Source organism: Spinacia oleracea, chromosome 1, assembly GCF_020520425.1.
Source record: "Spinacia oleracea cultivar Varoflay chromosome 1, BTI_SOV_V1, whole genome shotgun sequence".
NCBI lineage: Eukaryota > Viridiplantae > Streptophyta > Magnoliopsida > Caryophyllales > Amaranthaceae > Spinacia > Spinacia oleracea.
This window is the reverse complement of record NC_079487.1, coordinates 126257494-126533265: the sequence shown is the minus strand read 5'-3', so window position 1 is coordinate 126533265 and position 275772 is coordinate 126257494. Positions and strand designations below refer to the sequence as shown.

General features: G+C 35.4%; 19 protein-coding genes, 1 long non-coding RNA gene, 21 other non-coding genes and 7 pseudogenes across 49 annotated transcripts; 27 read left to right on the top strand and 21 right to left on the bottom strand.

The window, feature by feature from the left end:
- Positions 1–16712: 16712 nt before the first annotated feature.
- LOC110782912 (protein RICE SALT SENSITIVE 3) lies at positions 16713–19276 on the bottom strand. 2 transcript variants are annotated; one of them, XM_021987172.2, is made up of 6 exons: positions 19016–19276; positions 18844–18897; positions 18511–18714; positions 18301–18409; positions 18077–18115; positions 16713–17576 (listed from the first exon to the last, which is right to left on the bottom strand). In XM_021987172.2, the coding sequence occupies exons 1-6, from the start codon at positions 19150–19152 to the stop codon at positions 16953–16955; spliced, it is 1167 nt and encodes a 388-aa protein (XP_021842864.1). In that variant the 5' UTR covers positions 19153–19276; the 3' UTR covers positions 16713–16952. The 2 variants fall into 2 exon arrangements, with proteins under 2 accessions (XP_021842864.1, XP_021842863.1); XM_021987171.2 differs by having other exon boundaries at positions 18077–18118; positions 19016–19274.
- A 25453-nt stretch (positions 19277–44729) lies between these two features.
- On the top strand, positions 44730–46702 carry LOC110782851 (WAT1-related protein At3g28050-like). The gene is made up of 4 exons (XM_056834518.1): positions 44730–44969; positions 45443–45601; positions 45712–45860; positions 46522–46702. The coding sequence occupies exons 1-4, from the start codon at positions 44730–44732 to the stop codon at positions 46700–46702; spliced, it is 729 nt and encodes a 242-aa protein (XP_056690496.1).
- Positions 46703–48257: 1555 nt separating this feature from the next.
- On the top strand, positions 48258–51907 carry LOC130466203 (WAT1-related protein At5g40230-like). Its single transcript, XM_056834898.1, has 7 exons — positions 48258–48537; positions 48643–48708; positions 49907–50020; positions 50319–50553; positions 50729–50887; positions 50985–51133; positions 51498–51907. Exons 1-7 carry the CDS (start codon positions 48365–48367, stop codon positions 51721–51723), a joined length of 1122 nt encoding a protein of 373 aa, XP_056690876.1. The 5' UTR covers positions 48258–48364; the 3' UTR covers positions 51724–51907.
- Positions 51908–53374: 1467 nt separating this feature from the next.
- On the top strand, positions 53375–69426 carry LOC110782850 (WAT1-related protein At3g28050). The gene is made up of 7 exons (XM_021987096.2): positions 53375–53650; positions 53815–53880; positions 67640–67753; positions 67835–68081; positions 68184–68342; positions 68438–68586; positions 68932–69426. Exons 1-7 carry the CDS (start codon positions 53478–53480, stop codon positions 69098–69100), a joined length of 1077 nt encoding a protein of 358 aa, XP_021842788.2. The 5' UTR covers positions 53375–53477; the 3' UTR covers positions 69101–69426.
- LOC130459438 (uncharacterized) lies at positions 57510–58586 on the top strand. Its single transcript, XM_056826811.1, has 2 exons — positions 57510–57586; positions 57664–58586. Exon 2 carries the CDS (start codon positions 57682–57684, stop codon positions 58504–58506), a length of 825 nt encoding a protein of 274 aa, XP_056682789.1. The 5' UTR covers positions 57510–57586; positions 57664–57681; the 3' UTR covers positions 58507–58586.
- A 491-nt stretch (positions 69427–69917) lies between the features above and the next one.
- Positions 69918–74176, top strand: LOC110782911 (WAT1-related protein At3g28050). Its single transcript, XM_021987170.2, has 7 exons — positions 69918–70423; positions 70577–70642; positions 71587–71700; positions 72263–72497; positions 73055–73216; positions 73335–73483; positions 73760–74176. Exons 1-7 carry the CDS (start codon positions 70251–70253, stop codon positions 73926–73928), a joined length of 1068 nt encoding a protein of 355 aa, XP_021842862.1. The 5' UTR covers positions 69918–70250; the 3' UTR covers positions 73929–74176.
- Positions 74177–75159: 983 nt separating this feature from the next.
- Positions 75160–83123, top strand: LOC110782909 (WAT1-related protein At3g28050). Of its 3 annotated transcripts, XM_021987167.2 has the most exons (8): positions 75160–75588; positions 75678–75740; positions 75950–76063; positions 77703–77937; positions 78015–78173; positions 78470–78621; positions 79444–79617; positions 82732–83123. In XM_021987167.2, exons 1-7 carry the CDS (start codon positions 75413–75415, stop codon positions 79610–79612), a joined length of 1068 nt encoding a protein of 355 aa, XP_021842859.1. In that variant the 5' UTR covers positions 75160–75412; the 3' UTR covers positions 79613–79617; positions 82732–83123. The 3 variants fall into 3 exon arrangements, with proteins under 3 accessions (XP_021842859.1, XP_021842860.1, XP_021842861.1); XM_021987168.2 differs by lacking the exon at positions 82732–83123 and having other exon boundaries at positions 75224–75588; positions 79433–79607; XM_021987169.2 differs by lacking the exons at positions 79444–79617; positions 82732–83123 and adding an exon at positions 79287–79420 and having other exon boundaries at positions 75224–75588.
- Positions 83124–94011: 10888 nt separating this feature from the next.
- LOC110782908 (WAT1-related protein At1g70260) lies at positions 94012–98743 on the top strand. The gene is made up of 8 exons (XM_021987166.2): positions 94012–94390; positions 94496–94555; positions 95275–95391; positions 96318–96570; positions 96696–96854; positions 97054–97202; positions 97948–98160; positions 98310–98743. The coding sequence occupies exons 1-7, from the start codon at positions 94185–94187 to the stop codon at positions 98108–98110; spliced, it is 1107 nt and encodes a 368-aa protein (XP_021842858.2). The 5' UTR covers positions 94012–94184; the 3' UTR covers positions 98111–98160; positions 98310–98743.
- A 7531-nt stretch (positions 98744–106274) lies between these two features.
- On the bottom strand, positions 106275–107075 carry LOC110782811 (MLP-like protein 423). Its single transcript, XM_021987058.2, has 2 exons — positions 106842–107075; positions 106275–106731 (listed from the first exon to the last, which is right to left on the bottom strand). The coding sequence occupies exons 1-2, from the start codon at positions 107026–107028 to the stop codon at positions 106454–106456; spliced, it is 465 nt and encodes a 154-aa protein (XP_021842750.1). The 5' UTR covers positions 107029–107075; the 3' UTR covers positions 106275–106453.
- Positions 107076–111433: 4358 nt separating this feature from the next.
- On the bottom strand, positions 111434–123436 carry LOC110798467 (uncharacterized). The gene is made up of 6 exons (XM_056834517.1): positions 123346–123436; positions 116938–117852; positions 114671–116714; positions 114306–114560; positions 113838–114001; positions 111434–111926 (listed from the first exon to the last, which is right to left on the bottom strand). The coding sequence occupies exons 3-6, from the start codon at positions 116711–116713 to the stop codon at positions 111434–111436; spliced, it is 2955 nt and encodes a 984-aa protein (XP_056690495.1). The 5' UTR covers position 116714; positions 116938–117852; positions 123346–123436.
- LOC110782905 (L-type lectin-domain containing receptor kinase IX.1-like) lies at positions 119755–122001 on the top strand. Its single transcript, XM_021987160.2, is given in 2 exon segments — positions 119755–121060; positions 121063–122001. Coding segments are annotated over 2 exon segments (2016 nt in total). The 3' UTR covers positions 121773–122001.
- On the top strand, positions 122599–125829 carry LOC110782906 (probable serine/threonine-protein kinase PBL28). 2 transcript variants are annotated; one of them, XM_021987162.2, is made up of 7 exons: positions 122599–123202; positions 123334–123518; positions 123718–123916; positions 124017–124174; positions 124268–124372; positions 125118–125240; positions 125316–125829. In XM_021987162.2, exons 1-7 carry the CDS (start codon positions 123004–123006, stop codon positions 125550–125552), a joined length of 1206 nt encoding a protein of 401 aa, XP_021842854.2. In that variant the 5' UTR covers positions 122599–123003; the 3' UTR covers positions 125553–125829. The 2 variants fall into 2 exon arrangements, with proteins under 2 accessions (XP_021842854.2, XP_021842855.2); XM_021987163.2 differs by having other exon boundaries at positions 122599–123262.
- Positions 123759–130601, bottom strand: LOC110782907 (GCN5-related N-acetyltransferase 5, chloroplastic). The gene is made up of 4 exons (XM_021987164.2): positions 129849–130601; positions 126760–127069; positions 126020–126065; positions 123759–123897 (listed from the first exon to the last, which is right to left on the bottom strand). The coding sequence occupies exons 1-3, from the start codon at positions 130508–130510 to the stop codon at positions 126033–126035; spliced, it is 1005 nt and encodes a 334-aa protein (XP_021842856.2). The 5' UTR covers positions 130511–130601; the 3' UTR covers positions 123759–123897; positions 126020–126032.
- Positions 130602–133672: 3071 nt separating this feature from the next.
- On the top strand, positions 133673–134831 carry LOC130466202 (blue copper protein-like). Its single transcript, XM_056834897.1, has 2 exons — positions 133673–133910; positions 134437–134831. Exons 1-2 carry the CDS (start codon positions 133739–133741, stop codon positions 134637–134639), a joined length of 375 nt encoding a protein of 124 aa, XP_056690875.1. The 5' UTR covers positions 133673–133738; the 3' UTR covers positions 134640–134831.
- A 1446-nt stretch (positions 134832–136277) lies between these two features.
- TRNAS-AGA (transfer RNA serine (anticodon AGA)) lies at positions 136278–136359 on the top strand. Its single transcript has one exon. It is a non-coding gene; the product is annotated as a tRNA-Ser (tRNA).
- A 1003-nt stretch (positions 136360–137362) lies between these two features.
- On the top strand, positions 137363–137478 carry LOC130466383 (U5 spliceosomal RNA). The gene has a single exon (XR_008926616.1). It is a non-coding gene; the product is annotated as a U5 spliceosomal RNA (small nuclear RNA).
- A 1165-nt stretch (positions 137479–138643) lies between these two features.
- Positions 138644–138805, top strand: LOC130466497 (U1 spliceosomal RNA). The gene has a single exon (XR_008926721.1). It is a non-coding gene; the product is annotated as a U1 spliceosomal RNA (small nuclear RNA).
- A 2359-nt stretch (positions 138806–141164) lies between these two features.
- LOC130466400 (U5 spliceosomal RNA) lies at positions 141165–141280 on the top strand. Its single transcript, XR_008926634.1, has one exon. It is a non-coding gene; the product is annotated as a U5 spliceosomal RNA (small nuclear RNA).
- A 430-nt stretch (positions 141281–141710) lies between these two features.
- LOC110782904 (uncharacterized) lies at positions 141711–171060 on the bottom strand. The gene is made up of 18 exons (XR_008918796.1): positions 170809–171060; positions 167252–167369; positions 167126–167177; positions 166904–166990; positions 164932–165075; positions 163495–163689; positions 160559–160663; positions 153846–155245; positions 152951–153033; positions 152281–152423; positions 151148–151416; positions 149801–149876; positions 149663–149721; positions 148807–148858; positions 145935–145969; positions 145302–145387; positions 143843–143911; positions 141711–142550 (listed from the first exon to the last, which is right to left on the bottom strand). It is a non-coding gene; the product is annotated as an uncharacterized lncRNA (long non-coding RNA).
- On the bottom strand, positions 142433–142535 carry LOC130466420 (U6 spliceosomal RNA). The gene has a single exon (XR_008926652.1). It is a non-coding gene; the product is annotated as a U6 spliceosomal RNA (small nuclear RNA).
- On the top strand, positions 145294–145455 carry LOC130466354 (U1 spliceosomal RNA). Its single transcript, XR_008926592.1, has one exon. It is a non-coding gene; the product is annotated as a U1 spliceosomal RNA (small nuclear RNA).
- Positions 146599–146715, top strand: LOC130466384 (U5 spliceosomal RNA). Its single transcript, XR_008926617.1, has one exon. It is a non-coding gene; the product is annotated as a U5 spliceosomal RNA (small nuclear RNA).
- On the bottom strand, positions 148319–148418 carry LOC130466434 (U6 spliceosomal RNA). Its single transcript, XR_008926665.1, has one exon. It is a non-coding gene; the product is annotated as a U6 spliceosomal RNA (small nuclear RNA).
- Positions 149164–149360, bottom strand: LOC130466701 (U2 spliceosomal RNA). Its single transcript, XR_008926869.1, has one exon. It is a non-coding gene; the product is annotated as a U2 spliceosomal RNA (small nuclear RNA).
- On the bottom strand, positions 150761–150936 carry LOC130466367 (uncharacterized; annotated as a pseudogene).
- Positions 151805–151915, bottom strand: LOC130466432 (uncharacterized; annotated as a pseudogene).
- LOC130466697 (U2 spliceosomal RNA) lies at positions 152733–152929 on the bottom strand. Its single transcript, XR_008926865.1, has one exon. It is a non-coding gene; the product is annotated as a U2 spliceosomal RNA (small nuclear RNA).
- On the bottom strand, positions 153834–153934 carry LOC130466440 (U6 spliceosomal RNA). Its single transcript, XR_008926669.1, has one exon. It is a non-coding gene; the product is annotated as a U6 spliceosomal RNA (small nuclear RNA).
- On the bottom strand, positions 154720–154916 carry LOC130466586 (U2 spliceosomal RNA). The gene has a single exon (XR_008926776.1). It is a non-coding gene; the product is annotated as a U2 spliceosomal RNA (small nuclear RNA).
- Positions 161165–161389, top strand: LOC130466688 (small nucleolar RNA U3). The gene has a single exon (XR_008926857.1). It is a non-coding gene; the product is annotated as a small nucleolar RNA U3 (small nucleolar RNA).
- Positions 163487–163646, top strand: LOC130466407 (U1 spliceosomal RNA). Its single transcript, XR_008926641.1, has one exon. It is a non-coding gene; the product is annotated as a U1 spliceosomal RNA (small nuclear RNA).
- On the top strand, positions 164288–164407 carry LOC130466410 (U5 spliceosomal RNA). The gene has a single exon (XR_008926643.1). It is a non-coding gene; the product is annotated as a U5 spliceosomal RNA (small nuclear RNA).
- Positions 165270–165374, bottom strand: LOC130466425 (U6 spliceosomal RNA). Its single transcript, XR_008926657.1, has one exon. It is a non-coding gene; the product is annotated as a U6 spliceosomal RNA (small nuclear RNA).
- Positions 167717–167819, bottom strand: LOC130466418 (U6 spliceosomal RNA). The gene has a single exon (XR_008926650.1). It is a non-coding gene; the product is annotated as a U6 spliceosomal RNA (small nuclear RNA).
- Positions 171061–172182: 1122 nt separating the features above from the next.
- Positions 172183–175261, top strand: LOC130465665 (tetraspanin-9-like; annotated as a pseudogene).
- On the bottom strand, positions 174258–174369 carry LOC130466443 (uncharacterized; annotated as a pseudogene).
- Positions 175262–175427: 166 nt separating the features above from the next.
- Positions 175428–175623, bottom strand: LOC130466700 (U2 spliceosomal RNA). The gene has a single exon (XR_008926868.1). It is a non-coding gene; the product is annotated as a U2 spliceosomal RNA (small nuclear RNA).
- A 5911-nt stretch (positions 175624–181534) lies between these two features.
- LOC130466530 (U1 spliceosomal RNA) lies at positions 181535–181694 on the top strand. The gene has a single exon (XR_008926748.1). It is a non-coding gene; the product is annotated as a U1 spliceosomal RNA (small nuclear RNA).
- A 497-nt stretch (positions 181695–182191) lies between these two features.
- Positions 182192–182317, top strand: LOC130466409 (uncharacterized; annotated as a pseudogene).
- A 5486-nt stretch (positions 182318–187803) lies between these two features.
- Positions 187804–187920, top strand: LOC130466395 (U5 spliceosomal RNA). Its single transcript, XR_008926629.1, has one exon. It is a non-coding gene; the product is annotated as a U5 spliceosomal RNA (small nuclear RNA).
- A 72-nt stretch (positions 187921–187992) lies between these two features.
- On the bottom strand, positions 187993–188186 carry LOC130466369 (U2 spliceosomal RNA). The gene has a single exon (XR_008926602.1). It is a non-coding gene; the product is annotated as a U2 spliceosomal RNA (small nuclear RNA).
- A 1252-nt stretch (positions 188187–189438) lies between these two features.
- LOC110782899 (xyloglucan O-acetyltransferase 1) lies at positions 189439–192151 on the bottom strand. 2 transcript variants are annotated; one of them, XM_021987151.2, is made up of 4 exons: positions 191638–192151; positions 191444–191494; positions 191173–191217; positions 189439–191071 (listed from the first exon to the last, which is right to left on the bottom strand). In XM_021987151.2, the coding sequence occupies exons 1-4, from the start codon at positions 191822–191824 to the stop codon at positions 189951–189953; spliced, it is 1404 nt and encodes a 467-aa protein (XP_021842843.1). In that variant the 5' UTR covers positions 191825–192151; the 3' UTR covers positions 189439–189950. The 2 variants fall into 2 exon arrangements, with proteins under 2 accessions (XP_021842843.1, XP_021842844.1); XM_021987152.2 differs by having other exon boundaries at positions 189439–191068; positions 191638–192112.
- A 5521-nt stretch (positions 192152–197672) lies between these two features.
- LOC110782902 (uncharacterized) lies at positions 197673–204530 on the top strand. Its single transcript, XM_056826778.1, has 6 exons — positions 197673–197810; positions 197923–198102; positions 198252–198410; positions 198509–198589; positions 203764–203887; positions 203997–204530. Exons 2-6 carry the CDS (start codon positions 197969–197971, stop codon positions 204042–204044), a joined length of 546 nt encoding a protein of 181 aa, XP_056682756.1. The 5' UTR covers positions 197673–197810; positions 197923–197968; the 3' UTR covers positions 204045–204530.
- Positions 204531–208663: 4133 nt separating this feature from the next.
- LOC110782897 (nucleobase-ascorbate transporter 7) lies at positions 208664–213313 on the top strand. 4 transcript variants are annotated; one of them, XM_021987150.2, is made up of 15 exons: positions 208664–208906; positions 209072–209207; positions 209759–209856; positions 209947–210123; positions 210243–210343; positions 210563–210638; positions 210741–210800; positions 210946–211130; positions 211433–211529; positions 211687–211773; positions 211960–212018; positions 212158–212249; positions 212327–212404; positions 212485–212645; positions 212738–213313. In XM_021987150.2, the coding sequence occupies exons 1-15, from the start codon at positions 208868–208870 to the stop codon at positions 212954–212956; spliced, it is 1665 nt and encodes a 554-aa protein (XP_021842842.2). In that variant the 5' UTR covers positions 208664–208867; the 3' UTR covers positions 212957–213313. The 4 variants fall into 4 exon arrangements, with proteins under 4 accessions (XP_021842842.2, XP_021842840.1, XP_021842841.1 ...); XM_021987148.2 differs by having other exon boundaries at positions 209060–209207; XM_021987149.2 differs by having other exon boundaries at positions 209056–209207.
- Positions 213314–224586: 11273 nt separating this feature from the next.
- LOC110782903 (uncharacterized) lies at positions 224587–225852 on the top strand. The gene is made up of 3 exons (XM_021987159.2): positions 224587–225025; positions 225121–225257; positions 225409–225852. The coding sequence occupies exons 1-3, from the start codon at positions 224755–224757 to the stop codon at positions 225508–225510; spliced, it is 510 nt and encodes a 169-aa protein (XP_021842851.1). The 5' UTR covers positions 224587–224754; the 3' UTR covers positions 225511–225852.
- Positions 225853–236312: 10460 nt separating this feature from the next.
- Positions 236313–245429, bottom strand: LOC110782849 (uncharacterized; annotated as a pseudogene).
- Positions 245430–250850: 5421 nt separating this feature from the next.
- On the top strand, positions 250851–253216 carry LOC110782900 (tetraspanin-8). The gene is made up of 2 exons (XM_021987154.2): positions 250851–251722; positions 252638–253216. The coding sequence occupies exons 1-2, from the start codon at positions 251210–251212 to the stop codon at positions 252920–252922; spliced, it is 798 nt and encodes a 265-aa protein (XP_021842846.1). The 5' UTR covers positions 250851–251209; the 3' UTR covers positions 252923–253216.
- Positions 253217–254688: 1472 nt separating this feature from the next.
- On the bottom strand, positions 254689–255806 carry LOC130465664 (tetraspanin-7-like; annotated as a pseudogene).
- Between the last annotated feature and the right edge of the window lie 19966 nt (positions 255807–275772).

Sequence of the window (275772 nt, the reverse complement as noted above, 5' to 3'; positions counted from 1 at the left end):
ATCCTAATATATCTAAACCACGGTGAGAGAAAAAATATATTAATTAAGATGATTAAAATTATTAACGTATTAGCTACATTTTATTTGATCATAATTATTTCTAAATTAAATACTTTAAAATTAATATCAATTAAAAAATACATATGAAGTAAAATACCCTCTCCGTTTAGAAATGGTTATGCACCATTTTGAATTTGTGCACTATTCATGTAGTTCGTATTAACTTCATTTTGACTATATTTTTTCAAATATATGAAAATGTTGTTGGATTAGTCCAATACTTACATTTTAAAAACAAGTATTGAAAAAAGTTACTAATAAATAATTAAAAATGATTAAATGTCAAAATTATACATTGGCAATTTGACTTACATAAAAATCAAAATCATGCAACAACTTATAAAGAGAGTAAAATAATACACCCCTTGTCCCCTTAGCATATCCATAGTAGCCAAATACGGAATACTCTTTTTTTTTTTTTTTTACATCGGCCGAAATATTGTTGTTGAAAAGAAAATCTGTGCACGTGTCTGACAGCTCTGGCACACTTGTGACAGCTGTTAGTTATTCTGTTGCTCAGTATCACAAGATCCGACCCGACAGCTTGGTTTCTCATACGTGATGCCCATGTCACTTCTTTTGCTAAACTTTCGTATTGGATGATAAGTTAAATAGATTAGTCTCGATATGTAACTTCAAATAGTAGAGACTTTTCCTATACAATTTAAATGAGATTACATTACAGGTTATGGATATTAAGGATTATTAAGTATGATATGACTTTATTTGTCAAATTGGACAATTATATTCTTAATGTTGTTACCACAATACCATATATGTGTGGAATAGATCAAATATATACCTACAGATCTCCGCCACATTCCTAACTGACGGTGGTTAGGCAGCTAGTGGTCCTAACAGTCAACCAATAACTAGATAGGACTAGATCGATGTGGTATATAATAATAAGTGCATGACACTAGTGAATTCAAGTACGTACGTATTTGAACATGCATCACGGTTCACGCGGTATACCTTGTGAATTTATTTACCATCTCTATATGGAATAAATGGATTAAATTCTAGCATATATGAAAATATTTTAGATAATTCATGTAAAGAGGATTATAGTTCAACTCATTTATAAACTGAACAGAGTTTTCACACTAAAATCCTCAAGTCTTATATGTGACCAGCCACACCAAATAAGCTCAACACATTGGTTAACGGAATATAAAAGTAAAAACATAGAAAATAAAGTGTCACCAATATAGAAAATAAAGTAACATAAGTAACATCGAATACAATATTTAAGTAACATCAATCATTCAGTCGGTCACACGGAAGATGTGTTACACTAAAATTAATTAGCATTCTCTAATTTATAAGTTAATTAATACTCTTTATTTTCTCTTCTCTTTCTCCAATGTGGGACAATAACTGATCACACGTGAATAATTTGATATCGCTAACGAGATTGAATGGGTGTCCCCTAATTAAGTTAAAATAATAATTAATAATATCATCACATGGATTCAAATGGTTGAATTGATTAATTTGGATAGAAGTCAATAAATTCCCTCGTGATTGAGTCCCTGGAAATGTCTTTTGCAACCAACGTAGCTAGGGGACCATGTAACATAAACGGTATATCTTAACCTAATTAGGGGTTGTTGTAAATATGTGAAAATAATGATTCCACTTTTTGGCATGCAATTTCATAAATATCACCGGCCTTTACGATCGATCTCCATACCTGTTTTTATGATTCATTATAATTAAACTTGAAGCATGTGCAATCTTTGCTTTCCACCCTAGCTGGGATTTATGTTCATTCTCTTCTATATATGTGTCTTGGGCTATGTTTGGCAACACAAGCTGAAATAAAGCTGAAACTGATAAGTTACCTGAAATTGATAAGATGATGTCTGAAACTGATAAGTTACCTGAACTGATAACCTACCTGGTTACGACAACTGTTTGGCAAAAGTAAATGTTTAGCTAACTTAAATTATACGATGATTATACAATTTATTTGCATTGTATTGAAATTTTATTATTATAATATATTTTACACTTTACCTATTTTCGTAACTCTTCATTATAATTTAGTAGACCATTACTTTTAACATGTTTTTATTTAAGTTTCTAGTTGTTCCTTATATACTTGCTCATACGAAGTATTAATTATATAATTATTGATCATTCATATTAAATAATTACATTTCCTAACAAATATATTTTCCCACTATGATACAGTGATACAAGAAATTTTGCTCCCATTTACTACCTACATCATAGTCAAATATACACAGGTGTCATATATTAGCGCTTTAATACCAACAAAATGTCAGATTAATGGCCTTGAGAAGCGAAGTAAAATACCGATGAAACTAATGTTGCGATAGGATTTCAGCACCTGATTTGCAGACGTTACTTTTAGTAGCGTCTGTATTTCAGTCATTTTCTCAGCATTTCAGCTCCTGAAATATGATTTCAAATGGATACCAAACACATATATTCATTTAAGCTACCTTAAATTTCAACTAGCTGATCATTTAAGCTAACTGAAATAAGTTACCAAACAGAGCCTTGGCTTTTGCATATCCACACATTTTGGAACTTTACCTTATTTTATTTATGTATGATCATATATCATACACCTTAATAAATAAATATATAGGACCAATATTCATTTTTTTTAGTAGATAAGAAGAATGTGCGCTCCTACTGAATCGACATCTATCATTACCTTAAAATAAAGAATCGGCATTTATCACATCCAAGTTAGCAAGCCCAATTACAAAGTGTTACGCTTAAACCACTCCCAAACGTAACGTTGCCGATGTGGCTAAACCTTATGGTAATCTGGTTAGTTTCCCGCCAACTTGTGTGGCTAGTTAGTTACTACTACTTTGTTCAAAATGATTTTTACATTTTCCATTTTAGTCTGTGTCATAATATTTATTATATTTTTGGACATGAAAATTTATTATCTTACCCCCCTTACCCCACAACATTTACGACTTTCCACTAATTTTCTCTTACTTTTTTTTTTTTCCTTACATCCACCCATCTTTTACCATATTCATCTTACTATATCCATATTTGATTATATTCACCCACTTTTTTACACACATTTCTTGTCTTGTCTTAGTATTTGTGCACATAATAACTGTAAAGACCATTTTGAAACGGAAGTAGTACTCCGTACTTCCGTAGTAGATGTAAGAATATATGTCCGTTAATCAACAAAGTAGATCAAGTTTAAGCTAATTAGAATGCCTGAATAGAGGTATCATCACCCTTAAATTTGATCAAGTTCTTTATTGTAGTCTGTACTTAAGAGTTTTGCATGTGTGAGTTCAAAGTTAAATGTCCCATATTAAAAACAAACGAGGGGGGTGAGTGGGTGACTAATTTATAACGTTTTGGGTCATGTAACTGATAACTCCATTTACGATCATGTGGTTTAGAATGGAACTGCATCACAACTCACAAGCATTGTAAATGGGTCACCTCTGCTGAAACCTTTTTCAACAATAAGTGCGGAAGTTGGAGTTAGTTTGAGGTTGAATGATTGATGCATTCGTGGGGGAAAATGAATGAATGAATGAAGAAGGTAGGGGACTGGGGGACTTGATGAACAGGCCGGTCACACGTGCCTTTGTGTTGGATGTTTTCATGCTACTGATTGCTGACTTATGATCGACTTCATGATATTGCACAGTAGCGGATTCAAAAATCCGAGATAACGGGGTCACTATTTAAAATTTGATAAAACTTTCACTAAAACTATGTATTTAAAAGTAACATCAGCTTACATAGAAAATAAAGTAACAGCAGTCTATATATACAAGGAACCTCCAACATGAAAGTGCAATTAAACAAGAGAAATATCAAGAATACAATGTATAAGTAACACCAGTATAAAAAGTCAAGTAACATCAGTTTATACAATTAGGAACCTATAACATGAAATTGATGAAAATTACAATAATTAAAAGTAACACCAGCTTCGAAAATCAAGTAACACTATATGCCAGGAACTTCTAACATGAAATTGAAGAAATGGCAATAAAACAAGAAAAGTAACAACGAATACAATGTATAACTAACACCAATATAAATTGTCAAGTAACATCAGTCTATACAAGGAACATTAAACATGAGATTGGAGAAACTACAGTAAAACAAGAAAAGTAACCGCGAATACAATGTATAAGTAACACCAGCATGAAAAACAAGTAACACCTATCAATAAACTTCTCCATAATAGTTGCGCAGGAGAGAGTGTTGCGAACGCGTATCACACCATTAAGTTGATGGTATGGCTGGTCACACAAGAGATAATTTAGGAATTTCTCTTTGGACGAGCAAACAACTACGGAGTAGTTAATTTAATCTTCTTGGGAAAATTTAGGATTCTTTAACAGTTAAAACTTAGAACTTAGAAGTGCATCGATCTGTATCTAATAAGGTTCATTGTATTGATGATCGATTGCTCCTATAAGGCGGCCACGCCAGTGAATGGTCATATTCATGGATTTGATAACTCATGCAATATTAATCAGGTCAAAATATACATATACTTCGTATGTAGCAAAAGAAAATTGAAATGGTACTAGCTACTTAGCTAGTGAGTCCATAATAGTACGTCTAGGTTCCTAAACTAGCATACATAACTAAATAATTTGCACAAGATCGAGATGGAATAATGGAGTTATAGAGGTAGAATTGAACCCAATGGCCAACGAAACTGATGATCAATTGTTCAATCACTATTCACTTGTATTGCTTCTTATCCGACAAACTTAATTCCACTGGATGCAGACTTGCATACTTCAACAAAGTACTTGTGTCTACAACTCTAAATAAATGTCCCATCGATCTTACTATCTTAGTTCTTATCTTTACATTGTTACATACACCCAATTAGCCAGCTACGTTACATACCTAGAATTATGTATTCGTTAAAATTATTGTCCTCTGTTTTGGAAAATTGAGCAAATACAATAGTGTTTTACCGTAGCTAGGATAGCCTAGGTCTCATGCATTAAACTAGCTAGGATAACCTCTACGTCATCAATATTATTGTCCAAGATCCATACAAGCTAGTTTGCCTCCTTTGAAAATTCAATATGTGTACATAGAATTAAATACTCCCCCGGTCTCCTAATACTCGTCCATTTTCTATAAATGATATATTTTACTAATATTATATTGTTCCGATCTCTCATTTACCATGGACCTACATATATATGTTCTTACTTCCTTAAAAACACATTAAAAATCCACCTAATATCAACTACCCCTACCCCTTTATCTGACACCACTACAAGAAATTGTGACATTAACAACGAAAAATCCTCCGTCGTTAATGGTCAAAAATCGTTGATTAATGACGGGACTTCCTGTCGCAAACCCGTCATAAAAAGGGGTCGCCATTAATGAAAAATTTCGTCGTTAAGCTGCCGTAGAAGACATTTGCGATGGTTGTTCTCGTCTTTGTTTGGTTATTAGCCCCGTTGCAAAAAGCTTTTACGACGCAATTTTTGACCCGTCGTTATTAGTTTGTCATTAAAGATACAAATTCTTGCACTGCACATTCACTAACTACTCCCTCCGTCCCTTAATACTTGCACCGCTTTCCTTTTCGGGCCGTCCCTTAATACTTGCACCGCTTCTATCACTACAAGAAATTGTACTATTAACGACGGGAAATCCCGTCGCGAAAGGCCAATAATCGTTAATTAACGACGGGAAATCCCGTCGCGAAAGGCCAATAATCGTTAATTAACGACGGGATTTCCTATCGCGAACCCGTCATAAAAGGGGGTCATCGTTAATAGAAATCCCGTCGTAAATCCATCGTAAACCCGTCGTAAAAGACATTTGCGACGGTTATTCCCGTCATTGTTTGGTTGTTAGCCCCGTCGCAAAAGGCTTTTGCGCCGGGATTTTTGACCCGTCGTAATTAGGTTGTCGTTAAAGATACAAATTCTTGTAGTGTATAAATGGAATTTACACCAATATTATATTATTTCTCACACTTACTTACTAACCCCACCTACACCCCTATTCCCTACAAAAAATCATTTAAAAATTCACACCCCCACTCACCACAACCCACCTCTTACACATTTCCCACTAACTATATTAAAAAAATACTTCACTATCAACTAATACCATTAAATTAATAAGTCAATTAAAATGTCTTAAACTCCGCACCGGTCAAACCGGTGCGAGTATTAAGGGACGGAGGGAGTATAATATAAAAATACCCTATTATAAACTACCATCTAATAACTTAATAAGTCAATTAATTAAATTGCTTAAACTCTGTACCGATATAATCGAGACGAGTATTACAGGACGGAGGGAGTATGAGTTGAATTAATTAAGAATAAATTCATACGTAATATGTTACTATATACATATGTATATACTCCGTAATGATTCTCGATAACTCGATTTGGAATAGCCAAAGCCATTTACATACTTAAATAGCTAAATACGATGTTGTACACTTGTAGTGAAAATTTTACCTTTCAATAATAGATCGATTTGATGGCAAATAATTATTTTATGTTTTTGTTTGTTTGGGTGTTTGAAGAGAAAGTGGGTAGTGTTAAGATTGGTAGGGGCCTTAACAGCCAAGATGATTAAACTGGACGAAATTAAAGGCGTTACCGTATAGTGAAATGGCTCGAATAGTCTACGCAACTCTCTGTTTCCTCCCATGCTACACCATGTGATTTTATCAATTATTTGATCACGACTCTTCATATTTCTATTCCTAAGTTCGCAACCTCTTTGTTCTTATTTTTTATCTTGTAAATTTAATTTTTGTGTAAAAATGTCTTTTATTTATAAGACCCTATCTAATGTCAGTATTACTATTAACAAGAATGAATAATGTGATAACAATGAAATATTGGTCTAATGATTTAAACTAAAGTCATACAAATTGATAGGTCTTTGGTCCTCCTTTTTGCATTTGCAATTTATATTTATTAAGTGTCTTTGTGGCTCATTTGCTAAAATAAAAATAAAAAAGCTATTTAACCAAAAATCATAAATGTTACACAAAACCTATAACTACATATTAACTGTCAGAAAAAAAATAAAATAACGCTAATTACAACTATAAAAACGTTAATCTCATAACATGACAAGGCGTCACATCAACAATGACATGGAGTATGTGCGCTTTTGATCTATTGATATCACAAAATGTTTTTGTTAGGGTTCGAACATGGAACCAACAAGAAAAATAGTAGAAAGCTTACCATCTTAGCTATACTATAACTTATGTCTTTTAACTCTATTTAAATATATTTAAGTGGGATAGGATTAATGTACATGTATTTATACTATTTTCACATGATTAATGTTATTAATGTTCACCACATAGTAATTGCAAGAAAATTTAATTTTGTTATCATTATTAAAAATCGGTTTGAATAATTGTTGCATTTTTAATTTGTCTATTTTACACATATAATAGAACATGTATTTTCATTAATTAGTTAACAATTGTTAGCATATATGGATCATAGAATATATACAAAACATTTATTAGATATTAGACATGATTTACGAATACTAACAACCCAAAAAGGTGGAACGTTATTACTAAAAAATGATACGTACTCATATATACATTACATTCACATCCAAATAAAATAAACGATTTAATTAACCAATTGTCTGTTGGTTCAGTAGTGATTGAGGCCAAACTTGGTAGGGAGGACCCCGTGTTCGATTCCCCCCAACAACAACTACGAGGGGACTGAAACCTATCCACTCAGAACTCGCCCTGAATACGGAGTAGCCCTAAGGGTGAACTGGGTGGTACACCAAAACAAAAAAAACGATATCCGGATAGTTATTAAAAAGGTCAAACTCACATACACAACACATGTAAAAAACGTAAATAAAACATTTCATGTATTATTTATTACTTAACATTGTAAGTTTCTAACCGGGTATCGCCCGAGACATACACTAATTTGTTTATTAGAAACATGCAATAGCTTTTTTTTGACAAGGAAAAGATAATTAACTAAGCATAATTTCACGTGTAACTTTGAACTTCACCACATTTCTATTTTTGTAATTCTAATACTTCAAGTAAAGACCCGTTCCCCCATCAAAAGAAAAAAAGACCCCGTTCCAATAATTCCATTGAAGTACAAGACTAATGAGATTCTATTCTTAAATTAATACTTTGTGGATACATTGGTCGAAGTTATCCACCATCTTTATATATTAGTCGTTGTTTCTCTTTTCTCCAATATGGACCAAAAACCCCCATAGTTACATAGGGGATCTTTCTCTAAATATTGTAAACAAAAGTGCAGATAATTAATGAGATCTTGACGTAGCAGTGAATACCGAGGTTCTGTGGATTATAGATGGCATGTTCAAGTCCTTCTATTATAATTTGTAACGCGTTTATGACTTAATCCCACTAAACAGAATCTAAGTAATTGATGTGATATTTAAATGTAGTAATTAAGGGGAATGATGAAAGATGTAGCATTTGACTCATTGGTCATTCTCAAGGGGATTAATGGTTGGGAAGGAGGAGTTAAGTGCCAAATTGCCAACAAGCAAGGGCAACAACAATACCCTGTGGGAACGGAACGCACATGCTGTGTACTGTTTCACATGTCCTATTTTGCATAAGTTCAAATAACCCCCTTTTTCTGCCATTGGCTTTATAGAGGTGACAAAAGGGAACATCTTCAAAGGAAAGGAGGAAGACGACAAATAAGCGTAGCTATTTTTTGTCTTGAGGCATTATTTGAAACTGAACTCATTTAAATCCTTAAGAATGAAATTAGAAGTGTTGTATCTAAAAAAATTGAAGAAATATTTCGTATTGCGCTTATACTTTTTTCGAAAAATTTGACAAATACAACTTAATAAAGTTCTCTATTAGTTAATTATAACCTCAAATATACAACTTTCTCAATTGATAGAGTATAAAACTAATATTGGGGCTTTAACCATCAGCTTAAGCTTTTGGTTGAGTTGGTCCCTTGACATAGTATCAAAGCCAACGTGACGCAAAGGTCACGGGTTCGAATCTCAAATCTCATCCACCCCTCCTTTCAAAGTGGAATATTTCACGCTAGGTATGAGAAGGCCTATGCTGCATCCACACTTCAAACCCAAAGGGCTTTCATGTGAGGAGGCGTGATAGAGTATAAAACTAATATTGGGGCTTCAACCATCAGCTTATACGCTATCATCAATTACAACCTTAAACTTATACAACTATTCTGAATTACAACCTGGAATTATTTTCCGGCAAAAATAATCAAAAGATGATGACATAATGTTATTAAAAGAAATTAATCGAAAAATAAGATTTAAAAAACAAGGGAGTATTATATTTGTGTTTGCTTGGGATTGCTTGTTGCATCAACTGTTTAAGGAGTTTGCTGGGAACTAAGTTATCTTATTTTTCGATTTAATATCTTTTTTTTTTTTTTTATATAGAAATTAGGTATTTTTTCTTTTAATAAAATTATTACATCATCTTTACGTGATTTTTGCCGGAAAATGAATATGGATTGTAATTTAAAATGAAAGTATAAGTATAAGGTTGTAACAGATAAAATTAGAAATTAGAGGTTGTAATTGGCAGATAATATAATCTGTGCATCGCGCGAGCTAAAATCGAGTACTTAAATAGTTTAATTAAATGGCTTAGAAATAGATAAACTTATTTGCTATAAATATTTAACATATACTCCCTCCGTTTCTTTTTGTTGTATCCGTTTCCATTTTAAGCATTTCATATTGTTGTATCCATTTAGAATCTATTCTATTTTTGGACATACATTTTATCCTAAAATACCCTTACATTTCTATCTAATTACCAAAATACCTAAAGATTCTACCCATATTCCCACCTAATTTTCCCCACCCATAATATTTAATTCTTTTCCCTTCCCCATATACCCACTCTCTCACCTCCTTTATCACCCATCATTATCACTCCCCTCTCTTACCTTATTTTTTTTATTATTTTCTCACTTCTTTATTTATTATAATCTCTTACACCCAATCATTTCTTTTACACCCAATCATTACACTTATACCCATACAAACCAATATTCCAATTTTCTTAAAAACCACACCAGATTCCAAATGGATACATCAAAAAGAAATGGAGGGAGTATAATGGTACAAAATACTAAATTCAAATCCGTGCATCGAATAAAACTAGTATGTATAACGTGAAGCATCCTAATGTATATTTTACTAAAATTTTAAATAATACACAGACTGCACACTATAATATACAAAGTAATGTTGAAAGTAGTAACCCGAACATTTTCGAGCCAAACACTAGTTTTCCCATTAAATTGATTATCAAACAGAATGTTTGTTAAGTAGTGTTGGATTCGAGCCTCTAGAGTTTGATTATTTCCTCATGGGCCTAGAAATATCATGGGCTGCTCCAGGAAAGTTTGCTTGCTGTAATGGGCTCTTTTTTTTCCAGTCTTCCATGTATACATCAGCAGTGGGCTTTAGAAATTATTATGGTGTTGTGGGCTCGGCACTTTTCCTTAAGTTGGCAACGCCAAGAGGTTCTATGCACTTGGGCTTTTATGTGATGTGTACCGCCAGTCCGCAAGTTGAGCTGTCGAGGAAGCAAATACTTAATCTTTTTTCTTTCTAAAGTTGCAATTTTTTTTTCCACGCTTGCCGAAGCACGATTTCAATCATCGCGATATCTATTTATCAATAAGTATTAGTTATGTTGTCGATACTTCGAAAATTCATATGGAGAAAATTCTAACAACAAATCTACATTAGACATGATCAAAGGCAGGTCGGGGCGCGGCCAAAAATCATCCCATTCTTCATAACAATTTTGTTTTCCCAAAATTCGACATTTTGGAGTAAAAATAGCGGACTTTTTGGGCCTCCCTGAATTATAACTAAAAGTGAAGTTTAAGTTTCCCAAAAATTTGTCGATTTTTTTATTCAGGCCTAAAATTCTTCACAAACCCGATAATTTTTGGGTCGAGTACTACAGCTCGACTGGCGCTTGGACATACATGCCAAGCTTACGTCTCGAGCTACTTGCTTTAACTTCCTAGGCAAACAAAAAACTACTTCTGTCAGTTAGTAAGAAGGATCAGTTAGTCTGTAAGTCAGTTAGAAAGTATGACTTAAGACTCAAGAAGTTATGAATCAATAGGTGTCGGAACCGCTACAATTGCTTCAACGGGAGCTGCACAGTTAAACGAGGAGCCCGAGACGTAAGCTTGGCACTTCATCAGATTCCTGACCTGCATTGGGGTGAGGAGTATGGAGAATGCTAATAGATTAGCTGTTATATCGGCTGATTCAGTCATTCAACCAGGAACGCTGTTGCGACGAGGTTAAGCTTTCCGCTAGTCTTGCTAGCTCCACTGTTTCGCCATGCACAAGTTGACCAAGTATAATCCACATGATTATATTTTCATAAAGGCTCTGTTATATTTGGTTTATTTTGCCTAAATTTATATTATCTGAATTTATCTAGACTTCACTTATCTGAGCTTATTTTATCTGGAAACAAAAACATTTTGTCTGAAATAAATTTAGTTGTGTGTGAAAAAACTTATTTATCTGAACATAATTTATCTGAACTTAATTGAACTTATCTGAATTTATTTTGTCTGAAATAACTCAAAATAAGTCGAACAAATAAAGTCTAACTGGACTTATCTAAACTTATTTTTGTTCGACTTATATATTTTGAGTTATTTTAGATAAAATAAGTTCAAATAAATAATAAAAAATATATGATAAAAAATAGATAAAAAATAAAAATTTAAAATAAATTCAAAAATAATAATTAATAAGACTAATAATAATAATAATAATAATAATAATAATAAATACATAAAGATGACCATTGCAATATAATAATACTCCTTCAGTTCTTCAATATTAGTTCTATTTTTACTTTTCAATTCGTTTCAACTCAATATTTAAACGTAAATATCTCCAAAAATAAATGTTAAAAAAATATAAAAAATTTAATATTGTTAAGCTAAATATTAAGACGAACAAAATAAGATCTCAAATGAATATGTTTGAAGTACATATTGGAAAGAAATTAGAAGATTTTCTTCAATTGTGAATAATGACAAGATTCCAAATGATACTAATATTCGAGAATAGGAAGAGTAGTAATCTTTAACAATAATCAAAATAATAAAATAAGATTATTAAAGATGAAGATGATCAAAACCCCGTTCTTTTGAACTGAACTGAAGAAAACTGAATGGAGCTAGCTGAACTAAACTGAACTAAACGAATTGAATGAAGCTGGAATTAACTCCAAAAGAACAGGGCCTTAATTAGTATATTTTCTTTCAACTCTTCATATCATTAAGTGCAATCGTAAAGATTATAGTACATATATCATTTTCGAAAGACCAATCAAAGGACTAATGTGGTTGGTGTTGGTGACAAACAATAATCTTATGTTCCCTCTCTTTAACAACTTTATGTAGTACGGATCACACTATTGTAACAAATATAAACTGATCCGAAGGTAGCTGAAAAATTAGAGATTTCGATGGGTGACCTAATTAAAACGACCATGTATAATGGATCAAATGGGCAAAAATCACACTTTATTGTGCACCTAATTAACTTTAAAAATTAACCCCCGGGTGTAAGATGAAGGTGCTCGTTTTTGTCACTGTCTCATCGTTACTCTGTTACATACATAGTCGTACATACTAAAGTCTTCTTAAACATTAAATTTTATACCATAACACATTCATTTTTCGCTTAATGTTCAAGTTATTATGTATAGGTTATTATTGTTAGTTGTTACCACTTACCAGAGTACCTAAGTAATATCTATAACATGTAGGTGGAATGTGGATTTTTTAAATGGGTTTTAACTAAAATATTTTGTTTGAAGGTTCATCGTCCTTGTATGAGTTGTATCTGAACCGAAATATGAAAAGTACGTTGTGAAATTGACGGTTAACTAGGTCATCGATTAGATAGACAAGAAAGGTCTATATGAAGCTTCGGAACAACATGCTAGCTTATGTACCGACGGCAAGAAATTGAAGTTGTGGTCTAAAATTTAGAGACCAAACCAAATAGTATGACATTGAAGTAACATATACTTCGTAATAAATAAATAATTAATTGTAGCTATATAGTAGTATTATTATAGCGTGGTCCATTTTGGTTTTAAAAAGTTGTAAAGTGAAGTTTATGAAGTATCATTTTCTTTGGTGTTTGTATATCGTTGAACAACTGCGCGCATAAATGAAACGGCTGATCAAGAGGGTGCAAGAAGCTAGCTAAGTGCAACTTTCTTAATTAGCTTTTCTTTAAAGTCTTGAAAGTGAAAAGCTAAAAGTCAATTATTGTTAAGTAGCCATAAATATAGTTAGTATAATTAGGCTTGTTCGTACCATAAAATAAAGGTCATTCTCGTAAGGCTCGCGTATATTTAGTGTGGGTATGGGGAAGATCCAAATGCATGCATCTTTGTCCTTATTTTCATAAAGAGGTTGTTTCCAGGGATCGAATTCCTGACCTAGCGTAAAGTAAGTAGACACATGACTATCGCGTAAAGACACGATCTTCTAGACTTGTTCCTACAATATTTATAAATATAAAATATATATAGTTTCGATCTCTAGTTCATTAATGTACTACTCTAGTTCAGTTATGGTTTCTATTGAATTATATGATAATTCAGACTTTATGCAATTTAATTTGGTTCAAGGTATTTGGTTATGTTTTTGGTTTAGTTGGTTTTCTATGCTAGAGTGACCCACAAATGGTCCCAAATTTGAATAATTGGGAGTAAAAAACCGAGAATTATTTTTCTCTTCTTCAAAAACTTTTTTTTTTTTAAATTTATTTCTGCGTATTTGAGTTACAATTTGGAAAGTGGAGATCCGTACATGTGACGTATATAAACCCTCGATTTTAATCACTACACCAAAATCTCATTGATAGAAATAATGTGATCCAAGTTCATTGACACTCTTTACGATATGGGCATTTGAGTTAGAGCTGGTAATCCCTGACCCGGCCTGATAAACCGACTCGCACCCGACCTGAAATTATTGAGAGAAACCCGAACCCGATCTGAAGTGAACCCGGATGACCTGAATCGACCCGATTTGACCAATTTGTCATATTTTGTAGTAATATTAAGTTTTACAATGTTTCTGATATTATTTACGCAACCCGAAATCGATCCGAAACCAAACCCGGACCTGACCTATTGACCCGAATTGCCACCCCTAATTTGAGGTAGTACACATGTTTTAATAGTTCTATACTATTAGGGAGCGGACTAATAGGTCTTATCCACTATGAACTTCTGGTAACTATGACATTACTTTGTCTTTATAATCAATGAGAGGAAATTTACTAGTGATTCGTTATGTCATTTTCATGAAATTTCAAGTTACACAGTGGATAAAAGAGAGCTAACATTAGTCCAAAATTGTGTTTCTGCTTTGTTGCAATGCGTGTACACACTTTAGTATCGTATCTCATGATTTACTATAATAATTTTGATATCAGATTGTTGTGAATTTGTGATTAGGGCCGCGAGGAAATGTGTAGGAGATGAACAACAATATTGTGGTTAAAACTTAAGTATAAGGGTGGATATGACTATAAGAACATAATTTCTCAATTTGAGGGTGATTCTTTACAATTAAATTGTCAAGGGACCAACTCAACCAAAAGCTTAAGCTGATGGTTGAAGCCCCAATATTAGTTTTATACTCTATCACGCCCCCTCACATGAAAGCCCTTTGAGCTTGAAGTGTGGATGCAGCATAGGCCTTCTCATACCTAGCGCGAAATATTCCACTTAGCTTGAATTGTGGATGTAGCATAGGCCTTCTCATACCTAACGCGAAATATTCCACTTTGAAAGGAGGGGTGGATGAGATCCGAACCCGTGACCTTTGCGTCACGTTGGCTCTGATACCATGTCAAGGGACCAACTCAACCAAAAGGTTAAGCTGATGGTTGAAGCCCCAATATTAGTTTTATACTCTATCATAAATAAATAAATAATACGATAACTAAGTACCATAAGTTTTCTAATAGGAAAACAACTATTTGTGGGTACAAAATGGTCATGGTCCAATAATATTACTGTTGATCCTTTCTTAGAGAGTTAGAGTCATGTATATTTGCAGGGAACAGCATTATTAGAGTATAAAATGCCCATTGAACTTTCACCATCAACTTAAATTTTTGATAAGCTAGTTTTATTGTGATAGAATGTGTCAAATTAAGCTAATCATCCTACAAAACGGCATAACTCATAATCATTTTTTTCTTTTTAAGGAAAGTGTTACAACATCAATATATGGTATGGAGTTATTTTATGGACAATGGAGAAGTCTTGTGTCACTTCACCCAAGGGAAAGCAACATGAGGTGAATAGGAGGTAAATATCTTACACTTATCAGAAATTGATCCGACTCAAAACCTAATAAAAATGTAATGAAGAATACTTTTTATAATTTTTTGCCATACGGAATTGAATAATGGTTAAATATTATACCGGATTCCGTACAAATAGTAAGTGTAAAGATTTTTTTGAAAAGGATATACGGAGTAGCATAATACAATTCCAGATGATCGTTGTTGATGGGATATGAATATATGATACCTCAAGTTCATTTTTATTGCAGTTTGAAATATAGTTTATAGTTTTAATAATATTAATTATAATTAACACTTTGAAATGTAGTATTACTTTGTAGGCATGTTCCTAAAACTGCATGGTTAGGAAACAGCACCGGCAGGGTAAAATTAATTTTAGGACAGCGGGCAAAACGTGTTGCTAATGCAATATGCATGCATTTATCGATCAATTTTAGTCTTCACCTGTTAACCCCTTCTCATATTAATCATAAATAACTAAAGAGAATTTGTCGGACGGTGACCACATTTCCCTCTCTAATTAATAACTACTGTGAAAGTCGTGAAATCCAATGTTATCCGTATATAAGGTGTTCCACATTGGAAAAAAAATAGAGAGAAAATACGGAGTATTAATTTATAAACTTGAGAAGTTACTCCACTATTGCCAATTAGTTTTGATGTTGAATCTCTGTTTGGGAGATATATACTACATAAAGTTAAAATTTTAAGACACTGGTATGGAGAAATGGACAAAAGTGACTTTTATTCCTAAATAACAGATCTAGGGTTAATTAAACTAGATCGGAAATTTTCTTCAAGCAAGGATCCGGTATAGATTCTATACCCGGATTAGTGTCTTGTACCCTCGTTAGGTCGATACGAGTATGAGCCCAAAAGAATTAGGAAAAAAAGAATTGATAAAGTTTTTTTAAAGCAGCCCAATGCTTTAAACAAAAAAACAAAGTGACTTTTATTCCTAATGAACAGATCTAGGGTTAATTATACTAGATCGGAAATTTTCTTAAAACAGGGCTGACCAGCCATATCTGACTGCCCGGCCAAGGATCCGGTACGAATTCTATATCCGAATCAGTGTCTTGTTAGGACGACACGAGTATGAGCCCAAACGAGAATTGTCGAAGTAACAATACGTAGCTAACATATACGGAGTATTAGCGAACCACGGGATACAAAGACGAGGCCATTCAAAATCAGATGTAACATCAAAATTAAAGACAAATCACTAATTTTTTGCAAGGTGACAAATCACTAATTAATCTATACTATTAGACTATTAGAGGTTGCTTTATTATATAAACTTACAAATATATAGCAACAAAATATACAATAGTAGAGCAAAATCGATCTTGAACCCTAGCTAGCTACAATACATACCATCACTACATACAGTTTAAATCTAATTAAATAATTTTGTGGCAATCTTACAAATGATTAATCAATATTTCAAACAATAATTTAAAAATAAACTTTAATTTGAACTAGAATCCAGTACTAGGCCGACTAGCAGCTAGATTAAGATCATGTTGATGATACGAATAATGCTGCTGATATGATGAAGATGACTCCCTTTCATGATTATTATCATTAACTCCATTTTGTTGATGCTCCTCCTCATCCATCTCTTCCTTTGCCAACTTTTGGGCCGACGGCGATCCCAAGAACTGATGGGCCTCAGGCCCACAATGTCCGGTTGGTCCTTGGTGGGACGGGATGGGCCCCACTGAGGGAAGCTTTGAGAGTAGGGCCTCAAGGCTGCTCATTGAAGGGGTGATCATCCTTGCTGCCATGGGCGAGTGTTGTTGGGCTTGGGCTTGGTTGTAGTACTCATATTGGTCCATGAGTTGTGCAGTGGGCCCCATTCCCATGGGGCCTCCTCCTCCAACTTGGTAAGCCCACATTTCGGGTGGGATACCGTACCCGTCTACAGGCCTTGAGGACGGTGGGAAGGCGGCGGAGGAAGGGTGGGGTAAGAGCACCCCAGGGATGCTCTCAATGTAGGCGAATTTCTTACGGAGCAAAACAACATAGCTTAGGTCTTCCACAACCTTGTTCACTGATCCTAATTGTACCACGCCTTCTCGTACTGCTATCAATGCTATTGTCTACATGAATTTCACATTTACCATTAATGTTTATACTCAACCAACCCCATTCACTAAAGGAAACAAACAAAAAACAAACCTATATACTATAAAGGCGACAAATGATGTAGACATGATTCAATCGTAGATCTTGGTTCGAGACTTTACCAACTAAACTAGTTGACATTCACACGTACGTTACTAATAATGAGACTGTAGTCTACAATGATACTAAAAAAAAGTCGGTGTACCCGTGTAACTTGAACGAAAGATCATTTTATTCAATTACTGCATTTGAACAAAAATTATAATTATACAAAATAATATCCGAAGAACATGTTCATCTATTTTAATACATGCTTTAGGACTAACATTCCAATTATACTACGGAGTATAACTTTATTGGTTAACTATAACGTTAATTCCATATCAAAAGGAGCATGGTTTTGATTTTTGAAGTAAGCTAATACCTTCTCGTAGGAAAAAAAAAAAAAAAAAAAAAGACAAGACGATGAAGATACCTTAATACCCGACTGGAATTGTGCTTCCCAAGTCCTTGGCTGCTGCAAAAATGAGATATGTATGAACAATTAATCTTAAATTCTTAAAATTAATTAATTGTATACTATGGTGGTTTAAAGTAAGTCTTTTTTTTATGCTAGCCATAAGGTAATACAAATTAAGTTATAATTAATAATTAAGGCAATAATTAAATAAGTAAGCTTAATTGAAAATTTAAAATTACCGCATCAGCCGAATTATGCCATGCAGATAAGAAGTTGATTTCTTGATTCTCATTCGGTTCTTTGTATATCCATTTGTGACTATGATCTGCTGCTACTTTCCCGATCAAACTGTCACCCCCAAAAATAAAAATAAAAATTAGGGTTACTTATTACGGAGTATAAGAAAATTGATTAAGTATTACAGGATTAGTTTAGTATAATAATAATACCCTTCACCATAATTGTAGATTTCATGGGACATTTTGAAGAAAAGCTCAGGTTGAAGACTAGCTTGAAAAGGCTGAAATTGTTGATCACCATAATTAGCTGTTGATGATGCTGACGAGGTCGGATGATACTCGCCGTTACCGGAGTTCATCTCAGCCGTGGCTGACGCCGAGAAATTGCAGAATCCATCTTCCCATACTAATATCCTGATCATATTATATAATATATCTTCATCATATATTACATGGACCGATCGACTAATAATAATATGAGAAATAGTGCAAATAAAAATAAAGTTTTTTTTAAAAAACAAAAATGATGTTGTGTGTATTTACCAGTTTCTTCTGTTACCTCTAGACCTATCATAAACTCCTCCATGGGTATCCCATCTGAAAAAAAGGAACATGAATCGGGTTAGTTCGTTGTATGAAGGGTATTTAAGGGATAATCTTATTCATGGGATGGTCTGGTCGTCGACTAATGAAGACTAATTGAAAGACGACTTACTTAGGAGGAGGATAGTTTCGAGGAAGGATCCTCCAAAAGACAGCATAAACCCATTGAGAATTGTCTTGGCAACATAAGCTTCTTAAAGTGTATTGTAGAAGATGAGTTATTGCTAATGGATTTAGGTGTTCTTCCATTTTTTTTTTAATTTCTTTAATTTTCTCTCTCTAAATCTATCTTTTTCTCTCTCTCTTGATTGATTTTTGGTGTTGAGAGAGGGGAATAAGTAATTGGATCTCTATATCATATCCCCCCTTTATATAAGGCTACCCCAACTAGAAAATCTCACATTTATACTTGCTGTATCTCACTCCCATCATTTTACTTTTTTACATATAAAAATAAAAATAAAATAAAAAATTTCTCTTTGCAAAAAGGGAATTTTTTTTAAAATAAAAGTTAATGTTATAATTCCCAAACATGTAATAGTAGTGTAGTACCATCCATAAGCATCCTACCAATTATGAATTACACTTTGTTAAGAAAATAACTCACCAATTGGATATCCCACATTGACCGGAAAAGAAAAAATCGTTAAATTAATAAAATTAAGTGGGCTACTCTTCTTATTATTACTAGCTAATTTATACATGATATATTGACATAAGCTTGTACAATATGTTATCGCTCATTCGCACCACTAAAAAGAACTTCAATGTTGAAACAATATTGTTAACGGAGCAAATAAGATAGGGGTGGAGCCTGGAGGGGAGTAATAAGAGATGTCGAGGTCTAATTGGAAATATAACTTGGAAAATTTTATTCAATGTATAAATGTTTTATAAAAGTTAGTATTCCGTATCTAACAAGATTGTCTAACACTTATTTAATACGTTTGTTACACCATGCTCAGTACTCCGTAGTATACTCGATGTGAGCCTATGACATAAAAGTACATGGACGTTATTGAAAAGATGATATATTTTATGGCAATGAATCAATGATAAGTCCCTCTCTCATGTTCGCGGTTTCCAACGGTCTATGTGATTGCTTTAAACGTTCAAAGATTTAGTGATGAATGAATATTCATTGAGTAGCTTCTGACTTGGTTTATTTAAATTTCGTTATCCCAATCATGAACTATCATCATTTTTCATCAGTCTTATTGAAAGACCAAACCTCAATTTTCCACACAACATCATCATCATATTTATTTATCCATCTTCCTCGAACGTACAACAACAACAACAACAACATCTTCATCTTCCTTCCCTTTCTCTCTCCTCGCTTATTGTCGTTGCTCTCTCCGATCCTCGCTCTCTGTCGGGCCGGAGAAGAGAGGTTGATCACTGGATATTTAGGCCCTGTTCTGTTCACCTTATTTTCACTTATTTCAGGAAAAATAAGTTCAGATAAGTTCAGTTAAGTTCAGATAAGTTCAGATAAGTTCAGTTCAGGAAAAATAAGGGTTGACCAAGTACAATTTATAACTAAAATAAGTTCAGATAAGTTCAGATAAGTTCAGTTAAGTTCAGATAAGTTCAGATAAGATAAGTTCAGGAAAATTAAGTGAAAATCAGGTGAAAAGAACGCAGCCTTAATAGTGAATTTTTTTAGTAAAGCCTCATCCGCAAAGAACCCTTAGTGGGTTTGATCCCAAAAACCTTAATTATATTTGTAAAACCTAAACATTTTTTTATGACGTCAAAATATACTTGGTACGTTAATGGGGTATATGGTACGTACATGCATTTAAGGTGATAAAAAATTGATCACGCGTTGTCCTTGAAAAAGTTCATGTATACGGAGTAACACACTAACACGTACGGAGTACATATTAGGTGCATGACTCGTAGGACATTGTTGGTTGGCACTTTGAGGTAATCAACTTTTGTAATTCTTTAAAGTGATTTTTAAAAGAACTATTAACAACCAATAGGATCGATGGTCAAAGAATTATATGGAGTAGTTGTTACGTAGTTACATGTGCCATATTAAAGTAATTTTCTTTGAATGGTTTTTATAAGTTACATGTGCTATTGAAATAGAAGTACCAATGAGGTCTTGCCGTGGTGGTTAATTTAAGATAAAAAAAGCAAGAGCATGTATATGATAAATCACATATTTAAATCTCCAAACCCATTTTATAATTTGTATTTTCTTATGGCTCATTCGCACATGCAAAAGTGTACATGTTAAAGTGTGCTATCGGAGTAAATACTGAAGTTCGAAATCGCTTCATTTATGTATATTTTTGGAATTGGTTAGATTTTTGTACGGAGTAATTGATAGAGTGCGTATTTGTTTTAGCCCTTTCTTAACAGGGTGCACTACCGTTCGAGTTCCTAACTTGAATTGTCGAATCATTAAAATAGCATGTTATAAACTTGTGGAGTTACTCTCAGTCACTCACTATTACCAATTGGTTTTAATGTGAAATTTCCATTGAATTTAAGTGAAACGAAGTCTCCTGATAAAACATACTAGATCATGTATCCAACATATTCATAGTACGTATGTACAAGTGTACAACACAGTCGATCAGTCCCTAAAAAAAAAAATTGTACAACAAAGTCGGTCACCTTAATTCAATCGTATACCGATAAATAAGCTATCGGCTATTTGTAATACGGAGTAGTAATACTTTTAGTTATATATGTGAATCGAGGTGACAAATATGTTGTATATGATTGATACTATAATACACTTGTTGTCAAAGATCAAATTATTCTTCCTCCCTCTCAACGTAACTAACAAAGGATGGATTAATTGATAAAAAGGTTTAGCATGTCCAATCCCTATATAATTAAGTTTAGTGGGAAAGGGTAAAAGAAGGCAATATATAATAATTTGAAAATTTGGTATAAAGCAAGCATTTAGTTTGAGTATAGCAAATTACACTTTATTTCCTCTGTTAAACATTACTCCCTCCGTCCCGGAATACTCGACCCGGTTTGACCGGCACAGAGTTTAAGGGACTTGAATTGACTTATTTAGTTTAATAGGTAGTAGTTGATAGTGGGGTATTATTTTAATGTAGTTAGTGGAAATGTGTAAAGAGGTGGGGTTGGGGGAGAGTAGAGGGTTGAATTTTTAATTATTTTTGTATGGAGTAGGGGGTAAGTGGGTTAATAGGGGTGGAGTGAGAAATAATATAATATTGTTAGAATATTTCCATTTTTAGAAACAAGTCAAGTATTAAAAGACGGCCCGATAAGGAAAACAGGTCAAGTATTCCGGGACGGAGGAAATAGCTTGAGAAGGAAGATTATATCACCGTCAACAAAACTGTTGAGACACCAACATATGCTGTAGAAATTAAGGCTTTCCTAATACTATTTTACAAAAATAATTGTTCCTATTTTTGTGTGGCTCTTTCTTTACCATATATGCCCTCGGAATCCGTTTCTATAACATTGTCCAATTTTGTTTTCCGATTCGTTTCCTAAAACACTTATCGATTTTCTCTTTTGTTAATATAGTCCCAATTATTACGCTCTACTTTATTTACTATCCCACATGCTACTAAAATACTAGGACATGATCTTTAACTAAGGGAATTAAGAAAAGCGTATACACTTATTATTACTCCGTATTATTTATTATTTATTATTTATTATTATTATTATTATTATTATTATTATTATTATTATTATTTTATACTCCGTACAAGTGAAGCATGAGCTAGGTAGGATCCGAAATTCCCAATAGTTGTAGGACGACAAGTGCTCCTTTAAATTCCTTTATCACACAAGTACCTCCTGACAAAAATGGGCCATTTGGTTTGGGAATACCATACATACATCTTAAGGGTCCATACCCTCCCCTCCCCACCTTTCTTTGCCCTCCAAAGAAAAGTATGTGCATTGATTATGATTAATATTATCAATCCTAACAGTAATACAAATGTATCATTAATTGATAATAATCTTCCAATTGTCGTCCAACGTTGATGAAGAGAACAAGGTCTAATCATGCACTATCAGGTTGCGCAGTACACATTCCATTCACTAGCTACACTACAAAAATTTGTATCTTTAACGACAACCTAATTACGACGGGTCAAACATCCCGTCGCAAACTTTTGAGACAAGCTAACAACCAAAAAATGAAGGGAATAATCGTCGCAAATGTCTTTTACGACGAGTTCACGACGGGATTTTTTATTAACGACGGCCCCCTTTTATGACGGGTTCGCGACAGAAAATCCCGTCATTAATCAACGATTAATGGCCTGATTAATGATACAAAATAATGGCCTGATTAATGATACAAAATAATAGTACAATTTCTTGTAGTGCTAACTCCACTGATTAATGATGTAGCTAGGACAATTATTTTGAACATTTGGAATGATTATATATACATACTCGTACATTGTTTGTGTTATTTTGTAATTGTTTTTTTTTAAATGGTATATTTTGTTACAATAGCTTTTTGTTCATGAGATCGATCAAAATTTGATGTCGTCCGTGCACAACAGTGAGGGTGTTACGAGGAGTAGCAGGCTAGCTAGATTCCATTATACTCCGTAATTATAAGTGGTACTCTTCGTGTATACATCAGTTGGTAGAAGGAATACTTTCGAAGTGACAACTTTTTGTTTGTTTGTTTTCAGTATATATCATTATTATGTAAGAAGAAAATTGCAAAATTTTGGAGATCGATCGTGTGGCTCAAATGAACAAGATAACACCAAGCACATATACATATATAAAATATAATTTGCATCTAGCTACGGAGTACTTCGTAAGAATGTGCGGAAATAATAGTCTCACATACTACGAGGTCACTTTCCTGAAGTAGAAGTTTACTATGGTTATTGTTAGGGAAATAAGTCACACCCAACCTAGTGAAGATTGTTTATAAAATCACCGTTAGTTAAATGGACCTAGTGCCTAGCTAGTGGCCGAGATCGAGAACCCAGTTATTTGATTTTGGTTTTGATTTTGATAGAGTATAAAACTAATCTTAGGGCTTCAACTAGCTTAAGCTTTTGGTTGAGTTTGTCTTTTAACATGGTATCAGAGCTAACGTGACGCAAAGGTCACGGGATCAAATCTCATCCACCCCTCCTTTCAAAGTGGAATATTTCGCGCTGGGTACGAGGATGCCTATTCTGCATCTACACTTCAACCCATTTGGGCTTTCATGTGAGAGGGTGAGATAGAGTATAAAACTAATCATGAGGCTTCAACCATCAGCTTAAACTTTTGGTTGAGTTGGTTCATGGACAGATTTCGAGTAACCATTTCAAGCAGGCAAGCATGCTAACTAGTGGTCTTTATGAATCCCTATAATAAGTAACTTACCCTATCTAGCATGTTCGATTTAGAGAGTCTCTGGCGGAACTAGTAAGTGTCCCGGCCCGTTGTGTTATGTCAAGCATGCTAACTAGTGTTCTTTATGAATCCCTATAATTAGTAAAAAAAAATATATAGACTGTGTATTGTGGACGATGGTTACACAACACCGGGAAAATCTTGGATACTTCACAAAGCGAAGTTACATTAAATGGAAGAACTTTATGAAACTAATATACTTGTTAGCTTAATATGGATTACATTTCGTCATCGGGACAAAGTTAATAATCTCACAAACAATGATATTAGATTATTAGGAGTCTCTATCTATCTGTACATGCAATGTGGGTAGCATGATGAGTAAAAGAAGAAGAAGAAGAGGCTTTCATTGCATTGAATTTTTCTTCCTGTTACAATTGGCAGCAAACGCAGCAGCTGAGCCTGAGAAGACCAACATATTCACACCATCCATGCTATTCATTTTTTACTCATTTAACTCACACTTTGACCAACAAATATACACACTCTTTCTATACAATTTTTTTAATTTTTTTTTTTTAATTTATTGCCATGAAAGTGACAGACATTGCTTTCGTCATAATTTCTTCCTTTGGCTTCTTCTCTTAGATAGCAACCTTTTAGTCTCGTAGTCAAAATACAACTCTATATACTAGTGAGAAATTTTGAGAAACTGGGAAAGTAAATAGGTGAAATCTTATTATATATACGGATCGACTTGTTTGTGTTTTATTATTTCTGTGTATGGTCCCCTTTGAGGCAGAGGACTATATTATAATAGTATTTAAGTAGGTCTATTACGTATACTGAGTAAGCTTGATGGGTATGGTGGAGAACCCACCCTATGACTTTAAGGCCACAAAATTTAGGTTTACCATCTGCTTGTGTTTGGAAGTGAGGGTTCTCTTACCTTTCATGTCTACGTACTCTCAAGTGTTAACCTAGCTAGTTGGATTGGCTTACCCGTGAGAGGTGCAAAAAGTATATATGTAACATGTATGATGTAGCTTCATGTCATGGGAATATACATACAAGTTAGAACCCCAATATTACATAATAGATATTACGGAGTATATTTTTGTCTATGTAGAAAAACACCAAAAGCACGTATTGATGTAGAAGGAATTTGATCTTAAATTTTAGGATTTCACTTTTTTTATTTAGACTTTTATTGCTGGCTAAAATAATTGACATCACACTACAAAAAAATCATTTTATAGAGACGAGGGATTTCGTCTCTAAATAGTCCAAATCCGTCTCAAAATGATGATTGGAGACGGATTTGAGACCGAAATGGGGCGTCTCTATAGAGGGCGTCTCAAAATTAGGAATTTTGGCAAGTCCATTACAAATTTGAGACGAAATTTTTGAAACTCTTTATACAATCCCATCTCAATTTTAATTTAGAGACGGAATTTTAGTAATCCGTCTCAAGTTTGAGATGCTTATAGTTTACGTCCCAAATTCCGTCTCTAATAATCCATAATTTTGTAGTGTCAACTTATTTCTAGGAATTAGTCAAAAGGATTTAATTGAATTATCACAAGTCCGTTTAATGTGTGTAAAATACTAAAATGGCATAACACATGGTGGAATAGCGTACTACTACGTAGTAACTATATGTTGAATAATTTAGTTGATAATTAGTTACTTGAGATGATATCCCGTCACATCGCTAGTATTTTTGTTTTACATAATTAGGAAGCAATTGTTACATTATCAAGTACTCCGTAAACACAAAATGGACAAAATTCTAACTAAGATCAAAATTAACAATCTAGACTCTTTATAATTCTGTCTAACAACATATACTCCATAGTAAAAATCATTTAACAAAAAGCGGAATTGCTAAAAGTAAACAAATAATTGAAGAAGTTCTTAATCAGAACTTCGAATTTAGAAAGGGAGAGAGAGAGTTTTATTGAGAGAATTAACTCTTATTACAAGCTACAAAAGCTATCAATCAGCTTTGCTTTTATACTAGATGTATAGCATACATGAGGCTTTGATCAGAATGATCAAAGTTAGTTATAACTAACTACTTCTTGTAACAAACTACTTAGTACATGTCAGCAATCCATGTACAATGATTACATGTCAGCAATCTGTGTGCTTCGATCTTCAAGATAGAGCAGTTGAGTCACCAAAGCGGCAAGCAATGCACTGCTGTGTTTGTTGCTGTGTTTGTTGCTGTGTTTGTGGTGTTTGTTGATGCTCGATGCAGCTGCATCATGTGTTAGAGTATCCATGCTTGCATCTGCATCATGTTCTCCAATAGCCCCCCTCAAGCTAGGGAGTGGTTCAATAGGAAGCATTCCTAGCTTGGACAGTAGTTCAGAATGTTGAGGAGAGGATAGAACTTTGGTTAGAACATCAGCAAGTTGAGCACTAGTAGGAACATAAGTTAGTTCAATAAGGCCTTCAAGAACCTTATCTCTTGTGAAATGACAGTCCAACTCTATGTGTTTTGTTCTCTCATGGTGAACAGGATTCTTAGCAATGTGTATGGCAGACTGATTGTCACACTTAAGTTGTATAGGAGCAAGGTTAGATAACCCCATTTCTTGTAACAACCTGACCAGCCATGTAATTTCTGAAGCTGCTGCAGCCATGGCTCTGTATTCAGCTTCAGAAGATGATCTTGATATGGTGCTTTGCTTCTTTGACTTCCATGATATTGGACTATTTCCTAGAAGCATGATATATCATGTGACTGATCTTCTGGTGTTAGGGCAAGCAGCCCAGTCAGAGTCACAATAACCCTGCAGAGTAACTGTGAAGAAGAAGTAATAGTGATGCCTTGTCCCACTGTATGTGCAACATACCTAAGCAGATGATGTAGTGCTTGCTGATGAGACATCTTAGGAGACTGCATAAATTGACTTAGTGTTTGTACTGCAAAAGATAAATCAGGTCTGGTGTGTGTTAAGAAGTTGAGCTTACCAACCAAACATTTGTACTGAGTAGGATCTGTATAAGGTTCATCCTCTAATGCAGTCAACTTTAGCTTAACTGGAAGTGGTGTTTTGGCTATTTTTGAGACATCCAAGCCACATCTGAGAGAAGTTCTCTTGTAAATTTTGACTGAGTGAGAATAACACCATTCTAAACCCTTGAAATTTCAATGCCTAGAAAATAGTTCAGTTCTCCCAAATCCTTGATACTGAATTTCTGGTGTAAGTGAGTTTTCAAAGCTGTAATCTCTGCATCATTTGGACCAGTGATTAAAATGTCATCAACATATACAACCACCAAGGTCTGAGTGTTATGTGTTCTTTTGATAAACAACGAATAGTCATTCTTTGATTGAAGAAAACCAAGAGTGAGCAGTTCAGAAGTGAGTTTGGCAAACCATTGCCTGTTGGCTTGTTTTAACCCATACAGTGACTTCTTAAGTCTACACACTTTGTTATCTGGGTTAGGAATACCTTCTGGAACCTTCATATACACTTCTTCAGTTAAATTACCATGTAGAAAAGCATTGTTGATGTCAAGTTGATGTACTGTCCAGGCATTAGTTACAGCTAAAGCAATGAGACACCTTACTGTAGCCATCTTAACCACAGGAGAAAAAATCTCCTCATACTCCACTCCATACTTTTGTGTAAAACCCTTAGCCACAAGTCGAGCTTTGTACCTTTCAACAGACCCATCTTTCTTCATTTTTACTCTGTAGACCCATTTGCAACCAATTGGTTTCTTGCCTTTGGGAAGAACACAGATCTCCCAGGTATGATTAGAAGTAAGAGCTTCAAGCTCTTTATCCATGGCTAACATCCAATCATCAGATTGAGAAGCTTCAAAATAGCTAACTGGTTCAATTTCTTTAACAATCTGATTTACTAAAGCTTTGTGCAAAGCTGGTAAATCATTGTAAGCCACAACATTGCACCAACTGTTGTGTGAAGCTACACAGATATAGTCATTTAGCCAAGCTGGAGATTTGTGATTTCTAGTGGATTGTCTTGTTGGTATGGGATTTGTAACAGTTTGAGGTATAGAAGAATGAGAAGCAGATTGATAAGGAGTGTTTGTTTCTGTTGTTTGGTTGGATAAAGTGTCAGAAGTATGAGAGATAGGAGAAGAAGGTTCAGATGTAGGAGGTTTTGTTGTGTCAGATTTTGTGATGTGAAAAATATCAGGAATATCAAAATTGGTGTCAAGATCAAAAGGTGTGTTGATTGGAAGAAAAATAGGACTGTGATTTGTGTTTTGAGTAGCAGAAGCATGAAATGGAAGATGTTTTTCATGAAAAACAACATCTCTGGAAATAGTAATCTGTTTTGTTTCTAAGTTTAGCATTTTGTATCCCTTTTGATCTGGTGGATAACCAATCAGAACACAAGGTGTTGATCTAGGGTCAAACTTTGATCTATGTGCTTTAATTGTAGACACATAACCAAGACAGCCATAAACTCTCAAATGATCTAGACTAACTGATGTATTGTTTAATCTTTCAAAAGGACTCTCAAACTGAATACTACTCAGAGGCATCCTATTAATAAGATGTGTTGCTGTAAGCAAACACTCCCCCCAAAACCTCACTGGTAGCCTAGATTGAAAGTAAAGAGCTCTGGCAGTCTCTAAAAGATGTTTGTGTTTCCTTTCAACCACTCCATTCTGTTGTGGAGTGTCTGTGCAACTTTTCTGGTGTTTAATGCCTTGACTGTGATATAAAGAAAGAATTCTTCCTTCACATAATTCTTTGGCATTATCGGTCCTAAAACACTTAACCTTGGTACCATATTGGGTATGAATATAGTTCAAGAAATTGCTCAAAATATCAACAGAATCTAACTTGTGTTTCATAAGAAAATTCCATATATTTCTTGAGAAATCATCTACAATTGTAAGAAAGAAAGTACAATTGTCATGTGTTTGTGCCTTGTAAGGTCCCCAAACATCTATGTGAAGCATATCAAAACACTTGACTGACTTAGTTTGGCTAATTGTAAAAGATTGTCTACACTGTTTTGCCTTGGGACAGATCTGACAAAGAGTGTCACAATGTCTGCTAACAGATGGCAAATTCTTATTAACTAGGTGCAATTTGTCAAAAGGTAACTGACCCATTCTTAGATGCCACAGCTTAGCATCTTCATTAACTGCTGCTAGAACTTCAGAGGTGGCTTTATTCTGTATTTTTCCATGTTCCAAGCCTTCTTCAACAACTGCATACAACCCTGATTCAATCTCACCAAGAACCATTGTACTGTTCTGAGAAGGACCCTGGATTAAACACTTGTCATGAGTGAAAACAATATCACAGGATAAGTCTTTGCATAGCTTATGGGTTGATATCAGATTGAACTGACAACTAGGAACATGAAGAACATTTTGAAGGATGATACCACTACCAATTTTAACATCTCCAATGTGTGTGACACAAACTTTCTTACCATCAGCTACTGTAATGGTTTTTGTGCCTTTGCTAACAGCAGTGTGAGAAAGAAATAAATCTAGGTTTGAACATATGTGGTCAGTAGCTCCACTATCAATAATCCACTTTGAATTAAAAGAAGTAATCAAACAAGTACTTGCTGCCATGTTTACTCTGGAATCAGATGGCTTGTCTGGATTATTAATCAAACTCAAAAATTGCTGGTATTGTTCTTCTGAAATGTGAGTGACATTTTCATCTTGTTCCATCTCATCACTACTCTGCATTACTCCAGCAAACTTTTTGTTCTTGATATGAGGTGGATAGCCATGAAGCTTCCAGCACTTATCAACTGTGTGTCCAGTCATGTTGCAATGACTACAGCTGTAAGAGTTTCTCTTGTTTGACACTGCAAATTTGTGATTACCAGGACCTTGCAGGACTCTTGGTTGAAAACCCTTGTAACTACCTTGAGGATTCCTTCTGTCATCATTGTTCATAGCAGAAAAGACCATAGGCTTAGTTTCTTGATCTTCTGACATTTTCTGTTGCCTTTCATCTTGCACAAGTAGCCTATATGCTGTTGTAATGTTTGGTAGAGGATTCATCATTAGAATATTGGTTCTCACTTGTGAGTGCTTCTTATGCAGTTTCATCAGAAGCTGAACTACTCTCTCTTCTTCTTTATCTTGCAAGAACTTCTGACTGACATTGCATGAACAACCAGAACAAGTACATGCCGGAATTGCCTTTGCACTGCTCAATTCATCCCAAATCATCTTAATCTTGGTAAAAAAATTCAGTAATACTGCTATCACCTTGGGAAACTTCACTCAAGTTTTGCTGTAACCCATAGAATTGTGGCCCTGAAGTTATTGAAAATCGTTCCTCCAGATCCTTCCAAATTTCATTTGCAGTAGACAAAAACACTACACTCTTAGCTAGTGTTGGGCTTAAAGACCTTAACAGATATGATACAACCATGCTATTGCATCTTTCCCAGGCTTGGTAATCAGCATGACCAACTGAAGGCCTAGGCAAGCTACCATCAATGAAACCAACCTTATTCTTGATTGCAAATGCCAACAGAATACCTCTTTTCCATTCTGCATACCCTTCTCCATCAAATTTGTCTGAAACAATGGCTGCATATGGATTCTCAGAAGAATGTATATAGTAAATACTATTAGGATCTTGTACTGCTGTCATCTTTGATCAGCAATTCAAAAAAAAAACAAGAACTAATCACAAAAAAATCTCAAGTTCACTTGAACTTGGTTAACAATCTACTGATTTCAGTAGTTTTAAGAATTTGTGGATTTTAAAGAAAAATGGCAGAATCAATGGCCTGCTCTGATACCATGAAGAAGTTCTTAATCAGAACTTCGAATTTAGAAAGGGAGAGAGAGAATTTTATTGAGAGAATTAACTCTTATTACAAGCTACAAAAGCTATCAATCAGCTTTGCTTTTATACTAGATGTATAGCATACATGAGGCTTTGATCAGAATGATCAAAGTTAGTTATAACTAACTACTGCTTGTAACAAACTACTTAGTACATGTCAGCAATCCATGTACAATGATTACATGTCAGCAATCTGTGTGCTTCGATCTTCAAGATAGAGCAGTTGAGTCACCAAAGCAGCAAGCAATGCACTGCTGTGTTTGTTGCTGTGTTTGTTGTGTTTGTTGATGCTCGATGCAGCTGCATCATGTGTTAGAGTATCCATGCTTGCATCTGCATCATGTTCTCCAATAATAATAGGTCTCATCAAAACATTTGATCACCAAATTAAGTAGGGTGATGATAAAGATCGTAAGTTGCGACAACATTTAGTTGTCGCAATCTTACGTGTCGGAGTTTAATTGGTACATATAGGCGTCACGTAGGCCATGCTTCGTAACAATATTTTTACTATCAATGCGATATTTTTACTATGAAAAATTGTAAATAAGGTAGTTGATATAAAAAAAGAAACAAAATAGAATATTAAGATTTTCCTACCTTTTTTCTTAACATGTATAATAGATTATATAAGTTAAATATTTTAGTTTTCAATTTAAATTATGACACATAAGCATGCCATGTCATCATTGTGACATGGCTTAAAGATTGACCTTTATCATTTTCGAATTAAGTAACTAACCAGTAACCATCTGACACGCAATATTATGGAGTACTCGTATAACTAATATATACCACATGATCTCACGCTTTATAAATACCACATATGGAACATTGTACAATTTTTTAAAAGAAATAATCTCACTCTCTAGTATTTATTTAGTTTCCACCTTGAAATATGATTCCAAATGTTTGAAAGGGTAGTAATATGATGGATATTGGGAGATGGTTTTATATTGGTGTGCCCTATTGTTTGGTCTGTGGACTGTAGATATGTTTTATTATGGGCATTTTCTGATATAATTCTTCAAGATATAATAATAACAACATGCCATGTGCCATGAAATTTTGTTGGGATTGCAGAAGTTTGGTAAATACATTTTGTAAATACTCAAAAAAAAAAAAAAAAAAAAAACAATAAATAGGAAACAAAGAATGGCAGAAGAGTCTTGGTCAAGATCACAGGAGTGGGAGAAAAAAATACTTCTCCATTATCCCCTTTATTCCCATTTCAAGATCAATGTTCGAATCTTGCCACTTTTCCATCATTACTCATTTTGTTAGTAACCTCTATAACCGATATGATCTGCGCGGTTTTAAATGAACGGATTTACAATAACTTATTGTGATCGAGATTGATTGAATTGTCGACTTTTCTATTTCAAAGGTATACTCTATAGTCCATATTACCATATATACGGAGTAGTTCGAAACACTAGCAACTTATCCTTTGGAGCAACATAAATTAGTTAGCAAACATGCTTCTCCTAGTCTTGCGAAAACCTCGAAAGGGAAAATAAAAGAAAAAATATATGTAAACATTATTATAACAAATCTTTGTATGTAGGCCGAAAGACAACAATACAATTAATTAATATGCCAAAGCAGGAAAATCTACCTTTATACTCTTAGATGCCAACAATTATATTATAACATTTTATTAAGAAACTTTTAAAAAGAATCTAATAATTAAGAATGATTCAAAAGAATGTTTAACTTGTTTAATGTAGTGTGGAATGTCCGGGATTATAATATAAAGCTTCTCATTATATTAAGATAAGTTTGTGATAATATAAAATTATCACTACAAGAAATGGTACTATTAATGACGGGAAATCCCGTCGTGAAAGGCCAATAATCGTTGATTAACGACGGGATTTCCTGTCGCGAACCCGTCATAAAAGGGGGCCGTCGTTAATAGAAATCCCGTCGTAAATTTGTCGTAAATCCGTTGTAAAAGACATTTGCGACGGTTATTCCCGTCATTGTTTGGTTGTTAGCCCCGTCGCAAAAGGCGACGGGATTTTTGACCCGTCGTAATTAGGTTGTCGTTAAAGATACAAATTCTTGTAGTGTATGTGACCAATTTATTATTTATAGGTGGCTAAATGTGATATTAAATTAGTAGCTAGCCTTTATTATATGATTTCGTATTATACTATTGCATGAGATTTTGTTTTTAATTACACTCCTACTAAACCAGCACCTATCTTACATTACATCCCAACTACGTATATCTACTTAGGATCTTGTCGATCACTTCTAGGTAATAAGGTTTTCCCGCCAACTTGTATTGGTTATTACATGAAAATAATGTTGATAAAATTGTTGAAGGAGAATTAGATAACGTTATATTTAATGTAATATATGTATGTAGCTTTTAGTTGAAAATGAGCGACTACAGAAATACAAATTTTAAACAGAATAAAAAATTCGAACTTAAGACATGTTATACGCACTCCATCAGACATCAGTATTGACCATTAATTCATATTGTTAAACATATTATTAGTTTGTTGGTTCAGAAGAAACACACATATTTTACTCATAACACGGTATTGTATTTATTTATACTTAAATAAAAAAGTGAAAAAATGTGGGTGATTAAGTAATTAAAGGTGCAGACAAAGTTCTGGATATACAATGTCGAAAATATATAAATTTCAGTGTATTTTTCTTGGAGTAATAAAACTGTCTTATCTCCTAAACCTTAAATGATTTATTCATCAATTATTTTTATTTTTTAAAGGTTTAACTAGAATTGAAAAACACATTGGATTTCAGAGTGTATGTACGTTTACCGACATGGGTACTTGTGAATTGTTACTCTGAATTTGGACCTCAGAGGTTTTTGCTATGGATCATGCAAGTGGCTAGTGATCGATCGATGATGCATTGCATGCATGCACTTCCTCTCCTTTTTACTTGTCCTACCTTGGCTTGGTACACTACTACGTTTAAATTTTTAATCAAGATTGTCCGTGCTGCTACCATCTTATGAGTTCAATCACTAATCTATGCATAAAGAAGAGCTTGACCACATAAAAATTTGGTATATATAGCACAATCATTTGATGTACAATTAATATCAATTGAACTTTGAGAATACATTATACTCCATACGCTGAAAGTTGAATAACAATTAGGGCTTCGTTTGATAGGGCGTAAAATGTTTTCCTGGAAAATTATTTTTCCCCTTTCAATCATTTTACGTTGTTTGGTTGGGTAAGAGATGGAAAACAATTTTCCATGACTCCCTCAAAGGTGGAAAATCCTTTTCCATTTGAAAGGAAGGGAAACCACTTTTCCTTCTTTCCTCTTTACCTACCTCTCCTTTCTTCCCCTCAATCTTCATCATCTTCTCCCATTTTCCTTTAAGGTAGCAAATAAAAGAAAACTATTTTGTGTTTTCCTTGAAAAATATTTTCCATAAAAAATCATTTTACAATAAAAACGTTTTACGCCCTATCAAACGGAGCCTAGACGGCAATCGTTTTCCCAATAATAAAACCATCCTGCATGCATGTATTTAGTGAGACAAAGAAATATCCTCTTATGAGATTGGGTACATTGACGGATGATAATTTGATTAGACTAATCATGGGAAAGTAATTAATGAATTAATTAATGAGTTCCCAAATTTGGGATGAATGTGTGAAATAATTGTAGGAGTTGGTGGGGGAACGTAGTTGATGATGTTAGGTTGTTTAGCAAACAGAAGACTTGAAAGGGACTTGCAATCATGGAGAGATGGAAATGGCATCTATATATAATCATATCGTATCATGCATCAACCTAAGCTAGCTATGTGGCTGGCTAGCTCCATTTGTGAGAACAACTTGGACTCAATTTATATGTGGGGTTTTTAGAGGGAGACTTTTGACCAATTGCACTTCACTAGTGACCCTTAGCCTCAAATTTTAAGTTTCTAGGTGGTGAAAACACGTAAACTATGTTATTTTCATCTTATTTCCACCTATTTTAGCAAAAATAAGTTTAGATAAATTCAGTAAAATAAAGGTTACCCAAAAACAAATTATAACTAAAATAAATTTGATAAGTTCTAAGTTCATATAAGTTCAGAAAAATAAGTTCAAATCAGGTGAATAGAACATATCTTAAGTACGCGATATGACCATATGTTGGATTTGTATGTGGTCAAACACTATCTCAACGGGGCTTATATTCTACTACGTTAAAATAAGCCCCATTGAGATAGTGCTTGACCACATACAAATCCAACAAAATTCCATCAAAAAACTAATTAACTTCATTCATGTAAAATATCCATTATATAAAAATACATTTTTTATTTGGGTACCATATCATCAAGCAAGGAATGAATAATCAAAATGCTTCATTCACCAAAAAGTTCCCCAACTGATTAAGGATTGGAAGACCTCATATATAGTGTGGGGGGTATAATCAATAAATCATATTTCCCTCCCTAAACTACCAACCAAACCATATCATAATGGCCACCCCAAATTGTCCCAAACAATGTCATTTCATGCCTTAATAATGTCAATATATTCTTACTTCGAGTTTATCTTACTCTCTTTACAGAATTAAAGGTGTATCACATGGGTCATGGGAGGCATGGTCATTTTGCAACCTTGTTACTCCTTGCTCCCTCCATCTACTCCCTTTAGTATCACAATCAAACTTTCAATTAGTCAAAAAAATCAAATAAAACCTACTACATAGACTAGGGAACACGGAGTAAGATGATATACTTTCTGTTATCTTTTAATGGACATAAACCATACGTAATTTAATATATATATATATATATATATATATATAGTGGTGATAAACTGATAACGATACCCCACTACATATAAATAGTGGCCATAGAAACTAATTAATATGTTTATATTGTGTGTAGAATTTATAGAAGATTTAAACGTAAGCATTAGAATTTTATGTCTACTGTAGATTATAGGCCGAATTGCTCCAGACGCCTATACAAAGATGACTTTGGGTCGGATCTATCTTAACACTATTTGTGACATTTACACACAATCTCTAGTCACACGCGCGCGCGCACACACAAAAGTAGAATAATATCTTTTTCCTTTTTTTTAACACAAAGAAAGCTAAATTATATTACAAGTCAGAATACCTCAAAATCAAGTTTGGTGGATGAGTAATTTTTCTAATGTTCACACTGTATATCCCTTATTTTTTGTATTGATAACTATAGGCCATAATTTATTAAATTTTTAGCATAGGGTCCCACAAGTGTGGAAAAATAAAAGGAACTTAGGGTTGATGGGTTGACAGATATTATGTAAAAACATGTTATATTTGGACTTGAAATCATCTAAACTGAAAGTGCTTATCCAGTTAGGCCGCTTTGTCAGTAGGGCCCAATCATCTATCCAAGAAAAACAGTTTCTGCTCTATCTAAATATCAAATTATGGCCCCATTTAATGGGCCTCTTTTGCTGGGCTCACATTATTGCATATGGGTTAGGTAACTGTCATGTTTAAGTGTTTAACCCAAATTAAGCAAAGTATATTAATCTTTTTAATTATTGTATTGGCTTCTTCGATCGCAGTTCTCTGGACATCAGGAGACTCACTCACAGCCATAAACGGATGATTCGGATCGGTTACAGGATCAGGTCTATTTAGGTTAGGTCAGGTCAGGTCAGGTCAGAATCGGATTATAGAACCTTCGGATGGGTAGGTCAACTTCCGATCAATTGAAAAAAACTGATTATGAAAACTAAGCAATTCCAAGTTTTAAACTACAATATGGTGTAGGCCAGGTCTATTTGGGTCGGTTCAATTTTGAAACTATTGGAAATAATTAATTTTGGTTACTAAATTATTTCAAGTTCTTAAACTACATGGCTTTCCCATCTGGTCCACTCGGTTAGAACAATTCGGGTTGAGCCAATTTCACCTACGATTTCAGTCCAGATCTTCCTCTAGGTTTTGCATTTGATATTGTTGAACAATGTAAATCTTGCATCCATCACCAAATGTATAAATAAATAAATAGTTTGAATAGCAACATTTAACTAAAATCCCATATTTCTTAATCAAGTTGATATTTGTTCTATAATATTCACATTCTAGGTTTTACTAGACTAGCTTTATAATTTTATTAAAAACAAAAAATTACACCTTGACGACTCGAAAACTCAACTTGTACAAATCAATCAGATTCGGATTAGCGGGCGAGATTCCTTCCTTATTCCTAAAATCCCCCAATGAAAATTGATCGCACAAACTATTTGTTAGAAGATACAATTCAATTTTCACTAGACCAAGTACTACGTAGTACTTAATCGATCGACGAACTTTATAATTGACTCATTAGTCATTACATGTGACCTTGTACTTGAATAAGAATGATTTAGTCCATTATATGATTTATATAATACATTTATGCATAGCTTATCTGGCTATTCATATAGTCAACTAAGAAAATCATTTTCATCCTTTTTGTATAAATAATTTGTTAGAAAATAAGTGAATTGTACTTGAGATGGCCGACCAATTTAACGTGAGGAAAAGGGACCCTTTACTATAAGGACCCCAAAAAACCAATGGTGTGGTATTGTATTTGTGGTTGTGGACTTGTTTTTCCTCCCACAAACGCTCCGTACCTTTACTACTATTGCCTATTGGACTATTGGTGTACAGAAAACAGAACTATCGATTTCATCTTAACTTGTATAGTGAATTTCGGTGTACAAGCAAATTTTGTTGTACAATCGGTTGAATTTGAGCTAATCTGTAGTTAGTAAGGTACAAGCCGAACCTGCTGGAAGTTCGATCGAACTCTGCGGGTGAACTATTTTCTTCTCCGTAAGTTTTAATCGACGTGGCCTTTTCTTGTCCCTTAGATTGTTTTGATGTCTAACACTATAAATACCAAATGTAATGAGATTCAATATTAACAAGTGAGGTTAAAAGTTAAAACCCTAGATCTAAACATATATAGAATTCTCTATTCTTTACCTTTGAGAATTCCTCTTTGTAATTCTTTCTCTATTGAAGAATAGTATAAGCTCCAAACCTTTCCTCGTGGTGGATGTAGCTCATTGAAAAGTGAACCACCTTAAATCTTTGTGTGTGTTTTAATTTTTTTTTTTTTTTCACTAAACATCAATTTGTCATAAAAATCAACATTCAAGCCTAGAAGGGTCTTTCATTCATGACAAGGAATGAGGGTACAACTTCATTTCATGACTTTCTACGAAGCTTCTATTTTCGTTTCCAATAAAATGACTCCTATTACGAATTGGCAACCAACGACTACTAAATTAAATTCAACGACTGCTAATTTTCGATGGGCAGTATAGCCAACACATTTAAGATGTACCGGGGTACACGGTTCACCCTCTCTTTACATGAGTACATCATGTGAGGAGAAAAATGAGAAGACCATTAATTGACATAAAATACCCATGAATATACAGTGAATCCGGATACACCTAATAATTTTTAAGTAACAACGCACAAAGGTGGTACGAAGTACACAAAAGCTAGTGTTTATTAAGATGTTGCAAATTCACTATCTAATTGGGATGAATCTTGCAGTGTCTCATGGCTAATTGGTGTCTCTCTATAGAATAGTGTAAAACGCCCCTATTACTTACAAATTATAGGGATATTAATTGTAAAATAAAATAAAAAGACAAGGGAAATAAGTAAATCAAATTTAATCACAACCGGAAAAAAGACAAAAATAAATAAGGAAAGTCACAATCAAATACGGAGTACTTAATTACAATATTTACTTTCTTATATATCTTGGCGCACATCACGTGCATATAAATTTGGTCTTAACTAGCTTAATGTCGGTGCAATGGATTGTTTATCGTGTTGAATTGGTACAAACTTTTATAAAAAATAGCCTTGCACAAAAGACCGCCTTGGTGTCATGTCATATAAGTTAAGCAATGAATAGTTAAGCAATATAACCAATTAGTTAAGTGATGGAACCAATTAGTTAAGCACTGAAACTAATTAGTTAAGTACTAGAACCAATTAGTTGAAAAATGAACTAATTAATTAAATAATTAAACCAATTAGTTAACCACTAGACTAATTAGTTAAACAATTAAAACGGTATTTTCGATATGACAGTCTTACACAAAAGTTACCGTTGAATCAATGTTACTAATTTAAAGATGGTAAATGGGCTGTTGAAAAACAACCCGTGAGGTCCAATGCCACTAGGACAGTGGGGTCATGTCCACCAAGCTTGAGGGTTGCGGGAGCAATCTTAAAACGGTAGTCTACTTTAAATTTATCCGGCCCACTTTCTCTTCTAGCCCAAATAATATAAAGCCAATATCTTGGCGGTAAAAATAAAAGAAATCTGGCCCGCCTAAAGCTTAGGAGTTAGGACCGGCTCTATGAGATTTGTGTAGAATTCTGTTGATGGTAGCGTGGTAGGGATGTAAGTGAGTTGGTATGTTTGTGAATTACGCCTGTTAATATTAAATTCAATATGGTAACGAGTTTCAGTTATGATATATTACTAGATATTTATTTAGGAGATATATTATGTTATTGTATTCCTATTTTACGAGTTGTATTTTAGGGATAGATTTGTTAGTATATTTGTTTCTCCTAAATTGTAATATTCTAGTAATATTGTGTTTCCTAATACTAGGGCTAGGGTTAGGAAGTTGGGGTATATAAATTGGGATTTATATACCATTATGATTGATATGCTTGAGATCCTGAGTTTGAGCATAGTTTGAGAGAAACACCTGTGAGGTTGATTGATTGTATTATTAATAACGGTTTTGATTAATAATACAAGTTTGGACGTGGGTATACCACATTATTAATATTGTGTGTGCTTTGTCTAGATTTTTATCTCATACTATTCCTAACAAGTGGTATCAGAGCTAAGGTTCGTGATGGAGACATTTGGTGGAAGGTTCGAGATTCAATTGTTCAATGGAAGGAACAATTTTGCCTTATGGCAGAGCACGGTGAAAGATCTCCTAATCCAACAAGGGTTGTATGGAACCCTTGAAGATAAGAAGCCTACCGAAATAGAAAAGGCAAAGTGGGAAGACATGAAGTTACGTGCGGCATCGACAATCCGGTTGGCCCTTGCACCGGAAATTAAGTATGATGTTCTTGAGGAAGATAACCCTAAAAGTTTGTGGGAAAAGTTTACAAAGACATATCAGTCCAAGTCTTTGGCCAACAAGTTATTTCTCAAGAAAGATTTGTTCGGACTCGAGATGGAAGAAGATGGAGATTTGAGAGATCATCTGAATCGTTTCAATGGCTTGATAAACCAACTTAATAATTTGGATGAAAAATTAAAGGCTGAGGACAAAGCTATTCTTCTACTTGTGTCTCTACCAAAGAAGTATAATACTGTGATTACTTCTTTGTTGGTGGGGAAAACGAAGTTGGCTTTGGAAGAGACTATTGTTGTTCTTCTAGAGAACGAAAAATTTATGAAGCAAGGATCGGATGACTCATCGGATAGAGGAGCATTCGTGGTAGATGCACGTGACAAGAGAAAGAAATTTGGTAAGAAACATAACCCTAATATTAAGTGTTTCTATTGTGGAGAGTTGGGTCATATACAAACTATGTGTCCTAAAGCAAAAGAAGACTTGAAGGAGTTGAAGAAAACTCGCGAGAAGGGACGTGTTTCGTATGCGGAAGGAGATGATGATGATGTTGGTGATGCTCTTTTGGTTCAAGAAGATAAGGGGCCAAAAGACGGTTGGGTGCTTGACTCGGGAAGTTCTCATCACATATGTGCTAGGAGGGAATGGTTCTCATCCTATGAAGAGTGTGAAGGGAAGATGGTTACATTGCCGGATGGTAAGAAGGTAAAAGTTGACGGCATTGGTGAGGTTGTGGTAAAACTTTGCAATGGTCGTGTTCGAAAGTTAGCGGAAGTGAGGTACGTACCAAAGTTAGAACGGAATCTAATTTCATTGGGTAGATTAGATGGTTTGGGTTATACTGTTATGATGAAAAACAGTAGTTTGGAGGTCACTAAAAGGGGTTGGTGATACTCAAAGGTTGGAAGAATAAAAGAAATCTATTTGTGTTAGATGGAGATGTTCTTGTTCGAGGGGAGGCATTGTCGGATGGACGACGGTGTTTCAATAGTGACCGTTAAATCGGTTGTGGCCATATTGGGTTGAAGGGGAGGAATTGTTAATATTAAACCCAATATGGCAACGAGTTTCAGTTATGGTATATTAATAGATATTTATTTAGGAGATATATTATGTTATTGTATTCCTATTTTACGAGTTGTATTTTAGGGATAGATTTGTTAGTATATTGGTTTCTCCTAAATTGTAATATTCTAGTAATATTGTGTTTCCTAATACTAGGGCTAGGGTTAGGAAGTTGGGGTATATAAATAGGGATTTATATACCATTATGATTGATATGCTTGAGATCCTGAGTTTGAGCATAGTTTGAGAGAAACACCTGTGAGGTTGATTGATTGTATTATTAATAACGGTTTTGATTAATAATACAAGTTGGGACGTGATTGTGTGTGCTTTGTCTAGATTGTTATCTCGTACTATTCCTAACAACGCCCGAACAATCTCAGTTAAGATTCGGTAAAAAATTCATTAGGTGAATCAATAAACAAGCTTGAATAAAAGATTTAAGACTAAAACTCGAATGCATTCATGCTCGACTCGTTCTTGTTCATGATCAATTCGTTTAAGTTTGTTTGTAAGCGTGATTTTAAGTTTACCACTAAGACATGACATGTTTCATGTTATCATTGCGAAAATAAAAATAAAGAAATGCAAATGTTATTAATTTAGTAACCCGGAGCATTGCCCGTGCCCGAAAACTAGTTTGGATCTAAATAGAGCTCAAAATCGAAATACAAACGAGCATGTTCGTAAATAAAACTTAAACAAATTTAGGTTGAACTCAAACTCTTAACGAGCCAAACTCAAACAAGAATTTCCAAAGCTCGTACTAGCTCAAAACTTAATAATATATCTTCAACAAGTTTAGCTCGAACATACCAAAAGTTGGTTCAGCTCGTCTTGTTTGCATCCTAGTTGATGTCATATTAATCTTTGAATTATTCAAAAATAAAGTTATATAACTCAAAAGATCCGATATCTTATTTGAAAGGGGTTTGTTAGCAAATAGCAAAGTTACACGTACATGTGCAAGTAAATATTAGATTATTGCACGTCTTATATAATGAATTTTATAGTTTGTAATAATGTATCTTTCAAATGCAAAAGGCAAAGTGATGAGAGAAGAAACATAAATTAAGGTAAAAAAAAGAGAGAAAGAAAGATCGGAAAGAATTGAGAGGAAGAGAAAGAAAGAAAAAAAAAAGATGTGGGAAATAAAGAAAATAGGAATAATATTGGGAATGGAAGTGATGTATGTGGGTTCAAATACATTGACAAAAGCAGCTATGGCTCAAGGAATGACCAACAATATTTACATAACTTACACTCATGCCATTTCTCTACTCCTTCTATTCCCTGCTGCTTTCCTCTACCACAGGTACGTCATCGAATTAATTTAGTTGTCACGTACGTTAGTTTTGAAGTTATAGGTTAGTTGAATAGTTTTGCATGTACAACCGTACCAAATACCAATACATATGGTCATTCTTGCTCCATTTTTATATACCGTACTTCTAAGGCGCGCTCAAATCCATCCGAAATTAGTTGTCACATTATTGATAGGTTAATGAATGGTTTTGAACAGGAAAACACCAGCTCCTCCTATTCGACGTTCTACAATTTTGCGGATCTTCTTTCTTGCAATCATCAGGTATGATTATTCGAAAATGATAAAGGTCGCAACATGCGACCTATAAGCCGTGTCACAATGATGACATGGCATGCTTATGTGTTATGATTTAAATCGGAAACTAAAATATTTAACTTATATAATCTATTTTACATGTTTTTAAAAAGGTAGGAAAATCTTAATATTCTAATTTGTTTCCTCATTTATATCGATTATATTATCGACATATTTTTACAGTAAAAATATTGCATTGACAGTAAAAATATTATGATGACTCATAACCTACGTGACGCTTATATGTACCAATTATACTGTGACACGTAAGATTGCGACAACTAAATATTGTCGCAACTTGCGACCTTTATCATCACCCATGAATCCATGATTATTTATCTTAATTTCCTGTCCGAGATGGCAAGATATACATGGGCATGGCTTCTCATACCATACTCCTCGTTGTTTTTTTCTAAAAACAATTCAATACACGAGAAAATTGCTTTTAATAATTCTAATACGGCAGTACGTAAAATATTTAGACATGGACTAGACCTGGTTATTGAACAGTTCGGGTCAGGGTCAGTGAGGGTCAAACGGGTCGGGCAATGGAAGAGTCATTTTTAGTGAGTTGATAATGGACGGGTTAAAACGGTTTGCGGGTTAATAGTGGATTGTTCAATAAATGACTAAATGAACAAGGAAAAATGAAAAAAAAAAGAGTTGAATAATGCATGTACAAGTGAATACGAAGCTATACATATACTTTTTAGTGCATCATAACTATTTTAGTTTTCAAAATATTGTGCTATAAATTTGACTCTTTATTGATCTTGTTCAATAATTAAGAACACTGTCCAATACAAACCCTAAGCTTGACCCTAACCTTATGCCCATTGGACTACCTTTTCCAATAAGCAGGTCTAACATAAACCTTGCCTTATGTTTTTAATCGCGAATTCACGATTGTTACTTATTTATTTTTATTGAAAACATGTATGCGACATGTCACAAAATCGAATCCCCCTAAGTCCAACCCCTACCATTAGTAGTTGTACGGCTAACCCGCCCACTATTAACCCGTAACCCGCTAATTCCGCCACTGTCTGCGGCTGTACATGATTAATTGGTTATAATGGTCGTCGACTGCATCATTAATTTGCACAACCGTACATGACGAATCATGGGCATGATTCACGATCACTAATTGGTCTCCTTGTAGGATGAAGAACAACATTAATTTTTAATTTGTAGATACGATCTGATTGCACTGGTTGATCGTAAATTTTTTTGTTTGTATTTTAAGTGCAACTATGGTTGTTCTCTATGATAGATATAGCTAAACTGTCAAGATTGTTTAATGATTAATTATAGTTTTCTCATTTTAAGAGGGCCGGCAATATAGTAACTCAGGTGGTTGTGAATTTGTTTGTATGGATGATTTCACTAAAACGTTTTAACTTTGCGGAACTTAATTTGCAATTAATTCTCGGCCTAACCACCCCTTTTAAAATGCAGTTATGGTTGTTCCATGTTTTTCTATGCTGGAATTCGTAATAGCTCACCAACACTTGCATCAGCAACAAGTAATCTTTCTCTTGCTTTCACTTTCATCATAGCCATCATTTTCAGGTTAGTTTTTACTCCATTCTTTCTTAAATAAATGTCGTTTTAACTGACTTTCACTGTTCCTAAATAAGTGTCTATTTTAAGTTATCAATATAACTTCCACTTTATAACTTATGTATTGCAATTAGTATAAATCATTATGATGAAATTGATTGGATTTTGCTATAAATTAAAGGAGTTATATAGCAACATTGTAGAGATTGTTTGATTTTTTTTGTCATAATTAATGTACATTACTATTTTCAGCCATTGACATGCATTGAAATGAATTGTGAAATGTAGGATGGAGATATTGAACTTAAGAGCACAAAGTAGCATACTTAAGTTAATAGGAACCGTAATCTCTATTAGTGGAGCATTTGTTATAATCTTTTACCAAGGTCTCCCAATCATTGTATTCCATTCACCAACCAACCCATCTCTCAATTCTCATGTTCAACATCAAACTCAACCAAATTGGATGGTTGGAGGGATGTTTCTTTCTATAAGTTGCATACTTGTTTCGTTCGTGTATGTTACAAAGGTAATCATAAGCCCTTTTTTTAATTTAATATAATGGATCTTTGTTTTTAGATTCATGATAAAATCCTGAATCGCTCAATTTATTTTATTTTTAATTTCACTACAAGAATTTGTATCTTTAATGACAACCTAATTATGACGGGTTAAAAATCACGTCGCAAAGTCTTTTTCGACGGGGCTAATAACCAAACAAAGATGGGAACAATCGTCGCAAATGTTTTTTACGATGGGTTAACAACGGGATTTTACATTAATGACGGCCCCCTTTATGGCGGGTTCACGACAGAAAATCCCGTCATTAATCAATGATTATTGGCCTTTAGCGACGGGATTTCCAGTCATTAATGGTACAATTTCTTGTAGTGTTTGTACCATCTTATGAGACACAAGCCCCGGGGGATCGACTTGGGGACTTAATTAGGGCTACATTTAAAAATTTCCTAATATAATAATAATTGATTTCTTTCTCCTCAGACTTGGATTGTGAGGGACTTCCCTTCGGAGGTGCTAATCACACTAATTACTTTCTTCTTTAAGACTATAGTGGCAGCAACCGTTACTTTTATTGCAGAAAGTGATCCAAGTGTTTGGACACCAAGAATTGGTGTCGAATTGATAGCTATTCTCTTTGGGGTACATATTTCTTCATATTTAAAGATCAATAATTGAATATAAATTTATTATGGTTGAGCTTTATTTGCTAAAAAACTAATATGTTTGTGTCATGTCTTAATTTTGATCAGGCTGTAACAGCTAGTATATTGTATATGGTTAGTGTATGGTTGTGTAGAGTGAAGGGACCAGTATTTGTAGCAATGTTTATACCACTTCAAATGATAATCGCTGTCATTATGGGAGTTTCTTTCTTAGGAGATGTTCTACATCTTGGGAGGTACGTCTACGTACCATTATTTGTAACTTGGTCAACTTGTTTTATCTAGCGTTTTACTCTTTTCCCTCACAAAAAAAAATAGCGAATTACTCTGTTCGAGACTTTGTTCTATCCATTTTTTATTTAGGAAATTTCAGACTAATCAAGTTTCCATGGCCCATGTGTAGGCCAAAAATATTGGCATGAAACTTTTCTGAGATTCAGCCAGTTGACCCATTAACTATATATGGTTAATTACTTGATTTTGATTGACTCCGAGATCTATGATTTTGTTACATTAGGATAAACAATTAAAGAGTAAGTTTTTTTTCCTTTCGAAAAAATCCACTGACAATATAAGAAATTGTACCATTAATGACGGTAAGTCTCGTCGCTAAAGACCAAAATCCTTGATTAATGATCGGGGTTTCTGTCGCGAATTCGTCATGAAAGGGGGTCGTCATTAATGAAAAATCTCGTTGTTTACCCGTCGTAAAAGACATTTGCGACGGTTGTTCCCGTATTTGTTTGGTTGTTAGCCCCGTCGCAAAAGACTTTTGCGGCGGAATTTTTGACCCTTCGTAATTAGGTTGTCGTTAAAGATACAAATTCTGGTAGTGCCATGATCAATATACTTTTAGAAAATATTCAGAAACATAAATAAAAGAATTATGTTTTGCAGTGTGATCGGAGGATCGATAATAGCAGTTGGATTCTACACGGTGATGAAGGGGAAAGCTGAAGAAGAGATGCGTAAAAAAGATGATGAAAATAGATTGACATATATCATAGAAGAAGAGTCACATTCTCTAAAAATCCCTATGTTACATGCCAAGAGTATGGATGTCATAGTCGACCCTTAGCAGATGCATGCATAATTAACATTCGTACATGACTCGTATGTGCGTTTATGCTACATGCCTACATGGGCCTCAAAAATTTCCGAGTCATGTACAAATGTTAATTATGCATGTTTACATTGTTTTTATTTTTTATCTTGACACCATTTTTAACTTGAGATTACCAGAGGTAATACATCTCTATTATCGAAAAATAACTTCAAATTTAAAGTACAATTTTGAAGAAGAGGCTCCTTGGCTCCAAAAATATCAGGTTCGGGTCTGATGGATGTATAAATGTTTTCGCTATTAACATAACTAGAATTCCTCATTAACCACTCTAGCATCTTGTCTTCATGTTTCATTGTTGCAGATTAAATATATAAACCTTATTTTAAGTTTGCCAAGTATTTAAAATTCAAGTTTTTTTTTCGGGATGGCACGTCATATTTGATTTTTAATTTCTACTTTATATATTTTTAAAGTTTTGTTGTTATTTGCCCTATAACACGTAGTACTCCGTATACATTTATATTGTATAATCTTTAAAATCTTAGAATTTATAAAATAACGGTGAACAATGAAATTGGTAAATTTTATGGAAACATATAACTCCGCAAATTGTCATTTTCATTGTATCTTTTTTTTAAAAAAAAATTGTACCTTTTGTGTCTACCCTGTTTCAATATCCTGGATACGCCACTGCATTCCGTATAACTTTTCTTGTAACTCAACAAACAATGGAAAACTAACTTAGAATTGAGTTTCTTTTCATTGGTAATGTTTTTCATCAAACCAAAATATGGATTTATGTTGTATGCTTTGTTTATTGGGTTTTCCTTGAAAAATCATTTTTCGTTGAAAATGTTTTTGGTCAAACCAAAGTAGACTTGAGTTTTATGCTTTGTTATGGACTTCGACATAAAAATTCCTAGAAAAATAATTCACAAGGCCAAAAGCTCATTAGCATCACCACCTTTTTTACTGTCTACTACGTAATAAATAATGGGTGAGGTAGCAACATATATAAGCCGATAAGAGTAGATATTATGAAATATGTCCGGACTGACCAAAAGCTTTTATCAAAGCAATTAGCTTTCTAGTTTCACCAATTAATTAGCCCATACCTGATATGACGAATAAAAATCTATCAGATCGCCTTTTACATGAATTTATTATTTCGCATTATTTTTTACAAACCCGTAAAAAACAAAAATGATCAGAAAAGTATCATTGAATTAGATCAAACCCAAAAAATAATGTAAATTCACCTAATCTTAGAATCTTAGACGAATAACCTTACAAATTTAACAACATTTATTCTGTTTTTATTTTAAGAATATGAAATCGTGCATGATGAAAGAAAAAAACAAATCCACTACGAAGTATATAATTTTCTTTCATAGACTCATAGTGGCATGGTCTTTTTTAATTCCTATTAGTGGCATCTCTAACTTGGTCCGATCTATTTAAAGGTTAATTATATTATTAAAATATAGTTTGTTTGAAGGGGAGTTGTTATTAGTAAATTTGCACTTATATGTATAAATTACTACTAATTTACACCTTTATTAAAAAGAAATAATTGTTTTTAGTTTGTAATAATGAATCTTTCGAATACAAAAGACCAAAAAATCCTAGAAAAGAGAGAAAGAGAGAAAGAAGAAGGAGAAGAACAGAAAAAAGATGTGGGAAATAAAGATATTTGGAATAATAGTGGCAATGGAAGTGGTGTTTGTGGGTTCAAATACAATTACAAAAGCAGCTATGGCTCAAGGAATGAGCAACAATGTTTACATTACTTACACTCATGCCATCTCTCTATTCATTCTTGCTCCCACCACTTTCCTCTACCACAGGTATGTCATCGTTATGTATAACAATACCTCAAAGGTTACTTTCAATCCATCAGAATTTAAGTAATTGTCACATTAGTTTTGAAGATGTTGAATGGTTTTGAACAGGAAAACACCGCCTCCTCCTATTAGATGTTCTACAATTTTGCGGATATTCTTGCTTGCAATTATCAGGTAATATTCATTTGAGTCCGGATCCTCTAGAGTTTTAATAAAACTCTACAAGGTAGAGTTGTATCTAAACCATACATTTTAAAATCAAGGGCTCATATTGATGAGAAAAAATAGGGGGAATTTTGAAAAGATAATATATGAACCATTGATTTTTCAATCAATGGTTGATATGCTCAAACTCTACCTTGTAGAGTTATTTTAGAACTCTAAAGGATCCAAAACCGATTCATTTTTATCAATTGATTCTCATGTTACGGAGTATCTTGATTTTTTCTAAAATCAATTCAAGATACGTACAAATTAATCACTACTCAGTACTGTGTACTACAATATGTTAGATATCAATATATCATTATAGATATGGGTTGGGCCTTATGTTTTTCAATCACGGTTGTAAATTAGTACTCCCTCTGTTCTCGAATATTAGTCCCATTTGGAATCTTAATATTATTCATAAATTAAGATAATCTTCTAATTTCTTTCTAATACGTACTTCAAAACATTTCACGTGCGGTCTTATTTTGTTCGTCTTAATATGTAGTTTAACAATATCAAATTTTTATATTTTTTTAACATACATATTTGGAGATATTTACATGCAAATATTGAGTTGAAACGAGTTGAAAAGTCAAAACAAGACTACTAATATTTAAGGACGGAGGGAGTAATCATTTTATAGGAAATGATTCTAGGATATCCATTATAAACACACAATTTTATACTACGTATGCTCTATTCACGTGAATGTGTGTTAAGATGACATAGTCAATAAATAATGTGCTGAAATCAGTTTTCTCTTTTGGTTGATCAAAAGAAGTAAATTTTTGCAGAGAGAAACCCATGTATAAATATTTCCATGTAATTGAAGTAGGAATGTCCTTTGGTTAAATATAGGAAAGTTCTATATACTGCACCTGAGAGGATTTAGGTAAACAATATTCTTTAATTTTTTAAGAAACAAGACTTTATAAAAAGTGTAACTTATGATGTTTCTGCAAACCAAACAACACCGATTCTTTCATTTTCAAGAAGTTACACTTACTTTTCATGATTTTTCCTACAAACCTCAAGTTACTAAAAGCTAGGAGGGAGAGATATGACTTAAAATTATTATATCATTTGAACAACAAACTAATTGTACACTTTGGTTTCATTTATCGTAAAATTAAGATTTTGAATTGTATTTGAATGTATGCAGCTATGGTTGTTCTATGTTCTTCTATGCTGGAATTCGTAATAGCTCACCGACACTTGCATCAGCAACAAGTAATCTCTCCCTTGCTTTCACTTTCATTATAGCCATAATATTCAGGTAAATTTCTAGATCAGTACATATATATACATAAAGTTGTGACTGAACGTTTGATATCCGGTAATAAATGGCAATAATGATAATAATTTAAGTATAATTTGACAACAAAGTGAAATTCCTTACTCCAAGTGGTAATGAATGGTAATGAAAATTTATGAAGAGAAAGAGACAATTTGATGAGATTAATTTACCATTACTATTATTTTTCTTATAAAGTTACATACAGATTCATTCTCATTAACGTGTTGTGATTGCTACAAATCCACTCCCATTGACCTAATTGAATTGTGAAATGTAGGATGGAGATATTGAACCTAAGTTCAAAAAGTAGCATAGTTAAGTTAATAGGAACAATAGTATCAATTAGTGGAGCATTCGTTGTGATCTTCTACAAAGGACTCCCAATTATTGCATTCCCTTCACCAAACACGCCATCTCTTGATGTTCAACTTCAAACTCAACCAAATTGGATTGTTGGAGGGATGTTTCTCTCTATAAGTTGCATACTTGTCTCGTTTATATATGTTACAAAGGTAATGATCGAACTTTTTCAATTCAATCGGATTATTCTTTCTTTGAATTTATAACAAAATCACGTGTCATTCAATGTTACAATTGTTACCTTCTTCAAAGACACGCCCTAATTAAGGGAGTACGTGATATTACTAGCTAGCTAGGGCTAATAATATTTGCTTTCTTGATTCTCAGACTTGGATTGCGAGGGACTTCCCTTCAGAGGTGCTAATAACACTAATTACTTTCTTCTTTGAGACTATATTGGCAGCCATTGTTACTGTTATTGCAGAAAAGGATTCAAGTGTTTGGACACCAAACTATGGTATCGAATTGACAGCTATTCTGTTTGGGGTAATTCTTTGTATATAAAGTTCATATTATGAATTTATTATTGTTGATTTTGCTCGCAAAACTAATATATTTGATGTAACATCTGAATTTTGAGCAGGCTGTAACAGTTAGTATGTTATATATTGTTGATATATGGTTATGTAGAGTGAAAGGTCCGGTATTTGTAGCAATGTTTAAGCCACTTCAAATGATTATAGCAGTTATCATGGGAGTTTGTTTCCTCGGAGATGTTCTGCATCTTGGGAGGTACCTTTATTTTCATTTGGTCAACTTTTTAAATCTTGTTTGCATCACTACTCCGTTCTTGTAGTTCTACTCACATGTGTTGCGCGTTCTCCGGCCAAAACATAAGTGAATACTCCGTATGACAAGTGTCTAAAGAATACTTTTAGATGTCTAATTAATTCTCAAATCGGCAGTTGATAATGCATGAAATTAAGATGAAAATATTGTGGTTTTAACTGAATCGAGTTTATGGTTGATTACTTGATTTTGATTGACTTTGTTTTGTTACGTTATGATAAATAGTTAATATAATACTAAAAAATCGACCTAGTTTATTTGACGAAAAATCTACTTACTTTGAAATAAAATGATTCTTGTTGTGCAGTGTGATCGGAGGAATGATCATAGCGCTTGGATTCTATACGTTGATGAAGGGAAAAGCTGAGGAAGAGATACTTAAAAATGATATCATCGACAATGCAAATAGATTGACATACAATAGCATAGAAGAGTCGTCACATCCTCTAAAAATCCCTATGTTACATGACCAAAAGCATGGATGCATAATTGTTTTCTCTTCAAATTCACCCAATTACTTATCTTTTCGATAATTTAAAGACACGCTGATTTGTTTGCATTGATGATTGATGGAGTGGGAATGTGGGATTTTTCGCCCTACATATTGTTGAGACACTATATGAAAATAATACACATGTTTAAGTGTCCCATAACGGAGAAGAAAGGACGTAATAACAAAAATATAAACTTGGAGAACTATTCCTTCCATTGTCAAAAATTCTAAACTTTTCTATTTTTGGAAGATTATAACAATCTGACCTTTGGACGGTGAAGGCGGAATTTAATTGAATTGACATGTATGTAGTAGTATTATACGAAGTAGGGGATTAGGAGGTGTATCTATAGCGATTGCTTGAAAACCCATGAATCAGTAGTATTCCGTACTACATATGAGCAATTAGCCAAGTTAAGCAAATTAGCTTGGAAAATAAAAGAACGTAAAACAATTGTTTTATTTGAAAACTTGTGAATTGAATCATAAAATAAATTAAAAAAACGGTTTAAAAAAATTCAAGCATCTTGCTAACCATTGGAGCAAAATACACATAAAAAAATAATAGCTTGAAAATCTGACATGGCAAATGAAAACAACTTACCAATTTGCTTACCTTTAATGATGCTCTAAGTTCTTTTTCCTTACCTTTATAAAAAAAATATACATGTGGTTAATAGTATAATTTAAAGTACGGTTTTCTAAATGAAATATCTCTAATGAAATGTCTCTGAGGTTTAAAGAAATGCACCATATACGCTTAACTTTCCAGAAATGCACCAAATACCCCTAAAATTTTATAAAAATACACAAAATATCCTTAATAGCTCTTTTCCGCCAGCGCCGTTACATTAAATTTAATTACAGTTAAAGTTAATGGAAAAGTTAACGAAACTGGAGGAAGATGGTACGCATTTGGTGTATTTATGAAAAGTTAAGGGTATTTCGTGCATTTCGTTAAATCTTAAGAGCATCTCATGAAAAAAAACGTTTTAAATTGTTAATGTGACAACTAAATCCGCAAGGTTGAAGTATCTTAATTTGTTCTACAGGATTTTCCTCAGATTAGTGCAAGTGCAATTTGTAATTAAATCCCACCAATTTTATCATGTATATAAACTCATTTAGGAGACTTTTGATTAATTGAATGCCTTTATGCTAGCTAACTAATATCCATGATGTTGAAACCAACTAAATAGGACTATAGGAGTGTGGACTGTGGAGTCTCTGGCCCAATGAAAGTTCTCAATTTCTTGTTAACTATTTTTTCAGATAAGGTTGTAACTTGCAAGGATTACTAGTTTTTTTTTTTTTTTTTTCCAAATGAGCAACAAAGGCTTTACAAATTATAAATGTGATGGGGATCTCATGTGAATAACGAAACACACATAGACGAATCAAAATATAATTGTCTCGTAGTGAGATTTAATTTACTCCAAGTTGGATATGAATATTATGCATGTATCGATCTTAATCAAATTTAATTTTTAATTTACTACGTTAGCTACTCCTTTTATTATTAATTGGTTTCAGAATAATAAAAGGAGTATGTATATTTTAATTAAGGGTAATGATGTATGCATTTGGTTGTATATATCTACTTTAGTCCTTTAATTAATTATTGAGGAATAGGGATTAAAAAAGACTTATTCCAAAGCCCAACACAAAAAAATGGACTAATTCGAAAGGACTTTGTAGCACGTCATCCAAATATAAAGTCTCTAAACCCAAAAATCCAAAATAAAAACAAAACAAAAACAATTTCAGAAAAAGAAAAGAAAAGAAAGGAGGAAAATGTGGGAAGCAAATATGGTAATAATTCTGTTAACAATGGAATTAATGGATGTGGGTTGCAATACACTGAGTAAAGCAGCCATGGCTAAAGGTATGAGCAACTATATCTTCACAACTTATGCTCATGCCATAGCTTTCGTCTTCCTTATTCCCCTTGCGTTCCTTTTTCACAGGTAATCGATTCTAGCTTGTTCTTATAATAATTCTTCTTTTAGTTGCTGCCTCTGACATTCGGATTTAGTTGTCACACTACTAGTTCGGCAAAACATATATGGAAGTATTTATGAATATTTGATCGATCAAATCATGTTAATTGGATGGGATTAATTTTGGACAGGAAAACTCCATCTCCACCTATTGGTGTTGCTATCATTTTGCGGCTCTTTCTACTTGGAGTCCTTTGGTATCGATCTCTCTCCCTCTCAATATTTTTAGTTATGTATTAAAATCTCAAGTTGTACTCGGAGTTGATCGAGCCCCATCATTTGCGTAATGTTTGAAGGTTGCTCAAGATAGACATGCATAGTTGGACTGCGTAACATGTGATAAAGTGTTGGTTGATTAGTCTTTTTTCTTACTTAATTAAAAGAAAAAGTTGTGCTCATATGAGTCATACTTCCTCCATTCTTATTTACATGACACAATGGGGTTTTTGACACTATTCACATAAGCTCATTTGACTTACTTTTGTGATTTATACATAAGAGCATCTCCAATGGTTGTAGCTAGGGACTAGCTTGAAATTTATAAAAGTTCCAAGCTAATAGCTAGACCATTGGAGTGAAACTAATAAATTAGCTTGGCCAAGCAAATTAGCTTAAACAAGCTAATTTGCTTGACAACTAGCTCTCAAAATTGCCAAATAATTAATTGACAAGTGGACAAGTGGGACAAATTTAAATAATAAGCTAGTTGCTAGCCATTGGAGCACAAATTAGCTAAACAATAAAATAGCTTGAAATCTTATGTGGCATAACAAGCTAATTATCAAATTAGCTTACTATTAAAGATGCTCTAAGAAAAATCATAGTCGTGTGGGGTCTTGTTAGATTCGTCTCAATAAATAGTTTTTAAATATCAACTTTTTATAATTTTTTCTTATCCATGATGAAAGATATTAATGTTTGAAATCGTGCATTGGCAAACGTGCCTAAATAATTATGTCATTTAAAAAAGAACAGAGGAATAACTTCATTAGAGAAGAAAAATACTCCGTAGTTGTCGTGTTAACCCCCTTGTATAAACTTGATAAATTACTCCTTTTATTATCAATTGATTTCAGAATTTTTATAGGGCTTTTAAGATAATCGTAGTCCAAATTTCTTTGACTTTCATATAATATAAGTTCATATTGGCTTGATTTGTTGTTTAATCCAATTTTTAACCACAAACTTAGCTATCATCAATGTCTATTTAAAAATACAGATCTATGATAATTTCAAGTCAATCCAATTTATGTTGATCAATATTGAATCAATCAATTGGCAATGTTCCGGTGTTGTAAAGATGGAAACAATGGGCTTCGAATGAAGGCCCTTTGGTATGTGTTGAAGATCTTGCTTGTTTGAATGAGTGGAGTCCGAATTCACCTGCACAAGAGCAAAGTCACTAGCCTCGGGGGTGTTTCCGAGGAAAGCCCCTCCGATGCCTAAGTAAGAATGATGCTCGGATTCTAGAGAGAAGTTCTCTAGAAGAGTAGTCTTAAGGCGGTAAATTGGACGTACCTTGAGGTGTGAGCCTTGGCGGCCTATTTATAGTGTTTGCATAATAAATGCCCATAGGTCATTTATTGCTTTTGGGCCTTGGGCCTTGATGGATGGCTGACTAGCCATTGGTGGGTTTGATGCTGTTTGTTTAGAGCCATTGGGCTTTGGACTTAGTGGCCCAATTGAGAATCAATTGGGAGCCCAAACAACATGCCCCCCAGACCCGGTCCATTTAGAATTAAATGGGTGGGTTTCCAGCTGTCAGAAGTCCGAAAGTTCCCTCTCTTTTTTGAAAAGAGATGATTTGCATTGATGACAAGTGTTGGGAGTTGTATCGTGTCGTGGAGATCGTGGGTTGAGGAAGTTGATGCGCCCTTTTCTTTTCTATAAATACTGGGTGCTTTGCTCTCTTTGAACTTTTTATTCCTTCTTTCAAACCCATTCTCTCTCTAAATTCCGGCGATCGCAGTGCAATTTGCTTCTTCAGATCTACGAAATTCGGCCAACTTTAGACTTCGGGAACTTGTGTTGTTCGTTTTATCGGCGAATTCCGCTTCGGAAAAAGGTAATTTGTTTCTGAATTCTCCTTTTTTTCTTCGTTTTTCCTTCTACCCCTCAATCTCAACCCTAGACCGAGAATTCGCGGCCATGGCAAAGAATAGGGGCAAGAGCAAGTTCGTCGTTGATTCCTCTAGTGAGAGGGAGAACGTGCCTTCGGGAAGGTTACCGAAAACTTCGAGGGGTCGGCCTTCGGAGAGGCCGGTGGAGAGGCGCTCGACTGGTTGGGATGCTTCAAAAGATGATGTTGTTGGCGGGTCTAGCGTGTCTGAACGCGCAACTTCTGGTAAGAAAGCTGGCTCTTCGGGTGTGCGCCGCTCTTACCCTGAGTTTCCAGTTCATTGGACTGAAGCTGATCCGCAGGGCAAGTATGCCCCGATTCTGCATGAGACCACTAAGATCGATGGTCCCTTGGAAAAATCGGTCAGTGGTGACTGGTTGGTGGAGGCGAAGCTGGGGAACTACCATCGGAGAGCCGAAGAGTTATACGGAATCCAGCACGCCTTGGGGTACTGGTGCGAGCTTCCCGACCAGGAGCGTCCTCGGGTGACTCATCCGCCGAGGGGGTTCATCTCTGTGTATACTCATCATTTGGAGAACGGTCTCCGCTTTCCTTTGGATCCCTTCGTTTCCGAGCTCCTGGTGTCGTACAACATCAGTTTGGCCCAGCTTACCCCCAAATCTATGAGGCACATCATCGGATTTAGATGGGTGTGCGATTTTATTAACTTTCCATGCTCTGTTGCCGTGTTTCGGGATCTGCACGATCTGTCTTTCAACCATGCCTCCAAGGGAGATGGGTATGGTTGGTGGACCATCATCAACAAAAGATCCCGAAGGAAGGGGGAGCCGAACTACATTACGGCCTACCCTTACCTCAGCTCTGATCATAATTGGAAGACGGAGTGGTTGTTTGTTCGTGTGCCGACAGATCCGAAGCATCCACATTTTTACCGCCCTCCGAAGTGGTTTGTGACTCCTGATCCTGATATGCGAAGCGTGGCTGCTCCGGATCGGAACCATCACCACTACGTGGATCTCCTCCAGTGGTTTTTGGCTCGGGAGGACAACTACAAACTGCCGTCCAACTGGCTCCCGAACCTCAACTATATCTTGCGGGAGGACATTCTTGCTGTTGCCGGTCTCAGTAGGATTTTTGACAGGGGTAGGTGTCTTTCGGCTGGGACCGTGCTTTAGTAAGTTTGTCCTCCTCCTTTTTGTCTCGTTTTATTGACTTTGCTTTGTGCTTTGTTTCTGCAGAGTACGGCTTTAGCTGCGTTGATCCTGTGGTCTTGGGCATTTCTTTGGATCTGAAGACCATTCACGACTCGACCCCTGATTACAAGTTCGGGAAGGAAAATCCTCGTAATCCTCGTTTGAAGGATTACGTGCTGTCTCCGTCGGGTGTCGCTCGGATATCTGAAGTTCGAGCTGATCCGTGGGATTCTGCCTCTTCTCCCGAAGCTGTTCCGGTGAAAGTCGTGCTCCCTGATTTGAGGACAACCTCGGATCCGGTGAGTGTTTCTATATCTCGAAATCTTTTGTTTGTCTTTCTTTCTGGTTGGCCGTCGGCTAACGTCTTGGTCCTGGACCATCTTTTTAGGGTCCTGGGACTGACGCTGTGCCGCGTGCCGTTCCTTCGGTTTCATCTCCGGCTCGGATAGATATCTCTTTATCTAGGAACCGGGTACTTCGTGTTTTTTCTTTATTCCTTCCTTTGTCTTCTTTTACATTTATTGACCCTTGGTCTCCTCTGTTTAGGATCAGCGCAAAAGGAAGGGCAGCACTCTTTTGAGGCCTTCTGCGCATCCGAAGAAAGCGAAAGCTTCTCAGTCTTCGGAGAAGGTATTTGTTCTGACTTGGAGCCTTTGTGATCCGCTCTCTCTTTTTCTGAAACTGACCTTTGAGCGTTTGCCCTGTAGGAAGAAGTTTCGGAAGTCATGCCTCCTCCCAAAAATCTCCTTCACTTCATGCCCTTGCCAGGGCAGAAGTTGAAGAGTGTGGTGTTTGCGGAACCGCCGCCCGTGGACCAACCGTTGGCCGAGGAAGATACCATCCCCTCTCCGCTGAAGCCGTCTGCTGCTTTGGGGATCGAGATCCAGGATATAACCAAGGTGATGGAGGCAATTGAAGCCGACCTTGTTCCTGGCTCGGATGTCCCTACTGTGGCCGAGCGGAGGGAAGAATCTGCTGACGTTTCTCTCGCAAGGGAGAGAAGTCCAGATAAGGAGATGGTGGATCTCACCGAGGCTCACATGGAGGTTCCCGAAGCTGAGAAGGAGGTCCCTTCTGCTGAGGAGGAGCGACCCGAGCAGGGTCTGACGAGGAAGAGGCGCCACTCGACCTTGGGCTCTACTTCGACCTCGGCCCTGGATAGACTGATCCACGCTGACCCTTGCTCGGATGTTCCGCTGAAACGGATCCCCGAGGAGGTAAGGGAGGCGATGGCTCGCTATGCTAGGGCTCCGGTTTTGGGGGAGAACCCCATGGCTCACGTGGGATCTTTGGTGGGTCCCGAAGCTGCACGGGAGAATCTTCTTCGGGCCAACCCGCAGTGGAGGGTTCCTGGAGCTGAGGAGAGGAACCCAGTTATGATGGCTCAGTATTATCTGAATGAGGTAAGTGTTGGAAATTTTGTTTTGAGTTCCGTTTTTGGCTTGTTGTTTTCTTCTTTCCTCATCTTTTCTTGTCTTTTCTTCTTTCCCAGGCTGTTTTCTGGTCCTCGTTCGCTTCCGAGTGTAGCTCGGTTGAGGAGAGGCAGTTGAGGAGGTATCAAGAGGCTTATGCTCGTGATATCCCTGTCTTGGACCAGAAGGCTGGACAGCTCATGGCCGAGATGGTGGACCTCAAGCTACTGTACCTTCAGTACAGTCGTGAGGCTAGGGAATCGGCTGAGCAGATCGGGGCCGAAGTTGGGAAGCTTACTTTCCGAGTCGAGGAGGATGCTGAAAAGATAGCTTCCTTCGACAAGGAGAGGAAAGAAATGGCTGCCAAGTTTGCGAGCGAACTTGAAGAAAAAGACAGTCTTCTCAAGGAGATGACGTCTAAATTTGAGGCGGCCATTAAGCAGAGCCAGGAAGCGGAGGCGAGGCTTCAGCAGTTTGTCAAGAATCGGGAGATTGTTCAGAACCAAGCTGATAAGGTGCCCGTTCTCCAGCTGAAGATCCGAGAGAAGGATGCTGCCATTCGGAAACTGGAGCAAGAGAGAGTTGACCTCTACACTGCTGATCAGTGTAGGGAGCAATACTGGAATGGCATCCTGGGCGCTCGGCGGATGTTCGCGAAGCATATGCCCCATTTCCCTTGGAATGAGAAGGTTCCGCTCTGGATGAGGGCCCAGGATCACTTGGTGGAGTGCCAGGCCGATCGGGACGAAGCTGAAGCTGAACGCCAAGCTGCTCTTGCAGAGGCTCGGGCCCAGAAGGCGACTTCCGAAGGTGATACTACTGTTGGGGGTTCTTCGAAGGATGCTCCCCTGGGGGATGCTCCTGAGACTCCCAAGAGTTAGGGATTCGGGCAGTCGTCTTCTTCAGAGTCGGTCGGTTCCAGTTGAGGACTTCCGAACATGTGCTTGCCTTTCCCCCTTTTGCCTCGGCGCTGCGTTGTACTCGTTTCTTTTTGCTTTCTTAGTACTTCGGTAGGCCGGTATTGTCTGTTGATGGCTGCCGATTTTAACTGTTTCATTTTGTTTTCAATTTTTGAGGTTTTCAATGTATTTGTACTTCCCCCAAATATTGAATAAAAAATGAATGTTTGTTACTTGGCTGCTTCTTTTCAACTTGTTCTTTCGCAATTTTAGGTCTTTAAATCCGTAGATTTCTCGAGCTCCTCTTTCTGTAGACTTGCTAAAAACCTTTTGATCTTGCGAGCTCTTTAAATCCGTAGATCGGTTAAGAGACTTTTTAACTTTTGCGAGTTCTTCAAATCCGTAGATCTGCTAAGAGACTCTTTGACTTTGTGAGTTCTTCAAATCCGTAGATCTGCTAAGAGACTCTTTAGTTTTGCGAGTTCTTCAAATCCGTAGATCTGCTAAGAGACTCTTTAGTTTTGCGAGTTCTTCAAATCCGTAGATCTGCTAAGAGACTCTTTAGTTTTGCGAGTTCTTCAAATCCGTAGATCTGCTAAGGGACTCTTTAGTTTTGCGAGTTCTTGAAATCCGTAGATCTGCTAAGAGACTCTTTAGTTTCCAGACTCTTCAAATCCGTCGATCTGCTCAGAGGTTTGGATTGTTCTTCCGATCTCTTGTGGTTCGGAAACCTGGGCAAGAGATCGCTAGTCTGCCTCTTTAGTTATGCCTTCGGCGATCCGTGGATCTGAGCCGGAGTTTTATAACTTGATTCGAGCGACTGTTTGTTGCGAACAAATTTTATTAGGGTACCGCGAATCCGAGGATTCTGGACGATTCCCTGAAGTGTATGATTTGGTCATTTCTTGCATTTTATCAAGGAATGGGCAAAGTCAACCTGTTTTTAGTCTCGGATTGATCAGATCCGAGGCTGCATATATATATAAAGGGACAATAATTATAGAGATAAGTTTAATGAAACACATGGTGCCAATGGCTTTCCTCTTCTCATTAAACAACTTACTTGGTTTACAGACAGAGATCATACAAAATATTTCTTGAGAACATCGGTATTCCAATGGTTCTTCAGAATTGTTCCATCTAACTGTTTCAGCATATACGTGCCTGGCCTTTTTTCGGAATGGATGATGTATGGTCCTTCCCAAGTGGCTGAGAGTTTGCCATGGATCCGTCCTTTCTGAACCGAGGCGGCGTTTCTGAGTACTAGATCACCGACTTTTAGGGGTCTGGCGTTGACTCTTCGGTTGTAATGCTTGTTGACCCTCTGCAAATAGGCTGCGTTGAGTGTCCTTGCATCGTTCCGAGCTTCGTCCAGTAGATCGAGAGCTTCGGATAGAAGTTGATTGTTGCTTTCTCCTTGGAGCCCATCATACCTGTTGTATGCCTGGATCCTCAGGCTTTCTGTTCCGATTTCCACAGGAATTACAGCTTCGGATCCGTATACAAGGTGGAACGGTGTCTGTCCGGTAGCTTCTTTTTCAGTGGTTCGAAGGGACCATAGCGTTCCGGGTAGCTCTTCTAACCATTTGTTTTTGTCATCCTCGACTCTTTTCTTGAGTGCGTTGAGGATGAGTTTGTTAGCAGCTTCGGCTTGCCCGTTGCTTTGTGGGTGACAGACTGCCGAGTACGCTAGGTGTATGCCGAACTGTTTGCACCACTTTTGCAACGGGGTGTTATCGAACTGTTTCCCGTGGTCGAAGACCATCAGTCTTGGTATGCCGAACCTTGTGATGATGTTCTGCCATATGAACTTGCGGACCTGAGGTTCGGTGATGGAGGAGACAGCTTCGGCTTCGATCCATTTGCTAAAATAGTCGACTCCTACAATCAACCACTTTTTCTGGTTCGTCGCTGAGGGGAAGGGACCAATGATGTCTAACCCCCACTGTGCGAATGGTAAGGGATACAGTGTTGATTGTAGGGTTTGAGCTGGTTGATGGATGGCTGGTGCGAACTTTTGGCATTTCTCGCATTTCCTTGCCATCTGCTTTGCCTCGGAAACCATAGTGGGCCACCAGTACCCAGCCCGAAGGGCTTTATGTGCTAATGTCCTACCTCCAATGTGGTTTCCGCATATCCCGAGGTGGATTTCCCTTAGGATGTAGTCAGCGTCTGTTGGACCCACACATTTTAGCAGCGGAGCAGAGAATGATTTCCTCATGAGCTCTCCTTCAGCGCTGATGATGAACCATCTGTTGAATCTTTTCAGTTTTCTCGCTTGCAGCTTATCTTCGGGAAGTTCTCCCCTTTCTTTGTATGCAACTACTGCGTCCATCCAGCTAGGTTCGGTACGTAAGCTGCATACTGTGGTGGGTAGCAAGTCGATGCTTCTCTCTTGGTGAACTTCCACGTGGACCGACCTGTTTAGGTCGATGAGTGTTGAGCTTGCGAGTTTTGACAGTGCGTCTGCTTGCGTGTTCTGTCCTCGGGGAATGAGGATGACTTCAAAGGATCTTAACTTTGACGTTAAGGATTTAATTTTTGCTAAATAGGCTGTCATGCTGGGCCATTTGGCCTCATATTCCCCTCGGATCTGGTTGGCTACAAGCTGGGAATCAGTTTTGAGGCGAACATGTTCGGCCTCCAGGGATAAACAAAGCTCTATCCCTGCGATTGCGGCCTCGTATTCAGCCTCGTTGTTGGTTGCTTTGAAGCCGAACTTCAATGCATACTCTATGCTTTTCCCCGTCGGGGGGATTAGTACAACTCCTGCCCCCGAGCCGTTTATTGTGGAAGATCCGTCAGTGAAGACCTCCCAAGTGCTTTTCGTATCATCCAACATTTCCTGGTATGAGCATTCGGCCAAGAAGTCTGCCAATGCTTGTGCTTTGATTGCTGTCCTCGGCTGATATTTGATGCCGAACTCTGATAGTTCGAAGGCCCAGGCAGCCAATCTTCCTGACCTCTCTATTTTGTCGAGTACTTTTTCGAGCGGTTGGTCAGTTAGCACTGTGATCTGGTGGGAGTCGAAGTATGGCCTCAGTTTTCGTGCAGCTACCACTACTGCATATGCGACTTTCTCGATGAGTGGGTACCGGGTTTCGGCCCCTGTGAGTGTTCGGCTGGTGAAGTAGATTGGCTGTTGCTTCTTTTCTTCTTCCCGAAGAAGCACTGCGCTGACGGTTCCAGGGCTAACTGCGACATATAGGTACAGGGTTTCCCCCTCCTTTGGTCTGGCCAGTGTCGGCAGTTGAGCTAGGTGGGCTCTGAGTTGCTGAAAAGCTTCTTTTTGCTCTTGTTCCCATATCAGTTCGGGATCCACTTTCCTCGGGACCCCCTTTTTCTTGACTGGTTCTGCTTCTCCTCCGGGGAGGTTCTTTGGTTTCAGTGCCTTGAAGAAGGGGGCTCCCTTGTCCAAGGCTTTTGATATGAACCTTGTTAGTGCGGCTAACCTGCCGGTTAGCCTCTGCACATCTCTCTTGGTCTTCGGCTCGGGTAAATCCAATGCCGCTTGGACTTTGTCTGGGTTCGCATCAATTCCTCTTTCGCTCACCATGAATCCGAGGAACTTCCCTGACTTCACCCCGAAGACGCATTTTTTTGGGTTCAGCTTCATGCTGTATTTCCTCAGATTTCCGAAGGTCTCTGCCAAGTCTTTGACATGGTCTTCCTCCTTGATGCTTTTTACGATGGAGTCATCCACGTAGACCTCCACATTCCTCCCTTTCTGGTCGGCGAAGACGTGGTCAACTAACCTCTGATAGGTGGCTCCGGCATTTTTCAAGCCGAAAGGCATCATTTTGTAGTTGAACACTCCTGCGCTTGTGATGAACGCTGTCTTTGCCCTGTCATCGGGGTGCATGAATACTTGGTGGTAGCCTGAAAAGGCATCCATGAAGCTGAGCAGTGCATGGCCGCTGGTGGAGTCAACCAGTTGATCTATCCTTGGCAGGGGATAGCAGTCTTTGGGGCAGGCTCGGTTCAGATCTGTGAAATCCACGCACATTCGCCATGAGCCGTTCGCTTTCTTGACCATCACCACGTTGGCCAGCCACTTCGGATACATGCATGGTTCGATGAATCCGGCCTCTTGCAACTTTTTAACCTCCTCGGCGATGGCTTTGTTTTTCTCCGAGGAGTAATTTCTCTTTTTTTGCTTGATTGGCCGAGCTTCAGCGTTGACGTCCAACTTGTGACAAATCAGCTTCGGATTTATCCCTGGCATATCTGCTGCTGACCATGCAAAGATGTCTTTGTGATCCCTGAGTAGTCGGATCAAATCGATTCGGAGCCCCGAGCTTAGGCCCTTGCCTATTCGGACGCTCCTGTCTGAATTATCTTCGAGGAAGATATCCTCCATTTCTTGATCTGGTTCGGGAGATAGGGTTTCGGGGCGGGCATCAACTTCTGCGGGAGACAAGCTGCTCGTGCTTGCTCTTCTCCTTTTTGCCTCGCTTTCCTCTCCCTTAGCTCCTTTTCCTTCCTCGGGGCCGTCCTCTAGTTTGGGTTTTCGGACAGCAGTGTGGCAGGTTCTTCTCGCCACTTCTTGATCACCTCTGATTCGTTCGGCGAATCCTGCATCCGAGACGTATATCATCAGCTGGTGGTATGTGGAGGGGACTGCTTGCATCTTGTGAATCATGGTTCTCCCCATGATTACGTTGTATACGGAGTCGCAGTCCATCACCAAAAATTCGTCCCGAAGGGTTTTTGCTGCCTGGCCTTCGCCCACTGTGACTGGCAGGGTGATCTTTCCTCGAGGGATAGCTGCGGATCCGTTGAATCCGATCAGAGGATAACTGACTTTCGTCAGTGCTTCCTCTGGTTCTTCGAGGATCAGCTGCTCGAAGCAGTTTCTGAAGATGATGTTGACGGCACTTCCTCCGTCGACTAACACTCGATGTACGTTGTGGTTGTTGAGGTCCATGGAAATGACCAGAGGATCGTCATGTTTGTACTGGACTCCGAAGCAATCATCAGCAGTGAAGGTCATGTTCGGGGGGTGTGGTTGGTTGTCTCCAACCGCGCTGAAGTTGACCCGATGGGAGAGGGCTCTTAGGTGTTTCTTGCTGGCCTGGCCAGACTTCTGCCCCCCGAACACCACCAGGATGTCGTTTTTCTTATGTCCTGTTGCTTCGTAGACCCTCTTCTGGGGTTGCTCATGCTGTTTGCCACTGGCGGCCTTTTCTTTCTCCTCCCTTCGGTCTAACAAGTACTGTTTCAGGTAGCCTCGGCGAACGAGGTCCTCAATGTTGTCTTTCAGCGAGTTGCACTCTTCGGTGTGGTGACCGAAGTCATCATGGAACTCGCACCACTTGTTCTTGTTTCTCCGAGCTGGGTTGGACTTGAGCTTCCCCGGTAGTTTCCACTTCTCATCATTTCTGTTGAGGCTAAATATCTCTTTTCGGGGCAGAGCTAGTGGAGTGTAGTTGGTGTATTTGGGTTGAAGTTCACCCCTTCTCCCGTCTTTCTTCGGGCTCATCTCTCTAGCTCCTACTTTCTCTTTCCCCTTCCTTGAGCCGCCCTCGGGCTTGCTCTGGGTATTCTTTGTGTCTCTCGGATCCGACGATCCTTTCAATCTTGCAGCGGCCTTGTTGAACTCTTCGGTTCTGATGAACGCATCAGCCATTTGGAGCACGTCGGCTATTCTGGAGGGGTTCTTCATTGAGAGTTCGTCACGGAACTTCCCTTCCTGGAGCGCGTGCTTCAAGGCGAAGATGGCCACGTCTGGCTGCAAGTTTGGTATGTTTGTTGATTCCTTCATGAATCTGGCCATGAATTCTCTCAGACTTTCGTCTCTTTCTTGTTGGATTGAGGTCAGTTCTGCTGTGGTTCGCTCGGGGCGATTGTTGCTCACGAACTGTGTGCAGAATCTCTTTTTCAGCTTTTTCCAGCTCTTGATCGATCCCTTCGGCAGCGATCTAAACCACTCTCCCGCCACTCCGGTTAGCGTGGTTGGGAAGTATTTACACCAGCATGCTTCGGAGTAAGGACTCAAGAACATTTGCTGCTCGTAGGAGATGACATGATCCCTCGGATCTGTGATTCCGCTGTAGGTTAGGTGAGCTGGCAGTCTTACCTTCGGTATTTCTTCCATGATCAGCTCGTCCGAGAAAGGGGATGACGTAGGAGTCATGATTCTTTTCCCGAGTCTAGCCCTGATGCCTTCGTTTGCCGAGGTTCTGTGATTAGAACGTTCGGGCGTACGATGGGGGCTAGGGGTTCGATCATGCCTCCCGTCTCTTCTTCTTTCTCGGCTACTGACCTCGGGTCGCTCGCCAGATCTGCTCGACTCACCTACCCCGAGTCTCGTATGGATCGAAGGTCTTAACCTTGAGTGGACCGAGGGCCTCAACCTGCTGAGTACCGAACTTCGGATCCGAGGGTTACGAGTAGTTGATTCGCTTTGGAGAGCTGTTGGAGTAGGCGATGGTCTCGCAAACCAATCTGGTTGCTGTTGTGCCCTTTTTTGGGTGTCCCACGTGCTTTCCATCCACCTCGACGTCAAGTGTGTACCTGTCAAGGGAAGGAGTTCTCGTTCGGGTCTGGACACTTCCGCACTGGGTGGCTCGTTCAGCCTTCGCCTGGTCCTCCTCTCTTCTCTGCGGTCATTTGCCAGTCCTTGCTGCTTCTCATTGAAGAGGAAGTTTTGCATGATGGTCATGGCCGCAGTGAGCTCTTCCCTAGTTGGAATCGGAGGTCCTGCATTTGTGGCGGTCGTAGCTCTGCTTGGCTGTGACCTCGCCATCGATTGAGGGTGCCCCTCTTGGTCAGATTCTGAATCTGACCGCACCATCATATCGTCGTCATTGTTGTTAACAACATCATTCACCATTTTCGCGGAAAGAGGTGATTGATGTCTTTCAAAGGCTTTGAAGTGTTCTTCCCCACAGACGGCGCCAAATTGTTCCGGTGTTGTAAAGATGGAAACAATGGGCTTCGAATGAAGGCCCTTTGGTATGTGTTGAAGATCTTGCTTGTTTGAATGAGTGGAGTCCGAATTCACCTGCACAAGAGCAAAGTCACTAGCCTCGGGGGTGTTTCCGAGGAAAGCCCCTCCGATGCCTAAGTAAGAATGATGCTCGGATTCTAGAGAGAAGTTCTCTAGAAGAGTAGTCTTAAGGCGGTAAATTGGACGTACCTTGAGGTGTGAGCCTTGGCGGCCTATTTATAGTGTTTGCATAATAAATGCCCATAGGTCATTTATTGCTTTTGGGCCTTGGGCCTTGATGGATGGCTGACTAGCCATTGGTGGGTTTGATGCTGTTTGTTTAGAGCCATTGGGCTTTGGACTTAGTGGCCCAATTGAGAATCAATTGGAAGCCCAAACAGGCAATATTCAAATTAGTTTGCTTTTGTGATGTGCACAAGTGTAACACTCCTTAGTTCTTACTACGTACTGTAGTTTCTTACTAAAGAAAGGCAAAAGTAGAAAATTTGATGAACCTTCTTTAAGGCCAAATACGAGCCAACAAAGGATAACAGAAGTATGTGCCAACTGCCAACCTCACAGGCGGCCCACATCTTTCTGTTACCTAACAATAAAAGGTTTGTCCTTTGTTGGGCTGTTGGCTCATGCTTGGCTTTAACGTTTATCAAAATTTTCATGGATCATTAAAGGTTCAGCTTCTGCCAAATTAATACTTGGAGAACCTTTTTTTTTTTTTTTTTTTTTTATGTGTGTGTTAAAGTGGAGTAAATAAAATGAAAGCGGAGTCTGCGGAGATAATAACTTTTACTATCTCCGTTCCGCAATAGATGCATCGTTTCTCATTTGGACACTATTTATCAACCAACTTTGACAATATTTTTTCACATTATGTAAAATTAAACATAGTCAAGTGAGATTTTGTTGAACTCGTATCACTGCGAGGATTCTGAATATTAAGTTTTTATAATTTTTACTTACACGCAATTAGAGACCTAAAGGGTTCCATTTTGTCAAACCTATATACGTAATACTTCGCACAATTTAGGTTTGACAAAATGGAACCCTTTAGGTATGTTGTTCGGATAAATATATCAAAAAAGAAACAATAGTATATGAATTTCGTAGGAGAGAGTGTAACCCTAAAAATAAACTAAAAAGAAAGGATATGGTATAACCGTATAAGGATTCAAACCCTAGTTCAAGGAGTATAAATGAGTTATTAAACTCAAAATAACCATTGAGACATGTAGCATTTAGTGATATATTTTAGTATTTATTACTATATATTAGCGTTTTTTAAAATTGTTGCCCCCACCCGCCCCCTATCTCCGCCTCTGATCCGTGTTTTATAATCCTCCTCTCTTTGCTTTTATTAACGTGGAACGCTCGCATATGATGTTTCATGGGATTAGATCTTACTCCGTAACAATTTGGTATGCAGTTGTGGTTGCTCCATCTTTTTGTTTATTGGAATACGTTACAGCTCACCGACTCTTGCATCAGCAATGAATAATCTTTCTCCTGCTTTCACCTTCATTATGGGCATCATTTTCAGGTAATTTAAAACCTATTTAAACTAATTAATTGATTTTTAGTAAGTTAAATAATTAGATTATGAAATAACCCATATATGTAGGATGGAAGTATTGAACTTGAGAGCACGAAGTAGCATACTCAAATCAGTCGGAACATTAGTGTCAATTGGAGGTGCATTCATAGTCACTTTGTACCAAGGAATGCCCATTACTATTTTTCCCCCTTCACCAACCCAATTTTCTCTTCATTTTCCTCTTGTTGCCAATGAAACTCAACCCAATTGGGCCCTTGGTGGACTATTCCTTTTTGCTAGTAGCATATTTTTGTCCCTCTCTTTTGTAGCCAAGGTAACTATTCCATTCTATTGCGTCCGTACGTAAGCTATTTTTTTTATTTAGTTGAGACGGATTTATAATAATTTATCGCAAGATATTATTTTTATTTACCAGACTTGGATTGCGAGGGACTTCAACTCAGAGATACTTATAACATTGATTAGCTTCTTCTTTGAAACAATCGTGGCGGCCGTTGTTACCTTTCTAGCTGAAAATGATACTAGTGTTTGGACTCCAAGTATTCACATTGTTTGGATTGCTATTCTATTTGGGGTAACTAATCTTAACTAACAAAATCGCACTTTGTTCTCTTTTATAACGCTTATATTTGACTTTTTATGGTCGAAGGTTAACTTTTATTTTACCAGGCTTTGGAAGTCGGTGTGGTAAATATTGTCCAGACTTGGGCTTGTGGAAAGAAGGGACCCTTATTCGTGGCAATGTTTAAGCCACTCCAAATGATAATCGCAGTGATTATGGGAGTGTCTTTCCTTGGAGATGTTCTCCATCTTGGAAGGTACGTACACAATGACTTGTACGCTTATACTACCTCCGTTTTTAAAATTCTACTCATTTGCGTTTTACGTAGTATGCAACACGAGTATAGATCCTCTAAAGTTTTAATAAAACTCTACAAGGTAGAGTTTTATCTAAACCATACATTTTAAAATCAATGGCTCATATTGATCAGGAAAAAATAGGAGAACTTTGGAAAGATAATTTATGAACCATTGATTTTTCATTCAATGATTGATATGCTCAAACTCTACCTTGTAGAGTTATTTTAGAACTCTAGAGGATCCAAAACCCTGCGACACATATACTGATACCTTTGAATTTTTTTAACTCTTATGTACTATAGTTTGATTGGAGGCACGATTATAGCACTTGGATTTTACACGGTGATGAGGGGGAAAGCGGAAGAGGAGTCGCCGAAAGAAGTCAATGAAAGTAGGTTGATGTATAGCTCTGAAGAAGATTCATATTCTCATAAAGCCCCTCTTTTGCAAAACCAAAATATGGATGTATAAAATTTTCTCCAGGGTTTTATTACAGATTTACGAAATTCAATTTTTGTGCAATTGTACGTGCGACTGGTCCAATTCCGATCGCTTTATCCGAGGAAAAACCGAATCACTCAACTTAGATTCCTGCATCGTTTGCATACATCCCCTGTACAAATTATGTGCATATCAGATTTACACCGTGTTAGCTTAGAGTTTCTTAATCTGTAAATTATTCATTATTTTGTAAAATGTACAGAATTTGTACATATCAGATTGTATACTCACCTACGAAATATTATTTGTTGTAATTGTACATGAACTAAGTATTGTTGAGCGAGTACTAGGTCAAATTCAAGTTAGCTTGACTTGTTGTCACCTCCATTCAAAATATTGATCCGGTTCCCGGATCATGCATGAATCGCATAAGTTGTATAGAGTATCCATTTCATTCTAGAAAGGCCTCTGTGTACTAGATTAGGATCATAATTTGCTAATTATTATGCTTCAAATAATTGAAAGATTTTTCCAAACAAAGTCTTACATTAGTGGATGAAAGTATGAAACTCTACAAACAGTCTTTCCAAATTTTGATTTTTTAACTTTTTTTTGGATCAATCAACAAAGTAGATACTCAATCATGGTGGACCAATTTCTTTTTTCTTTATTTCTTACTCCGTAAAGTGGTTGATGTTGGTCTTAATTGGTGGACCAATTTTTTCAACAAAAATAAAATAAAAATTGGTGGACCAATTTATAATAACGGGATATCAGGAATTTAGGATTATTGTTATTTAAGGACCAAAAGAATCAATTCATAATAAATATCACGTGATGAGAAAGAGAAATATAGGTCACGTTTGGATGATTATAGAAAGAAGATTTTCAGGGTGTAGTAAATATGAAAAAATCCTTAAAATAATTTAACAACAGTAGTTATTGGGAGGTAATTTTATAATTAATTTGTTCGTTTACCTTGTCTAATACCTCTTACTAAATTAAGTAATGTGTGACTGAGGTAGATCTTGCCATTATAGAAACCGGGGTAAGTATAAGAATATTGCAATATGTATTTTTGTACTACTAGTTTTAGTTTGTTTTGGTGAAACAAAGAAAAATAAAAGCAAGGTGAGAAAAAAAAAAAAAAAAAAAAAAAAAAAAAAAGAGAAAGAGAAAGATGTGGGAAATGAAGTTGGGAATAATATTGTTAGGAATGGAAGGAATAAGTGTGGGTACAAATACATTAAGCAAAGCAGCCATGGCTAAAGGAATGAGCAACTATATCTTCACCACTTACACTCATGCCCTTGCTCTCTTCTTTCTTCTTCCTTTGGCTTTCTTTTTACACAGGTATGCTTCGCCCGTGTTCAATCTTGTTAATTCGGATTTAGTCGTCGCATTACTCGTTTCTTTACATTACCATTCATTTTATTATTATTATTATTATTATTATTATTATTATTATTATTATTATTATTATTATTGATGTTGGATTTTGAATAGAAAAACTCGACCTCCGGTCATTGGATGGTCTATAATTTTGCGGCTCTTTCTGCTTGGAATCCTCAGGTGTGTGTATTAATCTTTCTCTCTCAGTTTCTCCCTTATGGTTGATCAGATTATCATAACTCATAAGGCTTGGTACGTATTTAGGAAAGGAAATGGAATTGAAGTACATGGAACAAATAACAAAGAGAAATAGTAATCTTCATTGTTTCAATTATTAGTTGTTTGGTACGAGGAAGTCTTGGCCTCAAGTGACTTGTGTCCATATGGACACAAGTGGCTTGTAATTGGTATCCGCTAATTTGGTATTGGTACTAAGACTAGTATAGTATTGGTACGTAATACATTGCTAAGAAGTACCAATACAAATTATTTGTGTTATTGGTACTGATATATGTTGTGTTGGTACTAAAAATAGTTATCTTTGGGTCACTTGCCACTTGAGGTTTAGCAATCCTCGTTTGGTACTCCGTATAACTTATTAAATGAATCGATCACTTGGAGTATCAAATTGGGAATTAAGAAGGGTGAATTTTTTTCTACCATAATGTTACTTCATATGAATATAGTAATGGATTGAGTGATTGTGTCACTTTTTTTCACTTACCAAACATTAGATATTGAAAATATTTAAGTGGTTCTAATCTTCTATTACCATCACTTAAAAGCACTATAACATGCTTTGATCATCTTGAATAACAAGAAATGTTTGACAAAATTAAAAGTTATTGTAAGAAGTTTAGAGTTAATATGAGATCGGTCACTGTGCAATATGCATAAAGCGTACATTTTTTTATGCAACCACTAGTCTTAAGAATGACTCGCCTATGTCAAGTGGTGATTATCGATGAGTATAATCTATACTATTTCTAAAATCCAAGACAAACATATGTTTTCTGGTCATATAGACTTACATGTAATCTGGTCCTTCTTATTAGATGACATAGTGTCACATGTTTGAATGATTGTATAAATATTTGGGTGTTTTGGTTTTATGATGTGCGCAGTTGTGGATGCTCCATCTTCCTGTTTGTTGGAATACGTTATAGCTCACCAACTCTTGCTTCAGCAATGAATAATCTTTCTCCTGCTTTTACTTTCATCATAGCCATCATTTTCAGGTAACTACGAATTATTGACACTGTTTTAACAGTTTTGAAACCTATTTTAGATTTTGGAAGAAAACTTCTTTATTACTCTTTACAAGAGAAAATTATTTGTCCAAGTATTCTGGGATGTACTGGTATGTTCTTTCGCGGAAACTCACCACCTAACTAATTTTCGGTAGGGCTAGGCAAAACTATCCAAATCAAAAACCCAAAACCCGATCTGTAAAAGTGGGTACCTGGATTGATATGGCTATCGGTTTGGGTACCCGATCCAAAATTCGGGTATCGAGTATGGTTACAGATATCATTTTACAAAAAATGGGTACGTCACGTACGTGATGAAGTAGAGCATTTCCAAACAACACATATGAATGTCCCACATTGATAAACGATAAGAAAAGTTAATCACTTTATAAAGTTAAGGAGCTACTCCCCTTAAAGTGTTATGCTTCTAAGGTGGAATCTCCTATGTTCTTATTGATTGGACTTATATCTCGATTCATAGATGTTGATTTTTTTTATGAATTAAGGTTATTAATTTAATCGAAACGATGCTTTTTCAAATGTACTACAGAATGGAGATGGTAAATCTAAGTGCACAGAGTAACATATTTAAGTTGATAGGAACCATTGTCTCAATCAGTGGAGCATTCATAGTGACCTTCTACCAAGGACTACCAATCATACTATTCCCTTCACCAAACAAGACATATCTTCATTCTTTGTTGGATATTCAACCAAATTGGACCGTTGGAGGGCTCTTGCTTGCTACTAGCAGCATTTTTTTCTCACTCACTTATATTGCAAAGGTAACCTATTCAAATTTTCAAAACATTTAGATCATTATTCTTCTCACATTCTCCTCCCATATATGTATGCTCTGCACATGAACGAGGGTTTGTGGCCGATGTGGGGCATAGAACATGAGTATGTGCCGTATGGGATAGACATCGTGAAAGTATAAAAATGATCGTTGTCAAATTTAGTAGGTAATTCAAACTATTTTCCTTCCTAGGGTATATCTCTTCGACAGATGAAATTTAAACTTATCTGAAACTATTAGACCTAATTTTTTTTCCTAAGGTGAAGATAATACATCTTTTTTTTCAACTACTATTTAGGTCAACTAACACAAAGAAGATATTCAATTCAGTCGTAGTTTTCTTATATTCCGACTACACTGTACCGACTACTTTAAGTCAGAAAAAAATTTACTGACCAATTTGACCATTTTTCCGACTATTTTTGGTTGTCGGGAAATTGATGTTTTCTTGTAGTATCAGTCGCCCTTGTTTTCTCAATCTGAAATTGTAACAACAATGACGACAATATTTATCTCTTTTTTCATTTTCATCATTTTGTTCAGACTTGGATTGCAAGGGACTTCAATTCAGAGGTGCTGATAACACTAATAAGTTGCTGCATCTTTGAGACTATAGTGGCAGCAATGGTAACTTTAATTGCAGAAAATGATGCTAGTGTTTGGACACCAACCCTTGACATCGAACTAATTTCTATTCTATTTGGGGTAATTATTCAAACTTAATTAAAGATCGTCACTCCTAATCTCCTATGTTATTTTCTTAAACCTCGAATTATATACTTCCTCCATTTCACTAAAATCGTAACGTTTTAGTTTTGGCCAGGCTATAGATGTTGCTATAGTAAATACCGTGAATACTTGGGCATGCAGAGTGAAGGGTCCAGTATTTGTCGCAATGTTTAAGCCACTTCAAATGATTATTGCAGTTATCATGGGAGTTTCTTTTCTAGGAGATGTTCTTCATGTTGGGAGGTATCACATATCATTTTTATTTGTTACTATGCATTTCTTTACTCGAGTCATTTACTTTTATCTTACCATCATTCAACGTATACGGAGTAGTCAAAGCGTTGCAACTATTAGAGAACAGGGGAATAACAGGGAGTACTAATTCGTAGTATAAATTAACAGGGAATACTAATCCGTATAGACTAAATTTAATTATTAGTCTCTTATTGAGATTATTATCTTGTGATAAGTTTCATAATGTGATACTAATAAACTTGGAAAATAATGCTTCTTATGCAGTGTTATTGGAGGACTAATCATAGCGTTAGGATTCTACACCGTGATGAAGGGGAAAGCCGAGGAAGAGATACATAAGGGAATCGATGAAAATAGATTGATAAATAGTGCTGAAGAGGAGACAGGTTCTCATAAAGTTCCTATGTTGCAGAATAGAGACATAGATGCATAAAATTTCTTCGCATATAGCATATATTATCAAGGCTGAGAGTGATGGATAACTCAGTTGGTTAGTGCTTTCATCCACAGGTGATCCTGGGATCGATTCTCATCCCCGCCCTTGTGGCTTATTTGCACCAAAAAATATATATTATCAAGGATAACGTAGTTATCCTGTAACTATAAATGTCATCGCCAGAATAGGATTTAAACACTTAGTTTTGGAATAGGATTATTGATTATTCTAGTTAATTCACATTATGAGGTGGAATGAGTGGTGATGTGGTGGTGGAAGAGGACTTGCACAAACCACCTTCTTTGCATTGAATCCTTTCGCAAGGGTAGCAAATTAGCAATCACCAAAGCAATCCAATTCGGTTTTGCAATATATTTGAGTCTTGTGCTTACTATCAATGCTTGAGTTCCTTCATTATACGAATGTGGTTGGAAATAATAGACTTAGATTCTGCTCATAAGGATATCCCTAGAACTGGAAATGATAAACCTACGCTTCCAAAAAATAATACAGAGTAAATTAGACACCCAAATATATTGAAAGTCCGTCCGTAACTTCATATCATCTAAACAATTTAATATGGCAAATAATTTTTCAAAAAAAACAAAAAAGCGCGAACAATAAAAAATACACGTATAGATAAGAGATATAAATATACAAAAGGTCTTGTGCGCACAAGTACACCAAGATCACTTTTACACATTTTTTTTGTAACTTTAACCTAGTTTTGATTGACTTTTATATTAGTAAAAAAAAAAGTCGATAGATAAACATTTTAAAGGGTTAAATGATTAATTTTATATATTATTAGTGATTTTGAAGAAATAAGTTTTATTAAAATGAAAAAATTTATCATTAAAAAATAGATAACTTTTACATATATAAGCTTAACTTTTAAGCATTTTGAGTTAACTTTTACTCCGGTGTACAATATTTATTGTACAACCCTTGTAAATAAGAATTTGTGATAAATATATCAATAGCACAACCAATTGTTTGTTGATTCAGTGGTGATTGAGGCTGAACTTGATAAAGATGACCCGTATTCGATCCTCCCAACAACAATTGGGAGGGGATTGAAACTTATATACCCAAAACTCGCCCTAATTCAGATTAACCCTAAGGGTGAACCAGGGCAAATCCGGGTGCTAACATCCAAAAAAAAAAAAAAAACCAATCCATAGCACGGCAGTAGAATATATAAAACACCCCCAAAAAAAAGGACAGTGAAAAGAGAGCGGGCCCATATGGCCACATATCATGCCCAAACTCTGAAAAATTGGCCAAAATCCAATTCAAGTCGAAAATTCTGCACAAACGGCAAACCCGCCCCAAAATTGCCCCGGTCCAATATTGCATCTCCGACGACTTTCGAAGCCTTTCCACTTCTGTAATCTACTCCACTAATCTCTTCATCTCTTGCTCTTGAGCTCTTCCTCAGAAATCAGAAGTGCAAGTAGTTGAGAGAGAGAGAGATAAAAATGGAGAGTGAGGCAGCTCCATACATAGCAATGTTAATGGCGGAATGTTGCCAAGTAGGACTCATGATTATCAGCAAACAAGCTATGAACACTGGTATGACCACTTTTGTCTTCGTCTCCTACTCCAATGCTCTTGCGTCCCTTATCCTCCTCCCATTCTCCCTCTTCTTCCACAGGTCTCCCCCCTTTTCTCACTTCCCTTCAATTTCATCAATTTCCCTCAAACTTAAGCTGAAATTGACTCTTCTGTTGGGTTTGATTGCAGATCACATCTTCCCCCAATCAATTTCTCTCTCTTTGGATGGTTTTTCCTGCTTGCTCTCTTTGGGTGAGTGAATAATAATTATAATACTCTATACAATTTTGTGTATTGAGTTGTGTTCTAATTTGTTATTGATTTGGGGGTTTCTGGTACCCTTTTGGATTTTGTGTAATGGGTTTGTGCTCAAACTCTTGAATTATGGGTTACTGATTTGGGTTTTATGGTACCCTTTCGGATTTTTTGTAATGAGTTGGTTGTTTTTGTTTGTGATTTAGGTATTTGGCTCAGTTATTTGGGTATACTGGTATCAATTATAGCTCTCCTACTCTTGGGGCGGCTATGCTGAATCTTATTCCTGGACTTACTTTTTTGCTTGCAATCATCTTTGGGTATGGATTTTTTGCCTTCTTGTTTATTTATTGTCCTTATTGTTGGTTGGACATTGTTACGCTATTGTTTAGCTAATATTAGGCTGAGTTTGTCCTTTTGATTATGAAGATGTTTGTTAGTGAACATTAGACCTCTGGTGGTAAGCACCTTAGACTCGAAATCAGTCCTGTGTAACCATGTTGCAATGGCTTTTAATTTTGTGGAAGCTGAATTTTAGATTAGGATGGAGACTAGTGATAGTTGTGTGTAATAAGGAAAAGAGGAAATTTTGTTATCTTCATTGTTTATGATGTATTGTGGCTTACATTGGAACTACATTCACTACTTGCAAATGAGATTTTCTTCCTACTAGCATACAAAATAGTCTGTGGATTTTTCATTTTGTAGCGGCGTAGACATGTACCCCTTTGATCCAAGAATGAATGGTGATCCAAAGTTGACCATGAACTACAAACTTAGGCCATTTACATTGTTGTACTTGTGTTATCTCTCGTGCATATGATTTTCTGTTACAGGTTTTAGTGTAGTGGACTAGTGCTATTCAGAGACTAGGTAAGGTAGGGCATGTATAAGAGCAACTCGGTTGATTTATTGCTTGAAGCCTTTGAAAAGTCAAATTACTTTTTGAGCCGCGGCAATCTGATGTTAGCTTTATAAGCTTAATATTTTCTTTCGGAGTAGTTACTTTTTTATTGGATGAAATGTAGATTACTTGTTTTTCTAATCAGGGTCCCAAACAACACAAGCAATGCAGGGGTAACGCCGTAAGGCTGTATTCAATCTCCCTTGCCAGACCCTTTCTAGAGCGCACTAGGATAAACCCGTAAGGCTGTAAGACTGTATCCCAGGCCTCCCGTATTCCGCAACATTATCTATAATTCCCATTTTTCCAAACATGAGCACGGTTTTCCCTTAGGGGTAGCTTCATAATGTAATATACCAATTAGGACCATCAACTGATAATGCTCATATTGCAGAGTGCATCACTGTATGTCATCTGCTATTAGTAAATAGATGACCACCTATTCATGAGCTGGTGCTTCCCAAATTCAATGGCTTTATGTCAATTATAAATCTCTATATCTTCCCCTTTTGAAAGTTCGTTTTGAAAATACATGTATACAGTAGATTTTTGTATCTACATGTTAGTCAATCAACCTTTTGTTTTCTAAGAAGTAGAACATAAAATTATAAAAACCAATGCTCCTTTCTTTTCTTTTCCCCTTGTCTCATTCTATTTCTAGTTGTCTTTTTTCTCATTATTTATCACCCTAGAGGCTCAGAGGGCCCCAGACCTTCCAAGTGTTCCAAAGTATACTGGATTTTGTAATCATTTAATTTTCATTCTTTCTTACCAACATAGACTTGGATCACACCTTAGCTCAGGCATATAGACCGTAAAATGTTGCATGATTCATGAGTACTGACAATGTTTTATTTATGTCACTGCCTATATTTAAATATCTCTCTCTTCAATGGAAAAGTTGTCTCCATTATTGTGTTTACATATTAAAGGGTTTCAAATGAAATGTTGTATAAATATTATAATACACTGTTTACTTGTAATTCAGGATGGAAATGGTGCAATGGTGCAGAAATGATATAATACAATGTTTATTTGTAAATTTGTAATTTCAGGATGGAAATAGTAAATACAAGAAATATGACTTGTCTGGCAAAATTGCTGGGAACCATAGTGTCGATTGCTGGAGCATTCATTGCGACTCTTTATGAAGGTCCACCACTTCTAAATAGGTCTGTGCCTTTGCACTCTCATCAACTTAGTTTTCTTGGAGAACAGAAGGAATGGATTCTTGGTGGTTTCTTTCTTGCTGTTGATTGTGTTATGGCATCTAGCTGGGTCATCATACAAGTATGTTCAAGAAATCCTTCTTAATGCCAACAATCAATAGGATGAGCTGAAATCTTACTGTTAATGTTTACTTTCAGGCAATAATTCTCAAGAAGTATCCAGCTGAGCTCATTGTTGTGTTCTTTTACTGCTTCTTTGTTGCTATACAATCTGGAATTGTGACATTTATTGTGGAAAGGGATCTAAGTGCTTGGAGTCTGAAGCCCACATTGAGGCTGCTTGCAGTTGTTTACTCGGTAAATTCATGCTTTGTATTCACTAATCAGATTGCTCATTTTATTAGGGTATGAGATTTGTATTTAATACGAGTTTTACTTTCACAGAGCTGATTTATACCTCTTGTAATCATTTGAGTCCCACAGATTGATTAGACAATGCATAATATACAAAACAAAGCGTTTTTTTGCTTAGAATAATGAACCTCAAGGTCACAAGAAGTTTTAATCTTGAAAAAAATAAATTTAAATCAGTATCTTTGAACTTCTGCTGTAATCCTTGACAAGTTGCCTTGCTGGAATATTCAATTGTACAGGCAGTTTTTGGTTCGGCCCTCCAAGTTGGCCTTTCCGCATGGTGCTTGCGCAGGAAGGGACCTGTTTTTGTTTGCATGTTTAAGCCTCTGGGGATTGCCATAGCTGCAGTTGCAGGTGTTGTTTTCTTTGGGGATACATTTTATCTTGGAAGGTATTCTTCCTTCTTACGTAAGACTTAAGAGTCGTCGTTATCTATTCATACATATAGTCATTGCTATTGATGTTATGTTTTGTCAGTTTTCTCTTGTGATTTTGACAATTTTTGTGGTCATTATGCTCGAGAAAATGATTTGGTTGGATTGGTGCTCCGTCCTATTTGGTTGTGTTCCTTGTTTGATTAGACATAAAGACAATAAATATCGCGTTGCAAAAGTTAATCAGACAAAAATTGCATTGCATAGTTTTTTTTTTCTTCTTTTTCCCCCGATAAACAAAATTGCATTTTATAGTTGAACAAAATATATGAACGTATTATGCTAAATTGAAACTTAATAATGAGCACAGTGGGAAAATGATAGATTTCAGAGCAGTTAATGTTTAGGAAATTTTGGTCAGACATCTAGTGGGAACATTTATGTGTGACAGAGGTTGTAAATCTTGTAGTACTAATTATCCTTATGTAGCTTTCTTGCGGAATCATGAAACCGCTAGGATTCTCATCCCTTGTAACCTTGTATCATTACCATGGCTATATACTTGAATGATTCTTCAAATGGATCAAAAGAGTTTACCAATTAAAAGAAAAATATGCTATACTTAGATGGTTTTATTTATTTATTTTTGTAACTCAAAATGTACTTGTATTCTTTACGCCAGACGTTGTTAGAAGGTTGCATGTTCCATTTCCAGTAATTTGTTATCTCAAACAAAGAAGCACTGGGCCCTTGCCACACTCTTGAAAGAGTATCGCCATGACCTTTCTTTTTCCCTTGGAAGTGTTGTTTTTGACGCCTGATTTATAGTGCTGCTGCAGTTTGCTTGGGGTGATTATAATAGTTCTTGGGTTCTACTCTGTTATGTGGGGGAAGGCTAAAGAAGAGAAGAAAATCCATGCCGATCAATTAGGCAGCGTGCATTCTCCGACCGAAAAGATGCCTTTGCTGGGAAATCAAGCTGAAGACATGGATAATTATGTTGCTTAAGAAAGGTAAATTTCCTCTTCATCGAGTTTCTTATTGTTGTTGGGGCTATGGTAGTTGATTTTTATTTACTTTTTCTTTTTATGTTGGAAATAAAATCAATGATATAGGTTGTTTTGTTTATTCAAAAGGCCTATAACCTATAAGTCCAAAGTCCATTACAATGATATAGGTTACAGGCTAAATCTAATGTATAATGTCAACGTATTTTTTGGATTTCGTTGAAGGTATGCTAGTGTATAAATAATTACCTAACCTATGTCATAGCCTCATAGCTAACCTGTGAAATTAGGTTAAGATGGGTTTTAACTAAATATGTTTTGGATTGAGGTGAAAGTTAATTTTGGTTTAAGGATAGTGTTGGAGGTTCTTTTTTTCCCTTGGTTTTTCTGTGTATCAAAAAAATGTGGTGAAACGTTTAAGATAAGCTACCTTAATCTTGTTGCTCCTCTGTGAAAAAGAACATTAGGTAAACAATTTTTTTTTACACTTCATGGCTTTTATGCCTACCTATCAACTGAATCCAACATAAAGACATTGTTGATGGGCTGATGGTAGACCTGTCATTGTAATAAATACTTTCGGGTTCATTTGGGCCTGGTTCGAATTTTGGGTTGGGGTTGACCCAACGGGTTGAGAGATTTTAATACGCCTATTATAATTTCACCAAGTAGTATGATAAATATAATCACATCTCATTAAAATTTACAAAAGAAATGTATAAAATACTATATTATTATACACAAGCTAGTCAAATTCAACCATTAAATGATAAGTCAAACCAAAATCATATTACACCCAACAATAGTAACAATAAAATGTTTATTGTGCTAAACTCCTCATAATTTCATTTATTACTATGAGTTAATGATTTTCGATTGGTCGGGTGGAAACAGGTTTGGTCGGGTTTTGACCCATTATGTTTCGGGTTGTTTGGGTTCGGATAAAATCGGGTTTCGGGTCATAAAATTTTGTTGAAGATCCCGTATTTCCGGGTCGGTTTTGTAACGCGTTTTGGGTCGATTCGATTTTTTACAAGTCTAGCTGATGGCAAAAAGATACTTTTGGATGTATAGTCTATGACTGAGATTATTTCAGGATGATTATTACATTACTACGGAGTAGTTTTTTAGGTTCATTTTGGAGTTTAGACTCTTGCTGCTTAATAATCCGCATTATAACTTTGGTGGACTAGCTGTTGGATTCCTCTTGTTCAATCTCATATTGAACCTTCATAGCCTCTCAAAAATAGTCTTGAGAGCTACGATTTGGCAGAAACGAACTGGTGAAGGAAAAATTCTCACATAGACTCGTTTTTGGACTGTACATATTTCTCACTTAGAAGTAGAAGCTTTTACTAAGGAGAGAGGTCCTTGTTGAGTAAGGCTTCGGCAGAACAAAAGTATGGTCTTAAAACGTTGAATTTCTTGCCTCAATTAAGAGGCTAAAAGAAAAAAGCCTCGAGTCGAATCCAAATGCTAGGGTGTAAAGCATTTAAATCTCTGGGAAACATGAGGCAGATTTTGGAAGAGCACATGACAATTATTTTGCAAGGGCTGCTTACCCAATTTTTATACCTGACCTTATCATACAAGACCTTTTGCTGATGATCTAAGCTGACTGTGAATGGAAGAGTCCTAATGTCTGGTTTCTGACAAGAACATGCTGACTATAGATGCCCAATAGATGGAAATTCACAAATATATGGAATTAGAGTGGTCTACTGTCAGGCTGGTCTTAACAAGTCATATGATGCCCAATGTGGGAAGAAGCCTCAAATTTAATTACCCTTTTTCTTAGTTTGTATATCGTGTGATATCCTTCATGGAATAGAGTTAGGAAAGTAAGAACAATTGAAAAATTTGACATTGTTGATGTTTCCTGATCATTAAATTATTGGGTTGGCTTTCTATTTAAGCTTTTTTTAAAGATATCCGTTGCTGACCTCCAAAGTGATTCCAGATCACCGAAAATCCGAAATAATCAATTGGATTGTTTGAAAAATGTTATAAAAATACAAAAAGGGTAATTGGCCTTGTTGCGCAGTCATTTTCATCAAGTGAAAATGAAATGTATTTGAAAAATTTGTTTAGAGTTATCCAATGAAGCTTGATACTGCTCTTAGTGTACTATTCTCCTTTTGTAGTAGAGGTTATCCTAAATTTTTGGAGAATGTAATATGATATGAGTGTATTAAGGTAAATGGATACATGGAAAACATACGAAACTCTGTGGAAAATATTGATGTTTTTTCCTTCTTGTTGCTAGATATCTCGTTATACTTGGTATGTCAATTGTGTTCAATGCCTTTTAGTCTTTCACTTTTAATTCTGAATTTCTTTTACTAGAATCAAACAAGAACTTCTTTAACTCTTGAATGGATACTGGTGAAGGCATTTTCATCTGGTATTTGTATCGTTTTCATCTGTCAGTTTGTCAGATGTCAACTTATGCAAATGGCTTTCACAGGATAAGGACAGAATAAATAATTATAAAAGCAAAAAAGTAAGAAGAAATGCCTGCATTCAAGTGGAAATTTCTACTTGAATAAGTCCAAGATGATAGTGCATTATTCTTCATTTGCCAGATGAGATGAGACATTTGAATCAAAGTACCTGTTCCTATGCTTGCCGCCTCTATGCTAGAGAAGTCACCCCTTGGACAGTGTCTATCCTTTTGAGATTCCAAAGTATATAACATATCACTTGTTTATTCCTTTGTCTGTACAATATTATTTATTGCTTCCATAATGTTTGTGTAATTGTCAAAGAAAACCATTCTCTGTTCAGAAATAAAAGTCATGTATACTATGTGTGGAATTACGGATGAACTTGTCACATTTCTTAAAGTAGAAATACATGAAGTATTTGAGATTAGAATTCCAAACATGCACAAATTGTTCCCACTTATTTGGATTGGGGAGATTGGAAGAAGATGGTTATTATGAATGGGTGTTTAAGTGAATTTTGTTGAAACCTTGATTGCAAGACAGCAAGAGGTTTCGACAACGTGTCAATTAAATTTGGATGGTGGAATTAAACATATTTATGGTTTATTTTGTGGTTTTGAATCTTTACAGAAAATGAAATAAAACTGTTCTGTGTTTTTGTTTGTGTGATTAGGCTGTCAAAAGTTGGAAGGAGTCCAAATGTATATATTGGGCATGAAGGTTTCAAATGATGGTGCTGTATTATAATGCATGGAAGGCACGATAGTTCTCTATGCATTTAGCTTTAAAGAAATCTATCAACCGGAAGAATGGCGATCTGCTGCCTGCATGCAGAGTTGGGAATCACAGCATCTTTCTGTGATCAGTGTCCATAATTTTATGTAATTAGTTATCATTTTATGTATATGTAATTACTTATCATTTTTCTCATTATCGTGTCTGATAATGCGAGATTATGATGTAAATATTATTTATTTCCATTATTGGCCATGAAGAAGTCTTGTATAAACATTATGTATATACTTGTATTTGTCAATACAGGGAATCAAATCAATGTTCCGAAAACTGCTGGTGTGCTGCAGCCTGCATGACATTTCACTAGCAAATATTGCTAGTCAGACATGGCATCCTTAACTTTTTTGGTGTTTTAATATGAGATTTGTATATAATATATGTTTATCATAAACTTTGACTAGAAAAGATAATAACTTGTTTATCTTAAGCACACTCTGTTAAATAAATTTTGACTTGGATTACCTTGAAGACCTCTTTGTCACAACTCACAGCCGTCACGGCCAGGGGTGTAAGTCTTACTATTTCATTAGCAATCTGGCTTAATTTGAAACTGAATAACTGGTCTTTTCTGATCAGAATGGAACAGCACGCCTCTTGTGTGCTGTGCACACAGATTAGAAGACAAGATCATAAGAGGGTAAAGAAAAGGTGAGAATGGAAAAAATCTCAACTGGGAGGGATGTTGCCCATCGAGATACCTATGTAAACTCCTGTTGGAGATTAATCCACTCGTCAAAAGCGGTGGGAACTCCTTGTAGTAGAACCAAAAAAAAAGTGTGAGAAATTGAAATGACATTTCTGTTTTATGGTTACGACTTAATTGGTTAGTGTGTCACTTTGTAAAATGGTGGTAGGACTTTCCTCACAATATTTTGTAATAATAATTAATTAGCATTTTTTTTATATATATATATACGGAGTGATATTACATGGAAATTGGAATTGAGCTCTTGGATCCTTTTATTTGTCAATCTTATTATTCCCTATCATTATAATTATTACGATTATTACCTACCATGATTTTTGCCTTTGTTGTTTCTTAACTTATTTGAAATTTGTGACTACCTAAAATAGAGATAACTATTTATTTGAAACACAAAATTACCTTATTACTTCAAACACAAAATTTGAAACTTAGACTTTTCTTTTCAGTTATCTGAATGTAAAAATGATAGAAATTGAAATTTAAAAGTATATATTTAGATGAATCTAATGAAATCTCACATGAACATGACTATATTATTCCTTACGTGTAAATCATGCTCTTTCAGCCTCAATTTAATTGTTTGCAACACTTTTCTTATAAAACTAGGCCCGTGCGTTTTCCCAGATTTTGACTTTTATTCGGATTTATATATTATTTGTAAACATGTTCCCTTATTGATGGTGTCGTTATCGAATTACGGTGGTGACACAAGATTAGCGGTCGATCAACAACGTATTTTCCCAATCTGGAACCCCAAATTTGAAAATCAAAACAAAGTTTCTACGGATATTTCATGAAATACCCCCGAGTTTTACCATAATTCACCAAACGCCCATCAAGTTTCAACAATTCATAAAATACCCCTCACAAATGACTTAATACCCCAAGTACCCCTTTATGACGTCATCATCTTCATAATCAACCAAATACGATCTAATTATCCACCTAATCCTTAATTAACCCCCCTAATCCCCCATTAACTCACCCGTTAACCCACCCATTTCTTATTTTCTCTCTCTCCCCTTCCTTTTTCCATTAACCCACCCCCCTCAAGGATTCCGGCGAGGGAGAGCTTTTTCCATGGCTACCCCCCTTGCTCACAGCCATTTTTGTCTCCTTCTCACCTCCCCTACAACCCATCACCTCTTTCTCAACTCACCATCACCGACTCTCCAAATCTCCTCCATTATCTTCCCAATCGACGTCGTTGTGCCTCCTTCCTTCAGATCTTGCAGTGCCTCCTCCGCCGCGCCTCATCCGTCAGATCCCGCTCCTCATGCTGCACCTCCGCTCTTTGTATTCTTCTCAAATGCCGCGCCTCCTCCTGTCAGATCTCGCTCCCCATGGTTCACCTTCGCTCGCCTTACTTTGCTCAAACGCCGCCGCCACACTCGTCGTCGTTCTATGGTAACAGAAATTTCTGGCGAAGAAGGCGAGGGGGTTGCAGTTCAAATCTGGGCGAAGAGAAGGCGAGTTTCAACGACTTTAGGAGGTGGTGGTGGTGGCTTCAATGGCAGAAAGGGAAGAAGGAAGGGGAGAGGAAGGGTCGGGGAAGAAGCAAAAAAGTAAAAGGAAAAGGAAAAAAAATGGGTCAATTATGAAAAATGGGTAAATGGGTGGGTTAATTAGATGTTAATTGAGTTAATTAGGGATGATGACGTCATAAAGGGGTACTTGGGGTATTAAGTCATTTGTGAGGGGTATTTTATGAATTGTTGAAACTTGATGGGCGTTTGGTGAATTATGGTAAAGCTCGGGGGTATTTCATGAAATATCCGAAGTTTCTATTTATATGGAAAGCTATAACATATGTTGTAGTTGGTTAAGATGGTAGGAAGTGTAACTTTTAACAAAGAGGTATAGTATTCGATTCTTACTATATTGTTATTTGGTTGTCAATGACATGTCATGATGTTGATTACTGGTGATGTGGGGTAATTTGTATTTTTATTTTAAGGTCAGATGAAGTGCCCACTAGGTCAGATCCCCACATGGGTCAACTCGCCCTGGTTATCAGGCTAGACATTTTGAGAGTGAGTGGGGATGGTAAGGGGAACTCTCCCTCAAAGTGCCCCTAGTGGGGATTGAACCCCCAACCTTTTGGTTGGAATGTGGAATCTTTTCCACTAGGCCAAGGCATTGCTTGGTGATGTGGGGTAATAAGAAGGGGTATATGTGACACGTATACGTTCTTTTTTTTCTTTTTTTTTTAAAGGTAAGAAGAAGGGACCCTAACTGAACCAGCACCTAGCACAGGTTAACCAGCCTAGCTCCGTAGGTCATCGCTTGAGCCACTCCCAATCATTTCGCAGTTGATGGGGCTCGAAATTGTGACCTCCAAGTCACAAGGTGAGTTCCCCACCAACTCCACCAACTTATGTTGGTTCACACGTATACGTTCTTAAGAACGCCTTTTAACATATTATTATAGATTGTTCTTGTATGTATATAGGGTTTAGGGTATATACAGAGTAATAGATTGCGAAAAAGAAATATGTGAATATAGTAAAAGTACAAATATGGCGGATAGAGCAACTCCAATGCTGGGCTACAATGTGTTATGGCTAAGTTTGCTACATCAAGAGCTATAATTAATTTGAGCTACAAGCCTACAAACATTCACATTGGTGGGATACAATACCTTTAGCTTGTAGCTACCAATAATATTTAATTTAAACAATTTATTTATTTGAGCTACGTACCTGCCCAAAATAGCTACAAAATTTTAACAGTTGTTTATGTCATTGTTGTACCAATAATGGGCTACATACTTACATGTTTCTTTTTTATTCTATGTCCATTTTTTAACCATTGAAGTTGCTTTAATAGAGTATGTTTCAATCTATATGCAGAAAGTGAATACGAAAGATTTTAGAGTTATGGTTAATACCGGTGGATTAGTTAATACCTGTGTTTGTGTTGGTGCTCAACGCGTCCTAGCATCACCAAACTCTTCACCAACTATTACGGAGTGTTCCGCAACAAAGGAACAGGAGTGTACATGTTTGTCTCGACATCAGATTGATGGTTTCGGTCGTCATGATTTTACACTTCAATCGTACTGTTCATGTTACTGCCGTTACGATTGCGGGGGAGTGTTAGAGTTATGGTATATCTAGGGTTCTAGTTATTTAGGAAACTAGAGTTGTGTTAGTTTAGGAATCTAATAGAGTCCTAAATCTAATAGAGTTATGTTATATTTCCCATATAAACCAATGATGTAACCAAGTTATGATGAAGCCATTAAACTATACTAGTTTTTGGGCCCGTTCGACGAACGGGCTGGTTATATGTTGGTCGGGTAATGGAATTTAGAAGTTATTTTGTTCTTAAATAGGTGTTGGAAGGTGTTTAAACCAAATGATAATCAAGTTGAGTATCGATCCTAATTTTTGGTAATCCCTCCGTCCCGTTTTTGTAGTCCTGATTCTATTTTAAGCGTCCCAAATTATAATCATGTTTCTATTTCTGGCCATTAAGTTTTCCACTTTCTCATGTACTATATTAATTAAAAATGCACTGAAAAACCACCACAACTTCTCCATGTACTATATTCCTTTATCCATGTATTATATTTTACTTTCTCATACAAATCAATTATCAATGTACTATTATATTCTAAATTTTCGTGTACTATATTACACTTTTCTTAAAACCTGTGTTTTTAGTCAAATAATACCATAAATATGAGATGGATGTAGTACAATTCTAGTAAATTAAAGAGACGAAGATTAGTAGTATACTACGTAATAACTAATGACAATAAAGTAGAATAATGAATGACCATTATTTTTTTATAACAAAAAAGTAAATAGAAATATTAATAAAATTGAGACACGTGTCATCAAAATAGTATTGGTTATGTGTAATTGAAATGGTGATGGTTATTCTTTTTAAATACTAGGTATTGATTACCATCCATTAATATTCCCTTTAGTTTAACAAAAGAGTCTAGTAGTTTACTTGAGAAGTTTGAGATTAGTGAAAGATAATTTAAATATATATATATATAACGTGAAACAATATTTTGTAGTGAAACTTAATTAGTCTGATTTAACCATAATTTTTTAGCTTAATACTCTGCACTACTATGTAGTATTACCTCTGTTTCATCAAAATGATCTTTTCATTTTAGTCCGGTATATAATGCTCTTTACATTATTTTTTATACTTCGTATAATTTTTGGACATGAAAATTGTTAAAATATATTATTGATAGGGAAAATATAATATTGTGTTTTGTATTGTGTTCTGTTATACGTGGGTATACGCCTCTATTTATAATACAAACTAGATCTCCTACTCTTCATAGGTTTCCTAATTCATATAGACTTCTATCTTATATCATATAGCCTAGTTATAACATAACTCTACTATATTCGATATTCTATCATATAGGATAACTGCCTTATCCTCAATACCCTCCCGCAATCGGAACGGCAGTTTCACGAACGTTGCGATTGGAGAAATAAAAAAAATATGCCATATGCTTGTCCTGTCGTGTCAAGGAGTCCTGTCGTTACTGTCGTTTCAAGGAGTCATGTCGTTTCGTACAAGGAAAAAAATGTCATATGGTTGTCTTGTCGTATCAAGGAGTCCTGTCGTTACTGTCGTTTCAAGGAGTCCGGTCGTTTCGTACAAGAGAAAAATTGTTATAACTTAACATAACTCTTCATAGGTTTCCTAATTCATATAGACTTCTATCTTATATCATATAGCCTAGTTATAACATAACTCTACTATATTCGATATTCTATCATATAGGATAACTGCCTTATCCTCAATAAAAATTATTATCCTGTCCTTCTTATCCCACAACATTTACAATTTTTCATTCAATTTTCTTACTTTATTCATTTTTTTCCCCACATTTTTGTTTAATGTATCCATATTTAATTTTATTATATTTATCCACCTTTTATACATTATCTCTCCTTTATCTTAATATTTGTGGCAAAAAATAACGGTAAAAGTCATTTTAAAACGGAGATACTATATTTGCATATCGCAACAAAAACGTGAAATAATCCTAAACATATTCAACCCATCTTAAGAATTACTGTATTAATTACAGGCCAGATAATTTTCCATTAAAATGGATAAAAGTTTCACAAATAATAATGCAGACAAAGTTTGACTAAAGAATCTCAAGTGCATTATATAACTTGATTGATTTTCACTTATTTTACCTTTGACCACTTATCTAAACATATATTTGGTTGTAAATTGAAATTCAGTATTCCTTATTTTTCATGAATTGAACTTAAATAATAGACTTATTTCTTTTCAAATAAGTGAAAATAAAGTGAACGAAACATACAGTTTTATTTTATTTTAATTAATTCGCGACAAGTATATATATATATTAGAAGAATAATTCCTACTGATCCACCCAGAATTTGCCCCGAATCTGGATTAGCCCTAAGGACGAACCGATTGCTAACAACAAAAAAAAAAAAAAAAAAGAATAATTTCCTATTGAAATGGTACAAGGAATAGAATCCAAAACTTGATTTGTAGGATTGCTTAAATTCAAACAAACTTTCCAATTAAAAGTTGAATCACACAATCCTCGCTCTCCACTTGAATATCAATGGAAATAAAATCCAACAATACAAATCCTTCTTTTTAGCATGAATGAATGAATGAATGATATAGGCCGGTTTGGTTCTATTTGTGACTAATCTTCCATAATACTCCACCTCGATCATTTGTGCGGTTTACACTTGTTCCATATTCTCCTCCTCATGATAATCTTCACGTACTAGTGTACTACCATCAATGTCATATCCATCCTACTATCGAAACTCGAAAACAAGAGCTCTTACTTCCTAGCTATAGCTAGACCTTACATGTTCGTGCTCGAATCATTTCATGTTTTGAACCACAAACCTAATATAGTAATATGACACCCTTTTTCCATACATTTCATGGTTAAGCTAGCTAGCTTGGCCAGGTTGGAATTCCAATAGGATAGATGGATCCAATTCTCTTCATTCCACTTTTAATTTCCATCACTAATACTAATTCGTGGCATCCACATCACTAAATTCGCGATAATAATCCTCTATGAACTATCGTAATTCTTTGTTGGTAGGGTTTTGAATTGATGTTGAGGTTTTTTCCAGACAATTAGACATCTACAATCTTATCTTTACCGACCTAAATCTTCATATATACATCGAAATTTTTCTCATAAACATAGGATATGATACATGCCCCGTATATATTCATTGGATCGTAATGATGTATGTATATATATATGTACTTACATGCCCCGTATATATATAGCAGATTAGAAGATGCAATGCGTAAAACCAAGCAGAATACAAACCTTTGTTAATGGTGATCGAATATAATTATAATTATTTTCATAAACAATAATACAATATAATATTTCGCGGAGAACTAATAGGTCATGACATTTTAAACGCCCCCAAGAGCTGAAGATATATAGTTAAGAGTCATATTAACAAAACAAAAAAAAAAAATATAGACAAAGAGGCAAGCTTAATTAAGTTAATAGATGGGCGGTTGTTCAATTGTGTCCAAATAATTATTAATTAAGCTTTCCTCATCCTTAAATATGAAATTGCTGACATTGTCTATAGTTCGATCAACTTTATGAAATTTAAATGAAGACGAGCGTACTATTTCAAACCTTTGAAATTTGAATCATTTTAGTTTTATGAACCATATATATCCATTACGACCTAATGTTTGACGTACTTCTCTCTATAATTACGTTAGATACGTGTCATGTACATCTAAATGACATAGAAAGTATTCATTACGACCACAAAATGGTTGTAGCGAGTCTCACCATCTGCTTGTGTTTGGGAGTGCTGGAGTGACATGGGTATTCCCTTACCATCCCGCTCTCAATAAGCGTTGACCTATGTTATAGGTGTTGGTTCAATAGGGTCATTCTTCTTACAAATAAAAGAAAACTTATTGTTAAGTCTTGGAGGTGGTAAATGTCATGTAAGATTGAATTTCATCTAACTATAACATGATCCTATACTTTGTACCTAAGTAGTTAACCATATATAAAATGTACATGGTTGGATGTTTGCAACCCAATTTTATCTGGGATCACTTTGAATCTCTAGAGAGACTCTTCTTCACAAGTTAACAAATATGATATTGATCACAAATTAATTAAATTTATTATATAATGAAAATGACATGCATATATCCCGTATTAACTTTAGGTAAGGACGTACATTTTTTAAGTAAAACATTAGGGTATGTCAATATTTTTGAACTATATTTCTATGTATATTTGCCCGAATCTCCCTAATTAATTAGCGCAGAATTATAGTCGCAAATACTCCATACTCGTATTGTTGTCATACTCACAAATACTCCATACTCGTAATTAATCAGGGCAGAGTTATACTCGCAAATACTTCATACTCCCTAAAAGCCCTAGGGTTCTTTTTCTTTTCAAAAACTAAAATTTTCAGATAGTTAACCAATGTTCTCCATACCCTTTATATTTGAATCGTAGTGATGGTATGCAAATGACTATACTAGTATATACTATATAGTGATCTCGGGGCTGGGTAACGAGTACAAGTATTGATTTACTACGTACTCCCTCCGTCCCGGAATACTTGACCTGTTTTCCTTATCGGGCCGTCCCTTAATACTTGACCTGTTTCTAAAAATGGAAATATTCTAACATTATTATATTATTTCTCACTCCACCCCTAATAACCCACCTACCCCCTACTCCATACAAAAAATAATTAAAAATTCAACCCCTACTCTCCCCCAACCCCGCCACCTCTTAACTCAACTCCCACTAAGTACATTAAAATAATACCCCACTATCAACTACTACCTATTAAATTAAATAAGTCAATTCAAGTCCCTTAAACTCTGTGCCAGTCAAACCGGGTCGAGTATTTCGGGACGGAGGGAGTACTACGTTAATCTGTGTACTAGCCTACTAGGATGCATGGTACATAGGCCCTGTACTATTCACATTATTTTCACTTATTTCAGGAAAAATAAGTTCAAATAAGTTCAGTTAAGTTAAGATAAGATAAGTTCAAAAAAAATAAGGGTTGACCAAGTACAATTTATAATTAAAATAAGTTTTAATAAGTTCAGTTAAGTTCAGTTAAGTTCAGATAAGATAAGTTCAGGAAAAATAAGTGAAATCAGGTGAATAGAACGCAACCATACAAGATATATATCAATGGATTTAATTTGTAGGGTTAAAGCCATATTAATTAAAAGAATAATAGATTAATTAATACTATGCACTTATATAATTGATTTGTGGAATTGGATTAATGAGGTATAACATGAAAATGATTTATTAACCACTAGGGTGGCAAGTGGCAGCCCTTGCGAGAGAGATATGGATAAAAGTGTTATACTTCGTATAAACAATTGTTTTTTATGACATTTTCTCACCATATATATTCAATTCATTATTCAACCCTAAAGTCTCTAAAGGGTCAACAAAATATTTTTCATGTATGTGTATTTCATATGTAGTGCAGATCAAATATAGATAATGCCCTTAAAATTTTTTTTAAAAAAGAACTGATACCAATAATTAATATAAAGGGGCATTCGTTAGCAATAATATAAATCAAGATGAGTTTGTTAGTTGTGAATTTTATACGTATAATGTGATGTCGATCATTTTAAATTTAAAAAACATGTACGTACTCGGCTACTATAATAAGAAATCGTCAGCACGAACCCTAAGCTAAGTCATGTAGGCCGCCATTGCAATTTGCAAACACCCCTAAAGAGATCATGAAGACAGTTAAGAGTCACATACTATCAATCAAATATTGATAAACAGCCAAACTTTGCTTACTAATTAGATGGGCGGTTTATCTTTAATATTAATACGGATTACTAGCTACATTTTTCAAATATATATATATGCTTCCCTCATTCACAAAATCTGAAAGAGCTGACATATGTTACCTATAGTCCGACTTCATAAATTTAAAAACGTGAATTAACATTTTAAACTTAATTATGACGTTCTAAATACATTCCTTAATTTTTACTACCTCCGTTTCAGAAAGTTCTTTACAGTTACTATTTGCACGAACTCCAATGCAGTATTTAACTACTAATATATCCAATTTCGTACGTGGAAAAATTATAAAAAGTTGATATTCTGAAAGTACATACCGAGACCAATCTAACAAGATCTTACATGTAACGTTTTGATGTATACAATAGTGGAAATTTACGGTCAAAGTTTTCATACTTTGGACACATTTTCCAAAGCGTAAAGAACTTTTTGAAACGGAGGTAGTAGCTTGTTACTCCCTCCGTCCCGGAATACTTGACCCGGTTTGACCGGCACAGAGTTTAAGGGACTTGAATTGACTTATTTAATTTAATAGGTAGTAGTTAATAGTGGGGTATTATTTTAATGTAGTTAGTGGGAGTTGGGTTAAGAGGTGGGGTTGGGGGAGAGTAGGGGTTGAATTTTTAATTATTTTTTGTATGGAGTAGGGGGTAGGTGGGGTTAATAGGGGTGGAGTGAGAAATAATATAATATTGTTAGAATATTTCCTTTTTTAGAAACAGGTCAAGTATTAAGGGACGGCCCAATAAGGAAAACAGGTCAAGTATTCCGGGACGGAGGGAGTAACATTCAAAAATTTGGTCAATATGTAAGAGTTAGGTAGGGTGCATTCGATCTATTCATGTGATATCCACTTGCTGAACTTATTTGCATTCTAATTAACTTAGATATATATACTTCGTAAATGAACTTAGATATATATACTCCGTGTATCCTTATTATTTCTGAATTTATCTAATCTGAATTATTATTTTTTCCGAACTGTAGAAGTGGGAATAACGTGACCTGGATATAGTGCCTTAATAACCCACGTTTAAGGACATAAGAACTATTCATTTAAGTTTAATTAGATGACATAATCATACTCCGTACTAGATTAGTAGCTAAACACTCCCATACTTTAAGTGTACCTCTAAGAGTTGCCCAAAAGATCTCTTTATACTATAAAAAAAACTTCCAAATTGGTAGGGTGCAACAATAAGCTAATTCCAGCCACAAACCCAAATTAGTTGGGACCCCTCCTTAATAATTTACTAATATAACCTCCCAAAATACAATTTCCCTTTTTTCTAAACAAAATTAAAAAGACCAAAAATTATTTAATCATAAAAGGACAAATAAAAGCATGACATGTAACATTTAAAAAAACGTATTAGAAGGGAACATACCTCAGCAAAGGTCAAAGTATTAAGAAACATAATAGGCTGAGTCAGCTCACTGTTTTTGACGACTTGTGTCTCCGAGTTGCCACTTCTCGACTCATGGCTACATGAAAGGGTAACTAAATCCATTTCTTCTCATTTAATCATAAAAATTAAACAAAAGTAACCATTTCTTCTATTTTAATTACTTTTAATTTTCTATCTTCAATTTTTCGTGGTATAAAATAGACACAAAGAAACGTTCTTCTTCCACCAAGGAAATAGCTTAGCAACAATAATAATAAGCTTGATTATCAAGGAAGAATATTCCGTACTAGCTAAGCTAAGGATCATATTGTCTTATCATCATCATCGTCGAAGAAGAAGAGTGAGAGTTAGTTTGAACAAAAATGGAGTTGTCGAGAGGAAGTAATAAGATATGGGAAGTGGTACCATTTTTATCTATGTTTTTGATAGAAGGTTGTACCATTGCCTTAACCATAACCGCGAAATCGGCTATGGCGGTTGGAATGAGCCAATTTGTGTTTGTGGCTTACTCTAATGCCCTTTCTTCTGTTCTCCTCGTTGCATATTGTCTCATCTATCATAGAGATAGGTAAGTGTGGCTTAATTAGGTCCATTAATATCTAATCATCTTAACAATTTCAAGATAATACAATAATAAAATAATAATCTAACATCTTCCCTTCTTTTTTAGCAGTATGAAAATGGTTTTCAATGTCAAGCTTCTCTCTCGATTCTTCCTCCTTGGTCTTACCGGGTTCGTCTTCTCCATCTATCGTACTGGATAATTATTCTTACTTGCTTGCATGTTGGAAGTTGAATCTTGTAGCTAGGGCAATAATGTCATTTAAGCTAGCTTAGCCAAGTCTATATTGGATCCTTCATACTACTATAAACGATTGAAAGTCCTTGTTGGCGCTTCATCTCCACAATTGAAAAAAAAATCTATGGTGCCTTGACTTCAAGGACAAGCCCTAAGGGACCTACATAACTTGGGGGACCCTATATGCATTTCTTTTCATTTTGTTAAGTTAGTGCATACACCACATAACTTCACTATTAACAATAAAAAAAAATTACTGATCAGAGTGATGGATAGCTCAGTTGGTTAGAGCTTCCATCTCGGTACCAGGTGATCCTGGGATTGATTCTCATCCCCACCCTTCTGGCTCGTTCGCACCAAAGTGGGGAAAAAAAAAAAACAACATAAATTTTACTTCACTTCGTATGTGGTACATGTTAAACAGCTGGCCGATCTCTAGTATTGTGTTTTAGGAGATCAAAAGTTGCATTTTGTGAGACATTGTGATCGTTATCGTTGTTATCACATATACTAAGTAATATTTTTGTTATAACATACGGAGTACATAATACACGTGGTAAAATTGTTGTTATCGCGTGCTTTTACGATAGCTAGTTGTGGAAAATACGTATACGTACTAACCCTACATATGTATTGTTTGTGTATGACCGCAGGATAACAATTGCACAGAACCTTGCATTTACAGGACTACGTGACAGCTCACCAATAGTTGTTTGTGCAATGGGACTTTTACTACCATCCTTCCAATTTTTCCTCAATCTTATTCTAAGGTACGTATACCCTTCAATTCTTTGTCCCACAATTGTAATTGCATGGAATATGTCAATTTTGTGAGACCCTCCTTTATAATGCCTCCCACTTTTCCTCTACTTCTATTTCCTTACGTTAGCTATTTTAATTTGCATATGAATATATGATTATAACATATTATTATATTCATATAAACTTTTAAGTATATTCATTACTGTATGAGAGTTTAAATTCTCTGTTCCATAACCGTGTCTCATTTTTTATCACACTTCATCCTTGAATTTATCTATTTTCTTTCTTTATTTTTTTGCGAGCATAATTAGCTATGTTAGATGGATCGAATACAAAATGAGATATAATTATGGGACAGAAAAGTTGAACCAACTGTATATATGATGGGTCCTATGAAATCTAATTAATGGTGCCTAAGAAACATTTGAAAGAGGACCACCTTAAAGGTGGGAATGGTGGAATTTGATATTTTTGTCACACTTTCTCTAGATTAATTGGTTGATTTTATTTTTACTTTTTGGAGATTAATCATTCTAAACCTTGCAATAGGCTAGAATATCAATAGAATATACTGTTTTTCTAGTTTTGAATGTAATCAAATTTGGCCAAGTATGTCATGAACGTCACTCTAATGGCTCCAACTTGTGTCCTTTATTCTTGTGACAACGACTTTTGTAGAACGATTCAATAATTTATTGTTTATGACGTAATAATTAATTAATTAATTAATTAATTAATAGTGGACCTCATCTTGTTTAATTTGTACCAACTCCACTTAAAATATCATTTTTTTTTTACCAGCCTTCATATAATTACCTCGTATCTAATTAAATATTGATTTTTCATAAAAGATAATTACGGAGTAACATGTAGTTATTGTAGTAACAAATGTGAATATAAAACTAACATATATTTTTGATTTATACAAAAACAGGAAGGCTAAGTTGAACATAACGAGCAAAAGCACTCGCATCAAGCTAACGGGAGTCATAGTGTCAATCATTGGAGCAATCACGGTCGCCGTCTACCTTGGCCCTTCCATGCTTCCCGGACCGATAATTGGTCCGATCATGCTCCGTGGCACTAACTTTCGGTTCGTGTTTGTCACCGCCACAGAAGAATGGATGTTTGGTACCTCTTTGCTAGCTCTTGCTACTTTCTTCATAGCAATATGGAGTATGATACAGGTACATTATTCAATTCTTAGTAAATCTTATTAGTATAGTAATTCACTATAACCCTAATAATTTAACACTATTTCATCTTATTTCCACTTATTTGTTGATATTTTGTATTAATAATTTGATATCAGGTATCAACATTCACAAGATTTCCGGATATGATGGTGATTGTAGCTTGTTACACTGTATTTGGGACTATCCAAACATTTTTTGTGGACATCATTGCAAATGGGGATTTAAGTGCTTGGAAACTAAAGTGGGACTTGGAGCTCCTTATAATCGTCTTATCGGTAAGCACTTGCTTTTCTTTCTCCTTTTTTACTGAAAACATTTTCAAAACCCTCTTTTTTACAAATTTATTTTGTAGGTCTTCTAAGAAAATAGAAGGGCTTTTTAGATTTATGAAAGGGCGACTTTGAAATTAATTGTACGTAGACGTATCACCTAGAGATTCCGGAAAATAATAATATATGTGGTCAAAAATTGCAGGCCTTATTTGGGACACTAGTACGGAGCAGAATCCAGGCATGGTGCATGAGTGTGAAGGGCCCAATGTATGTGGCCATGTTCAAGCCTGCTGGGATATTTTGGGCTAACTTTTTTGGCGAAAGCTTTTTTGGTACTCTTTGTTATGGAAGGTAAATATACCTCTACTTTTCTCATGCAAATTCATTCAAAAGTATTAGATTTATGATATCATATCCAGAGATCAGACTCATCAAAATATTAACCCGTATATTGATAATAAATAAATAAATATTTTATTTCGTTAGATAAGATAGAGTATGTCCTTCTGATACATTTATAGATTTTATTAAAATAATGCAAATTAATTCAATGAAATGATCCTTAATTGGAGTATTTCGAGGTATACACGCAATCAAAGATTCCATTTTTCATAAGTCATGCATTTTAACATTTTGTGAATATAAGAAAGAATCTCCCAATTAGGTCTTTTTCTTCCTCCTTAATTGTTCTTAATTCAGAGTCAAAGTCATTAGAAAGGAAAAATAAACCTCAAAAATAATCTTAAATTTGATGGGTTTTCCTGCTTGCATAAGCACTAATTTGAAACAAATTGTGAGATTAATAACTAATTAATTATAATAGACCAATGGCCTTACGATGATTGGTTGAGCCATGCATGCATGACCCTAAGACGCGGGAATGGGAAGTTAAATTAGTACTGTGTAATACTTCATATGACATAACATGACGTTATAAAAGCGTATTTGTACTGACAAAATTTAGTTGTCACTTCGCTAATTATATTATGATGACCAACTTCTTTATCAAAAGAACTCCCGTATGTATATATTTTATTGGTTTTTCGTATTTTATTCTTCGACATATTTTTAATTAAATTCTCGTATATTTATGCAGTGTGATCGGCACGATTATAGTAGGTGTGGGTTACTATACAGTACTATCAGGGGTCAAGGAAGAAGCTAAAAAACAACAAAATGACGAAACTAACAAACCTGCTCCATCTGATGACATCAAGACTCCTCTTTTGCTAAATCAAGATGCCGACGAACAAGTCTGAAATATAATTCCTGCATTTTCTACAAATAAACTAGAAATTTTCATTAGCAGGTAATTTTTCGTCCTTTTATACGAGTAATCCGTAGTTTTTCCATGAAATTTTAACTTTATATTACGTAGTATAATTGAATTTACTATGCACATATAATTAATAGATGAAAATATTAATTAAAAAGTTTTCTCCTTTCTTTAAATTGCAGGATTATGGATCAATTATTAAAGCTTGGAGGGAGAAATTTTCTTCCATTTTCTGAATTATTGAGCTTGGAGGAAGATGAGATGAACTTCAGGCTTTCGCGAAAATCTGTGAATTTTAATAATAAATGCATGGGTGAAATATGTGAATTATTATTTTCTCTAAAGTATGAAGCCATAATGTAAATATATTATTGAAAAAAAATGTATTGCTCGGTTTTTTGTGGAAGCTAGTATTGAGGTTTATTTATCCCATTGTACGTACGTAAATCGGAAGCATGCAAATTAAGCTAAGTATTCCGTACGTGTTCTTAAGTTGAGGGCTTGCTTCTCTCTTCTTTAGAACTCCAAGTTGTAATTTTGTTTCTTAAGTAAGTACTACGTACTACGTAATTATTAAGATGAGGAAATAAAAATCTAAGTTTCTATTTTCCTGCAATTAATAAAATATGTAATTTGTGTTTACACATATACTGATAGAATGCAGAATTTAGGAAAGAGATTATTGTATTATTGAAATAAAATCAGCAGATTACAGAATATATAGAAGCTGTTAATCTAGAATCTTCCTAAGTTTGTTAGTACAAGCTCCTTGTATTAAGGGAGTTAGTTGTAACTGCTGCCACATCAGCATGCTTAGTCAGCAGTAGTTGTTACATTGATTCAGCTAGTATATGAAACTAATCGTGCAAATACATAAGCTTAAGCAAGTAATCTAACAGCCCCCCTCAAGATGGGGGGGGGAGGTGGATCATTCACACCCATCTTGGACAACAGATGCTGAAACTGATTAGAAGGTAGAGGTTTAGTGAACACATCAGCCAGCTGTTCTTGAGTAGGCAAATAGGATAAGTGCAGCAATCCTTTTTTGTCCCTAGTAAAATGACAACCGATCTCTATGTGTTTCGTTCTCTCATGGAACACAGGATTTTTGGCAATGTGCAAGGCTGATTGGTTATCACAATGCAAAGTGATAGGCTTGAGATTATTGATGCCCATATCAGCAAGGAGATTAACCATCCAAGTAACTTCTGAAGCTGCTGCTGCCATAGCTCTATACTCAGCTTGTGCAGAAGACTTGGAAACTGTACTTTGCTTCTTTGACTTCCAAGAAATAGGTGAACCACCCAACAGTAGTATATACCCTGTGATTGATCTCCTAGAATCAGTACAAGATGCCCAATCTGAGTCTGAGAAAGCTTGTAGTAAAATAATATCTGAAGCCTTTAATAGAATGCCTTGACCTTCTGTATGAGCCAAGTATCTCAAAGTGTGATGCAAAGTTGTAATGTGTGGTTGTCTTGGAGCTTGTAAAAATTGACTTAATGATTGAACTGCATAGGATAAGTCAGGTCTGGTATGGGTTAAGAAATTCAGCTTGCCCACCATAGATCTGTACTTTTCTGTATCAGCATAGAGTTCACCATCATCTTTAGTTAACTTAATGTTGAGAGGGAGAGGAGTTACAGCCTTCTTTGAAAGATCAAACTCACAGTCATGTAGCAATTCTCTAGTAAACTTCTTCTGACTGAGGATGATGCCATCTGCAGTGTACCCAACCTCAATGCCAAGAAAGTAATGTAGCTGACCCAAATCCTTGATGCTGAACTCTTTGTGTAAGTAAGCTTTCAAAGCATCAAGTGTGTGAACATTTGTACCAGTTAAGATCACATCATCAACATACACAGCTGCTATGTTAATATCATCATCCTGTTTGTGAATAAAAAGACTGTAATCATGTTTGGACTGAATGAAACCTTGGTGTTCCAGTGCAGACCTAAGTTTCTCATGCCATTGCCTAGATGCTTGTTTCAACCCATAGATAGACTTGAGCAGTCTGCAAACTTTGTTATTGGGATTAGGAACACCTTCAGGAACAACCATGTAAACTTCTTCTTTGAGATCCCCATGTAAGAAGGCATTATTCACATCAAGCTGAAACAAAGGCCATTGTTTACTGGCTGCTATGGCAATCAAACACCTAATGGTACTCATTTTGACTACAAGACTAAATGTCTCCTCATAGTCAATGCCATATTTTTGATTGAAACCCTTAGCAACTAATCTAGCCTTACACCTTTCCAGAGCACCACTGGACTTAAGTTTTACTTTGAAAACCCACTTGCAGCCAATGGCTTTCTTCCCTTTAGGAAGTTCTACAAGTTCCCAAGTGAGGTTTTCGTCTAGGGCTTGTAATTCCTTCTGCATTGCTTCTAACCATAACTTATGTTTGGAAGCTTGAGTATAATTTAAAGGTTCTGTAATGTCACAGGAATGTGACAGAAAAGCTTGGAATTCTTCTGGAAAAGCAGTGTAGGAAACCAAATTGCACCAATGAGTGGTGGCAGTGTGAGAGACATAATCTGAAAGATATGATGGTGTTTTATGCATTCTAGAGGACTGTCTAGGTACAACTGGCTCTTGTGTATCTATGGGATTGGTTTGTGGAGATATGGAAGTGGGTGAGACAGTAGGCATAGAAGGAGAGGAAGGAGATGAGGATGAAGAAGATGAAGAAAGTGGAGATGTAGGTTCAGAAGATAAAGATAGAGTAGATTGAGAAGATAAAGATTGTGGTGTATGAGGTGAAAAGATAGTTTCTGGAGAGGAAAAATCAGGTGTATCAAAAGTTTGAGGGGAAGCAAAAGCTGGCAGAAAAATAGCATTTGTGTAGTTGGAAATGGAAGTCTATTTTTTCTGATATAGGTGAAATGGAAAATGGTGTTCATGAAATTGCACATCTCTTGAGACAAAGAACCTGTTGGTATCAAGTTCTAAAACTTTGTATCCCTTCTGTGAAGTGGAATAACCCATGAACACACAAGTGGATGCCCTGTTATCCATCTTTGTTCTTCCCACTTTTGTTGTAGATACATAGCACAGACAGCCAAAGCTTCTAAGATGGGTTAGATTAGGTGTTTTTCCATAGAGTCTAAGATAGGGTGACTGTAATTCAATAGACTTGAGGGGCATTCTGTTGATTAGGTAAGCTGCACACATCACACACTCACCCCAAAACCTGCCAGGAACCCTAGATTGGATGTATAAGGCTCTTGCAGTTTCTAGCCAATGTTTGTGCTTCCTCTCAACAACCCCATTTTGTTGAGGTGTATGGCTGCAGCTGGTTTGGCTCAATATTCCAAGTGTTAAACATAATCTCCTGAAATCACCTTCACACAACTCCTTTGCATTATCAGATCTAATGCATTTGACAGTGACACCAAACTGTGTTTTGACCATATTCAAAAAATCAGCTAACACAGAAATAGAATCCCTTTTATTCCTCAACAAATGAATCCAAGTAAATCTGCTGTAATCATCTACAATAGTTAGAAACTGATTACAGCCAGTAGTAGTTTTCACAGAATGAGGACCCCAAACATCTATATGTATCAAATCAAATGGTGCTAAACTCTTAATACTGCTATGAGGAAAGCTTAATCTAGTCTGTTTAGCTGCAGGACAGACTTGACATATAGTATCCTGAATACAAGAGTTGACTTTACCATCAGGATTTATTAAATTTGAGTTGGCTAAAAGGTAAGTGACCTAATCTTAAGTGCCACAGTTTAGCATCATTTATGGTTGTGTGACAAGTTGTGTTGCAAGTATGATACTCCACAGTAGTTGAGGTTGCTGATAACTTTGGTTCTCCAACATTGTATAGGCCAGAACTGACTTCACCAAGAGGAATCAACCTCCCTTTCTGACAGCAAATAAAACACTTGTTGTGAGTAAAATATAATTCACAGTTCAAGTCCTTGCACAGTTTGTGGACAGAAATCAAGTTGTACTTGAAATCAGGGACATGTAACACATTGTGCAGTGTGATGTTTTCATTCAGAATCACAGAACCAATGTGTTTGACAAGAATCTTACTCTCATCTAGTATAGTGATATAAGTGGCTTGATTTTCAATCAATTTATACTCAGCAAATTGTGTTAAGTCATGACAGAAGTGATCAGAAGCTCCACTATCTAAAAGCCATTTAGAATTTGTAGATGACAATAAACAAATGTTACCTGCCATCATAGAAAGATTTGATTGATTAGGTTCAGAATTCTTCTGTTGCTTGGTCAACATGTTCATCAGCTGATTGTATTGTTCCACTGAAATTGTAGGTTGATCAGCTTTGGTTTCTGCTTCAGTATCAACACCAGAAGACATTGCTGTTGTCTTATTGAAATTGTTGGCTTTAAAATGCTTAAAACCAGGTGGATAACCATGAACTTTGAAACATCTCTCAATACTGTGACCTAGAATCTGGCAATGAGTGCAAAAATATGGAGAACCAGACTTGTTGTTTCCATATTTTTGATAAGCAGAACCAGTGTCTTGTGCTTTGTGATTTCTGTTATTCCAATGATCTCCACCAAACCTCCTCTTCTCAGCCACAAAAGCAATTGGTTCAGTAGAATAAGTAGCTTTAGAAACTTCTTGATGCCTTTCTTCTTGGGCAAACAGTCTGTAAGCTTCGGAAACTTTAGGTAAACTTGGCACCATTAGAACATTTCCTCGAATTGTGGCAAATTGATCAGTTAGCTTCATCATAAATTGCATCACCATCTTCTCCTGATGTCTCTGAAAGAACTTCTTGGTCACATTGCAAGTACAATTGTTGCAAGTACAATAAGGCATAGGATGTGCTTCCTCAATTGCATCCCAAATTGTTTTGATTTCAGTGAAAAATTCAGACACACTCTTCTCTCCTTGAGTCAATTCTGCTAGCTTCTGTTCTAGAGAATAAACCTGAGCCATGGATGCAAATCCAAACCTCTCTTCAAGATCTAGCCACACATCTCTGGCTGATTTCAAGAACATAACACTCTTGGCAATTACTTCACTCAGATTTCCTAAAATCAAAGAGCAAACCAAATCATTGCACCTTTCCCAAGCTCTACACTCAACAGCACCAATATCTGGCTTGTTGATGCTGCCATCAACAAAACCTATCTTATTCTTAGCAGATAATGCAAGCAACATAGATCTTTTCCAGCCAGTGAAGCCTTCACCATCAAACTTGAAAGAAACAAGTTGAACAGAATTAGCATCAGATGGATGGATATAGTAAATGCTGGTAGGATCTTGATTTGGAGGTAACACCACACTTCTCCTCGAATCATCTTCATTTTCACCATTAATCGCCATTATACAGATTAGAAAGCTTAGTAGAACGCAACTACGAAGAAGAACTTTTAGTTTTAACCAGATTTCCAGATCAAAATATCAACTGACAGTCAAATTCAATGAAGAACACACTTGTTTAGCTGATTTTAGGGATGATTTTGTGTAAGAAATTTGCGGAATTTTCAGAAAAGGAGCAAAGCCTGCTCTGATACCATGATAGAATGCAGAATTTAGGAAAGAGATTATTGTATTATTGAAATAAAATCAGCAGATTACAGAATATATAGAAGCTGTTAATCTAGAATGTTCCTAAGTTTGTTAGTACTAGCTCCTTGTATTAAGGGAGTTAGTTGTAACTGCTGCCACATCAGCATGCTTAGTCAGCAGTAGTTGTTACATTGATTCAGCTAGTATATGAAACTAATCGTGCAAATACATAAGCTTAAGCAAGTAATCTAACATATACTAAATCTCTCTACAAATCTCTTTAATACGGTCATATATAGTCCAAATCCGTCTCAAAATGATGTTTAGAGACGGATTTGAGACGAAAGTAGGGCGTCTTTATAGAGGGCGTCTCAAAAAAATTCGAGACGGAATTCTTGCAAATCCATTACAAATTTGAGACGGAATTTTTGAAACTCCATATACAATTCCATCTCAATTTTAATTTAGAGATGAAATTTTAGTAATCCGTCTCAATTTTGAGACGTTTATTGTATCCGTCTCAAAATCCATCTCTAATTGATGCATAATTTTGTAGTGTATTCAAGTCAAATTTAGCTAGTGTCAAAGTCAATGTGATGCAAGTTAAAAAAAAAACGGAAGAAGTATGCCGTAAGCCGATTGCGTAGGAGGTGAGTGACATGGGTGTAGTAACTACTTTTGAAACTAAGAATTTGTAGTAACTTATTTTTCCGTTGCTCATAAAATAAAAGAACCATCAAAACCAAAAAGGAATAAATCCGTCCATAAACCCAAGATCGAGTATTAATTAAGTCACAGAAATTTCACGTCCATAAAGAAATTCCCTCAAAAAAATATTCATAAAGAAATTACCAATATATACTTAGAAATATTGAACAAATAAAGGCTAAAGAATAAATTATAATTAGAAGGGGGAAAAAATAAACCTAGAAAATCAACAGAAATTCTAATGTGAACACATATTTTAATTTTAATTGTATTTGGAAAATATTCTACCGGAATAATTGTATTTCAAGCTGTATTTTTCTTACATATTTCGTATAATATTATTACTTTCCTAATTATGCAATCACACTTGCCTTAAAAATTGATACTCGTATTTGTGTAAGATCTCAATTACCTTGTTAAACAAGGTTCCCAACGGCTAGTTTTTTTTTTCCCCTAGTAACCCTAAATTCAATCACTTACTTATAAGAGGAAGTATTCGGACATGTCTCATTACTACTTCCATTACATTATCTTTCCTGTCTTCCAATTTCCAAACCTAATTTTCTTCCTAAAACAAAATACTGTCTGAATAATAATAATAATGGGCAGGGCGAAAACAACAACAAACTTCATAGAGAATCGAAGGAAGAGAAATTTGTGTTATCATCAGAAGAAAGGAACTGTGATTAAGAAAGCTCGCGAGTTATCAATTCTATGTGATATCCCAGTTTGTGTAGTCATCTTTCCGTACGACAAAGATAACACGGAATCAGTGCAACCCGAAGTGTTTTCCTACAAGCCTGATTGCATTAAGTTGGAGGATTCATCAACAAACCCGGAGTTGGCCCGTGAAATAATTAATCGTTACTTGGCCTGCCCTAAAAAAGATGCGGCTAAGAACAATAAGAAGAGGTCATGTAACTTAATTGACGTGTTAGAAGAAGATGTTAAGGGAAAGGGGTTAATTAGGTCGGGCCAGGATTTGTATAATATAAGGTGCAAAAATACAAATCTTTCTGAATTCAATTATGATCAACTTATTGAATTGCTTGGTAAATTGGATCATAAGATTGATTCTGTGAATCACAAAATTGCTGCAATCAAGGGTGTTAGCAATAATAATCATGAATTTCAGCCGTCTGATTTTGATTTTGATGGGGTTTTGAGTGATCAAGTGGCGCCAATTGAAGCTGATTATGGCGGGGTCTATGATCTAGTAGATCTGATGGATCCTACTCCTAGCTACTATGATGATCAAGGGTCAGGATTTTCTGACAATTATCCTCTGCAACGCCTTCCTGTGATGGATGAATCTATTAACTGTGGTGATCAAGGGCCAGGATTTTCTGATATTAATCCTCCGGAATGCCTTCCTGTGATGGATCGTTCTATCGACTGTGGTGATCAAGGGCCAGGATTTGCTGATAATAATCCTCTGCAATGTCTTCCTGTGATGGATAGTTCTATCTACTGTGGTGATCAAGGGTCGGGATTTGGTAATAATTATCATGTACAATCATCTCCAATGACGGGTCATAGCTACTTTAATCAAGGGTCGGGATTGGCTAGTTTCGGCTACTGTAATCAAGGGTCAGGATTTGCTGATAATTTCCCTCCACAATGTTATTATCCAGTATCCTATGATTGGTCGTCCTGTACTCCTATGTACTGTGATCAAGTCTCTTAATGATTTTTCGCTTCTTGATTATGTTTTGTTATTAACATTTAACAGATCATACTACTGGTGTGATTACAATTTTTTACTGGGGTAATGAACTACTGATTACTGAATATTGTTGCATTATATCAGATTATTTTATTCTTGTAGTTAATTCAATGCTTGGGTTGTTGGTTCATTTCTTGTTTGTTTTTCCTAATTAGCGCATAGAATATCATGTACCGCTATATACCACTAATACAAAAACAGTTGCACAACTTTAAAATCTCGTTAATTAATCAGATCAATTAACATAATCAACTCGAAATTAACTTACGTGTAGCGTGGCACAATTCTAGATTTTTATTCAGCAATACCATACTGTATGTAATACGGAGTATATGCTGTCATATGCATGCATATAGTAACTGAGAGATCGAATTAGTTAATTAATTAGCCTTAATGAGATAAGCATCAAGGTCTTGGAAAGTTTTGACAGCAAAAGCCTTGAAAATGATTTCAGGATCAGGAGCATCATCTTTGGACTTCTCAAACTCACATGTCCATTTCACCAAACTTCCTTCCTCCTTTGGTTCAACCACTAGTTGTGCCTTGAAACTCTTGTAGAAACTAAGCACATCACCTTCAACAATCGAGTATCCTACTGTCTTTTTCTCCTCATCAACCACTTCCACCTTCTCCTTGCACATGCTAACCATGGGGAGTCCTGTAAATTTAAAAATGACGGATGTCAACTAGTTTAGTTGCGAATAATGTTCTGAGTAGAAAATAAACAACTACATTGTACGTACGTGTAATAAGATAAGTTTAGAGTACCTTCAGCAAATTTAACGAGGCGAACCGATCCGACAGCTTTACCATCACCTTCAAGGATCTCAATGCTCTTGTAAAGCTCAGGGAAAGCCGTCGGAAATATCTTGTCGGAATCCCTAATACCGTTCCAGAACTTCTCTGGGTTGCTCTTCACTTCCACATCTACCTCAAGGTTTCCAATAGAAGCCATTATTATATACTCTCTAAAGATATGCTATGAAATGATATAATGCTAATATCATATAATGTGAGTTTATATAGGCAAGATTTTTGTCAGTGGCTTTAAATTTAGAGGCTAGATATTAGCTCAACTGTCTTATAACATTCAAATTTACTAATAAATATTGGCCCTCCTTTATGATTTTGGTTATTTAATTTGGTGTTGGCCCAAGATTAAGGGTGTACTATGAAGATGTTAAGAATTGGGTGGTGAAATTAATGAAATTGTGCTTCATTTAGCTAAGTACCTACCAAAGTACACCAATACTTATTAGCCTTCACATGTGATGGTGCCGGTGGTACTCAAACACTAAGATCATTACGCCTTTATTTGTTTTTCTGTCGTCAATTAATTTTTTTACTAGAGGTGGTAATTAACCGAGTCATGTCGAGTTGATTTATATTGAAACAGGTCATATTCTTGTATAATATAGTCTTTACATAATAATTACCGAGTGTAAATAATCCACCAATGTTAAACACATACTTTCTCATTCGGTTAAAGTTCGGATCAAATCGGGTATGTGGTTCCATGCAATCGGGTACTCCACTTGAAGGAAGTGGGAGATGGGCAATGAACAATAATTAAAAGTATAAAACAACCCATTTAAACAGATGGGTTAAAGTAAATATGGGCTAGATTGTAGGACCCATTTAGAACCTGAATTTCTTGGTGCGGTAGTAAATGACTAAATGGTTAGCTGGTGTACAAAACCATAATGGTGGGCGGCAAAAGGCGCTAGCCGCTAGATGAAGGCTTCTCATTTATGACTACACCTACAAAATTTGGGAAAGCCCATAGTGTTTGCTATATGACCGACCCAACGTTATGGGCTATGGTTTTCTATTCATATTTGTGATGCGGAAGTCCAATTCACCTGTCTATCTAATATTCTAATTTATATTTTACCCTTCCCAAAAAAAACAAAACAAAATACTTCCTCCGTTCCTAAATAAGTGTCATATTTGGGATCGGACACGGTAATTAATAAAATTGTAAAGTGGGTAAGAGTTAATAATTGGGAATGCTTTTTTTTGGGAAAAGGATAAAGTAGATAATTGTTTAATTGAATAAAGTACAAATAAAAGTGTATGTGAGGATTGAAAAGTGGAAAAGTGCAGAGTGTGTAAGTAAAAATAATTATGATTTACAGAAAAGTGGGAAAAGTGTATGAAAAAAATGTGAAAAGTGTATGGAAAAGTGGGAAAAGCACTTGTTCAAAAATAGAAATGTGACACTTATAAGGGAACGCCAAAAGTGGAAATGTGACACTTATTTAGGAACGGAGGGAGTACTTCGTAGTACTTGTTTGATTGATAGGAAAAGAAATATCCAAATTTTTAGGAAAGACGGTCTAATGGCTAGACCACTTTTATGCACTTTAACTAATTAGTTAATCACTGAAACCAATTAGTTAAGCAACGAAACCAATTAGTTAAGCATTGAACCAATTAGTTAAACAATGAAACTCATTAGTTAAGAAATGAGATCAAGTAGTTAAAATTTTATGAGTTTTAGTTAATAATGAGTTTGTCCAAAAATAATAACTATTCAACTCATAAATTTAACTATTTTTCTTTATACCTTAACTATTTTGTTATTCAATTAGTTATGATTTTATTACTTTTAGTTATGTTTTACACTAGTTTAGTTAGTACCAAAAAAGTGGCCTAACCGTTAGACGGTCTTACACAAAAGCTTTTGAAATAAATATACTCATACAAGAAGTTAACGAAATTAATGATGCATAAAAAAGAAATTTGGCAAAATATAATCCTTGATTACTAATGTGTAACTCGTAATTTTAACGATTGGGAAATGTCTGTCTCAAGAGTTATATTTTGCCAACATCAACAATTGGTAACTTCATCTCAAACGTTTACAACAAACTTATTCTAACATCAACAATTGGTAAATTTCATATCAACAATTTACAACAAACTTTTATTATGTTATCATCTACCAGTACGCTTACCTAACGACCCCTCAAAATATAAATCTACACCTACCTAACAAAATAACTAGAGTTCATACTTGTGTAACGATTTGAGTTAACTCATGCAATTGGCCAAATCTGATTGTTAGTGTTGCCTCCTTCCAAATAATTTTATACTTTTCCTCCAAAGAATATTACAAGATATTAAAGTTATGTGTACAAATTTGAATTGTTAGTCGAAAATTAGTTATATTCATACATTCACAATCCCTCATACTAAGGCCCTGTTCGGCAAAAGTAACGGTAGCGGGTAGCGGGTAGCGGTTCAGTAGCGGGTAACGGTTGGAGTAGCGGGTAGCGGTCAATAGTAGCGGGTAACGGTTAGTTGTCAAAGGTAGCGGGTAACGGTTAGCTGTCAAAGGTAGCGGGTAACGGTTAGCTGTCAAAGGTAGCGGGTAACTGATATGAGTGTTCGGTAAAAGTAGCGGTTGATATTATAAAATAAAATAAAAGGTGAAATATTATTTAAAACTTTATTATAAATTTGTCAAACGCTACCCGCTACCTTAAACGCTACTAATTTTAACGTTTGATAAAAGCTACTCAACCGCTACCTCTACCGCTAACCGCTACCTCTACCGCTAACCGCTACCTAAATCGCTACCTCGCCAAACACTTACAAATTTTACAAGTAGCGTCTTGACTCGGTCAAAACCCTACCCGCTACCTCAAAAGCTACCGCCGAACACGCCCTCACATGATTTACGCTATTACATTTTCATAACTCTATTATTAATATATAGGTAGCTGTTCACAAAATATCATTTTCCCGATATAATTATCCCAATTGCTTAAAAAATATTACGTATTCAATACTAATGCATATATGGTGACATTGAAAAGGATGGTATGTATTTGCTCCAACTACGATAAGGATATCTAACCAAATTTTAAACAAGGCTTTTCATCTACTCTAGTACAGTAGTACTACGACTACTCTACTAGAATACTAGTGCCTCATCAATAACATTGTTGGTGGTCTTGTGGCCTTCATCCTATTTGTTTCGACTTTCTTATGAACAATTTTTTTTCGGATTTTTCACCAAATGCCCCTGAGGTTTACTTTAATGCACCAAATACCCCTAAACTTTCCAAAATGCACCAAACACCCCTGACGTATGCAATAATATCATTAAATGCCCTTTTGTCTGACGGACGTTAACCCTCCGTTAGGCAGTTAGTTCGTTAAAACATAATGCACCGAATACCCCTGAGTTTGGTAAAAAGCACCAAATACCCCTGAGGTTTGGTAATTTTTTTTCCAAAAACTAGCCGTTGAATTTGAATAATATAGCCGTTGCAGTCACCCATACACTAATTTCCCTTATATATACCATACCCAACAACAACACCACACTGCCCTAAACCCCAATCCCCCCCAACTGAACAAACAGTCCACCCCAAACCCCCACCTGCACAACCAGAACACTGCAACAGGAGCACCAACAACAAGCAGAACCCTGCAACACCAGCAGCAGCAACAGCAAGAACAAACAACAACAGCAGCAGCAGCAACAACAAGAATAACAAGACAGCAGAGCAACAAGAACAAACACCAATAGCAGCAGCAGCAAGGACTTCAACACAGCACAACACCAGCAGCAAGAACAACACAGCAACAACAAGAATAGACAACACCAGCAGCAAGAACAACACAACACAACAACAACAATAACAAACAACAGAAGCAGCAACAACAGAAGCATCAACAACAGAAGCATCAACAACAGAAGCAGCAACAACAGAGCAGCAAGAACAACAACACAGCATGAGTTCTTGTTCCAATACATCATCATCCAATCTGTTTTCATACATACTTGTTCCAAACAAATGTTGTCCTATTTGTTCCAAAAAATGTGCAATAAAAAGCTCCGAGACATCCAAAAATCCACAGAGGCTATATTACAAGTGTGATCCTTGTAACCATTTTATGTGGTGCAAAGGAAGTGTTCTACACCAAAATCAACAACACCAACAGCAACAGAGCAATATAGAGTATGAGGGAACATCGGAAGACAACGACAATATAAGTGACGAACTGAAGAAACTGAAGAAAAGAGTGAAAGAGCTCAAAAAATTCCAAGCTGCAGCAATTAAAATAGGAATTGTAATGTTTTTGTGTCTAATGTTTGTAGTAAAGAAGTAATCAAGACAAACAATGATGGTTGTAATGACACGAGCACATGAATTTCATTTATCAATAATATGCAAGTCTTTGAACTCGTAACTGAAATAGTTTGTTTCCAAAATAAACCGAACATCAAGTTGTGGGTAGCTTTACAAAAAAATGCCAAAATGTGCCACAACCTAAGTTGTTTTTCAAAATAAACCTAAGCTTTAAAACAGAAATACTAAACTGAATCCTAAGCTTACTTCTAGTTATGCAGCTTTGGACTTCTTGCTGCTCGATGCATTAGATGTTGGAGCCTTCCTCTTCCTAGCACCAGATGTTGATGCACCAGCAGAACCAGCAGCAGCTGCAGCAGATTCTTTCCTCTGTTTTGCAGTGGAACCTCCTTTACAGGTTCTTGAGTTATGCCCAATTTGCTTGCATTTCCCACACTTGACAGTGGTGTTTCTTTTCCCCCTCTTCTTCTCATGAGCACCTCTTCTTCTCTGCTTGGCTGGTCTGCCAGCTGCCCTTCTCATTAGTGGGGGAAGAATCCTAGGTAGCTCAAATGTAGGCCACTGTGTTGAGTCAGGCATGGGGTGAATATGCTCTGAGTATGTGAGCTTATAGGCTGCCCCTTTGAAGTAAGGAGAAACAAAATCTGTAGGATTGAGTCTTTGATGGTATATTACCCTAATAGCATGCTTGCAAGGTATACCACACCCTTGCCATTTCCCACAACCACAAACTCTAGCAGCAAGCCTAATAGGGTGTAATACCCCAATATTTTATAATTTTGTAAAATATATTTTATAGTCAAACTATAATTATATCCGTTTTTAGTTAGTCTCTTTTAATATTTTCAGAAAATTCAAAACGCTATTTTAAATTTAGTAGGACTCTTATTATGAGTACTATATATTTGTACTTCCGTTAAACCTAATATTAGTTTCTATAAAAACTCTCATCGTTCTGCCGTTTGCAATATCCCTTACCCTAATTATATTAGACCCGTGCCCTCTCGTGATTTTGAATGCAGCAAAGTGATCTTTAAAAAGAAATATGCTAGTTCCATCTTTTTCCTGCGTCGCCGTCATCAAATTCAATCTCATGCGTGAGATTACAATCACCCAAAAGTCTACCACTTATTTCCACCACACCTTGTTCTATTTTGATATCAAGTAATTTATGTTCAGACTCATTCATAGGACAATTCTTTCGGTTCGACGCAGATCCGTTTTTGTGATGGATATTTTGTTCTCGAAAGGTAATCACGCTTAGTCCCTTCTAATAGTTCGTGTATATTATTAGTTGTAATCACACACACTAAGTCTCTTAGAGTTGTATGTTATTGTTAATTATATGTATTTCTATTATAAGATACCGTTAGATTTATAATCTCTTAACTGGCGTTTGTGTACTTGATTCTTATGATAATACTAGTACTTTATATAAATCAGTATGCTTTATATTTTTAATGTATCGTATAGTTTAAGTGTTTCTTATTGTGCTAGTTATTGGTAATTATAGAATTAGCCTTGAGCATAGGAGTTACGAGTAGAATGTATTTATTAATGATATTGTTTCAGAGATTATCATGTAAAGGATATAGGTTTAATTGTGAGATTGATCGAGAATTAGTTTATATTCGAGAATTAGTTTTATTGTCCTCAAAGAGCTAAAGTATATTATGGAACAAATTATGTCATAATATTATCTTGTGATATTGTGCCAAAATCGAGATGCATAGCTTATTAATCCATAATGGATATCGGTGATATTGATCAGGTTATGAGAAAGGTTGAGAATATAATTGTTGTATTATTGGTTTGAGGCTCAATGTGATAGACCTTAGTTCTTGGCATGTTGGTAAGGAGATGATAACCATTAGTAGAGGAGCAAGATACAATCTTTATTATTTTCTTATTATCCCCAAAGTGGGATTTGGTCCAAAAGTGGCCTTGACTCAGAGAGTCTTTCTAGTAGCTATTGAGAGTTTCAAGTTTTTATACTTGTTGGTTTATTATTCAAATTACCCATGTCCAAGGCTAGGTATAGAACAAAGAGCAAATATGGCACCTATTGGTTTGAGTACGTTTAGTAGAGGAAAAGATCATATTGACATATTTGAGGTTCATAGGAGAATATTTATAGTTTCCATAGAGTATGGAGTTAGTTTTATCTTTGGGATCGTATTTGAATGTAATTTCATACTACATTATTTATATGAGCTTTATTATATATTCTACATTAGTATGTTTTTGTATATTACAGGTGATTACTCAGCTTTTTGCTGACGTGTGTGCTTATTTGTTATGTGTGTTTGTGGCCATGTCTTTTTCTTATGGTGGCCCTGCGACGATCCTTTTGGAATTTGTCCTCTATGGTGAGCAGTCAGGATTAATTGGAGCAGACTGATCGTGAAAGATCGCAGTTCAAGATGAAGGAGCTCAAGTGTTATTGTTTAGTCTTTTATGACAGTTTTACACTTTTAGTTTAAATAGACCACCTAGTAATCGAGTTGTAATAGTTTGAGTATTGTCAGCCTTAGCACTTGACAATGTGAACAAGTGTGGCGGTGATACCTCCGATCTAGTTATAAGCTTCCGCAATATTTTTATAAAGTCTATATTATTTCTTATTTATTTCTAGTTAGTAAATCGGGGGTGTTACATAGGGAACTTCACATGACCATCTAAAACCTCAAATTCACCCCCCCCAGCATTAGTTGCATAACAGAACCTCGAGTCAGCACTCCTCTCTTCAAGCTCCTTAGTAGCATATGGCGTCAATTGATCGGGTCCAATGTCAACAGCTTTATCAAATCTGGCCCCGATCTTCGTCATGCACCAAGACCTTATTTCTAACATAACAGAATACAATAATTGGCATCACACATTTTAATGCAAAATAAATACCCGACTCGGAAACTTGAACACATACCCGACTCGGACACTTGAACACAAACCCGACTCGGACACTTGAATACAAACCTAAATAAATAAGTTCCAATGACACAAAAATAGGATAAAATGTAAAGGATTACCTTCAAGAAGTGACAAAACAGGAAGATCCCTAAAGGGTTTGGTACACGCGTTGAAGGATTCCACAAAGTTTGGTGGTGTTGTGATCACAAGTGACCCCAACATCAAACTTGTGTCTGGACCACTGTTCAGGCACTTTGTCAAGATATCCCACTGCTTCTGGGATGAGTTTGCCAATCTTTTCCATGGCTTTGTTGAAGACATATGGATTGTATGCATCAGCAGCAACCCAGAACAAGTCATGGAAGGTTGTGCCACTGTATCCAGCTTGTCTGCAGTTGGTATACAGATGCTGAGCACAGACCCTCCTGACTGCTTTGGGGAAAACATCATACAAAGCAGATTCTACTCCCTGCATAACACAATTCCAAGTTTCAATAACTAGGGAAGTGAACCAGAAAACTGAAAAAAATATAAACAATACTACAAATAATAAAAACCAAGAAAGGGAGGAGTAATTACCCTCATTTTGTCACTAATAAAAGTCCAGTCATCCCTCTGGCACCCATGTTGAACAAACAAAGCCTTCAAACTTCTGAAAAAATAGGACCATGTGTCCATACTCTCCGTACTCACAATGCTATAGGCTAATGGAAAAATCTCATTATTCCCATCGATAGCAACTGCAGTGAGGAGAATTCCCTTATAGTATCCACTCAAATGTGCACCATCAATGCCTATGATAGGCCTACAACCTCTTAAGAAACCCCTAACTTGTGCAGCAAAGGAGAAAAAGCAAGCCTTGAAACGGGGTGTCACGTTACCAGAATCTGCAGTCCAAGTGACCAAGGCATAACTCCCAGGATTGGTAGATTTGATCATTTCAGCATAGGATGGTAAAAGGGCATATGACTCATCAAAACCTCCATAAATTTGCTGCCTCCCGAGGCTTCTCACCTTGTACATCAACCTCTGTTTCACTTGTACCCTATAAATCCCCAATGCCTTTCTTTGAAGTGTCTTAATTGGGATTTCTGGATTTGCTTCAATGTCAGGAAGTAGTTTGGTACATAGCCACTGAGATGTCACCATGGGATTCTCCTCAAGTCTCCCACAAGACTTGTGCTCACTGACAAGAGTTTTAATGGCCCAACTGACCCCATCCAACAACACACAGGCATGGATCCTCCAATTGCATGACTCAACCAGACACATTGCAGTGAATCTGGTTGTATCAGCCTTTTCAACACTCACAGCAAATCCCTCTTGAATACAGAAGTCTCTGAAGACATCCATGAAGTGTGTCTTGCTTTGGAATATCATCCATGGTTGCAACTTGATAGTCCCCCATGGCATGCTTCCCACAACTTTCCCATTTGCATACAAATTATCCAGCTTATTACTCCCATCTAAATGATCCTCAAAACTTCTCTCAGAAATTACCTCCTTAAGAACATCTTGTTCTTCATCTTCTTCAATTTCTTCGTCAATGAAATCGTCGGAGTTGAAACCAGGTTCACTATCACTCTCACTCTCCTCAAAATTTTCATCATCACTCTCATCATCCCATTGCTCCTCTTCCTCCACATTGTATGCAGTGGGTTTCCTCACCCTTGAACCAGCAGGCCTTCCCCCCCTCTTCTTAGGAACAAACTCACCCGTCTTCTTAGCATGACTTCTGGAAATTCTGAAACCCCTCCCTTTGTTTAACTCAGCCCTGTTAGGAGGGGGTGTCTGATCTGGCTGGTGTTCTGTTTGATGTTGTTGCTGCTTTTCTGTGGGTTGGTGTTGCTGTTGTTCTGTTTGTTGTTGTTGTTGATGTTCTGTTTGTTGTTGTTGCTGATGTTCTGTCTGTTGTTGTTGTTGCTGTGGTTGTGTCTGTGGTGAGGTTGGTGGTGATGGAACATTTGGTGGTGGTGAGGGCTCTCTTGGTGGTGATGGAACATTTGGTGGTGGTGAGGGCTCTCTTGGTGGTGGTGAAGGCTCTTTTTGTGTATTTGGTGGTTGGGAACCTCCCGGGGAAAGGCAGTCAGCATGTTGTGAGCTGTAAACACGTACGTACTCTACGCTTAAATCCTCAACATCATACACAGGCACCTCAATTGCCACTGTGTTTGCCAATTGCTCCTCCAAATCCCTTTGAATCTCAGCCTCCCTTTCTAACCTTCTCCTTTCCTCTTCCCTCTCCCTCTCAAACTCCTCAGCTTTCCTTCTAAGTTCTGCAGCCTTCCTTTCCTTCCTATCCTTCCTTTTCTTAACTGCAGTCCTAAATTGGATTGAAGTTTCCTTCTCATTTGCCTTCTCTATCCATATTTCCACAGTATCTGTGCGCTTAAATAAACCCCACATGCCCATCAAACCAACATCATTCAACAATTCTACTCTTTTATTCGTACTAGGATTAACATAAAACAATCTAAATAAATCGGGAATCAGAACATCTTGCTTAATAGAATCATCAAACAAGTCATCAACCAAATCCATGTAGTTCGTTTCATCAGTATCTTGTACCCTCACATCAAAATTCCGATCATTATAATGACATAACAACCAAATTGCGACCATCCTATACAAACAATAAACACAACACAAAAATTCAAATTAATGAACTAAATCATTAGGCAAAACAACAAAGCACAACCAGACACTATGTTTTACCATTAACACCCCAAAATTCAAGTTAACCCATCTCATGGAAAAATCACGATTTTAGCAAAACCCTAACCCTAATCAAAGCAAAATTCGCAAAAAATAGCACCAAGAACAAGAAACGAATTGAGTGAACTAACCTTGACACAATTTTGATGAAGTTGAAGCCACAAATTCCAGTCCTTTGCTCTCCTTGCACCCACTTTTGTAGGACTCGCGAAAACTGCAGATTTTTGGACCAAATTGTCGATCTTTTCGTGGGGATTTACTTCGACTAACTATTGCGAGTTGTTTTACACAAATCCCAGCGAATTTCGATCTTTCTCTCTCTTTGGTTTGGTACTCAAGTGCTCTCTAATGGTGTAAGAGAACAGAGAGAAATGTCGAGGAAGAAGTTGGGAAGTTAGGTTTTGAATTTTTTTTTATTTTTTTTTTTTTTTCTTTTTTGATATGGCGCCAGAAAGGACAAGTAAGGGCAACAAGGTAAAAACATGGTAACGGAGGATTAACGTCCGTCAGACAAAAGGGCATTTAATGATATTATTGCATACGTCAGGGGTGTTTGGTGCATTTTGGAAAGTTTAGGGGTATTTGGTGCATTAAAGTAAACCTCAGGGGCATTTGGTGAAAAATTCGATTTTTTTTTTATGGTGCAAATAAACCACAATGATGAAAATACAAATTATAAATGAGGAGGGAAAGTCTAATCTATGAACTGATAGACCTTTAAAATTAATCAATAAGCCAAGACAGCATTGGTATTTTGTATGAACAATTAGTTAACATGATTTACAAAAGAATGAAAGAAACAAAACTACATATTTGCTCATCTTAAATTATTATTGTAACCAAAAAAAATAACTCAAAGTCTAATTTTAAATAACGGTCGGCCTGATAGTGTGTCCCTTGTTACACCCTTGTCGGGGTCATCACCCCACAACATGTAATATATTACGGGGTTACAATACTACTTACAATTTTATAAGGGTCTGATCAGGGACCTTCACGTATCGGTGAGTCGGTGTCTATATAGAGGGCTATAACAGCCGTTAACCCTGCAAATAACCATCATTGCATCACTTTCGAAAGTAAGTCAATTGATTAACTCTAAAGTAAGTTAATTAAATAACTCTAAAGATACTCATTACTCAACTCTCTAATCGCCCATCACACTCAACCGCACACTCAAATCAATCTCTCAATTGAGACCGAGCTTGCTTATCTTTTCTTGCGCAATGTGTGAACAATGATAGGGTACGATTGTATATACCAACATAACCCATTCCAAATTTCCAATAGCTACAATTACACCAAGTCCAATAATTGATCAAAACAACTAACGTTTAAGGGTTGGGATTCTGGGGAAACCTCCCTCTAACTTATGCAGCCGTCATACTTAAAGCCTCGATAATAATAATGTACCAAACACAAAATATTTTGGGTGTGAATGAGCCACAAAGGCAATACAATTATAAATGGAAAAGAGAATATTTGATCATATGATCTATCGAACACAGACCTTTAGTCATACCGAGTCGTTGTTAGACCAAGACCTCTTTGATAATGAACGCCAAATATGTGGGTTTGAATCAGTCTAAATCTTGCTAGTTGACTTTAAGGAGACAACAAGAATACAAGACCCATGTTGACTTAATCAAGAGGATAATGTAGTTTTACCTGATCACTTGCCTTTGTTGTCAAACGACCTAGCTTAGTGCAACCAACAAATTAAATAAACGGTAGTATAAAATATCTAAAACCAAGGTTAGCTGTTCATCACGTTATACATTGTTGAAGGCATACATGAATCGAAAGGCAATATATTTTATTTTATTTTGTTACATTGACATTATCATATACTCCCTCCGTCCCGGAATATTTGAATCGATTTGACCGACACAGAGTATAACACAAAATAATTGACTTATTATTCAATTAGATGGTACTCCCTCCATTTCTTTTTGATGTATCCATTTCAGAAAGTGGGGAGTTTTTAAAAAAATTGGAATCTTGGTTTGTATTGGTATAAGTGTAATGATTGAGTGTAAGAAAAATGATTGTATGTAATAGATTATAATAAAAAAAAATAAAAAAAATAATAAAGAAATAAGGTAAGAGAGAGGAGTGATAATGATGGGTGATAAAGGAGGTGAGAGAGTGAGTATATGGGGAAGGGAAAAGAATTAAATAATAGGGGTGGGAAAATTTAGGTAGGAATATGGGTAGAATCTTTAGGTATTTTGGTAATTAGATAGAAATATAAGGGTATTTTAGGATAAAATGTATGTTCAAAAATAGAAACGGATACAACAAAAAGAAACGCTTAAAATGGAAACGGATACAGCAAAAAGAAATAGAGGGAGTAGTTGATAGTGGGGTATTTTGTGTCAACTTTTTAAAGGTGATAAGGGGGTAGGGGGAGGGTGCATGGAACCGCAAAATGACATGCGAAAGGGTAGTTGATATAATATTAATAAAAGTTTACTATTTATAGAAACGGTGCAAGTAATTCGGAACGGCTTTATAAGGAAAGTGATGCAAGTATTCCGGGACGGAGGGAATACTACGTATTGATTATATTCACTTCAAAAAACAAATACTCCCTTTAATATAACAAACTATAATACGGGTGCGTTCTCTTCCGCTTAACATTGACACGAGTATGAATTTATCTTAACTTAATTTAACCTATTGGACTTGATCAATCTAATAAGACCTGATTGGAACCTATAAACCTGATAAAACCTAATTGCAATTTAATTTTTTAATTTTTTAATTTTTTCTTTAAGGTGAAAAGAAAGCACCTAGCTACGTGATTACAGTTTCTTAGAACTATTTAAATATACTTCGTATTAGTTCAAACGTTTGTAGGGAGCATTATCCTAGAATTATTCGTACGTTAGTTTCCTCTTCAATTCTTAGTATCCAACTCTTGGCTTGTTCATTACAGAACAAAAATGGGTGCATTTTCAGTTATCTCTAAATACTTCTCTTTACTTATCTTTGCCCTGATCATTTCCCTTTCTCTTTCTCTTCTTCCTACCACTAACTCGATTTCCTTCAAAATACCTCGGTTCGAGCCGAATGCATCAGACATACATTACCAGGGAGATGCAGTATACTCCGTAGGGAAAGTGGAGTTTAACAAAGTTAACTACATAACCCGGGTTGGGCTAATTACGTATCATGAAAAAGTGCGTCTTTGGGGGAAAAAATCTGGAAATGTTTCAGACTTTTCTACCAATTTCACCTTTGTGATTGACACTTTAGAGCAGCCGTTGGGTAATTATGGCCATGGGTTCACATTTTTCATTGCTCCTGCTGGTTTTGAAATCCCGCCGAATTCAGCAGGCGGCTTTCTTGGGTTGTTTAACACTACGACATCCCACTCTTCAAGTAACAAAATGATCGTAGTCGAGTTCGACTCGTTTGCAAATCCTGAATGGGATCCAGATTATGAGCATGTTGGTATCAACATAAACTCGGTTGAATCAGCTGTGAGTGCGCGTTGGAATACTAGTTTACATAGTGGACATCCTGCTCATGTTTGGATCAATTATAACGCGACTACAAAGAATTTGACCGTGTTACTGTCGTACACAAACGACAGTAACAACAATGTAAGGCTCTCTTACCCCATTGATCTAAAGGAAGTCATTCCTGAACGGGTTAACATTGGTTTTTCAGCTGCAACGGGGCAGTTTGCAGAGCGACACATTCTCGAGTCATGGGAGTTTTATTCTAGCATGAACTTAACTGAGGAGGACAAGGCCTTGGGGAAAGATGGTAGTGATAATGATTTACAAATAAAACTCAAACTGAATAAGTTGGGTTTGATTCTTGTATCTTTGGGTGTTTTTGTATTTATTTTGGGAGGGATAATATTAGTGTTATACTTTCTATGTGTAAAAAGGAAGAAGCCTGAATTGGAAAACGTAGAGGATACCTCATTCAACGAGGAACTTGAGAGAGGAGCTGGTCCGAAAAGGTTTTCGTATTCTGAGCTCGAGTCAGCCACACACAGTTTCTCAAGTGAACGCAAGTTGGGCGAAGGAGGATTTGGGGGAGTTTACAAGGGCTATCTGGTGGACTTGGACATGCCAATCGCGGTGAAGAAGTTCTCAAGGGGAGGTACACAAGGGAAAAAAGAGTATAGTACAGAAGTTAAGGTTATTAGTAGGCTAAGGCATAGGAACCTAGTGCAGCTTATAGGTTGGTGCCATGATAAAGGTGAATTTCTTCTTGTGTATGAGTATATGCCAAATGTAGCTTAGATGGTCACCTGTTTGGCAACAAGACTCCTCTATCTTGGCCTGCACGGTACAATATAGCGCTTGGGTTAGCATCCGGCTTGTTTTACCTGCACGAGGAATGGGAGCAATGTGTGGTGCATCGCGACATAAAGTCTAGCAATATAATGCTGGATTCTAATTTCAATGTCAAACTAGGGGACTTTGGTTTAGCTAGGCTTATGCAGCATGGACTTAGTGCCCAGACGATAACTTTAGCTGGAACATTTGGGTACATGGCCCCCGAGTATTTAAGTACAGGAAAGGCGAGCAAAGAATCAGATGTATACAGTTTCGGTGTGGTTGCATTGGAGATTGCTACGGGAAGGAGGTCAACTGATCTGGTGGAGGCAGGAAGTCATAAAGGAAAGGGATTAATACAATGGGTGTGGGATCTTTATGGCAATGCTGAACTGCATTTAGCTACTGACCCAAAGCTTCATGAAATGGAATTCGATGTTAAACAGGTTGAGTGTTTGATGATCCTTGGTTTGTGGTGTGCTTATCCTGATTACAGTCATAGGCCGTCTATAAAGCAAGCAATTCAACTACTCAACTTTGAGACTACTATGCCTAGTCTTCCACCTCAGATGCCTGTTCCGATCTATCAGGTGCCCGTGATGATGCCGTCAGATAGCTCTAGTGGCCCTTCTTTGCTTACGAACAGCATTGAAATTGGTCGCTAGATCTCATTACAGATATTCTATCCCGTTTTACGTCTCGTTGCCTATAACACCTGATAACTAAATTTAAGAAGGTCATGTTTCATTGATGATCTACCCGCTGGATCAATATACTACATTCATGCCTATGAATTCGCATTTTGTGTGAGAATTGCCTGAGTTGTATACTATTTTGTGTTTGATCTAATCATTGGAATGTGATTTACTTGTACTGTCAATCTCTCGCTCTTTCTCCCCTTACTTCCCTACCCCATCTAAACACACGGAAGATAACTTACGCTTCTTCTAAATGAGCTTCTACGGGGATCGGGATTGAGGGGACTGGGGAGGGAGGAAAAATAAGAAAAGCAGCTTATGTATAGTTATTATGTGAGATTGTGAGTCATCGTTCCAAAACATCCCAGTTCTTGAAACTGCGTTTTAATGATTTTATGAACTGTTTGTCTTTCCATAGCAAAGACATAACCAAATGTCTATTATACGACTCATTTTCCCCTACATTACACTTCCAGTTCAATGTCAATAACTTTGAGGCCGATTGATTCTAAGGCTCTATTCATTTTACCTTAATTTCCCTGAACTGAAATTACTTTACCTAACTAAAACTGAAATGTACTGATTGAAACTGGACAACTTTACTGATTGGAACTTATTTTTACTGATTTCCTTTTTTTTCTCCTTTGGGGTTGTTTTTTAACAGAGTATTACTCTGTTTTGTTCCAAGGCGAACAAAATAGGGCCTAAGAGCAGATATTTATAGACTTATAGTTCTTTTCCAACAGTCAGGAAAGCACTAAAACAAACGTGGGCTCAATAATTTACTTAAAGTTGATGATTGCAACCAAAAGGAATAGTTAAAAAGGCACAAAATCTATACAAATTATGAAGGGGAGAAATAATGTTTAGACAAATTAATTTTAATTTGTGCATGAAAAGGCCATCTCAACAGCCATGGCCATCTTTTCACTCTTTCAAGAAAATCTATTGAAGGAAAAGAAATGAAAAATAATAATAAACAAAAAAGGAAATAGAGACTACTCGTATTTCCTTATCAAACCAACCCTACTCTCCTCCCAAAAGCAAGCAAGCAAAAAACAGGACCCTGAGTCTCACACCCTTGCTTTTTCTTTTCCTTAAAGTACTATCTATCTCATTTTCTCTCTCTTAAATCTTCAGGTAGTTAGAAGGTTAGTGTAATGGAGTATTCTTCAAATCAAGTTTTCGCTTCCTCTCTATGTACTCCTCTTTAAGGATTCCTCAACTCATACAGTACTTGTGTAAGTTTAGTTTGTCTCCCTACAGTGCTTCGATCCCTCTAGTACGGTGTATCAACGTTATTATCCAGCACGTGATTAACTTCATAATGCCCTTTGGGTTGGTTTCGGCATGGAACAAACGGAGGAGGAGCAAATCTCAGGACCAGGGTGAATCCTGTAAGGCTGAAGATTTCGATTGTGTCTTTTTTAAGGTTTCGATGAAACTGGCAAAAGGAGGTTTTCTAATCATTGTAATGATAAATGTCAATCATGAAATTTACTTATGATGATATGTAAAACTTTTTCAGGGATTTACAAACCTGTAGAATATTGGCAACTTCAGGAACAGAACCCACCTGCAAAAAGACACCAAGGATCATCTGTTTTCACCCTCAAGGAGATGGAAGCAGCCACAAAATCATTCAGTAACGAGAATTTTGTAGGAAAGGGAGGTTTCGGATGGGTATACAAGGGCACCCTTCGATCAGGAGAGGTATGGTTTAGAGTTTGGACTTTGGATAGTAGGACTCTTGTCTTTACAAAGACTGATTCAATCTGAATTTCATCTTTTACCCTTTCATATGGTTCATTCATTGAACAGAAACTTGACTACTTGAGTGAAAGAAACGGCTTACCTGTATTACCAGTTTAAATTAATCTGATAGAAGACACTTGCTCTGTGGATTCCTCAGGTTGTAGCAATCAAGAAAATGCAGTTGCCACCTGTTAAAGCAGCAGAAGGTGAGCGTGAATTTCGAGTGGAAGTTGACATCTTGAGCAGGCTGGACCATCCGAATCTCGTTTCGTTAATCGGTTATTGTGCCGACGGAAAGCACCGGTTCCTTGTGTATGAATACATGCAGAATGGCAACCTACAAGATCACTTGAACAGTAAGCTCACTTCGCTCGGAAGGGGCATATTTTAAAAAATAAATAAAAAATCTCTAAATCACTTGAAATTAATCAATAAATAACATTTTGTTAACAATAGGTGAAAGAAAGATGGATTGGTCAACAAGGCTCAAAGTGGCACTAGGGGCAGCAAGGGGGCTTGCCTATCTCCATTCAAGTTCAGCAGTAGGGATTCCAATCATCCATAGAGATCTCAAATCAACCAACATTCTTTTAAGCACCAACTTTGATGCCAAGGTAAGAAATCTAACTCACATATATAGCTATGTTTTATTCTCGTATGCTGACTTGTTGAGCAAGTAACTGACGAAGCCAGTGGCTGTTACACAGATATCAGATTTTGGACTTGCAAAGTTGATGCCAGAAGGACAGGAGACCTATGCAACTGCCAATGTATTAGGCACTTTTGGCTACTTCGATCCAGAGTATACATCGGTATGCTTAATTTTTCCAATAAAAGTTTTATCTGATTTATTCCTGCTTCATACATATAAGACTAAAACTGAACTTTCCGGTCTTCTTTTCTACATTCAGTTTTCCTCTCTCAATCTCTCCTTTCTTACTTTTTTCTCCGTTTACTATTGGGGAGGGGTCGAGGGGATGATTTCATAGAAGGTAAAGAAACATATCTATCATTCAGATCAATCCAGCTGCATTGACCTTGGATAATCCTAAAAGAAATAGCATCCTCATGTTATAAACACAGAGACAGAGCCCACTTTAAGTCTCTTAACAGCAGAATGTCTTCAACAGAACTAGGAGTGATAATTACTACTTATAACCTCAAGCAAACTGAACAATCTCAAACAAAACAAAGGGGTTGTGGATGGAAACTTGACAGTCATAAATCATTCCCTCGCCATTTATATATTGGGTTCACAAGAAGGTATAATGAGTTGAAAGACATGTGGAACTTGTTTTGAACTTAGGTCTCAGATACCAAGACACAAACCCCTGAAGATTTTTCCAGCTGATATCCAAAAAAAAAAAAAACATATGAATTACCATATTCTAGTCTAAACAAAATTATATGTTTTAGGTATGGTCTGTCCATGAAAGAGTTCTACTTGCTCAATATTGGAATGATGGATCCACTCTTTCATATGCTTCATTGTCTATCAACAAACTTGTTGCATCAGGTAATAAGAAAGATCCTAATGTGATGGTATACTGGTTACAGACAGGAAGACTGACCCTACAAAGTGATGTTTATGCATTTGGAGTAGTGCTGCTTGAGCTTTTGACAGGACGCAAAGCGGTCAACCTAAACCAGGGGCCAACAGATCAAAACCTCGTGTTACAGGTATATTACAGTGGAAAACACAATACGAAAGCCAATGGATATGTATAACTGAATAATTATCTGAAAATCTTTCAGGCTAGAAACATGTTGAATGACCGAAAGAAGCTGCGAAAAATTATAGATCCTGAGCTACCACGGAACTCGTACACGATGGAATCTACAGCTATGTTTGCAAATTTAGCATCACGCTGTGTACTGATTGATAGTACTGAGAGACCAACCATGTCAGAGTGTGTTAAGGAGCTCCAACTGATTTTTCATACGAATTCCAAAGGCTTGGGTATGGCTCTACATACATTTCGAATGATCTGAACCAACAAGCTTCCATCATCTTCCATCATAGGAATGGTCCAACATTCATTCAACCAATTCATTTCATGGCAAAGCTTCTAAGATTTAACTTGCCTTGGTCAGTAGTTCCTTAAAGGAGAGAAATTGTAGGTTTTATTTCATTTTGTATCCCTCACAAAGAGGAGGGGGGTCACTTTTCGTGTTTGTTGGTGTGGGTATGGTACATGTTATCTTTTAGTATTTATAGAACATGTATGTACGAGTTTATTAGTGAAACGGAATGATTTGCACAGCTCCAGCATCATTTCTCAAATAAACCCAATTAAGAAATAACCCCAGCTCATATCAGAGCACTTTTGTCTGAGGAAAGTAGGAAGGGAACATACTGTAATATCGATATACTCATACATACATATACAAGGTATACAACTATGCAAGGATGTAAACAATTTGCACATACTGTAACTGAATTTAACATTCTGACTCACCTAAAGCTGGATATCATGCATCCATATCAAGAGAGCTCTTCAAAACCTGAAGTGCAATAGGAGTTAGTTTAATAAAGTAGGGCACGTTTTTTGAAAATCATAACAAATATTTGTGGGGGATGATGCAGAACGACAAGATTTTATAACCAGTATGACAGATCTACATGACCACAAGGAAAAATCCAAATCGGTTACACAGCAACCTAACAAAAAAATGCCCTGTTTGCAAACGACCATAAATAATGTTTCAAGAGCACCAACCTACCATGGTGCCAAAGAAGACATGTATCCTTGACCTAAGGATTAAAAATAAGTGATCAATCCTTCTTAGCCTTCTTAGGGGGGGGAGGGGGGGAAGCATGGGAATAAGAATAAACCCGATCCTATCTACATGCTATCCAATTTATGACAATGAAAAATAGAGAGGCAACTTCCATAAGACCGAATCATATTGTATTTCTCTTGTCATTCACGTGTGTTAAGAGTGCGGGTGAAGTTTCATCAGAAAGTTCAGCATACGAAGAATAATTTAGAGCTGAAATTGACTATAAGGTTACCAGGCTCAGTTGCGAGTCATAATTCAAAACATGTTAGTTGCACAGACTTCAGTAAATGCACACGCACAAATAAGTCCCGATGTGGTGGTGTATTTGAGAGAGAAAAGATAGAACAATAGGATAATTGGGTTCGTTACTGAGAGTCCCATTCCCAAGTGCAAAAGAGTATGATACTATGATTACCTCATCAACTAACAGAGGTTCTGATTCTCTCCCATCCATTAAAGACGGGGCCACTTCTTCATCCCTAGCAATGACCGTTTCCAAGGGCTTGCTCAAAGTAGGAAGTTCTTTACACATCAAATGTTTCCGTCTCTGCAGCTTGAGTAGGACTAAAAAGTTGTCTGTCGTAACAACAGCATATCCGGCCTTCTTATACATGCTAAATGGTGCTGAGTCAATCATTCTACAATGCAAGTATACATTTTTTGTCGAACTCATGTTTGATATCAGTTCCTCGCTTGCCTTCAGAAGATGCCAACCTATGCCCCTCCTGAAATATATAACAGTATACTTTATGCCTAACTCAAGCAATCATAAATGACAAGCATCAATCTGCATTACCAACATAGACATAAAGTTGCAACTTCTTCTTTCAATAATACTTCAGACACCAGATGATAGTTTCGCAAACATCAAAGATTTCAGCATCCAACAAAATGATGGTCAATTTCCATTTTGAATTCTCAGGTTAAGATAAAGATCCGAGAAATTTACTTGCATATAAGTAAATATATAAGCAAATATTTAAAATAAACATTCAGCTGGGTTTTTCGCACATGTTTGCTATCTTCTACCAGAGAAGAGATGAAGCAAGTGAAACACCTGCATATGCTTGAGAATTATAAGTCTATAAAATGAAAGCTTATGTACAAGGATTTGCGAGCTTTGACATCTAAGGCTCTAAGCTTGCATCGGTTCTAAGTATTTGGTCCCCTGTTGCCACACTAACAAAAGGTATGCGTTTTTGGTATGCAGTCAAGGCTCTCCAGGGAAAATAGATTGCACACGATATGTCAGCAAGCTTATGAAAATCATTAACATTATTTACTGTACTTTTCATGAGGAATTTGATCAGAGCTATGTCATTATCCGGAACTACCAAGGCCCCAGTCATGTTTCAGATTAGCTAGAAAATAGTTTCAGAGGATAGTCACCGGCCAAAGCCCAAAATCTCAGATAGACAGGGATGCTCTTGTTGGTTATACTCTAAGTCTCTAACTCTATGAGATACCAAGAATGCAATAAAAAGTTAACAAGGAAGAAAAGGTCATTATCAAACTGCAAAGGAGATAATTTCAAAATATTTATTTGCAGAGAAGTGTACATTGTACTAAAGATGAGAAACGTACTCTATCCTCTACTCTTACTTTGGACCTTTGGTTCTCTGCTGTAGTAACTAGAAAGTGTCACTGTGTCAGATGTCGATTGGAGTTCACATTGCTTTGTACCAATTGTAGCTCTGCTAAGCTTAACAATCATTTTGTGTTTTATAATCCATACCATTTTGATAACTTAGAATTTAGGATATCTTAGAATTCTCGTTGCTTCTCCTCGGCTCCCCCTCCTCACTAGCTCGTTGCTCCGTTTAAGCTCGAGGTAATTTTCATTTTGTTAATTTAATTTTTCGTCTTTCGATTTAATTTCTGCTCAATTACATGATTATATGTAGATTTTATAGTGATTTTGTAGATTATAGGTTGACTTTAAAGTAATTTCGTTTTTGGTTTGTGATAGTTTGATGTGGTATGCAACTATGCATGTCTTGCACTCTTACTGATTTTTCCTCTAAATGCTTTTTGCTGATGTCCGATCACTATATATTTAAAGGACTATGGTTTTGGGGAATTGGGTGTTGACTTAGCTATTTAGGGGCAATGATTTTCTAATTGTAAGGAATGGGGGTAGGGGTTGTGCGATTGTTGTTGTGTTTGTGTGTGAAAATGTTTCTATGGGCTATCAGTAGCAAGGAACCGTTGCCTCATTATCACCGGAGATTTGTGAAATACAATTAACTATTACTCTGTATGTCCACTCTTACCCAACATTATATTGGGGTTGCCTTTAATTTATTTTTATTTTTTATCTTTGTTGTAGTTTTTCAATGGAAATGGGTCGTAGAAAAACAAGAGCTAACAAAAACTAATGTCCACCGAACTGAACAAATAATAATCAATACCAACAATAAACACAAAAGTCCTCTTAAGAATTCAAAGTCTGTTTCTAAATTCAAATACCCTCCCTGTGAAGAGATTTATAAGTCGAAGTTTGCACATAGAGAAGTTTCTTATGGCCAATCTATTGATTTTGATTCCTTCACGGATGGTGGAAGCCCTTTTGTATATGATTGGTTTAACGCTCAAAGTTGGGTCCGGTTATTATCCGGTGGTGCTAAAGTATACCCTAACTTAGTAAGAGAATTTTATGCCCACACAAACTTTAGTGCATTGTCAAAAGGGGTTGTAACTAGTTGGGTTAGGGGTAAAGAAATTGTAACTAATGAGCAGAATTTGTCTGAGGTTTTACATTTCTTCTAGGATGTTTGATTTCACACAAAAGTACAACGATCATAAAGATTTTGATCTTGGAGAATGCATACAATTGTTGTTGGGTTAATAACAATGTTATTGGTCGCCATAAGAAGCCAACGTCGAAAGAGTTAGAAGCTAATGTTAGGTTGCTTCATCTGATTTTGGCAAAAACATTTATTCCTCGTCCTGGAAACAAGTCCTCAGGTACCTGTCTTGACGTATTTGCTATGTACTGTATTCTAAGCAAAAAGAAAATGAACATGGCCATGGCCATGGCCATGGGAAGGTGAGGTATCTCACTGAGAAACACCTGATTCTCGATTTAGCCATTTACCAAAGGTAATAGTTTCATATCCAATCATCTAAAATGACAGATAAAGAGAGCTCATATATCTTTAAGCACATCAGTGACCAAAAGCATGTAAATGCAATTTGCACAATACAGAAAATCATTCAGTTGCAATCACAATTCGAATTACTCGATCATATATATCTCATAGATTAGACAGCACCTTAGAAACGTAATGTCCCCAAATCCAAGCAACAAAATCCACATATTATTCACACACACATACAATTCCACAGCATCATAAACAGTAATCTTCTCCCAATTTCCTCACTAAAACTCCTCCACACCCAAATTCCGACACATCAAAAGCATCAATAGTACCAACATTACTATAAAATGTAAACTACATATACAAAAACCAACTATTTATAACAAAGAAAAAAGAATGTCACCTTCGAAGACGGTCTTTTACGGTCATGTTACAAATGTAAGGGCTGTTCTTAGGTGGGGTTGGGGTAGGAGGTGAAGAATTAGCACCCCTTCTATCAAAGGATACCTCCACTGTCCCAGCCAACTCTTCATCTCCACTTCCTTCTTCGCCCCGAAAAAACCCAATCAGGGTAACACAATGAGGCAACAAACCCCTCCTTTCAATCATATACTGCTTAATCAAAAACCCTAACACAGTCATATACATATTAGGCAAAAGCATGGACTCAGCAAATGATTCTGCAAGCAAATCAACAGTCATATCAAGCTCCGTATCCTGCATTGCCCTAATATACAAATACCCAGATGGCAATTTGCAAAAATAAGTGAAATTTTCGAGAAATTGAAGCTTTTGAAGCTCTTCCTGTAGCTCTTCATTGGTCAAAAAACGCCGGAAATTTTGTGGGGTTTGGGTCTTATAATCAATGGAAGAAGATGGAGTCGGAGGTGAAGGATGATCAGGTGAGGAAGAAGAGGTGGAGAAGCGAATAAATGGGGATTGATTTGATTTTTTTGGAGGGGAGAGAACGAACGATTGAAGCTTTGATTTGGAAGACAATTTGGAGTGGAAAGTGTTATGGTGGTGAAAAACGATTGAAGGGAGGAGAAAGAGTGTGGCAGCCATTGATGGGAAGAGGAGCTCTGCGTTCTACACTTGTGCAAGAATTGGAGGATTTGCAAATGATAAGATCGGTACTTGTGAAGTTGTGAACTAAATTTGTGATGAATGGATGATAGATTGATAGGGGTAGGGATGGCAGCGGGTCTAGGACCCTATCCGGACCCTATCGGACCCTACCCTAAAATTAAGATATGGATCTTTATTTTCTAGACCCTATAGGGTAAGGTAGGGTATGGGCATATGCTGTTTTTTTTAGGGTAGGGTAAGGGTCTTATTTTTTCAGACCCGTACCCTACCCATACCCTACCTACGGACCCTTAAGACTCATACCCTACCCATACCCTATATTTAGACCCGCTTAAATTTTGTTATTTTTATGTACTTCACTTTTTTTGTAGGATGTTGATGATGAAGTAGATGATGATATGGACGATAACTACTCTAAAGTACTGAATGGATGTCTATTTATGTTGTGTAGTTAAGAATGTGGGATTTTGTAAATTATGAGCTTCGTACTTTAAAATGTATTGCATGTGTTTAAGGAAAGACAAGGGTAATTTTTGAATACTAGCTATTTATTTGTTTTCAATGCCTTATTAATCGTTGTTCTTGTATTATTTTTGCATATTAAATATAATTGCATACAAAAAAGAAAATAAAAGTTATAGTTTAACGCGGACCCGCATAAGACCCTAGACCCTACCCATACCCTGTCGGACCCAAGGGTCCGGGTAAGGGTCTTATAATTTTAGACCCTATAGAGTAAGGGTAGGGTATGGGTATATGTCAAAAAGTTAGGGTCCGGGTCCGGGTATTACTAGACCCTATCCAGACCCTACCCATTGCCATCCCTAGATAGGGGGATTTCTGGGAGGAGTTCCCAAAGCCTTCGGGCACTGGGCTAACTTTGATGGACATCGTTCCTCCACATTAAGATTTTTTTTCATACTCAATGCTCGAATCCTAGAATTTGGTTAAAGAGCGGTAGATCTTTAATCACTTATGTCAAACTCAATTATTAAAGGAAATTTTTAACATCTCTTACCAACCAAGGGAAACGTATATCTGTGAATAGTGCAAATTACATGACACTTTCGTAATTAAATTGGTAGGAGATCTAAAAAAAGGTAAATAGTGAAGTAAATGAATAGAATATTAGGTTAAATGAATACAAAATTAAACTTGGTATTACTCTTAATCACATCCTAAATTTATATGGTTATACAAGCACCTTGCGGCAAAAAACGCAAAAAGACATAAACAAGTAAAAAAAAACACAACTTTTACATCCATTTTAATTAATTTATTATTACATTAGTGTTTTTTTTTTTTTTGACGGGTATTATTACATTAGTTCCTAAATATATTTTGTTACATATAAATATGTTAATTTTTTTCTTTAGTTTTAAATAAATTTTCTTTACTTGTTTTAGCAAATGTACGTACATACTTTTAAGCACATGTAACGTGTATATAGGACTATGTTTATATTAAGGGCGTATTCGGCGGTAGCGCTTGAGGTAGCATGTAGCGTTTTGAACGAGTCAAGACGCTACTTGTAAAATTTGTAAGTGTTTGGTGAGGTATCGAAAGAGTTAAACGTTAAAATTACCAGCGTTTAAGTTAGCAGGTATCGTTTGACAAATTTATATTAAAGTTTTAAATAATATTCCAGCTTTTATTTTATTTTATAATATCAACCGCTACTTTTACCGAACACTCATGTTAGGTAGCCGCTACTTTCACAGCTAACCGTTACCCGCTACTATTGACCGCTACCCGCTACTCCAACCGTTACCCGCTGCTCAACCGCTACCCGCTACCGCTACTTTTGCCGAACATGGCCTAACAAATTAGAGAAAAAGGTTATTGAAATATTATTTTTTTTAGTTCATTCTGACCAAACTTTAATTTAGTAACTTAGCACCTACGTGTTCACGTAAGATACCAATAATACCCTTACAAAACTTGTTTAAATAATGTATAAAATGTTGGAACATTACTTGCATATCTATCAAATAAGATTTCTGAAAATATTAGCACGCATCGCGTGCATAGAATACTAGTGATGAAAATAAGTCAACATATTATTGTTTGTTACCGTATTTACACATTTGCGTGTTATATATTTTTTTTATTTTTTTTTGCAAGGTAAGAAGAAGAGTCTTACCGGGTCGGAACCCCGCACGGGTCAACCCGTCCGGGTTAGCAGGTTAGACACTTTGAGAGTGGGGGGAATAATAAGGGGAAACCCTCCCTCAAAGTGCCCCTAGTAGGGATTGATCCCCCAACCTTTTGGTTGGAAGGTGGAATCCTTTACACTAGGCCAAGACACACTTAGTTAATTTGCGTGTTATATGGTAAACACACAAATAAGTGAGAATATTTTTCAACATGTACAACACACTTTCGAGTATAATACTATAATGCAAATGCGTCATATCATACACATATGTAAGGTGTGATATCAATTGTTGATCTTTGTATGTATGTCGTGGGATGGTGTCGTGGTAGGCATTAATATAATATTACTTAACTACGATTTTTCAAAGCATTTGCACTAATTTTACAAATTTCCTATATCAAGACTATCTAGAGTTGGAAATCGAGCCATTCGAATTAAGATCGTTCATCAAGTTTATTGGTAATCAAGTTGTTAAGAAAAAAATATGTAAACTCAACCATGTTTATTTTCTAATTTGATCAAATCAATTATTTCAAATTCAAATATAATTGGTTGTGCTTCAATCATTTGAGTCAGGCCAACTTTGTCACTAGTAGCAATGTATGACATGATAGACACTTTAGCCGGTATTGTAAATGCAACTTGTGATTTTATTTCACATTCAAATTCCCTCTCAACAACGTATAAAACGACGATAGTTTACTATATCAACTAGATAGCAGGGCTAAAGGATTTATATATCATTAATCCTATTTATATATAGATTCCACATACAACGTACATATTTAGATTATATTCACTGATTACCAACAAAGTCAATGATGTTGAACGAACAACACCCAAAATGATTAATGTGATACATGTTATATATAGCCACATAATTAAACTTAGCAAAGAACAACTGGATTTAGGACAAAGTTGAACACCTCTATTTATATAAAATGTATACATAAAGTTAATTCAAAATATTCATTTTAAGAGTCACATACTCACATAACAAAACAAAACAAAAAAACCTTTTCCCTTCGCCTGTGAAAAACACCAAAATGAGCAAGGTAAATGTGCAAATAGTGTGTGGAATCTTGCTCATTTTGGTATTGATTCAATCAATTTCCGGGCATAAGGTTTACAGGGTAGGTGATAATCAAGGTTGGAATCCGAACGTTGACTTTAAGGCCTGGTCTGCTAGAAAGACGTTCCATCTGGGTGACGTTCTTGGTAATACACTTTCTTTATTTCCTTTTTCTAAAATTTTAACATAGCCAACAATCATATATATTCAAAAGATGGGAGAATAGTTCTATCAAACCAAAAGAAAACCAACAACATAATTCTAAAATCTAAATATTGTAGATTGAATAATAAACTTAACTTTTTATAAATAACAATAAACTAAGAGTTAATCGTACCTACTAAGAGTTATTTAAAAATTTCAAAAAATTATTGTATCAACTAAGAGTTAATCGTAACTAGTTGATAGGACCCTAGTAGTATATCAACTACCCACAAATATTACCCTAGTAGTATAAAAAAATATTTGATATTATTGTACGGAGTAATAAATCTATAACGAATATGGCGATTTCATCTTTCAAATGAAATTTCAAATTTCAACTATGACTTTCTTCATCCTCCAACCAACGGTCTCATAAAATATATAAGTATTTAAATTTTGTATTTATAAAGGAAGCAAAACTAATATAATGGTTGTTTATTGGATGTTGGGGGGATTTTCATGGTGCAGAATTCAATTATGGAGAAGGTTTAGAAGTGCAGGAGGTGTCAGCCAAGGTTTTCCAATCTTGTAACCACAATGGCGCCGTCATATTCGAAGATCATTCGGGGAAAACTGCCATCCCCCTTCGACGTAACGGATCTCATTACTTCATTTGTGGTGTGTTTGATTATTGTAACCATGGCATGAAACTGAACATTACAGTAAATTGATACAAATGTAACTGTGGTTCTTGTTATCACAATTTACATGTCGTTCCATCATTGTATGTTGTTACAAGTTGATCTTTAGCTTATTTCTCTTACAAAATTTTGAGATTATTGTTAGAGAAGTGGATAGTTAAACAATTGAACTCACACGATGAATGTAATATACTCCATATTAATAATTATTGTTTGGTGACATATTTTTTTTTTCTAATTTCACATGCTCTTTTACAATGGAAAACAACGAAAATCTTGTACTTTTACCTACAATGTTACAAACCTTAGCAAGAAGAAATTTGAGGAGGCCCAGTTACGGTACCCTCAAAAACTTTTGATGTGTGATAACCTAGTCTCGGAAAATTCACATGTACCTTACCTATATAAAGTATTTGTGATAAACTTTTCTCCATTTATGGTTCTAAGATTACATGACCTCTGTAATAATTATCCAAATTTTGTAAAATTCAAGTACGAATTTGACCAATTTGTAAAACTATATTTGTAACTAACTCTTTAATAAACATATTTATGCTCCATGGTGAAACTCTATCACGGATGAAAAACAACTTTTTGATAGTCCATACGATGATTTCACTTGATGTATTGATGTATAGAAATAATATTATGATTATTTGCGTCTCACCAAAAACATCGTCAATTTATTTGTGATGTACACGTAATTTTAAAAGTGTTTATTAAGTTTTTCCCTTATAATTAAATTGATAGTAATTAATAATAACATATTAATTCATATTTACGTATCATTGATAATTACTATCATCAATTAGTAACCATAAATTATTTGAATATAATAATATAATAATGATTTATTTAATATAATAATATAATCATGATTTATTTAATATAACACCAACGCAAATAATCATAATAGTACACATTTTATTTAAGGTCTTATTGGAACTTATAGGACCTTATTCAACTTATGTGAACTTATTTGGACTTATAGGAGCTGGAAAAAAAAGTCCTACAAGTTGAAGAGAACAATGCCTTACTCGAATAAGCGCAACCCTTCCTCAAAGAGAAACCTCAATTCCTAATCAATGATTATACGCTCAATTTTCTATAAGAGGTACAAATTATATGAAATTCGATTTAGAGAAGCTATATGTGCTTAAGAGGCACTCGATGTGTATAATTTATAAGGAGTTATTGCGGTCAATGTCATAGTGAAAATGTTGGCCATACATATATAGTTTAGCTTGTGACGTCCTCACTCACATGCTTTAAAATAAAAAAATCTGTACACAAACGACATTGAAAAATAGTAAGCATGGACAGTGAACGACCCTCGTGAAAATTTCTAGTATTCTCATTATTAGTTTATGCTATAGTTGTATGGTTGACAAATATTTCAAAGCAAAGAATAAAAAAAGATGGGAATAAAGGGTACGAATTACTTATTCCTCTAATGAATTTAAAATTTTAAAAACCTTTAAAGTCACTGATCGATTTTTGTTTTAAGAGTAAGACTAGCATGTCATTAAATTAATTTTCAAACAATGCACTTCGAGGCTATTGAGTAATGATGGATTGTTTACCTAAAAAAAAAGGCCTTATGATGGATTGGTATAGCGTCTTATTTATTCGTATATTTACTATAGTTTCCAACAAAGAAGCATCAAAGTGGACGTGCCGGAGTGGTTATCGGGCATGACTAGAAATCATGTGGGCTCTGCCCGCGCAGGTTCGAATCCTGCCGTCCACGCCTTTTTTGCAACCAAATTTTGGTTTGTTCTTTGTCTTAAAAGGGTATGAGCAACCCATTTACAGGAAGCAAGTGTGATCAAATTTTAAAGACCAAGAATACACAGGAGCTTGAACGCTTCAATTACAGCCCAAGACCAAGTTAGTCAATTGCACCAGACCTTCCCAATTGCCCACCTAACTTCTGGGAAAGGTTTCTAATGGGAGAGGAACATCATATGCATAACTATGAAAACACTATCTAACCTGCCATATTGTGCACAACTTTTTACACCTTCAAAATTGCAGCTGTGAATCTGTGATACACTTCCTTCTACATATTTTCCTTGAAACTCAAAGTTCCAAGACATCCCGGAATAATGAGTTTCTCACCTTGAACACGAAAAGGGTGACATTGTACCCTTAGTATCTAATCTTCTCAATAAGCAAATCCCAAAAATAACTGCTATTGGACTATCTGTAATGGAGCATACGCATACCCGGGCCACCCCCCTTAAAAGTATATAGAAGTATGCCTTTTAATAGAGAGTTTTCGGTTATCACTACGCGTTGCCAACTCATTGTCGACATCTGATGCTCTCGAATCTCCATAATATTCATTCAATCCAGAACATACTAGGTGAAGTCTTCATCTCCCACACACTTTGCTGCGTAGTATAGTAGATCCACTTTATCCAAAGTTTATGTTTCTTTTTCACTCAACATTCAGAAAAGCTTCAAAATTGCAGCTTATCCCACAATCTCAAGCGCGTCAGATATGTAAAAGAACCTTTCACTTGAAGGTCTACGATTCTAGAAACAAATTCCAAAGAAATGGGAGGCTTTCTTTTTACTCAACATCCTTTAGTTTGTGAGGAATTGTATTGTTTTGGTTTGTTGCTGAAATGGGCACTTTTGAAAGTCTTAACTATACAAGGTAGAATAGTCCCACATTGGAATAGAACCAATATCCATACTACCACTGTAATATAAATAATTAAAGCCATTTCTTGTCAAACTCACGCAGCCACGCAGTGAGCACAAAGCGAACTATTCTTTCGCCTTTTACTAAAGAATACCGTGTGCTCGCTGCATTTAGTGGCATACGTTTATTTTTGGAGGGAGTTCCTTTATAGGAGCTTCCATTAAGCTAAGTTGAACTTTTTACTTATCACTGTGATTAATATGCGTTTGTTACTACTAATTCTTTGCCAAATCCGTAGAAATTAAACAGCTTTATACTCTGTGGATGGAAAGGAACTGGGGACTCATTTATTGGTATATATTTGTGGAGTAACTCCACAAGAGTGCATTCTTCAGGTTACTCTAACGAAATGGGTGCTCATAGAGTCATAGTGCTCAACATTTTTCCTGTCCTCTCTGAGTCCTGATTGTTCACCATAAAAGTAACATAACAAACAAGATTGCCAACTTATATTCCATGATAGGATAAATTGACCTTGGTTGGCAAACAGCTCCTATACCTTCTTCACCTTGTGCTTAACCTCTGTAGCGCTTCCCTTCCATGCCAACTGCAAAGGCATTGCTGGTAGTTGTAGAATAACTTCGAACCTTGTTGTGGATTGAGTCTTAGTTTGGGTTACACATACTACCAACTTCAAGCACGTTCATGTTCAAGAAGCAAAACCCAGCTAGTTGACGGGCTTCCTACTGTCGTCCATTAACTTCTTGTGTGCCAGTATAAGATATACAAGAATATAGATGAGTCGATGCATTACAACACTAGAATTGCAACACTATCAGTGAGTATAATCAGTAGTTATCAAGAAAGTCATTCAGTTATGGACAAATGCAGTACTGAACCTACTTGGTAGAACATTAATAAGGTCAGACTCAGGCTTGCTTATTAAAAATCCCCATCAACAAGCCAGGATTACACAGGAATCATATGTCTGCAGTCTAACCCCATTCATCATCTGGACACATACTAGAGTACTTCACTAACTCCGCATATCAGTTGAAGTTTAGATACAAGCTGATGCGTCTCAGTGATGTAAACCTAATCTTCCCTAGTTTCAGAAGGCATAGAATTTCTAAACTCAAAAGTAGTGCTTTTTATACAGAATATGTTCTGTACACACCTCTTTTTATTTTTTTGTAGCTTGACCAATTATGTCTCTCTTGTCCAGTTACTCCATCTGTAGTACCAAGTTCAAAGAGTAAATACATACAAAAATTTACAGCAGTCATGTACCTGGAGGTTGACCCGTGTCCCACATCAACTAAACAAAATGAGACGTCTAAGAAAGATGGGTATAAAGTGGATATGTGTATGACTAAGCAAATTACTTACCTGGACGGGGTCAATGGGTGATCAAGAAGACTCATGGCCTAGATAGGTGACCTCCATTGCACATTAGGAGGGGTGCCTGTCTAACATCTTCCCAAGAGGAAGAGTGTACGTCATAATTTGTGATAGTGGGGGCCTGCGTTCGCGCGGCCTCTGTCCAATTTCAGTTCAATTTTAACTTTGTGAATATGCCATTTGCACAAAACTGTTAAATCCGTCCGCGTATCACCTGTACCACTTGGCTGAAGTGGCAAGGCAGGAAAATCCCTTTTATACCCGGTCTTCCTCTTTGTATGGGAACTCTACGGGGTGATTGATTGTCCCTAAAAGAGAACCAATTGTGCTCAAGTAGGACTAGGTTCACATAGTAGTCAAGCACACGATGGGCAATCGAATACTAAGGCGCAATCTTGAATATCAATATACAGAAAATCTGGGTTGTTAAAACTACCAATAAAAACATTGTAAAACTTTCTTTAGCGAAGATGGCTAATAGCAAATTTTCGACCATTTCTCCCTTTGTGCATGTCATCCTTGTGCAGGTGTTATACTAATATTTTCTTCTGTATCGTGAATGAGGAAAAATAATATAGCAAATTATACTAATATAGCAAATAAAACGTTTTCTCATACTCAGCGGAAAAATAACAAACAAAGAATCTCTTTCATTTAACTTCTCTAGGATTCCAAGTCTAACACCTATATCAGCCTCCAATGTCCATGATGGCAATTTTCTCAGGCTCTATATTCTATAAACTGAGTATACTAGTGTTAAGTTATTACGCTCCAAATGCTTAAAATAACAACGAAACCCAAATAACAAGTGTGGATATATCTTCCACAAGAAAATACTCAAAGAAACCAACATTTTCTTTGATACTCGTAACTGCTACAAAAAATAATTTGCTGTGACGATATTATTAGTATAGTTCTTTATTAAAATTAGACGTCAGCAAAGGACTTACCAGGCCAATTACACCCTGGCGCACCTAAGTATGGTGCACACATGGGAGATTTTCCCTTCATCTTCCCTCATAAGATCAAATGAGAGGAAAAACACCTTTCAATGCACCATACTTTAGGTACAACCAAACATAAGATAGGCCGTATGGTAGATATTGATTGTTGTTAGCATTAGATGTGAATTACGCACGTGACATATTACAAAAATTTCCTTCATTAATTGCTGGTCTGAGACGTCATATTCAAACCCCGTAGCTCCATGCTCCACCATCCGTTTATCCTTCTGTAAGAAAAATGAAACTTATCTTCTGTACAAAAACCAAAGAAGCTTATCCTATATTCCTATCCTTGCTATTATGTGGTTGATTTTGCTTCTATTCTGATTTTATATTACCTGGTCTTATTATTAGCTGTAGGTAATTGTAGTAGGGGTTTATAAAAGGCTAGGAAACGGCACTAACATAGTTCATCTAGCTACAACTTAATTCCCAAACATAAAGACTATTGTTATTATATATGGCTTGTGAAATGAAGGCTATTAAGTTTTATGGTGAGCTTCTTCTGTTCACTATTGCCATCAATGCGACCATAAGCAATGGTGCAGACGCCCACATTGATGAATTTCCCGCGCAACAGCAGCACCAGATACTTCCTATTTCAAATATTTTGTTTGAAGCATTCATCCCAAATGCAGCCCGGGCTGGGGGTAGTCTGACTTGCCTGGGAGAAGGCGAGCATTGCTGGACAGAATGTTGCCCGGGGTTAACTTGCAAATTTTTGGGTACAAACTCTTTTTGCGGATGGTGCCCCTCAGCTGGGGATCCATGCGGTGCACTCGATCATTGTTGTGATGGTTACTCCTGCGATGGTTTCTTCAGTGGTACTTGTCATTAAGGTAATAGTACGTACGTTAACTTGGTAAGTAATCCTATGTACGTCATTACCGGTCATAACGGACAATGATTATGCTGTTGGCTAGTTAGCTTGGTAGTCTAATATGTACTGTGATGTTGCTATAGGCAATTAGGCATCAACCATCATAATATGCACTTGTATTTCCTGTTGGCTATTCTCCTCTACTACTGTATGGAGTGAGTAATATGTTGTGTTGTATTCAAGTGTTTTTTCTGATGAATAAATAAATGTTTTGTGTTGTGATTTATTTAAATGTAATCAGTTGAATGAGTTTAAGTACTTCGTACTCTCTTTTGGGAGGAAAGGTACACCAATCGTATAGATCACTTTTTTATTTTGTGTGTTGTGAGTTTCGTGTATCATTTCAAGTGAATTTATGTTTTAAAAAGCTACAGCTTCTGGGTTCAGTTATTTCAACACAAAGATTGGACAAACTCTGGCATTAAAAGTGGAATGGTTTTACTCTTCTTATCCAAAGGGCCAAATTTAATCCACCATTAAAGTTCTTATTCAGCTAAAAACTCAAATGTACAAATAAAAAGTTCAGATACAACAACAGTCCCATATTCAACACGAAAGAATATCCAATCTAGGAATGCAATATAAATTTCTTAAGCCATTTCCAGTGTTACTCACGCAGCCATGCAGTGAACACAAAGCGAACTATTCTTTCGCCTTTTACTAAAGAATACCGTGTGTTCGCTGAATTCAGTGGCATACGTTTATTTTTGGAGGGAGTTCCTGTACAGGATCTTCCATTAATCATTGAGAGCAAAACTATAGAACTTAAAATTTAATGTGGATTGCTCGTTTACAAAGCTAGGTAATGATGCTAGCATTGCCGGAGTTTTTTTGGCTATGATTTTACGGGGGATGACGAGCAATCTGCACGGAAAGTTAAGGGGGGTCAAAAGTGGTGGTGAATTCAGATTGCAAACAAGCCATTGATAGAATAAAGGATGTTGACCTATGCAGGGACATTATGATGCGGATTACTGACTCCTCGTTGGAGTATGCTCCAAGAATTACCAACAAAGTGGCGGATAGAATGGCTAGAGTTTGTAGAACGGAGCTAATAGCTAGTTATAATCTTATTTCTTATGAACTACCCCCAGGTTTTGTTTCGGATGTCCTTTTAGAGGATAGACCTCCTTAAACTCAAGATTGTCCCCCTTTAAACTCTTTATTTATCGAAGTTCCTTGCTTGCATCTAAAAAAAACCCCATACAATATTACAATCACGAACCAAACATCCTCTGAAACTGTCCCCAGCCCTTAAATTAATTACCACGGAGTAATTAATAATTTAGCCCTTAAATTAGCATGGAGTAATTAATAATTATCACAAAACAAACTAGTTGTATCAACCGTCCTTAATTTAATTTAACACGGCCATGATCCTCATCCCTCGTGTCACAATCTGAATGTTTTAGGACCAAATTGTGCAAAGGCTGCACGTTAAGCATAACATGCACAAGTAGGGCTGGCCTGACGAAATAAGAATGGCAGGTTCAGCGACATAATACCTATAGAGGTCTACGACAAAACACAATCTTGCACTACTGGATACATTGGAGGCTTAGATTTCATTCATCATACTGATGATGAATAACTCCCCAAAAAATCAAATACGAGTATTAAACTGATGAGAAATATTTAGTTTCATACGAAAAAAATGTAACATGTATGTTTTTTCTTATGCCATGTCCTCTCATATTGGCCTTTCGTTTAGGGTATGTAAAGAAGCAGATTTCAGTTGTCTTCCAGCAAATCTTGCTACAAGTTTGAGAGAAATCACCTTCTAGCTTTCTCATATACCATGGCACATAGGACATAAGGTACCTTAATCAAGAACTGCAACAAGAACAAAAACAGTTCGGAAGAGAGAACAAGTTTTGCTGACCAAAAAAATTTGGACCATTTCTCGATTTGTGCGTGTCATCCTTGCGCAGGGGCCATGCTAATCTTCTCTGTATCGTTCCAATTTTATCAGATGTCTCCGAAGAGACAATCACCTACTGCATCTAGTTAGATATAGACAAAGAAGAAAAGTCATATTTTATACATGTGGGATAATTAGCTATATATCCATATTTTTCCTTGAGCACCATATATTCAGTGATCTTCACAGCCCAAAAGATTTCAGGTTACCATACCCAATATTTCAAGTAAATTAATCACTCATAAAAAAAACATCTAGATGCACAAGTCCACAACACATTCTGAGATTTATAGACATTAACATGAAGCTAGGAGTTTCCAACATAAAAGGGAGATCAGCAAACAACTCCTGCCATTCTAAATAGCCTGTGATGAATGACTCGGTATTTGATCTGGTTTGACCTATTTAAAGCAAAGGTGAACCAAAATTTCGAGCCAGCTCAAATACAGTACAATTTTATACGAACTAAAAGCTACAGAGAAGTTGCGTGGAGGCCTTTTCAGAAAACTAACAAGCTAATTCAGAAAGACCACATCTAAATTCAATTGGAAACTAGAAGCAAGGGTTGAATGGCTTCTTTAAACATACAGAGAAACAGGAGTTTAAAAGGAGCCTTGAAGTTTCAAAAGAAATTATTTATCACTATCTCTTTGTGCATCACTGCATCTCATGCTCGCATAAGGGGAATCAATCATTAATTGTAAAGGACTCAAACTTATTATGAAAATAAGCCCCTCGGCATTAACTGACATTGTTGTATATGACACAACACTGTGAACAAACACAGGCGAATTGAAGACAATCAAGAAATTCACTCGTGACAGGATAAGTTTCAACTGTCAACTGTTTAGTATTACAAGCCCCAAGTTTAGACTTAGTGGGATATGCCAAGTCCAGCAGTATGACAATACATGGGCGATGCTGAAATGGTGGACTTTTCTCATAAAAATAATGAAGTATTAACTTTAACATCAAGTGGCCTTGTTAGTAAAATTGATATGGAAAGAAGACAAGTACTACACTTAATCTTATAGCCAAAACAACGAGAAAGCCAAAAGGTATGGTTCGTTAATTAACAAAGAGTTGGCTACATCCATGGTTAGAGGGGGGGAATGGACTTATCCCCTAAATACACCTAGCTTATTGTAACTATGGCTACTTAAGCCTATGGCTTCTCAAGCATAAGGCTACAACCGACAAGGCATAGATCATGTGTCTTCAAAACCAAATATCTTAATTTCGTCAAATTGTAAACAAAAGGCAAATAATGCCTGCAAGCCTAGAGAAAATTACACTGAAAGATAAGAAAGAAAGGCATCATCAAACAAGCTAGGATATTATACATTAGCCCTAACCACTGCTAAGGAACCATACCTGATCTTCAGCAAAAGACTTAGCGTATCAGTTACAAGTACTACATGTATCAGTCACAGAAGCCAAAACCTACAGAAGTTCAGAGTATCCAAGTGTCAAATAATTGAAGAATTAAACTACACCAGTCCTAAGATATGTCAGTCTGCAACTAAGATTGTACAATCACAACCTTTTCTTCTCTTTTCTTTACAAACACAAATCCTAAGTACTTCTACTCAACTACTCTCAGAAAGGCCACCAAAATCAGAAGGCAAGAGCTGACCTCAGTGAATAAAATTAAGGTGATACCAAGTCTCTTCAAAAACAAAGCATAACATCTACAACCTAGAGAATTTACTGTCAGCTCAAATGTGCTAACTCTGTACAAATGAACAAACTCAACAATTCCATAAAAAATAACCACAATGACTTTATTTTCAGTAGCAAACTAAAGCATGTTCTTGATAGGTTAACAAATCAGATAATCTTACACCCCATCGAAGCGAGGAAGTTACTTTGTGACGTTTCATGATTTTGCAGTTCCATGTACTATGATCCTAACCAAGTGTGATGTACGCTAGGAGTCAAAATATGAAATTAAAGGAAGCAAAGGAAACAATACTGGGAAGCACACACAAATTCCAACGTGAAGGTCTAAATCCCTCACCAGAACCATGCACAGAATATTACTCAGGTTGGACACTCCCACAATTGGGTTTCTTGCACACCCCTTACAATGAGCTTCTAAGTTCTAAACTCCTATTTATAAAACTCCAATTCTTCCTAAGCCCTTAACTTATTACGGAGTAGGATGATAAAACTAAACAACTAACCTTCCGAGAACCAACCACTGACCCACAAGACTTCCTATTACATACAAGTAAATAGTTCTTCTAACTTTTATTTTTTAATACAAACTTAACTACTTTAGTATCTATCATCCACAAAATTAGAAAAAAACCTCGTGTATCTTCAGATTAGCACATTTGACAGAGAGACCAGCCGACCGCACAATGAACCAGCGCAAGGGTCAAATATTTACGTTGCAAAAACTGTTTGAACCTCAGTGAATCTATTTTGTACTTGTTAGAACCATAATGGACCACTATAGTAGCCTTGTAATCCTAACACCACGTTTTATGCCATTGGCTCACTACCATTAATCACGAAAGACTGGTAAATTTCTGACAATCATATTTAAAATTCACCCAGATGGAAGAAAGCAAGACAACATGATATGCCAGTTCGAGTATCAACCAATATCAGGTGAATTATGACACGATACACGACTCTATAGTCACTATATTGGGAACTTCCTATTTATTTGTCACATTCAACTGCTTAGAACTTTAGATACTTGATGATATAATACCAACATGTCTTATGATATTAGTTATTGTCCCACATAAACAAGATTATAAAAATGAGAGGAAAAAAAATATATAAAATAAAAGTGTACATCAATGGCAAACATACTTACCTGGACGGGGTCAATGGGCGATCATGAAGGTCCATGGCCTAGGTAGGTGGCCTCCATTGCATTTTGGAGGGGTGCCTGCTTAACATCTTCCCAAAGAGGAAGAGTGTACGTCATAATTTGTGACAGTGGGGGTCTGCGTTCGCGCAACCCCCATTAATTCTACTTTCTAAACTTTAACAGTGTTTCAGTAATGGGGATACGGATAAGCTTCATAAGAGGTTGGGATGGGGATAGAGAATTAATTAGTAGAGTATGGAGAAAATAATGATTATTCTAAGAAGTGAAGATACCATCATGTAGCTTTCTATACCGTAAACAAACATATATTTCCCTTATACCTGCCCCTTTATTCCAGTTATCAAACATGAAACACCCAACAAGAACGTACTTCCTCCAATTCTTTATTGTTGCAACATAGCCCTCTACACGGTATTTAAGAAAGTGGTACTTGAGTGGTGCCACAACCACTTTAGTCACATTACTTAATTCATCTTATGTGTAAAATTGTAACTTTGGGTAAAAAATGTTTTTATTTTAGGTGGTGTTGCAACTATTGTGACATTTCTATTTTAGGAAAGTGTTGCAATTATATAGAAATGGAGGAAATACATCATAGTATTGCAAGATACTTACTGTTAGATCTCTTGAGTTCCATACTTTCTCCCATCCTGATATTCCAAAGTAGTAAATCAGTCAATCAAAAATAAAAATTGTAACATTTATCAGACCGTATTTAAAAAGAAGGTGCCGAGTTCATCTATTCTTACTTCATTTGAGTACATTAAGATGTTCTTGCACTAGTCTGATGTCTTTAACATGAATCAGTAGTTGACTTTATATTTCTAATGTTCTTACTTCATTTGGGTCCATTAATAAGTGACACTGTAAATAGTGACAACACATCCACTTTATTTAGGTCTAATTTTAAGCAATATTGTAAATTATTCACGAAGGTCGTGAAATGCTGCGATGGTCAAATGTCTACAGTCTACTTGCTATCCGTTAGGTCACGGGTTAAACAACCTCTTCACGAAAAAAAAAGAGGGTAAGGCTGCGTACTGAGAGCCTTTAAAGATTGGAAAAACTGTCATTCAAGTAGAATGAATTTACTCTTGCAGCCTTGCTGTCCAGAGGGCCAAAGTAATCTCCTTGTCTACAATTAAAGTTTTTATTCTGCTGAAAAACTCAAATGTACAACCAAAAAGTTCAGATTCAACAGTCCCACATCAATAAGAAAGAAGGTCCAATCTTGGACTGCAATATAAATACCTTCAGCCATTTCTTACATAACTCACGCAGCCACGCAGTGAGCACAAAGCGAACTATTCTTTCGCCTTTTACTAAAGAATACCGTGTGCTCGCTGCATTTAGTGGCATACGTTTATTTTTGGAGGGAGTTCCTTTAGAGGAGCTTCCAGCAAGTCTAATGCAAATTTCTCTTATTATCAACTAAGCTATTGAAAATACCAAATTGTCTGGTGGGACTGTTCAGGAGGTCAAAACTCAATATCAAAACTCCCGTATTTATTAAAGAGATACACTTGGCCGGGCACAGGTATTAAGAAAAAGAATTGAATGAAATAAAGTAATAAAACAAGTGGGGTTGGGTTGATATTTAAATAGGTAAAACAAGTGGGGACCATGACATTTTAGGGGGTGGGGGTGGGATGTAGTTCTAAAATTAGTTGTTTAATAAGGTGGTGGGACATAAGATATACTTCCTCCATTTTTTTATTATTGCACCATCTACATTGGGCACAAGAATTAAGAAATGAGGTAAAAGGTGAGAGATTGACAAAAATACCCATGTGACTTAGTACAAGTTTTGATGTAAAGAACAAGTGGGGTTTGGTCCCCACCACACATATAAGGATAGAAATGTCATTTCATGGGATAAACTTACTAAAAAAGGAAATGGTGCAATTAATATGCAACTTCCGAATAAGGAAAATGGTGCAATAATAAAAAAATGGAGGAAGTATTAGATAGATTATTTAATTAGATGGTGGGGTTGACAAATTACTAAAAATGGCAAGTGTATCTCTTAAATAAATACGGTCGGAAAAGGCAAGTGTATCCCTTAAATAAATACGGAGGGAGTAGCATAGAAAAAGGTTTTCTGTAGAAAATAGTATAGAAAAAGTTACTTTTCTTTAAACCCATTTTCCTTTTTTGGTTTACTTCCATTTGAACACACTTCATATTTCCATTTGTGCCAAATATGTTTTTTAAACATTTCCATAGGTTCATAAAAGAAAACTAACTAGAATCAATTTTTTCAAAGAGTACATCACATTACCACAATTTAACTTATTATTCACAATAACACTCTTTACATCATTATGCACATGACATGGTTTTACTCAAAAAATATTGATACAAAACTGGTCACTTTCATACTTCCCCATCATTCCATTTTAAATCAATTGCAAACATAATCTATTTTTAAACATGGGACAACTTTTTCCAGACGACCTAAATTATACATGTGAGTCGATCTGACTACTGTTTGTGAACAAACGAAGTATATATTGAAGTTAACAACGGAGTAAATGTCTTTCTACATCAATCCAAATGTAAATAATGACTACCGGCTACTGTGTGCTACTACTACTACTATTGGGAGTGAAACATTGTTTTGGGAGAAGGAACAGAAGGCTCTTGTTAAAAGTGGGAAAAGTAAACAATTACCCCCAAACTAAGCAGAGTTTTGATACATCAGATATTTATTATGACTTCCATTGACTCAATTGCTTATCAGGGTAATAAGCAGTTTGCAGTACAAGTGTAGAAGGAAATCACCTTGCAGCAGTCTATAATGTTTTAGCAGAACAAAAGAAGTCAAGAGACTAAAATCACCAAAGTCCTTTTTTATGTCTAGAATAGTAACAGAACTGTTCATGTCTATTAAGAATGAATAAATGAAGAACTCAGATTAGAGAAAGAAAAACAAATAACCAGCCAGGAAACCAAATAAACTAAACACCAGCAAAGAGTTGGAAAATTCATTTTTAGGCAAGGGTTTGGACTATTTCTCGATTTGTGTGTGTCATCGCGTAAGAGCCATGCTAATCTTCTCTATATCATTCAAATTTTATCAGATGTCTCCGAAGAGACAATACTATGGTGAGTGCATAACAATATAAAGAATATCATTTTATACTTGTATGTAAGATATACTGATAATGTACTCAATTGTGCAAGCACATAAGACCTACAAGGCTACAACCTACCAATCATAAAACCGAAAGGTATTAAAGATTTACAATATGTATACTAACAAGATCGTGATGGATCATCAACTGAAAAATTCAACTTCCGGCATTCCGGATTTGTTTTTTGCAGATTGTAAATGAATGTCATAAGCATAACAGATATATCAATTGAACTCGTCGAAAAATCACTATAAAATGTAAATGAGTTTATCATCATTAATAATAGATATAGCAACATAAGCATCTTGAATCTTCATTTAACCATCAAATTTTGAAAAAAAAAAGGTCACCTCTCTATAAACGACTTGGTAATTTCAAGCACTGGAGGTCTTCACCTTTGACCTGTTTAGGCAAAGGGGAAAAAAGTTAAAATGATGAATCAAAATCACAATTGTTCTCAAAACATGAAACAAGAACCAACTCAAACATGTACAAAAAGGAACTTCTGAAATAGGGCCATTTTCTAAACATATTTAAGATACAAAGTACAGCTCTACTCTTGGGATCTAAACATTGCACTGGCATAAAGGTCCTTGAAGTTTGAGAGTGACTTGTACGGTACATAACACTTATTAAACCTTAAACAGAAATACCCTTAATTCAAAAAAACCACAATGTTTTATCAAGTGAATCTTGACATTGGATTAGTGGGGTGCGCCAGGCCCGTGCAGTAGTGCAACGCATGGGCGACGCATGAAGACCCCAATAGCAAGCTACTGTGATGGGACTTTCCCCTTAAGAAATAAATTTAATATCGTTGTGGACCATTGGTCCACGTATCAGATATTAAACTGATAAGAACAGATACTACACTTGATCTTAGCCAAAAGGCCGAGAAAGGTATGATTTGTTTAGTGTCAATTCTCTCTTTTTATTTCCTGTAGTTACAGCATTCTCCTCGTAAAGTTCAATGTGGTACTCCACAAAACTTGAGGAACTCATTATCATTATTATTCTTAGGTCTGCAGTATATGGATAAAATATTGTATTAACAACAGAGCCAGAGGTCATGGAATCTTGTGGATTTGGAGAAAAAATGGAGCAAGGCTTATCGCACATACATAGTTTTTAAGGGTAAGGCTACACAGTCACAAATGGAGAAAGGTATATCACACATAAATCACACTTAAAAGTAAGGGTGCTTACATTGGAACCTCCACATATTGCCTTGATAAGGGTTGTAGTTGGACAGTTGTTGCTTGGCCCTGTAAAAGAGCAAGCGAAAGTAAAAGAATGAACAACGAGCCCGAAATGTTGATATAACATTTTCAGTGTTTCAAATACCATGTGAATTCTCCTAACATTTCAGACAATGATCTCACGAAATATGTAAGAGACAACAAGCTAGAGGCTTTGAAATCTGAAACCAATTCAATAAACAACATAGATTGAGTTAGTGGTTTAAAAAATCAGTAATTCATTACATAGAACAAGTAGGCATTAAACTGGAGAATTCTATTCTATTCTCAATAAATCAATGCAAAGGTACTTTAATAATATACTTGAGAATAAATTTCTAAAAATAAAACGAAGAATATAAAACAACAGCACCAATACCATAATGGATTCTTCAGCTTAGATATACCATTATCCTATAGTTAACAAGATTAGCTGTATAAATAGTTATAACGATGGCAATGGCCCACAATATTAGAAGGAAAAACTAGTTTTATCCATCCAAAGAGGAAGTTTGCAGTCAATCAAATCTGGGCGAACTCAGCTTCTGCCTTTACCAGGGTTTCAAGACTTACTACACTTTATGCCTAAAACATTGGAGTAATTTGCTTTCAAGTTGCTAAGCTTTTCAGTCGTAACACAACAATTCAAATTTTAACTGATAGACATGTCAGATGGCCCAAAAGAGAAAAACAGAGGCTGATAGTAGATTAAAGATGTTTCCATTACTAAATTAAAGCTCAAGATTAAGAATCCAATGACTTCACCCTGTTAATAAGATAGTAGACTTGGGACACCCTCCTAATCCTGACTTTTGACCTTCATATATGTTGCCACTAGTAGCACTCAGGGTGAAATCATTAGCCTCTCTATGTTTTTGTGGAATCAATATTATCTTATACTTGATGTAGTTGAAATTTAAGTCAAGGAAACTGTAACGGAAACCTTTTCTCATCAAGCATCCTGTCATCCCATTCTATTACAGGAATAGATAAACACAATAGTCATACTCATATACTCATTAGGCATCATATTATCCTAATCAAATATGTTTTGAATAATGATTTGGTGGGGCCTGCCAGGCCTGTAAAGTAGTACAAAGCATGGCGACACTTGAGGATTTGTGGTGGAAATCCTTTCCTAAGAAATGAATTATCATTCTGAGTCAGTGACCCACGATCGGATATTAAACTGATAGAAAGAGTTACTACCCTTGATCTTAGCCAAAAGGCCGAGCAAGGTATGAGTTCCCTAAGTTACAAACCATCATTCCCTGTCTGGGCCTCTTGGGTGGGACAACATAAGTTCGAACTTTCAACAGAAAAACTATAATGACGCAGGAACTCGAATCCAACCAAACTCTTAACGTCATAGGAAATCAGACTACAGCAAAACTCAAATGTAATAGGAATTCTGAATAATTCAGCAAATGACCTTGTACTTCAGGAGACTCACCTGTCTAACCGAACGTCTCCCATAACCACGAGAGTGTATGTCATAATTTGTTACTGTGGGGACCTGTGTTCGTGAGGCCCCACTCCATTTCCTAATTAAATGGTTAGAGCCTTTAGATATTAAGTAATTGAGGTGCACAGTGGCAGTATTTCTCAACTTCAAATACTGGACCAAACAATCATTGGCACTTAAAAAGCTCCGAGGCACTTTTTATCATCCATTTCTTTCTTGCTCCTAGCTTCATTCTCTTCAATAAATCTTCAGTACAACTGCAGTCAATAGAAGTTAAGAGGTTTAAGCAGAAAATGCACATGAAACAAATTTACATGGAAAACAGTTTTCTCATGATTGCTGATAAACCGAATAACAAGAACAAAATAGGGTTTACATGTCCGTCCTTGGAAAATCATTGGATAGATATGAAGATAGGCCTATAGGAGTATAGGAGTATAGGGGACACACCATCGATAAAAAGGCATCATTACGAGCATAGAGAAAAGTCATAGCTAATAAAATAAACCATTCATCTTCTATCATTACAGCGGTCAGCGGCCATAAAACCAATGTCAGTTACTTGTATATCACATGGAACCAATAAAAGCATCCATATGCTAGAGAGGGCACAAAGGTGAAAAACAAGTTTTAAAAAAAAGGACAAAAAAATTGGACTACATTTCGATTTGTGCGTGTCAATGTGTCACCCTTGCTCAGTGGCCATGCTAATCTCCTCTATATCGTTCCAATTTTATCAGATGTCTCCGAAGAGACAAACTTATAAGGAAGCTAGAAACAATCTTCAAGCATTCACATTAGACCTCCAACAAGCCACATTCAGTCAAACAAAAAAATAAGAAAATCCGTCATACAATACTCGGGTTTACGGTCTAATAATAACAAGCAAGAGTTAACTTTCTCTAGCTCGCATGGTAACATACTTGAAAATATTACAGTATGTATAATGCAAAAGGATTTACAACTCTGTATAACCACCTTCATTTTCTCTAAAAGATAATCACCAGAATAAAATAAAATACTCCGAATCATTCATTCATTTATTATAATTACAGCTTTAAATGCAATCAATCTTATAAGTAAACCATCAGAGTAAAAGAAAATTTAGTAAAAGACTTCACCCCTATTAGCAATCGCTATAATTTGCGGGAAGAAAGACCCAACGTTTTCCGTATTAGATGCCAGACCAGATTCAACAACATATTGCTTGAAATCCTTCAGATCATGTCATCCTTGCAATTAGACAATATGATAGTCTCCGCATCTACAATAGATGTCATTCTGATTACACAAATTCCATGTCATGTAAATAATAACGGACTCGGCTTAGGCATCACATTGTCCTATATTCAGCATCAAAATTAGCCTAATACAGCATTTTGAGGAGCCAAAGTGAGGAATTTTAAAGTTTTACCTTTTGAGGTGAATTACTCATTAAGTCTTTTAAAATTCAAACATTAAACAAGGGCATAAAAATTAAAACTACAATTCATCTGTGACCAATTCATAGTTTTATCTGTACAAGAGGATTAGAATGAACAAAACCATAATCCTTAATTTTGAACTACGATTAGTGGGGTGCGCCAGGCCCGTGCAATAGTGCAACGCATAGGCGACGCTTGAAGACCCCAGTAGCAAGCTATTGTGGTGGGACTTCCCCCTTAAAAAATAAATTTAATATCGTTGTGGACCATTGGCCCACGTATCAGATATTAAACTGATAAGAACAGATACTACACTTGATCTTAGCCAAAAGGCCGAGAAAGGTATGATTTGTATAGTTTCACATACCTCTATTTATTTTCTGGTCATTTCAACCCTTTATTTGACCTGCAAATGTGGGTAACTAACTGTAGAGGATTTCCCATGATGTACTGATGCAAGGCAGAAGCAACAAGTATTATCTTCTTGGCATCATGTTCTGAAAATGGCAATCAACAACACTACAATGACAGATGAAGATATGAAGTGGATTTTGGATGAAGAATTTAGGGAAGGAAAGGAGAAATCAGGATCTATTCTACCTTGTTATAAATTGGGGGAATGGAATTGAACTGGAAAGAATTAGCAAGCCAACTCCTTCCTGCTTCCTCCCCTCCCTCTCCCTTTAAAATTAAAACCAAACATATTTACTAGGGTATCCTCTTAGAGTCTTAGTCCTTGGTTTATACTCAACAAAGGTTCTGAAAGTTTCATTATGAACCCATTACCCACATGCGAACTTAAATGAATGAATTGGTCTTCCTATGCTACGTGGAGTCGTCTGATTATTCACAGAGGTAAGAGTAACGTAGAAGCTAGGAAATCAATTTATCAACAGAGTTCTTCGAAATCCCTCAGCAGAGCATGCACAGAATATTACTCTAATCAAAATGATACATTACACAAGTTGGACGCTCTCACGTACAATTGAGTACAATTGGTTGCGCGCACACACACCTAACAATGAGCTTCAAAACTGTTTATAAAACTCCATACTGCCTAAGAGAATATTTATCAAACACCAGTTTTTGGTGTTTAAGAGAGAATTGAATAAAAAACAATAAATCAACCACTTAACCACTTACTACTCGTGAGTTCATTCTCTCAATAGATGTCTTTGCATAATTAGCAGCACAGTTAGAAAAGTGATATAACTTTTGTATTATTGGCGAATTAAAACGTTTGCATACAGGAATAAACGGACCATTTCTCGCGAGCGTGTCATTCTTGCTTGGGGGCCATGCTACCTTCTCCGTACTGTTCCAAATTTATCAGATGTCTCCAAAGAGAGAATACTTTGATGAGTGTGACAATATAAATAAAACTAACCAATATGGGGCTGAAATATTAAGATATATTGATGCAAATGTACTCAATTCTGCAAGCACACAAGATCTACAACCTAACAATAATAAAAATCGAACAGGTATTATTCACAGTAAGAACACCAACAGCATCGTGTTGGATTTATCCACTGAAATTTTTATACAACTGTAATACCGGTTTTGTTCTTTTTTGCTGATTTGTAAATGTATGTAATAACCAGAAATAGATATAACAAAAGATGCAATTGAACGCTTTGAAAAAATCATAAAATTACAAATTGCTAAGTTTAAATAGAATTTTGTGATGGGAGTAGAAATGTGGAACTGAACCTTCTAAAGGGGCCTAAAATTTCCTCAACAACGTAATTACGAGTATAAGATAAAGAGTTAGATAAAGAGTTCTTTAGAATTATGTCATCAAAATGTTTACTTCTAGTTAACTTACTTGATTCCAAATATTGACTTGGTTATGATATGTTTACTAAACGAAAACCATCTTAAACATAAAACTTCCCATAATTAATAAGACATCTAGTTTTTTCATTTGGAGCCATAAAACATTGCAAATACAATCTATAAAAGTATACTCTTGTAAATAATCAAACATGGGAAAGAACAGAAGCTTCTGAAAACAGTCCCTTGAACTTAACAAATTTAAGATGAAGTACTATTCTGTAAAAATTAAGATATATCAGTAGAAATTTCATGTCCTGTAAAATACAACTATTTTATAAGAATATTGATATAGAATTAGTGGGGTGCGCCAGGCCCATGCAATAGTGCAACGCATGGGCGACGCTTGAAGACCCCAGCAGCAAGCTACTGTGATGGGACTTCTCCCTTAAAAAATAAATTTAATATCGTTGTGGACCATTGGTCCACGTATCAGATATTAAACTGATAAGAACAAATACTACACTTGATCTTAGCCAAAAGGCCGAGAAAGGTATGATTTGTTCAAACTCAATTCTTGGCTTTTATTTCCTGTAGTTACTGTAATCTCCTATTATATTTTCAATGTGGTACAACTCCTTATTTTCAGATTTTGTCCACATCGCACTTCAGGAACTCAGTATTATTATTCTGATGTTTGGATTCTGGAGTACATGGATGAAATAATGTATTAACAACAGATCCAGAAGTCATGGAATCTTGTGTATTTGGTGAACAAATGGAGAAAGGTTTATCAGAATTATCACTTAAGAGTAAGGGTGCTTACATTAGAACCTCCTCAGATTGGTCTTGATAAGGGTTGTACTTGAACAGTTGTTGTTTGGCGCTGTAAAAAAGTAAACGAATGAATCACGAGCCTGAAATTTTAATACAACATCTTTCAGTCTCAAATACCATGTGAATTCAGTTGCTTAACACCCCACATTTCGAACAATGATCTCACAAATATGTAAGAGACAACGAGCTAAAGGCTTTGAAATTTGAAACCAAGTATATGAACAACATAGATTGAGTTAGTGATTTCAAACCATTACATAGAACAACAAGTCTTGCTTTGGATCTTATACTCAAATCTAGAATCAGCGATTCAGTGAAGGTGCTTTTTGTAAAACAAGGAAAACCTAAAAGCATGAAAATTCTATGATCTGACATTGCCCAACAGGAAATATATTGATGCAACTCTCCTAGTTACACACTTGTAAGTCACGCTTCTATCCTATGCTCAACTGCTCAAGAATCACAAGACACGCCACAATCGAGCAAATACACAGCAAAGGTACATGAAATGATCAAACACTAACGTGATGTGGACCCCTAATTAGCATATCACAAGGGTCAATTACTGAATTTATTAAAGACCAAATATTTGAACAACGAGATTTCCAAGGATGAAGGTTTGAAGAAAGTAAATCAAGGATATCCTTTTAGTCCCTGGTTCCCTGCACTCACCAAGATGCTAACAGTATGTGGAGTCGATTTGAATTTGTAGAGAGGTAGGGAGTAATGTATAACTAGAACATAGCAATTTCCTAACTGGTACAAAACAATTACTCTCCTTTATCAAATAGCAATGCCTCAGCAGTGATCATACACACTCCGCTCTATGACCCAGTAACCCGTATCAGATATCACACGAGTACGTATGATAAGTGTCAGACCAGCTAAATAATTAAAATATATAGTGTTTTTACCCAAAAGAGAAGTGGCAAGTGCCCAACTGTCCATAACTCCGCATCCATGTCGGAGTGCCCAGGTTCCAACTAGGAAATTTGAGCTAAATGAAAAGTTTGAATAACCCAGAAGGTCAGAAATCATAGTGACGTACGAGTAGTAAGTTCCAATATTAGTAAGGTCAAACTATCAAGACTAAAACGTCAAATCTTTCCTCCGTTCTTATTTAGTTGACACAGTTTGACTTTAGAACTATTCATACACCATCTTTTGAATGGATTTTGTTATTTATGCGTAGGGTAAAATATAGTCATGTGCGATCTTGTTAAACTTGTTTTGATAAATATTTTCATATCAACTTTTTATAATTTTATCTTTTACATAATGATAGATATTAGTGATAAAAAATGTGCATTGGGAAACGTGACTAAAGAAATGTGTCAACTAAATAAGAACGGAAGAAGTATATGACTTATGAATCCAAATTCTGAAAATACAGTCGCAACTCTTGCTTTGCTTAACATACACACCAATGCTCACAAGTCACAATGAGTCCTCCTGGAATAAATACAACTTAAAAAGAAAGGACTAAACATATGTTATTAAGTAATTGGATTAGTTAACGATAGATTTGGGATCAAGGACTACATGCTCCATTCAAATATCGAAGGATTAGTGGATTACATCAGAATTCTCGTTTTAGATTGAAGTACATCTAGCTTAAGTCCATTAACTATTCACCGGCAAACAAACTCAACAAAGCGCCATTTTTTATATATTTTTTTTGATGGAATATTAGGAATTATACTGTAAATATAATTCCAGAGTTTTGTTTTATGTATAGTTTCTTAATGTTATTAGGTTTAGGAGTAAACGGCTTAGCCTTTTCCTATATTGATATAACATATATATAATACAATGTACACAATCCTAAACGATTTAGCCTTGTCGTGTATTGGCGTCTTTAAGATTTGGAAACAAATGAGTTCTTCGTAAGTCGTGATGTGCAGTTTGTTGAAGATAATTTTCCGTGGATTGAGTCACTTCCAGATGATACGAGAGATTTTTGGGAACAATTTTTTAGTCAACCAATATTGCGGGAAGACGACGACGTAAGTAATGTGGGGCAGGATATATTGGGCGACAATCTGGTCCGTACAGGTACTGCATCCCCAGTTGAAGGCACGTGCCTGCTGGGCATATGGAGACTGCAGCTTTGAGTGCTGTAACGAGGCAGCAGGGTGCTCTGCAAGTTTACACACGCAAGAAGGCCGTGCAACATTCTGCACACAGTCTGGCAGACGCTCGGGCTGCTGACGCGAGTGCATGATACAGCTGCTGCAGGCAGTATATACCTACTGTTGCAGCGAGTGATGTAGCTGCTGCACCTGCTGCAGGCAGCGTGCCTATGGGCATTGATCAGCATAATTCAGAGAAGCCCACTTCCCCATCATCGTTGTCGGTTCGTATTGGTGCATACGATTGTGATGCGTCTACTCCTCTAGCGTCAAGGGGGAGCACGGATAATGTTGAGTATAATATGGAAGCGTCGTCAGGTCGTGGTCATCGTAAGAAAACTCCATCAACAAAACTTCGAGGTTATGTAACTAATACTGCTATTGTCGAAAATATAGACCCTTCTCCATCAATTGTTCCTCCTCCATCACATTCCTCGGGTACACCTTTTCCTAGCTTGTTAGGTTGATTTTGATAAATTTTCTGAAAAGCATAAATGTTTTCTAACAACTATTACATATGGGAAGGAACCACCTTCTTTTAAGGGGGCAATGAAACATCCAAGTTGGCGTAAGGCATGCAAGAGGAGATTTACGCTCTTGAGCGCAGTGGTACATGGCCAGTAGAGGACCTTCCTCCCAGTAAGAAAGTAAGAAAGCTATTGGTAATGGTTAGGTGTATAAAATAAAATACACGGACAAGTCAATAGTGGAACGTCTTAAAGGACGCTGGTGGTGTTTGGCAACGGCCAAGTTGAGGTTATTGATTATAATGAAACTTTTGTTCCTGTAGCAAAAATAGGTACAATTTACATCAGATGGATGTTCATAATGTCTTCCTACATGGTGATCAGGAGGAAGAAGTTTATATGCAATTTCCACCGGGATACAGTCATCCAATTCCTGGGAAGGTCTAAAGGTTGCGTAAGTCTTTATATCGCTTAAGACACGCTCCTAGATAGAGGTTTGCGAAGTTTTCTAGTGCCTTACGGGCTTTTGGTTTCAAATCTTCATAGGCAGATTATATGTTATTTAGTTATATTCAAGGCATTCATGTTTACATGCTCCATCTTGAGGGGGAGTATTAAGAATTATACTATAAATATAATTCCAGAGTTTTGTATTATGTAAAGTTTCTTAATGTTATTAGGTTTAGGAGCTTATGTGGTGTTAGGATTGTGTACATTGTATTATATATATGTTATATCAATATTCGAAAAGGCTAAGACGTTTACTGCTAATCTCGTGTCTCTTAACAACTATCAGAAGAACTAATCAGCTACATAATGAATACCTTTATGATATTTAACAAAATCTACCCTAAGTACTAAGGGGATGTTAGGTATAGAGGGATTCAAGAAATAACTAGTTAGTGGCGCAGATGCCCCGGAGTGTTGCATATAGTTTGATTTTTTATTCATTTCAAATTTCTTATAAATTACTTTATATACGCAGTTTGAGAATAATATGAATTTCATTATATATGTAGTTTAAGAATAAAATTGGTTAAACAACAATCAGTGAATAAAATTGGGAGTAATTTTCTTAATTTGTGCAAAACTTTATTTATTTTTTACTACTTTACTTGGAACTTATAAGAAATTTGTTAATTACAATTATATATTAAGTTACGAATTATATTTTTAGAGGAAAAAACACATATTTGATTAGCTAAAAGAAAAGGCAACATTTTTTTTCCTTTTCTTTTCTTTGTTAATTTCATGATTGTATGGTTAATCTAAATAAATTTCTAGAAAAGATATATTAAATGAATAAATAAAGAAAAAAAATTATTATCATAAGTTGTTACTCAAATACGGAGTACATAAATTTGGGGCATTAAATTTTTATACATTCAAAGAACGACTTCTCTCTTTTTCCATTGTTTTAGAGTCATAAGTTGTATCTTTGGAGTGATGGATAAACTTAGCATTAACAAATGAGAGGTCATGGGTTCAATGATAGGTAGCAACTTTTTTTTTTGGGTGCGGACATAGTTATAAATGAGGCGAACAACTCGCGAACAAGCTCGGTCAAAGCTCGGACATTAAGCAATTGAACGAGCTCGAGCAAATATTTAAGGCTCGTTTATTACACGAGCTTTAGTGGAACAATATCCCATTCGACTCATTTGTGTTCACGAACAACTTTTTTAATGCTCGTTTATAACTCGTTAGTAGCTCGTTTATAGCTCGTTAGTAGCTCATTTATAACTCGTTAATAGCTCGTAAGATATTTTAATAAAATAATATAAATTTAATTGTAAAATGTATATTATTAGTATAATAGCAAAGTCCATGTTTAATATGGTAAAAAAAAAACAAATTTTAGGAATTATACATCTAGAACACATCTAGAATCTCAATAGTCTATAAAAAGTTTGAGTTGCAAAGCTCGTTTGATTTGAGCTCGAGCTCGAAATACAAACGAGCAAGCTCAAGCTGAGCCCAAGCAAGTATTTTATTAAACGAGCTTGGCACGAACAAAAAAAATAAAAGCTCATTCAAGCTCGAGCCGGCTCGATCACAAATATTTCTTAACAAGCTTAGCTCGATAAAGTTATTACTCGGCTCGACTCATTATGCGGACACAATAAACAAATCAAGTGCGTATGACATGGCGCCACGACGTCATGTATATTTAAAAATATATATAGATATTTCCCTATATACGTAAAACAGTACTCCGTATTCCCTTTCCCCCCGTTTGCCTTAATAGATTTATTTGAGCTGCCTTAATTTAATTATTTTTGAGGGAGCCTTAATGGAACTTTAGAGGGAGAGAATCAACTAATCAAGACTCTCAATAGATTGAACATCATTTACATTTTCTATATCAATTAAATTCAACTTTTTCTTCCTTTATTTTCTGCCGTATAAAGCCTATCAAGGAAGTTAATTACAACAATGTCTAGATGGTCATGTCAGAAAAATTCAACACTAACAGCACCTTCTTGACTTCTTACATATAACTTTGATTTTACAGATAACTTTGATTTGAGCACCAACTCAATCACAGAAAATTAGATTAATAAGCTTTTGGAAACAAACATGTAGTAACCTTGCAGCAGCCTATAAAGCATCATACTACTCAACAAGAGTATAATCCTTGGTGAAACCATGTCATAAGTAGTGACAACTTTAAGCACCCGATGAGTTTAAAGAACAGAAAAATGTAAATGGCAGAGTTATTAGAAAACAAACTTCAAGTGTAGTAAAGGAACAGAAACTCACAAAAAGAGGAGAGACAAGGAGGACTAAAATCTGATATTCTCCCATATCCCAGCCTCATTATCTTCAATATTCATCACTGATAGGACAATTGCAGTACTGCACTCACTGGAAATTAAAATAAAAGGGTTAGATGTCTGTCCCCACCAGGAAACCGTTGGATACATATCAGATTATCAGTATACTAGAAACAAATATATATATATATATATATATATATATATATATATATATATATATATATATATATATATATATATATATATATATATATATATATATATATATATATATATATATATATATATATATATATATATATATATATATATATATATACAAGAAAGTACCATTACGAGCATTGAGTGTAAAGCCACTTCTCAAATAACCTGGAACCAAAAGCTATGTACATGGAAAAGCATCAAAAAAATTGGACCGTTTCTCGATTTGTGCAAGGGCCATCCTAATGAAGAAGAGACAAGGGGAACTCTATAGCTCAATTTGATAATCTTGATATTTCCTTTTAAAAAAACTGGTGGAAGAAGTCCCACAATGACTCAAGATGCTAATATATGTTCTTTATAAGCTGAAGTAAATAGATAACATAGCACGTCCTTACTTGAACAGGATCTGTTCTATAGTAATCGTACCTCTGTATCCTTGAGTTCTAAGGAGACAGAAAACCAAGTCTGGTGGATGACTTATGACCATGTGTGATTTGAGCGTGATTAACGGCTACCATTAATCTTTGGGGATCACTGTATTCTGTAGATGATCGTTCCCCAGCTCCTCTTTGTGTGAGCTTGGGATGCTCACATGGTTGTCTGACAGACTTCTTCTCCAATCCTATACCCCTCGAGGAAGAGGAGAGAGATTAAGAGACATTATTTACGCATGTTCATCTTTGAACTACGGTCATTCTTGCACAACAATAATGCTTATTTTCCAAAATTATACCAAGTTTATCAGATATACAATATAGCTCCAACAGATAGGCATAGGCTGTTAATAGATTAAGGATCCTCTTTATTTTATTTTTCCTTAAGTAAGACAATGAGATGAAAGATACAAAATGGAAGTGGAAGTGGAAGAGAGGCATTGGCCTAAGGGTTCAAGTGGACACCCCAAGAAAGGAGATGTCTTGCATAGGTTTCAAGTTTTCAACAAGTAATAAATAAACCTTAAGAAAGCCTCTCAAACAATTTGAAACTGATCTTTAGGTCGGTTAAGTCCGATGGCTTCTAAAGCACAGAGAGGAACGGCTCCATAGAGGACAAATAAGATCTCTACAATCACACTTTTTCCCCCTATAATGCATTGATGTCAGGTTCTTATGAGAGAATCAGTTAGTAAGGCTTCAAACAAAACACTTGACATTGATTCAACAATATGGCTAAAGGCCATTACAGCATTACCCCATTAGTAAATTAGTGATGACAACTAAGAATCCAGTAACCTCAGATCACAGTATTATTCATGCCGTCACTAGCTCACATTAAGGTTTTCCACTTATCCTCCCAGTCCTTGGTTCACACTTGACAAAGATATGCCGATAGCTTGACATCTGATTTTTCAGAGAGGTGGGAAAGAATGCAGATTGCAGAAGCCAGAGCAGCTACAAACAGTGTTTTCTGGAAAAATGAATTGCCACCAACTTGGCAACTTGTATGATCAGCAATTAAAATGATTCACTAAACCAGCTACAATTTTTTGGTTTCATATCCAAGTTTGTGTTAAACCTTTGATTTATACCATGAGGCAACGCATAAACAAAACTATTTACAATCTCAGAAAAATTTAAAGGAAATATTCCAGAACACAAACAAAGTAATAAAACAGAGAACAACATCATGTAACCAACTCCAACTTAAAGAAACATCGTACAGCATATGCGAGACTCGTAAAACACCAAGTGCTACACAATCAATCCAAAGTGAAATGCAAAAAGTATGTTAAGTGAGAAGGAACATGGTACCGACCCCCGTTCTGAGAACAGAATTCGTGTGTTCCAAAACACGATCCCCAATTTGGTGAACCCTGCAATCCAGTTCAACAAGCCTAGGCTATAACCCACATCATTGAAGGGTTTTTTCTTTATTATACTTATTCATTTCTTTCTTGTAGCCTAGGCTTGTTGTTACAACACCGTAATGGACCACTATAACGGGATTGTAATCCTAACGACAAATTTTATGCCATTGGCTCGTTGCCATTAATCAGGAACACTGTTAAATAAAATCTGTGAATCATATGGTAATGTCTACTAGGAAGTTCATTACAATAATGTCTAGAATTCAAGATGGTCGTGTCACCTAAATTCAACACCAAAAGCACCTTCTTGACTTTATAACATTTTATCAAAATTGTTCCCAAATGCATGATTAAAATCCATTCATACCAACCTGATAAAGTTTCTTTCTGGAAAGAAAGGAACACTAAAGGATTCGATAACTTGAGAATTAGGAGATGATTCTGCTTAAAGTATGAGAATCGGTGACCATATATCACATAAAGTGCATTTGAAACTACAACCTACTTCCTCCGTTCTTTTTTAGTTGACACATTTTGACTTTTGACACTATTCATATAATCTACTTTGACTACCAATTGTGATTAATGTAGTATTGTGAAAAAATGTAGTATTGTGAGTCTTGTTATAATTGTTTCACTGTATAGGTTTATAATATCACGTTTTCATAATTTTTACCATTGATATTTGAAGATATTAATCATTGAAATATTGCATTGTCAAACGTAATAAAACAAATGTGCTAACTAAAAAAGAACAGAGGAAGTATTAGATTGCTACATTCAGATGTGTGTCTTAGGGTTTACACCAAATGATATTTGGTTTTTGCCCCACAACAACAAAATAAAAGAAATGAGAAGAGCAACATAGATATAAATTGAAAGCATGGAATTTGTTGAAAGATACTTACCTGGACGAGGTCAATGTGCGATCAACAAGGCTCATGGCCTAGGTAGGTGGCCTCCATTGCACTTTGGAGGGGTGCCTGCCTAACATCTTCCCAAGAGGAAGAGTGTACGTCATAATTTGTGATAGTGGGGGCCTGCGTTCGCGCGGCCCCTGTCCAATTCAGTTAATATTTGTCACAAGTATTCTACATTTCTACCTGCAAAATTATTGATTAAAGTTACCAAGTTGCTCCTGCATGTGCCTAATTTTATAGGGTCCACTAGGTTTTGTAATTCTGTAAACAGTGACTGTTGTCCATTACATTTTTAGCAATACATGTTCTGACATATCAAGTTGGGAGACCAGAGGACCAGAGGAATCTCCAGATACATGTGCTATTTTAAAGCTCCAGATTCTGGTGTCATTTTCTCAACACAATGATTGCACAAACTCTTTCTATTTAGAGGACCAGAGGAATCTCTTTATCCGCCACTTTCGGCCAAATATATTTCATGTTCCTATTAAGCAGAAACTCAAGTGTACAAGCAAGAAGTTCATAAACAAATCTCCTATCTAAAAAACTATGTTCAGAACTTCAGACACATTTCTAAGAAGCAACATCAAACAAATGACATTATCACCCTGTACAATCATTCCCCCTTCAGACAGCGAGTGAAGAAATCTCTTAGTTTTAAGGGAATACGGAGTATTACACAAAAAATATGATCTGTAGCTAAAATTTCACAATAAAATATAAGGGGAAGGCATAAAACTCCCACATCAGTCAAAAAAGTCTGTTATTATCCTCATCACGCAGCCATGCAGTGAGCACAACAGAGCGAACTATTATTTCGCCTTTTACTAAAAAGTATAAGTGTGCTCGCTGCATTAAGTGGCACACGTTTATTTTTTGAGGGAGTTCCTTAAAGGAGCTTCCCATAAGCCAAGAGCAAGATTCTTATAAACAACTATCAACTCTACATCTTTTTGTTTATCAAAGATCAATTTCAAGAACTGTTATCTGATAAGAATAAGTATAGGTTACTTTTTTTTGAAGGAAAATAAGTATAGGTTACTGGGTCTTAGCAAAACGACAGAAAGGCATGCTTCTTTTCATTATTTCGATTTATTTTGTCCCCTCACCTAAAGCTTGTTTTTCGTTTTGCAGCAAAAGAGCAAAATTTATTTTACAGGTAAACTTTGATTTGAGCGCCAACTCAATCACAGAAAATCAGACTAATAAGCTTTTGTAAGTAAACATGTAGTAACTAATACGTAGCAACCTTGCAGCAGCCTCTAAGGCATCATACTACTCAACAAGAGTATAGTCCCTGGTGAAACCATGTCATAAGTAGTGACAATTTTAAGCACTTGATACGAGTTTAAAGAGCAGAAAAATGTAAGTGACGAGTTATTTAGAAAATAAACTTCAAGCATAGTAAAGGGAAAAGAAACTCACAAAAAGAGGAGAGACAAGGAGGGACCAAAATCTGATATTCTAAACTATTTCTCAAGTTTTTTGCATCATCTCTGTCCAAAGCGCCTCATTCTCTTCAATATTCATCACTGATAGTACAACTGGCCAACTGCAGTACTGCCCTCACTGGTAATTAGAAGAAAAGGGTTAGATTGTCTGTTCCCACCAAGAAACCGTTGGATAGACCGATAGATACGAGTATACTGGAAACAAATATATACAAAAAAGTATCATTTAAAGTATTGAGAGTAAGCCACTGCTCCAATAACCTGGAACCAAAAGCTTTGCACATGGGAAAACATCAAGCTCAAAAGCTCAAAAAAAAATTGGACCATTTCTCGATTTGTGCGCGTGTCATCCTTGCGCAGGGGCCATGCTAATCTTCTCTGTATTGTTCCAATTTTATCAGATGTCTCCGAAGAGACAATGCTTATGTGATGCAAGAACATTATAAACAAAAAGGTAGTTTTATGTACTTTGAATGTGGGATTTAAGTTGAACATGTTACTCCCCCAAAAACCCAACTCTCCAATAACCTAACACTAAGTAGTTTATCCTCTGAAAAAAGGAACTTCAGGTTACCAAGGCCAACTACATCTCATCTTATCCTCCTCCCTTTCATTTAGTTTTTTTTAATTCAATCTTCCAAGTACACCCCACCAACCGAGCAAATTTAATGGTGCACCAATTCTAATCGTGAAGGAAATATTGAATGATTCACCATTTAAAGTGATGGACTAGTTCTATCAAATATGACCATTTGTTAGAATCGTCTGTAGAGGATGCCACAGCAAATCAAGTTTCAAGAAAAAGCATAAATAACAAAGCAACAGCAATAAATTATGGGATACAACGACTATAACTGATCCTTAAGACAGATATGTGGTTCTTCTCATAACTCTTCGGCATGACGGGAAAAGGCTCTGTGAGAACAGACAAAGTCTCTATAAACACACTTCTCCACCCTATGTTACATTGAAGTCATGCTTTTACAATAAACTTTGTCCAATAATGGTTAGATCAATGTACTACTTAGGCAGACCAAACACTTATATGGCACAACCACAGACCAGGTTACGTAATTCTGTTACTAAGATAATAACTAACGAAAACATGAAGAGTATATTTATCGTGTGTTTGGATGAGAAATTCTGAGAGTGAGAGAAAGGGAGGGATAGTAAGAGATATTATCTGAGGGGTCCAAGAAGCATGTAAATTATGAAGAAACAGAGTTAAACGGAGTTTTCATTTCCATACCCTATCTCTAGTAGCCTCAAACACATAGCACAAAAGAGAAAAAGTCAAGCCTAACTTCTCTGCAATCATCTTGAATTTTCGTACTCAGGCCAGAAGAAATTTGAAGGGACAATAATCCAATAATTTGTCATTAGAAAACCTAATATCCTGCTCTTGCTGTTTTCAAGATAAATCAGCAAAAAGACACCCCCTCCCAAACCAAATATCAAGGGGATAAAATGTTCAAACAAATAAGCACTTTTCACGACTTCAACACATTATCAGATTCCACCCATTACTAGCAAAGAACAGTCGCTTCAGAATCAGAAGGAACTGTACTCCACAAGAGATCTAAGTTCAAATAGTATAATTAAGTAATTAATCCAAGTTCAACTAGTACTCCAATAATTAAGCCAAAAAGATATGCAACTTCATAACTCGGCATTCAAATTCAACTCAAAATATAATTCAGCAGAAAGAGAATACTGTCCCACTTCCGACTTCAAATTCAACTAAAAAAGTAATCCATGTCATTAGTTATCAAAAGCTTTGCCCACATAATTATAGGAGATAAAATAGTCGTTTTTTTTTTTTTTCTTTTCACCATTGAGAGGCAAAGTTCATAGAATGGACAATAATAAATAAAGTGCAACATGATTTCTTTCGGAAATATATACCTCAGATGCTTGAAAGGTATTCTACATTTAATCTCACATACCTCTAGCTTTTCTTTCATTTCAGATTCGGTTGTCACTTCTCTATGCGAGACAACCAATATTTTACATGTGGCATTACCAATAGACCACTACAAAACAGGAAAATTTACAATTATAAGCATTACTATTGAAAAATCAGTTTTTGACGCGCTATTGTAGTGATCAATGTCATTAACAAATTTACTACTCCAGATACAAAAAAAATGGTTAGTTACTAAACATACCATGAGAGTATTGAAACCTTGTAGGCTGTGATGGATACCTCCCTGGCTCCCTCTAAAACAGTCCCCCATAAATTAATATTACATTTATGAGAAATATAAACTTTATCCGAAAGGCTGTATACATACCCTTCATATTCTCGTGTTGGGCTTTTGTTTAGAGTGCGGGAAGAGGCAGATTCCATTGCAGCAAAACTTTCTTCAAATATAAGAGAAATCACCATATCATAGCAAAAAAATAAGGTACCTGAATCAAGGTTTGCAACAAGAATGAAGACATTGCAGATGAGAGAATAAGTTTTTCTGTAAACAGCATAAACATTTGAAATTCAGATTCCAGGAGAAGAAAGCCGGCAAGGAAATAATTTGGAGCATTTATCGACTTCAGTTATTTGCCGCAGCACTTTCTACAAATACAAGAGAAATCAGGTGCCAACAGTCTTGTATATCATGGCACAGGATATACGGTTCCAGTTAAGAATTGCAACAATACTGAATACACTTCAGAGGATTGAACAAGGTTTGCTGTAAACAGAAAATATTTGAGATTCCAGGCAAAAGAAAGTAACCAGGGAATAGGCAGAAAAGACCCAAAAAAATTTGGACCATTTCTCGATTTGTGCGTGTCATCCTTGCGCAGGGGCCATGCTAATCTTCTCTGTATCGTTCCAATTTTATCAGATGTCTCCGAAGAGACAATGCTTATTTGATGCAAGAATACTATAAACAAAAAGGAACCTTTGTACACTTTCAATGTGGGATAATAGAACATGTTACTTTCCAAAAGCTCAACTCTCCAGTAACCTAACACAAAGTAGTTTGTTCCCTGAAAAAAAAAACTTCAGGTTACCAAGGCCAACTACATCTCATCTTAACCTCCTCCCTTATCATTTAATTTTTTTTTTTAATCCAATCTTCCAAGTACACCACCAACCGAATAAATTCAATGGTGTGCCAATTCTTAAACAAAGCCCACAAAATACTCTGCCATAACAGCTGAAGGGAAGTATTGAATGGTTCACCATTTGAGGTGATGGACTAATTCTATCGAATATGACCATTTGTTAGAATTGTCTGTAGAGGATGCCACAGAAAATCAGGTTCAAGAAGATGCATAAATAACAAAACAACAGCAATAAATTGCTTGGGAGTGCTTGGGTTATACAGTAAGCCAGTAATACAATGCATGGCTTCATTTTCATCTGGTCATTCTTGCACATTAATCATGCTTACTTTCCAAGTTTATCAGATGTATATATTATATAGCTCTAGAGGAGAAGGCATAGGTTGATAATAGATTAATCCTCTGTTCTTTTTTCCCCCTAGAGTAAGCCAATTAGACAACTGCATCAGAGAAACATATAAAAAAAAAGTGGAAGTATATATAATGCCACAAGTCACTGGCCTAAACAACAGATCAGTTACCAATTGAGGAAATATCTTGCATAGAATTCAATAAGAAATAACTCTTAAGAAAGCTTGTCCAAGTGTCCAACAACGGAAACTGATCTTAGGGTGGTTAAATCTGATGGCTTCTGAAGCACAGCAAGGAAAGACTCCATATGGAACAAGCAAAAGCACACTTTTCTACCTAACAATGCATTTATGTCATTTTCTTATGAGAAAATCAGTTTGTAAGGCTACAAAACGAACACTTAATTTTGATTCAACAATATGACATATGGCCATCACCCCGTTAGCAATTAGCGATGAGCCGATGACAATTAAAGATCCAGTAGCTCACCTTATCATTCATGCAGTCATTACTGAAGTTGTGGAGAAAGTAAATTAAGGTCCCCCTCCAAAAAAACAAAAGTAAATTAAGGTCCTTGGTTCCCACTTAACAAAGATGCTGGTAGCTTGATATATGTACTCATCTAGTTTTTCAGAAAGGTGGTAGTTATGCAAATTGCAGAAGCTAGAGCATCTATCAACAATGTTGTCTGGAAAAATGAATTTGCCACCGACTTGGCAGCGTCTGTGATTAGCAATTGAAAATCATAAACCTGCTACAACCTTTCTGGTTTCTCATCGAAGTTTGTGTTAAAACCTATGATTTACAGTATGAGACTATGAGGCGATGCATGAACACAAACTAATTTTTAATCTTAGAAGAAAAAAAAAAAGAAAAAAAAAAAGCAGTCTTAAAGGAGCTCCCCATAAGCTAAGTGCAGGATACTCAAAGATCAATTTCCTAAACTTTAACATCATGCAGCATATCTACATATGTGACACTCATAAAAAAACCAACATGGAAACATATCCGTTCCCTTTAAACCAGCCTTAAACATATATAAGTACACAACATAGAAGAACAGTCAAATTCTAGCCTAGGTTCTATGCTACAATTTTAAATTCTTAAATTCAGGCAGATATCCTATGAAGGTGTAGACAGTTTTCTGATAAAATGTCCGTAGAAATTCCAATCTCTTGGCCCTTCCACTTGTTAGGAAAACTCAAATGACCAAGAGACATCCTCCGAACCTTAAGGAAATGGGATTTAGGAGCTTTAAATCGTAAGGATTGTATAAAAAACTACAAAATCAAATACCACCAGTTACTGATGTAAGGTAGTGGTAATTGGCTAATTGGAAGTAATGGATGAAGACCAACTATATTCTTTTCCCATTAGCTTCAGGACCAATCATAAGCAGTTCATTAGAGTAGCAAGTTTCAAGATTATTACACCATAGCTGGAGATTACCAAACCCCAAACCTCGAGACAGGAAGGTGAACACTTGATATTCAACTATGAGAAGTCATTTAGTTAGATGAATACTCAGGAACATGTCTAGTGATTAATCTGCATAAATACTAAAATAAGGGAAGCTAAGTTTATAAATGCTCCGGAGCGAAGGTGTGCTACGATATTCTTATCCTTGGGAGCTTATCTACTAGCCCCTTGGCTAAATGAACAAAAAATATATGAACTCCTAGAGTGTAAAACAGTAGATGATGTAAAGGCGGAGAGGAAAACAAAGACAACTTCCACTTTGATGTCATGAGGTTCGGCATCCTCTATCTCAATGATTCCATTTTGGAGCCATTGCATTAAAAAATACTCAGTATTTCACATAAGTGCCTTGCCATCAAACATTCGACTTAAGCAACCGTGTTTTGTTGTTCTTGTTTCTTATGTTGGTTTCGCTCCAAATCCAAAAATATAAGTCTTCCTATCGATTTTAATGCATTCAATAAATTTATTGACATTCCCCCCTTCCTTCCAGGGTTTTAAGACAACAACAGGAATAAAATAAAGGTGGGATTGAATCAAGTTTCGTGGTTTTGGTAGTTTTTTTCTTTTGGGACTTTGTCAAATTGGGAAAACAAACGGGCATCAAAGTGGGATTATGCCTAAGATCAAAGCACCAAAATGGAAATTTTAAGGCGCTTTCATTTGAAAATTGGAATATGTATTTTTCACATCTTCACTAAATCTTGACACACAGAAACTACTTACTCCGTTTTAAGTAACAATCTCAAATTAAAAAATGTAAACCCCACAGAAAAATTCATGTACAATGTGGAAAAAAATAACGCATCATAATTTATAAACATTTTATAATCTTTTTCTCAGAAATAATTATATTTTACAAAAATTGCAACCCTAATTTCACATACTGGCAATTAAAAGTACATAAATCGACAAATAAATTAAAAACAGGAGAGAGAAAGCGGTGGATTACCTAAGTCCTCAAGAACAATTGATGCATGATAGATAGTTGGAAAATGAGCAAAAGTTAACTCCAAATTTTTATTCGACGAACAAGATTAGCAAATTTGGGATAATATTTCTCACTTTCCTCTTGAAAACTGAAGTAAACTGAAAGAAATTTGTGCAAGAATTTGATTACGGGGTTAACACTTTTAAGGATGAACATTAGAGCATGCAGGGAGACTATTGTGAGTCTTGTCAGAAGGCGGGAGGCCGGGGGTTTTTGGAATACAAGTCCTCCGATTTTTTAGTCGAAAAATTGTTTTTTACCCCCTAAAAACTAAAATTTGTATTTTACTATCTAAAAATAATTAAAACTTAATTTTTACCCCTTGAAAATGAAAATATAGATGAAATATTTATGAGTGTCTATCTAATTCAATTTCCCTCCAATATTTTACACTCCCATTGTGATTTTTTTAACTCTTTCACCCTTCTCTCTTTATTTCCATTAAATTTTGTTACTTTTATGAATTAATGGCGGTGAAAAGTTGTGTGAATTCATAGAAGATAAGAAAGTGGGGGAAAAGAAGAGAGTTATACATAAAATCGTGGAAGAAGATAACATATTAAAAATATTACCGTTATTGTAGCCCCATATATAGCATTTTGATCTATTTTTTCATTTTTCATTTGGTAAAAAACAAGTTCTGTGATTTTTTATGATTGTAAAATACAAGTTTTAGTCTTTTAGGTGGTAAAGAACAAATTTTTTATTTTTTTAGATGGTAAAAAATAATTTATCCAAAAGTTAGATGACAAAGGTAGATGTGAAATGCGAGTAAGAGTAAAGTGGGTACTTACTGTGTGAATACACCAAAATTATGTGAAAATATACCATAAAAGAAAATGGTGCAACTAATATCAATTTCCATAAAAGGAAAATGGTGCAAGTAAAAACCGAAAGTATAAATTATAAATAGTTATGATTTGAACCAGTTGTTTTCTTAATAAGAGTTACACTTATTGTAATCGGAAGTTTTTATTTCTCTGATGATCTCAACACTTACTCAAATTGTCTTTTTGTCACAATAATTAATCATCCAAGCACTATAACACGCCACGTCATCTGATTAGCAAGGAATATAACATATATCATAAACTTACCGCAATAAGATTCGAACATGAGATCTATCAAATGAAAAGTTGATTTCTTACCATCTTAGTCAACCATTAGATATGAGCTTTATTGCACATAAATATATATAACTTGAAACATCAAAGTGTATAATATACACCAATTTTTTTACATAATACATAGAACACACTACATATATGATACGGAGTATTCAAATTAGTAACCCGTGACATCGCCTGGACACCAAACACTAGTAAGTACTTAAAAATGGATGAAGTCCTGTACCAAAAATAACCAGTCTCAGGTCCTAACCCCTAAACCACAACCTCATTGGTAAGACTTTTGGTATTTTTGAGACTAAAGATATTTTTTTATTTTCTTTTTTTAAAAGGAAATTATTGTGCATATGATACAAGGTTGCCACATTAAACTTAAAAGAAAATTAACTCTTTGATTACATCAGTATGAAAACTACTTCTCTTCCCTTTAAAAAAAAAGTGTATTTAAGTACGTTCACATGTGATTGCTTAAAAAGTTCGTATTATCTTAAAATTTTGGTACAGTGGAGAACCATTAACGATTTTGCAGCGTCAATTATTTTATAGAAGATAGACCCACTAATGATGTTAGCAGTCATTTGCTTAAAAACACTAATGGTGTTAGTGATTCTACATTTTAAACGCTAACATTGTAGCAGTTTTGAATAGTTTACGAAATGTTTCTTGAAAAATTTAATATAATGTCATTGACATAGCGGTTATAACTTGGATAATAAAGCTAAGAATGTTAGAGGTTTTAAGCCTAGAACCGGTGTTATATAGGTAAAACAATTAACGATGTTTGATGTGCTTGTTATTTGCACATGTTTAATGCCAACTAGACATTTATGTGTGGACTATATAGTAGTTTAGTTACATTTAGGTAGCATTTTGAGCATATCCTACTTCTTTGTCTTATTTCCTTGTTGTCTATGGATCCTTATTTTCCAGGCCAAACAAAACAACATAACAAAAATATGATCCATTAAAAAAAGAAAGAAACCCCTTAGTCACTGTTCATGAGCATCGTGCTTTACTTGACGGTTGCCCCCTTTTCTTGTGCATGTTTCCTTTTTTATATTTGTTACCCTAAAGCCAACATTTGAAGTGGTATTGGAGAGTAGTATTGTTTTTCTTAGTTTTAACACTCTTTATTGTCTTTCTTTATCTATGTTTGAAGATCATTTCTCAAAGTAATATGTTCTTAATTGGTATCCATCGATCTTAATATTCATAAAGTAATTTGAGTTTCTTTAACCAAAATAGCAAGTTTCTAAGCCAAAGGGGAGGAAGGTCTATACCGGGGAGATCATACGAGTACGGCGTAGAGTCATACTCCAAGTGGATGCAGAACAGGGACAATGATGCTCATAAACTGGGATAATATGACTACCAACTTGGCAACTTGCTGTTGTTTCCGGGTATGAGTGCTACAATTTGATTCATACGTACTACTTATATATCAACGGGATACCCTTGACGAGTTTCACAAAAGATCCTTGGATGCTTACGAGGTATAGAGTAAAAAAAAAAACGATCATAATTGCAATTACTACGTAACATGTATGATATTACACTTACTGAGTACTGTGAATACACTACTCCGTAGTAAAATTGGAGGAATAAGACAGGCTAGAATCCTGGAATTATGCTTTCCCAAATTAGGCTTACTATATAATCATTTAGCTATCATACATTCATACTGCAATTTAACTAGATTCAAGTGTTGTTGACAGTCGGGTTGCTGCAAGCCCCCGCAAGATTGTAACTTTGAGTACACAAGTCCAACAGTTTGGGTGAAGCCGATGAATACTCCAATTACAATGTCGACTGCAATAGACGGGGAAACGATCCAAACACACTATGCTACAACTGCCAATCATGCACTGATGCAAGGCTGCTTTTCTCCATGACGTAACAAGTCATTGATTTACAATTGGTATTGCGTTGGTTTTGATAACCGGCATACTATTGTTCGTGGGCAGTATTATTTGTTTCCAGACTAGTAAGGTTGAAATATCATCTGAGGGTTATAGTATTTTACCTTCCGCTTAGCTTTCCTTGGTAGGCGGCTAGCTATTAGAGCTGCACTTGTGCGGGTTGCCGGGTCAGTCATTGGTAGGCAGCTAGCTATTAAGGCTGCACATGTGTGTGTTCTGTGTCACCCGGTTCAATTCCTTCAATCTGTAAAAAAAAATAAAAAAAACATCCAGCAAATTCAGACTGTTGGAACTACATCCAGAGAAAATTCAAAACATCCAGCAAATTCAGACTGTTAGAACTAAATCCAGCAAACTTTGCCAAAACAATTTAGATCATTTCTCAGTTTGTGCTTGTCAGTTGTCATCCTTGAGAGGGAGCCATGTTAATCTTCCTTGTATTGTTCCAATTTTATCATACTCCCTCCGTCCCTTAATACTCGCACCGCTTTCTTTTTCGGGTCATCCCTTAATACTTACACCGTTTCTATAAATGGAAATCTTTACAAATATTATATTATTTCTTACATTTACCTACTACCCTACCTACACCCCTATTCCCTAAAAAAAATCATTTAAAATTCACACCCTCCACTCACCACTCCTTACACATTTCCCACTAACTATATTAAAAAAAATAACTCACTATTACCTAACACCCATTAAATTAATAAGTCAATTCAAGTATCTTAAACTCCGCACCGGTTTGAGCGAGTATCTCAGAAAAGACAAGCCTTAGTAATTTGCAAAACATCACCCTCAATTGTTCTCAATGTGGGATAGACAGTTCTACACTTATATGCCTATTTTTAATCCTCAACAACTTGATAAGAATAATTTGAAACCCCAGAAGATCCCAGACTACCATTTATCAGACCAAACTTTCAATTAAACTACTCACTAAAAGATTTAAAAATATTCTATGCCTATTCCTATTCCCTTACGCATTATGAAAATTATCTAATTTGTCACTAACCAAGAATAGACAACTGCCAATGAGGTCTTAGCCTAATGGTTGAGACATAGGGCCAAGTCAATGGTTCAAACCCCACAATTTTTAATTTGTATTGTCCTTATGACTCATTTGCGCGCACACACACACAAAAAAAACCATGCAACTTTAAGGCTGTGCAATGCCAATTATAAACATGAAGCTAGGAGTTTTAAATTTCCCTTTTGCAGATGCCTGAACCATTCACACAAGATACAAGAAAAGTTGGATCACCACAGAGGGGAAGTTCAGCACGAAAGATTCAAATACTGAAACAAACAACACCTGTCATTCTAAGCAGCTTGCGATCACTACTTGGCCACACTACTTTGTGGTGAATACAACTAAAATCCAGTTTAACATGAACGAAAGTTACAGCCATGTTGCTTGAAATCCTTTTCAAAGCACCACCAATCTAGTCAACGAAAGATACATCGAAATACAGCTGGAGAATGGAAGCAAGGATTGACTGGCTTCTTCAGCCTAGAAATATTTGATGAATTAGTGGGGTGCGCCAGGCCCGTGCAATAGTGCAACGCATGGGCAACGCTTGAAGACCCCAGCAGCAAGCTACTGTGGTGGGACTTCCCCTTAAAAAATAAATTTAATATCATTGTGGACCATTGGTCCACGTATCAGATATTAAACTGATAAGAACAGATACTACACTTGATCTTAGCCAAAAGGCCGAGAAAGGTATGATTTGTTCATTTTCAAAAACCTGTATTTATCTTCTGGTTACTCCAGCCCTCTATTTCTGCTCTCAGTGTGGGATAATTAAAACACAGAACATTTCCCATATTCCTATATGCAAGGCAGAAGTTGTAAGAGAGTAAAAATCTGCATGGCATCATGAGTTATTGCACAACAATCATGTTTCGTTTATGTTTTAGGGTGCAACAATCATGTTTCATTGATTAGGAGTATTCAAAATATAAAAGAAAAGATTCATAGCCCTCATATAGCTCAAAAACTAAAGACACATGCTAATACTTCCTCCATCTCAATTTATTTGCTCCATGAGACCAAGAGTAAATGACACAATTTTAAACAAAGGTGAAAAGGTAGAGAGCAAAAAGTAAATGAGTAAGCGTGGCTATGAATGGGGTAAAGTATTTGACTCAACTAATTATGATAAGAAGTTAATTACTACTAGGAATTATCTTCGACGGGTAAACGTCTTGAACAGATTTTTTTTTTTTTTGGTCGTTCGAAAACTGATCTTAAATGTTACTCCTCATGGCTTCTTAAGAATAATGGGAGAATAGAGGTGTGAGCAACACAAATCTCTAAAAAAACACCTCTGCACCATACATTCCTATGTTGATCTTAAATGTTACTCCAAAGCATTAAGCATACGGAGTATGTCTTCTAGCCAAGCTAACACAATTGTATATTTACACATCCAATGGTATGCGCATAAAGAAGACAAGCAAGCCTACTTGGGATGTCAAAAGAGCTAGGGTATTTTTTAACAGCATAACACCTTTAAACTGTTTTACAAGCCCCGAGTTTAGACTTATTTGGGTACGACCGTACGACAAGCAACCCAATACCATGTAGTAATGCAATACATTGGTGATGCTCCCTACACCTAAAAATCCACTGGTATTTTTTTAACATCATTGTGTGTCAATGACTCATGTATCACAATATCAGCTATTCAACTGATAAAGAGCGGAATAACTGATACTACCACTGATCTTACAGCAAAAAGGCAGAAAGCCAGATACCTCTATAAATAATTCTGGCATTCCAGCCTCAAACTTCGCTTGCATATGTGAGACAGAGTCAACGTTTGACACGTGGGACGATCCCTTAAGGCAGAATGTTCCCAAATGAATTTTAAGCCTGTAATTCAACCTAAACAATTTTAGAGACATTTCAAACAACAACAATTAGTGCTTTTCAACACATACAGCTTCATTAAACTAGTAAGTAAGGATCCTAGCTTTACTTTGTTGAAGTAAGATATTAAAAACAGATGGATGGAACAAAAATCTAGTGACAGAAAACATACTGCGACTAAGCAACAGCCAAAATAAAAGAGGACCCATCCTGCAGTCAATGAAATACTAACTCAACAAACATGCTTTATCTTCAACAAAATACCCAATTAAAAGCTTTATCTTCTTTTAACTAGAAGAGTAACTAACTAACTAAGATAATGGACTCAGTGACATAATGGACCATTGTGTTCTGTAGATGATCGTTCCCTAGCTCCCCTTTGTGAGCTTGGGATGCTCACATGGTTGTCTGACAGACTTCCTTCACAACCCCCCTTTTTCTACTTCAAGGATCCTCTTTATTTTATTTTTCCCCAAGTAAGACAATGCCCGATGAAAAATTACTAAATGGAAGTGGAAGAGGCACTACAAGAAAAACGTGATTTTGCGACTGAAAAAGTAGTCACAAAATCAAGATTTTCCGTCGCAAAAATGGAATTGCGACTGAGGCGACGTTTTTTTGGATCGTCGCAGAAAGCCTCGTCGCTATTTCATTTTTGCGACTATTTTTTGTGTTGTCGCAATATTGCGACGGATTAGCGACGGCGTTGCGACTACTTTTTGCGACTGAATTTCAATTTTTCGCGACTATTAGATTTCCCGTCGCAAATTTTTGCGACTAATTTCTGTAATTTAGCGATGGCCTGGTAGTCGCAAATTTGATTTAAAAAAATTTTAAAAAAAAACAAAAATCAGCAACTAATGAAGTTGCTAATTTCCTTTTTAGGAGCGAATTAAGTTGAAATAAGTTTCCCAGTCAAAGAAATAGTGAAACACGGAGAACATATTTTCAATCTAAATTAACTTGCAAAGAAAAATTAAGAATTTCAAACATAACTCTTTATAGATCTTCTAAATTATTACAACACATCAAACAAATGAAAGATTCCAGTTCCCCGCATAGTAGTGACACAATTCGCTGAACAGAAATTCTTCGCCAATCTCTATTGCTTATCTTCTACAGTATCCGACTCCTCCCAGCAAACAACTTGTGTTCATCCTTTTCAATTGAACCCCTACATTACAATTTCCAAATCATACTCAATCCCAATACATAATTAATTAAAAACCTACAGATTTAAAAGATTAAAACTCTAAACTATAGTTGTGAAGTAGGAGTAAATAACATCATCATATTATAAATTTTTTACCATTTTATCTATACTAAATGAAAAAAACAGATCTATAACAACCTGACATAAAAAACAATCAACTAAAAAAAATTAAAAATCGAAATCCAAAATTGAACCTGGGGTTAGATGGGCATCCTTCACCTGAGGCGGCGGCGTAAACTCAATGGTGCAACGGAGAAACGAGGTGGAAAATGGAAGCGGCGGCGGAAAAGAGCAGCAGGAAACTAAAACAGAGGTGGGATGAAGAAAATAGAAGCAAACGTCAGTGATGGGGGGGGGAGTGAAGAAGGGAGAGAGAAAAGGTGGCCGGTAAGGTGGAAATTTTATCAGAGATTGAGAGTTTTCTTTGTTCAAAACAGTGAGAAAGATGAAGAGGGGGGCGGTAGGTGAGAGAAAATTTAGGGTTTTTTTGTTATATTGTGAGGTTAGGAGGAAGAGGGAGAAACAAGTTGGTGAAACGTGGCTGGTGAAGCCCATCAAAGTGAAATACTAAAACATTAAAATATACTCCGTATTATATTTTTCAAAAAGTAAAATAATTGCGACATAAAGATCAGTCGCCAAATTCAGTCGCAAATAATTGCGACTGAAGTTTCGGTCGCAAGAATTAAAGACAGTCGCAATTTAGCGACTACAGAGCGACCATCACAAAAGTACTCGCAAATTTTAGTCTCTTAGGTTTATTCCGTCGCAACGTTTAATTTTGCGACTGAATTTTTTGGTAGTCGCAGTAGTCGGTCGCAAAAACGGGTTTTTCTTGTAGTGAGGGGCCTTGGCCTAAGGAAATGGCTTGCATAGATTTCAATAAGTGATAAACCTTCAGAAAGCGTATCAAACAATTTGAAACTCATCTTTAGGTCCGTTAAGTCTGATGGCTTCTAAAGCATAGAGAGGACAGACTCATAGAGAACAAACAAAATATCTACAAGCACACATTTTACCCTATAATGCATTGACGTCAGGTACTTAGACCATAGTTATCAAACACCTTAGTTTGGTGTTTAGGAGAGAGAAGTGAATAAAAAATAATACAAGAGGTAGATAGATGAGTGAGAAAGATAGAGAGAGAATGAAACCAAAAAAATTGGTGTTTATGAACACCAAATGGAAAACCAAAATCTTGCTTGGAGACCAAAATTAATGGTTATCCTTTTTTTTTTAATTGCAATGTGATTTATGACATAGATTTGTTGTGTTAAAAATACATACCCATTGCAAATTTACAATGCCCATAAAATAAATATTACAACTCAAAAAAATAAATAAATTATAAATGTCTATATTTTTTTATGCTCTATAAATAGACACCAATGTTGATCCACTTTAGATCACACAAAAAAATCTTAATTTTCTCTTAAGGAAAGCCCTATTGAAAATGTATGGCAAAAATGTAGACAAACTAGTGATTGATTAGTTATATGTTAGTAGTATGCAATATCACTTATTTAAAGGTTGTAACGACCGAGTTTTTAGGTAACAAGTTAAGTTTATTATTGAAATAAATTATATACGTAACAAATGAAGTTTTTACTTAATTTAATTTTTAAGTATTTTTTCATTAAATATTTATTAGCTGATTATTAAATTTAATTAATAAATAATTAATATGCCACTAACTTAATTAATAACGATTAATTATGCCACTAATAATTTGATTATATACTTATCCATAACAATATCAAGAGATATAAATGTAGGTAGGGTATAGATAATGTAGGGGAGAGATGATATTTTTGGTGTTTGATAAATGTTGTTAAATGTTGTTGGTGTTGAGTTTGGTGTTAGGGAGAGAGAAATGGAAAAATATTAAGTATATTTTATTAGGTTGAAGACCAAAACCAAGGTGTTTGATAAACATGCTCTTATGAGAAAATCAGTTAGTAAGGCTTCAAAACAACACAGTTGACATTGATTCAACAATATGGCCTAAGCCCATTACGGCATTACCCTATTAGTAAACCAGTGATGACAACTAAGGATACGTTAACCTCGGATCACCCAATTATTCATGCAGTCACTACCTCTCTATCGAAGGTTAGAAGGAAGTAAATTAAGGTTTTCCACTTATCCTCTCAGTTTCCGGTTCGCACTTGACAAAGATATGCCGATAACTTGACATCTGATTTTTCAGAGAGGTGGGAAGGACTGCAGATTGCAAAAGCTAGAGCAGCTACGAAACAGTGTTTTCTGGAAAAATGAATTGCCACCAACTTGGCTACGTGTATGATCAGCAACTGAAATGATTCACTAAACCAGCTACAACTTTTTTTGTTTCACATCCAAGTTTGTGTTAAACCTTTGATTATACCACGAGGCAATGCATGAGCAAAACCATGAATTGCCACCAATTTAGAGGAAGTATTCCAGAACACCAACAAAGTAATACATAACAGAAAACAGTATAATGTAACCAACTCTAACTTAAATAAACATCGTACAACATACGCGAGACTCATAGAACACCAAGTTCTACACAATCAATCCAAAGTGAAATGCAAAAGGCATGTCAAGTGAGAAGGAACATGGATTTCATTGAAGGTTACTGGGAACATGGTACCGGGCCCCGTTTTGATAACAGGATTTGTGTATTCCAAAACACGACCCAATTCGGTGAACCCTGCGGTCCTGTTCAATAAGCCGAGGCTATGAGGCCTAAAACCCGCATCATTGAAGGGTTTTTTTCTCTATTATATTTGTTCATTTCGTTTTGGGGGGTACTTTCTTCTTTTACTCCATACTTATTAGAACACCATAATGGACCACTATACCGGGATTGTAATCCTAACACCATTTTATGTCATTGCCTTGTCGCCCCATTATTCTGGAAGACTGTTAGAAAATTCTGGGAATCATATAGTAATGTCTAACTAAGAAAATCATTAAAATAATGTCTAGAATTTAGATGGTAATGTCAGCTAAATTCAACACCAAAAGCACCTTCTTGACTTCTTAACATAACATTTTATCAAAATTGTTCCCAAATGCATGATTAAAATCCATCCAGACCATCCTGATAAAGTTTCTCTAAAGGATTCGATAATTTGAGTATTTGGAGATGTTTCTCCTTTAAGCATGAGAATCGATGACCATGTATCACATAAAGTGAATTTGAAATTGCAACCTACTTACTCCGCTCTTTTTTAGTTGACACATTTTGACTTTTGACACTACTCATATAATCTACTTTGACTATCAATTGTGATTTATACTTAAGAAAAAAAAATAGTAACGTGGGTCTTGTTATAATATATGTTTTTATAATTTTTACTACTGGTATTTAAGATATTAATGATTGAAATATTGTATTGGCAATTGTGATAAAATAAACATGTGAAGTATTAGATTGTTACATTCAGGGGGTTGTCTTAGGATTTACATCATATGATATTTGGTTTTTGTCCCACAACAACAAAATAAAGGAAATGAGAAGAGCAACATAGATATAAAATGAAAGCATGGAATTTAATGAAAGATACTTACCTGGACGAGGTCAATGTGCCATCAACAAGGCTCATGGCCTAGGTAGGTGGCCTCCATTGCACTTTAAAGGGGTGTCTGCCTAACATCTTCCCAAGAGGAAGAGTGTACGTCATAATTTGTGATAGTGGGGGCTTGCGTTCGCGCGGCCCTTGTCCAATTCAGATAATATTTGCCTCAAGAAGTATTCTACCTGCAAAATTAATGATTGAAGTCACCAAGTTGCTCCTGCATAGTTTAGTCTGTCCATTACATTTGTAGCCTTTTGAAGGTCCAGATTCTGGTGTCATTTTCTCAACACAATGATTGTACAAAACTCTTTCTATTTAAAGGGCCAGAGAAATCTCTTTATCTGCCACTTGCAGCCCTAATGGCCCAACGGTATTTCATGTTCCTATTAAGCAGAAACTCAAGTGTACAACCAAGAAGTTCAGAAACAAATCTTCTATCCAAAAAAGCATGTCCAATATACATTTCTAAGAAGCAACATCCAACAAACGGCATTGTCACCCGGTAGAATCATTCCCCTTAGTTTATGGGGTATAACAACAAAATATGTTCAGTAGCTAAAATTTCACAATAAGATAAAGTATAAGGGAAAGGCAGAAAACTCCAACAACAGTCAAGAACACCTGTTATTATCCTCATCACGCAGCCATGTAGTGAGCGCAAAGCGAAGTATTCTTTCGCCTTTTACTAAAAAATACCGTGTGCTCGTGGGCCTCGTGGCATTCGGTGGCATACGTTTATTTTTGGAGGGAGTTCCTTAACAGGAGCTTCCATCACTCATAAAAGAAAATTTTCATCTCCAAGCACTGGAAAATAAATTGTGGAGGAACTTGGGGAAGAAACCCATGTCTACTGTGTGTTTGAGGTGGGCGTTGAGTCTGGTCACAAATGTCAAATGGTGATCAAAATAATCCGAGTAGTTGGTCATTTGTATGCAAAAGAAGTTTTTTGCACCGATGACTAGCCACAAATGGTGATCAAAACATGGCTTTTATAGCATCATTTTCATCTGGTCATTCTTACACATAAATCATGCTTACTTACCCGAAATTTTCCAAATTTATCAGATCTATACATATATAGCTCCAGAGGAAGTATAGGTTGATACTCCGTAGTAGATTAAGGATCCTCTCTTCCTTTTTCTTTTTTTCTTGAGTAAGATAGTCAGACAATGGCGTCAGAAAAAGATACAAAAAAGAATGTACAAAAAAAAGTGGAAGTACAATGCCACTAGTCACTGGCCTAAACGATAGATCGGTTATTAACTTAGAGAATGTCTTGCATACATTTCAACAAGAAAAATGTGTTAAGAAAGACTGTCCCGCGACTGAAACTGGTCTTTAGGGTGGTTAAGTTAGTCTAATGGCTTCTGAATCACAGCGAGGAAAGGCTCCATATGGAACAGACAAAAACACGCTTTTTTACCTAATAATGCATTGATGTCATTTTCTTATGAGAAAATCAATTTGTAAGACTACAAACCGAACACTTAGTTTTGATTCAACAATATGACATATGGCCATCACCCCGTTAACAAATTAGCCATGAGCCGACGGCAACTAAGGATCCAGTAACCTCACCTTATCAGTCATGCATCCATTAATGAAGTTATGAAGAAAGTAAATTGAGGTCCCTCTCCAAAAAAAAAGTTAATTAAGGTTATCCACTCAGAAACTAGAGCATCTATCAGCAGTGTTTTTCAGAAAATGAATTGCCATCAACTTGGCAACATATATGATCAGCAATTGAAAATTATAAACCAGCTACAACTTTTCTGGTCTGTTATCGAAGTTTGTGTTAAAACCTTTGATTTACAATATGTGGTGATGCATGAACAAAAACTAATTTACAATTTCTGAAGGAAAAAAAATAGAAGAAGCAGTCCCAAACACCAACGACAAAGTAATGTCACACACTCACACATAACATCGTAATGTAACCAAACTTAAAGAAACATCATACATCATAAGTGACACTCATCAAACACCAAGTGTTACACTATCAATCAAAAGAAAAAATGTAAAAAATATGTAAGTGTACTTCATTTACGTTTACTCTTTATATCAGCCTTAAACATAGAAGTATGGAGACCAGTCGAGTTCTAGCCTAGGTTCTATGCTAATTTTAAGTTCTTAAGTTCAGGAGATATCCTATGAAGTGTTGACAGTTATCTAATAAAATATCTCATAAAAAACTCAATCTCTTGGCTCTTGCACTTGTCAAGAAAACTCAAGTGGCCAAGAGACATCCCCAAACCTTAAGGAGATAGGATTCAAAAGCTTTGAATCATAAAGATTGTCCAACAACCCATAACATCATATACCATCAGTTACTGATATCAAGTAGTGGCCAATGGCTAATGGGGTTTCTTCCCTATAGCTTCGGGACAAATCATAAGCACTTCACTAGAGAGTCTATAGTAGCAAGTTCCCAGAATAGTTAAAGATTTTACAAATAGCTATTAACAAACCCCAAAGCTCGAGATGGAAAGGTGGGCACTTGACTTAAACTTGTAAAGTCATTAAATCAAATGAATACTCGATAACATTTTTGCTTTTCCTTACATTGCAGAGTCAAATCAGTATGGTTGGCAGCCAGTTGCCCTTGAATAGCCTCCAACTCATCCAAACTAGATAGTTTCCTATCACTAGGCTCACCAACCAACCTGAATCTTGATAGAGGTGGATGTTACTAAGGACATGCGCTCTCTTTTGACTTCTTGAACAATTTCATTGCCCTAGAAGTTGTTGGTTAATCTGCGGCAACTAGGTTCCATGATTCCATTTTGGTGCACTTGTGTTTAATTCATTTTCACACAAGTGCCCCGAGATCAAACTTCTGTTTAAGAGTCATGTTTTGTTGTTCTTGTTTCGTATGTTAGACTCATTCCATGTGGAAAAAAAAGTTAGATTTTATTGCATTCAATAAATTTGTTGACATTTTTCTCCCATTTCTAGGGTTTTAAGACAAGCTTCTTAAAGATTTTATTGCATTCAATAAAATTTGTTGAACTTTTCTAGGGTTTTAACCTGTAAGACAATGACACGAATAAAACAAAAGGGACGAAATCGGTGGAATTATGCCAAAGCCCAAAGCACCAAGATGGACGATTTTAAGGGGCTTACTGGAATATATGCTTTTCATATCTTCACTAAATCTTAAGAGAAACTACTTATGTATCTAAGGATGTAACAATCTCAACTCAAATAAACTACTAAAACAATCGAATCACAATAAAATTAAGCAAAATTCATATACAATGAGAAGAAAAGGTAACGCATCATATCCATTTTACAAACTGTTTTCTTAGATAAAAATACTCTACAAATTTGCAACCCACAATTTCACAAAATCGACAGAAAAAAAGCGGTGGATTACCTAGGTCATTAAGAACAAAATTTAGCAAAAGTTAATCCAAATTTCAATTCAACGAGCAAAATAAGCTAATTTGAGAATGTGTTTCTCTCTTTCCTCTCGAAATTGAAGTAAAATGAACGAAATTTGTGCAAATTTTGTAATTTATGGAATAACATTTTTTAGGATGATCAAAGGTGACACAGCGACTATTGTCTAGTCTTTTCAAATGTCAATGTAATGATCGAGGAAAACGAAAAGGCAGGGTACTTTTTGTTTTTTTCATTTCATTTCAAAAACAATTTAAGGGCGATGCTCCCAGAGTTGTCACTTTAGGCCTTTTGGGTCGATTATGAAGCGAAATTGAAACGAAATCCACCGCATAACCTTCAAAGTCCCACAGAAAAAATTCAATTATTTGCATTCGAAATAAAAGGATAAATAATAACAGAGCAGAGGAGAGAGAAAATACTTGGAGGAAATGTAGAGAGTGCCGGATGATTCGGGGGAGCGATTTCCGAGGACAATATAGACGGAAGGTTGAGTGTGCATGAGCACTTCGCCGTTGTCGGCGTCGAGAATTGGTTGGGTTACAGTGTCGCTGGTTCTTAGTGTGAAGATTCTAATCCCAAACGCCATTGTAGAGAGAGCTCTGGACTGCAGATTTTGACAGTTGGAGAGTGGTTTTGCTATTGTTTTAGGAGTTGCCGCTGGTTTTGGAGGAGGATTGTAAAGGAATGGAAAAGGTTTATTTTTTAAATAAGGAAATATACACACAAGTTTGGATAGTCTTCTCTCAAGACTATCCTAACCTATCTAAGGAAATAAAATAAGAAAATGTGTTATCTATAAAAGGACCAACATCTAAATGGCTTGTAATGTGATGGCTAAGGGATGCTACGTAATCAGCAGCTCGATTAGCTTCTCGATATACATGTCTTGAATTATGGCTGTCGAAATTAGAGATCAGTTGTTGAATGTCGTCCATAAGCATTTGAATTTTCCATGGACAATGAGCTCGTCGTTGCAAATCTTTATTATAAGCAAATTATCTCCCTCGATGAAAAGGTTTACTCGGTATCCCCTCCGTAATTGAATGTTTTTTCAGTTTGTTATTTTTGGGCGGTTATTGAGAAAAAATAAACATTGCAATATTAACTATTATTGATATACTTTTATGGTGAAGTGTTGCTTTTAGATTTCATTTTCACAAAAAACCTAAAAAATTGTAAGATTTTGAGCCAATAGAATTTAAGAAATAAAAATGTAAACTCATTAATCTATCCAAACTTAAATCAATCAATGATATTACAAGGTCTTTTATTTATAAACCAATAGAATTACAAGGTTAAAATTACAAAGAGTAGATTAAAAGGAAAGAAAATTAATGCAAAGATCATTTTAAGATACCTTAAAAGGAAATGGGAAAAATATTTAGGTACGGATGGAGTAACTAATTTTTAAATGGAACTAGTCTATATACACTAAACTAGACTAAGGCTTGTACTTATTTTAGTTCACTTCAATTCAGTTTCATTATGTTAATTCAGTTTAAATCAATTAATTTAATTAAGTTAAGTTCAGCTCCATTTAGTCCAGCTTCATTCAGTTCCATTCAAAAGAACAACGTTGTGTTCATTTTCGTCTTTAATAGTTTTATTTAATTATTTATTATTATGGTGCAATGTTCATCTTTAAGTACTGTATTTATTATTATTATTATTATTATTATTATTATTGTTATATTATTATTATTATTATTTATTATTATTATTTAATCATCCAGTTCCATTAAGTTCATTTCAATTACATTTAGTTTAGTTTAGTTCAGTTCAGTTCAATAAAAACATAAATCAAAAGAACATGGCCTAATTTTTTTTTTGAACCAATGAACCATGCCCTAGAAAAGTCAACAACTTGAAACTAATTTTTTGTGACGTGTTTATTGTATTATTATGAAAAATACTCTCTCCGTTTTTTAATATTACTCCATTTTTCATATAAGGCAATTCAATATTTGTCATATAAATCTAACTCATGTGAATAAGAGAGAAAAATAATAAAGGAGTTTACTAGGGATAAATGTTTGCTTGGGAGTAAAGAAGTGGACTATTATATATATTATGAGGGTATAATGAGAAAAAAATGTCGGACATATCAATAGAGATTATAAAAGAGACTAATAAAAAAAAAAACAATACAAAAAGAGAACTAAGTTAAAAAAAAAGTGGGAATATCAAATTGGTGTCATTAGTACAATCTTCTAATATTGGCTCAAATAAACCCCAACACTTTATGCTTCGTACATTATATGTTTGGGGATTTATCTATTGGATCTCCCTGAGAAAACATATCAAGAATGAGGACCCCACTAAGTTTGAGGAGTTTATGTGTTGTAGTTTCATGCTGAAAATAACTCCTACTAAGTAGGGTGAGCATAATAAGGTACCCTGTTAATATTCATGGAACAGGAACCTGTTGCAACATATTTCTTAAAATGGTAACTGGAACCTGTTGCAATAGGTTCCTGAAAATGAGAACTGAAACCAGAACCTGTTGCAATAGATTCCGATTCAAGGTACCCTGCTATTTTAAAATTTTAGATAAATTATGGATATTTTATTGAAAAACTATCTACTTAATGTTTTAGGCTTTGATTGTTTTATAGTTGAGCTTAAGTTGTAATTCTATATTTATATTTTCCAAAAATTACGGGTTTCTGTTCCGGAACCGCATGTTCCTAACAAGTTCCGATTCCAATTCAGGATACCCTGACTTTTTGCTCACCCCTGCTACCAAGAATAGAGGAAAAGTAGAGAGGAATCCCACATCGGTCAAGAAAATATTGTCCAAGCTAGAATGTAATATAAATAACTGAGGGATCATATTACAACTTTACGCAGCCATGCAGTGAGCACATAGCGAACTATTCTTTCGCCTTTTACTAAAGAATACCGTGTGCTCGTTGTATATAGTGGCATACGTTTATTTTTGGAGGGAGTTCCTTTACGGGAGCTTCCATTAATCATTGAAAGCAAAACTCTAGAACTTAAAAGTAAGTTAAGCCAATGAAGTAACCAGAGGATTTGAAAGGTGGGCGTTAGACCTCTAACAAATGGAGAAAGATTTTTACACAAATAACATTCAGAAATACAATGATCTCTACTTAAACACGATATGTTCTGTAGGATTGTACGTCTGTAGCCTTGAATTCTCAATAGACGGAAACTCATAATGGGTGCAGATACTACACTTGATCTTAGCCAGAAGGCCAAGAAAGGTATTATCACAGTCAGACACCCCTTTATGAGACACAGTGTCTCAAACTTCCGACAACATAGCTCCAATAGTTTAATGTGAGATTCACGATAAATGATAACTCAGCAACAGTCTAATGCCATAAGAAATATTAACTCAGATATTCTTTTTATCAGAATACACTAAAACTCAGATGTAAATGTAACATGTATTTAGAATAATAGGCTTTGCAGCATGGGGGAAGATTTGTGTTTCCAACTTTCAAGTGAAGACTTTTGTGCGCCCCTGTCCGAGTGACCAACTGCCCAGTTAGTCGGATGGTAATTGCAGTAATTGTATCTCTCAATTTCAAAAGCCTTGGACCAAAACCATCTTTGGCACTGCAAAAGCTCTGAAACCCAACCTTTAGACTGTTTGTAAATCTTGCTCAATGTAAATAATATGCACAATGAAGCGAGAAAATAGCCAGTCATTACCATTAAGCTGTAATATAACAAGGCTGCTGGATTTTTAATTCAAAACAGAAAACAGAATGTTGTTGGAACTAATCTGTAAGACAGCATCCAGCGAATTAAAACTGTTGGAACTAAAGCTAAATCCAGTAACTCTGGACAAAGAATTCTGGCAAAAAAATATTAACTGTTTTTGCTAATCTTCTCTGGATCATTCCAATTTTATCAGATGTCTACGAAGAAACACTACATTGAAGGAATTCGAAGATTACAGAGACAACTAAGGTTTTCTAATCTTTTTTGTTTGTTTGTTTGTTTGTTTGTTTGATGCAAGCTAGGAACAGTATATTAAAGATTAGCAGTAACCATTACAAGACATAAATTATATTGAGGTCTATCCTCCATCAAAAAAAAAAATTCCTAAAATTTCGACGTGGGACTATGTGATTTTATCTACTTCTCCAGTACTCTAAACTTCAAACAATATGGCTTCTGCCCAACAGAAATCTAATACTCAAATTCTCAGCCCAAAAAAAAAAAAAAAAAAAAAAAAAAAACAAACTCAGATTCTCAGGCTACCAACTGATTTTTCAACCTGGTTTTTTTTGACAAATCTCTAAATTAGCAAAATAATACACTAGAATCTGATAAATTTTCGGTACACAGACACCTGCAGTTGTTGGTATTGCTAGAGTTACCAGTTTCTGTTGGACTTAGACATCACTTGTACAGTTGAATTTGACCAATGGGTGAATCTTTTTGTTGCTTCAAAAATCTGTGCCGTAAGCGAATAAATATCCATTTCCTCACCAATGGTCATATATAGTAGAGCATATCTTACTAGTATTATCATTAATAGATATATCGTACTCAAAGGAAACATGTTTAAGTGTCGAAAGTAAAGGACCAGTCGATTAGTTCAACTATAACTCCATAACGTAGCAAACTGTAAGAAACTAATCAAAAAATTAGCAAGCTGAGTTCTACAACTATTTGATTACATATGTAGGAATAGTTCACATCACAAGATCTTGCCATGAAAATAAACAGATCCATAGCAAAGTCCTTCAACTGTGGTCTTGCATATCCTGCAAAAGACGGCTGGACTTTGGATGCTTTTCTGTTTAGGCCCTTTTCTGGTTGCCACTTCTGTGTTGTTGTTATATACATACAATCACAAGGAGGAAGATAACAATAAGCCTAGACCACCATATATCATCTGGCCTGAAACCATAAATATATCTGTAAATCTCTCTTTTGTAACACATGCTGACTAGTAATTAACCAAAGAAGAAGAGTATAAGAAATCCTCCAATTGAGTTGGATGTAATATCGTTCTCATTTCATTGATGATATGTGCCATCTCTTCATAACATCGAGCATGATCTCGTTCCATGTATCTATTGCTCCTGGCAAGCACCAATGCACGCAATCATTCTGAACACGATCCTTAACCCCATCGGCAAAAGGGTTAGGATGCATGTAAGGACCCGGGTGGCCATCAGGCCTCAACAATGCCAACTTGGTGACATCTAATGCTGCTAACCTAACCTTAGACAAAGCATTATTATCAGCATTTAACATAATCTTAGCCTTTTCAACTTCTTCGACCTCTACTTGCCTCATACGAGCATCCATTCCATCAAGAGACTTCTCCTCTTCCATGTATGGCTTTGTTTTCGGACAAGCTCCTAACTTATCCCATTCCCCTTCGAAATGATGTGGTGAAAATGTTGTCACAATAACATCTATACCATTTCCTTCTGAACCCACTTTCCTTTCAATGATGGTCTTTAGGCTAGTGTTAAAAGCCTTGGCAAACACATCATAGAACTCAACCTCAGTGCAATTCATGCTGCTATCAAGAGCGTGGCACCCGAGATCTACATCCCCATCACGATATATAGCAGGATGTAAATACCAATGACCAATTGACAAAACGACCATATCAATCGAATCCAGATCAGATCCCCACCTTTCATCAATAGCATCAAAGAACAATCTATTGTAATCTTGTTTCCCATCATTAGTTTTCTCAATCCCATTTACAAGAAAAGGTGACCAGTACACTGAAACGTTAACATTATGAGAAGGGAAATGCCATCTCCTAAACTTGTTATCATCCCCATTCGAGTAAACCAAATTCGGAGGGGAAACCGACCCTAACATACATAGTAAAGACTCTAATTGATTCCTTGCCATTGAATCCCCAACAAAAGCCAAGTGTTTCCCTTCAAGAATTCGCAAAAACAATCGAGGGTCAAACCTCGGAAGTTTGCATTCTCTTGGCTGCCATTTCCAGTAAAGATAACCCTTATCAGACCTCCCATGGTTCAAGCAATTTTGACCAGCTTTAATTGTCTTACAACTTGTGTCATTATACAAAGGACCCTTCTTTTCTGGTACCCATTCCCCATTTGTATAATCACAAACTGATGGAATTGCTTTAATTTGTTCTTCTGATGAAAAAAGGAAACTTTTAACTATGGGTATAAATTAAAATCTCAGGAAATCGAATTAGGTAATGTTTTCAACAAGATTCTGATTTAAAAGATCTAACCTTTTGGGGGCGGTGAAGATAGAATCTGATTCACATTTTCCTTTTCTGTTAAACAGAAAATTACATTTCATCAACTTTTCAGGTCAACTTATGGGACTAAATATATACAAATCCCAAATTGATTTGGAAATTTTCTAAACAATCAAAGAAAATCAGCTTTTCTGCTCAAACACACAAAACCTAGAATTTCAAAAGTTGAAATTAAGCATTAATTATCCAAAAGCAACAGTATTAAGCATTAATTATCCAAAAAACCAGCTTAAGATCTCACCTTTAGGAGGTTCTGACACTGAATCCAACACCCCATTTCCACTTTTTTGCCCTGTCAACAAAACAAAAATACATAACAAATTTTAATCAGCATTACACAAAACCCAGAAACTCAAATTTTTTCCCCCCAAATATCATCTTCTTTTGATAATAAATCAAAGTTCATACTAAAAATGAGAAAAATATCTTAATTACCTTCAGAAATAGGAGTGAGATTAGAAAACTGATGTTTAGCCGAAGAAGATTCTAGAAGAGGAGGAGGAGACGGGTAAAGGTAAAAATGGAGGAGAGCTAATGGAAGTATTGCATAAAGAACATAAGGCAATACTTTCTTTGTTAAAGATTGTTGATGAGATTGTTGGGTTTTCCAAAGATTTCCCATTTGAATCTTTCTTTTTTTCTTCTCTATTTTGTCCCCTGTTTCACTTTCTCTCTCTACTTTCTGCAGAAAGGTTCCAGCAAAATATGAAAATGGTGAATTACTGAAATAATAATGGGAAGGTGGTGGATTATTTATATCTCACTGGATTTTTTTACAGGATTTATTTCTATGAATTGGCATTTGAGGGGAGACGGTGAGACAGAGAAGAGAGTGGAGAGAGTGATGGGGATCTGATGAAGTCAAAGTAAAAATAAAAACCAAGAATTTAGGGTGGGTTTGGCCAACTAATCTATTTATCTCTGTTGGGGTAACTTTTAACGATTTCTCGCAATATTGCTAAAAGGGTTTCGTATTCTCAAAATACATTCCTTAAACAAATACGGAGTACTATTAATTTATAATATAATGTTCATTTTGCAAAGATAATATGTAAAATATTATAGCTCAATTGAATAATGCGTTATGATTGAAAACGGAGGTATACGTTCGAATCTTTTGCAAACTATATTTCTCATTGTTTTTAAACGAAAATGGGTTATAGCATGAACTTATGGATCGGGAGAGCACCACGTGACGTCGTGACACGTAGACATTTGCACGAACTTTTCTCCTTCAAAAAAAAGAGTAGCCCATTTAATAACGGAGGACTCTTATTTATACGGAGTAGTTTGTAAGAGAAATTTGTGAAATAGCAGCTAGTTCTAGCTCTGATTTTGAGCTAGTGTCACATCATCTATGTTTTTGCATGAAAATAAAATTAAAAAAAGAGACTACAAAAGAATAAGAGCTAATGTTAAGAGTAAAACTAGTGGATGGCCAAAGATAATTGGTCATCAAATAAAATAAAATAAATCCTCCCTTATATTTTACTCATGGTCAACTCTCGTTCCCGGTCTTTTTTTAATTGCTCGTGAAGGAAGGCCCAAAGAAAGCACCAAAATTAAATAAAATAAAATTAAACAATTTTATTTCCACTTGTCATCCCTACATCCTATGCCCAATAATTAGTATTGGTCATGGGTCATGACTCATGAGTATGACCAAGTCTTGCTTTTCTCTCTTCCCTACTTCTTATCTCTCATACTCCATTACTCTGTATTTCGTCATTGCTTATAATGCTCTCTCCCTCCTTATAAACAAGCTATGACCAATGGTTGGGTACACTATAAAAGGTAGTGCATTTTCACGATTTCTTAGTTCCCACCACACCGTTTACGTCAGCGATTATACTTCGTACAAAAGGAAAAATGTAGCACTTGGGTTTTTCTATATTATACTCATGTGTGTACTCATGCATATGAGGTTGTCCATCGATACTTGTAAAATATAATCAACCTATCCTTATTGTTAGCCAAATATTTAAAAAATCATTTACTTTTAAAACAAATAAAGGTTTCTCTATAATGAAGTATAATTTACCTTATCTTTGTTGTTAACTCAACATTTAAAATCACGATTTAAAAAAAAAAAAACACGTATAAATCAATAAAATACAAGGATATAACGTAGAAAGACCTAAAATTTTTTTAACATTTTTTTTATATGGCCAAAATTTTAAAACCCTAAACCTAGCCGCCACATTAGCCGGCTCGCTGGTGGCCACGACTCGCTAATCGGCCGCCGGCGAGCCTGCTACCCTATTGTTAGCGGTGTAGCTTCGTGTTTCTGGCGGGGAAGAAGAAGACGGAGCCAAGCTTGGTCGAAAGAGAAGCTTCTACCTCCTCTTAGTGTGCTTCTTCTTATCGGATCTGGTAAATTTTAATTCGGAGTTGTTTTAGTGTGCTTCTTCTGTTTGCGCCGCCATCCAACCAAGCTAGGGTTTCGGCTCACCCGTTTCGGAGGTTATTGGTCCAGAATTTCAACCTAATCTATTCCACCTACCACCTAATCGCCGCCGCTTTTATCATCGGTAAAGGTAAAGTGCCGCCGGTGTTTATTTTCAGGTAAAGGTTAATTTTTAGGGGTAGGGTTTAATTGTTTGGGATAGATTTTCTGGTTTGGGTTGTATTCTTGGTATTTGGGAATTAAGTCTCTGTTTTCTAAAGGTTTCCTAATCGCCGTCGTCTTGTAGTGTCGGGAAAATCCCGATCTTGCCGATAAAGGTAAAGGTTAGGTCCGGGATTCAATTTAAGGCTTTTAATTTCCTCTTGTTTTAGTAACCTCAATGATTATGGGTTTGTTATCTTATTTGGTTGTTTTTATGTGTTTATGGTGGGTGCATAGGTTGTATGCAGTTGAATGTAGATTGCTTTGGATAGCTCTGGTTTGCTTTTCTGTGTGTAGGTTGGTTGTTTACCAATTTGAGATTGTTGTAGGTTTAATTAAAGATGGGTTTTTGAGTTCTTGGATGTTTATGGGGAGTCCTATGTGGGATGTCCTAATTTGGAAGATTGGAGTAGATGTGTTGGGATTAGGTAATAGGAAATTTGAGGGAATGAGTGTTAGCAACATTGGAGGCTCTGTTTTGGGTGCTATGCCGAGGAAAGGAGATATGTGTGGGAGGGGGTTCAGGTTTACATGGGTCTTGGTTGTTAGGTCGTTTATGGGATTAACTTATGTTAATTCTCATTTTAGGTTAGCGATGACTGTGTTTGTCGCTTTCAAAACCTTATATCTTAGCGCTGCTGTTAATAGCATGCTTTTTGAGTCACTTTTAGTGACTCATGCCTCTTGTGAGCAAATCACAAGTCCTTTGCAACTGGCTTGTGTCATTACTACTCTTCTACTTCTTTCTTTGGATTTTAATTGTTTCAGTATCTTAAGGGAACCTCCAAGTTATTGTCCCAATATCCCAGTCTTCCACAAAAAAAGCATCAAGAAAGGCTTTGGCATGCTACTTTCAGTGTGGCAATGTAAACAAAGTCAATTCAACAATCGGGATACCAACCGAGAAGAGCACGATATCTTAGCATTTATGTTTTTAGTTTGTTTTGTAGTAAATGTAATGGTCCATAATTAAGGACTTTAGTTTGTAAACTCTTTTATTTATGCAAAATTGAGCTTATGTCAAAAAAAAAAAAAAAAAAAAAAAATTAAAAATAATGTAGCTAGTTGTTTTTAGTAGCAAAGTATTCGACAATACGAATGGTATTTTAAGACAAGACAGGCAAGAACGTGGTGCATGTTGCATTGTTGTTAAGTATGCAATGTATGCTAGCAATGCTACCATTGCTAAATCTAACCACTCTTTGACTTCTCTAAACTGTAAGATGAATTGCCTTTTTTTTATTTTAATAATTTTGTTTTCTCGATTGGAATCTATGAAAGCCAGCAATAATTAATGTAGACATGCATTGAGTCGTAAACCCAAAAATAAGATCCAATCACAAGCTTTCCACGTATATTTGTAGTACATATCCCTTGTGAGTGAATGCCAATAAGGCTCATTCTGTATCACGGTCACTTTCCAATTTTGGTTTTATGATTTTGAAAAACGTATAATTTAGATTAAACCATTATGTAAAAAAATAGTTATATTTATAACAATCACGTTTGGTTTTGAAAATTAACAACAAAATACTAGAAAATACTTTGGACTAAACAATTTTCAACCTAAGATTATATTAAAAGTAAGAGGTAAAATAATTTAAATATATATTGCCCGCTTGGTAAAAACCCATAAATTACGAAAATCAAACATAAAAAACATTATCATCATTTAATATTGACATCCAAGCAAGACATCGATAGATAACTTAGATTTAAGAAACATCATCGAAAAAGTGCAAACCACAAGTCTAAATTTTCTGTCCTATAATCATATATCACTTGTGTGCCGTTTCTTCGTATTGGTTGGTATTGATATTATTTTAGACATGAAAATAAAAGTGATTGACAAATCACAAATATTAATCCATAAGAAGAAGTGGCATTGTTGAATATACAATTTTGGGTCGCAAACTACGCTCAAATTTTGTGCAAATTAAGGCGTCTCTCGTGGTAAAAGACACAAAGGAAGCACACATGACATTGCTAGAAACCAAAGAAAGCAATTGTTGAGATCTCGTCCAAGGAAAAACAAAAAGGTGTTGAGAACTTACACTACATTTAATTGATACACCTAATATAAAGGTCCCCATCATTATTTATAATAATCATATGGATATCAATTTTCTCCTAGACCTTTTAATCAACACAAACACGTGATATCATACGAACCAACCTAACACCCTAACATGGATAATTAATTAACTTTTGTGTGCTTTGATTAAACACAAATTTTATTTACATGAAGTGTACGATAAATATTATACACCGAAATTAAAGTTGACGTAAAGTGCTTAAAAGTTACCCTTATATACGTAAAAGTTATCTACATTTTAGTAATATAAGTTTTCATTTAATAAAAAATATTTCTTCAAAATCATAGAATGTAGAATAAAATTAACCATTTAACACTTTAAAATGTTTATCTATTAACTTTTTTTTAATAATATAAAAGTTAGAGAAAACTGAGTAAAAGTTATGTTAGTGCACAATAAATTTATTGTACACCTTGTGCATGCAAGACTTTTGTTGATTAAAAGAAAATTAAAGGTCTTAGAATTTTTGTTAAATATAGAAACTCAATCCAATTTATGCTTGCCATTTGCCAATTGCAACTTTGTTGCATAAGTGCGTACGTAGTGGAAATGTGGGATTGAAATCACCTCCACCGACAAAAAAAAAACATGAAATGGGTTGATTTCTTCGGAGAATTTAAATGTTTCCTTTGAATAATCACATATATTCACGGTAGTTTGACATTTGTGGCTCCTTTTAACACTGAAAGTAAAAGCAATATATTTTATTTTATTTTTTTGTGTAGAGAGAGTAAAAGGACAATGCGACAAATGGTTTAAGCGATATTCAATTTTAGGTTTTGGATATCACCCCTTTAAAACTTTACCAACTAAATTAAATAACATCTATACACAAATCATTTTATAAATAACTGAATCCCATATGAAATTGAAGAATAGAATTAGCTAAAACTTAAAATGTTGGAGGATCAATTAATTTTGATGACTCGTGCTCCAAATTTATAAACAACATAGTCTTGATTGCAAAATTACGTCACAGTGTGTGTTATCAATCAAGACTACGTTGTGTTATCAATCAAGATACGTTGTGTTATAAATTTGGAGTACAAGTCATCAACATTAATTGATCCTCCAACATTTTAAGTCTTATGTAAGATTTTAGCTATTCTATTCTTCAATTTCATATCGAATTCAGTTATTTATAAAATGGTTTGTGTATAGATGTCATTTAATTTAGGTGGTAAAATCTTCAAGGAGTGGTACCCAAGACCTGAGATCGAATCTCGTTTACACCATTTATGGCATTGCCCTTTGTGGTTCTCACTATACCAAAAAATAAATTAAATAGTTTGCGTGCCTTTTATTTTTTCCAGTGTTAAAATAGCTACAAATGTCAAATGATGTAAATGAAAGTCGATCGTATATCCTCTTCGATTAACCGGACAAAGTTTAGGTCTTTGACGAGTTCTAATCGGGGTTCATCAAATTTCCCTAACTTGCATTTCGAAATTAGAAAATACAACATATACAATTTTACGAAAAACAAAGTACAATGAACGATTAAAAAAAAAAAACCCTACAATACCATTAGCACTCTATCACTCATAGGTATAAACCAATGATGTCTTGGCCTAGTGGTTAAGACTGAGGGTCTGTGTACAATAGGTCTCAGGTTCGAATCCCCCTACCCCCATTTGTAATTTATATTGCCCTTGTGGCTCATATACACCAAACTCATAGGTATAACTAGCAAAATTTGTGCCTTGCAAGCTGCAACCTAACTATCACAAGGTTAAATCAACACTATCCCAATTCCCACATATATTAGAAAACAAATAAAACCTAGAACAAATGACACAAATTTTAGAGGGTTTGAATTAGAGATTGGAATATTATAATTTTTGACCCGGAGATTGGATTGGTTGTCTCCGGTCCAATCCGATTCAATCCGATCTTTGAACAAGGTATTGTATTAGACGAAGATAAAAAAATCCTAATAGTCACAAACCTTTCTTAATTTCTTCCTCTTCAGTTCTCACGCAACATAACATAACCCCACTCTATTCTCCAGTGCAGTTCTTACAGAAAAACACGATAAAGTTGCAGAAAAAAGTGCGCAACAATGGCGACGATGATGGACCCAGTAACCGAAGAGTTTGCAATCGGATGTGTACTCTCGATCAAGACTACATTAGGCGACGATTTTGAAGCCCAAGTCATCACCTTTGATCGAGCTTCCAACATTCTCGTCCTTCATATCCTTCCTCAATTTCAATTTTTTTTATTTCCAATTTCATTGTGTTTTTTTTATGCTAATTGATCCCGGGCGTGATTAATTTGTCAATTGGTATCTGGGTTTTGATTTTTTGGAGCTCCTTAACATTGGTTTTTCCTGGGGTTTCACAAGAGGGTTCGAAATCGGGACCTAGAAAGAATTTGAGGTTATTGAAGGCCAATTACATCAAAGAATTCACATTTTTGCGCCAAGCTGAAGATCCTCTTGATCTAAAGAACTGTTATCTTGATCTTTCTTCTCTTCAAGCTAGAGAAGAATCTGCTATTAGGTCAGGTTTTTTGCCCTTTATTGGTGGGTGTTTTGGGGGGTTAATATTAGCTTCCTATGTTGATTTGGTGGGCTTGTTGTTAATTGTTGTTTTTGAAGGCAAGCGGAAATTGAAGCGGAGAGGATTGGAGTGGGAGTGACGGCTGAAGCTCAGAACATTTTTGATGCTTTGTCGAAAACGTAATGTGCCCTTTAATCCTTACTTTATTGATGTGAAATTAGAGTGTTGAATTTTTGTTATTAAATTGATATGAGTGCATTTTTATAATTATTGGTACTTCATGAGAATTGAGCTGAAGGTCGGGTTTTGAGAGGTTGATGAGTACGGTTTGTTAATTGACCGGACCAGATAAATGCTGATAGCTTGAATGCCTTACTCCGTCATTAAACAGCCTTAGATAGGCGGCTTTAGCAACATAACTTAAAACCCTTCTCTAGTTGGTAAATTTTGGTGTCAATGTTTCAATAAGTAAAAATGAAAGTGCACTAGTATTTTCTACCTTGCATTCTAAAGTAGTATATATGTAAGTTATGGTAGGATTTTAGGAACTAGGACAATTAGGGATGTTGACTAGGGGTTAACTTAAATATTCTCCTATTGCTAGAACAATGCCTGGAATATTTTGAATGGCTGTTATTATTTCCTTCTTTGGATTCTTGGGTAGATGTTTTAGCCTTGAAGGAAACTTCACGAGCTTGTGAAGTTGTGAATGGACCTAGGAAAAAGTTGTTCTCTTAGGGGTTATTACTGTAATTTGCATACGAGTCTCGAACTGAAAGAATTAAATGCTTCCGGGATTTCTCAATGGAAGCAGGTCATGAAATTGAAGAAGTCTAATGTGTAATTTTGCTGTTCCCACTGGTAGTTTTTTAGATCAAAATCATTTTATATTGGGGTTTTGAGGGGTATAATTTTAGCTCATGTATTTTTAATGTCAACGTAAGTGAATGATTTAGAAGCTTGACGTTGGAGTGTTGTAGACACTGGCTAATTAAGAAAGTTCTGCCCTTCTTTGAAACGACATTCAATAGCACGGTGGTACTTTTGGATGGAGCTTATAGTATGAGACATATAAGTTTGCCCACTTGCATGTCTCAGTCTCTCAACTAACTTTCATTTCGCCTCCTCTCAGAGTCTCAGATGGAGGACATTTTTTTTTGTTTGTTCTTGTTGGATTATTCTATTAGATATAAACCCATTTGAATACATAGGTTTATGAATTTTGATAGGACAGCTGGACCAAATTGTTGAAAGTTCCTTGACTGCATCTTTTAAAACTCCCTCCATCCCACACTTGCCTAAAATGGATATCCCAAAAATTTTCATACTTGTGACTTGCCTTTCCTAGTAAAGTTTCTCTCCCCTCTCCCTCTCTCTGTGTCTTTCTCTCTCTCCCTCTCTTTGTGCTAAGGCAAGTGTGAAGTAGGGATGGAAGGGTTACTTGGAATCAAGCTCTTTGATTATCTCAACCTTTCCCAAGTGGAGATCAGACTAGAGAACATCAAATTACCACCTTGGCCACATCAAGTAAAATAGGAACTTGGCGGGCTTATATATTTCTGATTACAAGATGTTTGATAGAAGACTAGAAGAGTATGGATTTTGTCAGAGATGTGAAGTTTTCTCAATTTTTTTTTCTTTATATTATGTGGTTTAATGGTTTTTGGAGATTGACTATCCCTTGGTTTTGGGTAAGGTTGTAGACATCTTAACCTGTTGCAACCTCCTTTATGTGCCCATCAGTAAGGTTGTAGGCCTTGTAGCTTGCTAAGAGCATCTTGTATTGAGGAGGAATGAATAAAAAGCGTAAGCATGGAGTTACGGGATGCACTAAGGTTTTCTGGGGTCATGGCGGCCTCATAGAGACTTAGACTACTGAGAAATGACACCAAAAATAGATTACACCTATGAGTTCCTTGTGGAGTATATTAGAATCTTGATGTAAGTTGGAGTGAATATTTTTGTTTCCTAACTTTATAATATTAGGTCCTGCTTACCCCAGCAGAACCTCACAAGTCATTATTGGAAGGGTGTGTAATGCACTAATGCATCAAGTATAGACGTATAGGGAAAGACGCACTCTAAACACAAATAAGTTGGTTATTCTTAGCTTGAGGAGGAAGGCAACTAGGAATTATATATAGAGGAGGGTCAGTGAGAGGGAAGGCAACTAGGAATTATATATAGAGAAGGCTCAGTGAGAGGGAAGACGGGATGAAAATGATGAGAGTTTTATTTTGTTTTGTTTTAGCTTTTTAGTGGGGAGTGTCCAGCCACTCGAAAGCCTGGGATTGTATGCTGAATAGTGTATGATTTAATTGCAGCACTAGTACAACCAGTCATCTAATTTCCCCCCATTTCCAGTCGATTACAGGGTGCCTTGAGGCTTATGGAATTTCATGGTATTAATAAGGAATAAATCTCGCGGGTCCCAATAGGCATCTAGGATCTTCAGGTCTTCCGCTAATTGGGAGTTGGGACTGGTAGATGATATAAAATCTTGATTTTCTCGAATAAAATGTATTCTGATTTCTGAAGGTATAAACCGTACAAATGGGTACCTGATAAGTTATTAAGTTGTAATGTTTCAGAAGGGGCTGGAGATCTCTAAGTGTCACCTAAAAACCACTAAGGTTCTCTAGATTCTTGCTGGCCTCTAGCACTAGTAAGAATTGACACTAGGATTACCCCCCTGAGATCCTTATGGAGTATATATTAGAATCTTGATGCAAATTGGGCCTATTGGGGTGAACATGTTTATTTCTTGATATTAATCCTCGATTTAACCTCAACCATACAAGTCATGCTTGGATGGTTGCTTTGTGCCTAATGTAATTTCTTGATATGATTGAAGTCAAAGATTTGCAAAGTCCCTCCAAAACTTTCAGGTCTCCACTACTCCGGGACCATAATTATTGACATAAGATCTTGAATTGGCGGGAAAAATATTGTAATCTAAAGGTTTACATAACTGGGGAACTAGTACTCCCTCTGTTTTTATTTTATCCACAGACTTGCCTTCATCAAAATCAAGGCTCCTATACAATTTTAGGAGAGAGATCACGCGTAAAGTAGTTTATGTGAGAGTAAGTGATAGGCCCATTGTCTAAAAATAGTAAGTTAAAAGTGTGTAGATTAAATACAAACAAAGGAAATATATTTAAGTGGATGGAATTCTCCAAGTTTCACTTAATGTCACCCAAGTGCATGGGCTAGACTCTATGTATTACTCCCTCCGTTCAAGAATACTTGCAACACTTGCCTTTTTTTGGCCCCGTTCCTGAATGCTTTCGACACTAGTGAGGGATCACACTTATGCTATTATTTCCCCCTCTCCAATGGTCCTCACAAATATTTAGTAAGTTGTGCAACAATATTAAAAAAATGATACCCCAAACACCCCCCTCACACCAACAAAAGTAAAGGACTCATTGTTCTTGTGAAACAATAACATAGTCATTTCCTTACAACTTAATTTATTCATTTCCTTGAATATTCAACTCTCCTCCTAAAACTATGTGTCCGGTCAACAGTTGCGAGTATTGTGGAACGGCGGGAGTGTAGTATAAGGTTGACTACTGTGGAGAAGTTATTATTCATAGATATTCTGGCTTTTCTTGGACAATAGTGGGATATAAAACATAAAGCCAAGTCTAGCTTTCTCACTAGCTTTCTGAAATGTGGTATACATTGGTGAATGGAATGACTCATGTTAAGAGAAGAGTGCAAAGAATATTTTTGAAAATAATACCCATTGGCTATGACGCATGTTACCGATGCTCTTCTGAAGATCCACAACAGGGTTTTTTACACTTGGGTTGATCAACAATTGGGGTTACATATGAGACCAGGCTGAAGGTTGACTGTGTTCGATAAAAGGACTCTTGGTGTGATTGTTTTGGAAGTTTATTAAAAAGTCATGTAACAAGCTAAGGGAAGGTTTTTGAATTTCAAGAAGCCTCTTGAGAATCTATTGACTTTCAACTAGCCACTAAGACCATGAACATATCACCTCTTTTATATCCTTACCCTTCTACGGTTCTACCCAAGGCTTAATGGGGGTAAATTGGTGGGATGCTTAAAGTAATTGACTCGTAACAACTAAGAGTTGAGGTGATACTAGACCTTAAATCATCTATCATACATCGAGCTCATGAGACATTTTTGGGGTATATAGAAGATAGAATTATAGGTAACCTAGACATATTACTAGTATATTAGATGATTGTTCAAGGAAAATTATTGGGCATAGTGCTAGAAATAGATATAGAAGAATGACTGTTTTTTCTGTAGTTATTTGTCATTGTAGAATAATAATTTTGTGCACTGTGATTTATACTTGTACTAAAGAGAAGAAGCACAACCATTTTAATATTTCCTTCGATCACATTGGTTGAAAACTTGTACATACATTTTTCCCCTTCCCAAAAAAGAAAATAATATTCTTTTAGAAGAATAAATCTCATACATGTATGTAGATTCGAAACAGAAAAAAGGGAAATGGTAGAGAAAATTAATCTGACATTCCTTGAAGAACCTCTTTGCACACAAAAGTCTAGGCTAGGGTGGTGGTTTTTTATTTTTTACTTCGTAAGTAAATTGATATACTCCCTTATAACTCTGATCATTTGATGATCCCAGAATCCTAATGTTTAACAAAAAAGAGAAAAAGGGGATAATCTGTGATAGCTAAAACCAACTTGCTATTACACTATTCTAGTGGGTTGTTTTAAATGGCACCTATTCTCACAAAATCCTTCTAAACCAATTGCTTGATTTGCAGCAAAATACAAAGTTGCCTTTATGTCATCTATACATCTTTCCCAATCACTATTTCAATATTTTTATCAGATTAAAGTTTACTTTGGACTTGCACTGGATGTCGTGGTCTGACTACTGTCTGAGGTTCCTTTTACGTTGCGATGACACTCTTACTACTTGCTATCGTAAAACCTGTTTTGGTGTTTGCAATCTTTGCATATAATTCACAGAAGATATCATGGCAGAGTCAACTCTTTCATAGTCTTTATAGCAAATCATGCTATAAACTCTTTCATAGAAGATATCATTGCTGAGTCAACTCTTTCATAATCATGCTGGCAGTGAATTCTTCCAATTAGCTTGATTCTAAATTTCTAATGGAACCATTTCCTTGTCTTCTATTTTGTTAATTAAGCTCCTTCCAGTACCTCCAACACTGCTTGGATGTTGATATATTGGTATTAAATGTTCTGGCTAAGACATATACAGACATACAATGTCTCATTCTGAATCCTTTCTTGTGTCATATGACAGTGTAGAAACATTTTGCAGCTTCTAATGGGATATTTTCAATTATGGTATGTATATGCAGGCTTCCTGTGCGCTGGGACAAGACTGTTATAGTTGTGATGGATCAAGTCCGAGTTTGTAGTCCATACTTTCCGGAGTCTGTTTCTGGAGGTACCCCGGCAGCAAATGAGCGTGTCAGGAAAGTGGTAAGACTAACCCAGACCAACCTTTGATTTCTGAATTGTAAGGGTACTCCATACTTCTTTGCAGTCATTTTACCTCTGTTCTGACTTCATGTTTTCTTTTCATCCTTAGCTTGAACTTGAAAGGAAGAGGCTACATGCTCGTGGGTCTCATTCGTAATCATCTCCAACCACACTGATACGTGTTTCTGCTGGCGGAAGAGCACCAAGATATGCATTAGAAGGGCTCTCTCTAGAAATGTGTTACCTTGGTCCACATGCTGCTGAAGCTTAAATGAACGAAGAATGCTGATTTTCACGCATTATTTCTTCTTATAGCTCATGTCAAGAGGGGTGGCATCAATCGAAGATCTTATAAAAGTAATTGTAGTCTCAAAAATGGCTTGGAAAATTGTTTTGTTTAATGTCACATATGTCTCTTCTGTTTACGCTCCCCTTCCTTTGTCAGTCCAGATTTATCCCCATAGAAATAAGGATGAGATGTTGGGAAAGGTAAAAAGACGTCGTTTCAGAATAATTTGAAAAGAAAAAAAATGGGGAGAGGAGGAAAACAGAGGAGTTTAAAAATTTATTACCAATTCACTATGTCACCATGTTACAGTGTTACTAAAAAGTAAAAACGTTGTGTTTTTTCTTTTTTCTCTAAGGAGTCCCTGAATTATTATTTTCTATTCGTAAACCCCGATTCCTAACATTTTACCACTGAAATCTACGAGAGAAATATGAATCTAGCGAACATATAACATTTGGACTATGTTTTCAGTAGTTAGATTACTAGATTCTTCATGGTAGAAAATGTATTTATGTGAACCACTTTCTCCCTTTGCGTACTCTTCTAGCTCTTGATTAGGGAACAATTTGGAATTGTGGGTAGGTTTGAAGTTTGGGTCCGATTCCATGATGAATATTCATATTAGGATCGGATACCGATATTGGAAAAAATTCGTTGCTTTAACTTCAAGTGTTGGTTTATTTGGGATTGTCTGGAGTATGTAAAGCGAAGTGAGACACAGGAATACTTTCAATTCTCAGTAGTGATTTCTTAGAAGTTACCCTCGAATGAAAATGTTTTTTTAGTAGTGATTTATTAGGAGTGACTCCGAACAAAAGGCTTCTAATGTGCTATGTATTATTTTCCTTCCTTGAAAAAAAATTACTCACTTATTAATCTTCCTAGAATAGACTAATAGAGATTCGCTTAATTAAGACTAATCCTAATTGATAATCTTACCTTTTGTTTAAGTCGTTTCTTACTTAATTAAGAGTATTCCTAGTTGATTTTCTTACCTTTTGTTTAAGTCGTTTTCTTACAGTAATTATTGGTGATCATATATGTAGTACTCGCTAATTAAAGTATTAAACGTACAAAGATCAAGAGAATGAGTAGTCGTCGTCGTCGTCGTCGTCGTCATCATCATCATCATCATCATCATCCATGTTGTGGTTGAAGATGATTAGAAATAAAAGTGAGATATGCATGATATAAGAACCCATGGAAAAGCAACATATATATATAATATATAGTAAGAAGAAAGCAAATCATGCTGATGATATGCAACGAAGGCGCAACGTGAAAGGCAGAATGCTTTCCAAAAAGCAGCAACAATATTAATGAATTAATTAATTAATTAGTAGATCGAATACTTGGCTACACTCACTTACGTACTCACTTACTCACTCATTCCAAACTGTACAGCGTATACTTGTGCATGTTAGTTGTGTGACCTCTCTTGATCTCGAATTCTCGACATTATGTTAGAATCATGTTGTAATCTCCAATCCACACTCTTGCTTCGTTCGTACATTAAATATTGTTACTTCGTATTACATATGTACTCATATGAATTTAATTATTTTGTAGTAATATTCAATTTTAAATTTTTTATCTTTACATATCAAGCAAGACTTGCCTTAGTGGTAACAGTTCGATCTGATGCGGTTGTGAGATCAATCCTATTAGGGGCTCTTTGAAGTTGAGGATTTCCTTATTCCCCCTCACGTGCTTTACCTTTACACTCTTTTAATCATTATTTAATTGTCTCGATCATACAATAGTTTTTTTTCCTTATAACATAAGATGAATACTCCTTCTATACAAATTTGATTGTCGTTGTAACTATATATATTCCGGCCCGACAGCCTCGAGGATTAGAAAAGTAACTCCGCCAGAACAATTTACTGAAATCTGGCAAAGTAAAAACAGAAGGCATGTAGTATCGAGGAAGTACAAGCGCATATCAAATATGTATGGGCAAATACATATCAGAACAAAAGACAAAATAGAAAAAAGAACAAAAAATAAATTAAATGGTAGTACTTTTTAAAACAAAAATAGTACTTTTTTTTTACAGAATGGTACTTTTTTTTACATGAATGGTACTTCCTTTTTTGTCTTTTAGCTATTTGTCTTTTAGTTGATATGTGTGTTTCCACACATATTTGATATGAGAAAAAACAACCTCTGTAGTATCGGAGCGGGGGAAGAACATAAATAAAGCCCGTACATACGATTATATATTTAAAATTTTAGACCAATCACAGTCAAGGGTATCATACGGTTCATACCCTGAGGGTATATGTAGCCTTTTCGATTATATACTCCTATTTTACTCATTGTAAAGGTAAAAGTGTAAAACAAGTTCGATCTTTTACTTGCTCTTTCTTGACCTGAGTGTAAAGGAGTGTTCCATGGGATCAACATTACTGTTACCTCAACTGTAAATAATACACCTAAATTTATACTTTACTTTTACTACGAAGTATTTTTTTTTTCTTAGCAGCGCAGTAACATACTACTAAGCAGAAAAGAGGGAGTATATGTGACGGTGTCGGAGATGCATAGCTTTTAGCTAACTTTTTCTTTACGTAATTGAAGGGGAAAAAGAAAAAAAAAATAAGAAATCAAATAAAGAAAAGTCTAATATAAAGGTATGGATTCCTATATATGGAATACGAAGTGCAAAATGAAGATATTAGACATGTTAAACAAGTCCGGGTCAGGCATCTAATAAAATGGGAATGACACAAAGAAGATATATTAATTAATAATTAGCACAAAAAAGAGTTTTGGACATTAGTTACCTAGCTACTTGAAGTACGAACTACTCCGTATTAAACATGCATGCTTTAGCACAAATGGAGAATTTAAGACATTATCTAGTTACTTAGAAAATGAATCATTTGTATCATATTGGGGATCGAGGAGAATATACCAATTCCGTCATCATAGAGTTGAGAAAAGTAACAAATGTTAACAATAGTTATCCTTAATTATGAAATGAATTGTGTTAACACACCTCTCATCTTAAACATGCATTAGGTAATGAAAATCGTGGTTCCATTTCAATTATTAAAAAACTATATAAAAACATGCTCTAATATCTAATATTATAACATGATTGGTCATTGGTATGATTAGAAATGATAATGTTGCAAACGTTGGATCAAGAAAATATACTTATTGAGTTAGTGGAGCATAATATAAGTATGGATGTTATTCAAAGTACATCTTATTTCGCGCATAATATTGTCAACAATCAACGGTTTTGTTTCCCAATCTTTTTAACGCATAGCACACCCGGTTCATCGGAGCTTACCCTCGACCAGTGGCGTATCCAAGATTTTGAAACAGGGTAGCCACTTTTAAAAGAAATAGAAACTATAATTTTTTTTTAAAAAGATACAATGAAAATGACAATTTGCGGAGTACTATTACAATGTTTACATAACATTTACCAATTTCACCGTTCACTCTTATTTTATAAATTGTAAGATTTTAAAGATTATACAAGATAAATGTATACGGAGTACTCCGTGTTATAGAAGCAAATAACAACAAAACTTTAAAAATATAATAAGTAGAAATTAAAAAATCAGATTAGAATATGACGTGTCATTCCCGAAAAAAATAAAAATAAAAAATGGAATTTCAAATACTGGACGAACTAAACATAAGGTTTATATATTTAATATGCAACATAGAAACATAAAGGCAAGTTGCTAGAGTGGTTAGCAAGGAAATCTAGCAATGATATTGCCCCCTTTGGCCATGGTTCGATCGACTCTTATATTGAACAAATTTGTGTTTTATTTTTCTTTTTTTAAACTCAGCCTATTAAAATGATTTTTCAATTAAAAAAACTGGGTAGACATTTGTCTACCCAGCTTACACTATGCATCCGCCCATGCCCCCGACTATATCCGGATCGATCCGTGTCGCACACCTTGCTTATGGTGGGTGAGTCTCCCAACAAGAGTTTCTGCATACGGCGAGACTCGAACTCGAGACATCCGTTAAGCGGCATCAAGCTGCTTACCACTTGAGCCAACTCTATGTTGGTTTGTTTCCCAATCAATTGTTGAATATTGTATGTTACGTATACGTACTAGAGCAGTTCATTCACTACTCACTAGGCTTGTTTGTCAAGCTATTTAAATTTTTTAGTTAGCGGTCTAATACGGAGTATGTAGTACGAGTAGTACATTTTTCTAAATAAATAAATCCGATAAATATTTTAAATGATCAAAACTCGAGATGTGACAAATTAAATTTAGGGTTTAAATTGCGTGTCCATTATTATTTATCACAATATGCAATATCACATTTCATATATTTATAAGATCATTAAAAAAAGACTGGTCAAAATTATTTCCTACTCCGTTACCCGTATGTAATAAAAAAAACACTTATTCTCAAATTTATCACCATAATTAGGCATTAAATTTAGGTAATTGAAAAAAAGAACAATGATTCCTTGGGGGTGCAGAGAGGTATACAATTTTTTTCCAATGTTGGTTTGCTTTTCTTTGCTTTTTGGACTACTAAACTCGATCAGCCCACCCTTCTCCCTAATTCATCAATGAATTCTCACTTTTTCTCTCTCCATTTTCACACCATTGGCTCCCCTTAATCTCACAACAAAGTGGGGTCCTCTTCAAAAGTGAGCCCACACCATTTCCACCCCCCCCTACAAAAGTTCTTGTATGTCTTCTTTTTCCTTCTTTCCCAAGTTTTGCAAAATTGTAAGTTTCAATTTTATTAAGCTGCATTACATTTTATTTTCCCTCTTTAGTTTGGATTTTAGGAAATTCTGAGGTTTTGTTAGATTTCTCGTTATTTTTGTTGGGGTTGCTCTTGATTTTGGTGTTTTTTCTGGGTTTTTCGCTGAGAGATAGTGGTATTTCTAGAAGATGGCAGGCGGAGGAGGTGGTGGCGGCGGTGGTGGAGCAGGTCCACAGCCAAAGCAAGATGAACTGCAGCCGCATCCAGTGAAGGATCAGCTTCCTGGGGTTTCTTACTGTATTACCAGTCCACCACCTTGGCGTTAGTTTCTCTCTATTTTATTTTTATTTTTATTTTGTTTGAATATGAAGTATTTAATAGTTTCTGTAGACCTGTAGTCAATTGTGAAGATCTCTTGTCTTTTGAATTCTGGAATTTCGTTGTGGGGTTTAATTCCTTTTGATTGTGACTTCTTAACACGTTAATTTCATTTCTGATATACTGTATAATCTGTATTCTTACTTGTTACTAGTGCCTAGTGGTCCTAGATATTCTCTTTTATTACAGTATGTTACTTGGGATCATTATTTTAGCGATTTACAGTTTTTAGCTCAAGTATCAGTGTCGGATCCTCCACAATTTATCATGGATATGAATTTTCGGACACTTTTGGACCAAAATCATTGAATGGATTTCACAAAATAGCGGAGTCAAACACTTGGACATTTCAATACTTTTATTTTGTTGTTGCACTTGTTGATTTATATAGTACAAATTAATCCCATGAATATTGTTCATAGATTGCATATGTTTTTGTGGATTATGAAAGTTAATGCTAATTGTAGTTTGTTGGAAATATGCTAATTTTGCAGCCGAGGCAATTTTACTTGGATTTCAACATTATTTGGTGATGTTAGGGACAACTGTGCTCATTCCTACCTATTTGGTTCCCCAGATGGGAGGTGGAAAAGTACTTATTTCATCCTTAATTCCTTATGCTGTCGTGGTTTCGAATTGCAGTATTTAATTCAAGCTGAAGTTATGTGGTAATTCTTTGTAGGAGGAGAAAGCTAGGATGATCCAAACCTTGCTATTTGTTGCTGGTATAAACACATTGTTACAGTCCTTGTTTGGTACTCGTTTGCCAGCTGTCATTGGGGCTTCCTATACCTATGTTCCCACAACAATCTCTATTGTTTTGGCTGCCCGTTACAGTGGCATTGCGGATCCTCAAGAGGTTCGGTTACTAGAACCGTAATTGAGTGATGAATCTGATGATATTTGCCCTTTTTGGGCTTAGATATGCTCATTAATTGTTGGATTGCTATTTAACTACATAATTGGAACATTTTGCAGAAATTTCATAGGATAATTCGGGGAATTCAAGGATCGCTTATTGTTGCTTCAATCCTTCAAATTATTCTCGGATTTAGTGGTTTGTGGCGTAATGTAGCAAGGTAATCTAAAATTTTCTTGCCCAAAAAGTTTCCTTTCAACTTTTACTTCATGAGATTGGATAATTATGGGCCGAAAATTCTAATTTATAGCTTGGGAAGCATGTAAAATTTGCACCATAGTTCTTTATCGACCCGTTTAAGATCTTTAATGTTTGTATCTCTAATGCGACAGAGAATTCTAACTTATCTTCTCTTGTAAATGTGTTGTGTACTTGTTAGGTTCTTAAGTCCCTTGGCTGTTGTTCCTTTGGTAGCTCTTACTGGATTTGGCTTGTATGAATTGGGTTTTCCTGGGGTAAGTGTTTGTATCTAGAAAGCTGCATGTACAAACTTCTTAATAAGGAGTTAACTGATGACTGTTATTAACCATATCGTCCTTATGTTATTTGATGAATAGGTTGCCAAATGTGTTGAGATAGGGCTTCCGCATATTGTCATTCTGCTTATCTTTTCACAGGTAACTTCTGATGTGTAATGGCATAACTCTTATTTATTTTTTACCTTGTATGTGAAGATAATTCTTCTATGAGCATTGCCATTAAAAGTTATACAGATTATATATAGTTATCAGTGTAAATTTAAGTTCATGGTTATCTTTGCAGTACTTACCTCATCTGATGCGCGGTGAACGGCATATATTTGATCGCTTTGCTGTCCTGTTCTCCGTTGCCATTGTGTGGCTTTATGCTCACATACTGACAGTTGGAGGTGCTTATAAGAACAGGTCACCAACAACACAATTGAGTTGCAGAACTGATCGTGCTGGAATTATAAGCGGTGCTTCATGGTAAGGTCCTGTCTCTTGTTCTTGTATATGGAAACAGAGTTTATAATATCTCCTCATCTTAGGCTATAGTAGACTTGAAATCGGAAATAATGATTGGTAGATGCTGTAATGCCGGATCAAAAGGAAAATCCAATTACCAAGCTCTAAAAAATAAGCTTGTTCTAAACCTAACTTCTCTTTAACCAACTACAGAGGAGTTACACTAGCTAGAAAACTCTTATAATTGGACTGGGTGGTTAAATAATCAAATGGTTATAAATTAATGTTGAATACGGAGTATTACAGTTTGCACTTGTGTACAGGATAAGTGTTCCATATCCATTTCAATGGGGAGCTCCAACTTTTGACGCTGGAGAAGCATTTGCAATGATGATGGCTTCCTTTGTTGGTCTTGTGGAGGTTTGTACACACTTCTTAAACCTTAAATGCGTATAATATCCTCGCAAATCATTGTTCATTCTTAATTTACCACACTTCACCTTTTATTGCTATGCCCAACCATGTAGTTCACTCTCAATTAATTGTCTCACCTTCTTCTTCCTTTATTCTGTTGTAGTCTACTGGTGCCTTCATTGCGGTATCAAGATATGCAAGTGCAACTCCTGTGCCACCATCTATTCTTAGCCGTGGAATTGGTTGGCAGGTGATTATACTTTTGTGTAAATCATAAATTTGAAAAATGATTAATAATAATCTTGAAAATGTTTTCCATAGGACCATATGCAAAGTGCATCAAAGTTTCTGCTATTGTCTATGTGCTACTGACTCCCTCGTGTGTGTATTATGTCTCTTTTGGTCTCTCCTCTCCACTGGCTTGTCTTGGACTCAGGGAGTAGGCATTCTTTTGTGTGGACTATTCGGAACTGGCAATGCTGCATCGGTATCAGTGTAAGACTTGATAAACCCATCCTATGCTATGCACATACTAGCGCTCTATATTTTTTTTTACCATTGTTCTTTTTGAGGTAGTTTTACATTATGCTTAAACCTAGAAGATTGACAATGAACTTATTGTCTTGCAACATAGGGAGAATGCTGGTTTGCTGGCTCTAACACGTGTTGGCAGTCGAAGGGTGGTACAAATAGCAGCAGGATTCATGATCTTCTTTTCTGTACTTGGTAAATTTTTTGTTTATCTCAGATGTTTTTCTTTCCAGTTTTTATTATTTTTGTAACGTTTAGATTAACTATGACAGGTAAATTTGGAGCTGTATTTGCCTCAATTCCAGCACCTATGGTGGCAGCTTTGTATTGCCTGTTCTTTGCATATGTTGGTACGTTCTTTAAGCTTCCTTATTTATGATTCTAGCTAAAACACATCTGATTTTTCTTCATTATCGTGCAATCTGAGCAGGTTCAGCAGGTCTCGGTTTCCTTCAATTCTGCAACTTAAACAGCTTCCGAACAAAATTCGTTCTCGGTTTCTCTATTTTCATGGGCTTATCTATACCACAATATTTCAATGAATACACAGTAGTGAAGGGATATGGTCCAGTCCACACAAATGCCAGATGGGTTAGTACAAACTACTATCCTTTTCCGCTTCACGATCTTTGTCTTGTTTTAATCTTTGTGTAATAATTTGGATTGTTTATGGGATCATGTAGTTCAACGACATGATAAATGTGCCTTTCTCCTCGGAACCATTTGTAGCGGGAGTGTTGGCATTTTTCTTGGACGTTACTCTGCGTAAGAAAGACAGTGCAACCAGAAAAGACAGAGGGGCGCATTGGTGGGACAAGTTCAGATCATTCAAGGGTGACACAAGAAGTGAAGAATTCTACTCCTTGCCCTTTAACCTTAACAAGTTCTTCCCATCCGTTTGAATTTCCAGGAGAGTAGATCAGATGTCGAAAGTGGTAAATTGTGAAAAATGACATGCACTGCCCTATTTTTTCCTCATTGTTATGTTCATTGTTTATACTATCAATGCTGCAGACTTCTAGGTTTTAGCTGTGTAGATGAGAAAACGCGGAAGAAAGAAAGGGAAGATTTTATGTATAGCTTTTTTGCCCAAATAGTCAGTTTGTTCTCTGGTTCAGATTGGTGTAATGAATTCCAACTGTGAAGTGACTTGGTTTCATGCTGCTTATATGCTTCATCACCTTCTATTCATGCTGCTTTCGCGGTATATAAATGTGACATTGTTCCCTTAATGTACTACACATTATTATGTTTTCAAACATCCTAAATTTGATGTGATTTACTGTATTAAATTTGGTCGGAGGAAGTATATTATGGGTTCAGATCTTTGAAACTGGAAGATTTGGACACAAACAACAATTAGTTTTGTCCATGAGAGCCCAAGTGGGTTGAATCTGGACCACTGTCAGAACACTTGGGCTGCGTCTGTGCTACTAAACAGTTAGTTTCCTCAAAACTAATCTCACTTTTTCGAGTTGTAGGCTTTGGTTTAGTTGTGCCCTTTCTTTCAGGGCAGTTTCCTCCTTTCGGCCCGACGCTTTGACACTGACGTTACTGTTATGGTCCCGTGGAGATAGACTTATCAAACGGATCAGTTGGGACGGATACGGCTCTTTTTCGTGACGGAGGTCCCCGTTTATTTAGGGCGAACAAAATTTGTTTAAGACCTAAAATGTATTGAGTTTGTGTTGAAATGGTTTAAGGTTGCTCCAACTAACAAAGTTGACAAATTGAATATACTAAGTTCATTTAAACATGTGTTTATTTTTTATTTTAGTTTTGGCTCAAATGAGCCAAAAATGGAAATACACATTATACATGGTGGAAGAAAGAATTGAACTTGTAACTTACCGATTGTATACAGGCTTAGTCTTAAGTCTTAACTCCTCTAGTATGTCAATATACCTCATTGATTTTAAACATGTGTTGAGCATTTTAATTTGTGATAATAGAGTAAAATCAAATTTGATGCCTGCAACCTCTGCCAGTCTGTACCCTATAATGGCTCTAGTATGACTAATTGTTATCTAATCATTAGTGTCATTCAAATTAATTCAAACTTCAATAAACCAATTAGTCCTATTATTATGGTATAGTACGGAGTATCCACAAGTGGTGCTTAAATTAACAAATTATACTCCATTATTTTTTTAGAGGACTTAATTGTTCATCATGAGTTTGAGTTTGAAATAAACTATTATAGTATTAGTAATTCCTAAACAGTTTACGTGGTTAGACATTAGAATATTGAGAAACTAGTCTTAAATGCACGCTATGCGTGCGAGATTATAAAAATTAAAAATTACGTTATGACAACTAATCGTAATAAATAATAGGAGTACGCTAGAAAAAATTGTTCAAAAAGTTCATATGAAAAAAAATTAGATATAATCTCTAGCTAAAAACATTTCAAAAGGTCTTGCATGCACTAGGTGTACAATAAATTTATTGTACACCAACATAACTTTTACCCGGTTTTCTCTAACTTTTACCCAATTTTCTCTAACTTTTATATTATTAAAATATAAGTTGATAGATTAACATTTTAAAGGGCTAAATGATAAATTTTATACATTATTAGTTATTTTGAAGAAGTATTTTTTATTAAAATGAAAAATATTATCAGTAAAAAATAGATAACCTTTACGTATACCAGGGTAACTTTTAAGCATTTTACATTAACTTTAACTTCGGTGTACAATATTTATCGTACAACCCATGTAAATAAGAATTTGTGAAAGCATTTACATAGTGAAACAATGTAATACACCTGTTATATGACGAAAAATCTAAATTGTAGTATTACAATAAAGAAAATTAATATATAAATAGTGTGTTTCACTTTTTTTTTCCTCGCAATGTACTTGGCTAATCACATATTTTATGCTCAATTGATTTACGGTTTCTTACGCAATCACATTTTTTTTTCTCGCAATGTAATTGGCTAATCACATATTAAAGCATAAACTTTCAGTAAGAACTAAAGTATTATTTATATAGAGTTGATTGTCTAAGATATAACGAAAATGGTTGTTAGTAGATTTATTTATAAGGAGTGCATAGAAGATGAGAGGTTGATGACTTATTTTGAGAAAATTAATTTCTTATGCTTTCTTTTTAATAAGAAATAATGTTTATTGTTACGAATATTAATCTAATATATATATATATATATATATATATATAAAGGAGGCATATTTTCTGAGATATTAGAGCGCCACGTAGGATTACTAATGGTTTCGGCCAATGAAAAATAAGATTTCTAATTTATTTTTGAATTAAAAAAATCAAGTGCCACATAGATAATTAATTAGGTGCCACATAGATATTTCAATTAATTAATTACTAATATGTACAACTCCATCCAAAATCAAACACTCTAATAATTAAAAAATAAATCAAAAATAAAATTTTATCCAAAATCAAACACTAATCTAAAATAAATTTCAATCCAAAATAAAACACTAATCTAAAATGAAATTCAATAAAAAATCAAACACTAATCCAATATTAAAGCGTCACGTTGGAAATCTAATGGTTTTGGCGAATGAAAAATAAAATTTCAAAATTATTTATGAATTAAAAAGTCGAGTGCCACGTAAATAAATCATTAGGTTACACGTAGATATTTTTATTAATTAATTACGAATACTACGTATCAACCACTCTAACAATTAAAAATATAAAATATAAAATTAAAATCAATCCAACATCAAACACTTATCTAATAAATATAATAATTTTATTTTAACTTAACAATTTAATAGAATCCGTGCATCGCACGGGCTAAAATCTAGTCTAAAATAAAATAAATAAAATTCAATTTAAAATCAAACATTAATCCAATATTAGAGCGCCACGTAGAAAAATCTAATGGTTTCGGCCAATGGAGAAATATTTTCTGAAATATTAGAGCGCCACCTAGGATTACTAATGGTTTCGGCCAATGAAAAATAATATTTCTAATTTCTTTTTTAATTTAAAAAATCAAGTAACACGTAGATAATTAATTAGGTGCCACGTATAGATATTTTAATTAATTAATTAATTACTAATATATACACCTCCATCGAAAATCAAACACTCTAATAATTAAAAAAATAATCGATTTCCACGTAGATAATTAATTAGGTGCCACGTAGATATTTTAATTAATTAATTACTAATATATACAAATCCGTCTAAAATCAAACACTCTAATAATTAAAAAATAAATCTAAAATAAAATTCATCCAAAATCAAACAATAATCTAAAATAAAATAAATAAAATTTAATTTAAAATCAAACATTAATCCAATATTAGAGCGCCACATAGAAAAATCTAATGGTTTCAGCCAATGAAAAATAAGATTTCAAAATTAATTTTGAATTAAAAAATTCGAGTTCCACGTAAAGAAATGATTAACTTTCACGTAGATATTTTTATTAATTATTTATTAATATTACGCATATACAATTTCATCCAAAAACAAACACTTTCATAATAAAAAAAAATCTAAAATGAAATTCAATGCAAAATCAAAAACTAATCTAATCTAATATATAAAAGTGGTATATACATAGGATTTTTATTTAAACATAACAATTTAATAGAATTCGTGCATCGCACGGGCTAAAATCTAGTCACAATTGAATTGGAGAAGAATATCTGAGCTAAAGGGTATTTTGGTATTTTACGCGGGGGACACCAAAAGCGTGATTACCAAAAAGACCTCAGCTCTTATCTTATATTACAAACCTTTAGGAAAGACGGTCTAACGGTTAGACCACTTTTATGCATGCACTTTAACTAATTAGTTAAACGCTGAAACCAATTAGTCAAGTTTGTAATTCAATTAGTTAAGCAACGAAACCAATTAGTTATGCAACCGAACCTATTAGTTAAGCACTGAACCAATTCGTTAAACAACAGAATTGATTAGTTAAGAAATGACATCAATTAGTTAAGATTTTATGAGTTTTAGTTATTAATAAGTTTGTTCAAAAATAATAACTATTCGACTCATAAATTTAACTATTTATCTTTATACCTTAACTATTTTGTTATTCAATTAGTTATGAATTTATTACTTATAGTTATGTTTTACACTAGTTTAGTTAGTACCAAAAAAGTGGTCTAACCGTTAGACGGTCTTACCCAAAAACTTTTGATCTTATATAATAGAGATGCTATTCAAGATGTGCTACAAGATCAAATCTCGTATACATTACCATCATCTAAGGCTTTCTCGACAATAACAAAAGAAAAAGTTCTTTCATTGAATTATCTCTAGTTGCACAAAATATCTGAGGATTCCACTCATTAAGTTTAAAACTTATCCTCGTATTATAAGCTTTATTTTATACTCAACTTTAAATATTCATTGGCTTTATTTTAATTTTTTTTTGAAAGATCTCATAATATCTACATTTTGGTTCAAATGGGCAATTTTATTTTTTTTGGTGCAAATGAGACACAAAGGATTTGAAACCTTGACCTATTAGAGTATGTACATTGGTTGGCTTTTCAAAAGAACTATTGGAGGACTCTCCTCTCTCTCTCTACCACTATCTCTCTACAAGACACACTCAAGAATTCATTCTTAAAAACACCCAACATTGGTTGGTTCCTCAAATGAGCTCTCCATTATTACTTTTACCATTTGATGGTCCACGATTAATTGTGTTTTTAACTAAAGTTACTATCCAATTTTCAAAGTTACTCCTCACTTTTCAACAAGAATCAATTCTTGAAGGGCTCTTGGACAAGAGCTACGCATGAAGAGCTACTTAAGAGCCCCTCAAGAACCACTCAAGAGCCCCAATGTTGACCAAGAGATAGTTCTTGTTGAAGAGCTACTTGAAGAGCCACTTCAAGAACCCCAATGTACATGCTCTAACACACATGTACTCAATCTTAACCACCAAATTAAGAATTTATTGAAATGGACAATCTTTAATTTGAGTGCTAAAGAAAATCATAGTACTAACTACTAATGACTTGTACAATAATTGTCTTATCAAGTACTTAAGTTATATTTGACCATATTTTTATTCTTTCAAGCTTTGAATATACATCAAATTTTATTTATCTAATAATTGTTTCCTTGAGCGGATCACCCTGAGATAGTGAGATTGACCACACCATGATAGCTTTGAAAGTAAGTGGCTAGGGCCTAGAGGGGTATACATAGCTCTAATTCTAATGCAATTTGGATGATCATCATTAATCAATAGTGAGAATAAAAAGTTACATAATATATTTTCTTAATCTTTCTTTAAAAAAAGTGATTTGGTCCATCATCTATTTTCTATTTCTAATTTCTAATACTAATTATTATGTTCTTTCTTTTGGCCGAAATGCTATATATTGTTTGGATATAAATGAAGTCTTTGTCATCATCAATCATAAAGATAACTCATAACATAACAATCTTGTTACAATTGTTTAAGCTTAAACCCGCCCCGTTATACAGGTTACTACTGACATATCTTGTGCGACGTTCTTATTTAATAAGATGTTTTTAATAAGATGTTTTTTTTCCCTTATCTACCAAAAATCGAGTACAATATTAAGTGATCGAATCTTTGAAGGAAATGAATATATAAGATAATGTTCGTATCCGGTTTCTATGGAAGAAAATCCTTTATTGAAGTGGAGAAATATAACATACCAATACAATGAGACAAAGTTGAAAGTAAAAACGGAGTATTAAAATGAAATAGACTTAAATTTGCACAATAATAGGATGACAAAGAGATAGGAAAAGCTCATATTTCTAAATGATTGCCGTGTTATTTCCAATTTCTTAAACAGTGTCTCCGACACCGGGAGATAATTGGCATTATCAGGCGGTTGAACAACCCTCGCTAGCAAAATAATAATCTATAAAACACATGTGACAAATTGAGTTTTATGTTATTTTGAAAATATACTTGTCAAAAAAATAAATAATGAAAATCAAATCTACCATGGATTGCGTAAAAGTCAAATGTTGTCCGTATTTGAAAATGAGGCAAATAATGAACATAATTTTCTACCATTTTTGCTTGTTTAGTCTCACGGTCCATAATCCACGGTTCATCTCTATTGTCTAAGAGAGCTCTTGAAAATTTGGTATCCGCTTATGAATTTTCTTTCATACCCCCACTAATGTGTTAAATTTATTTAAATGAAAAAAATATTCCTATTTTGTCGTTAATAATATGACACGCACGCATATACACGGGTACATAATACATACATATCAAGCTTAGTTATGGGTTAGCTGGCAAAATCAGACATGACACGATAACACGACACGAACATGAAAAAAACGAGTTAGTGTCAAGGTTTACGACCCGTTTAATTAAACGGATCTTCACTACACGACACGTTTAATTAAATGGTCCGAGTTAGTGTTGAGATTCTCGAAACTGACACGACTTAAACCGCTTAAGAAAAACATCCAATAATTTAATGTATTGGGTTATAAATCTTACTCCGTATAATGGAGACAACTTTATTGAACAAGCACACGACACGAAAAAACGAGTTAGTGTCAAGAGTTTTTGACATGATTAGTTAAACTGGTCACCACGACACGTTTATTAAATGGGTCGGGTTAGTATTGAGGTTTTCCAACCCGTTTATATTCGACACGCACACGAACGCAACCCGACACGTTTGCTAGCCATAGAGAATAGTTGTGTATAAGGACGATTTTGAAAAGTTGTACTCTATTCATTATTTTGCAATATAGTTAGGCCGTCGATTCTTCCATGAAAAAGTGAAAACCAAGAATAATGAAGGAACATCTCGATGTTTACTCTTTTCCGCTATTGTTCTAGAATTAAAAAAACAATCAAACTACCAATTGCTTGTTGGTTTAGTGGTGATTGAGACCGAACTTGGTAGGGAGAACCCGTGTTCGATTCCCCGCAATAACAATTGAGAGGGGACTCAAACCTATCCACCCAAAACGTGCCCCGAATCCGAATTAGCTCTAATGATGAATCGGGTGCTAACATAAAAAAAAAACAATGAAATTTTTTCTTTTTCAGGTCCAACGGGACCGGAATTTAAGATCCGGTCTCCGGTATTCCGCTCCAAGAAATATAGGGATATCAGTCTTGGTCCGATTCATTCCAGTCCCGTTTCAGTCTGGATCGTTGCACATCCTAGCTATGTAGTGGCAACTAGTACATCACCACGTCATGAATACATGACTCCACTATATATTAAAAGGCGTTTCTAAGAAAGTTTACATGACATGTGGCACTTTACTTATGAGTTGTTCACTCCATGTAATCTTTATACACAATAAAAAATATTAAACATGTCTTACGTAAGGTTCGAACCCCTGAGATCTTGAGTTTAAATAATAAAGCATTTACCACTAAGCTATTACTTGTGTTCATGTTATCATTGCAACAAGAAAATATATAAGCAATTGTATATGTTATTAATGTAGTAACCCGAGGCATCGCCCGGTCCCAAAAACTAGTTTGTGATAAAATCTTGCATAACTCATTGGTATTAAAATTTGTAAATAAAAAATTCCTTTTGACTTTCAATTTAATAATTTGATTCCTTGTGTTCCTTCAAATAAATAAATAAATTCATTCCCTGTTTTACAAAATGTATAAAACATGTGCTTACTTATTAAGAGCGGAGGAAATAGATGATTTGGATGTTAGGTAGTAAAAGCATGTAGACAAGTTAAAATTTCGGAGGAAATAAATAGAGGGGGTCAAAATCGCAGCCAGGCATGTATTATGAAATACATGCCATGGGCTTGTTTGTAATTTCCCAGCCATTTTGAAATTGTTGAATAGTCAATCCCGTTTGCCAATTTGGATCCCGTTTGTAAAATGAATATCATTTTAAAATATTTAGCACCATTTTTGTGATATTAATACCACTTTATAAAATTTAGTACAAAACGAGTACCATTTAAGGAAAATGAATTTCATTTAAAAAAAGTTTAGTACCATTTTTGTAATACCAATACCATTTTTGTAACACCAATACCAACTCAGCAATGCCAAATCACCACCCCGTTTTACAAATTTACAATTCCGTTATACATTTCCCCCAAAAAATATTTAACATTTACATTTACCTTTTTATTTGGGGTTGGCATGTTTTTGCAAATACATGCCAGGCATGTATTTGGACTTCCTCAAATAAATATATCCAGAGCTCATAATACTTGGGCTTTTCAAGTAACTTTTTAAATAATTCTCCAACAAGAACTATCTCTTGATCAATATTGGGGATCTGGAGAGGTTATTGAGTAGCTTTTCATGGAGAGCTACTTCAAAATAGCTTAGCCAAGATACCCTAATAATTGATTCTTGTTGAAAAATGGAGTCACTTTGTTTGTGAAAGACAATTAATTACCAGGTTGAATAAATAAAGAATATAATATAGGACCATCAAATAGTAAAAAGAGATTGGAGTACACTTTTGAATATTAAGTGTTTTTTTGGAAAGTGTTGTTAGAGCATCTCTAATGGTAAGCTAGTTTAACAATTAGCTTGTTATGTCACATAAGATTTCAAGCTATTTTATTGTCTAGCTAATTTGTGCTCCAATGGCTAGAAACTAGTTTGTTATTTAAATTTGTCCCACTTGTCCACTTGTCAATTAATTATTTGGCAATTTTGAGAGCTAGTTATCAAGCAAATTAGCTTGTTTAAGCTAATTTGCTTAGCCAAGCTAATTTATTATTTTCACTCCAATGATCTAGCTATTAGCTTGAAACTTTCATAAATTTCAAGCTAGTCCCTAGCTATAACCATTGGAGATGCTCTTAAGAGTATCTTGTAGAGAGATGGTGGTAGACAGAGAGTGGATAGCTAGTTGCCTAGTTGGAGAACTCTTAACAATGTACATCCATATCCAATAATGAGTTCATATAGTCGTAGGCTACTAGGCTATGAGCCTATGAGTTAAGCTAGCAATAATCTCCCCTAAATAAATAGTTAGGCTAGCCTATGATTCTACGAGTTAAGTTCGTGAGCTGCAGCTCTACTAACCATTTACTTACAAAGTAAAATTGGAAAAATCTGCGAAATGAGTAGGATTTGTAGGTAAATATCAAATTCCTAAACTAAATTGAGTTTTGACTTCACTCTATAGCACTTTTGAATTTTCAAACAAAAATAAAAGGAATTGTATTGTAGACTCTACTATACTCTCTCTATATGACTTTTAGAATCAAAAAACAAAAAACTGTAATAAGATAACGATGTCAAAGAGCCTAGCTATTAGATCATTAGATGTTAATCATATTGAGAAGCTTTTCAAATACGTTTTCTGTTCTCTTTCATTTGAATCGTTTTAACTTTTTCATGTTTGTCGATGTATAACTTTTCATATTAACATCTTTAAATATCAATAAGTAAAAATTAAGAATAATAATGTTTTTAAAAATTTACATTGAGACGAATCTAATAACATTCATTTGAAGTTTATAACTAGTGCAAAATTCAAATATTCGCGAGTAAAAAGGATCATATGAAGTAATTATTATGGAGTGTTGCCTAGGAGTATTAGATTTTAATGATGATTTGGTGTATGTGAGTGTGTCTAATGTGACATTACTTTTTCTTTTCTTAATATTTGACAAATATTCTTTAAAAGGAGAGAATATTTTTGCATCATTAAATGTTACAAGTCATCATCCATGGACCATGGCCACCATGGTCTTGGTCATCTTTTAGGGTAGTAGTCTTGTAGACCCAAGTAAGGACAATAAATTTATAAGTATCAAAGGAGCTGGACAAACAAACACAGCCAATCCAATCCTTTGTTGCCCCAACTACTTTAGTAACCTAAGGTTCACATACCCAAGTCTTAAGAGCCGTATACCTTATGTATGGTAGATAAGGTGTTAAATCCTTCTAACAATAATATAACACAATAATTCTTCACATCCATTATTATGAAATTCAATCACCTTTGCAAAAATATCATGGCAAAAACTTGTATAAAACAAGGTGTTGTATACAACAAGTTTAGTCTAAGGATCTTATTACCAAAAGCAATACTATTTCTTCATCCCGAGGTAGGCTGCGTTCTATTCACCTGATTTTCACTTATTTTTCCTGAACTTATCTTATCTGAACTTATCTGAACTTAACTGAACTTATCTGAACTTATTAGAACTTATCAAAACTTATTTTAGTTATAAATTATACTTGGTCAACCCTTATTTTTCCTGAACTTATCTTATCTGAACTTATCTGAACTTATTTTTCCTGAAATAAGTGGAAATAAGATGAACAGAACAGGACCGTATATAAACATGGATAAAAAAGGCCTTAATGATAGATAGAAAATTGCTCGTAATCACATATTGTGTGAAAAGGTGAATTCATTTCCATTAGGTAGAGACATTGCTTAGTACTCTGAATGTTATACGTGATGTCATATTAACACACTTGTTGTATATAAAATCTCTAATGGTGCTATTCACAATTCATATAAAGTAAAGTCTTGAAGGCTACTATTCTACGGAGTAAGATGTATTGAGAGCGTTACATTTTTACCTCTTGTATTTTTTTCCATACCCAAAACAAATACGAAGTACATTAATTTATTATACCCCTGTTATATACAATATCACGTAGAAGTTCTAACAAAATTTTAATTCAAAATCATATTTTTAAAATTATCCTACAATTTATTCCGATATGAAGAGACTACTTTTTCATAGGAAAACTTCAAACTTGAAAAGGAATGAATCTCAAAAGAACCAAATCATCAATTAAAATACTCAAGATTATCAATTCCAAAATGTAATTAGTAATATTTAAACTCCAAAGTTCTTGATCACCTCCGTCGACAGTGCCGATGATGGCCTATATAGGGACCCCACTTTGTGATGACATCAACCCATAATCCCATATGGGTCCCTTGGTATAGGCTATATGCCTATATTTCAGGCACCTTCCTGGGTGCTTAATTGACCAACACATGATTACTAAATTATTACTAGCATTAACACACAACATTATTATAGTCATTAAATATAAATAAAAATAAAAATAATTAAATGAACTTGTTTGGGGTAGAGTGAGTATCAGATAAAAACTGACTTAGACAAGATTCAATCTCAAATCTTAGTTATCCTCTACTTAAGATTTTAACCAACTAGCTGACCTTCCAATTAATTAAACCTAAAAAGTTGTCATCCAGTGCGGGAAACTTGTAGCCGGCTACGTTACTCGGCCTCGGGTACGTGCCTAGATGTGCGGTTCAGTCAAATTGTAAAAAAATCCACGACTTTTACCCAAAATGAAGTGTCGGAGGGTCCATACTCGGCATCGGGTACGTGCCTAGATGGCAAGATGTTCGATTCGGTTAAACTGTAAAAAAAAATCATGATTTTTACCCAAAATGAAGTGTCGGGGTCCATAGTCTAAACCCATATCTGATTGTTAGAGGATCCGACACGAATACTTGTTAACATAACTTGTATGTATATATACCCATAACTTGAGTTAGTTGGGTGAAATAGTCATAGTAGTAGTACACCAACAAAGATATAAGCTAAGCTAAGCAAACTAGTGTAAGTTAAAGCTTTCCTTGTTTAAATTAATGGTGGTGGGTACTCCCTTAAGATAAAGACTTGTCCTTATTTCACATCTTCTCTCTTCCCCTTATTTCCTCTCATCTAAAAAGACACTCATTTTCATTCTTCTAAGGAAAAAAAAGAGGAAAGAGAAAATATGGGGAATTGCCAAGCAGTGGATGCAGCAGCATTGGTGATTCAACACCCAAGTGGGAAAGTTGAGAGGATGTATTGGCCTATTACAGCTAATGAAGTTATGAAGATCAACCCTGGTCATTATGTATCCTTAATCATACCTCTACCTATGTCCGACGACGAAGCCGGAGCCTCGGATAAGAAGAAATCGGTCCGGTATACCCGGGTGAAGCTGCTCCGACCCACGGATACTCTTGTCCTCGGTCGGGCTTATCGCCTCGTTACTTCACAAGGTTGGTACCAAATTGATGATCACAGCTTAATTAATAATAATTCCTTTTATAAGGTGAAGTTACTTATTTTAATCTTTGTTGTTTGATGATGACAGAGGTTAAGAAGGTTCTGATGGCAAAAAGAATGGCAAAGGAAAAGATGAATGAAAAGGAGTCTGGAAGTGGAAAGCTGCAAACAAGTGAGAGAAAAGAAACAGAAGGGGAAAAAGATGAATCAGAAAGAAATGATCAGGTAAAAGTTCAAAAATTTCAAGAAAAAAGAGGATTTTTTTTTAAAAAAAATTGACAATTTTATGTTACAATTTGCCCTTTTAATTTTCATATAGTTTGGTCAAAGTATTGAAGAAACTAATGAGAATAATTCCGTATGTATATGAAAACAGGGATCAGACCATGAAAGACAGAGATTAACATCAAGATCAATGAACTCGAGATCAAAAACATGGCGGCCATCGTTACAGAGCATCTCTGAGGCTACAAGCTAATATCTAGAAGAAGAGGTGAATTGAAAGAAGATCATCACTATGGAACTAACAAGCTAAGCTACCTCATCTTCCAGAAGATATGACTTTCAAGACTTTTGTAAAAGCTAATAGAAGGAATTCAACAGGCAAAAGGAGAAGGGTAAAAAGGGGTCAATCTCTTTCCAAGTCCACTTTTGATGCATCCAAAATGCCAATTCCTAATGTATAGATAATGAGAGTATGAATCTGGAAAAAGAGAGGTGAAAAAAACTGACTGTAAAATCTGGAAAAGTTGTTGCAAATGTAAGCTTGTATGAAACTTTCCTTCCCAGAAATGACATGAATATTGCAATGTTGTTCAAAGTTTATCATTGTATAATTCTTATGAATAACTGTTAGAACTTAGAAGTTAGGATGATGGTTTACTTGATCAGTGGAAGGTGGTGATGAATTCCAGAGTCGCCAGTCGCGGTCAATGCAGTTTTGAGCCCATAGCAAGGAAGCTCTAGTAGCCAAAGGAGCAGCAGGCAAATCGTTGTCCTTAAGAGCAATTAGCATGTTTGTGAAAGGCTCCACCAATAATGTTCCTGGCCCTCCATACTCTTTGCTCAAAAATTCATGCAGTTTCTGCTTTTTTAAATTCATGCAAAAAGTACGCATAAAACGAAACTTGATCAGTGAGCTTCATTTACCATCAATCAGTTAAGTCATTCAAAAAGCAGTAATGCACCAAACATTCATAAACAAATTAGTTGAAAGAATTCACAAAATGGATGAACCACAATTTCGAGCTACCTCGAACTATATATGAAAATGTTTAGTTGACCCAACAATTACCAACCTTCATGAGATATAGCTGAGTTATACACAAACTTTTTCAGTATATGCTTCTGATTAGTCACAATATGTGGGTTGCTAATCCTTTGGTCGAACAAATTATTGTTCTAGAATGCATTAAAGTTCAAGCAAAATCGAGTAATACACTATTAATCTTCATGTTCAGGTTGAATTGAGCTAATCAGTTGAAGTCAAAAAGCTTATTCAAACTAAGCTCATTTAGGAATTAGTGTGTCCAGAATTTGCTCAAACTCAATTCATATACTATCAGAAGTGTTCTTCAATGATCTTAATGGACATAAACACTGAATTACTCAGAAGAATTTCATATCAAATTATCAAGCCACTCATGAACATCAGTAAACAAATTGTTTATGTACACTAGTTAATGAATTATATGTGACTGGTGAAAATGTTATTCATGATTGCAAATGAACAAGCCTTCAAAACTCATGATCAAGTTCATGTCAAGCAGTACACAATCTAGCCTTCTACGTTCATGATCAAGCTCACATCAAACATATATTGCACCAATCTAAACCGGTCACCAACGAAACAGTTCATTTACACCCTAACACCATAGACCTTACGAAGGTATTCCGTATCCCTATTGATACATTCATGAAAACAAAGGGCTCTAAGCTTATTCACTTAGTACGGATCACTTAGGAGGTTGTAACAAGACTTAAATTATTCTACTATAAAGTATAAACCCACTTTCCTAATAAAAACGGACTTAAAGAGAGTACGGTCTACGGAGTATATGTGTTAAGATAGAATATAGGAGATATTATATTGTGAATATTCTGTAGAGTCCTAAATATGGTATGTTACCTAATATGAGTCCTACATATGGTATGTTACCTAATATGTAATCTAGGGTTTAGGTAATGAGTTGTACTATATATATATACGTGTGTTATTAATGAGAAGGATACGAGATTACACAATATTTGACATGGTATCAAGAGCTTAGGGAGATCCTACGACCCGTCTACAAAAAAAAAATATCCCCTGCCGGTGGGTTAGAAAAATAAATCCACCGGCGGGATTCGTAATTAATATAATAATTCCGCTGCAAATTGGTAGAAGATGAGGTTTGTGTTGGAGAAAAGACTCGTACTTGGAATCGCGTCCAATTCGAGTATTCATATTGAGATAATTGGTGAGTTCGAAAAGAAAGGCGTTCTCATCAAGAGAGAAAAAAAAAAAAGTGCAGGTTCGAAAAGAATGGCGTTCTTGCTCGATTTTTTTTAATCGAAGAATGGTGATTCCAATCGCAACGTTCGTGAAACTGCCGTTACGATTGAGGGAGGGAGTTAAGGATAACGTAGTTATCCTAGAGGATAGAATATCATATGAGATAGAGTTATGTTATATGATACGGGTGATACTGAGGGAGTGTCGTCACCTACGGGTGATACTGAGGGAGTGTCGTCACCTACGGGTGATACTGAGGGAGTGTTGTCGCATACAGGTGACAATGAGGACGTGTCGTTGACTAGTGGCGTCGACGAAGGGGTGTCGTCGCCTGTGAGGGAGGAACAACAACATTATACACCCAGTCGAGTGGAATCAGACGTCGTCTCAGCAACGACAGGTGTCGATGAGACGACGTGTAGTGATGAGAGTGAGACAAGGCAGTCATCAGCCCGTCGTATGGTGTTTCCAATCGCAACGTTCGTGAAACTGCCGTTACGATTGAGGGAGGGAGTAAAGGATAAGTAAAGGATAACGTAGTTATCCTAGAGGATAGAATATCATATGAGATAGAGTTATGTTATATGATATGGGTGATACTGAGGGAGTGTCGTCACCTACGGGTGATACTGAGGGAGTGTCGTCACCTACGGGTGATACTGAGGGAGTGTTGTCGCATACAGGTGACAATGAGGACGTGTCGTTGACTAGTGGCGTCGACGAAGGGGTGTCGTCGCCTGTGAGGGAGGAACAACAACATTATACACCCAGTCGAGTGGATCAGACGTCGTCTCACCAACGACAGGTGTCGATGAGACAACGGGTAGTGATGAGAGTGAGACAAGGCGGTCATCAGCCCGTCGTATGTGTCGACGAAGGTTCAGTTAGCAGATATCGTCACTAAAGCGTTGGGGAAGAAGCAATTTGAGTTTTTTTTGAACAAGATGGGCATTCGAGATCTTCATGCTCCACCTTGAGGGGGATGTTAAGATAGAATATAGGAGATATTATATTGTGAATATTCTGTAGAGTCCTAAATATGGTATGTTACCTAATATGAGTCCTACATATGGTATGTTACCTAATATGTAATCTAGGGTTTAGGTAATGAGTTGTACTATATATATACGTGTGTTATTAATGAGAAGGATACGAGATTACACAATATTTGACAATATGTCTATATCCATGTCTCCTATCTAATACAATCCAGGTGCAGCAACTAACAACAAACTGATGGAAACTTCATGGAAGTATTCCAAGATACCAAATGTTCGCTCAATGATATCGACAGAACCTGAAAAAATCTATTTACTACATATAATAACAACTTTGAAACTATATAACCAGATTCATAACTGTTTCACCCGATCTATTGCAGAAGTCACACCAAAGGAGAAGAACCACAGTAAACTACTACAGTATGTTCCAAACAAGATCAAAAAAGAAATTTTAAAATCCAAACTCAAAACTTCTGAGTTTGTTTCCTGAAAATTTGACAGCGATTGCTACTAGCATTTCTGTCTGTAATGGGCCCCACAAAAATCCCCCCTAATGTTAGGGGAAAAAAATTAAATCACCAAACAGTAGTTCAGAAAAATTAATGATTAATGCACTAATTTCTTCTTAATCTAAGATTAACTATATTCATAAATAAGTTTATGTCATTCTATCAATAAAATTTGTCTCTTTGTCATTAAGATCCCTGACATTAAAGTCAATAATACTATTATAAGTGTCCTAATATTGTTCCATGATTGGGTAATTAAGAATCAGATTAAAGAATGACTGAAAATAACCCTAAAAATAGGATGAAATAAAATTGTAGAAAAAAACTGTAGAAAGTCCACTTGGTGTTGAACCTCCCACAAAACTCCAAAAACCCCAACAGAATTGTTCAAGGAGGTATTGATTAGAAAATAGAATGTTTGGATGAGAAGAAAGTAGACCCACAAAGGGGCAACAACCAAACAAATTTGTTCAACTTTGAGTCCCTCACTCTATCAAACAAATTCTTCATTTGTTCCCATTTACCAGATACAAAACACAATGGGAAAATTATTTTTCATTTGGAAAATAAGTAATAGTCTATATACTGTTTGATATTGATGGTTACTTCCTCATGTAACCATACAAAAATTTACTCAACTTCATAATATAAACACTGGATTTCTTATAAACACTTGAACGTTATTCGAAGTCGAACAACAAGATAGTGAGAGTTGTACATGTGTGTCAAATATTGTGTAATCTCGTATCCTTCTCATTAATAACACACGTATATATATAGTACAACTCATTACCTAAACCCTAGATTACATATTAGGTAACATACCATATGTAGGACTCATATTAGGTAACATACCATATTTAGGACTCTACAGAATATTCACAATATAATATCTCCTATATTCTATCTTAACATCCCCCAAGGTGGAGCATGAAGATCTCGAATGCCCATCTTGTTCAAAAAAAAAACTCAAATTGCTTCTTCCCCAACGCTTTAGTGACGATATCTGCTAACTGAACCTTCGTTGACACATACGACGGGTTGATGACTGCCTTGTCTCGCTCTCATCACTACACGTCGTCTCATCGACACCTGTCGTTGCTGAGACGACGTCTGATTCCACTCGACTGGGTGTATAATGTTGTTGTTCCTCCCTCACAGGCGACGACACCCCTTCGTCGACGCCACTAGTCAACGACACGTCCTCATTGTCACCTGTATGCGACAACACTCCCTCAGTATCACCCGTAGGTGACGACACTCCCTCAGTATCACCCGTAGGTGACGACACTCCCTCAGTATCACCCGTATCATATAACATAACTCTATCTCATATGATATTCTATCCTCTAGGATAACTACGTTATCCTTTACTTATCCTTTACTCCCTCCCTCAATCGTAACGGCAGTTTCACGAACGTTGTGATTGGAAACACCATTCTTCAATAAAAAAAAATCGAGCAAGAACGCCATTCTTTTCGAACCTGCACTTTTTTTTTTTTTTTTCTCTCTTGATGAGAACGCCCTTCTTTTCGAACTCACCAATTATCTCAATATAAATACTCGAATTGGACGCGATTCCAAGTACGAGTCTTTTCTCCAACACCAACCTCATCTTCTACCAATTTGCAGCGGAATTATTATATTAATTACGAATCCCGCCGGTGGATTTATTTTTCTAACCCACCGGCAAGGGATATTTTTTTTTTGTAGACGGGTCGTAGGATCTCCCTAAGCTCTTGATACCATGTCAAATATTGTGTAATCTCGTATCCTTCTCATTAATAACACACGTATATATATAGTACAACTCATTACCTAAACCCTAGATTACATATTAGGTAACATACCATATGTAGGACTCATATTAGATAACATACCATATTTAGGACTCTACAGAATATTCACAATATAATATCTCCTATATTCTATCTTAACAATGTGTTATGTAGATTAAGAAGAATCCTGCCGGGAGTAATTAGTTATTGTAATCCCAATAGTAAGATAACCGGGGCTAATATTATCCTGAAGACAGTGTAATCACTTATAATTTTCTAACAATAAGCTTATAACTTGTAACTTTTTCTACACCACTCTCAATATAGTCTTACGGAATACTCCATATATATTTCCTAAAAACAAGAGTTTATAGTAAATGAGTATAGAAACCCGAATACAGTGAAATCTAAGAATAAAATATTGAATAGTTGTAGTTACTTTCAAGAAAGATATTAGAGGGAAGTAGTCCCCTACATGGGTCAGGATATGAACAAGAAAAGTCCAAATCTTTCATTCAATAGGCGAGCCCAAAGATCTTAAACACCTCACATGGCTTACATAGACTGACAATTAAACCCACATATGTGTACACATAATGTGAATAACAAAGAAAGAATATTTCCAAAGCAACTAATTTAAGTACGTACTTCATCATTTCTTCTATTCATAGGATGTAATTAATGTTTATTACATGGTCAAATGTCAAATTTAATGTATTTTACATGGTCAAAGATTACCTCCTACTTAATGTTTATTAGGTTAGGTCAGATTTTATGACACTATAAAATATCATATGGGTTAAAAAAAACTTATATATATAAAAACATGGTGAAACAAAGAGACATAAAAGCATACTGGTTGTTCTGAGTTAGATTTCTTCTGTTTCCTTGTCTTAGAAATTAATCAATAATTTAATCATGTTTTGTCCAAATTTGTCAAGGATAAAACTATATTAAGATCGCTTAATCTATAATTATGGTCATAAGTTTATACTACCTACTTCATGTGTATGAAATAAAAGTGATTATATTATAAGGTTGGTATCTTGGTAGAAGTATATTTTACTTAAGTGTAAGGCTTGGAACTTGAAACGAAAGACCATGATTTTCTACCACCTTCCCCCGATTTGATTGTGTTTAGTTTGGAGGCAAAATATTATGAACTAAGTTTTTTTAATGAGAAGCACATTTCAATAGAAATTAGCTAAGTTTCAACTGTATGTTTGATAACTGGTAATAAATAGCGGGAATAAAAATGGATATAAGTGTGAATTGGCAAGGAAAATAACATCGTAATGTTCATGGTGATGCAATCTCATCACAAACTTGTGTGTTTGGAGTATTACACAAACTCATCATTTTACCTCAAATTGATATTGTACTCCATTAAGGTTACCAGGCCACATGAAGATCAGGTTTATAGTACAGCAACAGTCCCACATGTTGGAGTTGAGGTCTAGTACTCGTACGTTGCTCATGACCCAATACTTAGTTCCTTGAACTAAATTATTAACTACGAGTCTATAACGATAACTCTGCTAGTTCATTCAGAATAAGTCCCAATATATTTACGGAAGTTTTTAATAGAAAACACATTAAATGACAAAACACGTTTCTCGTTTTCTGGTTGAGCCTCATTATATTTGCTGTGCGCATATAAGTTGTCTTACATTAGATAAGAGAAAAGAAACAACCATCGTATTACTCAGTTATTTTTTAAAGCTTCATTCTTTCTTTTAGTCATTTTACTCTTATTTCCTAAAAAAAAATGGTCCACCCTTGTTCATGAAGGGCAAAAGGCATAAACTACTTAGCATGAATAGACAAAATGAATTTATCATAATGTAAGCACTAATTGTCTAATTGTGCAATTATGAAGTATGATTATATGAACCAATAATACTTAATTCCATTATGAAGTGTACGCGAAAAGGACTAATTCAAAAGAATAATTTCATACATTTAGTTTCATAGTTGAAACTTGATGAGTAAGCACAAGAGAAAATCAATTATACAATCGGGATAAGCATTTGATGTTAAGAAAGTGACCACACATTTAATAATGAAAGCTAAATAATTGTAATAAGGCGGTCGGATGACATTAATTAGACAACATGAACACCTTAACTCTACTGTTATCAGAACACGCGGCATCATGTTCAATGATTAACCCATATTAAGATTGCTTTCTTGTTTTATTTCAATGGAATACTTGTATTTTATTAGGATGATCGATCAACACAGGTATTAACATGCTCCCTCTGTCTAGAATTAGTAATCACGAAGTGTGATTTGAACTAGCAACGTGACAAATAAATCCAGTCAGACGAAGAGCAACTATTACGAATGTTGACTTAGAAAATTAACCAAATATTTTTTGTTGGAAGGGTATCCAACCAATTAACAAGGTGATTAATTGGGTAGAGTCACCAACTTGATGAATAATATACTATATTATTGTGATTTTTTTAATTTTTTTTTAAGATGAATGTATGATGATGAATCATAATTCATGATTGAGTTTTCAGAATATCTACATTTAATTTCAAGGATAAATTTAATGGGTTGAATGTGACTGATCCTAAGATGTGGCTCCTTAGATTTTGCAATTATGATCTTTGTTCCTTAAAAGTCATTAGTTTGCTACTACTACTTGGAAGAGAATACCATGTGAAGAGTACATGGTTAGATGCACTCTCTCAATTTGTGTCCCAATTATTGTATGATGCCGACCAAAAGCAATTTGAAGGTGTTTTTTTTTTCTTTCGATTTTATGATTAAAGAGGAACACCCAACCATCACTCCTTTAAACATCTATTTGAAACGTTCCCAGAGTAATAGATTAGACCAGCATACTACTCCTTCATTATTTACTGATCTTGGGCCTTTGCAAACAAAAGTCCCCTTAATTGTACGTGTAATGCGCCTTCTGCTCGGATTTAGTTTTTATTATGTACTAACATTTCATAGTTAAGGATATGGCATGATCTCAAAGAATACCAATCATAGTAATAGGATAATTTCTAATACTAATAAGCTATTGCTATATTAGGAATATATGACAGCTTTTTTATTTTATTTTTCCGGATCCCTAATAACAAATACTGTATATGACTAGTTGACTACTGATGGGGAGGGAGTATTCATTCATTAGTACGAGATTATAAGGCTGAACGCTTTTTGGGTATTAGTACCAGTAAATGGATAAGAAAATTCAATGTATGAAAAAAACAGACATGCAGTGATACTAGAATCAGATAGTTCAGTCTCATGAACTGAGCCTTGATAAAATTTAATCATCTTACCAACAAAAATTTACCTCATGAACACAACTCAAAGGATGATATTTTCCTAGAAATCTTAACCCCAAAGATAGAACCTAGAGATAGTTTCTCTACGAGATCATATTACCGTTCCCATGATTTCATTTAAACCTTCCAACTGGATTCGATGAGATGCATGATATTTATATACCCTGATCTGCCATTGGCAAGCTGCAGTTGTCATCAAAGTTCTCTGATCAACTGTTTCTTTCAACTGTATTACTTGGTGTGACCAAAACAGACTATATTCTCCCCATTCTCCTAATGCTAACAAAATTGAGGTGGGAACTTGGAAGAGGACGGGGTATTTGATTGGCATTAAGCATACATAAGCAATGAAATTAGGAAACCATGAATGTTCCTTCAGTTATTCACGCTTCACCAGTTCTGACATTTCCTCCAGCATAGTGCAGTAAACATTGTTGTTGGACCAACAATATTTAACTCAGAATTGATGGGAATTGAGTGATAGTCTAACTTGGAGAACTGCATCAGATGTTCTTAGTTAGTATTTAAACATCATCTTTGAATTATTCAGCAAGAATTTAGGCCAAAGCTGGATAAGACAAGATGTGTCTATATGCTAGATGAGGTAGGGTTATCTTGAGCGAGGGCTAAGGGTGCAGTGTTGTATGATATGGTCTTTTCATCACGTTAAAGGACTTCTGTCATTCCAAATTAATTACAGACAGATCTCTTCATCACAACCAAACTTGGCTCCAGCTTTCCTTATTTCACACATTTGGTCCCAGTCATTTTCAGATTCCAGAAAAAGAGAAAAGCCCGAACTTTCTTGTCCAACAATGTCTTTCGGTTTCCTTCTTTCTTAGTCCCCTACCCGATAGATGAGTGTATATAATTAATTGACAGTATCGTAAAAAGCCCAGTGATTGACCCAGTGGCTGAATGTACTCTCACTTTCCCAGCTCACTGAAATCACAACATTGGCCTACATTTAGCAGGTGAAGAAAGCACTAGTTGGGATCTAACTCATCTTACAGAAGGTTTATCCCAGTTGCATAAGGGAAGCATATCCTTTTGGAAGGTTTCCTAAGAGTTCGAAGCAGCTCACTCGATAGCAATATACCATATCCTAAGAATATGAACATCCCCAACACATCAACCTAGTTCTTCTGAATTCAAGATAATAGTTAAGAATTGAACCAAAGACGACAAAGCTCTTAAATGGAAAAGAAATGGAAGGAAATAGGACCCTTTTCCTCTCGTTATAAAACGAACCTAAAGCCAACAGATTTCCCGCCAAATCAGAAAATTAACCACTTTAGTAACTACCCTTCAACTAACCCAACTACCAACTAACACATACTCCAACAGCAGAACAACCAAAACAACTTCCTTTAATTACAAGCAATTTAGTCAGATTTTCACTACACCAGAAATTTACACAAAATAGTTCAGTCAGGCAATTCATCAAACACCTTAAGAGCACATAAGCATGTAAGAGTATAGACACAACAAACAACACTATAAGGAGAGTTTGAGCTGTAATCACCTCGGCACAAACATCAACAACCCGGTCAAGCTCATCCCCTAATGCATCTTCATCTTTCAACAATGTCTTCTTTAACTCAATCTTGAACTTCAGCGTTTCCTGCAAATCCCCAAAAGAAGAAAAAAATGAAACAGAAAATTAAAAAGCGCCAGAATTATTACAGAACTTAATTAAATAAGAGAAATTCAATTATTATCATTACAGCTTCTGCAAATTCCGGAATAGGATCAGGATAAACATATTTCCGAGGTGGGTGCGCTCGGAGAGTGAGAAATGAGGAGAGAGACTGTGTTCGGCGGCTACCGCACAGGACAATTGAAGGGGTGCGCAAGAAAAGATGATTGAATGTTGGAATTTTGGCGGGAGTATTGAGCAAGTGCATTGGAAGGTTAAGGGGAGAATAGAGAGCCATTGATGACGAAATTGTAACACTAGATTATTTTGCCTCTTTGGAATATATTCTGTTTGTGTATATTTCATGTTTATATGGATAATATTCGTTTATGGATTGCTAATAATTGGATTTTTACAGCGATAATTGAGCTTAAGATAGCATATTAGCATGTCAAATTATGCAACCAGATTATGATCAACGAGAAAACTTGTTTCTCCTCCCAACAATAAAGCAGGTTATAGAAAGCTAAAGTACTGAAGCTTGCATATTCTGAAGATCAAAATTTTCCAGGAGCTTTATTGCTACCAAATAGTAATAAATTACATCAAAATCATGGTCAGTCTTTTGCAAAGCAGGACCGATATCTGTAGTAGTCTGACTAAAATGGGTACGCTTGTTACAACAAAACCATTTTGCAAAAGGCTAATCACAATACAAAATTGGGCGATTAAATAAAATACACAAGTTATGGAAAACATCAGCATTCTACTTATTTTTTGTTACTATGCCTTGATTTTTTGCCAGAACTTTTACGATTTGTTCTCTGTTTCCGTCCACCTTGCTTCTGCTCATCTACTTTTTCGTGTGGATCTACTTCTTCAAATTTGATTGGATCAATGATCATGCCAGATTTCTTAACAACCTGAATGAACATATTTGATGTCAGAAAAAGCAAAAGTCGCCTGATTGCCTAAATCATCATATGGCTACACTTTTTTTTTTTTGAGAAAACAACCACAGTTGAGAGAGAGAGAGAGAGGTGAACTCACTTCTGGCCTGGTAAGAGCCCCAGCAGCAGTTGTTGGGTTGAATTCAGGCCCAATAGGCATACGAATGCTTTGTTCAAAAACATCTTTCGATGAAAAAGGATAAGGCAGCGTCTTTGCATACAGTTTCTCCCCCTGCCAATCCCATAAACACATATGACAGCATTATTGCAAGGTTAATCCACAATCAAAGCATCAGAAAGGTTGTGGAAACAAACAATCACAACTTAGAAGCAAGATGATCTCATGAAGATGTCATTCCAAAAGTGAAGCTGATAGACTAGACTAAATAACTCTACAAGGATACTTGTTGCAAATTACTCAGAAAAGTATGATACAGTACATGAGGGTAGTAAAACTGAAAGAATTAGGCAAACATTTATAACAAACAAACAAACAAACAAACAAATATATATTCAACTGACAATCAATTAGTCCATTAAGATAATATGGAATAACACAATCTAGGTGAATATAAGGTTTGGAATGGAGGGAGAGTATTCTACTCCTAATTTTTCCAAATCAGACAATATGGTACTTAAATTCCATCAAGTAACACAACCTTCCACTTGACCTGCATCCAGTGATTTTACCCACCACATAAATTTTAACACTAAAAGACGCAAATGATATTTGTCAGAGGTTAAAAACTGACCTTCTTATCAATTTTCTCAGAGATGATTACGTGTTTAAGACGTGCATCCTTCCTTTTTTTCAAAGCTTCATCCCTCTTTTGCTTAGCATTTGCATGATCTTTCAGCATCCATTAAGGCAAACCCCTTTTCTTTTGGACATCGGTCCATTGACCTCATCCAGGAAGCAAAAGAGGCTTCTCTGGCTCAGGATTCTCTTCATTTAAAACATCCTCTTTAATTTTTTCGAATTCTTCCTCCACATCATCCCCCGCAAATGCACGCTTTATTAGCTCTTCATTTGTAGGTAATTCATAAGTTTGCCTCGCCCCTGAAGACAACATCCCATCTATCATATGCCCACCACCTCTTCCTAGTATTTTGAAAAACAGATACGCATACAGTAAGGCAAAATAAAAATAAATCCTTAAATAAATATGAAGAACTTGAGAAATTCAATCATTTAATTGTATACGGTATACCTCTCCACTTTCACTGCTTGGAGAAGGTTTTGCAACCTCTGGCTTACTCTTGACATTGGCATCATAAGTAGAACCCCCTTTACTTCCATCATTCTTCATCTGCATACAAAACCACTGGAGTTAAATATGAAATTTTCAACATTCCAGTACTCTGTCCCTGTGCACATAAGAAACTTAAAAAGGGGTGTTCAATGTCTCCATCTGCTCACTAGATTCCCATGACCCACCTCATTCCATCTCAGGTAATACGGAGTAAAATTACTTCCGTTCATCAGTATTTAATTGTTTTTTTAAAACAAGGACCTAAAGAACACCATTACAAATTTACAAGGTTAACAAGGAGACAAGAAGGAGCAAAGGCAGAAAGCCAGAAAGGTTATTATTTTGTTGTTTCACGCCCCTGTTTGGAGAAAAAGAAACAACTGATAAAAATGAAACAAGAGAAGATATAGTGTCCGTAAGGAAGAACGTAAAAGCAGATGGTAGAATGTATTTATGTGAGGAAAATAGGACTGTATGCATAAAGTCCATAAAGCCTTCGCTTAACAGTTTGATATTTACAAATCTGCACATAACAATGCAATTGTCCCCATCCAACAGACAATAATAACCTACACATAGAATAGCTCTAACCTGTTTCCAAGAACCAGATGTGAAAACAGAAACATCACGACTTGTTCTTGGCCCAGAGTCTTCAGCTACATCAATAATACTCTGCAAGGCATGGCAGTATTAATCACACATTTATTAAGATAATACCCTCAACATAAAGAAAAAGGCAAGAAGAATCCAATTACTTTGAAAGCTGAATCATCACCAGTCTCCAAATCTTCACGTAGTACATCCAAATCAATTTCGACATCCTTTTCCATGTGATTACCTATCGCACATTCCATTTGAATATCATCCTTCTCTTCAATAGTATCTTCGTTATCGCTTCCATAATTGTCAACATCTGGTCTGTGTTTTATATTAGCCTCTTCAACCTTTTTGGTTACACCAAAAACTCGTCTACCACTTGGAGTTCCATTTTTCAGGCCCTTCTCCGCAGTCTGATTTAAAGATAACTCGTAGTCGCCAAGAACACGTTTGGCTTCTCCATTACCAGCCTCCTTTCTTTTCTCCAGTCCTCGTACCTATGATCAATACAAATCGGGTAAAACATTAGCAAACAAAAGAATCAAAGACATAAGCAAGAGTGGGAATCAGGTAGGCAAAGCCACAGTCAATAATAGTGCCATCCATCAGGTATTGAGTTTTGTGTTAAACAGGTCTACACAAGAGGGCAAGAGGGAGGCCTGAAAGAAAAATAACATAAAGGCCAAGATAAGGAAGAATAAAAAACAAGCAACAAAAACTATATCATACCAAGGTCATCAATCAGTGTGACAACTATCTAACCCCACTCTGTAAAGCTCAAATTCCCAATAAGCCAGCTTTTATGCACATTAGTGGAAAAACCATATGAATTTATACTCTGACCACCCTATTTGTTGCATAATCTCTCATCTATCTACGGATAGGTAGCAGGTGAACAAACCTTGTGAGTGATGGGGAAAATGTAAATTGATTGTAATTTGTATGTCACAATTTATTAACACAGACACTAGGTTTGATGATTTCGTATGTTCAATGGGTGACAAATATTTAGCAAAGCGAGGTAACAAAGTCTACGATGAAATGTTACATTTTTGAAAAACGTTATCATGAATAGTGGAAACAGAATAGAACTAGCAAAGACAACAGGGATCAATGAAATGAAATGAAAAGCTTCAAAGAACACAAAGGAACGGAGTCGAGAACAACCAAGCTGAAGACTTAAGCAGAAGATATTAACTTTAATCAAGGAAAAAAGGTAGATTTTTTTACACAATTGAGTCGTACGTTTCCAAATTCAGCTTTACAGGACCAGAAACGTATATGTCTTTGAAAGTTCATTTGAGTTCCATGTCCAGTGTTTGATCAAAGGTCATTTGGGTCATTTAAATTCTTTTCTGCTTGCCTAACATCCCCCCACCCTCCTGGAATCTTTCAGTTCATAATTTCAGAGACGAAATTTTGAGAAAAAAAGGGCATAAAAGAGGAAAAAAATACTTCGTAACTGATAAGAGATTGTTATCCATTGAAAGAAATTTGTAAATGGTGAGTTCCTGAAAAAGGACGGAAAGACACAGCCCCGGAAAGGGACATCTCAAATAAAATCTCAAATAATCACACTGCAAAACATAACAAAGAACAGCAAACTAATGTCCTGAAAAGTAAGAATGCAAGGAAAAGCACAATTCATCTTTGCTGATTTTTTTTTGTGCCGTCCATTTTCCTGGAGATCCTTTTTGGATTTTTAAAAATCTCATTCCAAACAAAACAGCGTGAGAGAATGCAGAATAATGTAGTAAAATATACAATAAGCAAACAACAGAAATGAGCAGAATATACCATGAAAGGCAACGAAAGAACCCCTGAATCAGGCACTTCATCCTCTTGTTCCATTAATTTAATCGTTTTTTCTTTTGCCTTAGCTAATAACTTTGATGCACCCTCCTCATCCGAACTATCCATATCCTCATCATCCTCACCACTACTATCATCACTGCTGCTGTTTTCCTTAACGGAATTCATTTTTCTGGTCAGAAGATTATGAAGATGCAACTGTTCAGCTATAGCAGCTTGAGTACCTTCATCTTGTTTACTTAAACCTCGTTCAAGAACACGTTTAGCCCACTTGCCTTGGTTTTTGTGCCTCAGTGTCATACGTGCCTGCATTATATAAATGCAACACCACATATATGTTAAAGAGAGAAAGTGGCTAAATCACAAATACAATATCACATATGCAACCAAAGCGCATCGCTGTTCATACCTCTGCTCGTTTTCTTTCTTGTTTCTCAGCATACTCTCGGGCTGCCTCAGGATCAGTGCGGATCTGAAGAAGCAGCCTTCAATTTATCTTTCTTCTTTAAGCGATGATAAGTCTTGGACTTTATCTTTTTGACTTGCTTTGCTTTCATTTCATGACGGAATAGAAGACTGCGCATTTTAGCAAGTCTATCCTGGCGGTCCTTCACTTCTTCGACAGATATCTGCAAACAATAACGCATGAGGAGTGGGTTAGTTATTCAACCAGAATGACACAACAGCGACAACATTTTACAGTTGTTTATACAATCCTAACTGTTGCCACAGCTACCCTTTTCATAAAGGAACCACGACGGACAAAATTTAACATCATGTCTTTATGAAAAGGTTGATAAAGCCACAGTATGTATAACTGTATGAAATACACATTCACAATGTTCAACGCTGAACTCATTCAGTAAATCATTCAAAAAGATTTACAATCACTTCATATTCACAGACTCAGATCATCAGTGCTGCGGAACCCACTAATCATAGTTTCCTTTATGAAGCGACACAATTTGTTGCAAGAACCATTAGATACATCCAACTTAAAATAGAGACTAAACAGTTATTTTGGGCAAATCTCAGGCTTGGATTATAGTGGTCTTCGTCAAATATGATCACTCACTGCCATAGTCCTATCGAATTGGATCCTTCCACTCTATCCATTCAAGAATATATTTTTTTTAAATCTTACAAATATGAAGAGAAAGCTAATTTATTCCTTCCAGACCCCAAAAAATGGCAGGATCTTCACAAAGTCACTATAGTAGTTAAATCTTCCCTTACAAAGCGTAGTTGATAAGTCACTGTTGTGCAATATTACTATGTTGCACAGAAAGGGAAATGGAAAGTGGGAAGGCGAAAATGAAAACGTGCACAAATGCACTTGGATAATGGTACAAGAATGGTACAAGTCGTACAACAGTCAGACACTTCGTTTCAGGCCAAAACCAGGGAAAATATTAATAAAATGGCTGTGTCTGACACATATCCGTGCGCATCTTGCAGAGTGACGTAGCTTAAAAGTAGAAACCCTCCCTAAATAGTTTCGTCCTCTATCTTATATGATCATCTCGGAACAATTTCTCACTTAGACCTCAAACATCCTTCTCTAGATTTATTCTCTCCATTAAACAAAAAAACAGTAGTCACATTACATATGATAATACTCAGAAAAGACACCTATTAAAAAGGCCTACAAAGTGAAGACTTTTGCTTTTATCAAATTTAACGAGAAAGTCAATTCCGCAACCAATTGCCAATTTGCAGCCTATAATTGAAGAGAATGGAAACTCAGTGACTTTGCTTAGTTTGTTTAATTAAAAATATGGCTACGCTACACTACTATTAAGCAAAGATTATTACTAAGCTTAACATACTTTTCTTTCATGAAATAACTTGATTAGATTTTGTTTCCTTTTCCGAAGTGTATAACCGAAAAAGAGAAACAAGAAATAAAACATACATAACTGCCAATGCAATAGAAACAGCTCCTACCTTGTTTAACTCAAGAAGCTTGGCACCATCACTTTGGTAAGCTTCCGCAACCTCTTTGTTATCCATTATTGACGCAATTGCCTTCTCAAAATCAGATCGTGGTTTGAACTCAGAAGCCATGGTTCCCACAGTTGGAAGTCCCATATCATTACCTTGGTCAAAATAAAGAGTGGGAGCTTCTCTATTTCTCTTTACAAGATGCTCCCATTTAGTAATAACCTTTTTAACGTGGTCATATGCTACCCCCCTCTCCAACCTCTCCCTGTCCGGTTTGGAAAGCGGAGCTTGAACTGTTTCACCTTTCTTCTCAACATGTTCAATCCTTTTCCTAAGCTTGCTGTAACTAGAAGTTCCTCGAAGAGGATCCGAAAGGTCTTGAATACTGATCTTCCCAGTACCACTGAGGACATCACATCACTACTGGGGTTGAATTCAGATTCTGGATAAGCCTCTGTAACAACATTTCCCTTTCTCTTTTTGCCTGATGAACAGAAATTTATATCAACCTTATTGTAAGTATATTCTCTTTCTTTTTTAAGTTTTTTACCAAAGCTGCTTCATACTTAATTATTCATAGCATAATACAAAAACTATTTAGCATTTACCAAGACCGAACAACAGGCACTATACAAAAACATTAGCAACTTCAGCCTAACAAAACCAGAAAATTATTCTTTTGATTGCTCAGAGAGCGAAAAATACATTTAGCTCCAGACATTGAGCGGGGAAGATAACACGTGCCTAAAGTTATGCTCAAATTTTCTTTTAATTTGTTCTAGCAATAGATAAATGTTTAGCCTTCTGGCACAGTGAAGGGTATGACCATCAAACAAGCATTTACACCAATTATGATCAAATCTGTTAGAGACACATCGTAGAGTGATATAACTAACAAAGCACATTTACCTGCAAACGCCTGAGTATGGATTCCAGTGATATCTGTCAGCATTCTTGCATGCCTTCCATCATCACCCTCCTTGTCAACAGAATCCTCATCCTCCTTATCCTGATCTAGAACATCGTCTTCGTCATCGTCAGATAGTATGTCTTCATCCTACACCAAGGAATGGCTGGAAGAGTTAAAAGCTGCATTCTTTATCAGCAGTGAAACAAACACATCAGCTATCACTTGGTCTAAAAGAATAAATGCAACAATCACCAATAAAACGCTGCATGTTCTCTTAAAAATGCACCACAGAAAATCATGATACTACGGAAAACACCCATCACTTTTTCTAACATTCCAACCCCGCCCCTCCTTTCTCTCCAGACACTCTTCCCCAGTAACAGTCTACTTCCAAGTTCGATCCACCCATTTAAATATCACAATAAAGATAAAACCTTGCTAGCTGTATCCATCTAAAAACCCACCAATACTTTTAAAGTTTATAGCAGTCGTATAAGAACAATACGGAGTAAAAGACAGTTCAATATACAGAGTGCCAATCTTAGTTTTAAAAAGTGCGCTTAAAGCCCTGGAAGCCCGAAAGCTCAAAGAAGAACGCTTCGGCCAGCCGAAGCATAGCGACATACAGGAGGCGCTAGGAAGCGGGCGCTTCCTGTGGGACAACAGACCATTCTTTTTAATTAAAAAATAAAGCCACGTGACTCTAATCTTCTTTTTAAAGTATCACGTGATTTCTTTTTTTAAAAAAGCGAATATTTGGCGGGTTTGAAAACCCTAGTGCAATTTTCTCTCGTAGTCGGATTTCTCTAGCCTTCTCGCTGGATTTCTCCAGTCGGATTCTGAATTTTTCTTTCATCTTTTCGATTTCTTTATTTTTTCATCTTTTCTTTCCATATTTTCTCATCTTTTCTGAACTTTTAAAATTTTAGTATTTCTTTCCGGTTGCGCTTCGCCTACGAAAAGCGTACGCTTTCGCTTTGCGCTTAAGCTTCCGGTCCTTTTGCGCTTCAGTGCGCTTCGTGCTTTTTAAAACTAAGGTGCCAATTGACCTGGCAATATGGCATTCTTTTTTTTTTCTTAGGCCCTGCGCCAGTTCAACGTTGGTATTAATGACTAAATGGAGGGACACGAATGATTAAATACTCTACGATTTCCTCCCCGCTAAACAGTCACGCTTCAAATATTCAACTGTTAAATACTACGTACTCTGTAGTTGTCATTCCTAAACTTAGGCTCTGAAATCACGATGAACACTGATCAATAGAAGGAATTCGCTTCTCATATGAAAAAATATCACTTCTAATAAGTTCTAACCAATACAGCAATACCCCACTCGATTCAAACGGCATGAATGTATGACGAATAAACCAATACCTCTCCCACACTTTTTCTCCATGTGGCAGCAACAAGGTTGTCTTATATCTTTTCAAGCAGTATGATTTCAATGATCTAAGACCCTAGAAAGAATCACTGTCAGTTCCTTTTGTGCCGTCTCCAAGTTCCCCATTGTAAAAATCAAACATTAATTGCACTCTTAATTTCCCAAAAAGCTACCAATCTCTTTATTGAACATAAGCTAAGGGTCCTAAAATTCATGCAATTTCTCAAAGTTCTACACCTATATTCTCAAAATAAGCACAAACGAAAGAAATTTAAGAACACAGCAAACAGGTTCAGCTTCTAAAATCTCATCGCACAACAACACATTAAATTGCTAAACTACATGAAATAATTAGCTAAATTACTTTAATTTACAACATAGAACACATAATTTTACCCCATTTCCACCACCAAATTAACTCCCCTCCAAAAAAATCAAAAATTTGCAGTTTCAAGTCTAATTAGACAAAAACACAGCAAGAAGGGAAGAAAAACCTTGAATTTCTCTGGGAGCTGATACTCGTAATTCTCAACATGACCATTAGGGTTTTTGACGTAATTCAACTCCCCTTCATCAGAATCAATAACTTCATCATCACCACCATTAGGGTTTTTGAAATTGTCAAGCTGCTTTCTAAACGCCGAAGGTAATCGAGGGCCTCTTCTCTCTCCTCCACTACCACCACCACGGCGCTTCCCTGAGGTTTTAGGGTTTGATTTTTTACTGCTAAATTTCTTCGGCGTTTTCTCTCTCCTCTGCAACTGCTTTGCGCCGCCGCTTGATTTCCTCTCTGAGGTTTTAGATTTGCGGCCACGAAGTTAGAGAAAGAGAGAGAGGCGACCACTGTACGACAGTGCTAATCCACTAACTTACATACCACTTGTTTAAATTTCTCCTTTTGCTTCTACAATCTTGACTCAAGGTCATTAATTTTTCTTATTTATTTTTTGTACTTTTACATATACTCCACTTTAAATTCACCTTCAAACACAATTATTAATTTTAACAAACGAATAAATATGAAATTAAATTAACATTACATATAAATAAAAAATGTAAGGTATAATCTTAAACATATATATGTAGCATGATGAAGTAAAATTGATACATAACTGACTATTAATTTTTTATTAAGTTCTCCTTGGTTGAAATTTTTCCATACATGTTCGATCAAATCATTTTTCAATGATTTATGAACATCTCTATCCCGTATTTCATTCATTTTCTCCATGTACCGTAGTAAGATAGATTCTCCGATAGGATTCGTACTTATTGAATTAACATTACATATAAATTAAAAAAAAATTAATTACATGATTGAATGCGTGGCAGGTTCACATGAGCCCAACAACTTGAAATATTTGTTGCATGTATACAGTAATATAATCACGATACAAATTGCATTAAATATTTGCATGCAAACAGCCGATGCAACTGCAAGTGGAGATGAAGTCGATCCCACCTCCAATTTTAATGCACTTGACCTTGGGTCACATATGCGACCCGGGTCAAGTTAATTAAATTTTGACCCTCGTACACGGTAACATTGTAGTCATTTTGTCCTGTCAATTATCACTTAACCCAAGCTATATGTCAAGGTTGTGTGTGCTCTTAGAGTTTTGCATCAGTGTGTTATTCCTTTGATTTTCTTTTCTCTTTTTTTTTTAATTTTTTGTTGGGATTTTTTTTTTGCTAGTAGTGATACTAGCATTTTAATTTGATCATGGGCTTTGTTTGGTCGCCCATCCTTCACACCAACGCAACATTAATAATACATTATGTATTTACTCCCTCCGTTTGGCCGTTCCTCTTTCATTGCCTCAATTTTCTCTTTAATGTGTTCGTTTGAGATTGATTCAGATAGTAAATGACAAATTTTCTCACTTGTTCTTTCTTAATCCCTTTCATTGTTTTTTTTGGGTGTAATTAATCCCTTTCATTGTGGGTTTACTTTATCCACCAATATACACATTTTAGTACTTTACACTTAATAAAGTGAATTTTAACTATGAGGCAATCAAAAAGGGATAGAAAGAGTATTACTTATATGCATGAAAAAACGGGAGCCCATTTTAAAATATGATAATGAAATGAAATTTAGGGTGCATTATATTCATCGGGAGAAACATAAACTTATCTGAACTGAACTTATTCGAACATATTGGAACTTATTAAGCCCGATTGTCCTTATAGGACTTTATCAAACCTGATTGTAACTTATAAGGCACAATCGGACCTGATTGCATAATTAATTAAATTATAAGTCGATCCCACGGGAGCCCATTTTAAAATATGATAATGAAATGAAATTTAGGGTGCATTATATTCATCGGGAGAAACCTAAACTTATCTGAACTGAACTTATTCGAACATATTGGAACTTATTAAGCCCGATTGTCCTTATAGGACTTTATCAAACCTGATTGTAACTTATAAGGCACAATCGGACCTGATTGCATAATTAATTTCAGAAAGTCAAACTGATAGGGCCTAATTGGAACTTATTAAGCCTGAATTTTTTTTTTTTTTTTTATGGTGAAGAGAATACATTCTCATATGGACATACGAGAACATGGGAGAGTTTTGTAATGTTGGTGGTAACTGACACACAACCTGATTTAACTTGATAACAAATTTAATTAATTTGACCTGATAAAATCCGAGAAATAATTCGGTCCGCATTGTATAGACGCACCAATTCTTAAACAAAAGGTCTTGCGCGCACTAGGTGTACAATAAATTTATTGTACACCAAGATAACTTTTACCTAATTTTTTGTAACTTTAACCTAGTTTTAATTAACTTTTATATTAATAATAAAAAAGTTGATAGATAAACTTTTTAAAGGGTTAAATGATTAATTTTATACATTATTTGTCATTTTAAAGAAATAAGTTTTACTAAAATTAAAAAATTTATCACTAAAAAATACATAACTTTTACATATATAAGCTTAACTTTTAAGCATTTTGAGTTAACTTTTACTCCGGTGTACAATATTTATTGTACACCCATTGTAAATAAGAATTTGTGATTCCTAAATGTAATTGGTCCACACTAAATTTATTGTTGATCATATCTGAAAGAAGGTCAACAACTTGTTCCTAAATTATTTTGACATGTTTATTAAGATTAATATGAAAAAAATATCAACTTGATGTCTTTGATACATGTTGTGCTTGAATAATGTCATTTTAAATCACTATTCGCTTTTAAAACATAGGGTTACAATGATTCAGAAAATGGTTACTATATTTAATGTATAGTCACTATATGAACAATAAAGGTCCATATATACCTAAAAAAAGTGATGGGAAAAATTAATTGTTTGGGTCTACAATGATATTATTGTGGACCAGATCCACGCAAGAATAATCTGCATAGACGCAACCCAAGTGCCTCGAATTAAACCGGAAATTAAGGTTCATCCAATATGAATATGACATGTACTTGTCAAAAGTTTACCAGGATTTGACACGCCCGGGCTTAATTAAACCGACACAAAATCGTTTTAAAACCGAACAAATTCAAATCGATTCCATAATAGACCTGAAATGAATTGCCCGGTCGAATTGAAACTGACTCGAACCCAAAATGAAAATTGATCAGATTTGATCCGAATTAAAAAGTGATATGAACATAAATAATGGCCCGACATTAACCATTCTCAACATGAACTAACCTGTCCATAAACGATTTGGACCCAAACTAATGACCCGATTTAACAGCCCTACACATAATTAAGATTACAATGTGCTATCAATCCGAAATCTCAATTTAATATTTTAACAGACTGTTGCCTCTCCAATTTTGATCCCCAAGCTAAGATAAAGGCGTGCAGACAACATAAATACTCCATTTGAATCGTTGAGAAGTACTCCGTACTAATTTAATTGTTTACTTGGGGGTGTTTTGGGATTTAACAGGTGGGATGAGGATTGAGATCGAATTGGTTGTTGGAAATTTATAAAAATGTGACCATGACCTTGTTTGATATATATTATATAGGAAAAATTGACAACAGTAGTCCAAACTATGGACGTTTATCTTTAAAAGGACCCAACTACAGATTATTCCTAGCAGGTCCTAACTATATATGGTGTCAACTTTGCGTGGTCCCATTCTAAAAATGACCGGCAAAAATTGGTAAAAGTGATGACGTGTACGGTAAGTACCACGTATCACATGCTATTTAAAAAAACCCACCCGTTTCAGAAAATCACCCGTTTAAATCAACTACCCACCAACCCATTTGAATTTAAAAACTAGCCTCCTCCTTCTTCTTCTTCTTCTTCTTTCTTCTTCCATCCTCTTTCATTTTTGCTCCTCTTTCTTTTTCGTTCTCCGTTATCTCACTGTTTTACCTTTTTTTTTAATCTCAGTAGTTGATAGATGCTAATAAAAATAAAATAAAAAATTAACAAGATTATTATCAAATTATAAAGAAAATAATAAGAATCTGAAAATCAAGAAATTACATCCAAAAAAAATTAAAAGTTACCAATGCTTCATTAAATTAGCCAAAACCTTTACCTCAAAAGAAAAGCCAAAACCTAAGCAACGTCTACATTGTGAGCATCAGACTCACATTTAATATTCGCTCACCCACAATATTTCTGATAATTATTGTTTATCAATTCATTAATCACATCATTATTTAGAATACAATTTATCAAATATGAACAATGAAGTTATTGGGTTGTGATTTTGAATTAACGGGATGCTCAAGCACGCATGCTTGCTTGTCTGAAGAAGATTGTCCCAAATTTATAAATCAATTAACAAAACACTTCTTGCCTTTGTAATTAAGGAGCAAAGATAAACATCAGGAGTTTCAGCTATATTTGCATCCCCCGTGCTCCTTTGCGACCACCCAAACATCCACTTCTCCCCAAAAATATGAATTGGGTTGAAAATCCCAAAAATCGAAAACACTAACCGGCAATTTTTGCTCCAATTAACACACAATTTCTCCCCAATAAACCATCGAAATCAGTTAATTAAGGTTCCATCTAAAAATTGGGGTTTATATTTTTGAGCACCATCTTTGAATTCAAGAAACTAAACAATAATCAAAATATTTCATGATTAAATTTGAATTAAGTGGTGCATTGTTGCGGGCTTCCGGATTCATAGGCTCTAGCTATTTAAGAGAGAAACAAGGGCCACGAAATGCAAAGAGGAGAGATGGAGGGCGGTGAAGGAGGAGTGAGAAAACTGAAAGGAGGGGGAGGAGGAGGAGAGATACGGGTGGAAGAAGTACTGAGTGGTGGTGACTGGTGAGGTTACTTTCCGAAGAGCAGTAAATGGAAGTGGAAAAAAGGGTTGAGGAGTAATAAGGATGAAGAATGAAACTTACTAAATACTTACCTCAAATAATTTGGAATAAAAAGGTAAAATTAAAAAGATTTAAAAAAATGTTCAATGCTTTGACATATTTAACCGGTTACCGGTTAAAAGACCCACGCAAAGTTGACACCATATATAGTTAGGACCTACTAGGAATAATTCGTAGTTGGGTCCTTTTAAAGATAAACGTTCATAGTTGAGACTGTTATTGTCAATTTTTCCTATTATATAAGTGTTGGAAATATATTGAGAATAAAAATAAATAAATCATAAAGTTAAGTTTAAAATTCTTAGATTAGGTGAAACACCAGAATAAACCTTGTACCAAACCTACGTCATGAGAAAAAGACATTAGGGTCGAATAAATCATTCAATAGATGTCCACAATCTTAATTTTATTTGTAAACACTTACTCCGTATAGTTGATGTCACAATTTATTATTAATTGGATATTTATCAAGACTATTCATCTCGTTCCCTCATGAATCATGCAATAATCTTCCACAACTTGGTTTATAATTATTATGGATGAACACTACAACAATTGATTGTTGTTGTCTTGTTGAGTCCTCATTTGTTCGTTGGCCATATACTCTTAAATTAATAAACTAATTAGTTCTTATTAACATAAAAAACAATATAAATAATAGACTAAATAGTTCTTTTTTTTTTTTTTTTTTTTTTTTGACATAGGACTAAATAGTTCTTATTAACGTAAACAAATATATCAAATTCGTGTATAGACATTGAAAGAGTCGCATAGATAAAGTATTTTCTTTAGAGATAAGAACATTATTATTAGGATGTTATATAAAAATTCGCATTTAAAAATTACATATAGAATAACGGAAACCTTCACTGGAACTATTGAAAGGTCAAAGAGGGACTAGACGCACTAGCCACCCCAGTCACGCAACTCCCAAGCACAAGCAGATGATGATACTCCAACACATAACTTTTCTCCACCAAGCTTATCAGCCTCGCTCATAATAATCATGTGATTCTCTTTATGTGTATGTCTCGACTCAATATTTAAAACCCGTATAATATTTTTCAATATATATATACTGAGTACATCCATATCATGACCGCCCAGAAATTAAACAAAATTCACTCTAGCTAGCTAGCTAGTATCCCTCCTCTCCTTCTCCACAAAAAGTTGTGATAGTTACACAATAATCTTTCAATTTCTAGAGGAAGTTAACAACAACAACAAAAAAAAAAAGAGTGGCCGGATCGAGATCGAATTATGATGAATAAACGGATAGTAAGTGGAGTGATGATCTTCACTATAAGCACATCAATGATTACGATAATATCGACGGGGATATGGTTGTTGAACCAGCCAAGCGACTTGTGCCTAGGCGACAAGAGCGCGCAATACGACGGGCGTGGAGAATTCACGTCAATAATCTACGTAGGTGCAGGATTATGCCTAATGTTTACGGTTGTGTGTTTATTTGCTATGCCCGTGCGCCCGAGTTGGAGAAAATACGGGGAGTATGGTGACCAACGGATGATCATTGCCGTCACTTGTTTTGGTGTGCAGCTTCTTCTCCTTATATTGTTTGCTAGCCTATATGCGCTTACGCAAAGCACCGTCGGTTTCGTCGCGCTTCAGAGGTGGATTTATAGTCCTGAAAGATGGATCAATATCAAAGATTGTTTGTATGAAGATAGTAATGTTTGCGCTCGTTTTCAGAATAAGTATGGTGATGATACTCAACATCAGTTTTTTGGTAGATATTTAACTCCTCTTGAGGTATGTACCTATTGCTTTTAATATTGTCAATTCATCATAGCTCATCAATATTATGAGGAAGTATTTTCGGATAATATTATTGTTTTTATGAGTTTGCAAGAACAAAAAGTTAAAGAAACATCCAAATATAGAATACGGGGAAAATAAAAAGGGACGGGTAGAGTATTTGTCGAGGATTTGGGAGACTATAAATTTAACTTGGGCTCAATTTATGAGTGGAAACGATTTGTTAGGACCTACAGTATAACATGTGACTCCTATAACGGGACTTTGGGCTGGTACTTCTCATGTTAGTCCAACAAAGTGAGACTGTTAGTTGATATCAATGAAAAATTAAAACGATACTTTCTCTGTTTCTAAATACTTGTAACAGTTTGACTGGCATACTTGTCAAGATATTAGTTTGATCGTAATTATACGCAATTATATTAAAAATATACAATAAGACTAATCCAACAACATGTTACACAATATCATTTGATTTTTATATATTAATTAGTAAAAAGTTTTTGTCAATAATGTTTGAATAATGCAAAAGTCAAACTGTTGCGAGTATACGATACTAATAGAAATGCTAGATACTCTACTAAATAAATATTATATCGATTTATACATAAACAAACACAGTGAAGCTTACAAGGTTGAGCTTCATCAGCTGCATTATTGACCTTCGTAAATCGTAATGGGACTGACTAACTTGAAATAAATGTTCGTTCAGTATGATCCTTCTTCTTATCTACTACGGAGTACTTCGTGAACAATAAATAAAATAATCGATCTATACTATTTTTCTTATAAATATTACTCTTATTTATCTATAGCAATCCATTTACAGAAAGATACCCTGTCCATCACAACATAATTTTTTTAGTCATTTTGAGATGTCGTATATTAATATTTGGTTATTTATTATAGTCGGGATGTTGCAAGCCTCCCATAGAGTGTAACTTCAAATTCTCAAGCCCAAGTGTTTGGATCAAGCCATCAAACGGTACATACTCAAACACGGACTGTTATGAATGGGAAAACGACCAAAAGAAGCTATGTTATAACTGTCAAGTATGCAAGCTTGGTTACACACTAGAATTGAAGAACGCATGGACAATTAGTGGAACTGTCGTTGTCATAGCATGGTTAGTATTTCTTTCTGGTTTTATATTGCCAAAAATGCTTGTTAAGGATCAAGATGAACTAATGTAGGAACTTTTTTTTTTGGTAAAATGGAACAACAAGATGTCGATATGTATCTATCTTTAATCATTGTGTTCTAAGTTAAGTTTATGTCTTTATGTCTTTATGATACTCCGTAATTAAAGTTATTTCGACTTATGATATACTCGTACTTTGTAAATAAAGTTATTTCAACCTATATACAGTAGTACGTATGACATTTCTATAATTTTTCTTCTACTTCGTATGTAATTATTATCTTGTATAATGAACTTTTTTAGTCGAGTATGTATTGAATCAATTGGATGATACTGTTAAACACTACGGAGTATTTTGGTATGTATTTATTTTGTGTATTCAAGCCCACATGTACAAGTTGGGCCTAGAATTTGATAGCTTGTATATAAACGCATATTGACAAGAAATACAAACCAAGGGAAATATCTTTCTTAACATGGTATCTGACGCAAAACAATAACCAAACCCTAACCCTAACCCCTGCACTTCGTCTTCTTCCTTTCAGTTTGGAAGTCACCATATACTCTCTCCGTATTTATTTAAGGGATACACTTGTCTTTTCCGGCCGTATTTATTTAAGAAATACACTTGCCATTTTTAGTAACTTATCAACCCCATCATCTAAATAAAAATACATCTAATTTACCCTATGACCCACCATCCTATTAAACAAATAATTTCATAAACCCACCCCACCTCCTACCTCCCACCTCCCACCCACCAAAATGACATGGTCCCCACTTATTTAATTATTAAAATATCTATCCAATCCCACTTGCTTTATTAATTTATTTCATTCATTTTTTTCTTAATTGCCTGACCAAGTGTATATCTTAAATAAATACGGAGGAAGTAATGCACATGAAAGTTCGTCTAGACCAATGATTTGAAGTTTAGAATTATTGACGGCAAATTCTTTGTTTTTGAAAGACGAATCAACAATAAAACATCAATTATCTTATCTTGACACGGAGGGAGAAATAACCTTTTCATCAATTGGGAATATCAGATCAGGGAAGAAGAGAGTCAAGGGAGAAATAACCTGGGAATATTATTAAAAATACTAATATGATCTTTTAGTATTTTTAATATTATTAATCTATCTTGTATTTAGGGTATTTTGTACTTCATTTAGTACTTGCTATGGGGTGTTGTTTTGTTGCAAGATATTAAAGGAATAAGTATGACTTGTTAGGAATTGGACATTTACCATGCATGTTTTTTAGTTGATATAAAATAAATAAAATGGGAGAACTAGAACTTCCTAGGAGTTCTCATGGAACATGAAAAGTGGCTTACCCACTCTCCCTTGGTAAATTGCAATTCCCGTGTCAAATGCGAATCCTTTACTGAAACCAATAAACACCAGCCTTTCATTTTGTAAGAAGTTCACAAATAAAGTAATTAGTTACTCATCAAAACAAACTTACTGTGGAAATTTCCTATGTCAACCAAACGAGCGCTAAGTGGAAATTTTCTATGTCAACCAAACGAGCGCTAAGTGGAAATTTTCTATGTCAACCAAACGAGCGCTAAGAATTTCCTGATGTAATTTGTTTTGTTTCTATCTTTAATCTTTTAGGGTTTTTTTTGTCAAACAATTAATTTACCAAGAATATGAGAATTCTACCAACGAATTGAACACGAGCAATATAAAAATTATAAAGTACGTAGGAAACAAATAGCTAATTATACTTGGACTTTTAATAAAAGTAAAATACATATTTTTGTTTCTACACGTAAACGTCAATCCTTAAGGGAATGTCAATCCGTGTAGGACTCGTACTAAAACATTATGTCGCCTTAGCACAACTGACGATGACGACGCATATAGTAATAATTATTACAGTAGTAGCTTTTAAAACTATTGCTAAACCCGCCTCAAACCAGTGAGTCTTTAAGTCTTGGAGAAAACCAGCCTTGCATGATTGGCAATTGAAACATAATATGAGTGGATCATTATCCCATCTATTACAGTCGTTGTTCGAATAGTGGGCATTCTCTGGCTTTACCCATATCATCGGGCTTGTGTAATTGAAATTACAATCTTCGGGGGGCTTGCAACATCCTGACTGTCGATCAGATATATTAAACCATTGGTTACAAATCATTACATTGTAAAATTAAGTTCAATAAGATGCTACTAGTATATATTCGGCAACTTTTGTATAATACCGCCTTATTGAAAATTAAAGACCATTTTAATTACTTAACTAAGACACTAAGGTGGTCTTTTGTGTAAGACTGGCTTATATAAAAGTTTACTATTTTTAATTTGGTAAGACAAGAAGTAATAGCATGATTACAATAATTGAACATGATAGTTTGAACACCCAAAGCCAAAAGGTAAAGAATTTTAATATATATACCCCAAAAGGCCATGGGTCCATGGATGTTTTGTGAAACTCATCAAGGATTTTTAAAATTGAATTAAGTCGTAAAAAAAACATTACATAAAAATATATAATAAATTACCTCAATAGGGTTCAAGTGTCTACTGTGGAACTCATCAAGGGTGTCCAATTCATATTCCTTTGAAAACTTGGTGCACACATGGGTCTTAACAAGAGCCTCCTCCTTTGCTGCTTACCGCCAACGCGAAGATTCCAAGAGCGAACAAGACAATCATCAAAGGCACTGAACAGCATAGGGACTTGTTTACAGCAGCTTTCCGATTTTTATCAGCCAAGTAACAACTGAAGCAAAAGAGGATGGCCAACGCGACACCAAAGACGAGGAGAATGATCCCTAGGAAACTGAATTCTGCAGAAGAAGAGCTTGTTTCGTCAAGTAGGGATATTCCTAAGCCCAATGCCACCCCTGATGAGCTAAACTCAACAATAGAAAGGAAGCCAAACAATAAGCTGATTTCACCAATATCATCATCATCTGCCATTTTTTTTGCACACTGTTAGCTCGTTTCGTTTTGTATATTTTTATAGAACGAAAATAACCTCAGCACATTCATACGAGTCTTCATTACGTACTTTACGGAGTACGCGTACTATTATTGTTTTCCAATTTCAGTGTCGACATCGATCCTTGTTGTTTTTTCTTACTATTAAAATAAAAAATTTTAACGTAGGGTTTTTTTTTTTGTTAGAAAAGGAAAAAGTAGTTTAACGTGCGGGAATAACAACCTATCAAACGTCAAGTCTTTGGGATCGGAAGGAGTATGATGTCTAGGAGAAATTAAAACTCTATATTGTTCATACGGAGTACTCCACAAATTACTCCCTCCGTCCCGGAATCCTTGACCTGTTTTCCTTATCGGGCCGTCCCTTAATACTTGACCTGTTTCTAAAAATGGAAATATTCTAACAATATTATATTATTTCTCACTCCACCCCTATTAACCCACCTACCCCCTACTCCATCCAAAAAATAATTAAAAATTCAACCCCTACTCTCCCCCAACCCCACCTCTTAACCCACTTACCTAAGATGTTCTAGGATTAAGTCGACAAACTGTGCTTAATTCTTCAATGATTTTAGGATCTTGGAATCATTTTATTCACACCTGCCGGAACAATAAAAAGAATAAAATGCTAATAACTTGTTTGAATTGCATGGTTGCTTTAATTTCAAGTTATTATTCATGATAAATGTTTAGACTTTGCATGCTTCAATGTATGTTTTAATTATTGTTTATAATTAAATATCTTGCACTGCAATAAATCCTTTTTGAAAGGTAACAGTAAATTTCCTCGATTGGTAGTGAATCCAAGAACGATTCACGGAAATGAGAGAAAGTGAGCAATTTAAAATGTATGTTTCTTATATCGACTTTTATGGTTGTTTTCGAGTATCAAAATCGAATGGCAAACCAATTGGTGCTTGTGAATTCAAAATACACTGTAGTTTTGAGATCATAAAGCATTGAGTTTAATACGCTCAGCTTTACCAATGGTTAACAACCTAATATCTCTGTCCATTTAATTCTCGAATGAGTCTAGTCCCTAGACATTCGAATAGATCGATGCTTAAAGAACTTTAGAAGCTTCTGGTAAGATCATCTAGTTGAAACAAAATATTCAACATAAATGGTAAAGAACCTTGTTGGTGACATTGGACATGTCTAACAAAGTATAAAAGTCAACACTAAAGAATTCAATTCTTAAGACTATAAGAAAGGGTACAAGAAATAGGAAAACGAGGAACAATGAAAGGAATTTACGATTCCGTTTCTACCTATAAGTTTATGTTTAAGAGAAGTGACCTAGCAATCAAACTTCCTTGGTATCATATACCGCTTGAGGTTCTTACTTTGGTAATAACTCAAACAATGGAAGCTAGGATACACTAATGACCTACAAGTGGGAAATGAAGCATGGCAATGCTACATTAATTGTAGGGTCATCTAAGTTTGTTTTAAGTCCTTTCAAAGGCTGGAACTTAATGGCTATTTTGTTCCATAATCAGCATACCTAAATTTCTGTTTTTCAAACACAGAAAAACTCACATTCAAGAAAAACAAAAACAATGTTTGTTTGTTTATTTGAATGAAATGGTCAATTACAGATTGAGTCAATATGCTTGATTAAAACAAACAACTCTTTAAAGAACTTTACTAGGTTCAAATCAACTTCTTGATTTGAGTTCCACTAATCTTTGGCATTGTTGCTTAGACCATATCAACAAGTTAACATTCAAAAGCTCTATTTTGATGGACTTTTGAAAGTTGGTTGATTTCTAGATCAACTTAAGACAAGCTAGTCTTACTTGTTGAAAGTAACAAAGAATATGAACTATTGTTAGAACGCCTAGACGATAGAGTTCAAAGCTAAAGAAAGGTTTTATGACTTTATTATTTCACATGGATTTGAGTGAATATAGGTTTATTTACTCAAATGTGATATAAGTTGAATCTGTTTGGCTAGTTCAAAGATTCAGAAGTATAAAATTCACTTGGTAAGAAATCATAAAGATCTAGGTTAGATCATGTTAATGATTACTTGAGACCAAATATGATCATCAATGATTGTGTGTTGTAATTTCACAATCTAGCTCCATAAGATATGGCATATCTTAGTTGGAATAATCGAAGTCAATTAGTACTTGATTCGATTAATGATGAATCATAAAGACTTTTCCTATAATTTCTAAAACAAAATGCTCAACTACCACCAAACTAAACCAAATTCGTCAAAGCTATTGAAAAGTAATTTCAGAATAACTTTTCATAAAATATATCTAGAGAGTTGCAAAACTCAGTGGGAGCTTAGTGTTTGTCATTCGACAAACTAAGGCCCAAGTATAGATATATGTTTCATTGTGATTTATTCAAATGAGACACAAGGGTATTGTTTCTACCACGAATTTTTGAGAACATAATGTTTGTTTGCTCGAAATAATGTCCTTTTGGAGATTCGTTTCCAAAATGACAAGTGGGAGAAAATAGACCTCGAAAGTCTTCGAGACGAACAACAAACATAAACGGACATTCCGGAGGCTTTTCGAAGTGCTTCAGAAAATCCGAACTTATTCTTTAAGGACTTTAGAAGTGGCTTTAAAGAATAGACATCTCTTAGAAGACTTTACAAGTGCTTCAAGGAGAACAGAATATTCAAAGGACTTTCAAGTGGCTATTGATATTCTATTGTTTGATGTTCTATACCCAAGTAGGCATAGAATTCAAGTCACTGAAACTATGAGATTCTTCTATTAGATAGTAAGGAAACATAGAGTTCTGGTCAATGAAACTATGAGATTCTTCTATTCGATAGTGAAGAAACCTACAACTTGCAGTCAAACTATTATCATGTAGATTAATGAGTTTATGACTTGTAAGAAAGCTATGACGAAACCTAGATTCCCTAAAATGGTTAGAGGCCATATATAGACTCAAATGTTTTAAATGGTTAGAGGCCATAAAACATACTCAATGTTTTGATGACAAAATTGAAATTTTGTTGATTTGCAAGAATAGTTTCACACCTATTGGTTGCAAGTTTGTTTTAAGGATAAAAACCATCAAACATGGAATTGTGTTCACACACAAAGCTAGATTAGTTGCTAAAGGTTACAAGCAAATTCATGGCATGGATTGTGTTGAAACCTCATGCAAAATCGTAATGCTTAAGTCTATAATTCAAGCAATGATTGCATATTGGTACATATGGCAATTGGATGACAAAACGTATTCCTCAATCAAATGTTGGAATAAACTATGTACATGGTATGTCATAGGATTTGTGGATCCAAATAAATGCTTGAAAAGGAAAGCTAGCTTATGAAATCTAAGTCCAGATTTAAGCAAGCAATTGGGAATTAGAACTGTATTTTAGTGAAGCTAATAAGTATTTTAGTTTCATAAAATATACATGATTCTTATAGATATATAAGAAGTTTAGTGGGAGTACTTAAAACTTAATTGGTCCTATGTGTATTACACACATATCTCTCTATTGTGAAATAACATTCAAATGCTAATGACTTAGATTTGAAATTATTCATCAATGATGGACCATGGCGAAACTTAGTACATACTGGGTATTAAGATCTATTTACAAAAATCTTATGATATTGTTTTGGATTAAGTAATGGCATTTACTAAATCAAACACGAAAGTCTCCATTGGAGATATTCGACCCATGTGAATAAATCTAAGTAAAGGATGTTTGAACTATGTATAAGCATTTACTAAGTTAAACATCAAAGAGTCTAAATGAGATTCTTAACCTATATTATATGTCAAAGAATTTAGCTGGATTCAGTATCTGCTGAAATTGAATAAGCTAAAGTTACATGAATAGAATTCAATTGGGAATTATTCTGCAAAAGAATTTATCATGTATGATATAATATGAGGATCGCCAAAAACGTATCGTATGACTTTAGCCATGACGAACATATACCAATCTCTATTGATCTAAGTGAAGATCAACTAGATTGAGATCAAGAATACTTATGGTACTTGAAAAGGTACATAGGAATAGTTCTTGATTCAAGGAAATAAAGATATGCTAAATATTGATGCTACACGCATAAACACTGGCAAAGGATCAAGCAAGACCCTTTGGAGTTAACCATTGACAAGGACGAGCTAAAGAGCATCGTGTTTTGAAATGGCAACATGGATTGGAGACCATGAGTTGTTGCGTGGGAAATTAAAATATTAATTTCTATGTTCTAAGATACAGCTGAAAGTTTTCCACCTGTCTGTGAACTGCTTGGATAAGTAAATCCAAACAAAGCATCACTAGCAACAGTTGAAGTAAAAGTAATTATTGCCTAAGAAGCAATAAAACAGGGTTGTTTAAAGTTCTTCACTGAACTTGGGTAGATCACCTGTCTGCTGGCTTGATGGTTCTTCATTGAAAAATGCGTAGAACCACTCTTGAAGCAAGAAAAACGTCTGCTAACTTGATGGTTCTTCATTGCAAAATGAGTAAAACCACCATCGAAGTAAGAAAGACTAGATCACATAATAAACAAACTCGAAAAGATCTTATCATCATATCTCGAAGAACATTCGATGAAAAGGATATTAAGATTGGCAAAGCGTGATAACTAAACCTATGCAACAAGTGAGAAGCAACACTCACGTTGTAGCACTGGAAATCAAGCATAGCTTTGAATTCCATGAATTGTTTTAGAAGATGGGTTTGAGGCCCATGGTTATAAAACATTGGGGTTGAACATTTATCATATATGAAATGTATTTTCATATTCCATTTAATCTTGGTTTAGTATTAAATGATGAGTCCCTTCAAATTTGACGATATATTCAAGATAGACTGTCAGGACCAGTCCTGTGACTAAGAAATGACTATCAAGTGAACTTGAATGTCAAAGGTTGAAAATGGTCCCTAATCGGAGTTTTCTATAAAATTGGACGCATAGAAAACGTTAGACGACTAGAATGCAAGATGACTAGTAGTTCTGTTTCTTGAACTATGTGGACATGGCAATGTCATAATCATTTGCATAGATACTTACTTTGGGAAGATTAGTATCGGACGAGACCTATGAAACTTTACTGTAAGAGATGAAAGTCTGTCATAAGTAAATTTCATTAAATTATTAGACACTAAATCCTCAATACCTGAGTGATTTGAGATTACTTGTTTGAGAACTGGTTGCTTTGACGTTGACCAACCGTCGCACCGTAAAAGGAGGCTATAAAGGCAACGCTCAGGTAATCACCTATCAAACGAAGTCTAATCTCAAGATCGCAAGATTGGGATTGTCCTCCCATAAATCGGGATGAGATGCTTAAAAGTTGTACAAGGCCACTCGGAGAGCTAGAAACTGTGAAATGCATGGCCGTGCTCGGATGAATCATAGGCTATGATTATCTGTTTATTTGATCAGTTGAACTCTGAAACCGAGGAACACCTCTGGACATAATAAGGATGACAACTCTTACCTTATGTTCAAGAGCAAGCATCGAGCGACAAAGGAATTAGGAAATGCACACTTGTCCCTAAGGACAAGTGGGAGACTGAAGGAAATAATGCCCTTGGTCCAAGTATGCATTCTATGTTAAGTCTAATAAATGCGGTTCAGTATTAATTAACAAGTTAATAATTCAGTGAGATCAAGTGAGCTGAATGCCTAGCTAGAGGCCGCTTCAGTTCAAGTGGAATTAATGATATTAATCCACAGCTTACTCTTGACTGAACCCGTAGGGTCACACAAATAGTACGTAAACGGATCAAGTATTTAATGGCATTAAATACTCCATCTATGAATATTCGGAACCGACGGATCTTGGTTTCAGTGGGAGCTAAGATCGTCACAGGCAAGAAATGAATACTCCGGAAACGATGATATTGCCGGAAACGGAAATATGGATCGTATCGGAAATATGAATATTATCCAAGTCGTAGATGTTGCCGGAAACAGAAACATGGTACGTATCGGAAAATATTATTGGAAATGGAAATATTACCAGAATCGGAAATATTGCCGGAAACGGAAATATTGTCAGAATCGGAAATATTACCGGAATCGGAAAATAATTCCGGAAACGGAAATATTAAATATTTGTTCGAAACGGAAATTAATTCCGGAATCGGAAATATTAAATATTGTTCGTATCGGAAATAAATTCCGGAACTGGAAATTTAATCGGAAGCGTATCGTACGAATTAGCATCGGACGAGGCCTGCCGGACGAAGGCCCAGCACGAAGCCGGGCCATCGCCCAGCAAGCACGCGCGCCACAAGCCCAGCCAAGGCAGCGCCCAGGCCTACCGCAAGGCAGGCCCAGCGCGCGCCAAGGCCACGGATGCGTGGGCCGCGCTGCGTGGGCTGCTGCTCGCACGCGCATGGGCAGCCCTTGTGGCTGCCGTGTGTGTGTGAGTTTGTGCTCATGCGTGATTCCTAAATCTACAGAGTTAGTGTATGATTAAATTCCTATTCCTAATTGGATAAATTAATTAAATAGAATTCATGTAGGATTCTAATTTCAATTAATTCGTATCCTACTAGGATTACGATTCCTTTTCCATAACTCTATAAATAAAGGCCTAGGGGTCATTATTTATACACAAGTTTCAAAGTATTCAAAAGTGAGTTTTTTGAGAGAAAATTAAAACACACATCTTGCTCATAAAGTGCCGAAATTTTCTAGTACCTTAAGGGCGATTCTAGTTGGTCAATCTTAAGGCGGATCCGGACGTGCTGTGGACTATCTACGGAGGGACGACACTTGGAGTCCTAAAAGACTTGTTCTTGTTCGGTTCGGGCGCAGCTAGGGAGGGCACGCAACAAAGAGTATGCATCTAAATTATGCTATATGATTATGTGTAAATAATATGTTGTCCTGGGTTAATGGTTGTTTCCGCATGATCTATGTAGTGTCATATGTATCATAACCTAACAAAATGACCCAATGAATATAATTGGTTAAAATAATAATTGGACACAAAATTTGATAGAATGCTAAGTTATTTATGTGATAATATAAAAGGAAATGTAAAGAACATTTTGAAATACCCAAAAAGAAAAACGTAAAAAACAAAAAGAGACGGAGGAGTACTACTTTGCACTCTAGTATCATTTCATTATTCAATGATATTTCCTCCGGTTTTTTTTAATTGCATCATTTAGAGTAACACTTGTCAACGTACCATTTATCCATTAAATATCTTTAATTTTTCATTTGTGAAATTATAAAAAGTTGACATTAAAAAATGTATTATAACTAATGCAATGATTTTTTTGGGGGGGTAAAATAGAAATATTATTAATAACCAAAGCATTAAGAACAAACTTCATACAAACTGCTAAATACAGGTTGCAACAGCAACCGCCGAAACACAAAGCCAAACAAACTAGAAAGGAAACAAAATCATGGCACTAAGCCCGCAAGCTTTGGACGCTGAAAGCATCTAAGCATAAACCAGTAACTAGACGAAATTTGATTATACATCCGGGTGCACAATGCTCATTGTGTACTCTGTTGAACATTTATTGAAATTCTAATGAGCATGTAGAATGATTTAAATGTATATGTACTAGTGAAATATTTAAATTATATGTTCTATCGATTTGAACTATATGTTCATTGGATATATGTTCTTTGGGTATGAACAATATGTTCTTTGTATTTGAACTATATGTTCATTTAAAAACAGGGTGCATAAACCATATTTTGGTAACCGAATGTCCTTCATGATCAAATGAGGATGATGAACTATAGGATATATGATATTTATATTTATCTTTTTTATTTTACAAAAGTTTGTTAGTGAGTTTGTTGCAAGTTAGTTAGGGTTAGTTGCTTGCTTGTATATAAAGCAATGTTGGCTTCTCTTCAAAGCCAAGAAACTAAATCAGTAAATTCAAGTTTTCTTCAACTATTTTCTCTCTAGCATTCTGAAACTCACTTAGATTCTTCATGGTATCAGAGCTGAATCTCATTTTCGAGATTTAGGTTTTCGATTTAGTGAATCAATACTGCACGAATTGCTTGGATTGCTGCGAAACTTCTTGCAATTGCGAAGTTTCTTGCACAATTTTGCGATTTCAAATCTGCGATTGTGATTGTATTTGATTGATTGTTGATATAATGGCGACTGATAGCTTTGAAACTCATCAAGATTCTTACCAAAACAATGTTGAAAATGGAGGTAATCTTGATCCTTATTTCATAGCTAATTCAGACAGTCCAACTTCTTCTTTAGTTTCTGCTGTTTTCAATGGTTCGAATTTCTTGCGATGGAAAAGGAATGTTATGAGAGCATTGATAGCTAAAAACAAAGAAGGTTTTGTGAATGGAGGAATTATCAAACCTGCTGTGAATCACAAAGATTATTGTAAGTGGAAACGTGCTGATTTCATGGTAGTGAGTTGGATTTTAAGCTCTATGAACAATGAGTTAGCAGATGATTTTGGATACATTGATAATGCTGGAGAATTATGGAAGGAATTAAATGAGAGGTTTGGACAGTCCAATGGACCTTTGATCTATCAACGGAAGAAGGAAATTGATAGTTTAAAACAAGATAATATGACTATTGTTACCTATTATGGTAAGTTGAAGAAGATGTGGGAAGAAATGCAGAGTTTGAGGGCATTTCCTACTTGTATTTGTGGTGCTTTGAACAGCTGTAGTTGCCAAATCTTGAAGAAAATAGCTGAGTTTGAAGAAGAAGATAGAATGATGAAGTTTTTGTTAGGGTTAAATGGAGGATTTGAAGGAACTGTGACAAATGTGCTATCCATGGATCCTTTACCAAGTATAAACAGAGTTTTTTCTATCACTCAACAAATAGAGAAGCAGAAAGAAGTCAGTGGTGCAGCTGTTGAGGCTAGTGCTATGAGTAGCAGTGCTATGGCTGCTCAATCATACAAAGGTGATCAATCTCAGAGGTTTGCTGGTGTAAAGAAAGACTGGAAAGAGATAAAGAAAGAAAAAATGCACAAGATATGCACACATTGCAAAGGTAAGGGGCATACTGTGGATCAATGTTTCAAGCTCATAGGCTATCCTGATTGGTACAACACAATTAAGGCCTCAAAAGGGTCACAGTATCAAGCAAATGGAAGCAGACTTGTTGCTAATGTAAACTCAGCTGCTGATGTTGGAGATAATCCTCTTGATGATCAGTTGAATGGTTCTGCTGGTTCTGTGAACAATGAAATGATCAATGCAATTTGCCAAGAGGTTTTGAAAGCAATGAAAGGCAAGCAAGTTCAATATGGTGATACTTCTGGAGTTTCTGGTTCTTATGCAAACTATGCAGGTATCATTTCTCACTCTTTTAACTGCACTGTGAATAAAATGCTTAATTGTGGATTATGGATTGTGGACTCTGGAGCTTGTGATCATATGACATATGATGAGAGTATTTTGATAAACAAGAGACCACTTCAAAAGACAATTAAAGTTGGCTTGCCTGATGGAACACAATTGAATGTTGACACAGTTGGTGATGTTATTCTTAGTGATAAACTGGTTTTGTCAAATGTGTTATTGGTCAAAGGTTTCAAACACAATCTGATGTCTGTTGGTAGGTTGATTGAACAAACTGGCATTCATGTTATATTTACTGGTGATGGGTATTCTTTCCAGGACCCTTCTAGTTCAGCTATGCTTGGTGCTGGAAACAAGACTCAAGGTCTTTACTACTTTGCTAAACACACAGATCTTCAAGATCTTAAGTATAGTGGAAACACAGCTGCTACTGTAGTACAGGATGGTAATACTCATGTAAATACTGGTGTTTTGCCAAATAAGACTGCTACTAGTATGTTTGAGTCCAAAATGGACAACAGGAATAAATTAGATCTTTTACATGCCAGATTAGGACATCCTTCTCTGTCCAAAATGAAGTATGTTGATGAAGCATATTGTAAAGGATTTACTGAATACAATTGTGATGTTTGTTTTCATTCAAAGCATCATAGATTTCCATTCAAAAAGAGTGACAGTAGAGCATATGAATGTTTTGAATTGATTCATCTGGATTTATGGGGGTCATATAGGGTCAGAAATTTAGATGGTTCAGCTTATTTATTGACTGTGTTGGATGATCATAGTAGAGTTACATGGACCTTTTTGCTTCACAATAAGATGCAAGTAGAAAAGGTGGTGGCAGATTTTATCTCTATGGTTGACACTCAATATCACAAAAGAATAAAAAGAATAAGGTCTGACAATGGAACTGAAGTAGTGAAAGATTCTTGCAGAGTTTTGTTTGCTAGTAAAGGTATCATACATGAAAAAAGTGTTCCTTATGTTCCTCAACAGAATGGTAGGGTTGAGAGGAAACACAGAATTCTTCTTGAAATAGCTAGAGCCTTAAGATTTCATGCTGGATTGCCTAAGAAGTTTTGGGGAGAATGTGTACTTACAGCCACACATTTGATAAACAAAATTCCAGTTAAGGTGTTGAATTGGAAAACTCCATTTGAGGTTATGTTTCAGAGTGTTCCTGTATATGACACACTAAGGGTCTTTGGCTGTTTGTGCTTTGCTCACAACACTCAAGTCAAAAAAGATAAGTTTGATTCTGGAACTAGGAAGTGTATTTTCCTAGGCTATCCTGCTGGTTATAGGGCTTTCAAGCTTTATGATATGGATACACACACTGTCTTTGTTTCTAGAGATGTCATCTTCTTTGAGGATGTATTTCCATACAAATCTCAACCTACACATAATCCTGATATTTTGAAACCTATTCAAACAGTTCATTTTGGTTCTGAAGCTAATTCTCATTCTGCTGATCTTTCTTCTGATATACAGAATCATATTCACACTGAATCTCCACTTTTATCCTTAAACACTTCTCCACCACATTCATCTCAAAATTCTTTACATTTTTCTCCTAATTCTTCTTCTTCTTCTCATAGTTCTGGTTCAACACACAATACTGAACCTGAAATTCACATTACTTCTCCTAATACTCAACTTAATCAGTCTCCTAATATCATACAACCTATTGTTCCAACTCTTGTTACCAGAAAAAGTTCCAGAACAATTAAACCTTCAACTGCTCTCAAAGACTTTGTTGGAGCATATATTCCACACAGACATGACACTTCTTCTTCTGAATCTGTTTCTTTTGCTGTAAAAGACTGCTCTCTTGACAATGATTGTGATGATCTTTGGTTAACTGATTTGGCACTCAATAGCTTTGACACTTGGGAATCATTAGCTTTCACTGTGTTTCAGTCTCCCAATGATCCCAAGCATTACAATCAAGCTAAACATGATGCTAACTGGTTAACTGCTATGGATAAAGAAATCCAAGCCTTGGAGAGTAATGATACTTGGGAACTTACTCAGTTACCCAAAGATAAGAAAGCAATTGGCTCTAAGTGGGTTTACAGAACCAAACTCAATCCTGATTATACTATAGATAGGCATAAAGCTAGATTAGTGGCAATTGGTTATCAGCAAGTGGAAGGAAAGGATTTTACTCAGACTTTTTCCCCTGTTGCTAAATTAGCTACTGTGAGAATTGTCATTGCACTTGCTGCTGTGAGAGGTTGGCCACTATATCAGCTGGATGTCAATAATGCCTTTTTACATGGGTATATTGATGAGGAGGTTTACATGAAGCCACCTCCTGGTTATCTTAAAGCTCAGCCTGGACAAGTTTATAAATTCAAGAGATCCTTATATGGTTTGAGACAAGCATCTAGGCAATGGAACAAGGAATTGAACAAATTTCTGATTTCTCTCAACTTTCAGCAATCTAAGCAGGATTATTCTCTGTTTACAAGGACTTATGATGCAGAATTTCTTGTGATTTTGGTTTATGTGGATGATATATTGATTACTGGTACTTCAAAGGCTCAAATTGAAGAAGTGAAAGTTGCCTTGGACACTGCTTTTACAATCAAGGATCTTGGTCTGCTTGCTTATTTCCTTGGTATTGAAATCCACAGAACTGATAATGGTATTTTTCTTTCTCAAAGAAAATACATTCAGGACATTCTAATTGATGCTGGTATGGAAGAATGTACTCCTGCACCAGCTCCTCTTTCATGTGGTCTAAAATTGTCCATTGCTGATGGGGTTTTGCTTGATGATCCTGATGTATATAGAAGGCTTGTTGGTAGATTGCTTTACCTAGGCATCACAAGACCTGATTTGTCCTACTGTGTGCAGCATCTCAGTCAATTTGTTCATTCTCCAAGAGTTCCTCATCTCAAGGCTGCTCTTCATGTCTTAAAGTACTTAAAGGGTACAATAGATAATGGTTTATGGTATACAGCTGATTCTAATACAGAGTTAAGTGCATATAGTGATGCTGACTGGAGTGCCTGTCAATACAGCAGCAGATATTTAAGTGCATATGCTGTCTTCCTTGGCAACAATTTGGTTTCTTGGAAGACTAAAAAGCAGCGTAGTGTGAGTAAATCTTCAGCTGAGGCAGAGTACAGAAGCATGTCTGCAACTGCCAGTGAGCTTGTTTGGATTCAGGGATTACTTGAAGACCTTCAAGTTCACATTTCATTGCCTGTTAAGTTATTGTGTGACAATACTTCTGCTGAACATCTTGCCAAGAATCCCATGTTTTATGACAAGACCAAACACTTGAAAAGGGATATGCATTATGTTCGTGAGCAAGTAGAGGATGGTTTCATTGAAACTGCTCATGTTTCTGGTGCCCTACAACTTGCAGATTTGTTAACTAAACCACTTGCTTCTTCTCGACATCAGTTTCTATCTGCCAAGCTTGGACTTGTATCTAAAGTCCAGCTTGAAGGGGGAGTATAGGATATATGATATTTATATTTATCTTTTTTATTTTACAAAAGTTTGTTAGTGAGTTTGTTGCAAGTTAGTTAGGGTTAGTTGCTTGCTTGTATATAAAGCAATGTTGGCTTCTCTTCCAAGCCAAGAAACTAAATCAGTAAATTCAAGTTTTCTTCAACTATTTTCTCTCTAGCATTCTGAAACTCTCTTAGATTCTTCATGAACCAAATGCAACAATATATCTTTTACATAATAACATTTGAATATTATAACTAATTCGAGTCAAAATTAGTATATAAATAGTGTAAAAGTCAAATTAATACAATAATAAAATTATATATATATTGATTTTTATTTACAAGTATTCATACCATAATACTGAGATGTCCCTATTATTTTGTTAAAGACCGAACTACCCTTACTAAGACGATTTTATCTCCTCAGAGTCCTCACCGACCATTATTCCCCTTATCCCTTCATCCCTTGCCCCCACTCCCAAGATGAGTCAGCCCTATCCAGTGGGAGCTCATACACTTACCCCAAGGGTAGGTCTAGTCACCATACCCTGTAATTAGAAGCTGCCAACTAAGGTAAACCATTTTTTCATTTTCGGGGAAAACCACCTTAAGTTAGGTGGGAAAATTTTCAGCTATGGCGCCATTTAGTCTATATGAGCGAGAAGTTTAGCGCCCATTTTTCAGAATATTGTGAAATTTCAGTATTTTCGTTTTTCACAAATGTCGATTATTTCTTTTATTTTACTATCATTTTCTTTTATTATCATTTTCAATAGCATTTTTTTCAATATCAATGGTTAACAGCAGAAATGAAAAAAAGTATCCCAAACAAACCAATTATTTTTATAAAAACATCATTTTCGTTTTCGATTTTAATTAAGAAACCAACCACTACAGCTTGTCATGAGTTTGGCCTGGGTGGGAGCAGAAAGAACAAAATGATATCCCCAAAAAAACCAATTATTTTTTTGCCAAAAAACATTCAATTTCTTTTTCGATTTTAATTAAGAAAGGAACAAGACCAGATTTTTTTCCCAGTAAGTTTAACAGATCTAATTGAATTAAGGCGCAGACTAAAGTTATTAAGCGACAAAGCTATGGATTCTTTCACAAAAAACGCAAATAAATTGAACTTCGGTATCATCGAAAATGAATCGCCCTTCGGTTTCATAGATAAAACTTGATGCTTTGAATGAAAATGTGTTGACGAAAATAATATGGACGAGGGAAAGCCATAACAGATGAACAAGGGAAAGACATAAAACATGAACAATGAAACAAAGAATTCTTCGATTAAAATGCAGGGGAAGAAATAGCCTTCAAATGAAAAAACTTTGGTTACACCGACAGATAATAAAAATGAAAAGGAAAATAATTTTTTTTTTGAAATTCAAATTTAAAAGAAGATCTGAAAATTTTGAGTCTGACTGGGATGTGAGTAGGACATGACTTGGCGAAATAACCCAATCAGGTAATGGGGTATGCAGCGTAGACTTACCCACGGGGTAAGTGTAGGTTTGGCGCTATCCAGTACTCCGTACTTTAGTCTCGTTAATTCGTTATGAGGATAAATCCTGAGTAGAAGTTTCTACGAAAACAAGTTTAAATAACGGATTATTCTTGTGTGGACCTGGTCCACAATAATATTAGTGTGGATTTAAAATCAATAGTTTTCTCTAGCATCTTTTTTTCATAGTGACCTTTATTATTCATATAGTAACTATAATAAATTAAATACTTAAATTCTTAGACATAGTAACCATTTTTTGAAGCATAGTACCCTATGTTTTTAAAAGTGAATTGTGACTTAAAATCAAATTATTCAAGCACAACATGTATCAACGACACTAATTTGATATTTTTTTTTCATAATAATCCTAATAAAATGCCAAAATAAATTAGGAACACGTTGTTGACTTTATTTTAAGGCATGGTCCATAATAAACTAGTCTTATATGCACGCATCGCGTGCGAATATAAGAAACAAATTTGTGTTATAATACGATGCGTGCGAATATAAGAAACATATAAGTTAGATGGAGCCGAACACATATAAGCAGATTAATTAAAATGGTAAGAATTTATTTAAGGGGCTATATTGATTAAAAAGTTTCTTTGGGCTTTTTCAGGTGGGTTGTTTACTTGTTACTTCCTCCGTATTTATTTAAGGAATACACTTGCATTTTCCGGCTATATTTATTTAAGAGAATTATTACTTGTCATTTTTAGTAACTTATCAACTTCATCATCTAATTAAATAATCTATCTAATATATCATATGTCCCACCACCCTATTAAACAAATAATTTCAAAACTACATCCGTCTCCCACCCCTCTAAAATAACATGGTCATCACTTGTTTTACTTATTAAAATATCTACCCAACCCCACTTGTTTTATTATTTTATTTCATTCGATTTTTCTTCTTAATACCCGTGTCCGGCCAAGTGTATCCCTTAAATAAATACGGAGGGAGTATTGTATTCTCTATTTTATAAGTGGGGATGGTATATTAATAATCCAATAGGGGACACCAAAAGTGGATTTACTAAAATAACCTCACCTCTTCACCTATATAATAGAGATTTAGTGTGGACCAAGTCCATTTAAGAATTGGGGTTAAACAACTCGCTTTTGATTAAAATACCATTGTCTCGCATTGAAGCGTACAAACCAACTACTGAGTACAACGCTTTTTCTAAATGGGTTGTTGTTAAGGCTGCAATTTAAAATAATGGTAATGGATTTACTTTTTCGGACACTAAAAGCAAAGTCGTGGGTGTTTTGAGTTTTTAACGTTGTACAAACATTCCCCAAAAATATAGTATATTTTTTTAGAGGTAGTTGAGGTAGTTCATTAATTAAGGACAACGTAATTATAACTTTATAAGTATATTACAAGAAGATTTATGCAGGGCAATAATTCTCATAACTTGTTCAATACCAAAATAAACTACCTTAGTAAGGTGATGAGTTACAACATCGTCATCCCTTTGAACATGACACCAACTAATAGACTTAAAATGAAAACTTAAAGAAAAAATAACCTAAAATAGAGTCAAGATCGGAAAAATAATTAAGTTACACCTTTCGACAACCAGTTCATCAAGAATTGGCAGTCGGACTCCCGTATGACCTCCTTAAACCCCGTACCTACTTCCTATTCTTTTTTTTTTCTTTTTTTTTGACATTCAGGAAAAGTACAAGAAAAAACAAAAACAAAAAACAAAACCAAAGCCGTTTAAGGCAACACTTATTAGGTGGTTGTTGGTTGAAGTTTAAAACTAATGCAACACTTTCTTACACTTATGGTATTGGTAACACATCTAATTGAATATATAGCAACATTTTCTATTGAGTTATAGCAACACTTTTAGTTTTAGTTATAGCAACGCTTTCAATCGAGCTTATGGTAACGCTTTCAAATTGAGCTTATGGCAACACTTTCAATTGAGCTTACGACAACAGTTTCAATTGAGCTTATGGCAACGGTTTCAATTGAGTTTATGGCAACGCTTTAAATTGAGTTCAACGCTTTAAATTGAGCTTATGACAATGCTTTCAATTGATCTATAGCTACATTCTCAAATGGATTTAGTTATCCATACACCTGTAATACAAAGCTTTCAATTGATCTATAGCTACATTCTCAAATGGATATAGTTATCCATATACCTGTAATACAAAGCTTTCAATTTATCTATAGCTATATCCTCAAATGATGGATTTAATTATCCATATACATGTAATAAATATGAACTACATATAATAAGATTTTCATAACAAATAAGTTAAAAATTTGTAAATTCATAAGAATAATATATATCTATTACAATTGTCTGAACCGTTCAAAAAAATATTGCTTCTAAAACTACCTCCATTATTAAAAAATCCTGTAATAATCACTATACGATAACTTTATTTCTTAAAACCTGTCTAATATTTATGTGCCCTATAAATCTCCACATATTTAAATTAGCTCGTACTTCTTGACTATATGCACCATCCTGCACAACAAACAAATCAAGTATAACATTTTAATAAGAATTCAATATCAATGAATAAAATCCAAATATTTAAGAAAAAAGCTCAACATGAATGACAAAAGATAAACCTTAAAAAAAGGGAAAGAACTTGTTAACCAAATAAGTTTACAATAGCAGCCTATGATATACAACAAACTAAAATTTTTGCAAAACAAAGAACAAAGAAGTCAACTTCATGCAGTCCTTAAAACTGGTTCTATATGTCATTTCACAAACACAGTAGGCACTAATCAACAGCCCATATGGCCATAAGCACCTTATGTCATTTATGCTAAAGCATACGCAATTCAGAACATGCCATAAACATACTAAAGGACAACCTATAGGCTATAGATGTATACTCCCCTAAAAATTGGATTGCATCTTCAAACTGTAAGCTTTTGTCATCTTGAAGGGAATGGTAAACAAACGAATTTAGTATAAGAAATATATCATCAAGATCATCAAACTTATTTATTTTAACACTAAAATAAAATAGAAACGTCATACTCTGTCATTATTCACATTTTGGGATGTTTCAATACGATTGTCATAATTACTTAAATTATCTGGATGCGTTCATTGTATTATTCGACATAACTGATATCTACAGAAAAATAAGTTTCCATATCTATTGGTTATATTTGGTTCCAAGTTTTCATTTAAATTGCTTCCCCTCTTCGAGTTGATGTGACTACTCCAATAAAAATGTTATCAAGGATCCTAACCCCAAAGGATTTTAAAACAATTATACCGAGGAATATTACAGCAAATAAGAAAAAGAAGAACAAGAACAAGAAGTATGCTAGAAGTTTTTAGTAGAACTTTTAAGACCAACTTTAGATTTCATTCAACCAGTTTTAATTTAGATTTTCTTACTAAAAGTTCATATTTTATTCAACCAGTGTCAATTCATCTTGGAGATATAGCTGAACTATCTAATATTCTAATACCAGAAATTCCCATCTATAAAACTATGTGTCCACATTTATTAGCTTCGCATAAGATTTCACAGGAATAAATTAAAATCATACACTAATAAATCAATTGAAGTATAAATGTATGAATAAAGTCAGTGCCTCAGGGCTTAGAGTTATAGCAATGAAATGTATTCTCAACAAATTAAGGCAGGCAGCTTGACGAATTCGAACATCCCAGACCTTCTACTTTGGGTTGTATGAATATAGCCAGTGCCTCAGGGCTTAGAATTATAGCAATGGACAACTTTATGGTGACCAAACTGACAACAATTGAGTATCATTTTTATTTCTAGAATCAGGAATGAGGACTTATTAAAAAACATTTCTTTCTTAAATCAGGAGTTTCAGATGCCATTCGAAAATCTGCCTCTATAAATTTCTTATGCTAAGGCTGCATATACCTAGGACTAGGAAGTCCTGCATCAGAAGTTTGGAGCGAGTTACTATTAGAAAAAAAATGCAAAAGCTACTACTTAGCAGCAACCAGCAGTCATCATTTCACAACCAACATATAGAAAGTAAACAAAATTGATTCGAAGCAATCTGGTTAACTTTCAGAACCTTGTTTCAAAGCTTCTCTTATGTCCCAGCCAAAAGCCCAAGACAAAAAAAGGAAAACAATTGAAATATGAAAATGAGAAATAAGAACAAGAAGAAAAATATACAAGGTCTATTGAATATTAAGATTGTGTAGAAATGTACCACTTGGAGTTATTTTTAGCCGGACAAATGTTTCTTCCTCTAACTCCTTCCCCAGAATATCGACAGCTATCGGCTCAGGCTAAACGCCATTCAAGTCACCAGTATGCTGTGAGAGCGAATCATGATCGGAGAAGTTATAGGAACTTGATCTCCATTGTTAGTGTTCCCTGGTAAATTTTTATATTGGCTCGCTAGTTCGGGACCCTACTTAAGAAGAACAAATTTAGATAAACATCCGTCCTTGTCTGCACGACCTTTGTTGGTATTCAGCATGGTATTCAGCCTTGCACCACACGAGCAAACAACATATCACAGCAAAGCAAAACAAGCAGCAACAACCTTGTGCACACAATGATCAACTCAACAACTTCTAGAAGCAGTGGCTAACTGATTCCCTAGATTTAAGGAAGGTTGTTAGAGTTGTTAGAGCTGTTAGTTGATGATCTATTTATGCAATAAACTGAGAATGATGAGCTGTACATTTAGAGTGTTTTGATTGGTGGAAACACCTCATAGAAGTTAGCATACAGATTGTATAAATGTAGTTCTTGCTGTAATTATTCATATTCATTCAATGAAATAATATCTTCATTCTTCTTAAGCATTTTCTCTCTAATTCTCTCAAGAAGTTTTCATCCTAAAGAGGTGAAAACTGACATGGTATCAGAGCAAGATCATTAGATTCTGCCTGAATTGTTTCCGCAAATTTCTACTTCTTCTACATTGCTTGATCAATTGATCAAGTTGTTCTCAATTTTAGAATCTTTGATTCTGATTTTCAGCAGCTGAAATTCTGTAGAATTTCATCTTTGTTCTCTTCAGAATGTCTACTGATATTGATTCTTCACTCAATCCAAATTCAGCTTACTATCTCAGCAATAATGATCTTAATACTTCAAAATTGGTCAATATAGTCTTTGATGGCAAGTGCTTTAATGACTGGAAAAGATCTATGATGATAGCTTTGTCTGCTAGAAACAAATTGTGTTTTGTTGATGGAACTTTGGATCAACCAACAGCAAACTCAGAAAATTTTAGAATCTGGAATAGGTGCAACGATTTGGTAATCTCTTGGATGTTAGGATCTCTTGAAGTTTCAATTGCAAGAAGTGTTTTATATCTCAAAACAGCAAGAGATATCTGGTTAGATCTTGAAGAGAGATTTTGTCAGTCATCTGGTCCACAGTTATTCTCAGTTCAACAAAAACTATGTGATTTGAATCAAGATGAAGATGAACAAATATCAGGATTTTTCACTAAGATCAAACTTCTTTGGGATCAACTAGATGGCTTGGATCCTTTACCATCTTGTACATGCACTGGCTGTAATTGCACTCTCACACAGAAACTTCTGAAGTCTCAACAGAATCAAAGGTTGATTCAGTTTTTGATGAAATTGAATGAGAAGTATGATCACTCTAAAAGCACTATTCTCATGATGAGTCCACTTCCAACAATCTCTAAAGCATATGGATTAT

What these genes read in the sequence shown, in the direction of transcription:
- LOC110782912 (XM_021987171.2), bottom strand. Translation starts at nt 19,152, where the DNA reads ATGGAAGAACACCTAAATCCATTAGCAATAACTCATCTTCTACAATAC. An exon ending in ATCTACAATTATGGTGAAGG is followed by an intron (nt 18,410 to 18,510) that starts GTATTATTATTA and finishes TGGGGGTGACAG; the next exon opens with TTTGATCGGGAAAGTAGCAG. An exon ending in GGCATAATTCGGCTGATGCG is followed by an intron (nt 18,119 to 18,300) that starts GTAATTTTAAAT and finishes TCATTTTTGCAG; the next exon opens with CAGCCAAGGACTTGGGAAGC.
- LOC110782851 (XM_056834518.1), top strand. Translation starts at nt 44,730, where the DNA reads ATGGAGATATTGAACTTAAGAGCACAAAGTAGCATACTTAAGTTAATA. An exon ending in CGTTCGTGTATGTTACAAAG is followed by an intron (nt 44,970 to 45,442) that starts GTAATCATAAGC and finishes CTTTCTCCTCAG; the next exon opens with ACTTGGATTGTGAGGGACTT. An exon ending in GATGTTCTACATCTTGGGAG is followed by an intron (nt 45,861 to 46,521) that starts GTACGTCTACGT and finishes TATGTTTTGCAG; the next exon opens with TGTGATCGGAGGATCGATAA.
- LOC130466203 (XM_056834898.1), top strand. Translation starts at nt 48,365, where the DNA reads ATGTGGGAAATAAAGATATTTGGAATAATAGTGGCAATGGAAGTGGTG. An exon ending in ATTATAGCCATAATATTCAG is followed by an intron (nt 50,021 to 50,318) that starts GTAAATTTCTAG and finishes TGTGAAATGTAG; the next exon opens with GATGGAGATATTGAACCTAA. An exon ending in GATGTTCTGCATCTTGGGAG is followed by an intron (nt 51,134 to 51,497) that starts GTACCTTTATTT and finishes CTTGTTGTGCAG; the next exon opens with TGTGATCGGAGGAATGATCA.
- LOC110782850 (XM_021987096.2), top strand. Translation starts at nt 53,478, where the DNA reads ATGTGGGAAGCAAATATGGTAATAATTCTGTTAACAATGGAATTAATG. An exon ending in CCCTCTCTTTTGTAGCCAAG is followed by an intron (nt 68,082 to 68,183) that starts GTAACTATTCCA and finishes TTTATTTACCAG; the next exon opens with ACTTGGATTGCGAGGGACTT. An exon ending in GATGTTCTCCATCTTGGAAG is followed by an intron (nt 68,587 to 68,931) that starts GTACGTACACAA and finishes TATGTACTATAG; the next exon opens with TTTGATTGGAGGCACGATTA.
- LOC130459438 (XM_056826811.1), top strand. Translation starts at nt 57,682, where the DNA reads ATGCCTCCTCCCAAAAATCTCCTTCACTTCATGCCCTTGCCAGGGCAG.
- LOC110782911 (XM_021987170.2), top strand. Translation starts at nt 70,251, where the DNA reads ATGTGGGAAATGAAGTTGGGAATAATATTGTTAGGAATGGAAGGAATA. An exon ending in TAATTTCTATTCTATTTGGG is followed by an intron (nt 73,217 to 73,334) that starts GTAATTATTCAA and finishes AGTTTTGGCCAG; the next exon opens with GCTATAGATGTTGCTATAGT. An exon ending in GATGTTCTTCATGTTGGGAG is followed by an intron (nt 73,484 to 73,759) that starts GTATCACATATC and finishes CTTCTTATGCAG; the next exon opens with TGTTATTGGAGGACTAATCA.
- LOC110782909 (XM_021987167.2), top strand. Translation starts at nt 75,413, where the DNA reads ATGGAGAGTGAGGCAGCTCCATACATAGCAATGTTAATGGCGGAATGT. An exon ending in TTCCTGCTTGCTCTCTTTGG is followed by an intron (nt 75,741 to 75,949) that starts GTGAGTGAATAA and finishes TTTGTGATTTAG; the next exon opens with GTATTTGGCTCAGTTATTTG. An exon ending in GATACATTTTATCTTGGAAG is followed by an intron (nt 78,622 to 79,443) that starts GTATTCTTCCTT and finishes GTGCTGCTGCAG; the next exon opens with TTTGCTTGGGGTGATTATAA.
- LOC110782908 (XM_021987166.2), top strand. Translation starts at nt 94,185, where the DNA reads ATGGAGTTGTCGAGAGGAAGTAATAAGATATGGGAAGTGGTACCATTT. An exon ending in TTCCTCAATCTTATTCTAAG is followed by an intron (nt 95,392 to 96,317) that starts GTACGTATACCC and finishes ATACAAAAACAG; the next exon opens with GAAGGCTAAGTTGAACATAA. An exon ending in CAATATGGAGTATGATACAG is followed by an intron (nt 96,571 to 96,695) that starts GTACATTATTCA and finishes ATTTGATATCAG; the next exon opens with GTATCAACATTCACAAGATT.
- LOC110782811 (XM_021987058.2), bottom strand. Translation starts at nt 107,028, where the DNA reads ATGGCTTCTATTGGAAACCTTGAGGTAGATGTGGAAGTGAAGAGCAAC. An exon ending in CCTCGTTAAATTTGCTGAAG is followed by an intron (nt 106,732 to 106,841) that starts GTACTCTAAACT and finishes TTAAATTTACAG; the next exon opens with GACTCCCCATGGTTAGCATG.
- LOC110798467 (XM_056834517.1), bottom strand. Translation starts at nt 116,713, where the DNA reads ATGGTCGCAATTTGGTTGTTATGTCATTATAATGATCGGAATTTTGAT. An exon ending in TTATTAGTGACAAAATGAGG is followed by an intron (nt 114,561 to 114,670) that starts GTAATTACTCCT and finishes TGTGTTATGCAG; the next exon opens with GGAGTAGAATCTGCTTTGTA. An exon ending in GGTCATGTGAAGTTCCCTAT is followed by an intron (nt 111,927 to 113,837) that starts GTAACACCCCCG and finishes ACACCCTATTAG; the next exon opens with GCTTGCTGCTAGAGTTTGTG.
- LOC110782906 (XM_021987163.2), top strand. Translation starts at nt 123,004, where the DNA reads ATGTACTCCTCTTTAAGGATTCCTCAACTCATACAGTACTTGTGTAAG. An exon ending in CCTACAAGATCACTTGAACA is followed by an intron (nt 123,917 to 124,016) that starts GTAAGCTCACTT and finishes TGTTAACAATAG; the next exon opens with GTGAAAGAAAGATGGATTGG. An exon ending in ATCAAAACCTCGTGTTACAG is followed by an intron (nt 125,241 to 125,315) that starts GTATATTACAGT and finishes AAAATCTTTCAG; the next exon opens with GCTAGAAACATGTTGAATGA.
- LOC110782907 (XM_021987164.2), bottom strand. Translation starts at nt 130,510, where the DNA reads ATGGCTGCCACACTCTTTCTCCTCCCTTCAATCGTTTTTCACCACCAT. An exon ending in GTAAAAGACCGTCTTCGAAG is followed by an intron (nt 127,070 to 129,848) that starts GTGACATTCTTT and finishes TATATATTTCAG; the next exon opens with GAGGGGCATAGGTTGGCATC. An exon ending in AACCTCTGTTAGTTGATGAG is followed by an intron (nt 126,066 to 126,759) that starts GTAATCATAGTA and finishes ATTGCACTTCAG; the next exon opens with GTTTTGAAGAGCTCTCTTGA.
- LOC130466202 (XM_056834897.1), top strand. Translation starts at nt 133,739, where the DNA reads ATGAGCAAGGTAAATGTGCAAATAGTGTGTGGAATCTTGCTCATTTTG. An exon ending in CCATCTGGGTGACGTTCTTG is followed by an intron (nt 133,911 to 134,436) that starts GTAATACACTTT and finishes TTCATGGTGCAG; the next exon opens with AATTCAATTATGGAGAAGGT.
- LOC110782899 (XM_021987151.2), bottom strand. Translation starts at nt 191,824, where the DNA reads ATGGGAAATCTTTGGAAAACCCAACAATCTCATCAACAATCTTTAACA. An exon ending in TCTCACTCCTATTTCTGAAG is followed by an intron (nt 191,495 to 191,637) that starts GTAATTAAGATA and finishes TTTTGTTGACAG; the next exon opens with GGCAAAAAAGTGGAAATGGG. An exon ending in AGTGTCAGAACCTCCTAAAG is followed by an intron (nt 191,218 to 191,443) that starts GTGAGATCTTAA and finishes TCTGTTTAACAG; the next exon opens with AAAAGGAAAATGTGAATCAG.
- LOC110782902 (XM_056826778.1), top strand. Translation starts at nt 197,969, where the DNA reads ATGGCGACGATGATGGACCCAGTAACCGAAGAGTTTGCAATCGGATGT. An exon ending in AGAGAAGAATCTGCTATTAG is followed by an intron (nt 198,411 to 198,508) that starts GTCAGGTTTTTT and finishes TTGTTTTTGAAG; the next exon opens with GCAAGCGGAAATTGAAGCGG. An exon ending in TTTGATGCTTTGTCGAAAAC is followed by an intron (nt 198,590 to 203,763) that starts GTAATGTGCCCT and finishes ATGTATATGCAG; the next exon opens with GCTTCCTGTGCGCTGGGACA.
- LOC110782897 (XM_021987150.2), top strand. Translation starts at nt 208,868, where the DNA reads ATGTCTTCTTTTTCCTTCTTTCCCAAGTTTTGCAAAATT. An exon ending in CCTTTGTTGGTCTTGTGGAG is followed by an intron (nt 211,530 to 211,686) that starts GTTTGTACACAC and finishes ATTCTGTTGTAG; the next exon opens with TCTACTGGTGCCTTCATTGC. An exon ending in CCTGTTCTTTGCATATGTTG is followed by an intron (nt 212,405 to 212,484) that starts GTACGTTCTTTA and finishes CAATCTGAGCAG; the next exon opens with GTTCAGCAGGTCTCGGTTTC.
- LOC110782903 (XM_021987159.2), top strand. Translation starts at nt 224,755, where the DNA reads ATGGGGAATTGCCAAGCAGTGGATGCAGCAGCATTGGTGATTCAACAC. An exon ending in TCGCCTCGTTACTTCACAAG is followed by an intron (nt 225,026 to 225,120) that starts GTTGGTACCAAA and finishes TGATGATGACAG; the next exon opens with AGGTTAAGAAGGTTCTGATG. An exon ending in AATCAGAAAGAAATGATCAG is followed by an intron (nt 225,258 to 225,408) that starts GTAAAAGTTCAA and finishes ATATGAAAACAG; the next exon opens with GGATCAGACCATGAAAGACA.
- LOC110782900 (XM_021987154.2), top strand. Translation starts at nt 251,210, where the DNA reads ATGATGAATAAACGGATAGTAAGTGGAGTGATGATCTTCACTATAAGC. An exon ending in GATATTTAACTCCTCTTGAG is followed by an intron (nt 251,723 to 252,637) that starts GTATGTACCTAT and finishes TATTTATTATAG; the next exon opens with TCGGGATGTTGCAAGCCTCC.